The sequence below is a fragment of the Phocoena sinus genome, chromosome 7 (genome assembly GCF_008692025.1).
Source record: "Phocoena sinus isolate mPhoSin1 chromosome 7, mPhoSin1.pri, whole genome shotgun sequence".
In the NCBI taxonomy this organism is placed as follows: Eukaryota; Metazoa; Chordata; class Mammalia; order Artiodactyla; family Phocoenidae; genus Phocoena; species Phocoena sinus.
In genome coordinates, this window is record NC_045769.1 from 113,486,954 (window position 1) to 113,775,311 (window position 288,358).

General features: G+C 42.5%; 4 protein-coding genes and 1 pseudogene across 9 annotated transcripts; 2 read left to right on the forward strand and 3 right to left on the reverse strand.

The window, feature by feature from the left end:
• Nucleotides 1-1,353: 1,353 nt before the first annotated feature.
• On the forward strand, nt 1,354-43,113 carry NIPA1 (NIPA magnesium transporter 1). The gene is made up of 5 exons (XM_032638074.1): nt 1,354-1,531; nt 16,818-16,865; nt 17,840-17,930; nt 34,836-34,996; nt 37,286-43,113. The coding sequence occupies exons 1-5, from the start codon at nt 1,369-1,371 to the stop codon at nt 37,795-37,797; spliced, it is 975 nt and encodes a 324-aa protein (XP_032493965.1). The 5' UTR covers nt 1,354-1,368; the 3' UTR covers nt 37,798-43,113.
• Nucleotides 43,114-45,599: 2,486 nt separating this feature from the next.
• On the forward strand, nt 45,600-70,335 carry NIPA2 (NIPA magnesium transporter 2). 4 transcript variants are annotated; one of them, XM_032638070.1, is made up of 8 exons: nt 45,600-45,961; nt 46,699-46,834; nt 49,883-50,026; nt 54,502-54,732; nt 56,130-56,186; nt 63,390-63,480; nt 64,671-64,831; nt 68,176-70,335. In XM_032638070.1, exons 4-8 carry the CDS (start codon nt 54,594-54,596, stop codon nt 68,808-68,810), a joined length of 1,083 nt encoding a protein of 360 aa, XP_032493961.1. In that variant the 5' UTR covers nt 45,600-45,961; nt 46,699-46,834; nt 49,883-50,026; nt 54,502-54,593; the 3' UTR covers nt 68,811-70,335. The 4 variants fall into 4 exon arrangements, with proteins under 4 accessions (XP_032493961.1, XP_032493963.1, XP_032493962.1 ...); XM_032638072.1 differs by having other exon boundaries at nt 45,615-45,757; XM_032638071.1 differs by lacking the exon at nt 46,699-46,834 and having other exon boundaries at nt 45,670-45,961.
• On the reverse strand, nt 48,712-49,935 carry LOC116756936 (annotated as a pseudogene).
• A 487-nt stretch (nt 70,336-70,822) lies between the features above and the next one.
• On the reverse strand, nt 70,823-165,930 carry CYFIP1 (cytoplasmic FMR1 interacting protein 1). 3 transcript variants are annotated; one of them, XM_032638068.1, is made up of 31 exons: nt 165,830-165,930; nt 138,328-138,450; nt 138,164-138,253; nt 136,839-136,916; nt 136,568-136,669; nt 135,538-135,719; nt 131,129-131,225; nt 130,900-131,028; nt 127,582-127,686; nt 125,299-125,387; nt 122,633-122,750; nt 114,839-114,961; nt 113,626-113,751; nt 106,857-107,023; nt 105,354-105,501; nt 104,021-104,174; nt 102,920-103,076; nt 101,314-101,410; nt 99,453-99,529; nt 99,236-99,344; nt 98,197-98,316; nt 94,135-94,334; nt 89,441-89,528; nt 84,414-84,557; nt 84,065-84,155; nt 81,365-81,495; nt 75,805-75,877; nt 75,173-75,267; nt 74,149-74,387; nt 73,603-73,750; nt 70,823-71,638 (listed from the first exon to the last, which is right to left on the reverse strand). In XM_032638068.1, exons 2-31 carry the CDS (start codon nt 138,442-138,444, stop codon nt 71,474-71,476), a joined length of 3,759 nt encoding a protein of 1,252 aa, XP_032493959.1. In that variant the 5' UTR covers nt 138,445-138,450; nt 165,830-165,930; the 3' UTR covers nt 70,823-71,473. The 3 variants fall into 3 exon arrangements, with proteins under 3 accessions (XP_032493959.1, XP_032493958.1, XP_032493960.1); XM_032638067.1 differs by having other exon boundaries at nt 125,299-125,390; XM_032638069.1 differs by lacking the exon at nt 136,839-136,916 and having other exon boundaries at nt 125,299-125,390.
• A 41,728-nt stretch (nt 165,931-207,658) lies between these two features.
• TUBGCP5 (tubulin gamma complex associated protein 5) lies at nt 207,659-265,139 on the reverse strand. The gene is given in 25 exon segments (XM_032637382.1): nt 207,659-208,207; nt 209,747-209,847; nt 211,505-211,593; nt 212,592-212,717; nt 213,809-213,984; nt 214,671-214,791; nt 215,024-215,108; nt 216,846-217,028; nt 217,842-218,030; nt 219,524-219,722; nt 220,697-220,965; nt 222,470-222,585; nt 223,649-223,851; nt 225,586-225,832; nt 226,334-226,427; nt 227,194-227,283; nt 232,634-232,748; nt 236,402-236,414; nt 236,416-236,472; nt 236,474-236,526; nt 236,931-237,023; nt 237,431-237,527; nt 262,334-262,442; nt 262,559-262,612; nt 264,968-265,139. Coding segments are annotated over 25 exon segments (3,081 nt in total). The 5' UTR covers nt 265,114-265,139; the 3' UTR covers nt 207,659-208,151.
• Nucleotides 265,140-288,358: the final 23,219 nt, after the last annotated feature.

Consider the following 288,358-nt stretch of genomic DNA (forward strand, 5'->3'; position numbering starts at 1 on the left):
TACAATGGAATATTACTGAACCATAAAAAGGAATGATGTTCTGACATACGCTACAATATGGATGAAGCTTGAAACATTATACTAAGTGACACGAGCCAGTCACAGAAGGACAAATATTGTGCAATTTCATTTATATGAAATATCTAGAATAGGCAAATTCATAGAGGCAGAAAGTAGGTTAGTGATTAGCAGAGAGTAGGGGGTAGGAAAAATGGGAGATACCTGCTTTATGGGTATAGAGTTTCTGTTTGGAGTGATGGAATAGTTTTGGAAATAGACAGTGGTGAGGGTTGCACAACACTGTTAATGTAATTAATGCCACTGAACTGTACATTTAAAAATGGCTAAAATGGCAAGTTTTGTTATATATATGCTACAACAAAAAGAGAATAAGCAAAGGGCTAGATTCATTCAGCATAAAAGTTTTCATACAAAAATAGTATTTGATTTTATATTGCTTCACAAACAGTGATGCATATAGGTATAGGTTGATATTCTTTAGTTTTTTCAAAATTTACGAAGATGTTCATCACGGCATCACTTATAATAGAAAAAAAAAACTGGGAGCAACCTAACATCCAACGACAGCTGAACAGTTAGACAAATTACGGTAATTAACTCTATGGGAAATTACACCGTCATTAAAATAATCATTATGTAGCAACGTAAAAACTGATTATGATATATTAAATAAAAAGGATATTTTGTATATTGTCATTGCAATTGTACTTTAGGTGGGAAAACAATAACTATTAGGCTAGGGCTGTGGGATTGAGTAATTTTAAAATATTGTCCCATGTTTTCTGTAATTTCGGTATATTTTATTAAAAATAAATCAGTAAATTGGACGGTGCGATCACGAGCTCACTGCCCCGGTGCGGAGACAGATGACTTCCTTTCCTTCAGCGGTCCCATTCGAGTTTCCACAGCTGACGTGTCTTGGTTTCAGGGCCCAGGGGCGGCTCTCTGCGGGCCCCCGAACAGCTTTGTGAGGGACCATTATCCCAGCGAACGCTGCGTCTTGCTAGCGCTCTTCCAGTCCTAAATATCGCATGGGACACCCACCAAAACCCATCTGTTTACCTGAGAGGCAAACTTAACTGGGGGCCCTGTATCTGCACCGCCAAGCCTGCAGCTCTGCCTCTGCGCCCACCCACCTGCCACCTCACCCCACTCCTCGCCGCCGCCGCCTCTCCTAACGCGCTCCTCCCCCTCCTCCCCCCTCTCCCCCCTTCCCGGAGCCCGGGCTCCACCCGCCCCTGCAGAACCCCGGTCCCCCGCACCCCAGTGGCTCTGGGCCGCTGAGCCGGCCCCCGCCTCCAGGCCCGGCGGGCGAGCGCGCAGGCGCGGAGGGCGGGCGCCGGCGGAATGGGGACTGCAGCGGCTGCAGCGGCGGCGGCCGGGGAGGGGGCGCGCAGCCCGAGCCCCGCCGCCGTGTCGCTCGGCCTGGGCGTGGCCGTGGTGTCGAGCCTGGTGAACGGGTCCACGTTCGTGCTGCAGAAGAAGGGCATCGTGCGCGCCAAGCGGCGAGGTAGGGCGGGCAGCGGCCCTGCTCGGGGTGGGGGCGGAGGCGTGGAGGGTGCAGCCGCCGGCCGTGGGGAGGGGAGCAGCCGCGGGGTGGGGTGTTCCGGTCGTCGCCGGAGTGGGGTCCGGAGACGGGGCGGGGCACCTCGGAGGGCCAGCTGCGCGGGCGCGAGGCCCCTAGACCACCCGCAGCGCAGGCGCGGACGCGGTCCTGTGCGCCAGAAGCACCGCCACCGCGGCCGAGCCTAGTCCTCCAGCAGCTCCGGAGGCGGCCGGTGCGCCCTGAGCGGTGGTAGTTGTGTCGCCGCCACGGTTTTTCTCCCTTCCCAGCGCTGGCGAAGCCTTCTTCAGTTTTATAAGGTTTCTCCCGCTGACTTCTTTCCTCCCTCCCAGACCCAATCGCTTTGCAGCCGTGCATCCCACCGACCTGCCCTCTGGTTGGCGCCCAGGCGTCCCTGTCACCCGCACCCACCGGCTGCTAGGGAAAGCTTCCTGTTTGCAGTATCCCCCGAATGGTCGGAGCCCAGTGCCTGCTCAGAAGGAGCGACGGGCCTCCCGCCTTTGCTGTGACTCCGGCCTGGGGTGCACTTGGAGGGCAGGACCTGCTGACTTCTCGCCCTGCATTGGCCACACCAGTGCAGAAGTAAGAGCTGTGTGCTAGGCAGGCCGGGGTGGGACCTGCGGGCCAAGGAGGCGCTCGCTCTCAGGGTCGAGCGAGAATTCTGACCTTTCCTGTGGCTTCTGTTCCTGGGGTTCTTATGACTACAAGTGATCTTCGGTGTGAAGAACACTCAAGGAAGATTAAAACCACCGAAAATGGGCCAACTGAGTATTCCCTGGGTGGATAAGCCACCAAACACCACTGCTTATCAATGTGGAAAGTGTTAAGATGTAGCAGAGTTCTTTGCCAGTGTTCTGTAATAAGAGAGGCCTGAGACAGTTTACTGAACGCAAGATGTAGCATGCTTTGAAACTGAAAATGAACGTGTCCAGAAGGACTGAGAGAATCTTGTGGTCGTTCTACAAGAATAGTGTTAGGGCTTCCCTGGTGGCGCAATGGTTGAGTAGTCTGCCTGCCGACGCAGGGACACGGGTTCGTGCCCCATTCCGGGAAGATCCCACATGCCGCCGAGCGGCTGGGCCCGTGAGCCATGGCCACTGAGCCTGCGTGTCCGGGGCCTGTGCTGCACAATGGGAGAGGCCACAACAGTGAGAGAGGCCCGCGTACCGCAAAAAAAAAAAAAAAAAAAAAAGGAAACCGCCAGGTCATGGGTTTAAGATAAGTAAACTTATTTAATAGTTCAGATTCTGTAATGCAAGTGAAACTCTCTTGAGTGCCCTGGATGATCAGCCAGGAGTGAACTGAGGAAAGAGATAAAGGGGCCTACAATATTGAGTGAAAATATAAAATCATAGATATTTGTTAAAGAATTCAACTTCGAAGTGAAAACATTGCAGTCTGTACATAAAATCTAAATAAAACCAAACGTGGTTTCCCTAGGATGCAGATGTATCTCTAAGGTAACAAATGGACATCTGGCAGTAGCGCACTTTTCAGGGAGCACATGTCAGTTTGAGGGGCTCCAGGGGTGGGTGGCATGTTCGTCATGATTCAAAAATAAACAGCACACGTGACCTTGATAGGATAGGTACATGATCTCCAAAACCTATGACCCCAGTCTAACCATGAGAAAAACAGCACACAAACCTGAATTCAGGAACAGCCTACAAAATACCTGACCAGTCCTCCTGTCAAGGTCGTAAAGTCTGACAGACTGTCGTAGCCAGGAGGAGCCTGAGGACATATGGCCATAAGACATTAGGTAAAAATCTAAGGAAACCTGAATATAGACTTCAGTTACCAGAAAACAATAATTATTGAGTAAAACTAAATATGTTATTTCAGCTCAGCTTATGTGTTCAAGGGAATTAGTGACTAAGAAAATAAAAAGCACAGCAACCTGAAAAAAAATACATTATTCATGCTTTTATTTATACCTGCATACTATGTCCTTAAATAAATGAGTGAAAACGTGATATTTGCTGATTTCATACTTCTCCAGTTACTACCCACCACTACTAATTCAAGCTACCTGGCTTGCTCATAATGGTGGAAGACAGACATACAGTCTTGTTTTGATAAATTTAGTTTTGATTTGTTCAACAGATATTCACGAAACTCTTATTATGTGCCAGGCACTGCTGTAGGTATTGAGGATGCATAGTTTTAGCATCTACTCCCCCTGAAACCTTTTTCTACCTCTGCTAATAAGCAGCATAGTTGGCCGTTGTGAAATGACTGAAATGGGGGAGATCGGAGGAAAGAGGGGGTGGCTAAAAACTGGGGAGTCAAGTTCTTGTGCTCAGGGAGACCTGATGGTCTTACACTGTAAAAAGCTGTCTCACTGAAAGTTTCAGCTTTATTGCACTGCCGTGCACCAGCATTTCTTTCAAGTCTCAGCTTCAGGAGAGCCAAGTTCTGGTCACAGCCCTTCCTTTGTGGGGGAGGAGTTGGGGTGCAGCTTTCTCTGTTACCAGCTTTCACTCTTGAAAGGACCTTCCCAATTAATGGAATATCATTCATGGAATGGAATGGATAGGCTAGGAGCACCATCCACAGCACAGGCTCAAGGTGAACTGCCTCACTCCTGGTGTGGCTTTGAAAGACCCTGAAGATGGTAAGAGGGCAGGGGACACCTGGGGCCACAGGTCATTGATAGTATGTTTAGTGTTAGAGCCCACTTGAAGCAGAGCTTAGAAGAGAGAAACAAGGTGACCATCAAGTCTGAAGATAATTTGTTGAAAGCCAGTTGCAACATTAGAATTCTGTGCTGGTGAATAGGTGAGGATGTCCTGGGAGCCTCTTAACTGGGGGGGATGATGTCCTGCCCTCAGACAGACATTGTGGAGACAGCCTCAGGAAAGTCATAGAATTGCATAGATGAGTGACTCTATGTAGAATGTCCTAGGCCAGGAAGAACCACGATCTTTTTAAAATCCCTTTCATCAAAACTGGGAGATACCACCTAACACACATTAGGATGGCTATTGTTTAAAAAAAAAAAAAAGAAAATAACAAGCATTGGTGAGGATGTTGAGAAATTGGAACCCTTGTGCACTGTTGGTGGGAATGTAAAATGGTGCAGCTGCTATGAAAAACAGTAGGAAGGGTCTTCAAAAAATTAAATGTAGAATTACCATATGACCCAGCAATTCCACTTCTGAGTATGTATATCCAGAAGAAATGAAAGCAGGGACTTGAACAGATATTGGCACACCCATGTTCATAGCAGCATTATTCACAGTAGAGAAAATGTGGAACAAATTGTGGTATATACGTTCAAAGGAATATTACTTAGTCTTAAAAAGGAAGGAAATTCTGACACATGCTACAACATGGATGAGCCTTGAGGACATTATGCTAAGTGAAATAAACCAGTCACAAAAGGACAAAGCTTGTATGATTCCACTCATATGAGGTACCTAGAATAGTCAAATTCACAGAGACAGAAAGTAGAATGGTGTTGCAGGGGGCTGTGAGGAGGGGGGATGGGAAGTTAGTGTTTAGTGGGCACAGAGTGTCTGTTTTGGAGGATGGGTTAGTTCTGGAGATGGATGGTGGTGATGATTGCACAACAAGGTGAATGTACTTAATGCCATGGAACTGTACACTTAAAAATGGTTAAAATGCTAAATATTATGATATATATTTTAACACCATAGAAAAAGTCCTTTTCAGATTTCATAGTCTCCTTCCTGAGAGGGGTACAGCCTATTGGTGTAGTCACATTGTTAAGATGCTCGGAAGGTGAGTGAGTTGTCTTGTAAGAGTGGAAACTGGGATCCAAGCATCCCACCTGCTAGTCTCAAGCCTTCTGTACTGATTTTGAAGGGCATGTGCTCTCTGGTCATGGAATGTACATGTTTTCTCCTTGCCTCTCTTGCCATTCCCAGGCACACACCTAGGTGCATGTACCCCCAAACCCAGAGCTGAGGCACACACATGTTATCTTCACCCCTGCAGCCCTTTGACTCTGTGGTTAGTTCCTCCAGCTTCTGTAAACCCTCCAGACCCTGACAGATGGGGTCAGCTTCCTCTCCTGCCGTGTGTCTTCTTGGTGCCTGTCTTCAGCCCCTTCCTGCCCCTGAAACCTGTGGTATGATGGCTTGTTCACTGGTCTGTGCTCCGCCTGGATCCTGGCTCTTCAAGGCAGGGCACATGTCCTGTCCACTGGGAGGCATATGGTGGACACTCAGTAATGCTATCTAATTGGCCATGAGTAACCCTGGAGTAAAGAGGGTAAAACCAAACCTCGTATTTTATTTCTGAGCTTTCTTCAAATTATTCAGAGCTGGCCTCATTTACCTGTGTCCTCTACTAAGTAACAGAATCCAGAGTTACTGCTAGATCTGAAAATCTGTAACCCTGATATCTATCTAGCTCCAAGGGGAGATCGTTGATAAGGAACACAGTGAGAATAGGGTGAGTGTTAAGAGCATTTGAATGGCTCCACAGCCTGTACATATCTGGTTTACTTGATAGTATTTCCATGAGAAGAGAAGATAAAGAAGGCTGCTACTTACAGAAGACTTATGATGTCCCTGACTCATGCATCTGTCATGTTCCATGGGCTGATTGGACTCAGATGGGCCCCGCTTCCTTGGGGTCTCCAGTGGGTTGCGGTCAGATGGTGGCTGGGGCTAGAGTCATCTGAGATGACTTCTTCATCACTTGTCTAGGATAGCTGAGACAGCAAGATGGTTCCTGAGCTGCCTCCCCCCACCACCTCTTTTCATCCCTCCATATACTCTCTTCACACGTGGCTACCGTGGGCTTCCTTACACCATAGTGGTCTCAGGGAAGTCAGACCCCTTACATGGTGGATAGCTTCCCATAGACCAAACCTTCCAAAGACTAAGGTGAGCACCGAATGGATCCCTGTGCCCTAGCCTTGGAGGTCTGGCAATACCACTTCTGCCACATTCCGTTGGTGTACTCAGGGCCAACCAGGTCAACTGTGGGAGGGGATGGCATAGGGACATGGATCCCAGGAGGTGTGATACAGGAGAGGAAGTTGAGGCATGCACCTGATACAGGACTGGTTGCACTAGGTTTTGAACCCAGCTTGGGCTGACTTTGAAGGTGGTTTTTCTCTGCTGCTCCCAGTGGGAAAGGTGGGGGGGAAGATACATAAATTCACCTATAGATAAGACTTTTCTAATGAGGGGCTTCACAGTCTATGTGGAAAAAGCTGGTACTCCGATACTGTTTTATTATAAATAAGTATAATAATACCCCAAACATTAAGTATAAATAATACCCCGAAACTAAGGCAAATAAGAATTTCTTATCATTTTCATGTGACAAATGTGGGAATAGATCACTAATATAAATTCCTACATGAAATACCTTTGGTGTTGATGAATTTCTGTTGGACAGAGTATATTTTTTCTTCAAAAATATTTATACATAAATAGTATAAACTATAATGTAATTTATATTTCCAGCCCTTTAAGTCCTTAATGAGTAACCAACCAGGCCTTTTTAAAAAATTTTTTTTTTGCGGTACACGGGCCTCTCACTGTTGTGGCCTCTCCCGTGGCGGAGCACAGGCTCCGGACGCGCAGGCTCAGCGGCCATGGCTCACGGGCCCAGCCGCTCGGCGGCATGTGGGATCTTCCCAGACCGGGGCACGAACCCGTGTCCCCTGCATCGGCAGGCGGACTCTCAACCACTGCGCCACCAGGGAAGCCCCAGTCCTTTTTTTGTAAAAAAAATGTAGCCATGAGCGGCTTAAAAAGACCACTTTTCAAGAAGAATATGCTCAATCCCACACTCCCTAACCCCACACTCCCTAATGTTTCCGGGCCAGGAACCTGTGACAGTAAACTGACCCCTTTTAGATATTGCCTGGATCAGCCAGGGAGGGTGGGCAGGCAGAGGGTTTACCTTGCATGTTCATGCCCAGTCAGAGCTCTTTGGTATGATATGATTACTCAGCAGAGTATATCATGAATTCACAGAACCTGGGCATAGTCATGCTTTTAAAAGAGCATCTTCTTCTTGGTTATAGAAATATGGTCATTGTTTAAAATCTGGGAAGTACATACAATTACGAATAGGAAAATAAAAAGCATTCATCTCCTCACCTTCAGGTTACCACTGTTACAATTAGGGTGTATTTCTTCCTAGTCACATTCAATACTTATATTTCAAAATTGAATTTTAATGAATAAATCCTGTGTGCAAAAAATATATAACACATATGTAGGGTATAGAGAATAATAAAATAAATATCAAGGGTTTTTTTGTTTTGTTTATTTATTTATTTATGGCTGTGTTGGGTCTTCGTTTCTGTGCAAGGGCTTTCTCTAGTTGTGGCAAGCGGGGGCCACTCTTCATCGCGGTGCGCGGGCTTCTCACTATCGCGGCCTCTCTTGTTGCGGAGCACAGGCTCCAGACGTGCAGGCTCAGTAATTGTGGCTCACGGGTCCAGTTGCTCCACGGCATGTGGGATCCTCCCAGACCAGGGCTCGAACCTGTGTCCCCTGCATCGGCAGGCAGATTCTCAACCACTGCGCCACCAGGGAAGCCCCAAAATAGAGTTCTAAAAGTGGTGATGTTTCAATAAACTGTGTGTATGTGTGTATAGTACATATATATAGTACATGTATGGTATACACGTACATATATATAGTACGTGTATAGTATAGTACGTGTGTGTATAGGAGTCATGACTGAGGGCTCATATTCTTAGATTGTTCTGTTCACATCAACAGAGCCTGACAGTACAGGTATAAATGCCTGACATCTACCTGTCGTGGAAACAGGAATTGGCCACTTTGGCTTCTCTGTAGTCAGAGTGAGTGGGGGCAGCCCTGGTTTTCAGAGAAAGGGAGAGGGAAAATGCTGCAGTAAAGTGAGGAGGAAGAGAACACTTTTCAAGGGCAGACACCATGCCTTGGGAGTCTTTATAAGTCTTTGTATTCACCAAGGAACGTGATGCTTCCGGTAAACATTTGATAGAGAGCTTCCCTGGAGGGAGTATGTGTTAATATATACTGGACTTATTCCCTGTGAAACATCGAATGTCATTTCCACATAGAAACTGTGAGAAACTGTCACAATGGTTATTGCATTATGGTCAGCATTGTGTGGGCTAACCTAGAAGTTTAGTTATTGTTTATAAACTATTTTTTCTTTTTAAATCTTGGAGTATAATTACATATAGTCAGCTGCATAGATCTTAAGGGTCAGTTTGGTGAGGTGTTTTTTTTTTTTTACAAGAATGATTTTTTTTTAATATTTATTCTTTTTTATTTATTTATTGTATTATTTATTTTATTTTTGGCTGCGTCGGGTCTTAGTTGCCGCACGCTAGATCTTCGTTGCGGTGTGTGGGCTTCTCTTTAGTTGGGGCGTGAGGGTTTTCTCTCTCTAGTTATGGCACACACGCTCCAGAGCACGTGGGCTCTGTAGTTTGCGTCACGCATGCTCTCCAGTTGAGGTGCGCTGGCTCAATAGCTGTGGCACGAGGGCTTAATTGCCCTGCGGCATGTGGGATCTTAGTTCCCTGACCAGGGATTGAACCCACGTCCGTGGCCTTGGGAGGTAGATTCTTTACCACTGGACCACTGGGAAAGTCCCAGTTTGGTGAGTTTTGACAAATAAATATACCTGTGTAACCAACACCTCGGTGAAGAAATTGATTATTGCTGTCATCCTAGAAAGGTCTCTCGTGTTCTTTTTCATTCTGTCCTCCCTACACCAGAGGGTCTGCTCTCCTAGTATCCATCTGCATAGATTGAATTAGTTTTGCCTGTTCTTGAACTTCATATAAATGGAATCATACAGTATGTATGCTCTTATGTCTACTCCTCTTTCTTTCTTTCATCATGGTTTGAATATTCATCATGATATATGTATCAGCCGTACTTATATTGCTAAGTAGTGTTCCATTGTTTGAATATACCACAATTTGCTTATCTATTCTGAAAATTTGGTTGTTTCCAAGTTTTTGGTTTTTGAGGAAAGCTGCAATGACAATTCTTACATAATTCTTTTTTGACTTAAAGTCTTCTTATCTTTGGGGTAAATACCTTGGAGCATTGCTGGATCATGCAGTGCTGGATCATGCAGTAGGTATATAATTAAATTTTAAGAAACTGCTGAACACTTTCTAACTACAGGTGTACCATTTTACCCTCCCATCAGTAATGAATGAGAGTTCCAGGTGCTCCACATTCTCTCCAACATTTGGTGTTGTCATCTGTTTAATTTTAGCCATTCTGGTGAGTGTACAGTGGTATCTCATTGTGATTTTAATTTACATTCCCCTGATACCTAATGATATTGAGCATCTTTTGATGAGTTTATTGGCCATTTGTATACACTCTTTTTGAGGTGTCTTTTCAAGACTTTTGCCTGTGTTTTAATGGATTATATCTTTTTATTATTGATAGTGTGCATTATATGTAACATGTATGTATAATCTGGTTACAAGTCCTTTGGCAGATTTAGGAATTGCAGATATTTTTTCTGAGGCTTGTCTTTTCATTTTCTTAATGTTTCCTCTTTAAGAGCAGAAATGTTTAATTTTGATGAAGTCTAACATCATTTTTTTCCTTCTATGTGGTTAGTACTTTATGATTTCTGCCAAAATAAACTCTTTGTTTCTCCTCAGGTCACAATGGCATCCTCCTGTGTTTTCCTCTAGGAGTTTTATAGCTTTAGCTTTTACCTTTAGGTCTGTAAGCCATCTTGAGTTAATTTTTGTATATGAGTGAGGTATGAATCAAGGTTCAGTATTTTCCCTACTGGTATCCATTTGGTTCAGCATCACTTGTTGAGGAAATTTCCCTACTGAATTATACTGTTGCTTTAGTCCATGATCTGACTGTACATGTGTGAGTCTATTTCTGAACTCTATTCTGTTTTATTGTATCTGTCTATCCTTACGCCAGTCTGTATTGATGATGTAGTTTTAAATCTTTTTTAAAAATCTAATTTTTAAATCTTAAAATCAGATAGTATAAGTCATACAGTTTTGTTCTTCTTTTTCAAGATTGCCCAACTATTTCTTTAGGAAAATAAGTTCTGCATATCTAATAGCCAACATACAAAAGAACTTCAAGTACTAAATCCATTCATAAATTGGTGAATACTAAGTGCTCAAATTGAGTCTAATTAATGCCCTCATCTACCTGTGGTGGCGTCAGGAAAGAAATTTTCTTGATAGTCCTTTTTTAAGAACTCTGTAAAAACTATGTAGCATCTTTTTACACATTTTTTAAAGTTAAGGCAGTAATTAATTCATAAAGGACTTAGTGATCCACTCTTGCTTTGCTGATAGGAGCAACTCTGTTGTTGCTGTACAGAGCACACACGAGTGGAAGCAGTTTTGCTGTGGTATAATCAGCAAGTAAATAAACTAGATGACTGCCTGTATTTTTGTGCTAGAAAGTCATATTTTAAGGACGTGTCTGATACACATTTAAACCTAAATGGAAGGTTTTAAAAGCCACGAGTCCATGGTTGAACAACATCAATGCCAATTGATATTATCATCCTGACAAGTCTCTTTTGTATTTGCACAACACTTCTTTGTCTTGTAGTTCAGCTGTTATAAATAACCGTTCAACTCTCATCCAAGGTTTCCAGTATGAGGGGGAAAAAAATTCTAGACTTTAGGTATTGCTACCTTTGCAACCCACACCTAGGAGTGGAGGGGAGGAGGCATGAGTATAGTCAAATAAACAAACAGAAAACCAGTGTTCTACAATTCTGAGGTTCCTTGTTCTTGCTAAGGCCAGAGAACTTGAAAAGTCCCAGGCATCAGCTGGGAAGAGGATGAGCATGGCTATAGGCTTGAACAGGTGCCTCCTGAGGGTGTCAGGTGAGTAACTTTAGGATTTTTAGGGACAGTGATGAAGGTGAAACTGTGAAGAAACCAAGTCATTTTAGGACATAAGAAAATAATATCTATGACAGGGCCAATGGCTAACATGGAATGCAGGTTCCTAGGAATTCCTGGCTGCAGGAGGATGGAACCTGGGGCAGCCAGCTCAGTGAGGATGCTAGGCACAGGTGGATGGGCAAGAAGAGCCATAGGCTACTTCCGTGGGCACTGGGGATATTGCTGAGCTGGAGCCCTTGGGGGCCATGGAGAGCAGTATCACTTTGATCTACAGTTAGGGGTGTGGGGCAAGTATCCCGACAGAAAATCTTAACTTACTTAATGTCCATGGAAGCAGAAAAATTTTGCCTAATATTGGCTTAAAAGGTGAGGGTGATCGCAATACCTTTGGATTTCAGCAAACACAAGCTCCTCCTGGGGAGTATGAGTGGGAGGACCCTAAACACTTGGAACTAACCTGTACCCTTTGACTAAAGGGAGACCAAAGGCTTGTTATTTCTCTAGCCCTGCCTACGTGGTATCCCAGGTTCTTCCCCATTTTAGTGACAGTCCATTTCAGACTGTCAAAAGCATGTGCTGTGTGGTAGTTAATGGTGTGGGGAAAACTATAGCAGTGAAAGAGGAGAGCCTCAGTGGGTCCCATTGTGCTGGCATCCTTGGATAAGCTTTCACTGCCCGAGTGTTGCCCACATTCTAGCTGCTGCTGTAGCAGTGATCCCATGACTGCGTAAGCACTCACGACAAAACTGTATTCATCACAGTAAAAGGAATTGGCCTTTCCCTGCCCCCAGCATAGACCCCCAACAGAAAAGATTGTGACTGATTCCTTGATCTCAGAGTCCCTAAAATCTTTTGAATATTATATATAGAATTTTGAAAAGCTGTTGAGTAAATTATTGTGTGCATCTGCTATAAAAACAAGCTTCAAGATCTAGAATGAAATGTGTTCACAGTTACTTTAAATAATAAGCAATAATATTTACTTACACACAAAAGAGAGCAGGAGTGGCCATGCTAGTATGAAACAGAACAGATTTTAAGGCAAAAATTGTTACTGTAGTCAAAGAAGGACATTTTTTTTTGGCTGCATTGTGTCTTCTTTGCTGCGCGCGGGCTTTCTTTAGTTGTGGAGAGCGGGGGCCCCTCCTCGTTGCGGTGCACGGGCTTCTCATTGCTGTGGCTTCTCTTGTTGTGGAATACGGGCTCTAGGCATGCGGGCTTCAGTAGTTGTGGCTCGTGGGCTCTAGATCGCAAGCTCAGTAGTTGTGGCACATGGGCTTAGTTGCTCCACAGCATGTGGGATCTTCCCGGACCAGGGCTCGAACCCATGTCCCCTGCATTGGCAGGCAGATTCTCAACCACTGCGCCACCAAGGAAGCCCAAGAAGGACATTTTATAACAATGAAAAGGTCTACTATAAGTTTATACTTGATTTCCTTTGTTTTCTAAGCTTCTTTAGGATATAAAATAACAAAGTTAACATTACCTTTATTATAAGTTACAACAATATATTGTTGGGTTTGTAACATAAAAAATGTGGGCTTCCCTGGTGGCGCAGTGGTTGAGAGTCCGCCTGCCGATGCAGGGGACACGGGTTCGTGCCCCGGAGTGGGAGGATCCCGCATGCCGCGGAGCGGCTGGGCCCGTGAGCCATGGCCACTGAGCCTGCGCGTCCGGAGCCTGTAGCTCCGCAACGGGAGAGGCCACAACAGTGAGAGGCCCGCGTACCGCAAAAAAAAAAAAAAAAAAAAAAAAAAATGTAACATATATAACAATAATTAAATAAAGACCACTGATCTGTTCTTTGTATCTATAAATTTGGTTTTGTTGAAAATTTTTTTAATTGAAATATAGTTGATTTGCAATATTAGTTTCAGGTGTTCAGCAAAGTGATTCAGTTATTTATATGTGTTTTTTCAGATTATTTTCCATTATAGGTTATTACAGGATATTGAATATTGTTCTCTGTGTTATGCAGCAGATTCTTGTTGCTTTTCTATTTTATATATAGTAATGTGTATCTGTTAACCCCATACTCCTTATTTATCTGCCCCTCCCTTTCCCCTTTGGTAACCATAATTTTGTTTTCTGTGTCTGTGAGTCTTTTTCTGTTTTGTATATAGATTCATTTGCATTATTTTTAGAGTCCACATGTAAGTGTTATCATATAATGTTTGTCTTTGACTTAACTTCACTTAGTATGATATTCTCTAGGTCTATCTACATTGTTACAAATGGCAATATTTCATTCTTTTTAATGGCTGAGTAATGTTCCATTTTGTGTGTGTGTGTATACACACACACACGCACACACCCCATATCTTCTTTATCTGTTCATCTGTTGATAGACACTTAGGTTGCTTCCGTGTCTTGGTTATTGTAAATCATGCTGCTGTGAATATCAGGCTGCATGTATCTTTTCAGATTAGAGTTTTCATCTTTTCCTAATATATAACCAAGAGTGGGATTGCTGGATCATATGATAGCTCTATTTTTAGTTCTTTAAGGAACCTCCATACTGTTTTCCATAGTGGCTGCACCAATTTATATCCCTACCAACAGTGTAGGAGAGTTCCCTTTTCTCCACGCCCTCTCCAGTATTTATTATTTGTATACTTTTTGATGATAGCCATTCTGACGGGTGTGAGGCGATACCTCATTGTGGTTTTGATTTGCGTTTCTCTAATAATTAGCAATGTTGAGCATCTTTTCAGGTGTCTGTTGGCCACCTTTATGTCTTCTTTGGAGAAATGTCTATTTAGATCTTCTGCCCATTTTTTGATTGGGTTGTTTGTTTTTTTGATATTGAGTTGCATAAGCTGTTTGTATATTTTGGAAATTAAGCCCTTGTTGGTTGTGTCATTTGCAAATATTTTCTCCCATTCCGTAGGTTGTCTTTTTGTTTCTTTGATGGTTTCCTTTGCTGTGCAAAAGTTTTTAAGTTTGATTAGATACCATTTGTTTATTTTTTGCTTTTATTTCTTTTGCCTTGGGAGTCTAAGAAAATATTGCTATGATTTATGTCAGAGAATGTTTTGCCTATGTTCTCTTTTAGGAGTTTTATGGTGTCATGTCTTATATTTAGGTCTTTATGTCATTTTGAGTTTATGTTTGAACATGGTGTGAGGGAGTGTTTTAATTTCATTGATTTACGTGACGCTGTCCAGCTTTCCCAACACCACTTGTTGAAGAGAATGTCTTCTCCATTGTATATTCTTGCCTCCTTTGTTGAAGATTAATTGACCATAGGTATATAGGTTTATTTCTGGGCTGTCTATCTTGTTCCATTGATCTGTCTGTTTTTGTGCCAGTACCATGCTGTCTTAATTACTGTAGCTTTATAGTATTGTCTGAAGTCTGGGAGGATTATGCCTCCAGCTTAGTTCTTTTTCATCAGGATTGCTTTGACAATTCTGTGTCTTTTTTTTTTTTCAGATTCCACATGTAAGTAAAAGACATGCTCTAAAATAGCCACAGTGTGATTTAGCACATTTGGGAAATTGAACAAGGATTCTATACTAATAGTTGATCATTGTTCTGCAGTGTTCACTGCAGGGCATTCTTCAGCTCAGCTCTACTTTCTGATATGTAGGACATCATGGGCCACATTTGTATCAGACACACTCAGAGGGACACGGGACAGGAGCCACAGCCAGTGTCAGGCCCTCTCTGTTGGAGCCTGGTAGCAGAGGCAGAGCATGGTTTAGGGGCCCAGAGGCAGAACTGCAGCAGACGGTGTCACAGCCGCCCAGCCTTACAAGCCTCATGCCCTCCAGTATAAAGTCATAGAGGCAGGACTCCCAGGCCCTGAAAGAGCTGTTCTTATTCTCAGAGGTATTGCACCAGGGGAGCCCAACCTCCAGTCAGATGCCATTAGCCCATCAGAGGTCATTTTTACCTTAAGTGCTGTCCCCTGGCCACATGGCTGTCAGCTTTATAGTCGCATTCTCATGCAGAAAGTGAAGGGGTTTTGTTACTCAATTATCTACGACAATCCATATTGAAGTTTTGCCAGTTGCCCCAATGTTGTCCTTTATAGCAGCCTTTTCTTCCCATCTAACATCATGGGTTTAGTCACATCTCTTTAGTTTCCTGTCATTTGCAACAGTACCTTTGTCTTTCATGACCTTGCCGATTTTGAAGCGTACAGGCCAGCTGGTATGTGGACCATTTCACAATTTCCTCATGATTAGATTCAGGTGATGCAGTCTGGCAGGAGTACTGCAGATGTGATGTTGTGCCTTTCTCAATGCGCCCTCAGGAGGCGCAGGATTTGGTTTGTCCCACTGCTGATGGTGTCAACTTTGACCACTTAGTTAAGGTGATGTCCGTCAGGGTCTTAGAGTACTGTAAAGTTAACTTTTTCCCTTTGTGATTAATAAAAAAGCTGGTGGAGGTGATTCATGGAGGTTATGTGGCAATCCTGTCCCTCAACAAACTTTCATTCACTTATTTTAGTCTCGATTGATGGTTCTTGCCTGAATCAGTTTTTACTGTGATGTTACCAAATGGTGCTATTTGAACTAGACCATTCCTTCCACTCTATCATTACTTATTGGTCTCATTTTCTTAAAAGTACTTTTTAAATACCTGTAGCTCTGCTCCTCAAAGAAGCAGCCTGGCTTCCTTTGTTCATTATACCAAATTACTGCGAATTAAAACATCCAAATAGATTAGGTGTTTTAGTCTGAAGTGAAAAAATCCTGTTAGACTAGGAGCATTTTGACATACCTGAAGAAGGACAAAAGGAGAGATGGATGTGACGAGGAGACCTGCTCCCATCTCTGCCTGCCCTGGCATGCATTGGGGCATAAGAGGGTAATCCAAGAGAGTAAAAGGGAAACCACTGTGTACAATGTCCGATCATTGAGTGAGTGTAAGGGTCTGCTTTCAACCATTTTCACATGGTTGCAAAAAGAGCCATGTCACAAAGGTTCTACATTATGAACCTGTTTAAGTAGCAAGTCACAGAACCCTGTACTAGAAAAATTATCATATAAATGGGTTTCAGTAAATGCATGAGAGAATTGGACTTTGAAGGTCAAATCTCGTTTGAAATCAACATATAAAAAGTTACTCCAAAGAATATTTGTCTCTAGCTGATGTGTTGAGCTCCCCTCCCAAATAAAGTACAATTTATAAAGATTTTATTTGCTTGGGTCAGCTTGTGTTGATTGCAGAAAGTATTTTGCCACTTTTAATCGTTTCTCATGCTGCTCTTTATAGACTACTTTAAAGTTTCTTTGTAGGGTGAATAAAAGTATGGCATTCATTCTTTTCAATTTTAGTTTTATTTAAAAATTCCTCTTTTAAGTGTGTAGCTTGTAAACCTCTTGGTTCGTACTTTCCTGATGTTTTTGTCTCACTCTTTTACAGGTACCTCCTATTTAACAGACATTGTGTGGTGGGCAGGAACAATTGCAAGTAAGTACTCTTTGTGGTGAAGAGCTTGGTCTCCTTTTGTAAGATCAGTCATTTGTCTCTCAGGGCTGGATGGAGGGGGTGGGATGAGCTTAGCTTGTTCTTTGGAATAAGGATGGGGATGGTGGGTGACAGTGGAGGGTGAAGGCAGAGGATCCTGCTGCCTGCTGGTGGCCCTGAATTTTGTCCAGGTCAGACTGTCCTGGGTCTGAAGAAATTAAGCAGCTCCTGCTTCCTCATTTGTAGTTGGGCTGTGGGCATTTGGTGAGCTTGTGCCCCACACAACTGGTTTTACAAAGGAGTTTCTTCACTCAGCCTTAAGTACCAGATCAGAGATCATGTGTTATAATATAAAAATAATAAAATTAGAGTTCAGACCTTTACATATATAAAGAAAAATTCTGTTAGATATTTCAGATATATCTTGAGGTCTTTTTGTCACACATTGTCTTTTAGGCAAGAAATTTTCTAGTAGACATTGATTCATTGAAGAACTCATTTTTAAGCTCTATCTATCTATCTATCTATCTATCTGTCTATCTGTCTATCTCAGTGCAGCCCCAGGCACAGCCCTGTACAGGCAGTAGTGTTTCCACTTGATGTGCCAGCAGTGTGTCACTGGAATAGATCCCAGGCCACTTGAAGGGACATGGAAAGCTCTACATGATCTATCTTAAAACAGGGATGTGTTAAGAAGAAAGTGGAAATATACTCTTGTACCCACTGTCAGTCACTGCTGGTTAGACTGGGAATTTCCATAGAGGGTTGAAACTAATTGGGCCAGTGACACTGTGGGGCCTGCTCTCCTCTGCCCTCAGGACTCTTAATCATGCAAATGATGCCCCATATTTCCTTCCTCACCAGTAATGAGAAAGAAGTAGCCCTTTCAGAGCACAGTCTTGCAAAATTCAACTCTGTGATGAATGCTCAAAGAGATTTTTGTAATTGCAGTGATACCCTTGTGATTCTCTTGACAGTGGCTGTTGGCCAGATTGGAAACTTCCTGGCTTACACGGCGGTCCCCACAGTCCTGGTGACTCCTCTTGGTGCCCTTGGAGTGCCATTTGGGTGAGAGCTGGGATTCTGTGTTTTGCTTTTTAATGTGTAGTTTAGGTATAAGAAAACTTTTCATTTTAAATGTTTCTGTTAAAATAATAAAAGTAGAAGTGTAACTGAAGATATGTCTTCAGTATTGCATTCCATATGGTTTAATTTTTATCCCTTCAGATTTAGTTGTATGAATTATTAGCCCTGTCTTAGACATTTGCTTCAGTATATTTCAAATCCTTACTTATTCATGGATACCAACATGATGTCATCACTCTCCTGGTCTTTGCTCTGGAAGACTTCCGAGAGACTGGAGTCTTCCTAGCTCCTTGGCAAGTGATTCTGAGAAATCAATAAGCAAAACTAGTCAGTTGGTGTTTTATTTGGGTCCCTAGCATCCCCTGCTGGATGCTGGGCAGTCCCCTATCTCAGGAGACTATGGAGGTTGGGACAAATGACACATGGGCTCCAGTGGGTTGTGTAAAAGGATTCACGACTCACAACAGTCAATAGCAAATGTATCACCCAAGGAGAATAGCTCTGGTTTGGTCTGGAGTAGAACAGGAGCAATGCGGGGCCTTGAGTTTTTATTGCAGTTACGAAGTGAGCCAGGTGGAGGTTCCCATGCTCAGTCTGGGGCTTACATGATTTGAAATTTTAGTGCCAAGGGCCTGAGGGTGTGAGCTGTCCTTCTTATCAGGTTACCCGGATATGGGGCAAAAGGGAAAAGAGAGAACTGGGGACACAAAAGCAGCCAGCTACCACAAATGAGGTCTTTCTCTTTATTACACTTGACTTACCTATGAAAATGATTTTATGAGACATTTATTAAATATATTAACACATACCTCTTGTGAACCTATTTATATTATTTTACCTTTGAAGAAATCATTAATAAACAGAGATAGAACAGAAGCGAAATAGCATCCAGGTTTCTAATTCATTGATATATTGGTATTCTGCTGTATTCCAGAGAGAGCTCCAGATCCTTGCAGAGAAGTGTGTCTATGGTAGATGTATTTAATTGCGTACCTTAACGTCGCTTAGGCTTTAAGGTTCTGTGGCCTAAAGAGCACAAAAGCGTTTTCCACGTGTGAACCTTTGAAAATGTGTTTGTAGTACATTGTTCTAATCCAAACATATGCTTAGTATCACGTGTGGCTTAACATCACTTTGCATTTTGGATGGCCCTGAAAAGCTTAGATTACATGAGTGGGGCTCTCTTTGGGGAATCACCACTTCAGCTTCTCAGAGCCCAGCCTCACTGTTTCCTGAAAAATAATCAGGCAAATAAACAACCCAACCATATGATCTTTGCACTTTTAATGCACACATATTAAAATGCCTTGCTTCATTAATTTCCAAAGAACTGTCAATTCTTAAGGACTTTGATAATTCAAAGACTCCTCGCTAGAAATGTTCACTGCTCCAGGTCTTCAGGAGACGTTTCCCAAAGAACCATGTGAGATGGCATTCTGGATTAAAAAAATGTTTTCAACTCAGGATCCCAATAAGATGTTTTTTTAAAAATAAGAAAACAAATTAATTTGGAAAAAGTAAAGATATCAATATGTAGGTACATAGGTATATGTATATTTAAAAGAAGTTCTTTTTTTGTTAATGGGATGAGGTTGCTAGAATTACATAGAAACAGAAATGAAAAGAATGTGGCACTGGGAAAAAAGATGTCTAATATCAGTGAAATAGAATAGAGAGTTCCCAAATAGGTCCACTTTTCACTGCAGTGGTTTAATGTATGATAAAGTAATCATCACAACAAAGTACTTTAAAAAAGGCTTTTAAAAATGTTTTATTTGGAATTAATTTCCAAATTACAGAAAAATTATAAGGTTAAGAAAAATTAAAACAGCATCCATATACACCTCACCCAGATACATCGATTGTTGACGTTCTATCCCACTTGCTCCATCATTTCCTTTCTCTGTATCGGGTTTTTCAGCCTTGATGCTATCACCATTTGGGGCCAGATAATTCTTTGTTTTGGGGGGCTGACCTGTGCTTTGTAGGGTGTTTAGCAGCATCCCTGGCCTCCACCCATCAGATACTGGTAGCTCCCTCTCCCCAAAATGTCTCTGGACATAAGCAAATGTCCCCTTGTGGGGCAAATCACCTTTGTTTGAGAAGCACTTTTCTATTATGAATGTGGTGCTTGTTTTGTTTTTTGGATTTTTTTTTTTGATCCATGTGACAATAGTTACATATATCATGATCCTTTACCCTTAAACACTTTGACTTGTATTTCCTAAGACGAGAGACATCCTTTCCATAACAATAGTATAATCATCAATTTTGATAAGTTTAACATTATTATAATAAATGTATCTTTCTAATCTGCCTTCCCCATTCCAATTTTGTTAAGTGAACCATTATACCATTATTCTATACCATTATCCTTATACTGCCATCCTTTATACCATTATTTTTCCTTCTAGTGCAAGATGTAGCCTAGTATCTGCATTTAGTTGTCATATCTCCAGTTTAAAACAGAGGGTTTCTTTTCTTTTTTTTTTTTAATAAATAGTTTTAGGAAAACTGGTAAACAATTTGTAGGAACATCAGTTTAAATCCTAATCATAGCACCATCAAAATGTGATCTAAGTGAATTAAGCATTATGTACAGGATGGCCATCCAAGTGTGAAATAGAAACAAATACAACATTGAATCGTTTGTTGATATTACATTCAGTGCCTGATTTGTGTAATGACATTATTTGATATGTTGAGGTGTGTTATCTCACTCAGCAGTGCAGAGTATGCTATGTAAAGCTGAAGTGAACCCAGTGTGTTAACTGGCATCTCCACTAATACCTACCTGAGTATCTGTGGCATGTAGCTACAGATAGTTTATGTCTCTGATATTCATTGAACAAACCCGCATCTCTAGCACAAACCAGAGTAAGTCATACAGAGATTTTATCTGTAAAAAAGGAGAAAAAAAAGTTTAGCTATGTACCTAGAGTTTATGGTCCATGTGCAGGAAAACTTTTAATGTGTTTCAGATCTTAGAAGGTTAAGAAGTTTCAAACGTTGGAAGCAATAAAAATGAAAAGGTTAATTTTCTACACTAAAAGATAAAATAAGAAGGATGTTTCTGTGTAATTCTAGCAACCTCATCCCATTAACAATGCAGGGGACACGGTTTCGAGCCCTGATCCGGGAAGATCCCACATGCCGCAGAGCAACTAAGCCCGTGCGCCACAACGCTGCACTCCAGAGCCCATGAGCCACAACTCCTGAAGGCTGGGTGCCTAGAGCCCATGCTCTACAACAAGAGAAGCCATTGCAATGAGAAGCCCGTGCACCACAACGAAGAGTAGCCCCCACTCACAACTAGAGAAAGCCCACACACAGCAACAAAGACCCAACACAGCTAAAAATAAATAAATTAAATAAATAAATATTTTAAATGTATATATATTAAAAAAAAGAATTTCTTAAATTGACCAAAATAATATGAAAGCCCCAATAGATAAAAGGGCAAAAAGTGCCACTTTATACATAGGAAAATAAATTTATTCCACTAATGTTAAACCTCATTTTCAATAAAATGCACATAAGCAAACAGATTTAATAAACACCATATATGTGTGTGTGTGTGTACACACACACACACACACACACACAAAGGAAGACGAGGAAATAGAACTATATAAGAGTAACATTATTGTATCTCACTGTAGTTAAGTTAGTATCAATTTGAAAGGTATTGATATGAAATGTATCTCATAAGCCTTAGAGAAACCACAAGGAAAATAGCTTAAAATAAGTATAGTGAAAAAAATCATTAAAGGAATTAAAATGCCACACTGTAAAGATTCACTTAATGCAGAAGAAAGCAGTGAGAAATAGGGAACAAGAAAAAGACGTGAAGCATAGAAAACAAAAAGTAAGACGGCAAACATAATCTAACTATATCAATAAAAACATTAAATGTCAGTGGATTAAACAATCCAATTAAAAGGCAAAGATTGTCAGGCAGAATGAAAAACAAGATCTAGCTATATTCTTTCTACTTCAGACATACTTTAGATTCAGAGATACAAATAGATTAAATGTAAAAGGAAGGAAAAACATATATTATGCAAATAGTAACCATAAGAAAGTTGGAGAGGCTATGTATCAGACAAAATAGACTGTAAAACAAAACAAAACAAAAGTTACTAGAGATGAAGAGAGACATTTTATAATGACAAAAGGGGCAGTCCGTTAGGAAGACATAACAATTATAAACAAATAGGTACCTAAAAACAGAGATCCAAAATATATAAAAGAAAACCTGACAGAATGGAGAAATAGAAAGTTCAACAATAGTAGTCACAGCCTTCAGTACCCCCCTTTCAATAATGGATAGAAAAACTAGGTAAATGATCATGAAGGAAATAGAAGACTTGAATGACACTATATCCAAGTAGATAAAATAGACATCTTTAGAACACTCCACCCAACAATAGCAGAATTCATCTTCTTCCCAAGTGTACATAGAACATACTTCAGGATAGACCATGTGGTAGGCCATTAAAATCATCAATAAAGTTGAAAGGGTTGAAATCATTCTCTGACCACAGTGGAATGAAATTAGAAAGTAAAATCAGTGAACTTGGTGAAATTCACAAATATATGGAAATTAAATAACTTACTACTGAATGATCAATGGATCTGAAAAGAAATCATGGGACTTCCCTGGTGGTCCAGTGGTTAAGAATTGGTCTTGCAATGCAGGGGACACCAGTTTGATCCGTGGTTGGGGAACTAAGATCCCACATGCCGTGGGGCAACTAAGCCCACACGCTGCAACTAGAGAGTCCACGTGCCACAACTAGGGAGCCTGTGTGCTGCCACTACTGAGCCCGTGCACTCTGGAGCCCGTGTGCCACAACTAGAGAGCCCATGTGCCGCAACTAATGAGCCCGCATGCTCTGGAGCCCATGCACCACAACTAGAGAGAAGCCTCCATGTCAGAAGTAGAGAGAAGCCCACGCACCGCAACAAAGAGCCCGCGTGCTGCAACTAAGACCTGACACAGCCAAAAAATAAATATTTAAAAAAATAAATCACAAGGGAAATTAGAAGATACTTTGAGATGAATAAAACTGAAGAAACAGCATGCCAAAGCATTTAGGATTCAGCTAAAGCAGTACACAGAGAGAAATTTATATTTGTAAATGCCTACATTGAAAAAAAAAAGGAAAGATCTCAAAATAAACAACTTAACCTTCCATCTTAAGACACTGGAAATAGAGGACAAACTCAAATAGAAGGAAGGAAATAATAAAGATTAGCACATAAATTAATGAAATAGAGAATAGAAAAACAATAGAGAAAATCAATAAAAGCAGTTAGTCCCTTGAAAATATCATCCAAATTGATAAGACTTTAGCTGGACTGACAAAGCAAAAAAGAGAGAAAACTAAAAATACTAAAATCGGAAATGAAAGAGGAATATTACTACCAACTGTACAGAAATGAAGAGAATTATAGGCAAATATTATAAACAACTGTATGCCAACAAGTTAGATAATGTAGGTGAAATGGACACATTCCTAGAAAGACACAAACTAACAAAACTGTTTTGAGAAGAAATAGAAAATCTGAAAAGACCTATAACAAGTAAATAGATTGAATTAGTAAATAAAAAAATCTACATCAGGGAAAAGCTTAGGTAAAACTGGTGAATTCTACCAAACATTTAAAGAATTAATAGCAATTCTTCACAAAGTCTTTCAAAAAATAGGAAGGGAGGGATTTCTTCTCAGCTCACTCTATGAAGTCAATGTTACCCTGGTAAGAAAACCAAACACAGCGCAAGAAATCTACAAACCAATACTCTTACGAATATAGATGGATAAATCATCAACAAAATACTCTAATTGAATCCAGCAATATATAAAAGGGGTTATATACCATGGCCAAGTGGGATTTATCTTAGGAATGCCAGGTGTATTTAACATCAAAAATAAAATAATGTAATACACCATAGCAATAGAATAAAGGGTGAACACTGCATCTCAACAGACACGGAACAATTATTTTATAAAATTCAACACCCCTTCATGATGAAAACAATCAATATGCTAGGAATAGAAGGTAACTTCCTAATCTTGCAAAGGATCTCTATAGAAAAGCCCCACCTAACATCATACTTACTGGTTAAAGACTAGATGCTTTCCCCCTAAGATTAGGAACAAGACAAGATGTCCAGTTTTTGCCACTTCTATTCATAATGGTACTGGAGGTTCTACACAAAGCAGTTAGTTAAGCAAATGCATTAAAAGGCATCCAGATTGGAAAGGAAGAACTCAGTCTCCATCTCCCCACAATAATTAACAATTAGCTATCCATTAATGAAAACAGCTCTGGGAGAGCTCCGGAGTCCACTTGAGAAAATTTAGTGATACAGTGGAACCAAAACCCTGAGAATAACTGCAAGAAAAAGAAGGAAGAAGACAGCTTCATTTTGACTGCATTATCCCTTCCCCCAAGTTGGGGTTGCTCAGTGCCATGAGGGAACTTCCCAGATAGGAAGAGTTCCCCTGGCCAGTAAAGGAAGAATGGAGGAAGTGACCAGTTTCCCCAAGACTTTCAGAGCACCACACGAAGCTCCCACCCAGATTGGCAAAACTGAAGTGTATTGAAATGGCTGGGAGCAAGGAAGAAAAGCAGGGGATACCAGTGGCAGCCATGCAGTGGGAGTGAGTGTGGTTCTCAGTGACCTGCTCTGCAGAAAAACTTAGCAGATTTCACCACCGTGGACCCCTGCATATTTCAGCAACTTTTGCCCTATAGGTATTCACGTTCACTGATGCCAGAAGCCCAAGTCCTTCCTTGCTCCGTTTCCCCACTCCTCCCCTGCCCTTGGGGAGCCTGGGAACCGCACGGGCAGCAAGCAGCCCTCTGTGGCCATGTGAGTGCAAGACAGCAGCCTACACCTCTATAGCTGACCCCGCCACAATGTGCTTCCTTGCAGCTAGTGCCTCCAGCTGTGCCTTTCCACACTGCAGGCCTCCACTGCAATGTGCAGTTTGGGAGTGGGTATCCTGGCAGCCACAGGAGAGCACTCCGGCCACCAGCCTCCACAGCTACATGTTGGTCTGGATCAGGCCCTGTCTTCTGTCACTAGCCTGCCCTGCTGCACTGACCTGCCGCCAGCCACTTGAGCTATGCACTTGCACACCCCTGGCCCAACCCGTCACCAGCCTCCCTTACACTGTGCATGGCTTGTGGGGCTGGGAAGTGTGCAGCTACCGCAGGGCCATGGTAGGAACCCCACAGCTGCTAGTGAGCTTATAGTTCGTCCCAGCCCTTGCTGCTTGCCTTGGCCCCTACCGCTGTCTGTGTGTCTGCAACTGGCAGGCACTATATAGGCACTTGAAACTATATAGGCACCTGCAGTTGGCCCTCAGAGCTGAGTGTGTGCACTTCATTGGCTCTGGCCACCATCTCTGCCTATCCTGGTGTCTAGCCACTTGACCCCAAGTGATACTATGGACCCCAGTACCCCTTGCGGCCACTATGGACCCTCAGCAGTACTCACCATGGAACACACAGTTGCTGATGATGTATACCCTAGCAGCCTGAGCCAGAAGACATGCCCCACCGGACCTGGTGCCACCGTATGCGCCTGCTCTTGGTGCCCCGCACCACTGACCAAGGGCCACAGCGCACTCCAGCATGCCCCCACCCCTAGGTGAAAGTCTTCCCTTACCCGTAAAGTCTGGAAAAGGTGACTGCTTCTTCAAATGTGCAGACATGCAAAGCTATAGGAATCATGAAGAATCAGGGAAACATGACTCCACCAAAAGAACCTCCAGTAACGCCCGAAGAAATAAAGATCCTGAATTTCCTAACAAAGAATTCATAATAACTGTTCCAAAGACTCTTAGCTACAAAAGAACACAGATAAACAATTTAATGATATCAGGAAGACAACATAAGACCAAAATGAGAAGTTTAATGAAGAGATAGAAGATGTAAAAAAAGAACCAAACAAATTTTGGAGGTGAAGAATGAAATGACAGAACTGGAGAATTCAACACAGAGCTTTAACAGCAGACAACCAAGCAGAAGAATCAGTGAGCTTGAAGGCAGATCAATTGAAAATATCCAATGTGACGAACAAAAAGAAAAAAGAACGAAAAGGAATGAAGAAAGCTGGTGGGACTTTCATGACACCATTAAGAGAGACAATGTAGGCATCACTGGAATCCCAGGAGAAGAAGAGAGGAAGAAAGGAGTAGAAAGCTTATATAAAGGAAATAATGACTGAGAACCTGCCAAACCAGGGGAGAGATTTGGACATCCAAGTTCATGAAGCTCATAGGTTACCCTAAAATTTCAGTCCAAAATGATCTTGTCCAATACCCATTATAATAAAACTGTCTAAAATCAAAGACAGAGAATTTTAAAAGCAGCAAGAGAAAAAAAAAATCATAGAAGGAAACCCCCATAAGGCTATCAATGGATTTCTGAACAGAGACCTTGCAGTCCAGGAGAAAAGGGGATGATATGTTTGAAGTGCTGAATGGAAGAAACTACCAAGAATACTATACCCCGCAAAGTTGCCCTTCAGAAATGAAGGCAAGAAAAAGACTTTCCCATGGGCTTCCCTGGTGGCGCAGTGGTTGAGAGTCCACCTGCTGATGTGGGGGACACGGGTTCGTGCCCTGGTCCGGGAGGATCCCACATGCCACGGAGCAGCTGGGACCATGAGCCATGGCCACTGGGCCTGCACGTCTGGAGCCTGTGCTCCTCAACGGGAGAGGCCACAACAGTGAGAGGCCCGCGTACTGAAAAAAAAAAAAAAGACTTTCCCTACGCACGTGGCTCCCGGAGCCTCCTATCCCTCCCCCTGTTTCTCAGGCATTCTTCTCACCATTTAAAGTGAAGTGTGCATTCGTTGTAACAGTGATTTGGCTTTGATGGGTTATCTGAAGCATTCTTCTGTCTCCTTGCCACAGAAATTATATGAAAATGTATTTGCCAAAATGACCAACACAAAGGGGCACCTACTACACGTTCTCTAGGCCTTTTAGAAAACATGGAGTTGTTCCTTTGGCCACATACATGCGAATCTACAAGAAAGGTGTCATTGTAGATATCAAGGGAATGGGCACTGTTCAAAAAGGAATGCCCCACAAATGTTACCACGGCAAAACTGGGAGAGTCTACAATGTTAACCCAGCACGCTGTTGGCATCATTGTAAACAAACAAGGGCAAGATTCTTGCCAAGAGAATTAATGAGCGTATCAAGCATATTAAGCACTCTAAGAGCCAAGATAGCTTCCTGAAACGGGTGAAGGAAAATGATCAGAAAAAGAAGGAAGCCAAAGAGAAAGGTACTTGGGTTCAACTGAAGCGCCAGCCTGCTCCACCCAGAGAAGCACACTTTGTGAGAACCAATGGAAAGGAGCCTGAACTGTTGTAGCCCATTCCCTATGAATTCATGGCATGATGGGTATAAAGAAAATAAAAGACCTGGACCAGAAAAAAAAAACAACAAGACTTTCCCTAACAAATAAAAGCTGAGGGAGTTTATCACCACTAGACCTGCCTGCAAGAAATGCCTAAAGGAGTTCTTCAAGCTGAAATGAAAGGACACTGGTTGGTAACATGGAAATATATGAAAATATACAACACACTGGCAAAAGTAAGCATATAGTCAGATTGAGAATACTGAATACAGAATACTGTAATATGGTGGTGTGTTAACTACCTAACTCTAGTATAAAGGTTGAAGGATAAAAGTCTTAAAAAAGAGCCATAGCTACCACAGTTGATCAATGGATACACAGTAGAGAAAGATGTAAATTGTGGCATCAAAAATATGAAATAAAGGAGGGAATAAAAGATTAGAGGTTCTGTGTGCAATAGAAGTTAAATTGTTATGAGTGCAAAATAAACTTATATCTCTAAGATGTCTTAATGTAAGCCTCATGGTAACCACAAAACAAAACCTTCAGTAGATTCACAAACAAGAGAAGGGAATCAACGGATATCACAATGGAAAATCAGCAGTTCACAAAGGATGGCAGCAAGAAAGAAGGAAAGGTACAAGGGAACTCCAATAAGCCAGAAAACAGTTAATGAGATGGCATTAATAAGTCCTTACCTATCAATAATTACTCTAAGTGTTAAAGGATTGATTTCTCCAATCAAAACACATAGAGTGGCTAGATGGATTAAAAAATAGAACCCTGGTATATGCTGCCTACAAGAGACTCACTTCAGTTTTAAGGAAACATACACTCAAGGTGAAGGGATGAAAAAAGATCTTCCTTGCCATTGGGAACCAAAAGAGAACAGGAGTAGCTATACTTATATCAGAAAGTAGACTTTAACCTGAAAACAGTAGCAAAACACAGAGAAGGTCATTAGACAATAATAAAGTGGTCAATTCATCAAAAATATAACAATCACAAATATATTCACACCAACATCAGAGCATCTAAATATATTAAGCAGATATTAACAGATCTGAAGGAAAAAATAGACAACAATACAATAATGGTAAAACACTTCAATACCCCACTTTCAACAATGGATAGATCATCCAGACGGAAAATCAAGGAAACATGAAACTTGAACCCTATGTTAGACCAATCTAACATATACAGAACATCCTATCCAACAGCAGCACAGTACACATTCTTCTAAAGTGTGCAGGAAACATTTTCCAGGATAGATCTTATGATAGGTCACAAACAAGCGTTAGCAAATTTAAGAAGATCAAAGTCATACCCAGTATCTTTTCCGACCACAGTGGTATGAAACTACAAATCAATAACAGGAGGAAAGCTGGAAAATTCACAAATATGTGGATATTAAATAAACACTCCTGAACAACCAGTGTGTCAAAGAAGAAATCAAATGGGATATCCAAAAGTATCTGGAAACCAATGAAAATGGAGACCTAATATATCAAAAGCTATGGGATGCTGCAAAAGCAGATCTAAGAGATCTAAGTTTACAGCAATAAATGCCTACATTAAGACAAAAGAAAGATATCAAATAACCTAATTTTTTACCTCAAGGAACTAGAAAAAGAACAAACTATCCCCAATGTAGGCAGAAAGAAGGGAATAAAAAGCCAAGCAGAAATAAATGAAATAACATCCATAAAAACAATAGAGATGCTTAACAAAACTGAGAGCTGCTTTTTTTTTAATAAACAAAATTGAGAAACTTTTAGCTAGACTACCTAAGGAAAAAGAAGATTCAAATAAATAAATTCAGAAATGAAAGAGGAGACATTACAACTGAACGACAGACATAGAAAGGATCATGAGACTATGAACAATTCTACACCAACAAATTGCTAGAATGACTGAATCATGAAGAGATAGAAAATCTGAGCAAAAGAAGATTGAATCAGTAATTTAAAACATCCCAGCAAAGAAAAGTCCAGGAAGAGATGGCTTCACAGGTGAATTCTATCAAATATTTAAAGGAGAATTAATACTAATCCTTCTCAGATCTTCCCAAAAATTGAAGAGGAGGGATCACTTCCAAACTCATTTTACAAGGCCAGCATTACTGTGACACCAAAACCAGACAAGGACACTACAAAAAAGGAAATTACTTACCAATATCACTGATGAATATTGGATGCAAAAATTCTCAACAAAGTTTTAGCAAACTGAATTCAACAATACACTAGAAAATCATATACCATGATCAAGTGGGGTTTGTACCAGGGATGCAGAGATAGTTCAGTATCCACAAATCAATCAGTGTGATATACCGCATTAACAAAATGAAGGGTAAAAATCATATGATCATCTCAATAGATGCAGGAAAAGCATTTGACAAAATCCAATATCTGTTCATGACAAAAACTCAACAAACTGGGTACAGGGGGAACATACTGCAACAAAATAAAGGTCACATAAGACAATCCCACAGCTAACTTTATACTTAATAGTGAAAAGCCAAAGGCTTTTTCTCTGAGATCAGGAACAAGACAAGGATGCCCACTCTTGCCACTTTTATTCAGCATAATACTGGCAGCCCTAGCCAGAGCAAGACAAGAAAAAGCAATAAAAGGCATCCAAATGGGAAAGGAAGAAGTAAAACTGTCTCTACTTGCAGCTGACATAATATTGTATATAGAAAACCCCAAAGACTCTACCAAAAAACTGTTATAACTGTTAAATAAATTCACTGAAGTTGCAAGATATAAGATCAATGTATAAAAATCAGTTGTGTTTCTACACACTAAGAAAAACAATCAGAAAAAGAAATCAAGAAAACAATCCCATTTACAGTTGCATCAAAAAGAATAAAATAGGGGCTTCCCTGCCAGTCCAGTGGTTGACTCCAAGCTTCCAGTGCAGAGGGTGCGGGTTCAGTCCCTGGTCAGGGAACTAAGATCCTGCATGACATGTGGCATGGCCAAAAAATAAATAAATAAAATACCTAGGAATAAATTTAACCAAGAAGGCAAAAGACTTGTACAGTGAAAACTATTAACACATTGATGAAAAAAACTGAAGAAGACACAAATAAAGGCAAAGATATTCCATTCTTATAGATTGGAAGAATTAATATTGTTAAAATGTCCATACTACCCAGTGCAATCTATGGATTCAGTGCAATCCTATCAAGATTCCAGTGGCATTTTTTTCGCAGAAATAGAACAAACAATCCTGAAATTTGTATGGATCCATAAAAGACAAAGATAGACAAAGCAATCTTGAGAAAGAACAAAGCTAGAGGCATCAAGCTTCCTGAGTTCAAACTATATTGTAAGCTATAGTAATCCAAACGGTATTTATTTATTTATTTATTTATGGCTGTGTTGGGTCTTCGTTGCTGCATGCGGGCTTTCTCTAGTTGCGGCGAGCGGGGGCTACTCTTCATTGCGGTGCGCGGGCTTCTCATTGCGGTGGTTTCTCTTGCTGCTGAGCACAGGCTCTAGGCACGGGGCTCTAGAAGGCAGGCTCAGTAGTTGTGGTGCACAGGCTTCGTTTCTCTGCAGAATGTGGGATCTTCCCGGACCAGGGATCGAACCAGTGTCCTCTGCATTGGCAGGCAGTTTCTTAACCACTGCGCCACCAGAGAAGTCCCAGCAGTATGGTATTGGCATAAAAACAGACACGTAGATCAGTGGAGCAGAATAGAGAACCCAGAAACAAACCCACACATGTATGGTCAATTAATTTAAGACAAAAGTGTCAAGAATATAATGGAGGAATGATAGTCTGTTCCATAAAACTGGTCAGGCCACATGTAAAAGAATGAAGCTGGATCACTATCTTACACTGTACACAAAAATCAACTCAAAACAGATTAAAGACTTGAACATAAGACCTGAAACTAGGGCTTCCCTGGTGGTGCAGTGGTTGAGATGCAGGGGACACGGGTTCATGCCCCGGTCCGGGAAGATCCCACATGCCACGGAGCGGCTGGGCCCGTGAGCCATGGCTGCTGAGCCTGTGCGTCCGGAGCCTGTGCTCCGCAACGGGAGAGGCCACAACAATGAGAGGCCTGCGTACCGCAAGAAAAAAAAAAAAAAAAAAGACCTGAAACTATAAAACTCCTAGAAGGTAAACATAAGGAGTAAGCTCTTTGATATTGGTCTTGGCAATTTTTTTGATCTGACATCAAAAACAAAGGCAACAAATGCAAAAATAAATAAGTGGGACTACATCAGACCAAAAAGCTTCTACACAGGGACTCCCCTGGTGGTCCAGTGGTTAAGACTTTACCTTCCAATGCAGAAAGTGTGGGTTCAATCCCTGGTCAGGGACCTAGGGTCCCATATACCTCACAGCCAAAAAACCAAAACATAAAACAGAAGTAATATTGTAGCAAATTCAATAAAGACTTTAAAATCAAAAAAAATCTTTTAAAAAATCAATAAAAACCTTCTGCACAGCAATGGAAACCATCAACAAAATACAAGGACAATTTATAGGATGAGAAAAAATATGTACAAATCATAGATCTGGTAAGGGGTTAATCTCCAAATTATATAAAGAAATCTTACCACTCAATAGCAAAAAAAATCACAATCTGATTAAAACATGAACAGAGGAACTGAAGAAATGTTTTTCCACAGAAGACATACAGGTGCCCAATAGGTACATGAAAAGACGCACAACATCATTAGTCATGGGGGAAATTCATATCAAAACCACAATGAGATATCACCTCATACCTGTTAGAATGGCTGCCATAAAAAATAAACAAGAGATAAGTGTTGGCAAGGGTGTGGAGAAAAGGGAACCCTTGTGCACTCCTTGTGTACTGTTTCCTTCTTCATCTGTCAGTGGACACTTGAGTTGCCTCCACAGTTTAGCTATTGTGCGTCATGCTGCTATGAACTTGGGTATACAGATTTCTCTTCAAGACCTTGCTGTCAATTCTACAGGGCATTTTTTTGTTTGTTTACTATAAGTTTATTAAGATAGTCTATGGACTCTCTCGGCATTAAATTTCTTTCCCCCTCTTCCCATTGCCTTTTATCACACTGCTTCTCACCCCACCCTCCCACCTCTGCTGTACCCCCAACCCCTCCAGTGAGGATGCTGCTTCTCTGTGCTACCGTGGCCCTGATGCCGACATGTAACTTGTGCCTCCACCTCAGGTGCCTCCACCTCTACCCACATCTCCAGATAGATGTGCGATTAGTTCTGTAGATCATTTAACTTAGGGGGTGGCCACCTTTTTCTGTAAAGGGCCAGATGGTAAATATTTTAGGCTTTGTGGGCCATGTGGCCTCTGTTGCAGCTGCTCGCCTCTACCATCGTAGTGGAAAGTAGCCAGAGACCAGACTAACTGTGTGGACACGGCTGTGCTCCAGTAAGATGTTATTCACAGAAACAGGTGAAGGGCTGGATTGGGCCTTCAGCCATAGTCTGTGGACTCTTGATTTAAGTCAAAGAGATTGTGTATGCTTTTTGTTTAATCTCAGATCAGAAGGTAGCAGGCTTTAGTTACTGCAGCCCAGGAAAAGTGAGAGGAGAAAGGTTTTGAGCCTAGACAGCTGGTGGATTTCCTGCTGGGGAAGCCTGTTAGGTAGATGGCCCCTATTCCAGCCGCCCCGGGGTCATCCATTCTCAGCCACAGAGGGGAGGCAAGGACTAGTTCTCCATGAGGAACATACTCAGGAGGTAAGCGGTTGCCCACGTCTTTATCTGGTGTGTCCTTAAATGACACGGCACTCTATTGACCATGTGTCTAGCGTCTCTAAACTGGGTGCCCTAACATCTGCCCTGCATGCCTGTGCCGCACACGCCTCGTTCTGGACAGTCCGGTCCCGAGTCACCTTGCCTTGGCTCACGGGTCCGCTGGCACGTGCACCTCTCTCCTCGGGAGGAGTTCTCCTGCTAAGGCATGCGTTTCAAATCTAAACCAACCGATCCAGAGCTCACATCCCAACCACCTCCTTTTTTGGACTCTCACACTCCTGCCCACTACCCACCTGCGCTGATCCCCCAGGACCAAGTCATAGACAGCTAGGGACAGCCCGTGCCCAAGCGCCACTGAGCTCTTCCCTCTGGCCAGTGCTAAACTGCTTGCACTGCCTTACACACCCCTTCCCCCGGAGACCACAGTGAAGTGAAGGCTCTTGCTACAGCCCTCCGCAACCCGCCAGCGCCTCCTGACCAACGCTAGCGCTTCCCTGTGCCGTCCTGCGTAGGACGCTACGGCCCTCAGCTCGGAGACCATGAGCAATAAACTGTCTTTTTCAGTGGCAGTTGTTTCCTGATCTATTGGCCTTAGCATCCCTCAAGTTTTCTGTTACGCACTGTTTTATAGCAGGGCTGTTTAATTTGTACTCTGGTATAAGACCAAGAGTGCAATAAGAGGTGAGTTGGCCTCGCGGTGCGGGATTACCCTGCCCCTTTCTTCCATATTCGTGGCAGCCCTCACCCCCTGCATAGGCCCACCCGTTGTTCCTGGCTGACTCCAGCCCACCTCTTATTCTCGGAGCCGCCCACTCCTCTGTTGCCACCTCTCCGTGCAGCTGTGTGGAGCCCCCCAGTTTAACATCTAGTTCTGTATTATTATATCCTGTATGGTTTCTTTCAGGGATGTTGCTTATTTTCCCAGCTACACTGATGGGTCTCCTTGGGGACCAGGCTATCCAGGGCCAGGGACACAAAGCGCTGTAAGGGAAAGATGGAAGCTTTGACCTCTCCGTGGCTTCACCTCTTGTTAGCTTTGTGGCCTTGGTTTCAGTGCTGATCTTTTCTGAGGTTTGGTTTCCTTATCTGTGAAATGAGGATGAATGGAGATAGTCCTGTATATATATATTGGTATCTGGGTCTGGTGTGCCCTCCCCGTACCAGTCTTAAGATTACAGATGTTTTATGAGGAATGCTTTTTTCTTTTTTGCATTAAATAAGTAATGTGACCACATTTTAAAAGTTTCCATATTAGAGAAGAGAAAAGTAATCACCCATACTCCTTGTACCATAATTCAATTACTATTAGCATTTTGATTTTTTCTTATTTGTGCATTTTCTCACTCAATTTATTTTAACTTAAGTGTTCTGATCATGAATTACTTGTAATTATTTTAACGATTTTCATATCCTGCTTTCCTACTTAACATAGTTTTTTTTGGACTGTGTACTTTTAAAAATATGGAGGCAATATTTTTATTTTTGATCAATCATAAAACTTAGTTTTCTACCCTGGTATATTTCATATCTACTGAAATAATATAGTGGTATGAGTTAATAGTATCATTATGTACTGGCTATGCATGGAATTGGCATGAAGATCCTGTTTGTACTGAAATAGCAACTTCAATAAATTCCTAATCTTTGTACACTTAAAAACTAATTTAAAAATAAAATGTGACGGTAAAGAAGATGTAGCTTTAATAACATCTGCAGTTAGAAGAAACAGGTCGGTCAGATAGTTTGATTTAATCATATCTTATTTTAAAATTGAAGGTCCATTTTAGCTTCTTACCTTCTGAAAGAAAAGCTCAACATCTTGGGCAAGCTGGGGTGTCTACTAAGCTGTGCGGGTTCTGTCGTGCTGATCATCCACTCCCCGAAATCTGAGAGTGTGACCACTCAGGCCGAGCTGGAGGAGAAGCTGACCAACCCAGGTAACTCAGAGCTGTGGTGCCAGAGAGCTTGCCGCCTCCGGCGCGGTTCTCCCAGCTGGAGCTGTACCCTCCGCCCCGCTATGGTCTGTCCTCCAGGCCCTTGATTCCTCTTTGCTCACCACTGTCTGCTGCTGCCCCCCGGGGCTGCCCTGCTGCCGTGGCCCCTTTGCTGCCTCCTGGGATCTGGACCTTGTGCATGGACGCCGTCCCCGACCCCGCATCTGTGCACCCATTCTGCGGGATCAGCCCCAGGCTGCTCCTCTCAGGACCACCATGTGTCCAGGCCTCCATGCTTCCCTCTGAAGTGAAGCTCTCAGAGAGCCGAGGTCTGATTTAATTCATCTTTAGAGCCCCCACAGAGCCCTGTACTTTTTTTTTTTTTGGTATCTACTTTTGACATAATTTCTTTTTTTTTTCATAACTGCAATCACCACCACCCCTTCCCCCTGATGCGAGAAAACCCAAAGTACTGCACACTCAGGCCCAGCTTTTTCTTTTCTTCTTCTTTTTTTTTTTTTTTAAATTAATTAATTTATTTTTGCCTGTGTTGGGTCTTCGTTTCTGTGCGAGGGCTTTCTCTAGTTGCGGCAAGCGGGGGTCACTCTTCATCGCGGTGCGCGGGCCTCTCACTGTCGCGGCCTCTCTTATTGCAGAGCACAGGCTCCAGATGCGCAGGCTCAGTAGTTGTGGCTCACGGGCCCAGTTGCTCTGTGGCATGTGGGATCTTCCCAGACCAGGGCTCGAACCCGTGTCCCCTGCATTGGCAGGCAGAATCTCAACCACTGCGCCACCAGGGAAGCCCCCCAGCTGCTTTTTATGAAATAAAGCCTGCGCACTTGCGTTCAAGCTACTTCTGATTTTTCCGCAAACACGGCCCACACTTCGGCAGTATTTTACGTTTGCGCGTGCTGCTCTCTGCCCTCCACTACCCCTTGCCCAGTTTATAGGTCAGGCTCCCAGGCAGCTTTCAGCTGTAATATCTTCCTGAATCTTCCCCTGCAGCAGAGCTCCATAGTCTTTTTCTTATCCTTGAGGAAGAGGGGCTCCCACCACCTGCTTGCTGATACACATGTCCAGGCTGTTCCCAGCCCTCAGGCCCAGTGCCTGGCACCCCCTTTACAATCTGGAAATGAAGTTCATGGAAAATACAACTCCTTGTACATATAATAGCAGTTGACATAATGCCCTAAGAAGAGTACTTTGGAATAAAATGGAATGCTCAGGTACAACTATAGGAGAAGACATATTAAAGCCAGCAGACCCCACACCGTGTGTGCTGTGAATCTGGCAGGTACAAAACAGACCGATGTGGAGGTGTTGTGTTATTGACTCAAACACTAAGGATTTTGCCATCAGCAATGGGATCTTCTTTTTTGTTTTTGTTTTTGGTTTTTTTTTTGGCTACGCCAGGTGGCCTGCCAGATCTCAGTTCCCTGACCAGAGATTGAACCTGGGCCCCGCCAGCAAAAGCCCGGAATCCTAACCACTAGACCACCAGGGAACTCCCAGCAATGGGATCTTCTGAAATGGAGTATAACTGTTGAAGTTCTGAAAAATTCAATGTATATTAAATCCTTGCCAAATTACCGTTTTACACATAAAACAGGTTCTAGCTCTGATTATTATAAATATTTTCCACTTTCCTGTCCAAGGTGACATTCCGAAGTCATCAGGAGAACAGGATGATTTTTCATTGTGTGGGGCCGTCTGCACATCGCAGGACCCCTGGCCTCTGCCCACTGTGTGCAGCCCCCAGTCACTGCAACAGCCAGAAACACCCCTACAGCTTCCCTGTGTGTCCTCTGAGACCCCGCATGACTCTCTTTCTCTCCCACCCCACACGTAGGAGCACTAGGGTTTGTTGAGTTGACCATCTTGTGAAATGGTTTTAAAAAAATTCTCAGAACTTCCCTGACAGTCCAGTGGTTGGAGCGCTGCACTTCTGCTGCCAGGGCACGGCTTCGATCCCTGGTAGGGGAAGTTCTGCGTGCCGCACAGTGTGGCCGAAAAAAAAATCTCAAAGCCTCTGTGTAGACTTTTATTGTTATAAAAATGTTACTAATAGAGAGAAGACTTATTTACTGACATGCAATATATAGGAGCTATGAATGTTTGAATGGTGAAAGTGATGATGGGAATAACTTTGGTGGAGTGAGCTCAGGGGCTGTGGTAAAGCACATCCGGAGCGGTAGGGTGCCCCGGTGACAGCGGCGGGGGCAGGTGGCGGAGCACGTGGCGAGGGCCGCTCTGCTTCGCCCCCTGGGTCACCGTGCGCCCTCTCGTTTCCAGTGTTCGTAGGCTATCTGTGCATCGTGCTGCTCATGCTGCTGCTGCTGATCTTCTGGATCGCGCCGGCCCACGGGCCCACCAACATCATGGTCTACATCAGCATCTGCTCCTTGCTGGGGAGTTTCACCGTGCCTTCCACTAAGGGCATTGGGCTGGCAGCCCAAGACATCTTCCACAACAATCCGTCTAGTCGGCGTGCCCTCTGCCTGTGCCTGGTGCTCCTGGCCGTGCTTGGCTGCAGCATCATCATCCAGTTCAGGTACATCAACAAGGCCCTCGAGTGCTTCGACTCCTCTGTGTTTGGGGCCATCTACTACGTTGTGTTCACCACACTGGTCTTGCTGGCCTCGGCCATCCTCTTCCGGGAGTGGAGCAACGTGGGTCTGGTGGACTTCCTGGGCATGGCCTGCGGGTTCACCACTGTCTCCGTTGGGATTGTCCTTATACAGGTGTTCAAAGAGTTCAACTTCAACCTTGGGGAGATGAACAAATCTAATATGAAAACAGACTAGGATGTAACAGGGGGTTGGATGGCTTGAGGAACAGGAAATGGATGTGGCTTCTGGTCCTGATTTGTCGTGAAGTAGAAGAGACCGTAAATCGCTGGTGTTGGAGTTGCCTGTATATTAATGGATGGGCTGGTGGAGAGTTGAGGGTGTGTTGCTCAGCACTGGGGTGGGGGCACAGCCTTCTGTACTCTGAAGTTGCTCAGTGGTTGCCTGGGTGTCGTCTCTCTCTGATGAGAGGAATCTTATGTTCATTGCCATTAACCTGGAAGCTTTCATGAATACTCTTTGCTTTTAAAACACGTCATCATTATTTAAATAGAATGGGCCTTTTCTGATTAGTCTTTGCAGGGGAACAGATATTCTTACTTAGAAGCTTACTTTGGAAATGGGAGAAATTGTTGTCTTGAAGTCTGACTCTACAGTAAATGTGTCTGTAGTTTTATTATTTTGCATTAAGCATGTATAACATTCAGGTGTCGGATCCAAATCAGAGGCATATATATTTAATTGGTTTTAATCCTCTGATGTGTTGACTCTCCTACCCCCAACTCCTAGACATTTTAATTGCAAACAGAGAGAGAAGAGTGAATGGAAATGATATACTGTTCCATTTGCAGGATGATTTTCAATAGCTCCAATCAATTTCAGTGCCTTTATTACTTGAACTATTCACTTAATTTGACTATTACTGTGTGTATGTTCTCTTAGATTAGAGTAATGCAGCCTCCTTGATTATACTTTAATATTTCACTCTTCAAAACATAAATGTTCAAAGCAGTTAGAAATTATAGTATATTCATTCACTGGAAGAGAGTCAAGACTAAGGGCACATTGGAGTAAATCAACCCTTTCAGCATGTAGTTATAGTTCAATTAAAGACAATTGACTTAAGTAGCATGAGGTATTTTATTTGCATTCAGTCTAATGTAACTGGGATCCAGTATTAAATATATCCATGTTCTCTTTCAGCAAGCATTGTGGCCATTAAGAAGAAATAAATTATTTAACTTGATAATAAGGCCGTTAAATGAGAGAGTAACTGTTCAATAGCACTTATGAGTTCCCTGTAATTCAGGAACAAGTTAAAGGACACAATTAAGCTTAGGCTATATTCTACAAACTGAAACACACATAGTTTTCAAAAGAATTTCCAGCAAAAATGAAAACAATTTGTAGCCATCTCCCTGTTGTTTGAGATGGCAGAGCACCCTACAATTCCTCAGTCAAACTTCTGAAATGCAAAATAGCCATTAATTATTCCAGTATTTGGATCAAAGAGGTCATTTGGCTATCTGTAGTAACCTTGCATGTGTATTAAATGGGAACAAAGCACAGAGTGATGCAGATATTCATCACGATATCATGTACTTCATTTGCAGTGGTTCTCCCACCCCTGCACCATGCGGCATGACGGATCTTAGTTCCCTGACCAGGGATCGAACCAGTGCCCGCTGCAGTGGAAGCTTGGAGTCTTAACCACTGGACCACCAGGGAAGTCCCATGTGTACCGTTTTATCTAAATAGGAAACTATGCCAAGTTGAAAGATGGGATTGGGTAAGGTAGATTTGGTGATACCCAGTTAAATAATACCCAATTAAAATTACTAAGGAATGTCATAGGAAAAAAAAAAAGTGTTTTTTCAGACAAAAAGAACATTTCTAAAGACCTAAGGAATAGTTCCCTAAAGTGTTGAACAAAGAAACTAAACTAAATGAGGATAGTTTAACGTAGAGAAAAAAACACCTTTATGAATTAAAAGTACATGTGATGATCATGGGTTGTCAAGTGATCTGTGAACTAACAGCAGCAAGAATATTTTAAAATTTTTAAAAATCTTATAGTAACTGATAGTTAATAAATGCTCAAAAAATGCATTACTCTTTTTATCAGCTCGTGAAGGTTTGTTTTTTATCATCAGTATTTTTAGGAATGCAGGCCTTAATTTATTGAACTGAACTTTCTGAAAGTATAATGCAGGAGTATAAATATACTTTTAGGCATAAAAATCATTTCTAGGTAAGGAGTATGAGATATTCAGAGAATACATGTGGCTATACAAGTATAATGAGAAAGTCCATGTGTCATATGGAAATTCCCATTTTTTTGTTTACAGTTTACATGTGAAGCTTAGTTTATTTAAATTCATCTATTGATGTTCCTGATTACAGTTAATCCACGATTATTCCATAGATACTTAGAGGTGATATTTTCTGGATTATCTCCCTATGATTTTTTTTAGAGTAAAATAGAATCTCAAAGTAGTAATAGTTTGTCTCCTCTTGAAGGTGATAAGTCCCAGAACAGTTAGACTCTCCCAAGTTTACATCTGTTCAGCAAATTACCTTGGTAGGATACACAACTTCCCTTCCAGTGGAACACAGTTCATATCATCCATTGTATTCCAAAAGTGTGACTCTAGCCTGGAAGTAATTGACATGACCAGCAGTCTAACAGCCTAATTTTCAAGTTTAACATAGAGCGTTTAATATCTGACTTATAGTATTTATTTTACAAATTCATGTTTTTATAATTTGGAATTACAAAAAAAGATTTAAAAAGTAAAGCTTTGAAGGGTAGGGCCCAGAATGGGGATGGGTCTTATATTGGTCTTTCCAAAAGTAAATACATATAAAACATTTTCATTATTATGATATTCTTTGGGTTTTATCTTCAATTAAAGCAAGCCTCCTCTAAAATCATATGTTTGTGATATGATATCCAGGCTTGCTCTGGATAGATACTTAAATAGGCCATCTCTCTCCTGTCTTACTTGGACAATGCCTTGTTTTCTCATCTGAATCTTTGCATTTAAAAAGATTGCTTCCTGTTCTGCTCAGTGATCAAGTGTAGGGCCTATTAAGGATTCTAACCCAAACCCAGCACGAAGACCACCCTGGGTGTTTTGCTCTTCTGCAGGACCGCTCCAACTCTGCAAAGAAGGATCCGGAGAGAAGGGCAGTCTGCTCCCTGTCACATGGGGAGCAAGAACTGCCCACGGCTGGACCTTCAGGGGGAATCATCACTCAGATGTTATTATGGTCTTTTCACATTAGAAAATTAGTGAAATACACTTTGCTGCTCTTGGTTCAGCAATAAGAAATATTCCTTCAAGTCCTACTTCTCAGGCCAATTTGATTTATGCAGTTTTATTTCCAGAGGTTCATTCCAGCTGTAGTAGATTGGTCTTTGGGTTTTTCTTTGGGTTTCACGTCTGATAGAAGAGAGCACTGTTGAAGTATGCAGTCACCTCTCACCTTCCTTCTTCCTCGACGGCTCAGCTCTTTGTAAATACTGCGCTCCCTTCTAGAGGCCAGTTCCTAGACATCCATAAAGTGCTCGAGATGCACTGTCTACACGTGTAGATGAGTCCACGGAGACTGAGGTGTTGATCACAGGCCACTGTCGTGCTGCCTAATTCTTGTTGGAAGATGACACCTCTCCTTTCTAAGCTGCTCAACTAACCCAGAAGAGCAGTCTACAGAGCTATGCCCATCACTCTTCTTTGATGCCTACTTGATCCTGACTTAGACTTCCTGGGACTGAGTAGGAACTTGGAAAGAGAAGAAGCTTTAGTTTAGATGTGTTCATTGACTGTCTGATTGGCTTCAGTGGTCTGAAGAAGTTGTCCTTAACTGTGTCTGACACCGCGGAAGTAGTTCACCTATCAAGCAGGATTAGATGGAAACTTGGTGTTCCACCTTCTCAGGGACCAAAAACATAACATTAACTCCTTAGCATTGACCTTCCTCCCAAGGACATATCTGTGTTAGTTTTTCATATGTTTTACTCATATTCATAGCTAGAGGTCTGTTAGCTTGAGTTAGGAAGAGAAAAGATCAGTTTGCACACCAGTCACACCATAAAACAGTTTATCATATAAAATACCTCAACTATATGTATTCCTCACTTCCGCCTCACAGTTGAACTGGTGATGAATTTTAAGGTGATTTTTCACATCTGGCCAGATTCTTATACCTCCATCATATACTTGAAAAGATTAAGAATTTTAGGAATGGGAACAAGAATTTGGCCCAATATCTACTCATTTATTTTCGTACACATTTCTCACATGCTATTAAATGCAACAAAGAATTATATTTTAAGAAAATGTAACTTTGTGTTACATCAAAAACATATTGTCTAGTGAAAAGTTGATATTCAGTAGAACAATGATCATGTAAATAAACATCTATTTCAAATGTACCCAATGTGATAAAAAGCATAGTCTAGGGCCCAGTGCATGAGCCGGGGAGGATTTATTTGTTCTTTTCTCTGTTTTTCCTTGAATTGTGCAACTATAGGTGAGTCACTTAACCTTTCTGTGCCTCAGTTTCTCTACCTCTAAATGGTGGGATGGGTCTCCAATTCTGTGTTAGAGCACTCACATGTTTAGTTTGTGCTGGTAGCCTCAGACCAGAGCGCATGTGCAGGACTCCTTTGGAGCGATGCACCATGCATCCTGTCTGCTCAGGACCATGCTGTAGACACACAGCTTCGAGCACTGAGTAAGCAAAGGAAGCACTGGGTGTAAAGTCTGCATGATTCCATGAAGCTTTAATTTTCTTTTTTTTTGTTTTAAAAGGCAGGGTTTTATATTTTCTGTTGTAAAATATGGAAATTAAGCAAGGACTTTAAAAACCTGCACTGAGAGATCACATTCTGATGGTGTGATGAGCTTCTCTGACATTCTGAAAAGGTTTATGTTCTGCAGAAGAATCAATGACTTGTGAACCAGATTGATTCTGTTGCGTTGAATTTGTAATGAATGATGCTGAACTTCCTGCTTCCAAGCGGCTCAGCCCTGACCATGAACTACCTGACACCAGGTAAATGTCAGGAACTCCCAAACCACTAGTGCCAAAGGGTCACATTGAAAAGTACAGAATATTTCTTTTATTTGTCAGACTATAATAATTTGCTCCCCCCTGCCATGTCAGTGTTTTTGCAGTTTGGAAAAATTTAAGGGTACTGTTTTTCCAGTAGCATTCCTGAGTGTTTTTGCCTTTTTAAATGATAACTATTACTTTCTTGTAAAATGGAATATAATTGTGAAAGAGAGGAAGAAGACTAGATAAAAAAATGTAAAATGTTTGATTGGTTGCATAAAATTTTTTTCATGTAAATGTATCAGGGAAGCTTCCAATTAGCACACACACCCATTTGTCAATGACTAAGACTTGCTTATATTTTGCTTTATAGAAGTAGTCATAGCATGTTGTAATTGCCTTATGTAAATAAAAATGCTATTTATTAAGTTTTCCAATAATATTTATTAATCTGTATGTGTTTTAAAATAAAATAACTTATTTCTAGCTGAACACTCGTTGCTTTTTTGCCCTTTACATGAAATGCTTGTGTGGTCTCAGGTTCCATATCATCCTAATTCCTCAGTCAAATGCTTCGCATTTTCTTTGTAGAAACAAATAGCCCAGGTCTCCATCACAATGTAGAAAATGTCCACCGGAGCATATCTTAGGGAGCAAATCCATGATGTGTAAAGGATTCACCATCCAGTGATTACCTTCTGATATAATGAAATGATGGTATTAAAGAAAACCAGCTATATTTTAATAACTTGTACATGTTTTTGAGGTGTATGTTTTAAACACATGGAAAATATGAGAATCATAACACATTTTAATACTCCAAGTGTCATGAGAAATCTTGTCATTAATCTTTATTAGTGTCCTATAAGTAATTTTATTAAATGAAAAAAATATTTCATTTGAGAAAAAATATTTTTCCTTAGGCTCTATCCAAAAAGATTTGATGACTCACATTTTGATCAAAGTATACCTGTATAGAAGTCAGGAACAAACATTTTAAGAAACCACTAAATGTTTCTATGGATAACCCTTTCCACACAGGTTTCTGGGGTCATGAAATGTATAAGTGCCAAATTCTACAAAAACCTGCCTGGGTTGGTTACTATTAACAAAACTGTTAGTTGTATCTGCTAGCCAATCACAATACTGTTGAACCTGAGCTCTACATCTGGATCTGAGGAGTATAGAAAATCAGGCATACTCCCTACCCTTTACTTCCTTTGTTGATGGGTCATGTCCCTGTCAGGTGGCCCTTAGGCATGACATTGTCAGCATCTTTGATGTAATATTAATCATACCATATTTTGAACCTCATATGGTAGGTAGTTTCAAAAAGGCTTTTTGTGTTGGAGAGCTGAGGCACAATCAAGAAATAAAGAGAGGGCTTCCCTGGTGGTGCAGTGGTTGAGAGTCCACCTGCCGATGCAGGGGACACGGGTTCGTGCCCCGGTCCGGGAAGATCCCACATGCCGCCGAGCGGCTGGGCCCGTGAGCCATGGCCACTGAGCCTGCGCGTCCGGAACCTGTGCTCTGCAACGGGAGAGGCCACAACAGTGAGAGGCCCACGTACCGCAAAAAAAAAAAAAAAAAAAAAAAAAAAAAAGTGACTTAATACAAGATTCCTTTATTCTTTCTTGTATGTCTATGGGTCAACAACACAATTTTGTGGACCTCAACCAGCTTGGCCCAATGTCTGGTCTCTGAGTCAGCTAGGTGGCTTTGCAAGTTGCTCTGCTCCACCTGGTCTCCTCCTCCAGCAAACTAGTCCAGGCTTCTTCTCATCATGGTTTAGGCTGGGAACCACCACATTTTCTTGGCCAAAGACAGTCCCAAGGCCAAGGCCAAGGCCAAGCCTGGAGTGGAACTGCAAAGCCACTCTGCAAAATGGGTGGGCACATGGATGAGTAGAGAATCAGAGCCATTTTTATCAATCTACCACATCATCAGAGACCAGCTTGCCAGCTATCAATAGTCAATGTAATTCCTTATTTGACCATGTCATCTAGCTAGAATTCAGCTGAGACCAAAAAAGTAAGCAAAAAAGTTCCTCCGCAGCCAGTTCTAAAAAGCACATCTGTCTGGTTGCCAAGCTTACAAATTAGAAGCTGTATAGTTACCAAAACCAGACTGGTCAGGGGCTGTGCAGTCTACAACGTTAACAGTCCAGTTTGAAAGAAGCAAATTATATCTGGCATTTTCTGGCTAAATAAACAGACTTCATTTTAGAAAGATTCCCACCCAAAATGATTTAAATTTGGTATAATAGTGTTTCTGTATCTAGTCAAAAACTGGAAGAATATCCCCGGAGGACTTTTGCACCTGTAACAAAGGTATTATTGATTTATTAGCAGGTCTGACTGCAGATGTAGCTAGTTGCGCTTTCCGTTTCTAATAAATGAGCCCTCTGTCTTTGTCCTTTTTCGAGGAAACCATGATGATGGGTCCCAGGAACTTGCCACGTTCCGGAAGGAGCCAAGGCAGGACAGCTTAACAGTGGGTTTTCTGTGCATCTCATGAAAAATAAATCTCTGCTCCAAGTGTCGGGAGACCGGCTTTAACCAAACCACAAACTCTTCCAAAGAACTTATCTATTCCCCGATTCGGTTAGTTAACGTTTGGGAAGAGAGGGCCTGACCCTGAGCCGAGCCCCGCCCCGCCCCCACCTCTTGGTCTCGCGCCTCCGCGTCCGCCAACCCGCCCCGGTCTACCGGCCTCACTCTAGTCCCGCCCCTTGTCCTCTTGGAGCACCTTTCCCTAGGGGCTCTTAGGGACACCGCTTAAACTGCAGCCTCACATGTTAACCGCGCGTGGGAATTCACGGTACAAGGCACTTTGGCTTTGACCATTTGGTTGCCCAACAATACGTGGCAAAACGCTGCCTCCTAAACCTTCTCTCTTTGGCCCGCCCCGCCGCCCTCCGCCAACCAGGACTTGGAAAACAGACAGGAACACAACCGGAAAGCGAGACGGGGGCGGAGCGTTTGCCGCGCCGCAGTGCGCGCGCGCGCGGCTTCTCTTGCGTCACTCTGCCGCGCCCAGGTTCTTCTCGGCCGTGCCCCTTGGACCTGGTGGCGGAGGTGGAGGCCGGAGGTCGTCCGGAACAGGTTTCCCTCGGCGCTCCCCCATGGAGGAAGAGGTGCGCACGGCTGCAGCCCCGGATGCTCGCACTTCCCACTGGACGGCGACGAAGGCGGTGGCCGCGCGTGCTCTGGAGGGGGTGGCCCGTGCGGCCTGTATGGGGGTGTGAGCGGAGGTGACCGTGGCCGGATAGTGGAGGGCAAGCCGCGCGCGCGCGGCGGGCCGGCCACCGGCGGTGAGGTCGCCACTTTCTTCCTTTCAGGCAAGCGCGAAGGGGCTGGGGGCAAGCCTGCCCATCTTGGGTCGGGAAGGACTCTTCAGGGGCGCCTTTCTTTTCCCTGGGGACCCCGAGCGCGCGTGGTCTGAGATGGGGTTTCCCCCGTAACCTGCATCGAGGAATACCACCGTGCGTTGGATTGCCAGTAAATCACCACGGAAACCGGCCTGGCCCTGTCTGGGGCACGTGTTCATTAAGTTCATTAAGATAGTTTCCTATTGTTGTGAGTTGGAAGATTGTTTCAGCTACTGCGGAGATATTAACTGACAGTTGAACAAGCCTTAGATGTCGCTGTAACGGTTTGAACATGGCTTGTTTAATTTCCTAACTTTTATAAACTCAGATTCCTCTCTCCCTCTCCATACAGCTGAACAAAACTCAGTATACCTTTGGTTTTGTGTTTGTGTCTTGAATCTCTTTACTAGATTTTTCATTTCATTTACTATAGACCGTGCTTTAGTTCTGTTTTTAGAAATTCTCTATATACCGCGAGTCCAGTTAGTACTTTTATTTTTTGTTAAAGTACTGTCAGTGAACGTGAGGGAATAGAGATCTTTGTTTCATACCAGTAAGCTGTCCGTTGAAGCAGTATGTTATGATCGGTTGAGTTGGTATTATGTTAGTTGGTAAGTAAAACGAGTATGGAGGGTAGTAGTCAAATTTTAAAAGTGTTCAGTAACTATTCATTCCTTTTGCCTATTTCTGTATTTTCTTCGTTCCAGGCTGGAGCTACTCTGCCAGGGCTTAAAACTTTAAATGAGAATAAAGGGTATTATTTACGAGGAAATGAGAGTGAATAAGTCATCTCTAACCTCTTCCAGCCTTGTTTTCATAAGAGAGACCATATTAAACGTACATGTAAGTTAAAGTTTTAATTTATAACTAATGTTGGAAATAGGGTTGGAAATTTAGGTTCTGTAGTATTTATAACTACTACTATTAGAAATAGCCAAATGAGAGGTTGGAAAAAATTAAAGCAGTGGAAACCAAGTAGAAGTAAAGACTGAGAACTCTTAAGGTTTTATTATGATGTGGGCAGTCTATATAGAAGTTGAGTCCAGTGGACACTTAGGTTCCAGTTCAGGCTGTTTAACTTTCTGTGTGATCCTCCACATGTGATTTAACCTCAGAGAGGTTTGGTTTCTTTACCTGCAAGGTGGGGGTAATGATACCTTATTCTCATTCTTGTGTAGATTAGAATTAATGTGTTTCAGTCACCAGGGGCAGTGCCTCTGTAGGCGTTCAATAAGTGGTAGCTATTACTATTAGGGAGACATAATAATAAAAAACAATTACACTAGTTTTCAGGAAATTTCCATTGTATAAAAATACTCTGCTGTGGTATCCCACCTACTCTGGTTCAGTTAGTGTCAGCCACAGTGGCCTTTCTTTTCCTAGAAAACTGCATACTTGCTCATGCCTCAGTGCCTTTGCACTTCTTTCTCTGCTTTGTCCTTTTACTATCTCTTTCAAGCCTTTACTCAGTGTTACCTTCTGTACTAGACCTCCTAACCAACTTAGTTAAAATAGAAGCCCCCCAACCCAACTCCCCAATGCCTTTAACGTGCTTTACTTTTCACCATGGCATTCACCGCCTTCCAATATTGTGTCCTTATTTACCAACAGAAGGTAAACTCCATGAGGGCAGGGTTTTGGTCTGTTGTATTCACTGCTGTATCCCTGTTCCTAGAACATAGTGTGTATTCATGTAAATATTTTTTGATTGAGTAAATGAGATAAGCATACCACTTGTCCATAGGGGGTTATGAGTCATGTACATTAGTAATCATAATAAGGGCTAGAAAAGTGTCCAAAGAGAGGTTCAGATTAAAGGCTAGGGAATTCAGAAAAGATTGGCTTATGGAATTCAAGCAGGACTTCATTGTGGAGGTGCTTTTTGAAGCAGTCCTTAAAGATGAAAGGGATAATGTAATAAAGTTATAGAGGAGTGAAAGGAATAGGTAAGAATGGCAGCAGTATGTTGGCTTAGGGTGGAACCAGGGTATGTGAAATACAGTATCGGGAAGTTAAGATTGAAAAGACAGGTTTGGAGCAAATGGTGAAAGGTCTTAGTTACTGGCTTACAAAATTTGGAATTCTTTCTGTAAATAGTTGGGTAGCCATTCTAAGTTTGTAAGCAGGAGAATGAGATGACAGAGATGTGTTTTATGGAGCAGTGTGGTAGCATGATGTTTTTAAACTGGATTAGGGTCAGAAGAGACATGGAGATGCCAGGCCACATTTCAAAGGTAGAATCCATCTGGCATCCTTGGCCCTTGTATGCAATTTGGGTAATGAAAATGGTGGAGCTGCAGTCAGAACATAAGGAGAGGCAGATTGGGTGTGAAGACAGTGACCTACACTGAGAGCCTGGTTTGAGCTGCCCTTTGCTTGTATTCCAGCTCGGGGACTAAAAGGAGACTCCAGTGGGAAAGGCAAAAGGCTGAGGAGACCTGGATTCTAGTCCTGGGTCTCCTACCCACCAACTGCATGAGAAGTTACTTAACATCTCTGTGCCTGTTTTCTCATCATGAGGCTCTTATCACATTTCTTTTCAGGCTTTTTCGAAAATGAAATGTCAGGAGTGCTGTGACAAGTTTAAAGCTGTAAATGTACTTCAGTTAGTATAATTTTTAAAGTTAGCTAACTTTGGTGATTGATGATAAGTCATTTTGCAAAGCAAAATTTTTTGGGTTTTTTTTTTTTTTTTTTGGCCGTGCTGTGTGGCTTGTGGGGTCTTTCCCCTGCCAGGTATTGAACACAGGGCCATGGCAGGGAGAGCACCAAGTCCTAACCACTGGACCACCAGGGAACTTTGTTTTGGAACTCTAACTCCCAAGACAAATCTTAATTTAGGCCTTTTGTATAGGTGTTAGAATGCTAGTCCATGTTTTCCTGTTCCTTAAATTATGTGTTCTCCACGTTTTAGAAGGAGGTAGACCAATTTCATAATTATTTTCTTTGAGCTATATTAATTTCATTTTTGACATAATTGCATTTAATGGAAGTTAACAGTATAAGTATTCATAGATATTGGTGAAATCAGTTGTGAAAATTAAGTGTATTAAAGTTTAGAAAGAACAAGCTGAAAATTCTAAGAGTCTGAGTGTGTTTAAAATTTGAATAGTTTATTTTCAGAATTCTCCCTTAGCTGTGGAATTCTTAAGGACAGAAACTTCTGGTCATCTTTATAACTCCAATGCCTGGCACATTGTAGCTACTCAGTGTATGTTTCTTGAACAGATGGCCACATATAAATAAACAGTAACAGCCAGGGGTAGGGGATTGGGACCTGCCACCTGAGTCCCTTTAAGAGGTAACATGGGCAGGTTACCACCTGGAGCTCGTCATATCTGGTTTGGGAACCTAGATGAAGTGAAACTTAGCAAGCTTTCTTTTTTAGCTGTCTTTAAACCTGGCCCTGCCTCATAGCTAATCCTTAAGAAATAAAAAATAATCTCTGTTTCAGGCTCTCTTGGCTATGATTGACCTTCAGTTACACAGAGTAGGAATAGAACATTACCAGGTCAGCGAATAGTGAAGCAACTATTCCTTTCAGGACATTCACACTGATGTCCTATTTTCTTTCCTTTTTTTTTTTTAATTGAACAAAACGTAATATCTTTATATAAACTATTAATAGATCTCTAAATACAATATGGTTTTTAAAATGAAATTATGTATATATAGTTGTATTCATGAAGTACACTAATCAAAAGCTATACAACAACATTAACAGCAAATCCAAATACAAATGAAGATAGTCCTCACAATTTCATGTTTCACCGAGCATCAAAAACCACCCATCTTTTAGTCCTTTTCTTGTACATTATTCTGTATCCACATTCTCTGCCTCAGATTGGATCCCGTAATTTTATTTCATTTTCTGTGTGACATTCTCCACAGGTATATATCACTGGCTGCTGCTTTGGGGGTTGAACGTCCTTCTGGGTGTCCATTGTTGTTCCCACCTAGTGCAGAGGAACTTCTCTGCACTTCCAAGCAGATTCCGACTTGCCGCTGTGTTCACGGACGTCCTGTTTTCAAACTGTAAGTGAAATGAGATGATTCATTTACTTCGTTTAGTGGCTGAAGGCTGCTTTATAACTTGATGGCATGTAACTTTTATGTTACTTGGCACCCTTCCCCACCCACATACACATCATTGTAGTTCAGTAAGTGAACGAACAAGCACAACAAATAACCTTAATTCTAGAAAAGCTTATAAATCGTATTTGCCACTATAAATGAGTGCCTTTTGTGGAGAAACCACTACAAAGAACCAGTCATTGTCTTTAAGAAACTTAGAATTTATCTTTGAACATAGAACAGTAATTAAGAAACAAATTTTATGAAGCTGTCTGTAAATAAAATGAGTGCAAAGGAGAGAAAATGCCTGTGAGCTATAGCTACTGGAGAAGTCTTTGTAGCATAGCTTGAAGTGTGACCTGGCCTGGAGTGAAGAGCAGCCTGTAAGTAGTGGAAAGGAGGATGGGAGGGCTGTAGTGTGGCTGGGCACTGATGACTTGTCTCAAGGGAGCCATGATCCTGTGTTGGGAAATGAAGTGGGCACGAGGGGTACAGCTCTCCAAAGCCACATGCATAATAAATGATTGACCCAACTGCTCAAAAAAGGCCTTCTCTCTACTTTTGTGTGTTTGAAGTTTTCCACAGTAAGTCAATAGCAATAAAAAAAAAAAGAGGGAAAAAGATTTTAAGTAGCATCATGCAACTTTATGTAACAAGTGGAAAAAATTTATATGTAGACATAGTAAAGTTAAGAATAGTGAACTTTCAGTGATCTTTGGATAAAATGAGTAAGATTACATTATAAGGTATTGGTTTAATCACCTCTTCTTCACTTTGTTGGTTAGGGGTAGGGTGCGGATTCCCTCCCTTTGACACTGGACATGTGAGAGCAGTTTATTAGACAGCAGTTTATTAGTCACTTTTACTCATCGAGGAGGAGGACACTGCATACCACACAGGACCACACGGGGGCTGCAGAGAAAGAACCAGGGACTGTGGAGGCAGGCTTTGTAGTGCAAGAGGTTGAGGGGCCCCTTGGCTCCTGCAGGAGGATGTGATTAGCTGGTTTTAATAATTCTGCAGTCTGTCAAGGCAGTGAAGCCCACTACTCAAGGATAAGCAGGAAATGTGCCTGGTCCCCATGATAAGTAGAGTTGTTTGGCTTTGGGACCTAGCCATGAAAGCAGAGTCGGGGAGGGCAGGAACTTGTGGTCAGGTCATCCCAGCTTTACCAGGTGTCAAGGCAGCACAATATATTGGGTCTTAATTTTAGACCTTACACCACTAACTTGCATTTAGTGAAATTTAACATTAAGTGTTAGTAAATATTAGTAAATTAGTAGTTACACATTTGGCATTTGAAGGTCAGGTTTATATAATTAAAGTCTGAATTTGTATTTTTGAGGCTATCATTATATTGGGATTGGAATTACAGATAAACCTGACTTGTTTCTGGGTATCATCCTTGGAGATAACAAAGTTCCATCTTATTGATTCCAGAACATTCAGACTATAGTTTGGCTTGTTCTGTTCAGACCTTCAAAAGGGAGATTTTTGAAGATTTAAGTAGTTACTTCCTCAGTAGAACTTGTATGATAATTACGAACATTGTTCCATGAACGTAACGGTTGAAGGAAGAGGGTTCATTAAAGTTAGGTGACTCTTGCTCATTAGAAGGATATACCTGCCAAGTGGGCTGACGTGTTTGGTAGCCAGGTTTCTTTACTCCCATTTTCCAGCCGTTATTACTATTATCTTTGCATGTTCACTTGTATGTGGTACTATGACTTCCCAGTATACTTTGACAACTTTTTACAGTTCTTCAGTTTATAGTCTATAAAATAGTGGTTACATTTTAGGATGCTGATATGAGTGATGCAGTGGTTTTCTGTCTACTAATGACCACTCATGAATAGCCAACTTTATTTTTTAGGACCAATTATATGATTCCAAACATGTATTGAGACATGAGACTGCCAGATAGCTGAGTACACAGGATAAAAAAAGGTGACTCGTGCAGGAGCCCAGGAGCTGGCATTCTGCTGAGGGTGACTGGGCCGTAAACATGGATAAACCAGTTGTTCACGGTGTGGTGGGAACCTGTAAGCACTTATTTTTGTTATAATTTTTTTTTCTTTTGGTGATAGAGCAGTTTAATTATAGATTTGAAATTTATCTTTCATTTTTGTACTTTTACTTATTGATAAGAAGTAGAAGTAAAGGAATTGATTCAAACTAAGCCACCAGATTTGAAAAACTATAGCATATTTGCAGAGAGCTTCATTCCTTTGTGTTTAAGTATATTGTCAAATCTTTGGTATTCAATTACAGTAAGTACCGTTTTTAAGATGTTTTTTCATACCTGGAAGTTTAGTGTCAAAAGTTTTGTTTGTTTGTTTTGAAGTATAATTAACCTGTAACACTATGTTAGTTCTGAGTGTACAACATAGTGATTTGATATTTCTGTATGTTACAGAAATGATCACCATAATAAGCCTAGTTACCATCTATCACCATGCAAAGATATTACATTGTTATTGACTGTATTCCCCATAGTGTACATTTCATCCCGGTGATTCATTTATTTTGTAACTGGAAGTTTGTACCCCTTAATCTCCCTCACCTATTTCTTTTATCCCCCAACCCCCTGTTATAATCTGTCGCTTGTCTGTCTCCCCATTGAAGTCTAAAAGCTATTACCATTTTATCCAGAGAGCTTATCATAATGCTTAGTGCACATAGCATATGTTCAGTAAAAGCTGTTTGAGTGGATGGATAAGGTAATTGAGGGGCTAGGTAGATAGGAAGTTAAGTTCCTTTTATGAAAAGCCTGAGTCCCATAACCTGAAGAATGGAAACATTTGGCTGGTTAGTGAGGGTTAATGACTAAGGATCCTGACTGAGTTGCAGATTAGTTCTGGGATTCAGTTGTTAAATTGTGGGACTAAAAATCTCAGGACATACCAGAAAGTTGGACTGGCAGTTATTTATAACCAATCATAAATCTTGCAGCTAAGTAAATGTGTTTACCTCCACTTTCTACACTTTGCTTTAGTTTGTTTGTCAGCAGAGTTCTGAGTTTTGGCTATTTGGAAAAAAAATTGCAGTCTTTGGTATGCCACTGCATCCTTTCTGGCCTTATGACTCAAGTCCTCTAGGTCCCACGGCCCTCATGTTCTCTAAAATGTCCACCAGTACTATACATACACCCTGGCAAACATCTGTCTGTTAGAATCATCATCCCATCATCCTCTGCTCACAAAATAATGTGACACCTGCCTTCTCCTTACACACCCCCAAATAGGCTAAATAAGAAATAAATTACCAAATGCTTATGTCTACATAGATTTCTAAGAAGAAAATATATGAGTGAGAAAATTTTTTGTTTCTCTGTATAGATTATTCAAAAAGGACACATTTGTGAAATTGGTAAATGTATTTGTAGACTAGATTTGTATGTTTTTATGCCTGATTTTCATTCTGTAGAAGTTTTTTTCTTTTTCTTTTTTGGTGAAACTAACTTTTAAAATATGTATTTATTTATTTAATTTATTTAACTTTTGGCCACGCTGCGCTGCATGCAGGATCTTAGTTCCCCGACCAGGGATTGAACCTGTACCCCCTGCAGTGGGAGCACGGAGTCATAACCACTGGACTGGCAGGGAAGTCCCTAGAAGGTTTTGTCTTAAAAGCAAAGTTTTGTTACTATGGACTATCCAGCTAAGACTGGAAACATTTTAAAAATACGAAACCAGAGTTTATAAAATCAATTTAAATGTGGTTTTATTTTTAATTTTTTCCCCAGTTTTATTGTTATAGCTGATATGTAACACTGTATTAGTTTAAGGTGTACCACATAATGTATATATTACAAAATGATTACCACATTAAGTTTGGTTAACATTCATTACCACACAAGAGTTACACATTTTTTTTCTTGTGACGAGAACTTTTAAGATCTACTGCCTTAGCCATGTTCGAATATACAATACGGTATTATTAACTGTGTTACTGTGCTGTACATTACATCCCCATGACTAATTTATCTTGTAACTGGAAGGTTGTACCTTTTAACCACCTTCATTCCTACCCCCTACCCCCTAACTCTGGGAGCTCTCTGTTTCTATTAGTTCAGTTTTTGTTTTGTTTTTTTTTTGGTCACACCGCATGGCATGTGGGATCTTAATTCCCCAACCAGGGATCAAACCCTCTCCCCCTGCAGTGGAAGTTTAGAGTCTTAACCACTGAACCGCTAGGGAAGTCCCTGTGAGTTCAGTTTTTAAGTATGGTTTTATATCAAGATCCCATCTTTTGCCATAATTGGAAGAAATATAATTAGATTAGTGCTAAATACAAATGGTAAATATATTGATGTTAATTAATAGTACCAATAGAAATGTTATTATTTTATGAAAAGAGAAGTAAAATTTTGAATTGTATGTGGCCGTGCATCCTGTCATTCTGTGAAAAATCTCATTTTCTTTTGCATCATTTAGATTTGAAGACTGCATCATCCTGCCTCCAGCACCAGCAGTTTCTCTGTTCTTGATCAATGTGATTCACAGGAATTTTTAAAGTAACAAACGAAATGAGCCAGGGCCGTGGAAAATATGACTTTTATATTGGTCTGGGATTGGCTATGAGCTCCAGCATTTTCATTGGAGGGAGTTTCATTTTGAAAAAAAAAGGCCTTCTGCGACTTGCCAGAAAAGGCTCCATGAGAGCAGGTAGGTTATTTATGCCCTATGTGACTTTGAAATGACATCAGTGTATGCTTATGTACTTGGGTTCTTTGACTGTAGAAGACCATATCTTCATTCCTAGTGACTATATTTAAAACTTTGAACTGTGCAAGAGTTGTAAATGTTTATAGAGAATCATTTTTGTAATGAGAAAAATAAAAAGTAAGAAGATGTCAAAATAAGTTAACTACTCGCTCTTGGAATTATTATCAAAGTGGGAGTAGGGACCAATGCCCAGTTAGCATCCAGCCTTTCCTTTAAATTTTGATATGACTGCAGAGAAGGAAATGAGGGTATGTGGATAGAATCAGAATCCTATTGAAGGCTAGGATCTTTTGTCTATGATAGTAAAAGTTTAACTTTTCCTTAGACATTTTTTCTGATGATCTCCAATTGGCAGGAAGGAAAGAGAGGGCTTCCTAAGGTTGAAGTGTACTCAGTTGTGTGAAATTCTGATGGGTGGTGTAGGTTGATCCCCAGAAATTACTGACAAGTCACGAGACCCTGGGGGATGCCCAGTGTGATTGAACCCCCCTGACTTCGTCTGGTGCATCATAACAGCTCTCAGAATTATTTTGCATTCTGGTAATGTTCTGTCATTCAGCCTCTGCCCCAGTTCTGACCTCATAGGAAAACCTGCTTTGGCAGTAAAAAATGTTACCACCTTCTTTTCTGTGCCATCTCTATGGCCAAACCTAATTAAACTCTCTTAAAACAATGGCCTCTATTAGGTTTAGTGCAGAGAGGAGAAAGTATTGGCATATGCTGCTTGAACAAGTGTATCCTCATTCCTAAGGCAGGTACTCATTGCCCGTGTGGATACGCTTGTCAAGGGGTTCATTCACTTTGGCTTTTTCTTTTGAACAACGGCTTAAATACTGATTGCTTTCAGATCTTATTAGTTTAGACTGGAGGAAAGTCAAGTAAAAAGGCAGCATGAGCATCCTGGAAGCCCCACACTGTGAGCAGTGCTCAGTCTTTTTATGTCTGGTCAATATAGGACCCCTTTCTCCAAGGTTACTACCTCATAAGTGGGGCTCACCCACACCTAAGTGGCTTGTCCACTATCTGACTCATTTGAAGTTGGGCTACTTCTTATTGGTTCAGTTTCTTTATTTATTGAAACTGAGTTCACAAAGCAAAAGAATGAAGTATGAACTGAATATACGGCACTCACATTCACATGATTCTCACATCCCCTTTTCTAAGATAATCATAAAAATATTATCTAAGAAATCCCGTATGTAATCATGATGAAACCTTTATTCGATGTAGTAATAATTAGCAAATGATATTTTAAAATCTGTCATTACTAATAGTTGTGATAAATTTATTAAAGTCTGGCACTCTTCCAAAGATGTGAAATATGTTTTCATTCACAGGTCAAGGTGGCCATGCATATCTTAAAGAATGGTTGTGGTGGGCTGGACTGCTATCAAGTATGTATAGAGGACATTTCAAGAAAATATTATAGCTGTATATTGAAATATTTACATATACTATTACAGCCTCATATTACCAGCAGTTTTAAAACTTTAAATAAATTCTGTTTTTGTAAATGAACAAAACACAAAATATGTAAAATTTAAGCCTGTAAAAGTCATTTTGCAGTTTAATAGCTTATTTAATTTGAATGAGAAGACATTTACTTGATTAAAACATGTCTGATATATATATATGTATTTTTAAAAATTATGCTCAGTTTAAAAAGGTAATTTTGAAAGTGAAAGATGATAGAACACATCCTGTTTTTAATTCCTGTCCCTCCATTAATTTTCATTCTAAATTGGAAATGAGATACGCATTTGAGAAGACTGTCCATGCTTATATTGATGATTACCTTTTAAAGGATACATGGAAAAAGTGATCCTTAAGACACTAAGCCTTCAAAGTATTCAAGATTAAATTATGTAAACTTTTTTCTAAGTTTAAGGGCAGTTGAAATAAGAAAGAGACTGATTTGACTATTCATTCAGCAAATATTTCTTGATCGGTTTTTGTATGCCAGTTGTTCTAGGTGCTGGAGATATAGCAAACAATACACAAACAAAAAAATTCTTAACCACATGAGACTTTACATTCTACATGGACAACAAAATAAACAAGATAAAATGTGTATTAGTGATAAATGTTAACACTTGCTAGGAGTAAAGTAGGGAAGGGATGTAATAAAGTGAAGGATGGATAGGTTTAGATTTTAGTTAGGGGGCCAGGGCAGCCCTCCCTGGAAAGATAATATTTGAGTAAAAGACATAAAGGAATTGAGGAAGCTGGCCATATAGATATTTGGGGGAAGAACATTTTAAGCAGGAGGAAGTAATAAATATGAAGGCCACGAGGCAGGACCACGCCTGGCCTTTTAAAGTGTGGTAGGCAGAATCCAAGATAGCCCACAAAGACCCTCATCCCCTGGTGGTCACATCTTTGTATGATCCCCTCTCACATTGAATTAGTGCTGACCTGGTGTGATCAAAGAATACAACGGAATTGATGATGTGACTGAGTCATCAGAGGCGTTAAGGTTTGCCTTGATGATTGTATTGGTCATTCTGAAGCCAGCTACTGTGCTGGGGGACAGTCAGGCAGCCTGAGGAGAGGTCCCCAGGCTATAACCAGTTACTGACTTACCAGTCATGTGAGTAAGTTATCTTGGAACTGGGTCCTCCAGATTGTAGCAAGGTACAGGTTGCAGATCGTATCTTGACTGCAACCTCTTGAAAAACCCTGAGTGGGAAGTACCTACTGATCAACAGAAACTATGAGAAACCGTTAAGTCTTGACCAACAGAAAACATGGCTTTTGTTGTTTTAAGCTGCCAGTTTTGGGGGTGCTTTGTTATACAGTACTGGATTACTAAAACCTCAGGAAACATTAACGAGGCAAGAATAGTAAGGAAGTGGATGTGCAGGGAAGCAGTAGGGGTAAGTTTAGAGAAGTAACAAGGGCCTAGATCAGGTGGGGCTTTGTAGGTTATAGAAAGGACTTTGACTTTTATGTTTGATGGGGAGTCATTGGAGGCTTGAGTGAAGAGGTAACCTGATCGGACTCAGGTTTTAATAGGAACTCTCAGGCTGCTGTGTTGAGGCACAGACTGCATAGGTGCAAAAGCAGAGAAACCAGGTAAGAAGCTATTGAAATAATTAGGTAAGAGGTTGCGATGGCATGGACCTAGAGTAGTAGCAGTGAGTATGGTGAGAAGTGGTAGAATTCTGGATGTGTTTGAAGCTAAAACTAATAAGATTTGCTGAAAATAAGTTAAAAGTCTGGACAGGATATAAAAAAAAGCATCCTCTTAAAAACGTTAAAGAAAAAAAAAAAGTTAAAGAGCTAACATGTTAGTGAAGAATTAGCTAGCCTAGATCAGGGAAAAGCATAGAGCTCAGGATAAGCTGGAGATACTTCTGCCCTAGAGGTAATCGCGGACTCCAGAGCAGGCAGTTGAAAGAGAGAACTTGTGAACTGGACTAATAAGGGTCAGTTAGGTGATGCCACTTGGGGAGTCTGGGTGGTGGATATATAGCTGTCATTTATATTTTATTCTGTTTTTCTGAATATTTGAAGTGTTGCATTATTCTTTAAACTTTTGAAAAGAAAATCTTTTAAAATGGGTGGTATATTTAAATCCAGATATATCAATAACTACTGTACACAAAATGCCCCAGTTAAAAGGCAAAGATTATTCTACTGGAATTATAAAAACAAATAACAAACAAAAACAACTACATGCCTTTTACAAGGTGCACTGTAAAACATGAGATACAGAATGGCTGAAAGAGAAGGGTGGGAAAACATGCCTGAAAAAAGTTGAGATTTCTGTTATTGATATTAGAAAAAGTATAATTCAAAGCAAAAAACAACACTAGAGACAGGATGATTTCTTAAGACAAAGGGTTCAACTTAGGAAGTTTAACAGTTCTAACTTTATTTAATAATATGGCCTTATATACAAAGCAGCAGTTGACAGAATAGCAAGGAGAAATAGACAAATCCAAAATCATACAGTGAGATTTTAATGTAACACTCTGAGCAGTTGATGGGGAAAGCAGAGTAAAATCTTAAGGTGATAGAAAATTTGAACAGCAGATTTAACACACTTAAGTCACTGAACTCGGCAACTTAAGATCTACATTCTTTTCAAGTGCATATGGAATATTGATGCAGATACACTGTTTGCAGGACCATAAAGCCAGTCTTTAATTTTTCAAAGGATTTGATGAAGACTTTTCACAGATCATTATATTAGAAATAGTAACAAAAAGATATCGTGAAAAACCTGTGTGGAAACTTAGAAATAGCTTTATGTAACCCATGGTTCAAAGAAGTCAGAATGGAAATTAGAAAATATTTAAAAAATATGTTTAATTTAGAAAATACTTCAATATGTTGATACAAAGTACAGAATATCATAATTTGTGGAATATAACTGAAGTAATTAGAGTAAAATTTATGGTTTCAAATAAATATAATTGAAAATGAGAAAGGTGAGGCATCTAGTTCAAGAAAATAGAAAAAAAAATGGCAGAATAAACCCCAAAATGTAGAAGGAAATAAAGAGAAAAGCTGAAATTATTTAAATAGAAAACAGGGCATTAAAGCAAACATTTGGGTCTGTGATCAGGATAATGAACTTGATAAACCTTGAAACTGATCAAGAAAAGGAGAAGGTAGAATAGCTAGGTGATGTAATTTGGGTTTTATAGGTATTAACAGGATGTTACGAAAAATTTATTGCAGTTGATTAAAAAACGTAGACAGAATATCTTGAAAAATAAAATTTATCAACACTCATGAGGAAATAGAAAACTGGAATACTCCTCTAACTTAACACAGTTGAATCTATAATTTTAAAACCTATGCATATGGGACTTCCCTGGTAGTCCACTGGTAAAGAATCCAACTTCCAAAGCAGGGGATGCGGGTTTGATCCCTGGTCAGGGACCTAAGATCCCACATGCCACGGGGCAACTAAGCCTGTGCACCTCAACTACTGAGCCTGCACGCCTCAACTAGGGAGCCTGTGTGCCACGACTATAGAACCCACATGCCACAGCTAGAGAGAAAACCTGCACGTCACAACTAGAGAGCCCACGCACCGCAATGAAAGATCCCGCATGCCACAACTAAGACCAAACGCAGCCAGAAAAAAACCTTTGCATATACTAAACCTTGGGCCCAGATGGTTTCATTGGTAAATTTTTCAGTCATTTAAGGAAGAAATAATTGTAGTCTTGAGAAATTTCCTAATAATAGAAAAAGCAGTATATATTCCTTCACTCTTCTTAATAAGCTATCGTAATTCTAATGCCAAAAGCTGATTAGGACAGGATAAGAAAGGAAAAATCAAGTCTAGTCTCATTCACGAACATATATGTAAAAATTACAAACAAAATGTTATAGCATGAACAAGTTAGATTTATTCTGTTGATGCAAAGTTGGCATAATATTGGAAAACCAATCACTGTAATTTACCATGTTAAATTGAAGGAGAAAAATTATTTCAGTAAAATTCAGCTATTCATGACTATAAAGAAACCACTTCAAATTAATACTTTAAGTGAATTTCCTTAATATGATATAGGATTTCTAAGACAAATAAAAGCCAAAACCAAAAAAAAAATGCTAACAAAAGAAAGCCAAAACCAACAATTGCCCAGTAAACGCAAAAAATGGGGAAATATTGAAGACTTAACTTTTTGGAACTGGGAACAAGCAAATAACCTCTCATCACTTTTTCAATATTTTACTGGAATTTCTAGCCAATGCAGAAAGTCAAGGGGAGAAAATAGGATTAGAAAGGAATATATAAACTGTTGTTATTTGCTGATTATATGATTGTGGGTATAAGAATTCCAAAGAACATACAGATGAGTTATAAAATTAAAATTTAGCAAGGTTGTTGGATACAAAGTTAGTATACAAAACTTAGCTGTATTTCTATATATCAGCAACAATTAGAAAATGAAATGTTAAAATGTTACCATCAGCATATAATTTTAAGAAACAGGAATTAGTTATAAATCTAACAAAAGATGGTAAAGATTCCCACAGAGAAAATGAAAACATTACTGAGACGAATAGTAGAGGGATATGTCATTTTCATGGATTGAAAGATTCATCATTATAATAGTTGTAATTGTAAAATTGTCGTTTCTCTACATGCTCATATATGGATTACTGCTATTCCATTTGAAATTAGGTTGTTAGGTAGTACATGATAATTGATTTTAAATTTTGTGTGGAAATACAGAAGTCTAAGAAAAGCAAAGATACTCTTTAAGAAGAAAAGGTGAAAGGACTTGTTCTATTGGATATCAAGACTTAATGAAGTTACACTAATTAAGTCAGGATGGTATTATAACAAGATAGATACATGAGCCAATAGAATAGGTCCATGGGCAGTATATTTATGACAGAGGTGGTATTGAAATAGGGAAGTGTACTTTTCAGTAAATATTGCTGTAACAATCCATCTGGAAAAGAAAATAGGGTTCCTACTTCACTCTGTATAAAGGTCAACTCCAGGTGGTTTATAAGCTTAAATGTGAAAGCAGAACACTAAAGGATTTAGAGGATAAAGAATTTTGAGACAGATTTCTTGTACAAGTTGTATGAAGCACTAACCATAAAGGAAGATATTTTAAAATTTGACATTGAAATTAAGAACTTTTTTTAAAAAATAAATTTATTTATTTTTGGCTGCGTTGGGTCTTCGTTGCTGTGCGCAGGCTTTCTCTAGTTGCGGCGAGCGGGGGCTACTGTTCATTGTGGTGCACAGGCTTCTCGTTGTGGTGGCTTCTCTTGTGGAGCACAGGCTCTAGGCGAGTGGGCTTCAGTTGTTGTGGCACGTGGGCTGAGTAGTTGGGGCACGCGAGCTCAGTAGTCAGGGTGCACGGGCTTAGTTGCTCCATGGTGTGGGGAATCTTCCTGGACCAGGGCTTTGAACCTGTGTCCCCTGCACTGGCAGGCGGATTCTTAACCACTGCGCCACCAGGGAAGCCCCAAGATCTTTTTTCTTTTCTTTTTTTTTTATAAATTTATTTTATTATTTTATTTTTTGGTTGTGTTGGGTTTTTGTTGCTGCGTGCAGGCTTTTCTCTGGTTGCGGTGAGCGGGGGCTACTCTTCGTTGCAGTGCACAGGCTTCTCATTGTGGTGGTTTCTCTTGTTGCGGAGCATGGGCTCTAGGCGCGTGGGCTTCAGTAGTTGTGGTGCGTGGGCTTCAGTAGTTGTGGCACACGGGCTCTAGAGCGCAGGCTCAGTAGTTGTGGCGCATGGGCTTAGTTGCTTCACGGCATGTGGGATCTTCCCAGACCAGGGCTCGAACCCGTGTCCACTGCATTGGCAGGTGGATTCTTAACCACTGTGCCACCAGGGAAGCCCCCAAGAACTTTTTTGATTAAAAGAGTTTAAGAGAATAAAAAAAAGCAGGTCATGGTATTAAAAAAAAGGCTTTTAACCAACAAAAGATTTGTATTCAAAATATATAAAGAATTACCTAGAATCAATAAGCGAAAACAAATAGCTTAATAGACAGGGAAAAACCTTGAACAGCTACTTCACTTGTATTCACAAAAGATTTCACTTGGCCAATAAACATGAAAAGGGAAAATGCAAATTGAAAGCATAATAAAATAATCCCATTTCCCATTAACAGATTAGCCAACTTTAAAATCTGACAATACTAAATGTTGGGGAGAGTGAGAGACAAAGGGTATTTGGCATAACCATTTTGAAAATAGTAGCCAAGAGTGATCGTTTTATGAGATCACATGTCCCTCTCCTGCTAAAATTCCCCAGTGGCTTTTCAGCTCAGTTAAGATCCATTGTGAGACTCTCCCTGGCTTCTCTCCCCCTGGCTCGCTTTGCTGGAGCCACCCTGGCTTCCTTGCTGTTCAGACATGCCAGACATTGTCTTGAGTCAAAGTTCTGTACTTGTTCTTCTCCCTGCTTAGGATGTCTCTCCCCCTTCCCCATACCCATAGCTGCTGGTAAATCCCTCACTCCATATCAGATTGGTCAAAATTACCTATCAGAGCATCTTTGCCTGGCACCATGTCCTGCCTGTCACCAGCTCTCCATTCCTTTCCCTTGCTTTGTTTTCTTCATAGCACACTTAAATACTTGACATACATGTTTTGTCTGTTTTCCCTCACTAAAATGTAACTCTTAGGAGGGTGATATCTTTATTTTGCTCCCTGATGTATTTCCTGATGCTAGAACAGCATCTGGCACATAGTAGGAACCTAAGAATACCTTTTGAATGTAAGAGTTGGGTTTTAAAAAAGAGAAGAGCTAGTGAAAAAGACTTGGGAGAAGTGCTTTCATATCATTTTTAGCTGATTTGTGTTTGTTGTCATAGGATGTAAATATTAAAATTTTTAATTTAAAAAACACCTATATAAACCTAAATTAGATGTTTTCCATTGAAATTATAGATTTGTATTGTTTCTAATGGGTTTGAACTCTATTCTAATGTTGCTAATTTACAGGAGAACCCTTGTGAATAGATGGGAGAAAATACAGACATTACTAGATATGATTGAAATAGTATGTTAAAAAATAAATGTAAATAAAATGCAGGCATTTCCGTTTTGACTAGATATGTTCCTATCTGAGAGTTTTCTCTTGTTGTCTGTCTCCAAGTGGGAGCTGGCGAGGTGGCCAACTTTGCTGCGTATGCCTTTGCACCAGCCACCCTAGTGACTCCGTTAGGGGCACTCAGTGTCCTAGTGAGGTAAGGACCCTACTCATCACATGTAGAAACAACAGCTAGGGTTTCAGCCTTCAGCCTGTGAAGTTTTCTGTACCATGTAACCACACATGGTCCGAATAATTTACGTTTAAGCAACGTGGAGAACTTTTTATGCTGCGTAGTAATTTGCTTTTGAAATGTTACCCTCTGTGCGGAGGCAAGCTATCAAGTTGTGGGAGAAGATGATTTTATTCTTTGTCTTGCTTGTGTTCAAAGTCAGCACTAGTTCTACTTTAATTTCAGTTTTTTAAAACTCCAAGTTGCACTTGTTACAATATTTATCATTTGATACATGTATACTTTGGTAGGTGGTGGTTGGTGATGAATAGATTTCTGTACCTTCTGCAGAAAATCATTGATTGGGGCATGGTTGAAGACTGGCCCAGGATCCTTGTTTGGAAGGAGCAGTACAAGACTTGTCCTGTTTGTGTTATTTTAATCATTAGCCCAAACAGCTAAGCCCATATTGAAGTCTGGATTTTGGCTACTATTCCCAAAGTTGGTTGGTTGATAGGTATTTTTATTTTTAAAGATAGTACTTTATAAATCAATGTAGTATGCAAATTATATAATTTTCAAGATACTATATATTATACATAATATATAAAGATATAAGATGTTATGTATTATGTATAATAAATAAAGATATATTATGGCATGTGTCTTTTATCCTTAATTTTTGTATATATGCCATTATTATATTTATAGGTTTATATTTTTTAAAGATTTTGATAAAACTAGTTATAAATTATTAAAACTTGATAATATAATAGGCAAATTACATAGAATTAAATGAAAATGTACAAAGGATGCATCAACCAGTAGGGATAAATTAAAGTTGAGCAAATATTAAGCATTGGTTTGGACATAGATTCTTAAATAGAATATACATTTGTACCATAGCTCTGTTTATTATAAATTTCACATTGATGTACTACAGTAGAAAGATGGTAACTATACTGGTTTAGTGTATGATGAAACAGGTGGCTCCCAGAAACTTTCATTTTATGATTGAATTTGCATTTTCTTTACTTTGGCTGAAAGCCAGAATCTTTATAAGCTCACAGTGTTTTAGTTTGAGTTCAGTAATATAAATTCTGAGTTGTGTTGATATTTAAAAATGAGAAAAGTAGCTGATTATTTTAATATTCTCCACCTTCTCCCCATTTTAGTGCTATTCTTTCTTCATACTTTCTAAATGAAAGACTTAACCTTCATGGAAAAATTGGATGTTTGCTAAGTATTCTGGGATCTACAGTTATGGTTATTCATGCTCCAAAAGAAGAGGAGATTGAGACTTTAAATGAAATGTCTCACAAGCTAGGAGATCCAGGTAAAAAAAAAGAAAAGCTTTATTGGTCTTACTGTATTTTACTTTTCAACATAGTTTTTATTGAATCAAAATTTTATGTGCATATGAAGAGGCCAGTTGTCCTACAAGGCTTATCAGGGAAATTGCAGTCATTTTCTTCCCCTGGCAGCCCCTCCGCCCTTGTTTCTTTTGTTCTTTAACTTGGTATCTCTAAATCAGGGGTCCCCAACCCCCAGGCCGCGCGGACTGGTACCGGGCCGAGGCCTGTTAGGAACTGGGCCGCCCGGTAGGAGGTGAGCAGCAAAGGAGCAAAGCTTCACCTGCCCCTGCCGCCGCCCATCGCTCGCATTACTGCCTGAACCATCCCCCACCCCCGCCACCAGTCTTCCACAAAACCAGCCTCTGGTGCCAAAAGGGTCGGGGGCTGCTGCTCTAAATAACATGCTATATTGCTACTACTTCCTTGCCTTTAGGCATTATTATATCTATTACCAGTTGTATCTATTTAGTTTTGTTTAAATGATTTGTTTTACATTATTGTCACTACATAACTTTTATTCTCAGCTTGGACATACAGTACGTTATGATTACTTTTCCCTTCCTTTCTTGTGACTTCTGATTTTCCTGAACTAATAATGATCTTATTTGCTTAGTTTTCTACAAATTTATCAGTCCATTCTGAAATTTTTCCCCTGTGATCTAATTCTACTCTCAGTAATTTCAGACATATTTGGTGTTCCTGCAGTGTCATCTTTTATGGAACTCTCTCTCAGAGCCTTGTTTGGCCTCAATTTAGACTGATGTCTTGAGGCCACTAGCAGAGTCAACATCCTGGGTTCCTTCACCAGCATCCTGGGGGATCCCTTTCACTTTTGTTTTTTCATGGATCTCTTATCTCCCAAATCCTGGGTTTGCACCCTCATTTTGCTGGAGCCACTCTTGTAGGAGACAAGAGAGGCACACAAGAGAGACTTTTTGAGACCCTGCATATATCAAGATGTCTTTAATCTACCATGACCTTATTATCTTCTCACTTCCAGTATTGCTGCTGAGAAATCAAACACAATTGATTTTTTTTTTTTTTTTTTGGTTACCTGACCTGGGTCCTTGGCAGTGAAAGCGTGGAGTCCTAACCACTGGACCGCCTGGGAATTCCTGATTCTTTATCTTTTATATGAGACTGATCTTTGGAAACATGTAGGGATGTCCTCTTTGCCCTCATTGTCTGACATTTCCCAGTAATGTGCCTAGATGCGGGTTAATTTTTATCCATTGTGTTAGGTACTTGATGTGTCTTTTTTAATTTAAAAATTCATGCCTTACGCTAGAAGCAATTGAAATACTTCTTTGATACTCTTCTCTTTGTGAAATTCTTCTTATTCTTCTTGTTGATTGGACCTCCTGAACTAGACCATCAATTTTCTTACATATTTTTTCCCCATTTTGCCTTTTTACTGTCTTTTGGGAGATTTCCTCAAATCTTCCAACCCTTCTTTTGAGTTTTTAGTTCTGCTATTGTATTTTTAATTCCAAGAGCTTGGCTTTGTACTTTGATTCCTTTTTTTTTTTTTTTTTGTGGCAAAAAACACATAACAAATTCACCCTCCCACCAGTTTCCAGATGTACAGTACAGTATTGTAAGCCACATGCATGGTATGGTGCATCAGGTCCCTGGAGAGTCCTAGGTATTTTAAAGTCTTTATCCGAAAACTTTAATATTTGTGGGCCTCTTTCTATGGTCTGTTTTTTCTTGTTTTCAGTCATTTAGTTTTGTCTTTGGACAGTTTCAATTGAATGCTGGCCATAGTATATTAAAAAGTGTAAAGGCTCTAAGTGATGTTTTCTTCCTTCAGAGAGAATTTAAATTTCTTTGGGTAGGCAGATAAGAGTAAGCAGATGACCTTCAACCTGTAAGCTGGGGCTAGTTTTTTTCCATTTTGCCATTATTCTTGGTCAGAGCCCTTCTGGCTCCCAACTGATAGGCTGGGACTCTCCAGCTTGGCGAGCTGTGGATTGCCAGTGTCTTGTCTCGGCAGCCCAAGACAAGGCGGGCCTCTCTGCTTAGTCCTTTGGCCTCCTCACCAGGCTGTCCACTTGGCCCCTTTGACTAGGCGTGTACAGCTCTGTGCCCACAGACACCACACAGAAAATTCGCGTGCGCCTCTTCAGTTCCCTCCTTTCTGGAATCTTGGCCTGTTTTGTCGCAGCTACTTAGCCTAAAATTCCCATTTTTTCTTCTTTACCTCCTCTGCTGAAACATCCATAAGCCCCAGGTTACCACTCTCTGCTGGCCTTCGTGCCTATCCTCACTCCTGCTCTAGGTTTGGTGTTTGCCCTAAGGGAACAAGCAGAGGTGTTGGTGCAACCTCAGAGTACTTTCTCTCCAGATTTTGACTGCTTTGATTCCTCTCATATTTCATCTTTGTCTGTCTGAGGAAATTAATGGTAGTTTTTATTGATTTGGGGGGCATGGTAATTTGTCTAATTTGAAGTTTCCTTCTAGACAGAATTAGAGGAGTAAAAAGGTTAAATGACTGTTGTGTCTGTTTCCTCATCTTAAAATGCAGGTGACTGCGTCTGTACTGCAGGGTAATTATCAGTTGAATGAGTTAATCGGTGCAAATTGCTGAGACAAGTGCCTGGCCCATGGTGCTACACAATCATTACTATTAACATGCTGGGTTCAAGTCTCCATATCCAACCTGAACCCTGACAGTTATTTTCATGTTCTCTTACTGATTTGTTTTCTACCCCAGTGGTTGTCCCTAAATATTTTTTAAATTTACTCATTTTAGACAGATGTTGTTTAGCATCTATAAATCGTTGAGCATTCAAGGTCATCTCATGATTTCTCTCCACTAGTTTCTGATTCTGTCTTTGGAGTTAGAGCACCCCAGTGGGTGGGAAGTAGTACAGTATTCTAGGATAGACAGCTGTCAATCAGCCTGAGGCCGTTTTCTGTAAGTTTGACCCTTTAACAACACAAGGGTTAGGAGCACCTGAGAAAACCCACTTATAGTCCATCCTCCACACCTGAGGTTCCACAGCCACAGATTCAGCCCTCAGATTGTGTAGGACTGCAGTATGTATTAGAAAAAAATCCACATATAATTGGATCCACGTAGCTCAATCCCATGTTGATCAAGGGATATCTGTATAATTATGAGGCCTAAGATGCTACTTTAAAAATGTTACATGTATAATAATTTGTGAATATGAAGCATAGTTTAATCTTCCAGTGTGTACTTCTAACTTTTTATGAATGTGCTTTTGCTGGGGCAGCAAAAGAAAGCTGATTTTTATGTTAAGGCCACTTCTTTCTCCTTCCTATTGAGGACTTAAGTATTTGACTTTGCCTCCTCCAGGTTTTGTGGTCTTTGCGACACTTGTGGTCATTGTGTCCTTGATATTAATCTTTGTGGTGGGACCTCGCCATGGACAGACAAACATTCTTGTGTATATCACAATCTGCTCTGTAATTGGAGCGTTTTCAGTCTCCTGTGTTAAGGGCCTGGGCATTGCTATCAAAGAGCTGTTTGCTGGAAAGCCTGTGCTGCGACATCCCCTGGCCTGGATTCTGCTGCTGAGCCTTATAGTCTGTGTGAGCACACAGATTAATTACCTGAACAGGGCCCTGGACATATTCAACACTTCCATCGTGACTCCGATATATTACGTATTCTTTACAACATCGGTTTTAACTTGCTCAGCTATTCTTTTTAAGGAGTGGCAAGATATGCCTGTTGATGATGTCATTGGTACTCTGAGTGGCTTCTTTACAATCATTGTGGGAATATTCTTATTGCATGCCTTTAAAGACGTCAACTTTAGTCTCGCAAGTCTGCCTGTGTCTTTTCGGAAAGATGAAAAAGTAATGAATGGCAGTCTCTGTAATATGTATGAAGTTCTTAATAATAATGAAGAGAGCTTAACCTGTGGAATTGAACAACACACTGCTGAAAATATCTCCCGAAGAAATGGAAATCTGACAGCTTTTTAATAAGAAAGATGTAATTAAAAGGTTAATCTATAATTGTGTTATAAAGTGAACTTGAGTATCAGAATGTGTCTGAAAAAGCATTGTTCTCAAATAATGTTCTCTAGAGACAATCTTTTTTAAGGTTTCACTAATCTGGACCAAGAAATTACTTTTCTTATATTTAAATGATGGTAGCTCACTAAAATGACCTCAGTACATGGCCACTTTCTTTTAACATTGTATTATTATAGAGGTATTTAAAATTTTCCTTCACCAAAATCTAAATGCACTAATGACAGTTTTAAGTCTATAAAAATGCTTTATTTTTTCATTGGTGATGAAACTCTGAAATGTATATTTGTCATGCCCACTCTATCAATTCTTGACCATTTTAAGGCTTTTTGATTTAAAAAAACAAAATTAACTCAATACCTTATCCTGTAATTTACCTTACCTGTAAAAATGACTCCTGTTTGATGAATTATTTTAATTTTGAAATGTTAATTTAAGAGACTCCTAGGTTATTAAATGAAGGGAACTCTTTTACAACAAAAACAAGAAAGGTAGGAAATCACCACATTGAAATACTTCTCAGGCAGTGAGTTGTCACCGCGAACATCTGATGGCCTTCCTAGATGGCACCTTGTTAATAAACCAGCGTACCCTTTGTCGGACTACATCCTGGCTGGTTTTATTCTTCAGTTACTCAGTAATCCCTTGATGCCTGGAACGTTGATTACCATTTTTACATCAGCTCTTGTACTTTTCCATATATTTTCATAAGGAGTTATATTGTCATTTAGCTCTTCTAACAACTCTGGGAAATGAAGTCAGAAGACTAGGGTAATTTCTTAAATTTAGCTCATATTGAAATAAAAAGACAAATTGAAACGAAGTTCTTTTCTAAGTCTGAATGCTCAGAATAAACAGGATATTTGTAAAATATGGTTTCCTTGTACCACATATTTTACTTCGCTTTGTTTGGACCACTATATATTTTGGTTTTTTAAAAAATGTCCATAAAAAAAGTTTACAGGAAACTTCAAAAATATGCAAAAAAGGTAGAGTACTATAATTAATTCTGTGCAGCTTCAAAACCTGTCAGTCACTGATTGATTGACCTCAAAAATACTGACAACTAATTTGGGTCAGTATCTGGGTTGGGCTTGTTTCCATTCTGCTGCTCCTGCCCAAGGCCCTACAGCTTGGCCCACTGTGTAAGCAGCCACCACAGGAGCCTCACTGTTCACTGGCTTTATCAGGGCAAAGCTGACAGTTTTCAAGTTTCATGAAATAAATTCCATTTTCCCAGTATTGTATCATTGACCCTCTAAGGGGCCTTTGTAGACATTTTTTTCTAACTGCCTCTCTCCATGTAATTTTAACACCACAGATATAACTCTATATTTGTTTATGTACTGTATCTATCTATATCTGTGCTTTGTATAATAGCTAAAAACCAATTTTCACTCCCTTGGGTGTGATATTGCCCTCACTGAGAATGCACAGGTTATTAGTAATAAATCCTTAATTATTTAACATCTTACAGCACTTGAAATTTTTATTTGGTTATTAAGTCTTATAAAACTCAGTAGTGTAAATTATTTAAATTTACTCATTAAACTTAAGTTTTCATCATATTCTATACTTTCATTACAGGGTGAGCACAGCTGCTACCTCTTAATCTGCAGCAGAATGCTGGCCCCAGGGTTATTATTTCACATTACCAAAAGCAACATTTTTAGGTAGCTTTGTAAAGAACAGTTATGTTTTATGGAACTCAAGGTTAAACAGTACAACAGAATAGTTCACAGACTATATCTGGTGCCATGGATGATGCACCTGGACTTTTTGGTATTAACGTTTTTAAAGCCATATGGAAGCTTTACTATCAATCAGTCATGCTCTTGTCCCTTCTCCCAAGGCTGCAGGTAATCTAGACTCCTGGCCTGGTTTGTGCACTTGAGTGAGGAGAGAGAGGTACCTTGCCCAAGCCAGGGCTCATAGGGAGGGTCACAGTAAATGAACACAAACGGGTTTCATTAGTTTTATTTCTGTAACCTTTAAATCATACCTCACAAATTAGATTTTGTCACAACTGGATTTAGCAGAAGCAGAGAAATCAAGTTCACTATTTTCTGAAACACTGACACAAAAAGGGGAAAGAAACAAATGACTTAGAAAAGATTTTCATAAAAAAACTGGAAAAACCCCTAAACAAAACCTAAATAATCATGAAGTTTAATTCTAATTGGTAATGGGTTTTATCACAATTAGCTGGTAATTAAGGTTCTTGCTTAAGTTCACAAGTCTTTCCCTAAATGTTACGGATCCTTTGTTAAAGGATAAATGGATGAACTCAGCAGCACTTCATAACATAGCTAGCTGTTGGAACATTCCATAGAAAAATGGAAAATAATTTTGTAAGGACATGATGGCAACCCTCAGCAGCCAAATCCTCTGACTTCCCAATTACCAAAAGTATATACAATTTTAGTGTAGAAAAATAAGTCAACTTTATAAAATTAAGCTTTTAGATTGAAAACACCCCCTTTAATAGGCACAGAGATACTGAAAAATAGTTCCTAAAAATCTAACTAGTTTATGGAAAGAAAAACATGCCCTTATAGTTCTTAAATGCAGCCAGTACTGGGACTCTTCAAAAACAGGTGATACACATGCCCTCAGCTGCTGGCCAGAGACTGGTGGATAGGTGGCTGAAAGCAGCGAACGTGTTCCACAGGCGTGCTCTCTCCATCGCCCGACTTCAAGTACTTGTCCAAGATAGTGATAATCTCATCATTCAGAATCTGGAACTTGCGAATTCTCTCCACCATCTTCTTCAAAGGCTACATACAACAGTTAAAATTAGGATGTTTTACTAATAAAAGTTACACATTTATTCTTCATGTGTCAAAATGTCAGGATTTTCATATTTTCTCAGAAAAATTATAGCAAACTACTGACACATACCATCTCATTAATATAACTATTGGACCAATGAATATATTTTGCATCATTTCTCTGTTGGTTTCATGCTACTAACTGTAGATTCATTTGTGAAACTTAAAGACCTATTTATTCAACAAACAGGTATTAAGAACCTATAGGACACCTCCTAAAAGCCAGGAATGTAAAGATGAAGATAATATGGACAATGGGGAAAGACCAGTAAACTAGTAATAACACAAGTTTTAAATATTTCCAGTTATTGTGGACAGGATGCTTTGACAGACCTTCATGCTATAATAGAACCGGATTAAAAAAAACACAAGCACTGCTGGTTCTGTCTATGCAGGAAGTAAAGCAAAAGCCAGGACTCCTCAGGGATAGATGCCACCAGCAGCAGTGGGATGAGGAGACAGCCTGGGCAGTAAGCAAGGTGGACTACACCTGGAGACTCTCCATGAAGCCTGGACCTCTCATTAGGCTAAAGTGGTCCCAAGTTGGTAATAATTCTGGGAGATGAACAGTAAATGAAAATCCTAGGGAAAAACCCTATCAAACAAGAGCTGCCAAATAAATAAAATCCAACACACAGGGACTTCCCTGGTGGTCCAGTGGTAAAGAATCTGCCTTCCAAATGCAGGGGACGCTGGTTTGATCCCTGGTCAGGGAACTAAGATCCCACATGCAGCGGGATAACTAAGCCTGCACGCCACAACTACTACAGAGCCTGCGCACCTCAACTAGAGAGTCTGCATGCCTCAAATTACAGAGCCCACGTGCTCTGGGCCCTGCGCGCCACAACTAGAGAGAGAAAACCCGTGTGCCACAACTAGAGAGAAACCTGCGTGCCGCAACGAAGAGCCTGTGTGCCGCAGTGAGATCCCGCGTGCCGCAACTAAGACCTGATGCAGACAAAAAGAAAAAAAAGTCCAACACAGTGGAACATTTCAGAGTTTTAGATATCCCTCGAGGCCTCAGATACTAGAACTAAAAAAGAATATAAGATACATGAAATGTGTAAAGAAATAAAAATTGGAAAAAAATTCCATGAAGAAGATAAAATTATCAGTTACTACCAAGATTTGAAGAAGAAGCAAATCAACATTTTAAATATAAACTAATGACTTTCGAAAGTAAAAGCACAGCAGGTCAGACTGAGCTGAAGTGAGTTAGTTAAATGAAGACAGTACTCTGGGTACAGCCCAGAAAGCCAAGGAAAAGGAAATGGACACCTCAGTTTTCCAACTGTAAGGAACTGAATTGAGCCAACCACCTGAATGAGTCTGGAAGCAGATCCATGACCAGAGGCTCCAGAAGGGAGCACAGCCCTACAGACACACTGAAACTTGTGAAACTGTAAATGGAGGACCCAGCTGAATTGTGCTGTACCCGACTTCTGGCCTTGAAAACTGAGATATTAAGTGGAGACCAGATAAGTCCGTCTGACACATATCTAACTGAAGTCCCAAAATGGAAGAAAAACTAAAATATTTGAAAAGATAATGGCAGAGTATTTTCTGGAATTCAATTACAAAGAATCCATAAAGCACAAAAAGACCTTTAAAAAAGCCCCAAACACACTTTAACTACAGTGAAGGGAGCTACAAGACTTGAAGGGTATGCCAATAATCTGAAACTGCAGATCTTACAAGGCTCTATAATTTGAAGTAGGTCTACATACCTTGAAAACAGAAGGAAAATGGAACCATTAGTATTTCAGTACCAGACTCTTTTACTTACTAATTCTATTAGATTCATTTGGGGAGTGAAAAGAATGCTTCAGTTGTCCTGGCATGAGAAACATTCCCAGAAAAACGACTTACAATAACTAGAAAGTATCTTTTTTTGTGAAACTTCCACATACCACGTTTTTGATAATTTCATCCTTGCCATCATGTTTTTGGACTTTGAGTAGATGGTAGCAAAAATCCAGTACAGCAAAGCGCCGCTGCTGCCCAAGAAGCACAATGATCATACAGCCAGCCCAGTGGAGCCCGTCGCCAAAACACTGCCTGGGGACAAGAAGCAGTAGGTAGGATGAGTGATCAGGTTCCAGCGACCAAACCACCTGTGTGCCCCGCCTGGAATGCTGAGCAGAGGTGTGCCCCTGGTAAACACCTCTTTGGGCTTCCTCTGGCAAACTGTGGCTCCTCCATGAAGAATGAGTTCATGAAGTTGCAGCCTTCCTATCTAGCAAAATGTACACCTGACCTGCACAAGTTTCCATGAGTTCAGAGAACTCCAGAAGCCCAGCCCTGAGGCACTTGCTGGGCCTCAGGCAAGAGCCCCCACTTGAGCATCTTTATAGCAGCTCAGCAATTTGGGGGTCCGTTTCCAGAGGAAGGTGGTCCCCTGTGTTAGCCCGGCGCCAGGTTCTCTCCCCCACCTCGCCCCGAGCACACGTGCTTACTCGACTGTAAACTCGTGTGTTCCCACAGGAATGCAGTAGACAAACTGCATGGCGCTCCACAGTCTGTGAAACTCGACACAGTCATCCACGTGCATGACCCCATTGCTGGGCAGGGGCCCACGCCAGATGGGGTCGTCCAGAAAGGTCCGGATCCGAGTCAGGATGACTTCAAACATGGACAGGCCACAGCAGAGGCGCTCCTTCGTCAGCAAGTCCCCCTCTCTTGCTATTGCAATTTGCTGTAGGAAGGACAAAATGTCACGGGCATGGCAGGAGGCTAGAGTGCTGAAACTAAAGTACTCCAGTTTTGTTTTTGACTCACTGGAAACTATCCCAGCTTGCAGAAGAGGGTTTTTAGAAAGAAGTACCAACAAAATAAATAGGTCAGCTATTACCCGTATGTCTTACCACACTAAACGTATTTCAGAGTTGAGAACGTTCGAGTACAGCTGTTCTTAACGGGGAGTGATTTGTCTCCAGAGGACATCTGGCAATGTGTGGAGACATTTTTGGTTGACACAGCTTGGGGTGGGTCTAGTGGCATCTAGTGGGTAGAGGGATCCTGCTAAATGTCCTACAATTCATAGGACAATCCCCACAACACAGAATTATCTCGTCCAAAATGGCGACAGTGCTGAGGTTGAGAGATTCTGATGTAGCTGGTCTAAGTTCATGGAACTCCTCCCTGCTTTCTGTTCTTAAAAACCTATGAGAAGGCCTTCTTCGTGAAGGGACGGACAACAAAAACAGCGACGTTTTCTGTGTCTGTCTCACGTGCCAGGTGATGTTCTAAGTCCCGTCCACGTGTTAGCTCATTCAGACTTCCCGGCCACCCTGTGACAAGGTCCTGTTACGAGCCCCACTTGAGACACTGGGGCCTGAGCCGCTGAGCGGGCTCGTCCCCCCTCACGACGCTTCAGGGCTGGGTCTCACCCAGAGCCCATGCTCTCAAGCCCCAACCCCGCCAGTGGCCTAATGTGTGGGCCCAGCTCACGGCAGTGACAGCAGCCCCAACATGCATTACCTGAGGGGTTCCCAGTCTTTCGATTAGAGGGACAAGATGCAGTGGGGCATACTTTGATTCTAGTCTTTTCATTTTGGCATCAAGTCTCTCTCCCTCTGCAGTGGAAAAAAATATTTTATACTCTATTCCTTTGTATGAATAACAACTGCACAAGTTTAATTTTGTCAAAACAAACAAAAACCAACCAAATGAAAAATGTTTAACGTTACACATGTAGGTTCTCTTTGAAAATTCTTTCATGGAACTGGCTCATTTGCTATTTTAACTCAGAGAATTGATTTTCTGTTCAATATTCACTTTTAAAAACTTACTGAAAAATCCAAATATAATCAAAAACAGCACAGTACAGTGAACCCTCTGTGCCCATCTGCTGCAACAATCATGAGATGGCACTCTTCTTTCATAGATACCCAACACCTCTGCTTCCGTGCTATTCTGAAGCACATCCAAGGCACAGCATTTCAGCCCTAAATACTTCCGTTATTTGATACTCATTTAACTACATTATGTTACCAATTACCCCAGGTTATGACTGAACAGGCACAAAACTCAAACAAAGCTGGCCTGTAACTAAAGAGAACTCTCTGGCCACACAGACATGCATCCCTGCCCTGGTCAGAGGGCTGGCTCACCTTTCACGTGGACTCTTGGTAAGATGTTCTGGAAAGGGGCTGCGTGCAGCAGGTCACATACTTCTTCTAAAGACTAGAACAAAGAAAAAGAAGGCTGTGTTACGAAGCTTATCTCACAGCAAAAATGGACAAAGAAATCAGGCACTGAAAACAAGGCACATCTTTGGCATTTAGTGTAAATTAAACACTGCAAACAGCACTGCCCAACAGGAGTCTGGGATGATGGGAATGTCCCCTAGCTGTGTTGTTAAGGTAGTTACCAGCCACATGTGGCAATTAAGTACTTGGAATGTGGCTAAGGAACTGAATTTTCATTTTTACTTACTTTTGACTAATTTAAACAGAGACATGAGTAAACCCAGAACTGAACGTGGCCTTCGTATTTACAGTTTTGCAGCCCTCCGTGCAGAGATAGGAAGGAGGTGCTTCCTGTGTAAACAGCGCAGAAGGCAGGAGGAAGGGGCAGCGTCAGCGATTCCCCACAGAGCCGAAAACAAGGTTCTGAGCAGTCGCTCTGAACCTGTTGTTGGATCACCAACTCCTTTAAAGAGGCAATAAAACCCCACGCTGCGCTTCCCTGGTGACGCAGTGGTTGAGTCTGCCGGCCGATGCAGGGGACACGGGTTCGTGCCCTGGTCCGGGAAGCTCCCACATGCCACGGAGTGGCTAGGCCCGTGAGCTATGGCCGCTGAGCCTGCGCGTCCAGAGCCTGTGCTCCACAACGGGAGAGGCCACGACAATGAGAGTACCGCAAAAAAAAAACCAAAACACGCCACGCTACACAAGACCTCCAGAACAATGCAATGCAGGGAGAAAGTTTACTTCCAATGTCACAGGGGTTGCAGAACTCCTAAAAGCCCAGCGTGAACCCAAAGATGGGCAAGAACAGGGCGCCCTTCCCGAGTCCGAGGGCCCGTAAACAAGGGAAAGCTCCTTAGACCACGGTGCGTTCACCGCAGGGCAAAAAGGCGGAAGACGAGAACGGGCTCTCATGCCTCCTGTGCAACACCCATCCTGAAACCTTAATAAAACAAATTGTTAAAGAAATGGTTATCAGAGAGTCAAAACATACTAACTGATGAGAGTTTCCCTTCTGAGGATCTCCCCAAAGATGAAAGCAAGGCTAAGACCAAGAGGAGGAAGAGAAGGCTTTCTGCACCCATCAAGTGAGGGTCCCATCGTCACCTAACGTAAGCCCGGTGCAGCAGCCAATCAGCCACCCCTGCTCCTCCAGAACCCTCCAGAGGGAGGCTGACCTCCACCCCGTCTCCTGTGCCCAAGTCCAGCAACAATACGAGTTCTTCACGCAGCACACACGTGATGGGAGCCCCTCTTGGCCAGAGCACACAGGACCTGGTCCCCAGGCCCCCTGCACTAGGAGAAGGCGTGGTGGCCGAAAGAGGACACGCTTAAAGAAGGAAGGCGTCAGACAGCGACGGCACAGCATGCAAACACAGCATGGGGGCAACGTCCGTGGAGTGCCACGCAGCTAAGAGAGGCTGAGGAACGTCACCACTTACTGATGTGGAGTGATCTCCAAAATATATTTACTGTCAAGTGAAAAAAGCCAAGTGGAGACGGGTGATCAGCCCATCTGCACCAAGAGGGGGTTGGAGGGCACCTGTAAGGTGACTAACTGCAAGAAAGTGGCTGGGCCAATGGATGGGGGATGGGAAACTTTGATGAGGGAAGAGGGCTGCTGGGTGGAACGGCTGGGGCAGAGCCACACAGATGGAGGGCTCTATAGGTGGTAAAAGCAGCTGCCTGCTGGCAACACCACTTTTAGAGGGACCACTTGGCTATCAGTACAGCTTCCAGGTGTCACTGACAATGAACTCAAATTTCTGCACCCAAACCAAGCCAGAGAAAGAGGCAGAATGGCTATAAAATCCAGTATTAAAAACAAACAAGCAGGGCTTCCCTGGTGGCACAGTGGTTGAGAATCCGCCTGCCAATGCAGGGGACACAGGTTCGAGCCCTGGTCCAGGAAGATCCCCCATGCTGCGGAGCAATCAAGTCTGTGCGCCACAACTACTGAGCCTGCGCTCTAGAGCCCACGAGCCACAACTACTGAGCCTGTGCTCTAGAGCCCGTGCACCGCAATGAAGAGTAGCCCCCGCTCCCTGCAACTAGAGAAAGCCCGCGCGCAGCAATGGAGACCCAATGCAGCCAAAAATAAATAAGTAAATTTATTTTTTAAAACCCCAAAAACAAGCAATCTAAAACTATTCTGAAACAAAAAGTTCAGTAAACACACACATACACATATAAGCTAAGAAGAACTATATCACCAAAAATTTCAGGTTGGGCTTAAAGAGCAGAATTTAAAGAACAAAAAAAACCCTTCTTCAGAAAGGTAGACGTATCTATCCAATGCAGAGGTTCAGAGTAGGATCAACATTGTTGGTTACCGAACCAAATCTTGGTGCCAGCTGGGGCCACCAATACCCTGGGGGCCTCACCACAGGCTCAGTGCCCCCTGCAGCTGGGTGACGGTTACCCCACTTTTCTAATGTGACAATTTCAAGAACACATCTACACTTAACATCTCCATTTATATTAATGGGAGTCCACACAAATGCCAAACACAGTTCATTACCACTTTCCTTGGAGACACCAAAACAACCACCAAGGAGAGATCAGTGTCTGGAAACTGGGTTTGATGAGATGGAGTGAGAAAATGCATCTTTCATCTTACAGAGTCCCACCCTGGTACTGGAAAACAGCACCCCTTATTTCCAAAAGGACAAACGCAAGACCACAAAATTCCAGTCTGGGGCAGGGCCTGGGAGCAGAGTTGCCCAACACAAGGTGTGCGGCTTCTTGCCACTGCCATAAGGTGCTCTGACAGGTGAGGGGGGAAGGAGGAAGCAAAGGGTGATGGTGCACAGAGGGCAGGAGGGGGTGGGGACAGAGATTCCTGCAGGTAGAGCCACCGTGTCCAGGGGCCACTCATGGGCCATGGAATCTGCAGTGAAAAGAAAATGGCACTCAACTGAGTTGTAGATGACCTTTTTATCTATTGTTTCAGAAACATCCGTCCACTCATAAGCCAAAGTTTGCTTTAAGATCAACTGACTTAATGTCTTTCCTAGATGCCCAGCACTGTGCTTGTCACTCAAGGGAGCCCAGTACAGGGTGTAAACTTGAGACCCAGGCCCTGGTCTCAGAAGGGAAGAGACACTGGGGATCTGTGTCACCTGGGTGCCGAGGCCCAGCACTCACCTGGCTCCTGAGACCTGGAAGGTCCAGCCACTGCTGAGGTTGGTCCTCCAGAACTGCAGGGGGCCATCCAGAGTGCTGGATGCCTGGGAAGGGCGGGGGTGTGGTGCTTTGAGAGTGCTGGACGCCTCAGAAGGGCTGCACTGGTGTCCAGGTATAGACAATAGGAATTACTGAAGGGTCTGGGCAGGGAAGGATCACATCAGTTCCAGATTTCTCTTTCCCTGAGTTTCTAACGCAGGATCACACTCCTTCCAGAAGCCAACAAATGTCCAAGTGTTCCCTTTATGTGTGTGTTTCAGGACAAGTCACTCATGAAGGGAATTTTCCTATATTAAATCTTTAAGATTCATGATGAGTGATTACTATTTAAAGGAATTTTCCCTAACTTATCTGTTTGTTAAAAATTCACATGGAAATACATGTGAAAGATAAAAGATTCAGTTCTCTCTCAGCTGTTCCTAGAGTGAGGCTGCCCTGGACACCAGCTCTTCAGGGAGCCGCCCGCCGGCCCTGCACCACCATTCCTGCTGCAGGGGAGGTGTGCTGGGCTGAGTCACAGCTAGTGGGACAGTGAGGGGCTGGGAGTTGCCCATCTCTGGCACCACATGGAAAGGGTCTCCAGGGAGCAGAGTAGCAGAGGGGAAGCCAGAAGATGCGGGTCCTGACCGGAGGCTGTACCCTGTACCCAACCTTGGGCTCCCTGACATGAGAGCCAACATATTTTCTTTTTTGTGTACCTGGGTGTAAGAGGGCCAGTCCAGTGGCTCAGCCCCTACAGGCCTGGCAGTCTGACTGCCACGCCCTGCACAGTGTACGGGCACCCCAGCCCCGGTCACTGCAAAACACGACCTCGCCTCTGCCAAGCTGCCAGGGCCCCGGAGACAAGAGACTGCTTTAAGAAGTAACAGAGGAGCTCCCCAGACGGAGCCAGAAATGTAAAACAATTCCCATCCAAATGCCAATATGCTTTTTCAATGCATTTGGCAAGCCAATTCTAATACTTTCAGAGCAGAGCAAAGATCCACAGAGAGGGAGCATGTGCTTGAAGAAGAAAAAGGTTAGGAGCACGTCCTGTCCGGTGTCAAGACTTAAGTTACAGCTACCATGAGTAAGATGTTTTAGAAGCCACAGACAGACACACAGACCGGTGGAATGAGGAAGAAAGCCAAGAAACAGACCAGCACATCCACAAAAAGCTGAAGGATGACAGAGTGACACTGCTGACCAGCAAAGAAAGGAGTCTTCCTTCGGCCACTGGAGGAGGGACAACTGGTTACCCCACAGAGGAAGAAAGAACCTCATCCACATCTCACTACACACAAAAACCAGCTCCAGAAGGATTATAAACTAAAGAGAAGCAACACCCAAAACCTTTAGAAGAAAATATGAAAGAATATTTTTATGACCCCTAGGTAGGAAAGGACTTCTTTGAAGAGATACAGAAAGTGCTAACCATTAGGAAAAAAAAAAAAAAAACAGAGAGAGACTACACTCAAATTAAGAGTATCAGTTTACCAAACATCACCACGGTTAGAGTGGAAAGACAAGCCAAAAACGGGGAGGTATTTGCATTTAAGTGTAACATACAGAAGATACACAAATTGTAGTAAAATGGACAAAAGATACAAACGGAGCATTTAACAGGACGGGAAGAGGCCAGCACCAGGGAAGACAGCCGGCTCTCTAGTCCTGAGGGAAAGGCAGAGTGAGGCCACCAAGAGTCCGTGCTACACTCTCAGAGGCTCTCAGTGCAGAACTGTCAGGTGACATGGTCTACAGTGGACAGAGGGAGAGGCTAAATGACACCACCAGGAGGCAATCAGTGGAGAAAGTGGGGGTCCCATGTGTGCTTTCCTAGTGGTGGTGGGCTCCTGGTGTTTGCTTTATTATGCTGTCCACTGCAGTAGGCATGGGGCACATGCAATTATTTAAATGTAAAAAAAATTTCAGCAAAATTTAAAAATCAGTTCTTCACACGGAGCCACACTTTGAGGGCTCCACAGCCTCAGCTATGGAACTTTCCATCATACACAGTTCCCCTAGGCAGCAGTGCTTTTACCTTACGTGTATATCACATATGTTAATTTAGATGCAACAAATACTATATAATAAAACATTCTTAAATGATGAACTGCATTGCATTTCTGTTTTCCAGTTGTAGGGAACAAATTCAAATTAAAGTCTAAACAGTCATGAGAAAAGATGGGTGCTTTACGATACTTGCTCCCCTTCCGCCACTAAATAACCCCACTGAATCAAGCGTCTAAAGCTCGGCCTGATCTATCACCCGTGGGGAGGGGGCTTGGTGGGATGCGGGGCGGGGCGGGGCACTCACCAGGCTCTGCTCTATGAGCAGGCAGAAGAGGATGGCGTTGCCTACCTCCCGTAGGTTCTGGAAGCACACCGTCTTCAGCTCTGCATACTCAACAATGTCCTTTAACTGGTGGTGGAAGAACTCCAGGATGCCTGTGGTGGCACAGAATGAGTGTGGGGCTGGGGGTGGCTGGAGGGGAGGGAGCCCCACAGGGAGCAGCCTGGGGTTCACGGCCGGGAGCACTGAGCATTCTCCCACTGCCATCGTGCCCACAGGGACATGGCCGCACATCTCCTGACCCCAGCACCTTCCCTGCACTGGTGGTTTGTCCACCACCTGAGTGCTGGGCCTCAGCTCCGATGCCTCTTTCTCTGTCAACCCTGTCCAGGCATGGCTTGTTTTACTGTGCTTCGCAGATACTGATTTTTACAAATTGGAGATCTGTGGCAGCCCTGCATCGAGCAAGTCTATAGGTGCCGTTTTCCCAATAGCGTCTCCTCACTTCATGTCTCTGTGTCACATTTTGGTAATTCTTGAAATATTTGAACTTTTTCATTATTATTGTAGTTGTTACAGTGATCTGGGATCAGTGATCTTTGATGTTACTATTGCAGAAAGATCACAACTTGCTAAAGGCTCAGACGATGGTTAGCATTTTTTAGCAATGAAGTGTTTTTAATTAAGATATGTATGTTTCATAAGGCATGGTGTCATTGCACACTTAATAGACTACAGTACAGCGTAAACATAACTTTATATGCACCAGGAAATTTAAAAAATTCATGTGGCTTGCTCTATGGCAATATTCACTTGATTGCGGTTATCTGGAACCAAACCTGCAATATCTCCAAGGTCTGCCTGTATCTTCAGAGGAGGCATCACGTCGCAATAAATGAGAAAGACCACACTGTCATCTCCAGCAGAGGTAGAAAAGGTATTTGGTAAAATTCAGCATCCCTTCACAGGCACAGAAGGGAATGTACTTAGCCTGATAAAGGACATCTACAAAAACCCTGTAGCTAGCTATTGTCACACTCAGTGGTGAATCTCCACACCTTCTCCCAGAGCTCCAGAGCAAGACACACATTTCACCACTGTCCTGGAGGCCCTGGATGTTGTAATAAGGCAGGAAAAGGCACAAGGCATAGTCTGGAAAGAACTCAATCTATCCATTCAATGCTGATACAGTCAAAAATCCCCAAGCTGACTCCAGAATTTATAGTCTCGCAGAAGACCTAGAACAGCCACAACAACCCTGAGGAGAACAAACTCAGAAACGTAAATGACTTCAAACCCCTCATTTCAAGAGGTCAGGCCCTGAATGCCGTTCAGCACGGACCCCACAGCCTTGCCTGCCTGAGAGGCCATCCTTTCCTCTCTGCGGTCCACCCCAAAACGGGCACGAGAGAGCAGGGATGCTCCCAGCAGCATGGCACTATCCACATGGTGGTGCCAGGCCAGCTGGGCGAGGACGTTCAGAGAGCAGCCCTGAAGTCCACAGCTCTGCCCCAGACCAGCTTTGGATTTGGCCTAAATGGCTTGTATTTGACATTTAAAATATCCACCTTTAAAATCTCCACCTCTAGCCAGGATCTGAGAAACAGTTTTATTATCCCAATGTTACTCATCTGTTTTCTGAGATCCTCCGAAGCCAGGCCAGACCAACCGTTATGTCCCTTCCCAGGGGCCAAATGGGTCATCTCACTGTCTCCTTAAACACCAATAGCCCTGGGCAGTGCCAGCGACATCTGGGGGCTCAGCCACACCAGCCGACTACCCATGAGAACAGTCTCTCATGGGTGACCCACGTGTGGGCCCAAGTCACTTAATAAGATAGTTGTCCAGCTTTTAAGAAAGTAGTAACGGGGCTTCCCTGGTGGCGCAGTGGTTGAGAGTCCGCCTGCCGATGCAGGGGACACGGGTTCATGCCCCGGTCCGGGAAGATCCCACATGCCGTGGAACGGCTGGGCCCGTGAGCCATAGCCGCTGAGCCTGTGCTCCGCAACGGGAGAGGCCAAAACAGTGAGAGGCCCTCGTACCGAAAAAAAAAAAAAAAAAAAGAAAATAGTAACGAATATGAGACAAAAGGCAGTTTTGTTAAGAGATAAGGGTTCCTGTAGTCCAATTTTATCACGAACGATGTTTTCTGAGGTCACGAAGGCTGTTCACATGGAGAGCCCCAAATCCGCTCTGGTCAGGCCATGCAGGTCTGTCTGGCACCCCAAAGGGCACATCTGCCCGAGGGCCCTACGGCCAGCTAGCCAATAAGACAGGCTCTCAATTAGAGCGAGGCTTCCAGGAAGAAAGAAAGATGGGCTGCGCTGTCAGGGGAAGCAGCACCCCTGCATGGGGCTGCCTCTGAGGCCTCTGGGCAATTGGACCTGGCAGTGGAGCTCCCTGCCCCTCCCTGGTCAGCGATCTTCAAGATCCTGGTGTTGTAGGAGAGCCAAGGTGCACAGGGTTCACAGCCCTCACTCCCCACCCAGCATTCCCACCCCAAACGGCAACTCCTATACACCCTCCTGCACACGTGCTCCTGGTTGAAAGGCTGGCTGGTTTTTTCTGCTGGAAACAATCAGGCTCTGGTTGGGCTCCCCACCTCCTCCCACCCGGGGAAGGCAGATCTGATCCTTATCAGTAATTTCCGACTTGATTTCCCTTACTGGGGCTTATGGCTGACACTGTCCCTCCCTGTGCACCCCAGGGAGACGCTGTGCTCACCAGGGGAGCCGTACTCGTGCCGCGGCAGCCGGCAGACCTTGGGCATCACCTCCATCAGCGTCTTCACATACTGTAGGATTGTGCCTTGCAGCTGTGAGAGATGGGCTGTGTCAGCCACCAGCCACACCACCACGCAGGCTGTGGGTGTGACGGGCACTTCTGAAAAGAAGTCTGTTAGTCAAATGCACGGTAACGACCCGGGACTTTGGCTGGAGGGGAAATCTCACGCGTGGAGACTGAGGTGAGAGATGGAATGGAAGGCCCCTCCCCACACAAGAATCGTGTGCAGAATCCTTCCCACCACCACCACCCCCCAGCCCGGGAAGGAAGCCCACCGAGGGAAACATACCAGGCTCTTGACCACCTTCAGCAGCTCTTCCATGACCACTGCGATGCCCTGGTAGCCGAGCAGCCGGCAGATGACCTGGAAGTGTGGAGGCCCCACAAAGTTCCGGTAGCTGCCGTAGATGCTTGAGTAGGCCAGGTTCAAAGCCTGGGGACAGAGAAGGCCAGCGCTTGACGGAAGTTGCCAGGGTTTTCAACGTAGCCCCACGCACAGGTGAAGATGAAGAATCCATACGTAAAGTGCATTAGCACACAGTGCCCTCAGGTGGAGGCATCCAGAGAACCTGTTGGACTGCCCTTTATTGGTATAATCTATGTTTCCAACTTAAAGACATAAAAACCAAGCTTGCTAAAATAGAAGGAAGAATACAAAACCATTTGGTTCTTCAACATTTATTAAACTGCCAGTCCTACAGAAGACATTCTGAGGTTCTGGAATGAGAAATGAATGTATCTCAGGGCCTCACTGCTGCCCCCATGTTACTGCTCCCAGTCTCCTGAGGGAGACACCAAGGATAGACTCTGATGAGGCAGTGGGGTATGCAGGGAGTGGGGGACAGCAGCCCCTGCAGGGGGGGCAGGCGAGAAAGGTAGTCAGGGTGGTTTCTTGTCAGACGGGACCTCCAAGCTTGTCTAAGGACACAGACGTCTGCACACCTATCAGGGAGACTCCCAATGTAAGCATTCAGTGCTACGTGTTTCCCTCTCAGCACTTCTTTAGCTGCACCCCGTAAATTTTGATATATTTGCATTTCATTTAGGTCAATGTCTTTTTAAAAACTTTCCCTTGAGACTTCCCCTTGCCCTAAGGATCATTTGAAATGTGTTAATTTCTGATTTTCTTGTCATCTCTTTGTTACTGATTTCTAGCTTGAGATCACTGTGGTCAGATAACACACTCTATAATATATCAGTTCTTTGAATTTTGTTGATGTTGTTTTATGGCCCAGGGTATGATCTATCTTGGAGAATGCTCCATGGGTACTTGAAAAGAATGTATGTTCTGCTGTTGTTGGATGAAGTGTTCTACACACATCAATAACATCCTATTGGTTGATGGCGTTCATTCTTTTTTGTTGCTGATTTTCTGTGTACTTATTCTTTCGATTACCAAGTGAAAGGAATGTTGACTTCCCCAACTACAACTGTGGAGTTGTTCATTTCTCCTTTCACTTATGTCAGTTTTTGCTTCAAGTATTTTGAAACTCTGTTGTTGGGTGCATAAACATTTAGGATTGCTATATTTTCTTGGTGGCTTGACTTTTTTATCATTATGTAATGTCCCTCCCTCTTTGTCCCTGGTAATATTCTTTGCTCTGAAATCTGCTTTATCCTATACTCAGTCACTCTGCTTTCTTCTGATTGTTTGTGTGATACATCTTTTTCCATCCTTTTACATTTAACCTACATACATCATCGACTTGAAGTGAGTTTCTTATACAGTCATATTTTTTAATCCACTCTGTCAATCCCTCTGCCTTTTTTTTTTTTTTTCTTTACGCGGGCCTCTCACTGTTGTGGCCTCTCCCGTTGCAGAGCACAGGCTCTGGACGCGCAGGCTCAGCGGCCATGGCTCACGGCCCCAGCCGCTCCGCGGCATGTGGGATCTTCCCGGACCGGGGAACGAACCCGTGTCCCCTGCATCGGCAGGCGGACTCTCAACCACTGCGCCACCAGGGAAGCCCCCCTCTGCCTTTTTAACTGTCTTTAGACCACTTACATTTAATACATTTACATGTAATGTAATTATGGTTTTTAAGTTAGTCTCTGTTTTATTCTTCCTGTCTTCCTGTGGGTCATTTAAACATTTTTTAGAATTCTGTTGTGATTTAACTGTGGTATTTTTGAAAGTATCTCTTTGCACAGGCCTTTCAGTGATGTTCCCGGTCTTACATTATACGTTATGTAAGTTATCACAACCTACGGTTATCAACATGTTACTACTTTGAGTGAAATGTACCACTCTCACCTGCTTTTAGGTCCCTATAACCTTCCCCCTTCCCTTTTTATAATTGTCTTAAATATTTCCTCTATGTACACAGAGAACCACATCAGGACAGCAAGGATTCTGAAGAACTGGCAGAAGTCTAGTTGCTCAGCTCTGAATGAATATCCTCAGGAGGCCTGCTTGCAACTCCCGGGAACTCAGCCCTTGAAATGTTGCCTATGTTGCCGATTGATACCGTTGTTCTCTACACTTGGGACACTTAACCATGCTGTACGAGCTTGTCTAGGTTGTTTGTACAAATAGTGATTTATGGCAAGCCCCTCCTTTCCTTCTGGGGATTCTGAGATTGCAGTAACTTGGGCCAGTCATACAGGTGGCTGTGTCTATGCCCCTAGCCCTGGACCCGGGTGTTCCTGTGAGCTTCTCTTTCCTGGGCAGGATCACCCCGTACATCCCATGCGACCCCCATGAGGGACCACTGGAAGCCTGCACCTGCTTCCATAACCACCAGATGCATCTTTCCCCCTTGCTGATCCTGCTTTGTGTCCTTTAGCTGTAATAAACTGCAGCTGTGAATGAATCCTTCTGGAGAATCACCAAATGTGCAGGTGGTCCTGGGACCATCAACACAGAAAGTCTGAGTCCAAACCAATGATCAAATGCAAGATTCACCAAGGTGGAGACACTGCTAAATGCCTGTCTCACATTCATCCCTACAACCCTATCAGACTTGGAAAGACCATATCTTCATTGTGGGCTCAGACACAACCTGCCCCCTGCCATCCCTCCTCAAAGCACCAACTGTGCTTTATTATTATTTTTTAATCCAGAGAAGGAAGGGCTTATTACTTGTAGCAAGAGAACACTTGCTTTCCCAAAGCAGTGTCCCTAAACTGTGCTTTAAATGCTGGGATTCTGGGACTTCACTGGTGGCACAGTGGTTAAGAATCTGCCTGCCCACGGGTTTCATCCCTGGTCCGGGAAGATCCCACATGCTGCGAAGCAATTAAGCCCATGCACCACAACTACTGAGCCTGCACTCTAGAGCCCGCAAGCCACAACTACTGAAGCCCACGTGCCTAGAGCCCATGCTCTGCAACAAGAGAAGCCACCACAATGAGAAGCCCACGCACCACAACAAAGAGTAGCCCCCGCTCACTGTAACTAGAGAAAGCCCGCACGCAGCAACAAAGACCCAACACAGCCCAAAAAAAAAAAGAAATGCTGGGATTCTGGGTGAGGTTTTTGCTTGATAATAAGTTCTAATGCTTGAAAAACATGAAAATCATTAGTGAAATTAAATGGCCTCATGTTACAAGTGGGAAAATTCACTCCCAAAGCCACCCTCACTTGCTTGGGGCCTGGGGCTCAATGACACCTAGTCCCCGGCCCCACCGATGAGTGTCTGCTTCCTGGAGACCTCACTCACCCCAAAGATGGCACATCCCTGGGACAACACAACCGGAGCAACATACCTACTCAGAGGAAGGTGAGGAGGAACTACCTCTGGAGAGGGCAAAATTACAAATCCTACACTATAAAACACATAGACTCAGAGGAGGGGAGCCTCACAGCTCAAGTCAAGAAACACTGCTGACCACGCCTGATGCAGAGACTGGGGCCTCGCCTGGAAACCAGTGGACGAGGGCTCCAGACTCACTAGTCATGTGCCCTGGGTTCTCTAATGCCCTCAGCACTGTGCATCTTCAACTGTGAAGTAGGGACAACCTTACTTATCTTGTAGGAAAGAGAACATCAGTGATGTACTCAAGAGAGTGTTCACTCGGAATGGTGATACTACCAGGAACCAAAAAGGTAACGCCACAAATGGGCACTCATCTAAGTCGATTTTATTACCATAAGACACTAGCCCTCACTCATCACTCCTAACAAAAGAATGGATTGGATTTTTGAATTGGATTCCTGTGTATTCCATACTCTCATAGGTACGAACACCCTAACCTCACAGCAGCACACTGAAGTGCAGCTGACACGTCTGAATGCTCACAAGGAACAGGGTGGCTCAACTCTGACAGCACAGTGTTCCGGCATTCTGCCTTTCTTTGATCCTCAAAAAAGTATCATATGAGATGAAGAGTCAGCATCAGTGTTTCTCACGCAAACTTTTGTTAGACTTCTGTTAGGAGTCCAAATGACCTAACAAAAAAATACTGGTTTAGGTTTTAAGAATAAACATGACATGAACGATTTCTCAAAGAGGGTGAAATCCGTAAGTTTAAGTTCAGTCACAGCTGGTCGCTTTAAAAAGAACAATCTAATCTTTTTTTTTCCGAGATGGGCACCTACTTTGCAGACGCAGATGTACCTGCCTCCTTTTTAGCACAGAATGCTTGTCTTTTGGGGTTTTTTTTTGCGGTATGTGGGCCTCTCACTGTTGTGGCCTCTCCCGTTGAGGAGCACAGGCTCTGGACACGCAGGCTCAGCGGCCATGGCTCACGGGCCCAGCCACTCCGCGGCATGTGGGATCTTCCCGGACCGGGGCACGAACCCGCGTCCCCTGCATCAGCAGGCGGACTCTCAACCACTGCGCCACCAGGGAAGCCCCCGCTTGTCTTTTACTTATTAAATTGTAAGAGTACTTTAAATACTGACAACACTAACCTTTAGCAATGCCCTTGCTGCTGCACATCCAGCCATGTCAGCCGGGAAACCTGCCTCATCTCATGGGATGGTGGGTGTCCTGTGGTTCCTGGATGTCAGCTGTTTTCCGCATGCCCCTTCCCACCTCAGCTCCTCCCTTTAAGGTGTCACAGCTGGACAGGCCACCCTGCCCCTCCATCACAGATGTGGCCCCCACCCACAAGCCTCTTCCACAAACTTTTCTGGCTTGATATTTTTACACCTTTAAATCTTCCAACAGTCTCATAGCTGACACCCACCACATGGCCAGAAGCTGTCCCAGCACTACATTACTTTTCAGAAGGGTGCTAACTGAAGGAAACAATAACATTTTATATGTGGCATGATACATTCAAATTATTGAAACTAGACATTCAAATTAAACTTCAAAATACGCTTCGCTATGAACTTAAAAATCGTAATACAAACACAAAAGAACCTACCTTTGATCCATGCAAATACTGGGGTTGTGCATTTGGCTGTTTATCTCTTTGAAATTCTTGAGAAAATGGTAATACTGTCCGAACAAATCTAAACAAGAAAGATTTAAAAAAAAGAAAGAAAACCAAAAATTTAATGGTAGTTCCTTAAAATTCAGAACTTTTCCATTACTCATCAATTAAATCTTCCTCCCAATTAATCATCACATAGGAAAATTCTGGGAAATCAAAACCCATACTAGGAATGAGCTATAAATACTCTGAAGTATGATAAATGTATCTGAAGTTCAGGAACAGACTGAGGACACCGGAGGCCCTTCTAGCACATAAAAAGAGTCTCCAAACTTGGCACCAGGACTATTTCATTCAGTCTTTTGAAAAGAGATGATGCAGGCACTTGGGCCTTGCTGGGCCTCTGGACACAGCAATGGTGGCAGGGACAGGAGTGGGAAGGCAGATTCGGACAGTGATGCGGTCACTGGGTACAAACTGACAGAAGATGAGTCTGTAAACACACTTGCAGAGCCACGAGACTATGGCTTCATAACAGATTAGGAGCCACTAAAACTCAAATGCTTGGATCTTAAAGCAGAAATGTCAAAATCGACTCACACTTTCAAATCAGAAGCGTTCATTTAAACATATAAAACTTTTTACAAAGAAGCATGATAAAATTCACGGATTTGCTGATTATTAAATTCAAAAAACTTGATTAACACATATTGCACTTTAATAAATAAAAAAGGATGTAACTGTCAAAACACCACTTGTGCATGAAACAAATGTTTGCATCTGAGGAGAGGACAGTGGCCTGTGGAGCTGATCACATTTAAATGGAAACATCACATTGCTGAGTGGCTGGGTTCTGTCATTATCCCTTTTTTTTTTTTTTTTTTTTTGTGGTACACAGGCCTCTCACTGTTGTGGCCTCTCCCATTGCGGAGCACAGGCTCCAGACGCGCAGGCTCAGCGACCATGGCTCACGGGCCCAGCCGCTCTGCGGCATGTGGGATCTTTCCGGACCGGGGCACGAACCCGTGTCCCCTGCATCGGCAGGTGGACTCTCAACCACTGCGCCACCAGGGAAGCCCCAAGGAACCGTTTGTAAAGTCTCAGATTATCTCCCTATATGTTACTTATAAATTTCAAACAGAAAAATGGAAACACACCAGTGGAGAAACTTGGCAGCCACCACCCTAACCAAGGGACGGATGGCTAGTGAGGGGACAACCTTGTGGTACATTGCACTGAGGACACACCCTCCTCAGTTGTCTTCCTGCCAAAAAGGCCCGACTCTGATCCCAACTGCTGGCTTACTTCGAGGGTTATCGCGCTATCACAATTAGTAGCTGTACAGGTTAAATTTAAGTCACAGGCCACCCCATGCGACCTCCCAGAGTCACCAGGCATAAATCATTAATCGGAAATAAGCAACAAAATAAGTAGATACGCCAAGCAACAAACGGAGTTCTGGTTTCCCCGCAAGCAGCGCTCAGAAAACCCTCAGGCATGGAATTAAGATACTGGGTGGCATAATTTTGTCTGTCTTCTCAGGTTTCCACATGCATCGTGGACATACGAAACGCTATTTTAAAATGTCTTTTCCAGATAATGAAGCTCTAAGGGTTCCACTGAAAGACCTGTTAAAAATACAGGAGTAATGGCTTTTGCCAATGCTAGCAAGAGGTGGAGGCCTCCAGCGCTGCTGCTCTGGTGAAGACTGCATCGCGTGCAGCCAGGGCTCCCTCTGAATTGCGCCTCAGGTTTCTGGGCCCAAGGAGACTGAGGTCACTTCACGCTGGCCCCTGTCAGCACACGTGCCCAAGGTCACAGCTCCAATGCATGGGAAACTGGGTTCCCGTGCAATCAATCGCACAGCCCGTTGGAGGCAAAGCCACCTACCAGCGCCACGTGGGCAGCAGGGAGCATGCACTACCAGGCGAGGGCAGCCGTCTGCTTGCTGCCCTTCAGGGTGGACCTCGTGCTGGACGGGCTAAGGGGACCCAGGGCAGAGGCGCCTCTCGTCAGTTTATACACCTGATGCCATAGTGTCTGTCAGGCCATGCAAGTGACACGGCCTGGAGGTGTTCCACTCCTGCTAAGGTTGCTGGGTCACACGGCACCAACTTCCTGACCTGAGTCCTGGCAACCTCGTCTCTGACAAGACTCCTGCTGCCAGTAGGACAGGTAGCCTAGGATGGCGGGTTGTTCCCTAGCATCGGCCCCGATCAGGGAAGGGCACCCACGTGGATACAGCTTGGCAGGCAGGGCCTCGAAATAGACCCCCTTCCCTAACTGCACACTCATGACTCATCATGCCTGGAGCATCTTTCAGAAAACATAGTGATTCAACAGAAAGGTTTACAGCACGTGCTGAGTTTTCATCACCATGTAGATTTCAGCCCCCTCCCACCCCCCTTGCAGTCCTTCCACAGGGCTCCTGTTGTTTTTGAGCCCTCGACCCACCGGGCTGTCACCAAGATGACCAGAACAAGCAGATGCTGTACACACGCAGTGCAGCTGGCACAAAGGGGGCCGGGGGCCCAGGGAGCATCTTCAACTGTTCCTTTTGCACGATCTCTGGGAATCCCTTAAAGGGCAACAAAATGCTAGATAATCAAAAATGCAACCTAAAATAACACAAGAAAATCACAGCTCCTTGTGTTGCCTGATTCTACCACCTCCATAGCCCTGCCCAATGCCCTCCCCCACCGGAACATATTTTCTCAACTTGCCAATAATGGGGTTCAGCTGCATTTCACCTTTAGAGATGCCAGTTCTAAGCACTAGGCAAAATGATTTAAGGGACATAACAGAAATTAATTCTAAAAGTTCCAAACAGACCGACCAAAGCACAGAAAAACTTGCAAACGTTGGCCATGACTTAGATTTTCAGAAACACGACAAGCACGTATGTACACACAGAACGCCCCTCGTCACGACATATGATGTGAAAAAAGAATGTGCACTTAACAGTATGCCTAACAACGTCCATTTCTGCAAAACAAAAAATACACATGTATATCTGACCATATGGCAAAAACTCTAGAAGACAGACATTTTATAAGGGAAATCTCTAGGGATTTAATTATTTTCCCCATATACCTATTCCATATATATATATATATATATATACACACATACACACACATACACACGATTTCTAGCTTTTCTACAATTATGATGCATTACTTATGCTATAAAAATATTCAGTTAATTCCAACTCTAAAACAACTTGAAAAATACCTGTTTCAAGAACCTGGGCACTTAGAAGGGAGTTTACAGGGATGAGTAGTCTCTAAAGTTTGGTTCCGGTGGATTGTGCCCAGCCAGGCCCAGGGCCCCCTGACCCAAGAAGGCCAACCAGGGCTCCTTCACCTGTGGTTCTGTGGCCATGGCCATGTGCCCTCTGCTGCTGCATGGGGCTGGGCTGATGGGCCTAATGGCACACCTCCATGTACCAGCAACAGGCCTGTATTTCCCACAAGGAAACCAACCCTGGGGTCCCAAACAGACAATGGCAATAGCAGGTATGATCAGGCCACAGGAGGGCCTCCCTTCTGCCCTCGGGGTCGAAGCTCAGCACCCCTGGATCAAGACTCAAAAATCTAGGCCTGAAAGACAGTAGTGATCAAGCCAACACATGATAGGATGTTCAGATGCAGTAGTGAAGCAAAGGAAAAGCAAAAGACATTTACTTTTAAAAGGTGGTCATAGGACTTCCCTGATGGCACAGTGGTTAAGAATCCGCCTGCCAATGCAGGGGACACAGGTTTGATCCCTGGTCTAGGAAGATCCCACATGCTGCGGAGCAACTAAAGCTGTGCACCACAACTACTGAGCCTGTGCTCTAGAGCCCACGAACCACAACTACTGAAGCCTGAGTGCCTAGAGCCTGTGCTCTGCAACAAGAGAAGCCACCGCAACTACAGAAAGCCCGTGCACAGCAACAAAGACCCAACACGGCCAAAAATAAATAAATAAATTTATAAAAAATAAAAAGTGGTCATAACGCTCACATACACACGGTCTCTCACACACACCCTCACTCATACTCACCCCCATTTCTCACACTCACAAGCACACACATACGTTTCCTCTCTGGCATGTGCTGACACAGCAGGAGTGAAGCTCAGCACAGAGAGGACAGGCCTCAGGCAGGCAGTTGCCAGAGTGTGGAGGTGACACAGAGCCATCCCAGGACCTTGGCTGTACCCCAAGACTGGACCACATGACCCTGAAGCCAGCAGCCATGCCACCCTTCCAGTGGGCCACTTTGTTTTGTTCAACATAGTAAAATGGTAGGTGCGTGGAGGGCAGCTAACTGGCAGACCCTCACATGGCCCGACATCCCAGAATGGAAGCATGAAAAGTAGAGTCACCCAGCACATTCCAACGTCAGTAGACATTAAAAGTATGGAGGTGGTACAGACCCAGCAGCTGCCGTCCACATGTACCACAGATTTGGCCCTGAGCCCCAAGGGAGTGCCCTGGATAGGAACCCTGGCCCGCACTCAGTCTGCACATGAAAGCCATGACCACACACCCAAGGGCTGGCCCAGGGCTGCACTTGCAAATGGAGGAGACCAGGAGGGCCTGAGTATCCTGGACACAGGAAAAGATGGGCCCTGAGACCATCTTATTTCGATGCCCATTGGAAGGGGCATCCAGAGCCATCTGTGAGGTAGCATGCTCACCGGTTGGTGGAGCCATTGTAGCAGTAGTTGGGCAGGAAGTCGTAGTTGAGCTCCCAGAAGACGTGGAGGGTGATTCTCCCGTAGGGCGCTGACACATTGTGGTTGGCCTCCCGGAACATGGCATCAAAGCTGTCCAGAGTCAGGTACCTGCTCAGCAGCCTGTGGGTCATGCGGTTGATTTCCAAGAGGCCATCCAGCTCCTGTGGGACCACAAAGACAGGGGCGTGAGGACAGAGCTAGGCCTGGCATGGCGGCCTCCATCCTCTACGTGGGTAGCGCCATGGTGGTGGGCCGGGAGCGGGCAGAGCAGGACGTGGACGGTGAGGGGCTGCACTAAGGGGGGGCCAGTGAGCTAGGCCAAGAACGCACATGGTGGCGGTCCGGCAGGTGACACAAGCTTACTTCTCACACCTAAATTCGTGTCCTCTCCATTGCTCTTAAAATGCCCCTTCTTTCCATGGTTGCCCCCGAATGGCCACTGTCCATTCTCCACTGCATTTACCTCCCACTGCCGGCCTCCAAACCCCTCACAGGGCAGAGAACACTGGGATGTGTCCACCCCAACCCGATGGCACACAGTGTGTCCTCCGGTGTTAGCCTTAATCAGCTTTCCTAACGCACCTGAAGTTACTCAAAAGCATTGCTGTGCAGCAGAACTGGCAAGCATGTTCAGAGGTGGCCTTCCAGGCTCTCACACTGACTGTTCATAAACGTGCCCAGGTCTGTACTATTCCCTGAGGCAGCCACTGGCCACATATGGCAACAAGAACGTGGCTGGTCCAAACTGAGATGCACCATACGTGTGAGATGCACAGATTTCAGAAACTGAACATGAAAACAAAGAATGTAAGATATCCACGTCAATAGAGTTCTTATAATGATTATATGTTGAATTGTTAATTTTTGGATATATTGGGTAAATAAAATAGATTACTAATATTAATTCCTCCAATTTCTTTCTCCTTTTCTAATGTGACTACCAGTAAATTTAAAATGGTCTCTGGGCAGAAGCAAGAAGAACTACAATCCTGCAGCCTGTTGAACAAAAACCACATTCACAGAAAGATAGACAAAATGAAAAGGCAGAGGACTATGTACCACATAAAGGAACAAGATAAAACCCCAGAAAAACAACAAAACGAAGTGGAGATAGGCAACCTTCCAGAAAAAGAATTCAGAATAATGAGAGTAAAGATGATCCAGGACCTCAGAAAAAGAATGGAGGCAAAGATCGAGAAGAGGCAAGAAATGTTTAACAAAGACCTAAGAAGAATTAAAGAACCAACAAATAGAGATAAACAATACAATAACTGAAATGAAAAATACACTAGAAGGAATCAATAGCAGAATAACTGAGGCAGAAGAACGGATAAGTGGCCTGGAAGACAGAATGGTGGAATTCACTGCTGCAGAACAGAATAAAGAAAAAAGAATGAAAAGAAATGAAGACAGACTAAGAGACCTCTGGGACAACATTAAATGCACCAACATTCACATTATAGGGGTCCCGGAAGGAGAAGAGAGAGAAAGGAACGGAGAAAACATTTGAAGAAATTATAGTCAAAAAATTCCCTAACGTGGGAAAGGAAATAGCTACCTAAGTCCAAGAAGCACAGAGAGCCCCAGGCAGGATAAGCGCAAAGAAAAACATGCCGAGACACACAGTAATCAAATTGACAAAAATTAAAGACAAAGAAAAATAATTAAAAGCAACAAGGGAAAAACGACAAATAGCATAAAAGGGAACTACCATAAGGTTAACAGCTGATTTCTCAGCAGAAACTCTACAAGCCAGAAGGGAGTGGCACAATATATTTAAAGTGATAAAAGGGAAGAACCTACAACCAAGATTACTCTACCCAGCAAGGATCTCATTGAGATTTGACAGAGAAATCAAAAGCTTTACAGACAAGCAAAAGCTAATAGAATTCAGTACCACGAAGCCAGCTCTACAACAAATGCTAAAGGAACTTCTCTAAGTGGTAAACGCAAGAGAAGAAAAGGACCTACAAAAACAAACCCAAAACAATTAAAGAATTTGGTAATAGGAACATACATACTGAAAATTACCTTAAATGTGAATGGGTTAAATGCTCCAAGCAAAAGACACAGGCTTGCTGAATGGATTTAAAAACAAGACCCATATATATGCTGTCTACAAGAGACCCACTTCAGACCTAGGGACACATATAGACTGAAAGTGAAGGGATGGAAAAAGATATTCCATGCAAATGGAAACCAAAAGAAAGCTGGAGTAGCAATACTCAAATCAGATAAAATAGACTTTAAAATAAAGAATGTTACAAGAGACAAGGAAGGACACTACATAATGATCAAGGGATCAATCCAAGAAGAAGATATAACAATTATAAATATTTATGCACCCAACAGAGGAGCACCTCAATACATAAGGCAAATGCTAACAGCTATAGAAGAGGAAATTGACAGTAACACAATAATAGTGGGAGACTTTAACACCTCATGTACACCAGTGGACAGATCATCCAGACATAAAGTTAATAAGGAAACATAAGCTTTAAATGACACAACAGACCAGATAGATTTAATTGATATTTATGGGACATTCCATCCAAAAACAGCAGATTACACTTTCTTCTCAAGCGCACATGGAACATTCTCCAGGATAGATCACATCTTGGGTCACAAATCAAGCCTCAGTAAATTTAAGAAAACTGAAATCATATTAAGCATCTTTTCCAACCACAACACTATGAGATTAGAAATAAATTACACGGAAAAAAACATAAAAAACACAAACACATGGAGGCTAAACAATACATTACTAAATAACAAAGAGATCACTGAAGAAGTCAAGGAGGAAATCAAAAAATACCTAGAAACAAATGACAACAAAAACATGACAATCCAAAACCTATGGGATGCAGCAAAAGCAATTCTAAGAGGGAAGTTTGTAGCAATACAACCCTACCTCAAGAAACAAGAAAAATCTCAAATAAACAATCTAATCTCACACCTAAAGGAACTAGAGAAAGAACAAACAAAACCCAAAGTTAGTAGAAGGAAAGAAATCATAAAGATCAGAGCAGAAATAAATGAAATAGAAACAAAGAAAACAATAGCAAAGATCAATAAAACTAAAAGCTAGGGAAAAGAAAAAAAGGTCTCTGGCTTGCATTCTATTTATAGTGGTCAAAACCTCAACCGAATCACATTAAGACCAAGGGCAATGAAACACCATGCCCCAGCCCAAGCCAGGCTGAAGGAAGAGCCACTGTGGGCTCTGTGGCCACAGACAGCCTGGATTCTGAGGAAGCAGAGGTGGGCCCAGCAGACACCTGCCCCCCACCTGCTTCTCTAGGAACAAAGAGTCTTCCTGGAGTTCTCACAAGCTCATTACCATTTGCCTGCAGCCATTATTCTTGTAAGATAGATTTGGCACGAAATCCTTAAATTGCATTTCCTTCCCTGCTGGCAAAGGTCTGAGGACAATTGGATTTTCTTTCCCTGATCACTCTGCTGAGATACCCAGAGGGTTTTTACTTTTCCTTGAAAGTCCAATACTACAATGTTAACTACAGTGTTCTTTGGTGTTGGCCACTTTAGGTCTGTCTTCCCATGTATGCAATATTTGCTTCTAATATGTATTTATACTGGTTTTTATTTCATCAAAGTTTTCTTCAAGTAGCATTTTTAATGTCTGTTCCATCTCATTGCTTTGGTTTTTGTCTTCAGGGGCCTCTACGATATGTATGTTGAATCTTCACTGTCCATCATCTCCATGATCTTCTCTAAAATCCTTTCTGTCTGTCATTTCTTTTTAATTTTTAAAACGTTCCTCCTTTCATTCTTTTGCCATATCTTTTGCCATAGTGAGGTGTAACTATTTGTTCTTTGAAGTCAATTTAGAATTGTGCATATGAAGAGCAGATGCCCAGGCAGGCCCAGCTCAGTGAGTGCACACCTTTTGAGTTCTATGCAAAAAATGAACCTACCACCAGGTCAATTTATCAATAATGACAAAAGTAGAAGTAGCTCCAACCCCCCAAATCTGCTGAGCCTGAGAAAAAGGAGAGCACTTACAACTATTGATGTCAGGTCTTCACTCTCAAATCGCCCAATTGCCAGTTCCAGGGATTTGTACATGGCGGTGGAGACGCGCTGAGTAATCAGACGATTGAGGTCTATGGACCTGCCCAGGAGCTGGGCACAGAGAGTGGAAAGCATGAACATTAAAAAACAAATAAGCAAGAGAATACGGATCTATCCCAGGAAACTGATTCCAAAAGATAAGACAGACAAATAACGTACAAAATTTAGATGACAGTATGATCAAATACCCTACTTTCCTAGAGCTGAAATTCTGCAAGTCAAAGCTATAAAAGGACTCTTATAGTGTACTTACACTTACATCACAGACAGAAACCCCAAGCCTCCCCAGAGATCCTGGAGAGCCTGGGTCTGGAACTTAGCGTACCCCTTGTAACGGGTTCAGGGCCACCTCCCAGCACAGAGTGGCCTGCGTGTGTCTTACCCTCACCATGTCACAAGGATAAGTAGGAGAAAACTACTCCATCTCTACTGCAGAGTCCTAACAACATGTGCATACCTCAGTATCATTTCAATAACATAAAAATACAGGCAAAACCCTGGTGAAAATGTCCCCAAATGTGAATGGTGGTTATTTGTAGATAGAATTACATGAGATTTCCCTACAGTTTTCTGTATTTTCCTTTTGGTGATGTATATATGTTATTTTTAAAGAAACAAAAAAAAAACAAGGACTGTATTATTACTCTCTGTGCTGGCCAAGAAGCGGTTCCTCCCCACCACTCGGAGCTGACTAGAGTCCACATCTTCTTTCTCTTAAGCTCTGTCTTTTGGGCTCCTGGAGAGGAGTTGTGCTTGGGCCAGGCCTCCTGGGAACTGCGCAGGGCAGCCTTCCCTTGTGTGTCAGGTTATCCAAGAGGCTGCTTATCTTTAAAACCTCAGCTCTTTACATGGATGGTCCCACAGCCACATACATACTGACATCTATTAAAACCTGAGGAGCTCTAAGAAAACCCCACTATTTCCACTGCTGGTTCCATGCCTCACCGTGCCCAGGAAAGGCCTCGCTCACCTGCACGTGCCTCTGCTTGAGGAGCGTCTCATAGCGATTAGATGGCGGGAGATGGATGGTTGCACCCTGATTCTTGCATTCTGATCGTAACCGTTTGTCAAGAAGCAAACTAGCATGGAAGGAAGAGAGGACAACTTCTCACGTGCTGTGAATTTGAATGGAAATGTCAGATCAAGTTGCCCAAGATTTTGTACCCAAATTACAAACACATACTCACCTTCCTGCCATAACCTTATAATATGCAAATATCTGGTCGGCCAGCTTATAAACAAATTGGTCAAAGCAGAGATTCACCTAAAGGAAAGGAAAGGAAAGCGTGCATTAAATTTTGCTTCCCTAGGGAATTCCCTGGTGGTCCAGTGGTAAGGACTCTGCACTTTCATTGCCAAGGGCCCGGGTTCAATCCCTGATCGGGGAACTCAGATCCCCCAAGCTGTGCGGTACCGCACGCCCCTCGCCCCCCAAAAAAGCTTCCCTAAACCAAGATCAAATAACAGAACTTAAAAAAAAAATTTTTTTTTGATCCAGCAATTCCACTTCTAGGTATTTAAATGGAAATACTAACTCAAAATGATCTCTGTACCCCAGGGTTCCTGCAGCACAACAGCCAAGACATGGAAACAACCTAAGTGTCCACTGATGGATAAATCGATAAAGAAGGTATGTACACACACACACACACACACACAAATGGAATATTACTCAGCCATAAAAGAGAAGGAAACCCTGCCATTTTCGACAACATAGATGGACCTTGAGGGTGCTATGCTAAGTCAAATAAGACAAATACTACATGATCTCACTTATATGTGGAATCTTAAAAAAACCAAAAACAAACCCATAAATATACAAAGAACCGATTGGTGGTTGCAGAGGTGGAGCATGGGAGAACTGGGTGAAGGGGGTCAAAAGGTACAAACTTCCAGTTATAAAATAAATAAGTTCTGGGGATTGAATTAAAAAACAAAACAAAACCCCAAAACCCCAACCCTTGTTAAGGCAACTAAAAAAGGCTCTTATGAGAAAACAGAAACATCTTTACTGTCCAACAATAGCAGATTAAATCCATTTCATTGGGACCAGGAGTGACCACCACACCACCACTGAAAATTATGTCAGAACCTTGCTTACTGATGGAGAAAAATGCTCCAATTCTCTTAAATACAATGGAATATAAGAAAGTCTCTGTTCTTCACGTGCTCCCAGGGGCTATCGTGCACTGCATCTGGGGGCAGCTCCTGATTCCGGGCTGTATGTCCCAAGAGCCGCTGCCCGTGGCCTCCTCTGGGCTCCCAACGTCGGTCAGAGTTGCAGGGTGGACACAGTCTGTGACTTCACCCTCAAAACTGTATCCTCACTTGCAAATGGGGCTAGCACATACACCCCGGAACTGGGATGAGGACACCCTGTGCTCAGAGTGGAGCTGCCCCAGGACCCACGGGTCTCTGTCCCAGCCCACCCTGCCTCACCCGGGAGCCCATGAAATCTCCCCTAAGAAGCACTTCCTGTGGTTTTTGTGAGGATATGGGGAAGGAGACCCAGATGTATAATGTAATCTGCTGAGGTTAAATCCTCTTACATCTTGAGCTAGAAAATAAGATTTTTCTCCTTAGCTGCATGTACACAGACAATAATTCCACTTGTAGGAATTTGTCCTCAAGAATAATCCAATACAACTAAAAAGATACGTGCAAGGAAGTTCATCAAAGCATTATTTATAATTAAAAATAAAAAGCCCAAACTAGAGAAATTAAATAGAGGTTGGTTCAGTGCATCTCTTCTGTACAATGCCCCTGCTCTAGACTGTGTTCATGAAAGAAACAGGCAAGATATGCAGTGTTCATGCCATGCAGTCACGTGAAAAGGATGTCCCCCAACAGCTGATGTTTTAAGACCCCAATCATCCTGTGTGGATGCACAGAAAAAAGTGCAGATAGAAGGGTTCACCCCAAAATGTTTATTTCAAAGTTCATTCCATTGTTTGAACCTCCTTGTATTAAAAAGAAAGGTTGTTCCCTCTAACACTCAGAGGAAAAAGGAAATTTTTAAAAGTCTATTAAAAGTGCCTGGGCCCTCACCTCTGCCTCGATTTCGTCATAGAGAAACTGCTTGTTGAACCTGGTGAGGGCATAGTGGGCGCTATCGTTGTACAGGTCCAGCGAGTAGAGGACGTACCTGCAGAGTGGGAGAGAGGTCAGGCCAGCCGCCCACACAGGGTTTCTCGGCTCTCACACCCTGCCCTCCACGGGAAATGTAACCCTCACTGTCTTCCTCTCTCATGAGGAAAAACAAACTCTTACTTCAAATGCCAAACTCGGCTTCTGTGAGGGCCCTAACAGAGGCCCCAGCAAGCTGGCCAGACCCTTGGCAGGACATGCCTGGCTCAGCCACGCCCAGGGCGCCTGGTGGGTCCAAGAGGGCCTCCTGCAACTTCATCTTCTCAGTTATCGCGTTTCAAAGATTTTCACCCCACTCTGCAGTATTTTTAATAACCACAAGAATGAGTCGTTTTCTTATTTTTAAGAACAAACCGTCCGACTTAAAAAGAAAAACATACAAAGGTCCTGGGCCCCAGAGCTGACCATGAGCACACCTGCTGTGGCCAAAGCCCCTCTCTCCCTGGCCAAATGGTGGTAGCCGATGGTCTCCAGAAGTAAGGTCCCTCTGAGAGCTTGAGGCACATAAGCAGAGGGCCCAATGTGGCCCTAGAGGCGCACACACGCTCATCAAGGCCTCTAACGCTACAGAACAGACACCACGGCTGCTGCAGAGTGAGGGAAGGCCACCCTCCTGATGTGCACAGGCAAGGACGGTGGCGGGAGGACCCGCTAGGCAGGGTCCCAATCTGCTCACTGCATGACACCCCGTTTGCTATTACTTTCCCTCCATGGACTTCGTATTTTCAAAATCTCTGACCCCCTGCCCTGACCCTGAGCTTCAAACTCTAAACAAAGATGTTCAATGAACATTTCCTCTCCCAAATCCATCTGAGTCGGAGGCCATGCCACACACTACATGCCAGGCCACCTCTCCCCTTGCCGAGTTCCCGGGCCTCACAGCACCTGGACACAGTGGACTTAATTAGCTCTACTGCCTCAGCTCTGGATTCCAGTCTGAAGCCAAGACACCTGTTCCTTGTATTGATATCTGAAGTCTTACCCCAAGAATTACGACTTCAGGGACTTCCCTGGTGGCGCAGCGGTTAAGAATCCACCTGCCAATGCAGGGGACACGGGTTCGATCCCTGGTCCGGGAAGATCCCACGTGCCACAGAGCAACTAAGCCCGTGTGCTGCAACTACTAAGCCTGCGCTCTAGAGCCCACGAGCCACAACTACTGAGCCCACGAGCCACAACTACTGAGCCCACGAACCACAACTACTGAGCCCACACGCCACAACTACTGAAGCCCACGCGCCTAGAGCCCGCACTCTGCAACAAGAGAAGCCACCGCACCGCAACGAAGAGTAGACCCCGCTCGTCACAACTAGAGAAAGCCCACGCACAGTGACGGAGACCCAACGTAGCCAAAAATAAATAAATTTAAAAAAAAAAAAAAAAAGAATTACGACCTCAAATGAAGTGCTGAGAACAGTCACCCCTCCCCCACCTCCCGGCTCCCAAATGCTACCGAGGGCCTCAATCACACAGACAGGAGGCTGGGACAGGCTTCCAGGACACTCACTCCATCATCGACGCTTCCTTGGTCTCCAGGATGTGGTCTGTCAGGATCCAGGGCATGGACATCTCAATGGGGAACTGGATCCTCCTGCCCATGGTCAGCTCCAGGAAGAACTCTCGGAACCACAACTGCGAAAGGTCACAGCACTGCTGGAGCGTCTCTTAAGGAATTCAAATAACACCACGTTAATATTCCGCAAGCAGAGAAGACTGCACAGGACAATGCGAGGGGGCGCGTGCCAGGCTCTCAGCCCTGAGCTGCGGACAGTGCACGTGAGCAGGGAGGGGTCACGTGTGCCCTGCACAGTGTGGCCACAGGCAAAGCCACCTGGACGTGCTGATTCTCACTCACAAACAGAGCAGAGTCAGCATCCAGCCCCACGGGCCCAGCACGGACACCACCGCCCACCAACGGGAGCTGGTCAACACTGCACACCTTCTGGTGGGATTTATTTTATACGGGATACAGACACAGCATTACGGGCACACTTGGTGCAGGTCTATCTAATGCAAAATAGATTGAAAAAAAAAAAGTTTCCATCCTTTTATGAAGAGAAAAACAAAAGCCTTACTATTACTCTAAACCTGCAGCACTTGCAGCCAAGATAGAGGCCTCCCACCCTGGATAATGGCTGCAGCACAGAAATAAACGTGGACGGCTCCACGATGACAAAGGGCATCCACACGTGCCCCGGTCACCCTAGGACGGGCTGTGCACGTCAGGTCACCTGCCACCTTCCACACATTGCAGTCGTGGGTGGCTTCTGATACTTATCACCACCTGCGTCTCGAGCCAGGTGACAGTCACATCGGCCTGTGTTGCTGACCCAGTTCAGGTTACAGAGACTTTGCGTCCAGGTCACTGGGCCAGCCCCGGGCCCACAGGCCTCACCCTTCTAAGGGCCATGCCACATGGAGGGAACCCCCAGCCGGCCGTGCATTTAAAGCAACAGGTGAGGGAATGTCACGAGGGTGGCAACTTGTGTCACTGCCTGGGTGCGTGAAGGGACCACAGCAGGGGCGACCAGGCAGGCGGAAGCGTTCTAGATGGTGTTAGTGGTGTTAGAACATGCTGGGCTGGACGCTGGTCAGCAGTAGCTCTTACCACTGAAATTTATCAAGTGGGTGTAGAAGAATGACTCGCGATGAAATTTTTCTATGTCCAATATGGTGGGCCCCTCGAGGCTACTTCTCAAGGTTTTCTTGGAACCACTTTTGTCTGCAATGAGGGACTCTAGCATGGTTCTCACCATGTAAAGCTGCATTATCCAAGGAAACATTTGTGGGGGAGAAAATATACATGGCACATTAGTTACGACAAACGCAGATAAACCATGAGGGGGACTGCCCCGTGGACACCGTGCCGGCTCGCAGGGGTGGCGCCCATCCACGAGGCCAAGTCGCTGCTGCTTGGGACAAAGAACTTGGAGCAGAACCCTTCGCCTTGGGCCGTAAATACCAACAAGAAAAACAAACAATGTCTTACCACCAAAGGTTAATAGAGGCGGATAGGTGTAGGACTGCCTCAGAAACGCGTTAACCACATGCAAGAGCCTTTCCGTGCCCACAGACTTGAGCTGCCTGAGCAGCTCAGCAGAGCTCAAGGACTCCGCCATGGTGCGCACCAGGTAGAGCTAGACACGGACAGACGGGAGAGCGGAGACAGCGTTAGTCACACGCAGCACAGGGCAGGGACAGACACGCGGACGAGTGAGGAGGGCGCCAGCGTGCTGGCAGACAGGGGACGGACAGACCCCGGACGGCACCCTCCCTGGGCAGCAATGACTTCCTTCCAGGTACCCCAGAGGTTTCATACACAGTCAGCAACATGCTCTGCTGGTAATTCTCTGAAAGACTGACAGAAGCGATTCTAGAAGCCCCCAACACAGAGATGATGAGTAAGAAGTACAAAGTCCCAAAACAGGAGGGGAAAAGCCAAAGGGCATAGTAAATCAGGTATGAGGGTCAGAGAAAAGCTGCCTGGGGACAGGAGGGAGCTGAGTATGCCAGGAGAGGGTGCAGTAGAGGTAGCTGAAGACCACAGACACACCAAAGCTATGTTTTTAAATTTCCAAAAATTTTATCTTTAGGAATGATCATTTTTAGAGCCAACATAAAAATTATAACCATACATTTAAACACCCACCAGGTAACACAGCATAAATACAGACACACAGACTTTCACCCACATTTTTGGGATAGGAGTTGATGCAGTCAAAGTTCTGCATGCAAATAACCAAACCCAAGAATCACAGGGTGTCTGCACCCCAGAGTCACTTGGGCAAGGAATAAAGGAGCAAAAAAGACACAGGCAGTACTTTATCTGCCCAAGCAGACAGCGGTGGGGTCATTTCACTCCCAGCCCCCCTACCACCCCCCAGCTCAGGGTCAGCCCACTCAGGGGAACAGGCAGCGACAGGGGATCGGGGAACAAGAACCTGGGTGCTAGAGGGTCCCACGGCGCGCCGTGGCACTTTAATGTCAAAGCCGCTCTTGGGGTCCTTCTCGCCCCGCAGGGCCGGGTCGTTGAAGGGCTCGTGCCCTGTCTCCCAGTCACACACGGTCTTCCTGATGGCCTGCAGGACACTAAACCGCCCGTCAAGCTGTCAGGGCAGATGCAGTGCTGACAGGCTCGACACCTTTACAGTCACAGCATCGCTTCGCCTCTCACACAGACAACTCTCACACGTGAATCCCTCCGGAGGCAGGGGGGAGACGTGGTAATGGACCAGTTCAATGTGAAACTTTAAAAATAGATCGTTTTCTTGGGGACATTACTACCCTCAGAGGATCTAATGTAGTTGCATTTTGCATCAATTAGCCCAGACGTGATGTTTTATTTCCTAAACACTGAGACATACTCAGGGCAGCAAGAGGACAGACCCCAAACATCACCCAGAGCTGAAACTCAACCTCCCTGCGAGTCACCCCATTTTCTAACTTGAATTTGAAGTCACCAGCACAATACTGGGGACTTTGCCCATGTCCCCAACTCACTTGGACATCGGGATGCCCCCACTCCCAACAGGGCTCCACCATTCGGAGTCTTCCACAGCGCCACCCTCAGGGCAGACGCCACACCCACACGCCCATCCTAATCACCTCACGGGGAAAGCTCTAGCTAAATCCAGAGTTACTCTAAGGCTAGCTGCACACTTCCCACGTGGTGAGGCTCCATCACAGTAAGCGTGAGCAAAACCGACGCACTACTGAAAATATGAAAACCTTTACTAAGCCCTCCAGGAGAGAGAACAAAAACTGGGAAACCTCACAGTGTAAGATCTTATTAATGCGAAAGTCATACCATACCAGGTGACAATTATATAAAGCAACAAAATGAAATCAGTACATGTGTGAGCCCCTGTGAGCTTCATTTTAGGTACATGTCTCTGAAAGAAAACTTTATCTAAAAGGCTAAATATTCATAGAAAACTAGCTCAAGATTGCTACAGGAACTCTGCAATATGTATGTACTGGGTTGGCCAGAAAGTTCGTTCGGGTTTTTCTGTAGCCTCTTACGGAGGAACCTGAACAAACTTTTTGGCCAATGCAATAGTTTTTGACTCATTTGTAAGACAGGCGAGAAGGAACAGAAGCAAAAATACTGAAGAAATGGGAGATGAGATTCTGGGTTGTGTGTCCCTACAGGCCTGGTGAACAGAACTGCCAGACAGATTTTGAGACACTCCCAGGCCCCAGATAAGCACACCCTTGTCCCTGGGTCTCCAGACTGCCTGGACCTTCTGTAGTTGATTTATTGTGGGTTGCTCAGGTTAATAATTGGACCCACTGCATTACATTTAGAGGAAATTCACCCAAAGGGTGCCTGGAGGTTGAATATAAATGCACTTTTTGAAAATGTTAACTCTACAGCTGTTCAAGCCTAAGCTGATCCTTCAGTTTTGGATGACCGTGCAGGGAGTGTGTGCAGCAGTGCTGACCTCTGGATGACGTTTTTCTTCTTCTTGATGGCCTGCCTGAGCGGCTCCCTGAGGGTGACCTGGGAGAAGTCCTGCAGCGCGGCGTAGACAGTGTGGCGGATGGCATGGTTGAACACGCTCTCCATCCTGCCCATCAGCACCTGCAAGCCTTTGATCATGGCGATCACCTGAAGGGGCACGGACACACGATCTTCAGTGTGCTGGAGGGTCACAGCTGAGCTCCATGGGCCTGACACATGCCAGGCGACTGCCTCCCCCAAGCACTGGGCCTCTCCCTGGCCTCCTGTGTTTCTGCTCTGCACCTGCAGCTGTCCCTGTTCCTAGGTCTGACCCCATCAGACCATGAGCGCCTCGAGGGCAGGGACAGATCTGCTTGGCCTGGAGCCAACATGGGGATTTGGGAACTGACTCAAAATACTGCTGAATGTCTTAGGGTGCACCTCTCTGTGAAAGACTCCAACAAAACAGAAGAAGATTCGGGAAAGCAAATTTGTTATTATCTGGACAGGAAGAAAGAAGTTACAAGCTTGTAACCCAAATCCCATCTTTAAACCAGCGGTCCCCAACCTTTTTGGCACCAGGGACCGGGGTCGTGGAAGACAGTTTTTCTGAGGATGGGGTGGGGGGAAGGTTCTGGGATGATTCAGGTGCATTACATCTATTGTGCTCTTTATTTCTATTATTATTACATTGTAATATATAATGAAATAATTATACAACTCACCATAATGCAGAATCAGTGGGAGCCCTGAGCTTGTTTCCCTGCAACTAGATGGTCCCATATGGGGGTGATGGGAGACAGTGATACCCGAACTGTGTTGCTTATGTCCAGTCTACTCCGTAAGATGCAGCTTAACTGTCACTTGCCACTCACTGATAGGGTTTTGATACGTGTCTGCAAGCAATTGATTGATTATGGTCTCTGTGCAGTCAAACCTCTCTGCTAATGATAATCTGTATTTGCAGCCGCTCCCCAGTGCTAGCATCACTGCCTCGGCTCTACCTCAGATCACCAGGCATTAGATTCTCATAATGAGCGCACAACCTAGATCCCTCACATGCGCAGTTCACAGTAGGGTCCGCGCTCCTATGAGAATCTAATGCCGCCGCTGATCTGACAGGAAGCAGAGCTCAGGCAGTAACGCGAGCGATGGGGAGAGGCTGTAAATACAGATGAAGCTTCGCTCGCTCGCCTGCCGCTCACCTCCTGCTGTGTGGCCAGGGGGTTGGGGACCCCTGTGTTAAACAATAATGGCACAGTGAATTAATATGCATAAAAAGGTCAGAAGAAAATGCACTGAACTGCTTAAAGTTCATTTTTGTAATGGCATCAGAGACATGATCCTGTCCTCATCTCACATGTGTGTTTTCTCTGTTTGCTTTGAGGATTTATATGATGAATCTGGGTTGCTTTTCTAATGAGAAAAAAAAGGGAACTCTTCTATTTAAAACAGCAAATTCGGGCATCCCTGGTGGCGCAGTGGTTGAGAGTCCGCCTGCTGATGCAGGGGACACGGGTTCGTGCCCCGGTCCGGGAAGATCCCACATGCCGCGGAGCGGCTGGGCCCGTGAACCATGGCCGCTGAGCCTGCGCGTCCAGAGCCTGTTCTCCGCAACGGGAGAGGCCACAACAGTGAGAGGCCCGCATACCGCCAAAAAAAAAAAAAAAAAAAAACAGCAAATTCTCCAACTGAAGTTGAATTGAATTGAAATTCACAGCAATCTGAATGAAAATGAAATTACTATATATTCAGACTTATGGGATGTAGGAAAAGGTGTGCTGAAAGGTAAATTTGGAACTTTGGATGCATATATTAGAAAACAAAAAAGCCTAAAGATAATAATAACCTAATACTGATCACCAATTTATAAAAAGGTAAAACAAAATAACCCCCTCCAAAAGTAGAGGGAAATGAATATCTAAAAGCAAAAATTAATGAAATAGAAAACAAGCATATAATAGAGGGTGATCAACTAAGATAAAGCTGTTTTATAAACAAACAAATGCTCAGCAAGACTGATCAAGAAAAAACAAACAGATAAGGCATGAATTACAAGCATTACAAATAAAGAGGGGACACTACCACACGATTTACAAATATTAAGAGATTATGAGACTATACTGGAATAGGATAAACATACAGATCAGTGGAACAGAATTAAGAGTCCAGAAATAAACCCTCACATTTATAGTCAATTAATTTTCAAAAAGGGTGTGAAAATAATTCAATGGGTTAATATTATCTTTTCAACAAACAGTATTGGTACAACTGAATATCCACATGCAAAAGAATGAAGCTGGACTCCTGTGTAGGAAAGGGTCATCTCAGCAGGCCTGGGATGACCAAACCCTGCACATTCCCAGGAAAGGTCTGGCCCTTGGTTGGCTCCTAGGAACCAACTCTGAGCCACTGGAATACTCAGCCTGAAGAATGTCTGTGTGCCTGAGGCTTTGGGCCATTGCAATAGCAGTTTCACCAGATATTTTATGCTAACAATGTGATTTATAGCAAACAGCTGTTTTTGCTCTGGATCTGGAGTCTGAGTAGCTGAGGTCAATCGTGCATGTGCTACATGCCTACATTACTGACCCTCAATAAAATTCCTGGACACCAAGGCTCAGGTGAGCTTCCCTGGTTGGCAGCACTTTGCATCTGTTATCACCCATCACTGCCAGGAGAATTAAGCACATCCCCTGCAGCTCCAATAGGAGGGGGACACTGGAATTTGCACCTGGTTTCTCCTGGACTTCACCCAGGTGTCTTTTCCCTTTGCAGATTTTAATTTGTGTCCTTTTGCTGTAATAAATCATAACCTTGAATAGAACAGCTACTTAGTCCTGTGAGTCCTTCTAGCAAATCTAGCCTGAGGGTGGTCTTGGGAACCCCTGACAGAAGACCCTACCTCACACCATAAAAAAATTAACTCAAAATGGATCACACCTCAAATATATGAGGCAAAACATAGGAATAAATCTTTGTGACTTAGGTTAGGCAGTAAAGCACAAGTAACCAAAGGAAAAATTGAAAAACTGAACTTTATCAAAATTAAAGACTTTTATGCTTCAAAAGACCCCATGAAGAAAGTAAAAAGTTAACGGGAGAAAATACTGCAAATCATATGCCTGATAAGAACTGGTATCTAGAATATATAGAGAACGCAATAATAAAAAGACAACTAATTCAATTAAAAAATGGGCAAAGGATGTGAACAGACATTTCTCCAAAGATATACAAACTATCAATAAGCACAGAAAATATGCTCAACAGCATTAGTTGTTATAAAAATGCAAATCAAAACCACATGAGATACTACTTCATATCTAGTAGGATAGCTGGAATCAAAGGACAGATATCAGGAGTTGGCAAGGAGCTGGAGAAAGTGGGACCCTCTAGCGCTGCTGGTAGGAATGTAGTGCTACCACTTTGCAAACCATCTGGTAGTTTCTCAAAATGTTAAACACAGAGATACCATATGACCCAGCAATTCTACTCCTAGGCGTATCACCAGAAGGAACGAAAACAAGTCCACACAAAAATCTATACACAAAAGTTCACAGCAGCATTACTCAAAAGTGAAAAACTGAAACAATCCAAGTATCCATCAGCTAATATGGATAAATAAAATGTGATATATACATTCAATGGAATATGATTTGGCAATGAAAAGAACGAAATACTGATACATGTGTGAACCTTGAAAATATTATGTTAAGTGAACGAAGCCAATCACAGCCACGTATTGTATGAAATGCCCAGAATAAGCAAATCTACAGAGTCAGACGGTAGACGGGTAGCTGCCGCGGGATGAAGAAAGGGGAGAATGGGGGTGGGGGGTGACTACTAATGGGTTCCTTTTTCAGGAGACAAAAATGTTCCAAATTTGATTGTGATTGCACAATTCTGTGAATAGGTATCCCCGAAGCACTGGATTTTACACTTTAAATGGGTGAACTGTATGGTATGCGGGGGGAAAAAGCTGTTACTAATAAGATGAGAACTTACTAAAAAAAAACCGTGTCAAAAATTAGAAAATTTAGAAAGATTCTTAGAAAACCTTTGAAAATACAACTTACCAAAACTGATACAAGAAGAAACAGAAAATCTGAATACCCCTACATATAGCAAAGACATTGAAAGTTTCAAAAACCATCCCATAAAGGAAAAGCTTCACCAATAAATGCTAGAAAACATTTAAGGGAAAAAATAACATCTTACACAAACCACTACAGACAACAGAAAAGAAGGAAGTGCTGTGAGCCATTTTACAAAGCCAGCATCCAAAAACTAGAGTGGAAGGTAATAAAAAAGCAATGTGACCCACTCCTCAGGTGTGGGCTAAGCACAGTGACTTCCTCCCCCAAAGTGCCCTATGAAAGGGGGCGATGGCCGGTGTGGGTAACCTCAGCCAGGTGACCAAGGGCAACAGCAGCACTGATGAACCAGTGACAGCATGGTCCTCTGATGTGAGGTGATGAAAACAGCTCTGTGGTCCTCCTTCGTAAAAGCTACAACCCCAGTCTAATCAACAAAAAAACATCAAATAGGGCTTCCCTGGTGGCACAGTGGTTGAGAGTCCGCCTGCCGATGCAGGGGACACGGGTTCGTGCCCCGGTTTGGGAGGATCCCACATGCCGCGGAGCGGCTGGGCCCGTGAGCCATGGCCACTGAGCCTGTGCATCCGGAGCCTGTGCTCCTCAACGGGAGAGGTCACAACAGTGAGAGGCCCGTATACCGCAAAAAAAAAAATCAGATAAATTCCAATTGAGGGACATTCTAAAAACACCTGACTAGCACTCCTCAAAACCGTCAAGGTCATCACAAACAAGGAAAGTCTGAGACACTGTCGTGATCTAGAAGAGCCAAAGGACACATGATGACTATATGTGATGTAGGATCCTGGATCAGAGGAAGAACGTTATAGAAAAGTGAGGAAATATGAATAAAGCAAGGGCTTTAGCTAATAATAATGTATTGATACTGGCTTATTAAAAATGTAACAATACGAATGTAAGATGTTAGTAATAAGTGAAAATGGGTGAGGGGTATATGGGAATTCACTGTACTACCTTTGCAATTTTTCTGTAAATCTAAAAGTATTCTAAAATGAAACACTGAAAGAAAAAAGTACTATCAAAAGCCACTCTTACTCATGAGCCTTGATGCAAAAATCCAAATCAAAATATTAACAACTTATATCCAGCAATATATAAAGAGGATAATATATCATGATCAAGTTGAGTTTAAACCAGGAATGCAAGGGTAGCTTAACATCAAACCGGATCCAAAAAATCCTATCAGTGTAAATCTAGCACATTAATGGAATAAAAACGTCATAAAACTATCTCAACGGATGCAGAAGTGTTTTATAAAACTAATATAAAATCCATGATAAAATCTCTTAGCAAACAAGGAATAGAAGGCCACTTTTCTGATCTGAGGAAGGGTGGCTATAAGGAACCTACAGCAAATGTATCATACGGTGAGATGTTGAAAGCTTTCCCTTTGAGATGAGAAACAAGACAAAGATGCCTGGAGCCTCCTTCTATTTAATGAGTAGGGATCCTACCCAGTGTGATTTAAAAAAAAAAAAATAGAAGGGGGAGAAATAAAACTGTCATCATTTCCAGATGACATGATTATATAAGCAGAAAATCCAAAAGAATATATGGGTAATTTATTACAATTAATAAGTGAGTTTAGACAAGTTGGTAGATACGAGGAAAATACAAAAAATAATTTTGATTTTAAACATCAGTGATAACCATTTAGAAAAAAATTAAAATACACCATCAAATATCAAATACCTAGAAATAAAGCCAACAAAAGGTGTGAAAAAGTTTTACAGATGAAAAGAGATCTTAGAGAATCTTAACAAATGGAGGGACATACCAGATTCATAAAAGACTTAATTTTATAAATTTGTCAATTCTTCCTAAAATGATCTATAGGTTTATTCATATCCTCATAAAAAATTCTAACAGGTTTCACTGGGACATGGAAAGGTGATTCTAAAATGTTTATGAAAATACAGATAGCAAGAATAGCTAAGGAACTCTTGAAGACAGAAAGACCTGCTTTACCAGACAAACGATTAACTATTGTAATTAACACAGAGGGGTGTTAGGAAAGGAAAGACAAACTGACCAATGGATTAGAACATGAGCAGAAACACACCTGCCCAGGTATGGTCACCTGACTCAAAACAGAGGCGGCAAGAAGAGCAGTTGGGAGAGTTGGTGGGAACATTTCAGATCCAAATGTGAAAGCAGAATAAGACATCCAGAAGACAACATAGGAGACATCTTCATGACCTTGGGGTATGCAAAGATTCCTTAAATAAGGCAGGAAATGTACAGCTACAAAATCTACATCCAAACACTGGATGGCAGAGCAATTAAGAACTATTCATCCAAAGGGTCCTAATGACAGTGCAGAGCTGGGGACCACACAGCTGTGAAAGGGGCTCTTCTCCCTCAGACACCTAGGTCCTGGCTCACTCCTCTTGTGTGTGGCCATAAGAAGCTGCTGCAGCTCCCAGGCTCTCACTCAGAACATACCCCGACTGCCCCAGGGGAGTGTCCACGCAGAGACCGGGAACTCACAACCTATTTTACTCTCTGTTTTGACAACTGTGACAGATGCAAAGGGCCGCCCTACACAGATACAATGACATCAGATAAGCAGTTCATTCATGTTTTTGCCTTTGCTTTGTAAAGGGAAGACAGTTTCAGGCCAGAGTCAAAGAAGGAAGAGAAAGCAAAGCACACCTCCACCAGGGCGAACTTCTCCTCGCTGGTGTAGTTGTAGCGGGTGGCACGTTCATACTCCTCGGCGTTGTCAGGGCAGTCCTTGTTGGAGTACTTGTCCGTTGGGTGCACAAGTTTCCACGAATACTGGTGTGGTCAAAAAGAGGGGAGACAGCCACACTGAATGCGAAATGCTTAACTGCTGGTCTGACTCACAGGACCATCACCAAAGCTACCAAAGGTCAGCCTTCTATTGTTCACTGAGTCTGAAAGTCACACAGCGGCATGTGTGCTCGCACACACATGCATACTATACATGCACACATGGGCACACGCACGCTACACGTGCACACACACAGACACCTCACACACGCACACATAGTCCATCTCCATAAAACTGCAAAATATTCTGGCAATGTGACTTCAGGTTCAAGTTAATACTCAGAAACTTAAGACATACATCAGGTAAAAAGGCCTGGATATTTTATGTGGAATATCTAAGACTATAAGCGTTTCATCACCATTTCTAAAAGAATCAGCCTTTCAAACAATCAGGTACCCATCCAAATATAATCATCCTTATCTGAGCAAAATAAACAACAAAGGGGAAAATCCTCTATGACTTATGGGTATCCAAATCTTTCTATGCATCAGAAACCACTTTACTAATCCTAAACAAAAGAAACTGAGGGCTAGAAATACACAGAGAGTGCTGTTTAAAAGAAATGAGCATTAAAAATCATCATAACAGGGCTTCCCTGGTGGCACAGTGGTTGAGAGTCCGCCTGCCGATGCAGGGGATGGGGGTTCGTGCCCCGGTCCGGGAAGATCCCACATGCCACGGAGCGGCTGGGCCCGTGAACCATGGCCGCTGAGCCTGCGCGTCCGGAGCCTGTGCTCCGCAACGGGAGAGGCCACAGCAGTGAGAGGCCCGCGTACCGAAAAAAAAAAAAAAAAAAAATCATCATAACAATACAAATTTAATTCTATCAATGTTTTAAAAGATAAGGCCCTTTATTTGTAATATATGTAAATGAAGTGTGCATTGAGCCGTCTTAGAAACATTTAAATTAATATATACTCTTATTTCTAGTGCCAAAGATAAAAAGCCAATTTGTTCTCGATCCAAAGACCAAAGTTAATGAAGAAAAAATATAATTTAGTCAAGTTTGGGAAGAAAAGCACTTCTAACCAAGTAGGGGGTGCATTTCCAAATAAAAGTGAGAGTGCCCACCACTTCCATCACGTGAGCACTCCACTGGGACAGCAGCTGCAAGCCCTGCAGCGCCAGGTCGAAGAGCTTCCGGTACTCAGCATCCGTCTTCTGAGCCTCCTGGCGGCCTGAGCCTGTGACCACCTAGAGAAGACAGAGCATCAAGCAGTCACAAACGTCCAAGAAACCACGTATCAAACCCAATCTAGAAGCCTACCCCAAATGCACACTCACAAAGTAGAAAATGATATGAGCACAAGACTCTTCAGTGCATCAAAAGGCAGAGCAACTGCAGAGCCCGCATGATGGGCACACGTAGCTCAAAACACAGAGAAAGGCCGCCACAGCCTGCGCTGGAGGGGCTTGCAGACCTGGTCCTTCCTGAAACATGCGTACAGCATGTTTCTAACTTAGTTAATAAAGGAAAACGTGCTCACATGTTTATTTGCTTATATCAAATAATGAAAACTTAGATTTAAGAATGTTTATCTACAGGCCAGGAAAGCAGAGGGTAGAGAGGAAGGCAGACTTCTCTGAACATACCTCCTCTGACAGACCTGACTTTAGAACCACATAAACAGTTTATATATTATGATATAAAATTAAATTAGGGGGAAAAAGCAATCCCCCAAACTCAAACGCAAAATGAAACAATGAACTGAGCTGTGTAGGACTGAATTGGCATTGTGACCACACAGAGGAACCATGCAGTGTAAGTGCCTAACATTAAGGTTTTGATTGCCAAGTCATCCATTTCAAAGACATCCATCTTGAATAAACATATTGCCAGCTACCCAAGTAGATAAAGAGCCAGCCTACCCATGAAGTTCCCCTTGTAGAAAGCCCATGGTGACCTAGATAACTGCCAACAGGGCTTTTCCCCTCCCACACCTTCAGCCCTGCTCTTATGTTTTAAATTCACCAACAGTGAACCCGTGAAACCCTAGGCACCCCACCCTCAGCCCTGACAAAGGCAGAGCCCCAGGTCTGTGCTCCCTCCCTCTCTACCTATGACCTCGCTTTGGGGCTCTGGGTGTGCTGTGTACCCTCTAGGACGTGTGAGTAATCAAACTTGTTTTTCTCAGAGTTCCCTGATGGTCACTGCAGAGGGTATGTGGCAATCGTGAGGACCACAAGGGCCAGTCCAGCCACAACACTGGCTCTGGTGCGGGCTGGAGGTGGGGTGTCTGTGGGGACTGCCAAGAGGAGTACAGGTCCAGGCATCACTATCTGTAGGCTGAGACCAACACAAAACAAACCACTTCAGTGACTTTGAAAAATAACGATTTGATGTAACATCCCTAGAGGAAGAAATCTAAGGACAAAATTAACTGCAAAATAAATCTGCAAAATAAATCTGAAGGGCTTCCCTGGTGGCGCAGTGGTTCAGAGTCCGCCTGCCGATGCAGGGGATGCAGGTTCGTGCCCCGGTCCAGGAAGATCCCACATGCCGCGGAGGGGCTGGGCCCATGAGCCATGGCCGCTGAGCCTGCACGTCCGGAGCCTGTGCTCCGCAACGGGAGAGGTCATGGCAGTGAGAGGCCCGCGTACCGCAAAAAAAAACAATAATAATAAAATAAAAATCTGAATTTCTAGTAATTGTTATTAGCAGCGCCAGTACTGCTATTTTCAGTGCCAGTACTGCTATTTTAAGACTGCTGAGTGTATACTGAGACATATAATCTGACCCCAGTCAAAATATGCTGGGCTTCCCTGGTGGCGCAGTGGTTGGGAGTCTGCCTGCCGATGCAGGGGACGCGGGTTCGTGCCCCGGTCCGGGAAGATCCCACATGCCGCGGAGCGGCTGGGCCCCTGACCCATGGCCACTGAGCCTGCGCATCTGGAGTCTGTGCTCCGCATCGGGAGAGGCCACAACAGTGACAGGCCCGTGTACCGCAAAAAAAAAAAAAAAAAAAAGCAGGAGTCTTTAAGAACGAGGACTTTCACCATGGGAGAAAAAAGAAAAAGGCAGAAGGAAACTGAAGTAGACTGACTAGAAAACAGTACTCCAAAGGCTGGTTTGTTTCTTTAGATATGCTAGGGAATCAATTATTTTAACACCTGATGCATAAAGCAAAGGAATCCAGCTCTGGAAGGCGCAAGGAGCTGAGAGGACCACCAAGCTGAGGCCTGGTGAAGTCTCACATCAGGGCAGGGGATGCAGCCGTCCACATCCCAGAGAGTCAGCTGGACCCCCCAGCAGCCCTCAGCATGGCCACCGAGAGGCGAAATGGGCCGGGACAGTGGGAGCTGACTATGACCAGGGCCCTGAGCCAGCAGCGTACAGGACACACAGGGGGACAGAAATCATGGCAAATGACACCAGAGGGAATGAGGGAGATGGTTGGGACAGGCATGTCAACCAACTGCAGTGTATGGAACTTATTTGGGTCCTGAGGCACACAAACCTGGAAAAATACACCACTAATGATAATGAGCAAACAGGGGAAATCTGAACAATGACCCACTATTTAATATTAGGGAATACATTTGTTGGTTTTTTAGGTGGGATGGTATTATGGTTATATGTTAAAAAGGGCCCTTATCTTATAGAGACACATGGGAAATACTTTCAGAGAGAGTGCTATGTTATCTTGGATTGCTTCAAGCTTACCCAGACCGAGGCACAGGGTTGGAGGAATAATTGAAAAGGGGCAGGTAATTAAGCTCAGCGTGGCACCTGAGGGGCCAGGACTGGTCTCTCCCTTTGTATGCTTGAAAATTTACGTAATGGAGAAATTGAAAAACAAACAAACAAACAAAATTTATACCCAGAACCTGGCTCTGGTCACTGTTAGAAACTGAACAGATCTGGGGGCTCTTGAGGACTCAGGGTCTGTGCACAGCTGCACTGACATTCTCATGAACTATTCAAACCCAGCCGCTGGCCCTGCTCAGTACAAATCCTTACCCTCTAGACAAAAGAAACAACTTGAAAATAAAATTAAAAAGATAACTCCATTTACAATAGGATCAAAAGGAATAAAACACTTAGGAATAAATGTAACAGAATAAGTACAAAGCTTGTACTCTGAAAATGATAAAACATTTTTGAAAGATATCAAAGAAGGACTAAACAAATGGAAAGACATCCCCCATGTTCATGGATTGGAGGTCTCAATCTTGTTAAGATGGCAATACTCCCCAAACTGATATACAGATTCAGTGCAATCCCTATTAAAATTCCAGATGCCTTATTCTGTAGAAATTGACAGGTTGATCCTAAGATTCATAAGGAAATGCAAAGGATCCACAAATAATCTTGACAAAGATGACAAAACAATCTTTAAAAAGAAGAACGAAGCTGTAGGGCTTATATTATCTGGTTTTAAGATTTACTATAAAACTATAAAATCAAGACAGTGTGGTAGTAGCATAAGGACCGACAAAAGGTCAATGGAACAGAACTGAGAGCGCAGAAATAAAGCCTCAGGAGTAGAATCAATTGATTCCCCCCATCACCCAGTTTTACTGAGAAATAACTGACACACTGACACACAACTTTGTATTAGTTTAAGGTGTACAAGGATTTGATTTGATACGCATATCTTGTGAAATGATTATACAGTAAGTTAACATTCACCAACTCACATGGCTACAATTTTTTTCTTGTGATGAGAACTTCTAAGATTTACTCTCCTAGGAATTTTCAAATATGCAATACCGTATTGTTAACTGTAGTCACCATGCTGTATATTACATCCCCAGAAATTATTTATCTTATAACTGAAAGTTTGTACCTTTTGACCATCTTCACCCATTTCTCCCACCTCTTGCCTCTGGCACCCACCAATCTGTTCTCTGTATCCGTGAGTTTGGTTTTTTTTAGATTCCACGTAAAGTGATATTAAATAGTATTTGTCTTTCTGTCTGACTTATTTCACTTAGTATAATGCCCTTTAAGGTCCATCCATGTTGTCACAAATGCCAGGATTTCGTTCTTTTTAAGATTTTTTTGATGTGGACCATGTTTAAAGTCTTTATTGAATTTGTTACAATATTGCTTCTGTTTTATGTTTGGGTTTTTTTTTGGCCACGAGGCATGTGGAATCTTAGCTCCCTGACCAAGGATCGAACCTGCACCCCTGTCATTGGAAGGTGAAGTCTTAACGACTGGACCATCAGGAAAGTCCCAGGATTTCCTTCTTTTGTATGGCTGAATAATATTCCATTGCATTCTGTATGCCACATTTTCTTTATCCATTCATCTGTCTATAGACACTTAGGCTGTTTCTTTGCTTTGGCTCTTGTAAATAATGTTATAATGAATATGGAGGTGTACAGTCAGTTGACTTCTGTTGAGGGTGCCTTCAGTGGGGAAAGAATGGTATTTTAAATACAGTACTGGGGGGGTTCCCTGGTGGCACAGTGGTTGAGAGTCCGCCTGCCGATGCAGGGGACACGGGTTTGTGCACCGGTCTGGGAAGACCCCACGTGCCACGGAGCGGCTGGGCCCGTGAGCAATGGCCACTGAGCCTGCGCGTCCGGAGCCTGTGCTCCGCAACGGGAGAGGACACAGCAGTGAGAGGCCTGCGTACCGCAAAAAAACAAAAAACAAAACAGTACTGGGAAAACTGTATATCCACATACAAAAGAATGAAGTTGGACCCTTAACTTATACCATATTAAAAAAGTAACTTAGGGCTTCCCTGGTGGCACAGTGGTTGAGAGTCCGCCTGCCGATGCAGGGGACACGGGTTCGTGCCCTGGTCCAGGACGATCTCACATGCCGCAGAGTGGCCGGGCCCGTGAGCCGTGGCCGCTGAGCCTGTGCGTCCAGAGCCTGTGCTCCGCAACGGGAAAGGCCACCACAGTGAGAGGCCCGCATACCGCAAAAAAAAAAAAAAAAAAAAAAAGTAACTTAAAATGGATCATAGATCTAAATATAAGAGCTAAAACTACAAATCTCTTAGAAGAAAACAAGGGGTAAATCTTTGTGACTTGGGTTAGGTAATGGTTTCTTCATTATGACCAAATGCACAAACAACCAAAGAAAAAATAGATAAAATAAAAAATTGTGCTTCAAAGGACACCATCAAGACAGCAAAAAGACACAGGAGAAAATATTTGAAAATCACATAACAGATAAGGGATAGAATATAAGAACTCACACAACTCTACGGTAAAAAAAAGGTAAATAACCCAATTTTAAAATGGGCAAATGACTTCAAGAGACATTTTTAAAAACTGGCCAATGAGCGTATGAAAAGATACTCAGTTTCATTAGTCATTAAGGAAATGCAAATCCAAACCACAACCAGATACCACTTCGCATTCACTAGGATGGCCAGAATCAAAAAAACAGACAGCAGCAAGTGCTGGCAAGGATGTGGGGACATCAGACACTCACAGACTGCTGGTGGGTGTAACATAGTGCAACGGCCTTGAAAACAGCCTGGCAGTTCCTCAAAATGTTCAACACAGAGGTGCCATAAGACTCAGCAGTTCCATTCCTAGATAGCTACCCAAGAGAAATGAAACCTTATGTCCACACAACACCTGTATGTGGATGTTCACAGTAGCATTATTTGTAACCCACTGTCCATCAGTCAACAGCAGATGAACAAACAAACAAAATGTGGTGTGTCCAAGCAGTGGAGTATTATTCAGCCACAAAATTATTATAAATATTATAAATAAGCCATAAAATTATTGATACATGCTATAACATGGATGAACCTTGAAAATACTATGTCAAATGAAAAAAGCCAGTCACCAAGGAACACATATTATGATTCCATTTATATAAAATGTCCAGTAGGCAAATCCATAGATAGAAAGTAGATCGCCACGTGCTAGAAGGAAGGGGAATGGGGAGTGACTGCTATGGGTGCAGAGTTGCTCTGGAAGATGATGAAAATGTTCAGAAATGGACTAAAAACCTTTGAATTGTATAATTTAAATCAGAGAATTGTCTGGTATGTTGATTATGTCTTCATAAATCTGTTTAAAAATAAACTGTGCAGGGGCTTCCCTGGTGGCGCAGTGGTTGAGAGTCCGCCTGCCGATGCAGGGGACACGGTTTCGTGCCCCGGTCCGGGAAGATCCCATGTGCCGCGGAGCGGCTGGGCCCGTGAGCCATGGCCGCTGGGCCTGCGCGTCCGGAGCCTGTGCTCCGCACCGGGAGAGGCCACAACAGTGAGAGGCCCGCGTACCGCAAAAAAAAAAAAAAAAAAAAAAAAAAAAAAAAAAAAATAAACTGTGCAAAGCTTTTAAAGGTCGATCTCTTTTCTCTTATTAAAATCATCATCTAATCATCTATGGGCTTCCCTGGTGGCGCAGTGGTTGAGAATCTGCCTGCTAATGCAGGGGACACAGGTTCGAGCCCTGGTCTGGGAGGATGCCACATGCCGCGGAGCAACTGGGCCCATGAGCCACAACTACTGAGCCTGCGCGTCTGGAGCCTGTGGTCCGCAACAAGAGAGGCTGCGATAGTGAGAGGCCCGTGCACCGTGATGAAGAGTGGCCCCCGCTTGCCACAACTAGAGAAAGCCCTTCCACAGAAACGAAGACCCAACACAGCAACAATAAATTAATTAATTAATAAACTCCTACCCCCAACATCTTCTTTAAAAAAAAAAAAAACACGCATACACCCTTTTTAAAAAAAAAACAAACCATCATCTGATTATAAAGGCACGACAGCAGACACCAGAAGGCACACAGGAACCATGCATGCTGTCAAGTGCTCCTATCTGGAAAGGTAGAGGCCAGCTCTCTGTGTTGTCTGAGAACATCTCAGGAACTCAGTTTACAACTAAATCATGAAGTCCTGGGGACTGGCCCCCACCTCTACTCTTCGGGCTGCACTGGCCTCCGCAGAGGGGTGAGCTAATGTTCCTCATGGGGAGTCGGCCACCCACCTGGGGTCCGCAAGGAGGCGACGTTCCCCAAGCATTGGGGCGGTCTTTCAGTCATCTTGGTTACACGATGACAAGTGCTTGGGGGTGAGGGATGGAGTGCATATTGTCCTGCAATGAGCAGGACCAACAGATTGTTCCCCCCAAATGTAATGGGCCTCCTGAGAACCCCAAGGTACCGCGATCTCAGAAACCAGACCTGCGTATGTGGCCCCAAGTCCCCGGGTCCCTCTAGACCACCTGCAGCACCCACGCCACTGACCACCGCCCTGACCCTGACCTCGGTGCCTGGTCCACTAAGACGTGAGAAACGACACTCCCGCTGCCGCTCCCCCTCACTCAGACCCCCGTGCCACCCACCCCACACGCGAGCAGCAATGGCCTGGAGCCAGGCTTGGGGCAGGTGTGGGGGACGTGACCGGCCCAAGCAAGGACACAGAGAGCCCAGCTGCAAAGCTGGAAGGAATTAACAAGGCCCACGGCCGAGAGACCCCACTTCCTCCAACACCCAACTCCAGGTCTCCTCTGGGCACTCAACGCATCTGCCCACCGACTCGGAGGCTCCTGCACTTTCTCCCTCTAGACACAAAAGGGGTGCAAGTCAGAACCACCCCTTCTGTTCCTGATGTCCTCCACTCTCCCCACCCCTCTCCTAGCAGCTTGGAACCATGGAACTACACTAGGAAATGCACTTAATTCATGGTCTCACCTCAGTCCTCAGCCCCGTGTTAACGTTTTTCTGAAAAAAGAAGATGCTTTCTTGTACAGCTGAACAGATCCAAACAAACTCCATTATATTTGCCCTGCCTCATCCATTATTATCAGTGCTTTTTAAGCACGCAGTGCTAAACTACGTTTCTCAAAGCGATCAATGGTAGTATTTGGGCGCAGAGAATACAAGGGCCACACCAGACCCCATGTCCCCAGGTGCGCTTTGCAGGCAGAGGCCACTCACCTCGCTGTTGCTATAGCGCGCCAGCTCCGAGATGAAGCGCATGTGGTCCTCCCGGATCTGTACCATCTGCTCGCAGATGTTGTACTGTGGGCTGCTGCTGGAGGACGTGCACGTCCATCTGGTGGTAAAGCGGAAGCATGCGTTACCTGACAGGCGACTGGCTGAGGGCACATGCACAGCAGGCCCACCTACCACCCCGGGAGCCCCGCTGCAGCCGGTGCAGAGGAAACGTGGAATTCTCTGCATGGAAACAGAGCCAGGCCTGCCTCATCTCCCTGTGTCAGAGCTGCGTCCTACCTTCTCACGTCTGTATTCTGGAAAAGGAACCGTAATTTCTCCTTAATCGGCAAACTACTTTCCACAAAGCTGAGAGGTGTTGCTGAAGTCAGGACACTGCAACACCCTTGCAGGGCCCCTTGACAGATTACTGCAGAGTAGGCAGGAACTAATATTTCCTTATTACTCACATATGAAAACATAGCTATAGTATAAAACAAGTCAGCCAAGGACTCAGGGACAAAAGTTATCCTTAATTAGAGAGTTGAAACTTGGAAATTAGACAGTGTTGCTATAGCTAACACATGTGCACAACACACCATTTCAGCAGCAAACGGATACAGCCAATGTGGTGGGAAAATGTGTATCAAGAATTAAACCTGGGCTTCCCTGGTGGCGCAGTGGTTGGGAGTCCACCTGCCGATGCGGGGGACGCGGGCTCGTGCCCCAGTCCAGGAGGATCCCACGTGCCGTGGAGCGGCTGGGCCTGTGAGCCGTGGCCGCTGGGCCTGCGCGTCCGGAGCCTGTGCTCCGCAACGGGAGAGGCCACAGCAGTGAGAGGCCCGCGTAACGCAAAAAAAAAAAAAAAAAAAAAAAAAAAAAAAATTAAATCTGTTGGACTTCTTGGGCAGAAAGCATGGGCCTTGCTTTGGGCTCAGAGCAGTTCCCTTGGTTCCCTCACACTCAGCACCAACTCACACCATGTTTTAACAAGTTGGTCCCCTTTGCTAGAAGGAAAGGATTCAGATTACGAGTTTTCAAGGTGATCAGTACACTATCTCAAGCAGCATCACTTTTTAACTTTCTGATTTTACTACAGGATTACGTGATTACGGCATGAGCAAAGGCAGCTCCCTGAGTGTGCAGTAAGCACACAAGGCCCAGGCCTTCTGCCAGGGTCCACCTTAAACACACTGGCCTCCCCTGCAGGCCCCAGACAGCATGTCCACCTCAGGAGAGGCATGGAGCCCAGAGCCCGATGCCAACATCTGCCCACTCTGCGCCCACCCCCTGTGGCCAAAGGTGCTACGCCATTGGGCTGAGCTCTTGGAGCTGATTGTTGCACGCTCAGGCACCTGCCTTGGTGGCTGTGAAACACAGCATCTAATTGGTAATAATGGCCATTGATTTAAAACAGAGCATATTAAAAATAAAGAAAGTATGCAAAACTCCTTGTTTCCTGATTCTCTTACTGATTTTACAATTACGTATGATCTGGATCTGACTGTGTTTGTTAGGGTAGGAGGTGAGTTGTACATTGTTAACTTAAACTCAGGCATTTCCATTTATACCATGGAAATCAGCAAACCCTCCAAATGAGAGCTCAAGTTGATGATGAAGTGAAGAGAGATTAGTGAATGTAATTTATAGGAAGGTGATCACATATCAGATTTAATGGCAGATGTGTTAGGAAACAAGCTGGCACAGAGGCTGGCAAACTACATACAACGTGGGCCCAATGCGAGCACCTTTTGCATGGCCATAGAGCCATACAAAACAGTTTTTACAGTTTTAAAGAGTCATTTAAAAACAACAACAACAAAAAAGAGTATGTGACACATGTGGCCAGAAAGGCCTAACGTGTTTACAATTTGGTCTTCACAGAAAAAGACTGTTTACCTTTGACTAGCCAGATTGAGGTGCAACTGTATTTTTCAAAACCATGGCTGAACAGAGACCACGTGTTTGGCAAAAGTCAACTAAAGCACCCTATGAAACTCAAGTGGATATGTGGAAGCTACAATAAAAAGTACTGTGCATTTATTATCATTTCTAGCTGTAAGCTGCAGATGCTTTACGACAGGGATTGGCCATCTTTCTCAGGACAGGTCCAGAAAGCAAATGCTTTAGGATTTGGGGGCTACACGGTCTCTGTCACACATCAGCCATAGAGCCATCATCTTAAAAAAAACTCTTTAAAACTGTAAAGACCATTCTCAACCACAGAGACCTTGGGCCTGGCCTGGTTGGGCCCTTGGGTGATAGCTCTGTACCCTCTGTAAGTTACACGTGAATATTCAGCCGCTCCCCAGCAGGCTGCTGTTAAGTTTTTATAAACACCCAGAGCATTTGGTTATACTTCCGTACTTGTGGCCAGCACTAACAGAACTCTTTGGGATGATGGAAAAGTTCTGTATCTGTGCTGACCAAAACAGTAGACCCTAACTATTAAATATTTGAAATGTGGCTATCCCACTAAGGAAATAAATTGCATTTGTAAATGAATTTAAATGTAAACATCCACTCATGGAAAAGGCTACCATATCACGCATTCGGTTCCACGTGGTTGAAAATGTCAAAGGTGGCATCTCTGGATAGATAAGTGGAGTTTTAGGAACCACAGTGAGAACACTGCAGAATGCTCTAACTGGACAGCTCACTCTGCCTACCGAGATTTATTTTCCTCATAGTGGGCGCTGGTCTTGATATATCTTGCCAGTTCTATTTGCATGTCCCCGAACAGCGGAACCACCTGGAGCTGCTATATTCAAAGAATAAAAAAACCCAGGGTCATTAAATATGTTTAGTCTCCAAATACAATCGCAAGAAGAATGAATAATGCTAATAATTACTGTGGGTTGAATGCTATCTCTGCAAATCACTTACTGCAAAAAAGTTGTAAACAACTTCTACGTTCACTTTAAGAAGAACAAAATAAAAGTTAAAAACCAACTCTCATAAAACCAATTAAATATTAAAATTAGGGCTTCCCTAGTGGCACAGTGGTCGGGAGTCCGCCTGACGATGCAGGGTACATGGGTTTGTGCCCCGGTCCGGGAGGATCCCACATGCCGCGGAGGGTCTGGGCCCGTGAGCCATGGCCGCTGAGCCTGCGCGTCCGGAGTCTGTGCTCCGCAACGGGAGAGACCACAACAGTGAGAGGCCCGCGTACAGCAAAAAAAAAAAAAAAAATTAAAATTAACCTACCTTGTTGCTAGATCCATGGTCATTAAAAAAAAAAAAAAAATCAACTGTATTTCTATATACTAGGAACTATTAGAAAACAAAAATCTAAAGAGAAAAAAATTACAATAGCATCAAAAAATAAATAAAAAGTATATATTATTAAATCCAACAAAATATGTGCAAGACTTCTTGACAAAAACAATACCAAGAATTCTAGAGAAATTTTTAAAATTCTAAGGTAATACAGAAATACATTAGGTTCATGTATATTGGAAGACACGGTATTTTAAAAATATCAATTCTCCCTAAATTGATCTATAGATTCAATGGAATCACAAACAATATTCCAAGAGGAAAAATGGTTTATGGGTTTTCTGTGTGTATGTGTAAATCAGCAAGTCAATTCTAAAACGTATTTCAAAAGATGGAGGGACAATACTCAAGACAATTGTGAAGAACGTAACTTGAAGACTGGTAAGTAGACCTGCTGGAAACCTACAGCAACTAAAGCCAGCATGGCCCTGGAGCGCAGGTGCAGACCAGTGGGGCAGAGCAGAGAACTTAAGGCAGAGTCACACACATACAGACACCTGCTTTATGACACAGGTGACTCCTCAGAGCAATGGAGGGGAAACGGTCTTTGCAGTAATTGGACAGAGTCAACTGGATACCTAGAACAGGAAAAAAAAAATCCAAAAATATCAACCCCCTACCTCACAGCATACACATGGCCAGTTCCAGGGGCATTATAGATCTAGATGGAAAAGAAATGGTGATGCTTCTAGAAGGTATCACAAAAGAAAATTCTCGAGAGTCTGCTTTATCAAAGATTTCTTAAAGTGGACATCAAAGATTGATATATTGGACCACATTAAAATTAAGAACCTCAGTTCACCAAAGACTCTTCAAGAAAGTGAAAAAAAAGAGCCACATAGGGGAAATGCATGTATTTTAGAACACATGTATCTGACAAAGGACACATACCCAGAATACATAAAGAACTACAAATCAACAGGGGAAAAAAAGAATGAGAGACTTGAAAGGACACTTCACAAAGAGAACACACAAAAGACTAATAATACCATGAAAAGCCATCAGGGAAACATCAAGTAAACCACAAGGAAACAGTAGCCAATAAAATCACAAGGACATACATACACACCCTTCAGGATGCCCCCCTCCTCCCCCAAAAATGACAGAGCCAAGTGATGGCCATGATGTAGAATCACCGCTGGTGGTGATGCAAGTCAGCACAGCCATGTGGGAGAGTTGTGAGGCTGTATCTACTACACTGAAACTGTTCATTCTATTGGATGAATACCCAATCCACCACTGGGTATTCATCCAACAGAAATGTGCATAGATGTGCACGAATCAGAGCAGCACTGTTCGGACAAGCCAAAATCCAGAAACAATCTCATGTTCATCACGACAGAATGGATAAATAAATTTGCAGTTTAGTCATAAAATGCATTGCTACGCCACAATGAAAATGTAAAAACTACAGTTGCAGGCTCCCACAGGGATGATCTGACAAAGTGAATGGGGGCAGTCAGACACAAAAGAGTACACATGGCACCATTCTGTTAGACAAGGTTCAAACCCAGGCAAATCTGGTACAGGGTAGGAGACAGTCTACCTCCACCTACCCACCCACCTGCCACAACTGCATTTCCCAGCACAGAACAAAGCCACAGAGGTTGACCTCCTAAAGCTCAAACTGCATACACTTCAATAGAAAGGTTTACCTAGAAACTGTAACTCACCTTGAAGTACTTGTCGATTTTGGATAAGTTTATTCTTTTCTTGGCATCTAGTTTATAAATGTTGCTGACACTCCCATCCATCAGGTACAGACCAAACCCCATGACCTGCAAATCACAAAATGGCACATAAAGCTCAGACCTGCAAGTTTAATTACCCATAAACACTTATACTGCTACAGTTCATAACTTAGAAATGACCATTCTTCTTTCAAAAAGCACTTTTTTAAAAAATTTAAGTATAGTTGACCTACAACCTATGTTAGTTTCAGGAGCACAACATAGTGATTTGATATTTCTGCACATTAAAGATGATCACTACGATAAGTCTAGTTACCATCTGTCACCACTCAAAGATATTACAATATTAATGACTATATTTCCAATGGAGTACATTCATCCTAGTGACTCATTTATTTTGTAGCTGGAAGTCTATACCTCTTAATCTCACCTATTTCATTCACCACCACCCCGTGATAACCCCACTAGGAACCTCCTGCTTATTCTCTGTATCTATGAGTCTGTTTCTATTTTATGTTTGTTCATTTGTTTTGTTTTTTAGATTCCACATATAAGTGCAATCATATGGTATTTGTCTTTCTCTGACTTATTTCACTTAGCATAATACCCTCTAGGTCCATTCATGTTATCACAAATGGCAAGATTTCATTCTTTTTTTAGGGCTGAATAGTATTCCATTATATATTTATTTATTTGTTTGTTTATTTATATAAAATCTTCCTATGCATCTATCAATGTTACACTTTGGTTGCTTTTGTGTCTTGACTATTGTTAACAATGCTGCTGCAATGAACACTGGTGTGCATATATCTTTTTCTTTTCTTCACATAAACATCCAGAAGTGGAACTGCTGGATCCTATGGTAATTGTAGAAGAACCAACATACTGTTTTCTAGTGGCTGCAGCAATTTACATTCCCACCAGGGTTCACCAGGGATCCTTCTCCACATCCTCGCCAGCACTTTGTCTTCTTTGGAAAAAATGCCGATTTAGATCCTCTGCCCATTTTTAAACTGAATTTTTTTTTTTATATTGAGTTGTACAAGTTCTTCGTATATCTTGGATATTAATGCTTTACTGAATATACTGTTTGCAAATGTCTTCTCCATTCAGTAGGTGACCTTTTCATTTTGATAGTTTCCTTCACTGTGCAAAAGCTTTTTAGTTTGATGTAGTCCCATTTGTTTATTTGCACCTTTGTTTCCCTTTCCTGAGGAGACAGATCCAAAATATATGTTTTCTTCTAGAAGTTTTATGGTTTCAGGTCTTAACATTTAAATCTTTAACCCATTTTATTTTTGTATATGGTGTGAGAGAGTAGTCCAGGTTGATCCTTTTGCAAGTAGCCGTTCAGTTTTACCAATACCACTTATTGAAGAGGCTGTCTTTTCCCTGTCACATGTTCTTGCCTCCTTTGTCATGGATTAAGTGCCCATTTAAGTGTGGGTTTATTTCTGAGCTCTCTGTTCCACTGATCTATGTGTCTGTTTTTGTGCCATACCTTCCTGTTTTGATTACTGTAGCTTTGTGGTATAGTCTGAAATCAGGGAATGTGATACCTCCAGTTTTGTTCTTCTTTCTCAAGATTCGTTTTGACAATTTGGGGTCTTTTTGGTTTCCATACAAATGATAGAATTATTTGTTCTAGTTCCGTGAAAAATGCCATTGGTATTTTGTTAGGGGTTGCACCAAAACTGTAGATTGCCTTGGGTAGTATGGTCATTTTAACAATGTTAATTTTTCCAATCCCCAAAACACAACAGATATTTCCATCTGCCATTTTATTAATTGTTTCCTGGGTTTTTTTTTAGTGTTCCTTTTTGTCCCTTTCTTCTTCTTTTGCTCTCTTCCCTCGCAATTTGATGACCATCTTTAGTTTTATGTTTAAATTCCTTTCTCTGTTTTGTGTATCTATTATAAATTTTTTTAATAAATTTTTGATTATGATCAATATGAGGTTTATATATATGTATATATATGTATATATATATATATGGCTATATATGATCATATATATATATGATTAAGTTATGATCTCAAGTTCAGACTCATTCTAATAACCCTGCATTTTTACTCCCCACCAACGCTTAATGTTTCTGACATCATATTTTATATCTTTTGTTTTGTGTATCCCTTAACTACTTATTGTGAATACAGATGATTTTACTACTTTTGTCTTTTAACCTTGCTACTAGCTTTGTAAGTAGTTGATCTACTACCTCTACTGTATATTTGCCTTTACCAATGAGATTTTTCTTTTTGTCATTTTAATATTTCTAGTTCTGGTAAAAAGCATTTTTAAAAGTCCCTCAGAAATTAATAGCTATCCCTTCACATGAAGCTATTGTATGTCATTTTTGTGTCCTCTTCCAGGTGCATATATCAGCTCCACTTCTTATCAAGCACAAGGCAATACTAAATGTGGATTTCCATAAGCACTTATGACCAGGGGGCTCTTGCACCAGGTAGGTGCAAACAGAATGTTTCCACTGCCACAAAGCACTCCACTGGACAGTGTCCTCTTGCTCTGATCCCTCCGTGCTGCTCTCCAGCAGGAAAGAAGTATTGGAGATGGGCCCACTTGAACACGGAGGGCTTTGGGTCAGCAGGACACCCAGAACAGGGTCCCCCGGAGCTGCCCTCCATGAAGGTAGAGAGCAGAGTGAAGAGAATGGCAGAAGCATCTTCTCAGAGTTACTCAGTTTTCCTGGGTCTCTCCCATGTACAAGTTATTAAACTCTTGTTTGAAAAAAAAAAAAAACGCCTTCTCATCTTCCCAGTGAGAAACATCACTGAAAACCTCCCCAATTTGAAACAGAATAATAATGAGAAATATGGTAAATGGCATGTTTCTTGACCAACAAAAGCCTACTATAATCATGGTGACACAGTATACTAAATTTCTAGGAATTACATCCTTACCACGTAGAATCTGGTATAACCTCTGCTACAGGCTTTATACTGAGAAAGGCCCTTGACCAGGGACTCCTCACCCACGAGCACCTTCTCCAGGGATGGGCATGTGATCTACCTGGCACTGGGGTCAAGCTTGGAACACACTCACGGGAATGCATCAAGGACTTGTAGGGCAAACTGCATGTAGGGTGGAGGGTGCTATATATGCCTGCACGCGCGCACACACACACACACACACACACACACACACACACACACACACACACACACACACAAGCATGAGAGAAAAGGTTGGCCAAACGACCAGAAAGTGCAGCCTATTCACGAAAGCAGGGCTGCCCCTATCTCATGGTGCTGTTGGCAGCCTACCCTCAACACACGTACTTTGAGAAGCATGTGTTTCTCACTGGGCGTCAAGTACATCCTGTTCTCATAGCAGTCCACACACAGATTCACAATGTCTGCTAAGAGCTCTTCATAGCCAGAAATCACTTCGAGCTGCTGCTGCAGAGACTGAAACACAGAGTGAGACACCTGTGTCACTGACCGCTCTCCGGCCCTCAGCCCCCCAGTGATGCGCTCCATCAGCCAGAGCGGCAAGAGTGTGAATTACTTGTGTGATCTTGTTGTGGTTGGCCAGGAACATGGACAGATTCTGTGATTCCTGGATGGACTGTGGATCTGCCATTTTACGTAAAAACTGAGCAGCCCTATGAAAAGGGGGAAAAAAAGGGTTAATCAACCAACATGCTTAATGACTTTAAAGAAAAACAGCGTGGGAATATCAAAATTATTTTACCCTCGCTACAGTTATCTGTAGAAATGTGCATCTTAGATGCCAGTTACAATTTCAGCCTTCTCCAGCTTCTCCCCTGAACTCCAGGTAAGTCTCTTTGCAACCTGGATAGCTCATGACCCTACTGTCCATAGCTGATGGACTTCCTCAGAGATGTGGCAGCACTTCTCACAGGCCTTCCTGAAGGACACCTATACATGGGCCTCTCCCCTGGGCTCCCTGTCCCCAAGTGTGAGAAAGGATGACACTCCCTCTGCTGAGTGACAAAGATGGCCAACACTGTTTAGGTTCTCTGCTGGGAAACTTTTGGGCAGCCAAACCTCCCAACAGTCAGGGACCACACCATGCATAGTTCTGGTGCCAAAGGTCTGAGACAGAATCCTGATTCCACCACCAATTTGCAGCTCCATCTTGGACAAACCTAAAGATCCGGTACCAAGTCTAACATGAGGGCTGGGTTTTCCCACACCACCAAGCAATTCTCTAGCACCAGTTGCCAGTGGTGTTACAATTCTGACACTGCCCGAAGATAGCATCAGACCCCACAGGTTAAGAGCTCAGTCCCACAAGACTGCCACGTCATCCCCCCACTTCAGACACCAGCTGGAGGTCCGCGCTGTCACTGTGCTCCTGGCCAACCAGGTACAGATTGGCAGTCCCAACAACCCCTCCTTTGGGTTCGATTAATTTGTTAGAGCAGCTCACAGAACTGAGAAGATATTTTATATACTAGATTAACAATTCATTATGAAAGGATATAACTCAGAACAGCCAAATGGAAGAGATACATATGGGGACGGGGTGGGGCTTCCATGCCCTCTCCAAGCACCACTCCCCCCGAAACCTCCACATGTTCACCAACCTGGAAGCTCTCCGAACCCTGTCCTTTGGGGTTTTTATGGAGGATTCCTCACATAAACATGCTTGGTTAGATCACTGGACATTGGCAATGGATTCAACCTCTAACCCCTCTCTCCTCCCTGAGATCAGGAGGGTAGGTCTGAAAGTTCCAAACCTGTAGTTACAGGGTTGATTCTGCTGGTGACCAGCCCCCATCCTTAGGGTAACTAGAGGCTTTCCAAAGTCACCACATTTACATAACAAAAGAAACTCTCTTGATTTTATCATGGGAAATTCTAAGGGTTTTAGGAGTTCAGTGTCAGAAATGGGGATGAATACATATTTCTTATTATAAATCAATATCACACCTCCTGAACTCTCCTGACTCTCACTTACCATATCTGTGAAAAACAATAGCTATACGACCTAACTAATGGGGCTGACAAGGGAACGGTGGACACAGAAGGACCTGTACACTGAGATCCAACAAATCCTGTGCAACACAGGCTGAGTCTCTAGTTTTTGCAAAGAGGGTGAAAGCACATATGAGGGTTCTGCACACCTAGGGCTTCCCCAAAAAAGTTTAGCGGAAGCTGCCCACATAAGGACCTGTCGTGCAACCTAGAACCTCTGGGGTTTTACTAAAGAAAAGCTTTCATGGCAAAGACTGGTAACCTACCCCAACTGTCATTTCCTTCCCTTTCCTTCCCTTCCCTGCCCTTCCACTCCCTTTATTCAAAATAAACCCTGAATTTCTGTGGTGCAGTAATGTGCCTCATTCTCATCTCCACGCTGTGACCAACTGCTGAGCCATGAGATGTAATGCAAAACTTTGTAAGGCACTTGAAAGTTTACTTATAAGGAATATTGTAGGCCCTTCAATGCTCCTTCCTTCCTGCTGACTGGAATACAGAGATGACAGCTAGAGCTCAAGCAGCCATCCTGGGCCACAAGGCAACAAATGAAGACAGCAGGAGCTCTGGTTCCTCAACACTATGGAACCCCGTCAGCTGCAGACCACCTACGTCAGAACTTTTCAGGTGAGAAATAATCTGCAATCTTGCTTACTTCTTAAGTTTTAAAAAATTATATACAGTGAAACAATATTAACTGATATGTTTACATTCTTTTTTAAAGTGTTCACTTTACTATATTGATTTGAGCGGGTGTTGAAGCTGCAGGGGTGGAAACTAAGGAAGGGATCAAGAATACCTGCTTTTATTTTCCTTAAGCCTCACCATGACTATATGGGTTATCTGGCATTTACACTCAGGAAAGGTTGTAACTACCAGCTGGGCGAACATAAAATGTGTTCTGAGTGTTGAGTGTAGGAGTGTGAGGGCTAGGGAGAAGTGGAGGTTATTGTCTGGGAAAGTAAACCAACCAACAGGGGATACCAAACATAGGTCACAGGAAGAGGCTGCTGGAAGGGTGAGGGGTGCCCAGGCCCTCTTCTGTGCTTAGGGGAGCCTAAGGGGTAGCAAACACGCTGGGCAACTTCTGAATGGGGTGGCCGGGGGCCTTCCACAGAGCAGCCGTATCTTGAAACTATTTTCCAGACTGGGCTTTGAAATAAAGGTGCTGCTGCTAAGAGAGAGAGGGAGAAAAGAAACCTTTTGAAAAGTTAAAACCACTGGGGCTGTCCACCTCCCCATTTCCCTGATAGAGTCAGGAAGGCTGAGAAAGCTGCTCCAAATCACCCGACAAGTGATTTGTGCCATTAGGAGCAGAAGTTGTTGTCCTGAGCTGGGAAGTTCAGAAGCCCCGACACTCCACCAAGAGTCACAGGCACTTGGAATCCCACAGAACTGGCACCAAATGAAGACAACTCCAGACTTTCCTAGCGGAGCGGAGTTAACAGGACAATTCAAAAGATTTTGTCGTCCTGAAGATCTAGGCTTCCGTGCAGAGCTAACTCTAGGTGATGAATGGAACGCCTGAACTTATTTCACACGAATGAGACTTAAAGTCTGGGAGATCTAGCTCAACTTCCAGTGCCGTCCCCTCCTCAAATCTGTTTCATGCCTCATCTCAAGTCGACTTCATTTTAAAGACACAGCAATAGGTGCACGATTTTAAGTACGTGTTGGGGTTCAGGGTAGGCCGCCCCAAGATATGCCACTGTGGCATACTGAATTATTCAGAATTGAAGTTACTTAAGAAACAGCCACAGCAGGGCATTCTGACCTCCTCTGTGCACCTGAAAGCAGGAAACAAACCTCCCACATGAAAGGTCCCCTCCCTGCACCAGGAGGTCGGGAGACATCGTCATCACAAGAGACGGGGCGTTCAAGGCTGAGAAGGCCGTGTGAGCTAACCTTCCAACCTCCTCACTCACTGGCCACCCCAACTCAAACTTCTTTGTCTTGTCAATTCTTCACAAATTCTTTTTTCTTTGTTTCAAAGGTATAAACGCTGGGAATTCCCTGGCAGTCCGGTGGCACTCCCAATACAGGGGGCTCGGGTTCCATCCCTGGTCGGGGAACTAAGATCCCACACGCTGCCAGGTGTGGCCAAAAAAAAAACAAAAACAAAAGGTATAAACACTGCCTCCTTTGGTCACTTCTTTGGGTCTCATATCTTGGGACCCCCATACTCATGAAATGAAATTATATTTGTTTTTCTCCTATTAATCACTGTTTTCTTAAAGGCGGTACTCAGGCAAGAACCTAGAAGGGCAGAGGAAAAATTCTTTTTCTTCCCTTACAAATGAAACCACAGCCTATTCAGACACAAAATAAAATCTCTTCTAATTTAATTTTATAGCTAAGATTCCTTGTCTAGCAAAGGAAACAGAAGTCAGCATCTCATTCCAGCCAACATGTTTTAACAGTCCCAGGCAGACTTTCTAGAGAGTCAGTTAGAGGACAGCAGCTCCGCTCTACCTGCCACCAACACACTCAGTGTCGCAGCTGCAGCGCCGAGCCGTGCCCACCTATTCCAATTCTCTTCTCCAGAAGCTGTCCACATTCGAAAAGAAAACCGCTCTGGAGGACAACTGGTCTGGGGAGCCCTGTGGGTGCCGGGGCCAGCTGTGCCCACTGTGGTGACGGTGCCCACCTGCCGGGGATGCCCACCAGCCAGCCAGCGACGAGCAGCGGCGGCTCCAGCAGGCGTGGAGCCCCCAGACCCTTGGACAAGACGCTCAGCGGGTCAGCGCCCACGCACCACCGCCCCCATACAGGCTCAGAGCACAGCACTGCTGTCTGGGCTGAGAGCCCAGGGCCCGCCCCCGCCCCGCCCCCAAAGCCTACAAGAACGCCTCGCAGCGCTGGCGTCCGCCCAGGAGAACACTTCCGCGGGACGAGGCTGGCCCTTGTGGGCACTGCACCGCACACGCGAGTGCGCTCGGGAACCCAGCCCTGAGTCCCAGGCGCGCTCATCACCTCTTGTAGGCTGAGTGGTCATTCTTCACGCTGCACTTCATGTTCTTCAGCTCGTCCAGCACGGCAAACATGTTGATGAACTTGCCCAGGGTGATCAGGTAGGCTTCAGACACGAAGTCCTTCCTTCTCTCCGCGTGACACAGGCGCCTCACCTCCCCACAAAAACGCTCGATGGCGTTTCTCTGTGCAGAGGAAGCAGGGGCAGAAACGCGGCTTTCAGAGACGGGCCAACCCCAAGCCCAGCTCCAAGCACAGGGTCCAGAGTCACGTTACTCGCTGATGAAACACCCAACCAGGGGTGCATGTTTACAGCTCGGGTAAAGAGACATGTTTCTAGAAAGTGATTTCCACGAGCCTTTGCTCTGTAACGATCATCATCAACTTTGCACTTTGCCAACTATGTCCCCAAAGTAAAAGAATTTTGTTGATTATTCCAGCAAAGTTACTGAGCAAAATGCTCCAACAGAATGTCTGTAAAGCAGACTGCTTTAGCTTTTAGAGTTGAAAAAGGGGGTGGGAGGATTTCCACTTGACAATTTTTAAGGTAAGACAAAAATTCATCACCTAAGAAGTTCTATCTTCTCCCTTTGCTAAAGGATTCTGTAATAAAAACTTTCACACATTTCTAAACTATGTCTTTAAAAAAGCCAGCAAGTCCCTCCCGGTGGCCACTCTGCTTAACCCAAGGGCCAGAAGGAGCCAAGGCCAGGGCGAAGCCCACCAGAGTGGACAGTGGGGAGAAAACACCCCAAAACCAGATGAATCGAAAGTGTAAGCCTGTAAGCGTACTGACAGAAAGCAGTCTTCCTGCAGGAACTACAAATTCACTCTCGAGGGAAGAGAAGTGAAACCCAGAAGCAGCATTTATTCTGAAAGGGCCAGTAACGCTTTGGACTGTCTAAGGCTTAGTTCCCTTTGGTCTCAGAGCTATTGTGATTGCTTGAATTTGCACGCACTTTGTTTAGTTAGTAGATGGTGCCACGATCTCATTCCTCTGCTCTAAACCCCTAGGATTATGTCACTGCTTTACCTGGAAGTACATAAAATTCATCAGTTTTGTGACCTCAGGCTCAAGGACCTCCACGGTTTTCTCATAAATTTCCACTCTGTTAGGCTGTTCGTTACATTTCACCTGGGAGAAAACAAACATGACATACAGAGGCTTCAACCCTTAGAGGATGTGGGGAGTGCGCTGGGATGGAGCAGGCCAGAGGTGGGGCGGGGTCTGACTGGGCGGGGACGACTGGAAAGGATGAGGGCGTGGCCAGTGGGGCGGGTGGGGTCTGGCTGGGATGGGGCACCTGCGGGATGGCCCGAGAGCAGCTCCTCCAGGTGTACAGCATGACGGCATACTCTTGGCCTTCCTCCAGCATCTCGTTCTGCAAGGGTACACGGGGCAAATCAAAGGCAAGCAAAACAATCATAAAAAAGGAGATGCCAAATCGCCAACAGCTAGAGCCATAAACCATGGTGACCATGGTGGAGAGGCCAGGAGGACCCTCCCTTTGAGGGACAGAAAAGCACCAGGACCTGTGTGCCAAGAGACAGCTGCTAAGATACTGGTGACACTGCAGACCACCCCAAACACCCCCATGGCTTCTGCAGGCTGAAGAGGGGTATCAGCGACATGCAGCCACCTCTGCCCAGGGGCAGCACAGCCCAGGGAACCTGCCGTAGCCGCCACACCTCAGCTCCACTCAGCCCCAAGCCGCCTACTGACAGTGCAGATCTGAAGCTGGGGACATGGGAAGCGTGCAGTGCAGCTGAACGCACACGGGGTCCTCACAGCCGCTCCAGCCAGCCACACAGAGCCTCCTGGCCCCGAAGGAAGACTAACACACTCTGCTGTCCCCAGGGCAGGGAGGGAAAGCACTTAAAATCCAGGGAGAGTATCCAAGGGAAGAGGACTGCCATCATTTCAAAACTGCTTTCGTGTCTACTCCTTCTTTCACGTTACTTCCTTTGGTAAAAATGGCAAAAATTGCACAGATGTCCTTGAAAAATGTTGACTACAGTTTGGTAATGTTTTTAAGATGCTTTAAAATGCTCACAACCTTTGACCTAGTAACTTCACTTCTACAAATCTAGCCAGTGAGAATAATGATGTATTTAGGAACATGTTCATCACAGCATTTTTTACTAGAAGAAATGAAAGCAAACTAAGTAAACATAGTTAAATTTTGCAAATTAGTAAAAATTTTGAACACTTAAAAAATGGACTAGACAGCCATTAAAAATTACTTCATCTGGTGTGTTTTAATGACATATGTTAAAATGTTCATGAAATCATTAAAATACATAATTATAATAACAATGCAATTCATTTATGCAATCTAAATCCCATATGGGTGTGTACCTGGTATGCTTGAGTACAAGTATAAAAGAGGGAGAATGGGTTCCCTCAAAATGCTGACAAAGGTTTTCTCTGGGCCACAGAAGCCAGGTTTTCAGAAAGAGCATATATTGTCCTTATAATTTAAAAAAAAAAAAGGTGCTTTAAAAAAACATAAAACACTTCATTCACTTTCTTCTCTTCTTCCTCACTATGTATCCTATCAGGATAATACCAAAGTGACATTTGCTATTCAGACATGCCATCCCCCCAGAGGAAACTGCGCAGAGTTACCATGCTAGAATGGACGGTCGCTTGTTCAATGTATCTTGCAATGCCAGTGACAAATGCATTTCTGTCTTCAAAATTGGTGTTGAAATTTGGCTGCAAGAAAGAGGAAAACCATCAAGCGGAGGTCAGCACACAGGCCACGCATCCCACGGCTGCCCAGCACCCACCTGGTAGAGCAGTGAGGATGGCGGGGGCTCGATGCAGGGCTGCTGGTCGGGCAGAGGCAGCTCTTCCAACAGGTCCACGTTGGACAGCGCATCCTCCAGCGTCACCTGGGCTGCCATCCTGCCCTGGGACAAAACAGAGTCCCCCCAGGCCATGAGGAAGGGCAGGGGCACCCTGCCAATCCTTCCAGGGTGGGGTGCGTAGCACCCTGCTCCCCTGTGCCCTCTCCTCAGGGAGCTGGGGATGGTGGAGGGGTCTCGGCCCATCCCTGGGGTCTGGCATCTCTCTCTAGGCTCACCAGCAGGGGAGTCACAACACAGCCTCTGCTGGTCGTGGAGTAGGGCGCATGGGCCAAAACACGTGCCATCACCCCCTGCCACCTTACCACCTCAGGGCCACCATCCTGGAGGGCTCTCCGTGAGGGACTGGCAACCCCTCACTGAGCTGGAGGTGGGAACAGCTCCTCCAGTACCATGTCTGCCTCCAGGGGCCGATGGTGCTTCCCTGCCAGTGGCGCTTCCCAGGTGCGTCCTCCAAGCAGGGCCACACAATAGGGACAGAGATGGATGAGGCCAGAGCCCTGCCTCCAGGAATACAGGGCAGCCTGCAGCGCCCAATGAGGTGAGGGCCGGCGGCCAAGGGGAGGAAATAGGGAAGGACTATTGGCAGAGGCCTGAGAGCCTGGACTCTGCAGCTGCCAGACAGAAGCACAGCAACAGAGACGGACTTCACCTGCCACGGCTACGCCAGCTCCAGGAGAGAGGAGTCAGCTCACTCCAGCTTGCCTCCGCTGAGTGCTGCTGTGACCCTGGACAGGACTCAGGGACGAGCTCTGACTCCAGACAGGCACACCAAGCAGCTCCGCCCCTGGCAGGATCCTGGGGTAGCTCTGACCTCAGACAGGTTGCGCAGGGCAGCTACATGGGAAGCTACGTTCATTCCGAGATGGAAAGAGCAGCAAGCAGGCTGGACAAGAACACTGGAGGAAGAAGCACCCAGTTGCTCCACCTATAGCAACTGGGCCCCAGGCAAGGCATGGGCGTGGAAGTGTACGGCAGGGAAGGCTTCCAAAGCCCAGGCATACTGGTTAGAGGACCAACAAGGGAACCCCAGGCCCCTGGAAAGCCCCAAGGCCAGTGTGGAGAGGAAGAAGCTTGGAAGAGCAAGCCCCCAAAGTTGCTCATGAATGTCAGGCCCACCCCCAAGCTGCGTGGATCTGATCCTGACACCCCAAGCCCTGAGACCACGGCCAGGTCCCAGACAGCCACAGGAGGCACACACAGGCCAAATCCAATGGCACGGCTGAGGCACCAAAGAACTGACACGGAACCATAACCCAGAGAGGGCAGGTCAGAACTGCACCTAAATCAAACGAGGTTGTTTGCCTTGTTTGGAAATGGAAATGGAAACACCGACATTTCCCTAGGATTTAAACAAGACCCAGAGTCTCATACTATAATATCCAAAATGTCCAGCTGCAATCCAAACTACTCAGCAAAGAACCAGTAGTGTCTTAACCCCTGTTGGAAAAGATGAGCAACAGATACCAATACCAAAATAACAGATGCTACAACTATCTACCAGACTTAAAGCACCTACTATAAAAATGCTCTAAACAAACATAGCACTCCTGAACTGAACAAAAAAACTGAAAGACAGCAAATAAATAAATAAAGATATAAAGAACCAAATGGAAATTCAGAACTAAAAAATACAATACTGAAATTTTAAAAACTCCCCATATGAGCTTAAAAGCAGAGGAAAGATTCAGTGAACTTGAAGACAGAGCAATGGAAATGATCTAATCTGAATGACAGAGAGAAAAAAGACTGAAAAGAATGAAGAGCTTTTAGGACCTTTGGGACAAGAGAAAAAGTCTAACAGTCTCATCAGAGTGCAAGAAAGGGAGCAAAGTGGGCATGGCTGGAAAAACAGCTGAAAACATGACTGAAAACTTTGCAAATGTGGCAAAACTTTGATCTGCAGATTCAAGAAGCTCAACAGACCCCAAACAAGATAAACTAAAGAAATCCCTACCCAGACACATCACAGTCACACTGCTGAAAAATAGACAATGAAAAAAATATCTTAAAAAGAGCCCGAGAAAAGTGGCTCATGACCTAGAGACCACGTTCGATCTCTCCCCAGAAACCAGGGGGACCTAAAGAAGTAGAAGACACTTTTTAGGTTGAAAAAGAAGTGTCATGAAGATGAAATAAGGACATTATCAGATGAAGGAAAATCAAAAGGATTCATAGACAGCAGGTGAACATAAGTTCAGAGGAAATGATACCAGAAGGAAACTTGGGACATAAAAAGCAAAAGCAAGAGAAAGGGTAAACAGTGAGTAAACAGAGTAGACAGCTTCCTCTAGAGGTCTTTAAAAGATGTTTGGTGGCTGAAAGCAAAAATGAAAATATTGTCTGACGGAGTATTCAGTGTATAGAAACGTAGTATATAAGAGAACTATGGGGCTTCCCTGGTGGCGCAGTGGTTGGGGGCCTGCCTGCCGATGCAGGGGACACGGGTTCGTGCCCCGGTCCGGGAGGATCCCACATGCCACGGAGCGGCTGGGCCCGTGAGCCATGGCCGCTGAGCCTGCGTGTCCGGAGCCTGTGCTCCGCAATGGGAAAGGCCACAACAGTGAGAGGCCCGCGCACCGCCAAAAAAAAAAGAGCCTCGAGGCTTCCCTGGTGACGCAGTGGTTAGGAGTCCACCTGCCAATCCGGGCACACAGGTTCGAGCCCTGGTCCGGGAAGATTCCCACATGCCTCGGAGCAACTGGGCCCGTGCGCTACAGCAGCTGAGTCTGCGCTCTAGACCCTGCGAACCACAACTACCGAAGCCCGCGGGCCTAGAGCCTATGCTCTGCAGCAAGAGAAGCCACCACAATGAGAGGCCCGCGCACCGCAACGGGGAGTAGCCCCTGCTCGCCACAACTGGAGAGGGCCCGCACGCAGCAACAAAGACCCAGTGCAGCCAAAAATAAAATAAATTTAAAAAAAAAATGAGCCTCTAGGGCTTCCCTGGTGGCGCAGTGGTTAAGAATCCACCTGCCAATGCAGGGGACACGGGTTCGTGCCCTGGTCCAGGAGGATCCCACATACCGTGGAGCAGCTGGGCCCATGCGCCATGGCCGCTGAGCCTGCGCGTCCGGAACCTGTGCTCCGCGATGGGAGAGGGCACAACAGTGAGAGGCCCGCGTACCACAAAAAAACAAAAACATAATGACATAGGTAGGCTGACAGTAAAAGGGGGAAAGAGAAACTGTGCAAGAAAAGGAAGCTGGACTACTTGCGTGTCAGACAAAGCCAACTTCAGAGCAGGAAGTTACCAGGGATAAAGATGGGTCTGCATAACGACAGAAGGTCATTCAGCAAGGAGACAGAACCACGCTCAGGGTGGATGCACTAACAAGAGAGTGCAAACCAGGCAAACGCTGATGGCACCGAAAGGAGAAGTAACTCCACCCTGGAGACAACAACAGCTCTCAGCCAGCAACAGGAGATCAGCAGGACACACAGGACAGACACCAAGGGAGCCACGGGGCCTGACGGCGGTTCACAGAACACCCCTCCCGACAGCACGGTGCTAACTACGAATTTTAAATGTAGCAGATATTTTTCAAAATAATGAAAACTTTTTCCTTCCATTACCAACTTCCTTCTATCATCACAACTTCCTGTTCCACATGCTCAAGAAAAGACACACGCCCAGGACAGGGGATGCATAGCGCCACGTCCTCAACCTGGTCACTGCCTTGCAGAGCCAGTGCGGGGCCCCAGTGGTGCCCACACACAGCACCTCAAAGCTGTTGGCCTCCAAGGGGCCAGGCTGCCCCGCAATGATCTTGCGGCCCCTCAGGGCTGCTTGGCCTCACCTCTGTGCCTCCCACCCCCGCTGGTCAACGAGAAAAACTGGTCGGGCCAACCACCCTGGGACAGCCACACAGCTCACATGACAGGCCGCCCTGGCTGTCTGCCCAGTGCCTGGGGGACGCCCTCCCTCCCCCACCTCTGCCCAGGACAGTCCAGGAGAACCCAGGTACAGAACTGGTGCAGGAGGGTTGCAGAAAGCCTCTGTGACACACTTGAGTCACATCCTAGGAAAAATGTCAAATGTTCAACTTATTTCCAATCAATGTGTAAGGATATTTTTCTTTGTTGTGTTTTATATATACAGTGGAATATTATCTGGTCTTAATAAGGAAGGAAATTCTGACACATGCTACAACATGAATGAACCCTGAAGACACGCTAAGGGAAATAAGCTAGTCACAGACAAATACTGCACGATTCCACTCACATGAGAGGAGCTAAATTCATAGAAGGAAAGTAAAACGGTGGTTACCAAGGGGTTGGAGGGGCGGGGACTGGGGAGTTGCTGTCTAATGGGCATAGAGTTCCAGTTCGGGAAGATGGGGAAAGTTCTGGAGATGGACGGTGGTGATGGCTGCACAACAGTGTGAACGTTTCAAATGGCAAATTTTATATGTTATGTATATTTTACTACAATTAAAAAATTAGGAGTGGGCTTCCCTGGTGGCGCAGTGGTTGAGAGTTTGCCTGCCAACGCAGGGGACACGGGTTCGTGCCCCGGTCCGGGAAGATCCCACATGCCGCGAAGCGGCTGGGCCCATGAGCCATGGCCGCTGAGCCTGCGTGTCCGGAGCCTGTGCTCCGCAACGGGAGAGGCCACAACAGTGAGAGGCCCGCGTACAGCAAAAAAAAAAAAAAAAATAGGAGCAAAAAATTAGCAATATTTATTGTAGATAAATCAGAAAATACAGAAAGGTACAAGAAATTATCCATAATCCCCTGATTTCTCACAGAAACAAGATGATAGAAGCTGTTTTGTAAGCTACTTTTCCCTTCCAACTTCCAAAAAACGTTGACGTTGTTGTTGTTGAACATTCTTTCATAGCATCTTTTAAGCTTCATGTGGACTACGGGTCAAGGCCCTGTCGTCACTCACGGAGGCTCTCTCTTATTTGCTCCATTTTCCTCCCCATGTTTTTCGGTCAGGAACACCCCCTACAAACACCCAATTCCAGGGCCACGGGCACCCCCGCGACTCTCCAACCTGTGCATCTTCCACAAATGCACGTCTGCCCGGCCTCTGCCTCACCTGTTGAGGAAACCTGAAACTGCCAGTTCCGAGTTCAAGTCCTCAGTCTCCATCTCGCCTTCTTCTTTGACAGCTCAGAATTCCCTTTAAATCCATTTACTTTTCTCTATCTCTAACGGCCGCCCCTCATCAGGGGTGGCCCACGCTCCCTCCCTGTGCCTGCTGCCACCCAGACCCAGAGACTCGCCGGCCCCTCCTCCCAGCCTCACGTCGGGCCCACTGGGGTTCCTTCCCAGCACGACACAGGGGCCTTGTGTGTCTGGTCACTGCAAGGCCCTGGGACAGAGCCTCAACTACATCTGAAGGACCCACATGCCTTTGCAGCGGGCTTCCACTGGTGCCAAAGCCCAAGAGTGTAACTAAAGTAACACATTTGGAACGCACTCAAACCTGCCCGTGCTGCCATGCGGGAGCTTACGGTTTAACAACTTGATTACATTTCTGTCTCCTCTGGCTCAGCTCAAAGGAGCTCATACGGCTCCACAGCTTGGGGCCTGGTCACAGCAGGGTGGCATGTGACCACAGGCACAGAGGGGAGGCCACGTGAGGACACGGCGAGAAGGCGGCCGTCTGCAAGCCAAGGAGAGGCGCCTCGGAGGGAAGCAGCCCTGCCGACACCTTGATCTCAGACTTCCAGCCTCCAGCACTGTGAGGGAGTCTGCCTAAGCTGCCCAGACTAACACAGCCAAGGTCGGGTAGAGCAGAATCTCCCAGACAGGGTCCCTACACCCTTCTGCTGACTGGCCACGAAAACCATCCCCGTGCTGGTGTTTTTTCTGATCATAAAACAAGACAGGCTCGATGCAGAAAAAGACTGCTGAGAGCAAAAACCAGCTGACCCACTCGGGCCTCAGTCTGAAAGTACCAGCATCAGCACTTCTGGTCTGTGACCCACCCCCCAACACCCATCCTTCCTCCCCCTGGGGGTGAAACAACTGCAAACAGACGTTGTCCACCCAACAACATAAAAGCCAGGCTTTTTCTTCCTTGACTGATTCCTTTCAGCAGCAGTTCCTAACCCTGTTTCTGATCCCTACGGCTTGTCAAGTTATAAAAATGAATTTAAATATGTCAGCGGAACTGCCTTTTAACAAGCTATGAACAAATTTATTTTGCAAGTTTACGTGTTTTTAAAATAAAGATTTCAAAAAAGGACACACTGGGACTTCCCTGGCGGTCCAGTGGTTAAGACTCTGCGCTCCCACTGCAGGGGGCACGGGTTCAATCCCTGGTAGGGGGAACTAAGATCCTGTATGCCGCACGGTGTAGCCAAAAAAAAAAGACATGCTGATCTCACTTTGCTGCTGCTGGAGTGTCCCTGACTAAGGGATCCCCAGGGCTCAGGGGACACGCGTACTCTGGACAGTTCCTCAGCAACTTCCCCACAGGTAGGGTGGGCGAGCGGAAAGCCAGAGCTCTGAGCTGGTAGCACTTCACCCGCCCTGTGTACCACCACCCACCCTGCTTGTTCCTTTAACAGGCAGTGTCCTGGGGCCCCACGGCAGGGCCCTAGCAACTCAGACGGTGTGCCCACGCCTGTGAGCTGGAGAGGTGGAGAGTGGGCAAGCTTCCCCGGTAGGGCCGAGATGCAGGGATGCTGTGCTGTGACACACCGCAACACTCACAGCCAGTGAGACCCCAGGGCCCAGCTGCTTCCTCCTCCTATGCTCCCCGCCCCCTGCCCTTGGGTGAGGGGCTCCCAGGGCCCAGGGGCCTCTTCTGACTCAGCTGACACACCATCCTGCAACCGAAACTCAGGCTCAGTTCTGTGCAGGGCAGGGTCTTTGAAATCCTGCCTCCATAAGGGGACCTCGCCTCTCCTGCCATGACATGGACCCCTGCATGGAGGGGCACCCAACCCCACTCCACCCAGGACCAGCACCTAGACAATGCTTCTGGCGTAGCTCACAAGCAGAGCGAGCTGGGCGCACTCTTCGTGGACTTGGAGCCGATGTGTGACCAGAGCTAAGGCCCAAGGAAGACACCCTTTGAACCTCAGGTGGCCACCACAGGCAGGCATCAGAGAACCCCAAGTGGGCTCAGGGGACCACAGATGGGGGTCAGGCAACCTCAGGTGGGCAGGAGGTCAAGGTTCCCAGTGCCGGGCTAGAGACCCCACGGCTGCTGCCCCCCTTTCTCCCCAACGTGGCACCATCCACCCCTCAGCCTAGATCACCCTACAACTTCCCAACAAGTCATCCGCACAGTCACCCTCAGGGTGGGGTCGTCACACTCTGACAGATGATCAGGGCAATGCACAGAGCCACACAGCCACAGAGCAGGGCAGAGCCAACGTGACCCCAGCGCCAGGCGCCGTGTGCACCTGGGCCGAGGACACAGGCAGATTACAGCGGTAGGGAAGCCGGCCAGGCCTGAGGGCAGGAGAGGGGCAGCGAGAGGCCGAACCCCAGAGCAGCTGTTGGGGTCGAGAGAACAGTGCTGGGAATGGGGAAGGGCTGCGGTGAACAGCCCAGGGAGAAGGTAGGCTGGTTTCTGTGAATCACAGCAGCCACCACACACTTCAAAACCGAGAACAGCAGATAACAGGACTTTTGTTGTTGAATGAGCATATGATCTGATCGTTTTCCCTGTTTCTGTGCAGGACGAAAGGGAAGCCTCCTCTGTTTGCTGGCAATTCAGTTAAAAGGTAATAATAGACAACGAGTCCTTACATAATTCAACAATTTTAAAAAATAAAAAAAGAACACTTAGGCTAGGCTGCAGAGAATTAACAGAAATTAAAGCGGAGAGACTAATTTTTCAACCTGGTAGCATGGGTGGCACCAAGAGATTAAAAGGAAAAGAGAAAAAAAGTATGTGTGTGTGTGTGTTTGTTTTCAATAACCCAAGATCACTGGGAGAACACAGGCTCCCCATCAGAACACTGGCTGCAGAGACAAGATGAAACAAAAGCGCAAGACAAGAAAGGTACCTTAGGAGACAGACATCAAAGGTGAGGCGCAAGGACAGATGGTGGGGGTGGTGAGGAGGGGCGCCCTCAGGAGTCCACGGTCCAGACTCCCTGTGAAGGCCCCAGAGAGTGCAGTGTCCGGAGGCATCCACTCCTGAAGGGTCCAGGCCTGGTTCAGACCCTTGATGCACCTCTGCCAACCACACACAAGGCCTCCTCCAGGCCCAGACAACCTCAGTCCGCACTGCCTGTGGGGACCAGCCTGGTACAGTACATGGGCCACGGAGGGGGGCCTTGTGTTTTGCCAGATTAGAGGATAAACTTCTATCACCGTGGAGATGTATTTATTTTCTATGACCATCTATACCTCTAGTACTGCTCTGGAAACAAAAAATAGCTAAAACATTTTCTGGCTGAATAACTTGCATGTATTTGGAAGAGAACATTCATCTATCAGCGGTTAAGGTAAAAACAAAGAGCAAGAATAAATAAATAGCAAAAAGGAAAAAAAAAATAAATAAATAGCAAAAAGGGTGGAGCCCAGTGGTGAAGGGACATCAGCTCGAGGAGGGTGACCATTTAGAAGGCTGGGTTAAAAACACTAAGAGAAACAGCTCAAAACAAGCAGTTAAGCAAGCAAACTCGGTTTCTGGTTACTTCTGTTCCCAAAAGCAGCTGAATTTAAATCTTCCACAAATGAAGCATTTAAATCCAACTGGTCTTACACACCCATAAAAGAACTTGGCACATAGTTTCAGAGAACCTATCACTTTCGTCAAGGCAAGGTCTTAATTTACTGTCCATGAAAACAGAAATGCAATGAAAACTGTTACACTAGGTATGTGCCTATTAATAAACAGTAGGCTTCCAGGGGCTGGGAACCAGACTCGGGGTGGGGGTAGGATGTGGACCCAGCTCATAAATGGGACTAAAAATTGACCCTGAGGCCCTGGAGGGTCAGGCAGCAGGAGCTGGCAACTGGATGCCCCAAGAAAGGGCTGAAGCAGGGGGATGCCAACCCATGGGCCAGGAACTGGAGACCAGGGGGCATGCTGGGCCAGACAGACAGGGCAGGGCGGGCAGGAGGCTGTGCAAGCGCCATACAAAGGTAGGGAGGGCGTCCAGCACAGACAGGGCCCGGGGTCAGACGCAAAGCTAAGTGAGGGTGCGTCCCAGCCAAGAGCCAGCAAGCAGGCATTCTGCACAGACCCGGTAAGCTTTAAAATAGAACTGCCAAGGCAGCTCAACACCAAGGTTGCAAAACATGGCAAAACCACAGGAGGGAAAATGCAGAACTCATGGTTCAGATGCCCATTCAGATGTCCTGACTGTGGCACCACAGTGACAGCACTGCCTGTGTGTCAATGCCACCCTTCAAGCCCACGTGACCTGAGCCACGAGGGTGTTTTTTCTGGGAAGAGGGTCTCCTCAGCATCTCCAAACTTGTAATATTTTTTACTTTACAACTAGACAGTATTTCACTTGTCAAACCCCACAGCATAACCAAACCACAACAAACTACGAAATGTTTCTGCTAACATGCACAGGACGCACATTGATTTTCTTCCTCTTCTATATATACAAATAACAGTACTTCCCAGAAAAGTACAAACATCCAATTTTTTGTGCAATCTGCTCACATGTAAAATAAATCATCTGAGGAAGAGAAGCATACTTTATTCAACTGTGCCTTTCTCTCTCGCATTTTAAAACAACACGTTTTTCCAACTCCAGCCTCTTTCCCCAGATCAAGTGGGGTGGGGAGAGAATGGGGTTGCTATGATCTCTAGGCAAAAACTTCAAAATTAAAAAGCAAACACCATCTTCTGCCCAGCTTTACTACTGAAGAAATGCAAACTGCACAAAAATTTTAAATTCCATTCTCGAAAGCAGCACTGGTCTCTTCTGCAATTACCTCAAAACAATTTTGCTGCATCAACAGAAAAACAAAAATCGAGTTTGCTTGAAAATCAAGACAATAGGTGAAGTCTGAGACAGAGCCCGCAGAGGAGTCTTGAGCCTGTCAGCCCCTCCCTCCTGACACTACTCTCCCGTGCCCTCAGCCTCAGTCTGCAGACCTGGGACAGGGTCTTCCCAAGACACAGCGGCGTCTCTGCCTCCTGAACGCCTCCTCCCCGGGCGGCCTGCCCGGCCTCTTCCCAACCCAGAGCTCCTATGCCGCCCTCAAGCCTGCCACGCTCCTGTTTCATTCCTTTTAAACTAGGACTCTGATCCTGTTGCTCTCCTGCTTATATGCTTACAGCTGTGGTTCTCAAACCATGTTCCCTGGAACTCCGGGGTGCCCCACGATGGCAAGGCAGAGTAGCCCCGTGTTTATCTATTTTACGAACTGGGATGCCTCCTGAGATTTGTATGAAAAATGAACCTGATGCAAATATAAATCAATCAACAAAAGACGGACATGGACCTAGGAGGCCAGAGTAAATTCTCAATCCCTCGCAGTGTGCAGCGCCCACACGGGCCCAGCCTGACACCTCTGCGCTGCGCCCTGCCACTCCCGCCACCCCCAGCGGGTCCCTGGGGAACGGAAATGCTCCACAGCTGCGGCGGCCACGCACCAAGCACACAGGTGAGCCCCACAGAGCTGGACGCACTGCTGTGGGATGGAGGTTGGGACGGGGTGGGTTCTCCTGGGGCGGCGGGGGGCTTGTTTTCCCCCAAGGTCTGAGATCCCTCTGGTCTACTAATGCCTGACCATTTCTTTGTGACTCCGGTGGTCTTCATCTTTCACACAGAATCCAGTGCATGTTTAAGACACGAGGGGAGATGACAGTAGCAGCTCAGCGTGTTCCTTCTAGGATGGAGCCAAGCTCGGCGGTCTCTGGCACTGGGGGGTGGTCACACCATGGAGAGGGTGCCACCAACCTCCTGACTAGGCTGGGGGCTCTCCATCCACCGTGACACCAGGGCCGCTTCCTGCCCAGAAAGAGGGAGAGTGAGCCTGCACACAGGCCTGCCAGGGGCAGACACTTCCCCAGCTCACCGCAGGGAAGGCCTGGGCCCCCGCACACAGACCTAGACGCTGCCTGCCCAGGCTCCATCACCAGCGCCACTCCATACCGGAAGGTGGCCTCATCCTTGCTTACACAGCCTCATAAAGGCTCACCAAGAACTCCGACCCAGCAGTCCTAAGCCTTCCCTTCATGTGAGCCTTTTAACAAATTTTTACCTTCTAGAGAAAAGCCTAAGATGACCGTATCTGGGCAGAAAGGTCCAGTATAATCGGTCCTCTGTATCCACAGATGCAAAACCTGGGGATATGGTAGACTGACTGTATTCATGGTACAACTTCCATCTCATATAAGTGACTTGAGCATCTGTGGATTTTGGTATGCACGGGAGCTCCTGGAACCAACTCCCGGCGGATAGCTAGGGACGACGGTGTTTCCAGATGACTTCCTCGGCTGCACATCCCAGGAGGGGATTCTTAAATCGCATGAATGTCTTCACAGCTGCAGGAGATGATCCATCAATCCCACTTCTGGCCATTTATCCAAAGGAAACAAAATCACTAATTCAAAAAGATATCTGCACCCCATATTCACTGTAGTATTATTTACAGTAGCCAAGACATGTATTATGCTAAGTGAAATAAGTTAGGCAGAGCAAGACAAATACTGTATTATCTCACTTGTATGTGGAATCTTAAAAAGAAAGGGAGGAAGGAAGGAAGGCAGGGAGGGAGGGATGGGAGGCAGGGAGGGAGGGAGGGAGGGAGGGAGGAAGGAAGGAAGGAGGGAAGGAAGGGAGGGAGGGAGGGAGGAAGGAAGGAAGGAAGGAAGGAAACAAAACTCATAGATAGAGAATAGCTTGGTGGTGTGAGAGGCAGGGAGTGAGAGAACTGGGTAAAGGTGGTCAAAAGGTACAAACTCCCAGTTACAAAATAAATAAGTCATGGGGACGTAATGTACAGCATGGTGACTACAGTAAATAACACTGTATTGCATATTTGAAGGTCGCTAAGAAAACAGATCTTAAAAGTTCTCATCACAAGAGAAAAATTTTTTTGTGACTACGTAAAGTGATGGATGTTAACTAGACATGCTGTGGTGATCGTTTCACAATATATCCAGATATCAAATCATTATATCTGAAACTAACATAATGTATGTCAATTATTTCTCAATTTTTAGAAAGTTACAGGTGGATTCAGGTGAGGTGCCCTCCCACAGGGTCCGCCAGACACCAGCATGGCACCTCATCACAACATCCAGGGATCACTTGCATTTTTACAATTTAATAAGTGGAACCGCATCTAAATGTTCTTTTAATTTGCATTACTTTTATTCTTATTAAAGTTGAACAAATTTTTATACAGTAACCCTTTTTTTTCTTTCTTTTGTGACTTGCCAGCTTGGTTTGTTTTCTTGTTATTTTGTCCTTTGAAATCTCGGTATTTTCCTAATCAATGTCAAGTACTCAACTATACCTCTTTATTAAAGACATTAAAACTGTGTGAAAGTTGCTACAAAAAATTTTCCCAGGTCACACTACTTGCCTTCTTATGTCACTTACTTTTTTCTTTGAAACCTCAGTTTAAAATTTTTACCATATCAACTTTTCAGCCTTTTGCCTTTGGAATTCCCTCTTTCACTTATAAATGTACCAAGTAGGAAGAACTGTGCCAGTCCCAACCAAGTAGGAAGAACTGTGCCAGCCCCAACCAGAGAAGGGAGCAGTTTCTAACGCACAGCCCCCGCCTGAGCAAACTGCTGACCCTCTGTCAGAAGTCAAACAATCGCCCGTCTGAGAAACAGTTCTGAGGCAGCAGGCAATCTCAAAGAAGTAACTTAAAAGTAATATTGAGATCCATAAAAAGTTCAGTAACTGATTGATGTTAGGAATTTTTTTGTTGGATGCATAATAGTTCCTAGACCCTGGCCCGTTCTCACCTTGTTATGTTAAAATGATGCCATAAAGACAGGTGAACCACCTGTCCACAACAAAAGCCAGGGTCCTGCCTGTGATATACAGCAAATTCCACCTGGGCATCAATCCCCTGCCTTCTTTTGTACAAGCTGCACCTCATCTATACATATTCGCAAAAAGGCACTTTTAAAATTCAGTCTTTATAAAAGGGATATTATGCTATCAATATACGTACTTGCCTGACTCACTTTTTTCACTGCTATTACTAAGAGGCATCCACACACTGTCACATGCTGCTCTGAAGTGCTGTTCTGACAGACGCATACTATTCCACTGAGCGAATGAACCAGTCTGTGTGCTGTCTCCTGAAGCTCCCTATGACGGGGTGTTTCTCATTGTAAACTGTGAGGAAAACTCTTGCACATTAATATGTGCAATGGATTCTCTAGCACAGGGATTAGCAAACATTTTCTATAAAGGGCCAGGGTTGGTCATGGTTCTGTGGGTATGTAAGAGAATATCCTTAACCTTAGGAAATACACACAGGCACTGGGGGATGAAGGGCCTCAAATTGATGTAAAAGAGTTTTGTCATGTGTTCTTTGTATTATTTTCATTTTTGCAATTTTTGTAAGGTTGAAATTATTTAAAAAGAGTAAAAAATGGAATATCTCTCTGAAAACTTTTTGTGAACATAAGGGAAAGGGAATGAAAAACGTTGAAAACAGATGCGTCCGTGACTGCAGGTGTTTCGGTAAGCCTCACTGCTGTGACGCAGAACAAGTTACACACCTGCGTCCACCGCAGAGTGAAACGCATCTTTCGGATCAGATCAACTGCCTTGGAAACCCCTGTTGTCTGCCCAGAGTCCTGCACTCCTAAAGAAAACTTCTGACAGACCTATCGGAGATCTGGGCCAGGGACCACGCGTCCTCAGGCAAATCAGCCCTCAGAAGTGATCATTTTCGTTCTATAATCAAATGCTTCAGACCACTGCAGAATGGTGGGCTTTGTTTAATATATATACACTCCAAATGTTTAGCTTCAATTACTTAATAATTTTACACTTCCCAGATTTTTAGGATCTGAAGAAACCAGCTTACACAAAATAGCGAGAGGTCTTTAAAAACTCAAAACCATTTCCACCTCTGGCCCAGAAAAAAGCAGCAAAACTCCAAGAGCATTGATGTTTTTAAGTAGAACTCCTCTCTCTTGGAGACATGTACTGAATGAAGTGTTTGTTTATGACTCAGGTGAGACAGTGCTCCTGGGACTTGCTTCACAACAGCACGGTGTGGGCAGGGGTTACAGGTGAGCCCAGACCACTGTTGAGGGTTCATATACTATTCAACATTTTCCGTGCCTCTGCACATTAAGGAATCGCCCACAACGAACAGTTTAATATACATATATGTGAGATTTCAGGTTTCAGGCTGAGCCTAAATGTGTAATCACTGCCTTGTCAGTGATTGGGGGTTAGGCAGCAGCTAGTAGCTCTGCCTGCAGCCACCGGGCCCTAAGGCCACCTATTCAAAGTTCCTTCCTGAATAGTTCTAATTGTCTACATCCCCCCCCCACCCCCGCTTTGGTAATTAAAAAGTCATCAAGAGGTAAGAGTTTTTGCAAACAAACATTTTCAGGCTACTACAAAGCTGACAGGGTGAGTACACGCATACCTCAGCGATACTGCAGGTTCAGTTACAGACCATCACAATAAAGCAAATAAAGGTTTTTGGTTTCCCAGACCATATAAAGTTATGTTTACACTATACTGTAGTCTATTAAGTGTGCAATAGCATTATTTCTTAAAAACAAGGTACAGGGCTTCCCTGGTGGCGCAGTGGTTGAGAGTCTGCCTGCCGATGCAGGGGACACGGGTTCGTGCCCCGGTCCGGGAAGATCCCACATGCCGTGGAGTGGCTGGGCCCGTGAGCCATGGCCACTGAGCCTGCGCGTGTGCTCCGCAATGGGAGAGGCCACAACAGTGAGAGGCCCGCGTACCGCAGAAAAAAAAAACAAAAACAAAAACAATGTACAGACTTGGTCTAAATAACAGTGGCGAATACACAGAAGTGCTTAATAACTACTAGCTAGTGTTTTTATGATCATTCTCTACTATGTGATTGATTCATGCTGCTGCTGCCCCAAATGTCCCATATCCCCTTTGCCACCATTCAAACTCTGCCATGCTTTTAGGTAAACAGTAGAATATTTTTATTTAACATTGCGCACAAGAAATTCAAGACTGTATTTTTGACAGTGGTATTTGTCAAGACTGGAAATTCACTGTATTTTAGTATTGCTTTTGAGTTGGAAATAATGTGTGATAGCAGAGACGACAGGCCAAGAGTCCCATAGGAATGTCAACCAGGAGTATTTGATGACAATACTGGAGGGAAAATAATAAGGGTGCTAGAAATGTGTTTTGAAAAGCATGCCATTGTGGTAATGTAAAAGCGGCTCAGAATTACTTGGCATCGAGAGACTAAATAATGGCTATCAACTCTTCAAAAAACAAATACAATGTACATACCTTAATTAAAAAATGTTATTGCTAAAACATGCTAACCATCATCTGAGCCTGCAGCAAGTCATAGTAACATCAAAGATCACTGACCATAGATCACCATACCAAATATAAAAATAATTTAAAAGTTTAAAATATTGCAAGAATTACCAACATGTGACACAAAGACATGAAGTTAGCAAATGCTGAAGGAAAAATGGCACCGACAGACTTGCTTGATGTAGGGTTACCACAAACTTTCAATTTGTAAAAAATGTACTATCTGTGAAGTGCAAGAAAGCAAAGAGCAATTAAATGAGGTCTGCCTGTGCTTTATTCAGAGTACCATAAAATCCTGAAAGTGGGCTCCTGCTGCCCAGCACCCCAGGGGTATGAGCTGGCTGTAACTGAAACAGACAATCACCAGAGATCGGCACAAATGCTCTCTCACACCCTGTCCTGACTTGGTGGAGCTGAGTGCCGTGGGCACCTGCATGTTTAATGCCCGGCCCACACACACCTCTTGATTCTGAGGTTGGAGTCTCTGGCCCACACTTTGAGAAAACGTTTTAGGGCAGTAGTCTCCGACACAGGGTGGACCATATAATCCTTTGAAGCGATAGAAGAAAACGCTGGAGTGTCTGTATTTCTGCCTCACGAGGACGAGGAACTAAGCCTCCCTGATAGCTACACATCTTCTCCCGCCTCCTTGCCACGTCCTCAAGGAGCAGCAAGCACCAATGGCTCACAGGCACCTCATCACTGTAACTAAATGAACTGCTAGGGGCTGAATTGCATCCCCCTTCCAGGTCCCAACTCTTAGTACCTCAGACTGACTACATTTGGAGATGTACAGAGGTAATTAGTAAAATGAGGTCATAGGGTGGGTCCTAATCCAATGTGACTGGTGCCCTTTACAAGAAGGGGAGATCAGGACACGCACAGGCACAGAAGGAAGACCATGCGAAGACACAGTGGGAAAGTGGCCATCTACATGCCAAGGACAGAGGCCTCAGAAAGAACCAATGCTGCTGACACCCTGATCTTGGACTTCCAGCCTCCAGAACCCCAAGGAAATAAATATCCGCTGTTTAAGCCCCTCAGTCTGTGGTACCTTGATGCAGGAGCCCTAGCTAACATACAAGCCTTTCAAAAGGGTTCGTTCCTGCAAAGATGCCAGGCACGCAGAAAGGCAGGAGGACCTGCGGCCCCAGGCAGGCGCAGGCCCACTAGAGTTCACCAGCCTGGCCCCAAGCATGTGGCATTGGGGAGTTCTACAACTGGCACAAGGCCGCCACAACCAACCGGCAAATTCAGGGTTGCCTCCCGCGTCTTTTCAAGCTCTCTAGCTATTATGGACTGTGCGCACTTCATGCCTTATTCAGCGCGTGGACAGAGACACCCACCGGGGCACACCCACGGAGACCTTTTAGGGATGAAGTGAGCAGTCGACAATGACTGGGCCCTGAAATGCTGCGATTCCTGCTAACAAAGAAGCAGATAAAAGATGAAAAGAGAAATACTGATAAGTGTACATAATTAGCTTCTTCAAGCAACCTGAGGCATCACCTCGGGCTGACGCTGACGCCCGGGACCGTGGTGCGTTGGGTGGGCGCTGCCCTCCCCCACCCCTTCCAGGGAGCTGCTGGCTGAAGGTACAGAAGGGGCAGAAGGCCAGGAAAAGGAAGGGAACCGCCCGGCTCTAAGGCCTAGAGAGCCGTGCAGGAGTGTGAAGGCGGCCTGGCCCGACCGCGGCTAGGGGACCTGGGACAGACGGCGACGCTCGTGTCCCCAGCGGGCGGAAGCTGGGCCCTCGGGGAGAGCCGGGGGTGCTGTCCAGCGGGCTGCACGCCCCCAGTCGCTGTAAAGCCAATCACAGGCTCCGGAGGCACAGAGTTCCCTAAACACACCCGCGCAAAACACAACGGGGGCTAACTCGGATGGAATTCGAGCCTTTCACGCTTGGAGTCCGCAGGAAGGGCACGCACGGCTGTGTCTCCGCACGACGAGCCGAGGCCCACAGCGCCGCAGCACCCGGGCTGCCTCTGCCCCAGTCCGGGGGGACCCCTAGGCTGAGTCACACCCCACAGGCCCTATAATACAGCACATTTTCCTGCCTGCCCTGACCTCAAGGCAGAATCAAGACAACTGAGAGTTCCAAGAGCTTCTCAAGAGCCCTTCCAGAGTCACAACCAATTCCACACAACTTGTGGGGGCAAGCCCAAAATGTGCCACTGGGGACCAGGTGATACACAGAGAACCCAGCTCAGGGTCACACAGAAGTGCAGGGCAGGAAGTCACATCTTCCATGACAGCTGCCCCAGACCTCAGCCATCCTGGCAGAGGCTTCCCGGAGTGAACTAACTCTGCTGTATCCACCTCTGGTCTACCTGGGGCCATCTGTGGCCACTGAGAGGGTCACAGCCTCTCAGTGCTTGTGTGCAAGGTCTGGCAGTGCCATGTGGAAGGATGTGTTCCCTCTTCCTGGTGGAGGGAGGGTAGGCAGTGTTGATTCTTCCCTGGCTCAGCTGGCAGTTCCAGAGGGCAGGGATCCCCCCCAGATCCCTTTCCACCCTTTGCATGAGGCTTACCTTGAAGCCAATCTTTGTTGGAGGAGGCAACTACCGAAAATGCAAATTAAAATACAAAAGAAAAACTACCTCCTATGATGATTAATTCTATGTGTCACCTTGACTATGCTATGGTATAATCCAGTTTTTGGTCAAACATTAGTCTAGATGTTGCTGTGCAGGTATTTCTTAGGTGTGATTTACATTTAAATGGGCACACTCTGAGTAAAGCCGATGACCCTCCATAGTGTGGGTGGGCCTCGTCCAAACAGTTGAAGACCTTAAGAGAAAATAACCGAGGTCCTCTTTGGATTTGAATTCTGCCCCCAGAGGGCCTTTGGACTCAAGCTGCAACATCAACTCTTCCTGGGTCTCAGACTGCCTACTCTGAATTCAGAATTGCCAGCCTCCATGGTCACGTGAGCCGATTCCTTAAAATAAATCTCTCTATATATAAACATACCCTATTGGTTCTGTTTCTCTGGAGAATCCTGACTAATACACACACCCCCACCTCAATCAAAGCAAAGGAAGAAACCCAACTTGCACGTACAAAACCCTTATCAGCGTGGTCTCCAGGGCAGGAGCAAAACTCTACTCTCCAGAATCTGTGAAATTATCGTACACATGCACAGGTCTGCTTGATTTAACACACTTAGTTATTCCATGACCCCTGGGGACAGACAACCCCAATCAGTCAAGAGTCCAGGTGGTTTTAAAGCTCATTGGTTTTATGGTGACTGGTCCTTCCAAGCAGGATTTGTGGAAAAAGACGAAAATTCTTTAAAATGGAACAGCTTGAGTAGGTCAAGCTTTAGATAGGGATTTAAATATAATGCAAGTCCTCATCACCACTTCTGACTTGGGGCGGTGTGGTTCTTCAGAGCAAAGTGTACCTTCTTCTGTGAGTATCTTCAAGGATGAATCATCGCCCACCCTCCCCCGCCACCCCAGTCCTGGCCAGGACAACACAGGCACAAGGAATGGCCATGCTAGCTCTGAACATAAAATTCTGGCTGTCAAATCAGGTTCCGAGATGAAACTCACTGCTCTCTAGGCATTGGTTTTTCTCTCCTGTGGAACAAAATTCCCCCGAGAGAGTGAAGAACAGGGCCTGACAACCTTGGCCAGTGAAGTATCTGAGATATAAATACAAATCACAAATATGCTTGTTTCAAAAGTCACAGTAGCTATCACTGTCCATTTGTCTTATTCACAACTAAAAATTGTGAAAGCCACAGTTCAAGGCCTGTGATTTCTGTCCCCACAGCCTTGTGTGGAGGTGAGGCAGTCATGAAGTTGGATGGGGCACACCCAGGTAAACGAATGCTCAACGAGCTTCTGCTGAAGAGCACAAGTGCACACCAGGCTCAGACCAACACAAAGGTAAAAAACACATCCCTATGTTCTTGAGACCATGTTCTGAGAGGCCTTTAACACAGAAAGTTCATATAAATGCAAATCTTATCCCTGGAGTGCTCTGAAATCTTATTAGATAGCCTGAATTCAGGCCAGAGTTGCCATGTTTAAGCCCCATTCATGGTGCTACGTTCTCTACTGGCTCCTACAGAGTGTAAGCTCTGTCCCTAAGCCCCTCACTTATGGCCAAAGGGTCTCCAGATACAAAAAGAACAAATAACAAAATGGCAAATGTAAATCCTACCATATAAGTTATCTGCATTACGTGTAAATGGAATAGACAATCAAAAGGCAGACATTGATAGAATGGATTAAAAAAACATGCTGTGAGACAAATTTTAAATTCAAAGATACAAGGAGGGTGAAACGAAAAGGATGGGAAAAGATATAACGTGCAAAGAGAAACCAAAAGTGGCCAGAAGTAGCTATACTAATATTAGATAAATATTAGACAAAATAGACTTGAAAACAAAAATTGTCACTAGAAACATTATGACAAAATGGTCACTCCACCAGTGAGATGTAACAACTATTAACATATTCACCTAATGAAACAACCTCAGAATACATGAAACCACAGAGAACATGATCTTATATGTAGAAAATCCTAAAAAACCACAAAAAAACCTGTTACAGCTAATAAATGAATTAAGCAAAGCTGCAGGATACAAAAGCAACACATAAAAATCAGCTGCATTTCTATACATTAGCAATGAATATTCCAAAAAAAATATTAAAAAAACAATTCCATTTACAATAGCATCAAAAAGAAAAAAAACTTAAGCATAAATTTAGGAACTTCCCTGGTGGTCCAGTGGTAAAGAATCTGCCTTCCAAAGCAGGGGACACAGTTTCGAGCCCTGGTTGGGGAACTAAGATCCCACATGCCGCGGGGCAGCTAAGCCTGGGCGCCACAACTATTGAGCTCGCGGGCCTCTACGAGAGAGCCCATGTGCTGCAAACTACAGAGCCCAGGGTCTCCGGAGCCCGTGAGCCGCAACTAGAGAAAGAAAACCCACATGCCACAATGAAGACCCGACGCAAACAAACAAACAAAAAAAAGCATAAATTTAACCAAGGAGATGAATGATTCATACACTAAAAATTACAAAACACAGACTTCCCTGGTGGTCCAGTGGTTAAGACTCTGCGCTCCCAATGCAGGGGGCCTGGGTTCGATCCCTGGCCAGGGAACTAGGTCCCGCATGCATGCCGCAACGAAGATCTGCATGCTGCAAATAAGACCCGGCGCAGCCAAAATAAATAAATAAAATAAATAAATTTTAAAAATCACAAAACACTGCTGAAAGAAATTAAAGACACAAACGGAAAGATATTGCATGTTCATGAATTGGAAGACTCAATATTATTAAGATGACAATATAGGGAATTCCCTGGCAGTCCAGTGGTTAGGACTCCACACTCTCACTGCCACGGGCCTGGGTTTGATCCCTAGTCAGGGAACTAAGATCCTGCAAGCCACACAGGGCAGCCAAAAAACAAAAAGAAAATTTATAATATAATCCAAAGCCATCTACTGATTCAATGTAACCCCCTTCAAAATTCCAAAAGCATTTTTTGCAAAAATAGAAAAACCCACATTGATTAACATGGAATCTCAAAAGACCCAGAATAGCAAAAACAATCTTGAAAAAGAACAACAAAGCTGGAGGTCTCACATTTACTGATTTCAAAACTTACTATAAAGCTACAGTAATCAAAATAGTGTGGTACTGGCATAAAGACTGACACACTGACCAATGAAACAATAAAGAGCCCAGAAATAAACCCTTGTATATATGGTCAAATGATTTTCAACAAGGGTGTCAAGACCATTCACTGAAGAAAGGACAGTCTTTTTAACAAATGGTGCTGGGAAAACTGGATATCCACATGCAAAAGAATTAAATTGGACCATCACCTTACACTATATATGCAAATTAACTCAAATGAACCAAAAAGCTAAACAGAAGAGATAAAATTATAAAACTCTTAGAAGAAAACATATGAGAAAATCTTCATGACACTGGATTTGGCAATGATTTCTTGGATATAACACCAAAAGCACTAGCAACAAAAGAAAAAGTAGATAAACTGGTCATGAAAATTAAAAACCTTTGTGCACCCAAGGACAAGAGAATGAAAAGATAACCCACAGAATGGGAGAAAATATTTGCAAATCATATATCTGATAAGGGATTGTTATCCAAAATATATAAAGAATTCCTACAACTCAACACTAAAAAAAACAAACAACACGATTAAAAAATGGACAAAGGATTTGAATAGACATTTCTGTAAAGAAGATACACAAATGGCAAATAAGTACATGAAGAGATGACTGACATCATTAAGCATTAGGGAAATGCAAATCAAAACCAGAATGAGATACTACTTCACACCCATTAGGGTGGTTATTATTTAAAAAAAAAAAAAAAAAAAAAAAAAAACACCAGAAAATAACAAGTGTTGGTGAGGATGTGAAGAAACTGGAACCCTTGTACATTGTTGGTACACATAAAGGCTGGTGAAGCTGCTATGGAAAACAGTATGACAACTGCTCAAAGAAATTAAACATTGAATTACCATGTTCATAGCAATGCTTAAATGGTGTCTGGAATAGTCATGTTCATAGACAGGAAGTAGAATGGTTGCTACCAAGAGCTGGAGGAATAAGGGAATGGGGAGTTAGTGTTTAAGTGGGTGCAGACACAGACATAGAAAACAAACTTATGGTTACCAAAGGGGAAGTGGGGGGAGGGATAAATTGGGAATTTGAGATTAACAGATACTATTATATATAAAATATACTAACAAGGACCTACTGTATAACACAGGGAACTATATTCAATATCTTATAATAACCTATAATGGAAAAGATCTGAAAAAGAACAGATATGTGTGTATGTGTGTGTATATATATGTGTATATATACAAAATGGAATCACTTTGCTGTACACCTGAAACACTGTACATCAACTATACTTCAAGAAAATAAAGAAATAAATAAGTGCAGAGGTTCAGTTTGGGATGAAGAAGAAGTTTAGGGGATGGATAGTGGTAATGGCTGTACAACTTAATGCTACTAAACTGTACACTTAAAATGGTTAAAATGGTAAATTTTGGGTTATTTATATTTTATTATAGTAAAAAAAAAATCAGGCAAGGTGATTTCCCCAATTTATTTTTGAATCATTTTTTTTCAGATATTCCAATTTATTTTCCCCTTCATATAAATTTTAGAGTCAGTTTGTCTTTTATCTATAAAAACATCCTCCTGGGCTTCCCTGGTGGCGCAAGTGGTTGGGAGTCCGCCTGCCGATACAGGGGACACGGGTTCGTGCCCCGGTCCGGAGGATCCCACATGCCGCGGAGCGGCTGGGTCCGTGAGCCATGGCCGCTGGGCCTGCGCGTCCGGAGCCTGTGCTCCGCAACGGGAGAGGCCACAACACTGAAAGGCCCGCATACCACACACACACACAAAAAAAACATCCTCCTGAGACTTCTAATAAACAAAAATATCTTATGACCCAGCAAGAACACTTCTAGATTTCTATCCAAAAGACATTATAACATATGCCCACGTAAAGACTTGTACATGAGTCTTCATAGCAGCAGTTATTCATAACAGGCAAAAAATGGATCTAATGAATGGTTAAACAAAACGTGATATATCCCTACAATGGAATACAATGCAACAAAAAAGGAATGAGGGCTTTCCTGGTGGCGCAGTGGTTGAGAGTCCGCCTGCCGATGCAGGGGACACGGGTTCGTGCCCTGGTCCGGGAAGATCCCACATGCCGCGGAGCAGCTGGGCCCGTGAGCCATGGCCACTGAGCCTGCGCATCCGGAGCCTGTGCTCCGCAACGGGAGAGGCCACAACAGTGAGAGGCCCACGTACCGCAAAAAAAAAAAAAAAAAAAAAAAAAAAAAAGGAATGAAATGCTGGTACATACTAGAACAGGGATAAACTCCAAAAACATTATGCTAAGTGAAGGAAGCCACACATAAAGCCCACAAATTGTACACTTTCGTTTATGTTAAATGTCCAGAAATGGCAAATCTATAAAAGAAAGCAAATTAGTGATTAGCTGGAATAGGGCCTACGAATGGGGATTAACTGTGAAAGGTCATGAGCGATCTTACTGGGGTGAGATCCGTATGTTCCAAAACTGGGTTATGGTGCTGCTGCCCAACTCCGTAAATCTACTAAAAATCTCTGCCCACTTGAAGTAGGTAAATTTTATAGTATGTACATTATACATCAATAAAGTTAAAATATTTTTTTGCTGCAGTATTTGATTGGAATTGTATTAAATCTATAGATCAATTTGGAGAGAACTGACATCTTTACTATGTTGAGTGTTCCAACCCATGACCACAATGTGCCTCTCCATTTATTTACATGATCTATGATTCATTCATCAGCATTTTGTAGTTTTCAGCATATAGATCCTGCATGTGGTTTATTAAATTTATATGTAAGTATTTGATTTTTTGAAGCTGCTGAAAGTGGTATTTTTTAAAATTTCACTTTCTAATTGCACATTGCTTGTATATAGAATAAGACTGACTTACATATGTTGACTGCATTTTGTGACCTTGTTAAACTTCACCTACTAGTTCTAATAGTTTTTTCATAGATTCCTTGGATTTTCTATGTAGATACCATCTGCAAAAAGGGACAATTTTATTTTCTCTTTCCAATCTGCCTTTTATTTATTTTTCTGACCTTAGTGCCCTGGCTAAAATAAAGTTTTTAAATTACATAGATGTGGATAACCCATGCTATACTTATTTTGGTTGCAAAAACAATGAGTAGCTAGGACTGGTTAGTTATATAAAAGCTTTAGAAAACATAGCACGAATAGTAACAGCCCCTTACAGTACATTTCCTCTATATATTACACCTCATTGGATCTTCATCACAACCTAATAGGTGCTTTTCCCATGACACCAAAGAAGAAAAATGGTCGAAGGTAGTCCAAGCAACATACCCACCGGGGCTCAGGTGAACATACAGCAGACATCAACAACAGTCAAAGCAGTAGATTTGCCAAGACCCAACTTGATCACACCTGCCAAAATGTATCTTTCTTCCCACTGGCTAGTGGGCAACCCCAGGCACTGACTGAGCTGACCCCTCTATAAACCGGTGCTAGTGAAACGCAGATCAAAAGCCAGGACTCAGACTGTCACACAGACTGAGGGAACACTGGCCCACCTGGGGAGTGGAGGCAGGTGCTCCTGGAGTGGTACCTGAGCAAGCACAGTGCCTTCAAAAAATCGCCGGTAAGTGATTCAATAGGTGTGTGAGGGTCAGGTCCTAGGGTCTAACATTTTGCAGAAGGCATTACTGACAGCTTCTTTCTAATTTCTTTTTATTTTGCGGTACGCGGGCCTCTCACTGTTGTGGCCTCTCCCATTGAGGAGCACAGGCTCCAGATGGGCAGGCTCAGCGGCCATGGCTCACGGGCCCAGCCGCTCCGCAGCATGTGGGATCTTCCCGGACCGGGGCACGAACCCGTGGTCCCCTGCATCGGCAGGCGGACTCTCAACCACTGCGCCACCAGGGAAGCCCGTGCTTCTTTCTAATTTTTAACTTATGAGTGTGCAGTCAGACGGCTGGATTCTAAGTCTGGCTCTGCCACTTACCAGGCATGTAACTTTAGGCACATACTTCACCTCTTGGTCAGTTCCTCATCCATAAAGTGGGAGTAATAATTGCACCCACCTCTGAGGGTCGTGAGAATAATTAGTATGTAGAGCACTCAGGAGTTAGCGAACTACAGCCCGTGGTCTGCTTCTACAAGCAAAGTCCTACTGGGGCACAGCCATACTCATTCATTACAGACTGTCTGTGCCGACTTCTGCTGCAACAGTGCAACTGGGGAGGCTGTGACAGAGACCACACGGCCTGCAAAGCTGTAAGTAGCCGCTATCTGGACCTTTACAGGAAAAGTAGCCCTGGCTTAGAACGATGCTGGAGCAAAGTAAGTACTCAAGGAATGTTAGCTATTATTTAGACCCTAATTTACTTCCAGAACGATAAACTTGAGTATATACATAAAGATATACACACAAGCATTGACTATGGGGGTGACAAACGTAAAATAACAATGTCAATTAACAGGTGGTTGATTAAATAAATTGTGATGCAGCTACACTATATACAGCCATTAAAAGGAATGAAGGCTACCCATGTGTATATATGTATGTGCCAACATGTTAAGATTTCCAACATCTTTAAATAATCCGAGATCATTAAGTGAAAAGGTATGATGCTACATGCAGTATAATCTCATTATGTTACAAAAAGAACACACACAAACAAAACCTATGTGTATGCACAGAAAAGGGTACATACCAAGATAGAAGTACTGAGGGAATTTCACTTTTAGTATATGTAGCTGAGTACTGTTTGAATTTTTTAATAAGCTGAAGGTCTGTAATTTTTCTCATGACTCAGAAGTGTTATTTGAATGGCTCAGGTTGTACCCTATGGTACAAGTTCTAAACTTTAATGTCTTTACCCCAGGGACAAACTAGAGTATGGATGAATCGCAAACGCATTATGCTAAGTGAACTAACCAGACTCAAAAACCACATATGACATTCTGGAAAAAGCAAAACTGTAGGAATGGAGAACAGATCAGGGGTCAGGAGTTGGGAATGGGGTTGCCTACAAAGGGACAGGAAGGAGTTCAGCGGGGTGATAAAACTGTTCTGTATCTTGACTGTGGTGGGAGTCACACTACACTAAGCATTTGTTAAAACTCACTGAACTGTACCCCACAAAGTGAATCTTACTATGTGTAAACTTAAAAATAAATTTAAGTAAACACACATACAAAACAAAAACACTTGGGGGGTAACTCTTCTTTGGGCGACCTATGAGCACACAAATGTATGTATTAATACAGGAAATGTCTGCCACCACATTTCCCTGGTTCGCCTCTGGCACAGAGATGATGCCGGCTGCGCGAAGACAGCGTTGGCACCACCTTCCTAACTGAATTCCCACAAACGCAAACCTGCCGTGGCCCTGAATGTTTTCTTCGGGCTCCGTGCGTGTAGATCTGCGCTTTACTCGGAAAACCTCGAAGGGCCTTCAGGGAGAAGGGAAGGCAGGCACCGGCGCGCACCGTCACAGGCCGGCGCCCCAGCCGAGCGGCCCGGGCAGGATCTTCCAGCACGAGCCCCGAGCCGCTGCAGCCGCTGGTGAGCTGTCATGAACAGCAACCTGAGCTAGGCAAGGGGAATCACTGCTGATTCAATCACGGATCATTGACGGAATCACGTCGATAACAGCCAAGAAATACCACCCGGCTCACCAGCTTCGGCCAAGCACTGTGCGGCGAGGCGCACAGCACCCTCCTCTCCTATAAAGGGAAACTCCCAGGTCTCCCACAGAAGCGCAGACCGTCCAACACGGGGCTTCATAAGCAACGCTATCCTTCCGTTCAGACCTGACACTATAGTGGACGTGGTCCGGACACCTCTCTCGGCTTAGAAAACGCTCCTTAAGCCCCATTGCCAAATTACTCTTCCGCCCTTTTCTCCCGCCCACCAAGCACTGAGAATTAGGAGCACGCATTTCAGGCTTGAAATAGACAATTTAGTCTGGCTATACTGAACCGCGCTGCCCAAGTAACAATCTCGGCTCCTTAACAAAGCCCCAAACTCCTCTCTCCAAGAATCTGCAAAATGGTCTCGCTCGGCCAGAGTCTCCCTCCTTCCCTCAGAGAGGGGCACAATGCACGACCTCAGCGCAAACCGCCTGCTCCTAGCTTTCCAACAATAACTGCAAAACCCCAATGTACCCCGTCCCCACTGGAGTTTCGCCACGTGCCGGGGGCGCTGGGGCAGGGGTCCGCGACTCCCGGGCCGGAGCGCGGTGGCCAGGGCCATCCTGGGAGGCGGCGCAGCCGGGGAGGCCGCGCGGCCGAGGTCCAAGTCCCGGCCGCTCGTGGGGCCCCGGCCCGGCACCGCCGCCTTCCAGCTCCCTCCCGGCCAGGTTTCGAGCGAGGTCCGGATCCCACCTGGGCGGCGGGGTGGGGCGGAAGCGGCAGCGTTCCTCACCTTGGTCCGCGGCGGCGGCTCTGGGGTCCCGGGCGGGCCCTGGGAGTTTCCCGGCCGAATGAGTCACCGAGGCGGGTCGGGAATGCTCCAGGAAACACCCGGCCTCCTCCCCTTCCTCCCGGGGCGGGGGCTCTCCCGGCTCGGCCCCTTCCTCCTAGCGCTCCTCCCTCCGCGCTCCTTCTCCAGCCCAGTCCATCCGCTCTTCCATGCCTAGCTCCCTCCCCCGACCCCGCAGTCCGGCAGTATGCCGGGCCGCGCTCCCCTCCGGCCGCAGAAAACGCTCCCCAGGGAAGAGAGCCTCCAGGGCCACCTGCCGGCTTCGGCGACCTCAGCTGTGCCTGGGACCGCAGGGGCGGGGGGGCGGGGGGGGCGCTTCCCCGTGGAAGCTGCCCGCTTTGGGCCGTAAAAAGAGCGGGGGGTGCGCACCCTGTCCCGGGGCTCCACAGGGTCAGGGCGGCGGGTGAGATGAGCTGCAGAAGGGACTTGGGGGGACACCCAGGCGGGCTGGCCTGGCGCCCCACAGCCAGGGAGGAGGTGCGCACACCTGCGCTCCGCGGGCTGGAGCCGGGTGCGACTGGGACACGCCGCCGGAACCGAGCCAGCTGGGAGAAAATGACCCGGTACAGCCCCTGCAGTGATCGCATCTCCCCTCTGAGCCGGGGGCAAGGGCGTGCGCAGGCTTGTGGGAATGGCTGACAAGAAGTCCTGACGAACTAGCCCCAAAACACAATCTTGAGAGGCCAAATAAACAACACGTCTTATGGAATCGCCGAGTGGAGTGAGCTTGTCACTAACATGCTTAGGAGAAAAATTTCCCTAAACTACACTCTCCCCGCCCCCCGCCGAGTTGTAAGGGAGAGCAATAAAGATGGGCAGCGGGTACTGAAAACCACAAGAAGTTTGATTACCTCCTGGCTGTCCCCCAGATGATTCAAGAAGTTGCAGAAAATGGATCCTGACTAAACCAGAATCTATCAGTTGTCTAAATATTCCGAGACCACTTTTTCTAGAAGCTCCTGGAGGTCCCTCACACTCCTGCAAAACATGGGTTTTGAGTGACTTTCTGGTTCCCAGCCAGCCCACACATTTTCAATCAGAAATATTGCATCTCTCTGCCCAGGGCTGAGTCTCAAAGTTAGATTCCGAAGGGTTGGGTTTTTTTGTTTGTTTTTGTTTGTTTTCCTGTTTTTTTTATACTGTAGGTGAAGTGCTGAAATACAAATTCAAGGTATATTATGATAATTTTTAAATATCATAATCCCTAGAGCAATTAATAAAAAATAAGCAATTAAAAAATATCCGGGCTTCCCTGGTGGCGCAGTGGTTAAGAGTCCGCCTGCCAATGCAGGGGACACAGGTTCGAGCCCTGAGCCGGGAAGATCCCACATGCTGTGGAGCAACTAAGCCCATGCATCACAACTACTCAGCCTGCGCTCTAGAGCCCTCGAGCCACAGATACTGAAGCCCACGCGCCTAGAGCCCACCGCAAGAGAACAAGAGAAGCCACCGCAGTGGAAAGCTTGCGCTCTGTAACGAAGAGTAGCCCCCACTCGGGGCAACTAGAGAAAGCCCATGGGCAAGCAAGCAAGACCCAACACAGCCAAAAAAAAAATCCAAGAGAGGAAATAAAATGGAATGCTAAGATATAAATCTGAAGAAAGCAGCAAAGGAGGAGCAAAAAGCACACAGGACAAACAGTAATGAAAAGCAAGCTGTTAGGCTTAAATCCAACCATATTAGTAATTACATTAAATGTAAATGAACTAAACACTCCAAAGAAATTGTCACATTGGATAAAAACAAAACCTAAATATAAGGCTGTTTAAAAGAGACATACTTTAAATATAAGGACACAAAGTGGTTGAAATTTTAAAAGACGAAAAACCATCTACCATGCCTATGCCAATCCCGAGAAAGTTGGGGTGACTATATTAATATCAAAGTAGATCTCAAAGGACTTCCCTGGAGGTCCAGTGGCTAAGACTGCACTCCCAGTGCAGGGGGGCGGGTTTGATCCCTGGTCAGGGAACTAGATCCCACATGCCACAACTAAGAGTTCGCATGCCACAACTAAATATCCCGCATGCCGCAAGGAAAATCCCGCGAGCTGCAACTGAGACACGGTGCAGCCAAATAAATAAATAAATAAATATTCAAAGTAGACCTCAAGACAAGGAGTGTTACCAGAAATTAAAAGGGACATTTGGTAAACATAAATGGGTCAATTAATTCAGAAAAAAATGACAATTTTTAGTGTGTATGCAACCAAATAAGCTTTGAAATACTTTGCAAAAATTGATAGAACCAGAAGAAGAAATAGGCAAATGCACAGTCATAATTAGAGATTGAACACCTCTCTCTTAGTAATCGATAGAACAGGCAGACACCAAAATAAGTAAAGATGCAGAAAAAAGTTAAAAGCAATTGACCTATTTGCCCTTAACCCTCACAAAACAAAATACAGAATACGTTGTATTTGATGAAAGATGTTTAAAATCTTTATACTGAATCCTCAAGGTATTACTGAGAAGAATTAAATTTTTCAAATATCATGCACAAAATATAACATATGTTAGGAAGTAAAACAAGTCTCAATAGATTTCAAAGGGTTGAAATCATACAGAACTTTCTCTGATCACCACGAAATTGAACTGAAGTAACAAAAGATAACTTTTTAAATGCCCAAATATTAGAGAACTAAATAATACACATCTAAATATTCCTTTGATCAAAGAAGAAATCACAATGGAAACTGGAAAATATGTTGAACTAATGAAATAATGAAAAAATAACATCAAAATTTGTGAGATGCAGCTAAATGAATGCTCAAAGAGAAAGTTAGTACACCAAATACATATAGCAGAAAACAAAAAAAGTTTAAAATCAATTATCTAAACTTCTACCTCAAAAATGTTAGAAAAACAGAAGCAAATTAAATCCAAAGAAAGTACAAGTGAAGAAATAATAAAGATAAGAACAGAGGTCAGGGACTTCCCTGGTGGTCCAGTGGGTAAGACTCTGTTCTCCCAATGCAGGGGGGCCGGGTTCGATCCCTGGTCAAAGAACTAGAACCCACACGCATGCTGCAACTAAGAGTTCACATGCCACAGCTAAGAAGCTCGCATGCTGCTACTAAGAGTTCACGTGCCGCAACGAAGATCCCGCATGCCGCAACTAAGACCCAGTGCAGCCTAAATAAATAAATATTTTAAAAAACCCCAGAGGTTAATGAACTAGAAAACAGATGAACGAATAAGAAAATCCACCCCTTCCCCCAGGAATAAATTAGGAGTTTGGAATTAACAGATACACACTACTACATATAAAATAGATAAGCAACAAGGACTTACTGTATAGCACAGGGAACTATATTCAATATCTTACAATAACCTATAATGGAAAAAAGTCTGAAAAAGAATATATATATAGAGAGATAGATAGATAACTCAATCACTTTGCTGTACACCTGAAACTAACATAATATTGTAAATCAACTATATTTCAAAAAAAAGAAAAATAGAAAGAGAATCCCTCCCTCCCCACAAACACTGGCTTTTTAAAAAAAGTAATAGAATTGTTACACCCTAGCAAAATTGTTTTTAGAAAAACATAAATTACCAACAACAGAAATAAAAAGGGTGATACCAATAGTTTCTTACCAAAATAAAAGGGTATAAAAAGTATTGTATGAATAACTTCATAGCAATAAATGTACTTATTCAGAAGAAATAGATTTCCTGAAAAATATGACTTTCCAAAAATGACACAAGAAAAAAATCGAAAATCTGAATAGTCCTATATTGGTAGAAGAAAACAGTTGAATCTGTAATTTAAAACCATCCTATAAAGAAAATCTCCAAGGTTATATAGCTTCACTGGTGAATTCTATAAAACATTTAAGGAAGAAGTAATACCAATTTTACAAAGCCACAGTAATTAAAATAGCATAGTCTTGGCTAAGGATGCACAAATAAATCAATGGAACAGAATAGTAAGAAATAATCCCTGCTATAGACTGAATGTTTGTGTCTTCCCAAAATTCATATGTTGAAACCTAACCACCAATGGGTTGCTATTTAGAAGTGGGGGCTTTGGAAGGTGATTAGGTAATGAGAATAGAGCCCTCACAAATGGGACTAGAGCACATAGAAAAGAGACTCCAGAGAAAGCCTTCATCTCTTCCACTATGTGAGGTTACAGGTCCATGAAGCAGGAACTGGGCTCTCACCAGACACCAAATCTGCCAGCACCTTGCTCTTGGACTTCCCAGCCTCCAGACTCTGTGAGAAATAAATTTCTATAGTTTATAAGCCACCCAGTCTATGGTATTCTGTTATAGCAGCCCAAACAGACTAAGATAAGCCCACACCTCTACAGTCAGTTGATTTTTAATAAAGATGCCAAAGTAATTCAATGGAGAAAGGGAAGTCTTTTTTTAATGGTGCTAAGTAATTGCATAACTATGTGGAAAAAACTGACCCCTTTGCCCACATCATACACAAAAATTAATTTGATATGGATCATAGACCTAAATGTGAAAGCTAAAGTTTCTAGAAGGAAACATAGAGAATAATTTCACAACCTTAGGGTAGAGGTAGGAAAAGATGTCTTAGAACAGAAAATGTATTAACCTCTTTGGTCAGTACCTTTAGAAAGAAAATGATAAATGATTTGGTCAAAAATTTTAAACTTCTCAGGCTTCCCTGGTGGCACAGTGGTTGAGAGTCCGCCTGCTAATGCAGGGGACACGGGTTCGTGCCCCGGTCCGGGAGGATCCCACATGCCACGGAGCGGCTGGGCCCATGAGCCATGGCCGCTGAGCCTGCGTGTCCGGAGCCTGTGCTCCACAACGGGAGAGGCTGCAGCAGTGAGAGGCCCGCGTACCTCCCCCCCAAAAAAATTTTTTAAACTTCTCATCTAAAGACAATGTTAAGAGAGTGAAATGCCAGACTGGAAGACAGTCCTGGTACACAGATAACTGACAAAAGACTTGTATCCACAATATACAAAGAACCCCTACAGATCAACAATAAAACGCCAACCCAATAAAAATAGGACAATTCAAAGAAGAAACTACTTTGGAAGTCTCTTATCAAGTTAGGTATACATATATACTATGGTACAGTAATCCTACTTTTATGTATTTACCTAAGAGAAATGAAAATTATCTCTACAAAAAGACTTGTACATGAATATTCTAATGAACTTCATTCATAATAGCAAAAAACTAAAAACAACTCAAAGTATGTAATTAGGAAAGTAGATAAACAAATTGTGGTATATTCATACAATGGAACATTAGTAATAAAAAGGAAGGAATGACTGATCCAAGTAACATCACAAAATAGATGAATCTCAAAATTATCATGTAATTTTACCAGGTACAAAAGATAATATTGGTTTATGTGAGGAAGAAAGAAGAGTAGGAAGCTCCAGGCCCTCATTTCCCCACAGAAACACCAAGTAAACATCATAACCGACCTAAGTAGTTTTGTGAGAACTCTAGAAACCAGTTAAGGATCTGCAGCAGCCAACTGAATGCACAACCAAGAAACAGCCGCACTCAAGACATTCCAGACGAAAATTTTGTGGCGTTTTTGATCACCCTTGCCCACCCCCACCCAGGCATACCTCAGAGGAAGTCAATTCCCAATCCCTCCCTTACGGCGGAAGGAAGTTGTCTACACTGTTCTGACTTCTCTGGGGGCTATTGGAGGGTCTGTTTTTTCTCCCCTGACTCAGAGTGCTGACACGAATGGTGGATTAGTTTGGGTATCAGATTGGAGGCTGATGATAGCAGTGTGGTGCAGGGCACCGTGGAGAGCCTCAGGGGGATTTCTGACCTGTGGGCACCTGGGGGCAAGAGACTGTGGGTGGAGGAACACAATAGAACACTCAAGGCCCTGAGAAGAAGAAGGGTGAGACTCTTAGGGACATAAGATATTTTGAAAAGCAGCTGTGTATATAGAGGAATTAGGGGGAAAAGCACACACACAGGCCCAAGGAAGATGTATACCACCTGAGAAGACCCTGAGCCCTCATGATGCACTGATTAGGGGACTGACACCTGCACAGAGTAAGGCCGCAAAGACTGGGAGAGGTATCTGATTGTCAAATGCCCAGTTTTCAACAGATGCATGACCCATTCAAAGAAACAAAATAAATCTCCAGAAAATGACCCTAAAGAAAGGCTTCAAATTTACCTAACACTTTGAAACAATTGTCTTAGTGATTAAGCTTGATAACCTAAATAGGAACACATACAGAGAACTAAAGGAAATCAGGAAATCAATATATGAACAAAATGAAAATATCTACAAGAGAGAGAAATTATAGAGATCCAGTTTCTGATCTAGCATAGCAGGAGCTTGAAAGTTGTCCCTGTGTCCTAACAAGTAAAAAACTAAATGGACCAAAAATCAACAACTCTTCTTAGATCCATTAGAGAAGTGAGGTCACAGGGCAAATTGCTGACCCATAAAATCAGAGAGACACACAAGTAGATCCAGAGAATCAGAACTCACCAAAGCAGAAACCCATGAATAGAAACTTCTGTGGGAGCTAGCATCAGGGTAAGAATCCTAAACTGAAACTGATGAATTGTTGGAGGCTCAGTGTGGAAAAGTCTGAGAGTTTAAAACTCCAGAAGCGACCATTCCTAGATGGGTGTGTTACCGAGTCCGACCTCACTCTGCTCACCACCCAACAGGCCAATACGTGCCAATAAATTGGGAGACGAGGTGTTGAGGTAAGGAATACGAGTTTATTTTGAAAGCCAGCAGACCGAGAAGAGCGTAGACTAATGTCTCAAAAAAACATCTTATCGGGGTTTGGATGCCAGTTTTTTTTATAGAACAGAGAGGGGGAGGAGATGAAGAAGTAAAGGGAAAAATCCATAAGATTTTCAAATGTCCCGTGGAATGGCCAGCCTCGGGGAGGGGATGTGTTAGTTTCTTCTTTCTTGCAGCCATCCACAGGTGGACAGGGTCAGGATGCTTCCCTGAACAAAGGCACCTTGGGTTAACATTCAGGCAGAGGGGCAGGGTTCCCTGAGGCAGGCCATTGTGTATAGACAGTATCCTTTTAGTGAACAAAAGCAACAGGAAGCAAAGGTTAAAGTACAAGAAACAGGTCAATGTGTGGTCAGATTTAACTCCTCCCTGTTACAGGTGTGCTTGTGATTTTGTGTGTTTGATCTCCAGGAGCCTTACCAGTTACTTATAGTAAGGATTAGAGAAAAAAAATTGCCTTGTGATTACAACAGAGAGAGGGGGAAAGGAACCATTTTGAAATATGCCAGAGCAGTCTGTTCTTAACAAAGCCTGCCCTCAAGAGAACTACCTCAACAAAGCGTAACTTATTGGAGCTTTATCAGAGCATAACCAACCTGAATGAAGGGAAATAATGCCAGCCCCTCTAGCCATCCTGTCCCACATAAAGGAGGGGGAGAGCTGTGAAGTTCACAGCTCAGGGGTACAGTCTCCCTAAAAGACTGAGAACTAATATTTCATGGTCTATGGAATGCTACCCATCCCTCCACACCTTACCACCACATCTGTAAATGCTTATTTACCACAGATTGTTTTAATCCTGTACAACATTTTTGTCTTTCAACAAAAATTACAAGGTATACTATGAGAAATAAAATATTGCCTGCCACATCAGTAAACACGATGTCACCGTCCTCAGCGATTGCAACCCTCCATGAGCTGGGGAAGGAAACACTGAATACCTGCCGTGTAGCAGCCATCAGACAGCAGCCACTCCCTTCCGAGGTGCATATCAACGAAATGATTTCAGTAATCCCAGAGTCTTGCATCTTCCCATACATAGAAAAGTGATAAATTCCTTAACTTGATCTATCTCGTTTTCTTTAATTAACAATAATCTTTTGATGTTCAGACCACCTGCCCTTTGTTGCAAAACTCCTATATATTCTAGCTCCTGCCTTGCCTCATCAGAGAACTTTTCTCAGGGTTACTTGAGATGCTGCCTCCTGGACTTGAAGTCCTCAGTTAGTCCACCGAAGAAAGCATAATTCTCAACTTTTAGGCTGTGTATATATATACTTTTAGTCAACAACTAAAAGGCAAAAAAAAAAAACCAGTTTGAAGAGACTGAGCAAGCATCAGAACCAGACTCAGATATGGCAAGAATGTTGGAATTATCAGATTAGGAATTTTTTTTAAAACTATGATTAATATGCTAAGGGAACATTGTTAAAGTACTCTATTTCCTTTCCTTATCTGGTCAAAAATCATTTGACCATGTATGTGAGGGTTTATTTATGGGCTTTTTATTCTATTCCACTGGTCTGTATGTCTGTCTTTATGCCAGGACCACAGTGTTGTGATTACTGTATATCATAATTACCGTAGCTTTATTTTTTTTTTATTTTTTTTTTACCGTAGCTTTATAATAATTTTTTGAAATCAATTGGACCTGAAGAAATATACAGAACACTCCAATCAACAACAGCAGAATACACATTTTTCTCAAGTGAACAGGAAACATTCTCCAGGATAAACCACTTTCACCACTTCTGTTCACCATAGTACTGGAAGACCTACCCAGAGCAGTTAGGCAAGAAAAAAAAAAAAAAAACATCCAAAGTAAAAAGGAAGAAGTAAAATTATCTGTTTGTAGATGACATGATCTTACATGTAGGAAACCTAAAGATCCCATTTTAAAAAACTGTTAGAAGTAATAAAACAATTCAGCAAAGTTGCAAGATACAACATTAACACATTAAAAAGTCAGGTGCATTTACATACACTAAAAATGAACAATCCGGAAAGGAAATTAAGAAAGCAATTCCATTTACAATAACATCGAAAAGAACAGGATACTTAGGAATAAACTAAATGAAGAAGGCAAAAGCCTTGTACACTTAAAACCACAAAACTTTGCTAAAAGAAATTAAAGAAGGAACAAATATTTGAAAAGACATCTCACGTTCATGAATTGGAAGACAATTTTTTTTCAGTTTTATTGAGATATAACTGACATACAGCTCTATATAAGTTTAAGGTGTACCTCATAATGGCTTAAAATACATGCACTGCAAAATGATTACCACAGTAAGTATAGTTAATATCCATCTCTTCATATAGTTGCAAAGAAAAAAATGTCCTTGTGATAGAACTTTTAGGATCTACTCTCAAATATAGTTAACAGCAGTGTTAACTATAGTCATGCTGTACACTACATCCCCAGTACTGATTTATCTTATAACTGGAAGATTGTACCTTTTGACCCCCTTCATCTAATTACTCTACATCCAAGCCTCTGCCTCTAGTAACCACAAATCTGATTTTTTTCTATGTTTTGTTTGTTTTTTGTTTTTGTTTTTTTTAGATTTCACATATAAGTGAGATCATAAAATATTTTGTCTTTCTCTTTCACTTAGCATAATGACCTCAAGTTTTATCCATGTTGTTGCAAAGGGCAGGACTTCTTTCTTTTTTGTTGCTGAATAGTATTCCATTATATATATATATATTATATATGTACTATATATATGTATGTATACCAAATTTCCTTTATCCATTCAGCTGTCAGTGAATTAGGTTATTTCCATATCTTGGCTATTGTTGATGTCTCTTTGACATAGTGATTTTGTTTCCTCTGAATGTGTACCCAAAAGCAGATTTGCTGAATAGTATGGTAGTTCTATTTTTAATTTTCTGAGGAACATCCATACTGTTTTCCATATTGGCTGAACCAGTTTACATTCCCATGAATAGTACACCAGGGTTTCCTTTTCTCTGAGTGCTCCCCAACATTTGTTATCTCTTGTCTTTTTTTTTTTTTTAAGATGTTGGGGGTAGGAGTTTTAGTAATTTATTTATTTATTTTTGTTGTGTTGGGTCTTCGTTTCTGTGCGAGGGCTTTCTCTAGTTGTGGCAAGCGGGGGCCACTCTTCATCGCAGTGCGTGGGCCTCTCACTATCGCGGCCTCTCTTGTTGCGGAGCACAGGCTCCAGACGCACAGGCTCAGTAGTTGTGGCTCATGGGCCCAGTTGTTCTGCGGCATGTGGGATCCTCCCAGACCAGGGCTTGAACCCGTGTCCCCTGCATTAGTAGGCAGATTCTCAACCACTGCGCCACAAGTCTCTGGATCTTTTTGATGCTAGCCATTCTAACAGGTGTGAGGTGATATCTAATTGTGGTTTTGATTTGCGTTTCCCCGATGATTAGTGACGTTGAGCACCTTTTCAAGTACACATTGGCCACTTGAATATTGTCTTTGGAAAAAGGTCTGGAAGACAATATTCTTAAGATGTCAATACTATCCAAAATGATCTGTAGATTCATGCAATCCTTATCAAAAACCCAATGGTGTTTTTTGCAGAAATGCAAAAATCCATCCTAAAATTAATATGAAATTTCAAGAGACCCTAAATAGCCAAAAAATCCTGAAAAAGCAGAACAAAACCAGAAGACTCAAACTTCCTGGTTCAAAACATTACAAAGCTTACAGTAATCATATCAGTGTGTTACTGGCATAAAGACAGACAGACAGACCAATGGGATAGAGTAGCGATCCCATAAATAAACCCTTACATACATGGTCAAATGATTTTTAACAAAATTGCAAGACCACTCAATGTGGAAAGGACAGTCTTTTCAACAAATGGTGTTGGAAAAACTGGATATCCACATGCAAAAGAGTGAAGTTGGACCATCACCTTAACCCATACACAAAAATTTACTCAAAATAGATCAAAGACCTAAATGTAAGAAAAAATACTATAAAACTTCTGGAAGAAAACATAAGAGAGAACTTCATGACATTGGATTTGGCAATGATTTCTTGGCTATGACACCAAAAACACAGGCAACAAAAAGAGAAAAAAAAGATAAAGTGGACTGACATCAAATTTTGAAACTTTTTTGCACTACAGGACACAATCAACATAGTGAAAAGGAAACCCTTGGACTGGGAGAAAATATTTCTAAATCATATACCTAATAAGGGGTTAATATCCAAAATACATAAAGAACTTGCACAGCTCAACAACAAACAGCCCAGTTCAAAAATGGGCAAAGGACTCAAATAAATATTTCTCCAAAGAAAATAACAAATGGCTAATAAGCACATTAAAAGATGCTCAACATCAGTAATCACTAGGAAAATACTAATCAAAACTACAGTGAGTGTATAGCTGATTCACTTTGTTATAAAGCAGAAAATAACACACCATTGTAAAGCAATTATACTCCAATAAAGATGATAAAAAAAACTACAATGAGATACTACCTCACATCAATTAGGATGGCTATTAATTAAAATTAATTTAAAAAACAGAAAATAACAAGTGCTGCTGAGGATGTGGAGAAATTAAAACCCTTGTGCCCTATAGGTGGGAATGTAAAATGATGCACGTGCTGTGGAAAACAGTACAGTGATGCCACAAAAGATGAAAAATAGAATCAACATATGATGTAGCAATTCCACTTTTGGGTATATGCCAAAAAGACTTGAAAACAGGGTCTCAAAGAAATATTTGTACACCCATGTTCATAATAGCATTGTTCACTATAGCCAAATGATGAAAGTAACCCAAGTGGCCATTGACAGATGAATGGCTAAACAAAATGTGGTATATCTATACAATGGAATATTATTCAGCCTTAAAAGAGGAATGAAATTCTGACACATGCTACAACATGGATGAACCTTGAGAACATTATGCTAAGTGAAATAAATCAGTCATAAAAGGACAAATACTATATGATTCCACTTCTATGTAGTACCTAGAATAGTCAAATACATAGAGATAGAAAGTAGAGGGTGGTTGCCAGGGGCTGTGAGGAGGGGGAAATGGGGAGTTATTATTTAATGGGTACAGAGTTTTAGTTTTGCAAATGAAAAGAGTTCTGTAGATGGACTATGGTGATGGCTGCATAACAATATGAATGTACCACTGAACTGCAGACTTAAAAATGGTTAAGATGGTAAGTTTTATGTCATATGTATTTTATTACAATTTATTTATTTATTATTATTATTATTTTTTGCAGTATGCAGGCCTCTCACTGTTGTGGCCTCTCCCGTCACAGAGCACAGGCTCGGGACGCGCAGGCTCAGCAGCCATGGCTCACGGGCCCAGCCGCTCCACAGCACTTGGGATCCTCCCGGACCGGGGCACAAACCCGTGTCCCCTGCATCGGCAGGCGGATTCTCAACCACTGCGCCACCAGGGAAGCCCCCACAGGTATTTTTGATGTTTGTTGGGGGGAAGGTGAGCTCCACGTTCTCTCACTCCACAGTCTCAACTCCCTCCTCCAGCTGATAAAATTTTTGAGAATCCCCTCTAGCTGATGTATCATTTCTCTCTTGCTGCTTTCAGGATTCTCTTTTTGTCCTTGGTTTTCAACAATTGGATAATAATGTGTATCTGTGTGCATCTCTTGGTGTTTATCCTTCTTGGATTCATTGAGCTTCTTGAAGGTGTAGGTTTTTTTTTTTTTTTTTTTTTTTTATCAAATTTGGGAAGCTTTTGGCCATTGTTTCTTCAAATATTATTTCTGCCCCTTTGTCTCATTTCTCTTGCTGGGAGTTCCATTATCTGCATATCGATACACTTGGTGGTATCCCACAGGTCTCCTAGGCTTTTGCATTTTTCTTCTTTCTACTCACAGTGGGTGATTTATATCCATCTACCTTCAATTTTGCTTATCCTTTCTTCTGGGTGCTCAAATATCTATGAAATCCTCTAGTGAAGTGTTCAATTCAGTTATTGTATTTTTCAGGAAAAAGAAATTTGGAAGGACCATTAGATTACAGTTTATTATAAAAGGATATACAGGAAATCCAGATGGAATAGATGCATAGGGCAAGGTATGGGGAAAGGGCACAGAGCTTCCATACCCTCTCTGAGCATGCTACTCTCCCTGAATCTCCATGTGTTCACCAATCCAGAAGCTCTCCAACCCTCTTCTTTTGGGTTTTTATGGTGGCTTCATCACAGTAGGCACAATTGCTTCTATACAAGACACTTTTAAAAAATAATTAATTAATTAAATTTTGGCTGCATTGGGTCTTTGTTGCTGTACGTGGGCTTTCTAGTTGCGGTGAGCAGGGGCTACTCTTCGTCACAGTGCTCGGAGTTCTTATTGCGGTGGCTTCTCTTGTTGCGGAGCATGGGCTCTAGGCACACAGGCTTCTGTAGTTGTGGCACACAGGCTCAGTAGTTGTGGCACGCAGGCTTAGTTGCTCCGCAGCATGTGGGATCTTCCCGGACCAGGGCTCGAACTCGTGTCCCCTGCATTGGCAGGCAGATTCTTAACCACTGCGCCACCAGGGAAGTCCACAAGACACTTTGAATGCCTTAATTTCTCAAGAAATACTTTCTTCAGCTTTTCTTCCCAGGATTTAGGTCCTCTATGGTATGCCTCAGTTGTAATCTTTTGCCCCAGGTAGATGTGTGTTGCTTTTTGTCTTACAATGTTTTTGAGGAATTCCTGCTTCTTTTCTTCCCTGAGTAACTCTTTTCGAAATTGAGTAAAACAAAGGCAATTATCATATGTTGGTCCTTCAGGTAGCTGCAGATGTCTGGAAGAGGCAAACACAATTCTTTGTAAATAAGTTGTGCTCCCTCTGAAGCCAGGGACCACCAGGGTCCTGCACTGGGAACGTTAGCTTCTGTCTTCAAGGTCACCAGCAAGTTGAGTAGGGAATGGGACAAGAGCAAATAAAAATGTACAAAGCTTTCCCATCATTTTAATTTGGCTTTATCTTGATTCAGTACTTGCTTGGTTGCTGTTAACCTTCAACTATTCCAGGGTTCTGACAAAGTTGATTCTTAGAATTCTTGCTTGTTTTCTTATGTTTTTGTTGGGGTAGGGCCCTTTGAGCTGCCTATTCCAGTTTTGTTCCCAGAATTATTTTTTAAAACAACAAGAACCAAAATCAAAACAAAATAAAAAGTAAAGTGTGGTGGTGCTCATTTTTCTCTCTGGCTTTTATTGTGGTAGAAACTGCTAATGGCCATCGATACCTGCTTCACCTCTTTTCTGGTTAGTGTATGGATCACCTCCAGGATTAGCTGTGTGCATGTGTCCCTGGCCTGCTTATAGTTAGGTGTAGTTAGATACAAAGTTCTGGCCAATGTGACTTAAGCAGAAGTGGGTGTGCAGCTTCTGGAAGGTGTCTTTAAAGGGCTTGATATGCCAGCCTCCAGCACTTTCTTTCTCCTGCTGACTGATAAAATAACCCTCATGAAATATGAAATGAACCCTGGGGGTAGAGGGCCAAAAAGATAGAAAGAATCCTACAACTTTGTTGACTGAAAAAAAAAACACAACCTAAAAGTTGAGAATCATGTTTTATTTGGGGCATTACTGAGGACTTACACTTGGGACACAGCCTCTCAGATGCTCTGAGGGACTGTTCTGAAGAGGTAAGAGAGGAGCCAGGATATATAGGAGTTTTTGCAAAAACAAAAACAAGTAGTTGAACATCAAAAGATTACTGCTGGGGACTTCCCTGGTGGCGCAGTGGTTAAGAATCTGCTTGCCAATCCAGAGGACACGGGTTCGAGCCCTGGTCCGGGAAGATTCCACATGCCGCGGAGCAACTAAGCCTGTGAGCCGCAACTACTGAAGCCCGCGCGCCTAGAGCCCATGCTCCGCAATAAGAGAAGCCACCACAATGAGAGGCCCGTGCACCGCAACAAAGACCCAACACAGCCAAACATAAATGAATAAATTAGTAATAATAATAAAAAAGATTACTGGGACTTCCCTAATGGCCCAGTGGTTAAGTCTCTGTGCTTCCACTGCAGGGGACATGGGTTCGATCCCTGGTTGGGGAAGTTCCCCATGCCACGGTGCAGCCAACAACAACAACAACAGAACAAGATTACTGCTAATTATAAAGAAAACCAGACATCATCAAGTTGATGAATGTAGCACTTTTCTATGTATGGGAAGATGCAAGAGTCTGAGCTCACTGAAATCATCCCTTTTGTATGCACCTTAACTATCTACTATCTTCTTCTTTCCCATCCTGAAATCCCTCAGGATGTGCCGTTGGAAGCAGCTGCAGTGGCTGATGGCCCAAAACATACTTCGTTTACTGAAATGGCAGGCGACACTCTTTGTCCACAACTTTGTCACCAAGATGTTCCATACCTGAGCTGCACTAATTTCAGTGGTCTTTTGTTTTTCATTTTTGCAAGAGAGAGAAACAAACTTCTAATTTCTTTTTTTTTGAATTTTATTTTATTTATTTTTTTATACAGCAGGTTCTTATTAGTCGTGAATTTTATACACATCAGTGTATACATGTCAATCCTAATCAATTCATCCCACCACCACCACCCCCACCACCACCGCTTTCCCCCCTTGGTTTCCATACGTTTGTTCTCTACATCTGTGTCTCAACTTCTGCCCCGCAAACCGGTTCATCTGTACCATTTTTCTAGGTTCCACATACATGCGTTAATACACGATATTTCAAACTTCTAATTTCTATATGTCCTTGGTATTTTGAGGTTTCTATCATTTCTGTTGAATCTAATCCTGATACATTCCTCATTCTACACAGGAGAAAGTCCACACAACTTAGTCTGAATGTGGCAGAAATCTTCAGGGTTATGGATTGTTTTACTCCAGTATATTTTCTAACTTATTATTGGTATATAGGAAAGCATTCTTACTAGTTTCAGAGCATTGTTCTCTCATTTTGAGGGGAGAGGGTTCTAGAAAGACAATTCGATTATCTTCAGATGATGATAATTTTGTCTCATTTCCAATATTAATTCTTTTTTTCTTATTTCATTAAGCAGAACCTTAATAATTTCTTAGCTGATCCCACCATTTCACAATGACAGGATCTCAGTAGCTGTATTTGTACATTCTGACCTCATATTTCTCGCCACCTTATCTCACATTTATGAAACCTGGGTGGACACCTGACACAAGTTGTGTTCTCTTTCCTGTGTGTTCCTGAGGGATGACAACACAGGTTCTTAAGGGAGACTTGGTGGGTGAGGCAGCAGTTATCTGTAGTTTACACGTGTCATATGTCGGACAGTTAACTCGAAGCAGTGGCAGGGCCTCCAATCACTGCCTTTCCCTGGATCCTCTGACGCATATAGCAGTTCGTATGTTTAGCTTCCTGAAGAAGGGCCCTAGGTTTGCAGGACAACCACACTGCCAAGTCAGAGGCAACAGAAATAGACATGGCTCTTAGTCTATCCAAAATGGGGTTTCTGGCACATGCTTGTGGAAACACAAGTTCTCCAGCTTGTTCTTTCCCTCACTTCATATCCATCTTCTCCTGCCCACTGGCCCTGTGGACAGCACAACCCAGCATCAGATGCAGACACAGCCTTATGGAGACTGAGAAGCCAGCTCCCACAACTGTGTAAGGTCAAATCTTTATAGAAAAATCCCTGTGACAAGTCCATATGTGATTATCCATATTTACACAAATAACACGTATATTAGTGGTTCTGCTTCTTGGATTGAATCTTGACTGTTACGCGATTTGTTACTTAGGGAGGAATGCTGCTGTAACAAAACCCTAAAACGTGGGTGTGACTTTAAAACCAGGGTTTCAGCTGAGTGTTCATGATAGCTTCAAGTGCCTGGAACACAGTGTTTTTGCAGACAAGGACTTTGAGGAAGTTGCTGGAGAGGGCTTAGAGTAAAGGGAGAAAAATATCATTGAAAACTGAAGGAGAAAATTTAACAATGCTGTTGCCTGCAGTTTTATGGAGAGAAGAAAATATATCTAATGAAGTGAGTAATTTAGCTAATGAGGTTTTCAAGCAAAGTACTGCAGATGCTGTCTGGTTTCTTCTTGACAGTTTTAGTAAAATGTGAGAGGAGAGTGATAACTTAGAAAAGATTTTTAAATAAAAAGGAGCCTGGGGACTCCCCTGGTGGTCCACTGGTAAAGAATCCGCCTTCCAATGCAGGAGACGAGGGTCCGCTCCCTGGTTGGGGAACTAAGATCCCACATGCCACGGGGCCAAAAAAAAAGCAGCAGAAAAAGACTTAAAAAAAAAAGGAGGGCTTCCCTGGTGGCGCGGTGGTTGGGAGTCTGCCTGCCGATGCAGGGGACACGGGTTCGTGCCCCGGTCCAAGAAGATCCCACATGCTTGCGTACCGCAAAAAAAAAAAAAAAAAAAAAAGGAGCCTGAATTAATGGTTTGAAGATGTTCAGTTTCTCCATGTGGCAAATGATGCTAAAATTAAAAAATGGCTGCTGTGCCAATATCAAATATAATTCACTGCCAAGACAGCGTGGTCTGAAGATAAGGGGGAGGGTGCGACTATAAAATACTGTCTTAAGACTTCAGAAAACTCAAAAGTTGTGCCCCAGCTTATCCTCAGTCACATAGAGGACTAGATCGAGGGTGTGCCTCATAGACACTTTCAGACCATAGCTTCTCTAGTAAGTTTAAGGAGGCTACTCTTCAGGAGGAATCCACGGAAGAGAAGGGTTTACAGTTGACCCTTGAACAATGCAGAGGTTAGGGCACTGCCCCTCCACACAGTTGAAAATCCAAGTATAACTTAGAGTCAGCTCTCTGTATCCATGGTTCCACATCCACAGATTCAACCAACTTTGGATCACATAGTAGTACTGCAGTGCTGTTACTGAGCATAGAAGCCAACACTATGGCACTGGCTTCTAAGAAAATAAAGAGCTTTTCTGTGAGGTCCACCAGCAAGGAGACAGGAGTCATGGCTCAAATCTGTCTCCCTCTTCTGGGGTTCAATTAAACTTTCATGAGTTAGGGGAAGAGGGTTGGTATGTGGAAATACTGGTGGGGCAGGATTCCATTAGAGGGCTTTGGAACTTTGGAACATTTATGGTAAAGTGTGGTAAAGGGGTTTCAGCACTGGATCCTTCTGGATAACAGACCCTTCACTTCTGAAAGGGCTCCAGTGTTGAGGTTCTGGTCGTGTCCCTGTTTTTTGGTTCCATGGGGGTGAAGGGTAAACTTTGGTTCTGGGTGTTATTTGAAGTCAAAATTTCTCCTCTGCAAATGCTTCAGCTGCATGATGGCAGTTTTGTCCTGTTGTCTCCGAAAAACAACTCAGTATCTTATTAGATAAAGGATAGGGTCAGTTTGAGCTGGTTCTGCAGTTATAAACCCCACCTTTTTGTTGTTCATTCTTCAGTCTTGAAGGATAGGGTGTGATGACAGCTCTAGTTGCTTCCTTCTGGTAAGGGGTACAGGTTTGGGTTTGAAGAATGAAATTGTTTTGCATTTAATTATAAATATTCATGAGTTCCAGGATGAGGCCAATGCTTTGGGTTTGGGCCTGTACGTTGAATGAGCATCATATGGGTTGGGGTAGGGGGTTTAAGGATAGGAGGCACACATCAGATACAGAACTTGACAAGAAGGAATATACATCCTAGTAAGCACAAAACAATGACACCTGGTTTAAATAATCCCTTAAATATAGACCTTATTTCTGATGGGACCCACAAAAAGATATTTCCTAAGAGGTCAGATCCAGGTTCTTGTGATGACATTTGTTGGAGCCTAGTTGCCTGTTGTCTAATTTTACCTGAGTGGGTTTTAACTTTTGAGGTATTAATATATACACAACAGGAGCTGTTGACCACTACACATATGCTTCCTTGTTCTGCTAAAATATAATCTAAAGCAATTCTATTGTCTAGTACTGTTCTGACTAAAGCATCTAGAGCCCTTTGCTGGAAGGCTTACAAAGACAGAACCTAAAAAATTTCATAAGTTGTTTACCAAGAATTAGGATTGGAGTTAGCAAGGAGTAAGGCTTGTTAAGCAAGGATTGGTTAGGGTCCAAAATGGTTTCATAGTTTTCCGCACGGTTTTACATCTCATCAGAACAAAGAATATCAAACATGGCAGGGGTACACTTTTTCAAGGTTTCAAAAAGACAAATCAGCATGTACAGTCAGTATGGCCTTGGAACCTGGCAAGGGAGGCTTATCATTGGAGTACTAGCTTTGGCATCCCAGGAAGGGAGGCATTTATCTCTATCTTCAAAACAGTCATTCTTTACTCTGGACAACCCACCCTTTTCTTTAATGATTAGAACAGATGTGCAGTGGATGTTTGATACATCACCAACCAGGCTGTTCTAGTTAGCATAAAATTCAAATTAAACCATGTATAAGTCAGAATGATTTCCCCATTTCAACATGGTGACAACTTCTTCCATTGTTTCTCCCTTTTGATCACAAATCTTTTGATAGAAAGCACTGATGATCAAAATATTTGTCCCTTGACTCGAGGGTACTTGCTGCCTGCCCTGAGTCCATAATGTCCCTCAGTACTAGGCCTCTTTTTTTTTTTTTTTGCCGTATGCGTGCCTCTCACTGTTGTGGCCTCTCCCGTTGCGGAGCACAGGCTCCGGACGCGCAGGCTCAGCAGCCACGGCTCACGGGCCCAGCCCCTCTGTGGCATGTGGGATCTTCCCGGACGGGGGCACGAACCCGTATCCCCTGCATCGGCAGGCGGACTCTCAACCACTGTGCCACCAGGGAAGCCCCTAGGCCTCTTTTTTATTTATAGATAAATAGATAGAAAACTAATTGGGGGAAACTAATTGGACATAGTGAACAAGCACAGAGGTTTATACTAATAGGGAAACATTATGTATTTTCTCAATTATCTAATTGTCACACAAACATTGTACATGTACTTTTAGCAGTAGACATAAAACAAGTGGCAATATATGTCATGAGTAGTTATGCTCTGTGACAACTTCACTAAAGAATTTTGTTTCCATCCTGAACACTGGGGCAAAAGTATACTTAGAATAATAACTTTCAATTTTGATAGGGAGACAAACATTTGGTAAACAGTTCAATTGAACTGGTAGGATGGGTCTTACAGGCCTGGTCTGCATTCTTGGGTCAACTGTCTACCAATGCTGTTGTCTTCTTCTCATCCTGGTGTGGGTGTCATTTCTCCTCTGTTTGAGCATTGTTTTAAGGTGAGTTTGAGGTCAGTAGTCCTCTCTATTCATCAGTCTGGGGCAGAGGCCCTTTTTTTTTTTTTTTAATAAACACCATTCATTCACTACATTACTTTTATTTATTAAAAAATACATTTATTTATTTTATTTTCTTTTATTATTTTTTTGGCTGTGTCGGGTCTTAGTTGCGGCACGTGGGGTCTTCATTGAGGAACGCGGGATCTTTCATTGAGGCACGGGCTCGTCATTGTGGCACGTGAGCTTCTCTCTAGCTGTGGCATGCGGATTTTCTCTCTCTAGTTGTGGTGCGTGGGCTCCAGAGTGTGTGGGCTCTGTAGTTGTGGTGTGCAGGCTTAGTTGCCCCGCAGCATGTGGGATCTTAGCTCCCGAACCAGGTATTGAACCTGCGTCCTCTGCCTTGGAAAGCAGATTCTTTACCACTGGACCACCAGGGAAGTCTCCAGAGGCCCTTTTTAAGTGGGAAATTTGAATTCAAGAGTTATTTCCCTTCAGTTTCGCTGTGCATGAGATACCTGATAAGGGTCCTTCCATCTAAGTTGGAGACAGTCCTTTAAGTGGTGTCTTTTCCAGTATGCATAATCTCGTGGTTGTAGGTCATGGGGCATCTGACCTTCATTCAAGTATAGATTAATATGATAAGCTTCAGAAACAAACTTAGAATGTCCTTTTAATAATTCAATTAAACTTTACCATGATGTAACATACCATCAAGGAACCATCTAGGAAGTGAGTCTTAGGCAGTATATACTGAACCTCAAAGACCATTAACAACAGCACCAGAACTTAATATCCATTGAAACCATAAACTTTTCTCTCTAAAATTACCCTAATTTCTTACCAAATATAGCCAAATTAAGGCTAATTTGTTTGTAAAATAATTCTGATTGCAACAAACTTGTCCTGATTATTTACATAAGTGTAATTTATCATATGGGCTCTTTTGAATTGGCTTTGCTGGAACTTTTCATAAAGAATCTCAAACTGAACTTAAAAAATTTTTTTTATTGGAGTATAGTTGATTTAAAATGTTGTGTTAATTTCTGCAAAGTGAATCAGTTATACATATATTCACTCTTTTAAAAATTCTTTTCCAAGGGACTTCCCTGGTGGTTAAGACTCCACGCTCCCTATGCAGGGGACCCAGGTTCGATCCCTGGTCAGGGAACTAGATCCCGCATGCTGCAATTAAGATCCCGCATGCCGCAATGAAGATCCCACATGCCGAAACTAAGACCTGGAGCAGCCAAATAAATAAATAAATTATTTATTTATTTATTTGCGGTACGCGTTCCTCTCACTGTTGTGGCCTCTCCTGTTGCGGAGCGCAGTCTCTGGACGCACAGGCTCAGCGGCCATGGCTCACTGGCCCAGCCGCTCCGCGGCATGCGGGATCTTCCCGGACTGGGCACGAACCCATGTCCCCTGCATCGGCAGGCGGACTCTCAACCACTGCACCACTAGGGAAGCCCTAAATAAATATATTTTAAAAAATCTTTTCCCATATAGGTCATTACAGAGTATTGAGAAGAGTTCCCTGTGCTATACAGTAGGTCCTTATTAGTTATCTATTTTATATATCGTAGTGTGTATATGTCAATCCCAGTCTCCGAATTTATCCCTCCTTCCCCGCTTTCCCCCTTGGTAACCAAAAGTTTGTTTTCTATGTCTGTGACTCTATTTCTGTTTTGTAAATAAGTTCATTTTTACCATTCTTTTAGATTCCACATATAAGCAATATCATATATTTGTCTTTGTCTGACTTACTTCACTCAGTATGACAATCTCTAGGTCCATCCATGTTGCTGCAAATGGCATTATTTCATTCTTTTTATGGCTGAGTGTTATTCCATTGCATATATGTACCATATCTTCTTTATCCATTCCTTTGTTGATGGACATTTAGGTTGCTTCCATGCCCTGGCTATTGTAAATAGTGCTGCTATGAACACTGGAGTGCATATATCTTTTTTTAAAATAACTTTATTTATTTATTTTAGTTTTGGCTGCATTGGGTCTTCGTTGTTGGGTCTTCATTGCTGCGCGCGGGCTTTCTCTATTTGCGGTGAGCAGGTGCTACTCTTCGATGTGGTGCGTAGGCTTCTCATTGCAGTGGCTTCTCTTGTTGCAGAGCTCTGGCTTTAGGCGCGCAGGCTTCAGTAGTTGTGGCACGCGGGCTCAGTAGTTGTGGCTTGTGGGCTCTAGAGCGCAGGCTCAGTAGTTGTGGTGCACGGGCTTAGTTGCTCCACAGCATGTGGGATCTTCCTGGACCAGGGCTCGAACCCATGTCCCCTACACTGGCAGGCAGATTCTTAACTACTGCACCACCAGGGAAGCCCACATATATCTTTTTGAATTATGGTTTTCTCAGGGTATATGCCCAGGAGTGGGATTGCCAGATCATATGGTAGCTCTATTTTTAGTTTTTAAGGAACCTGCATACTGTTCTCCATAATGGTTGTACCAATTTACATTTCCACCAACAGTGTAGGAGAGTTCCCTCAAATTGAACTTTTAAAAGGCCTCTCAGGGCCAGGAAAGTGATACCAAGGGCTTGCTATCAGATTCTGCTTGCATAGCTATAGATTAGCGTGAATTCCTCTCTTCTCAAGGTCCCCTAAAGATCTTGAGATTCTTGCACCTCTCAGGAGATGGCTTTCCTTATTCACCTGATAAGGCTGCTGGGAACCTAAGAGTTTCCAATTTCTGGAGGAATCAGCTAGAGAGAAAAGATAAATGTTTTAGTTGTGCTCACACAGGTATAATTTACCAGGTTGCTATAAGTCATACCTAGTGTAAGGGGAAAGTTTACTTATATTTGGCAAACCGATTAAAAAAAGCTAGTAATATTTCAGACCAAAACCCCTCATAAGAATTATAGCCATATTCATCGGTTCACTCAGTCCTATGTAACTAATCCTTGATCTTGAGCGTTTATTAACAGTTTTATGAAGAATCAGGACTTCCATTAGAATGTTTAAATTTCTTATCCAGTTCAGGAGTATGACCCGAAAGTTATCAGAAACCTGTACTTGTCAAAAAAGTCCTTTCTATGGCCTTCCTATAGCTGAGACATTTTTTTTTGCAAAAGCATCAGAATGAAACAATAACTGTCTATGGGTGACAAAAGATTTTAAAAAGCATGGTTAAATACCTGATTACAATGCAACTGACAAGGAAATTTGGTTATTTTTGTGACATACAATATTAAAATAATGTAACATTTTATATGAGGACATATTCAAATCTTGTAAATTTCACATAATTTCTAGAACATTTATATTAATGACATTTATGCATACAAAACAACCTAAGAAGGTTTATCACCACTCATTTGACAATGCGTCCCATGTAATTTAACATACCAAATAAACCTAATTAGTTTAACATCTCTCTTGCGTTATGCCGGCCTCTCACTGTTGTGGCCTCTCCCATTGCGGAGCACAGGCTCCGGACGCACAGGCTCAGCGGCCATGGCTCATGGGCCTAGCTGCTCCGCGGCATGTGGGATCTTCCCGGACCGGGGCACGAACCCGTGTCCCCTGCATCGGAAGGCAGACTCTCAACCACTGTGCCACCAGGGAAGCCCCTAACATCTCTCTTGATAAAGAGAGAAAACAAATCTCTTGTGGTGTTCCAGAGGCCCTCTGGAAAACATCAAAGTTAGCTAGAGGTCACATGAACTTCATTTAGAATTTGATCTTTGGGAAGTTTGTCAGAAATATCAAAAAGCTTTTAAAACACTTGGTCAAATAGGATCATAGGTCAGTGTGAATCAATACTTATGCACTTAAACAAGTGACAAAAAAAGATTTCAAAAGAAAATACAGAGAGTTACAACAGATTACTTAAAAGGTAAAGAAACTTTACAATCTGTTATCAAAAGCAGATTAATATTCCAAGGAAACTTTGTCCTCTCAACAGAGAGAGAAAACCAATTCGAATTTTGCACCAGCTTACTTTTAATATTAAAATTCATTCACTCATTTACATTCATTTTAATCTTAGCCAGTCCTGACCATGCACAAAACTCTTCCCAGGGTTCCTTTGCCACAAACCTTCCACAACTTTCTGTATTCTTATTTTCTCTCCTGTTTAGAAATAACCAGCTTCAGAACAAAATCACTTTCTTTTTCCTTTACCAAAAACCTCTCCACTCTTCATACCTTCTCTTAACCAACAACATATCTTACTTTACATGTACGATCTTTTTAAAAATCTTAATTGCTAGAAACATGCCACTTCATAGCACAATTTCTCAATAAAGCACAAAATATATTTATTAATAGTCTCAAACATATTTATTCTCTCTGTAATAAGAGGTCAAAATGGTAAACATAGACTCTTTAGCAATTATTATTTCAGTATTTTATCTTATTTAAAAATCATCCAGACATTTATTAGATTCCCATCATTTAACTTTATTTAGCAAAACTCTAAAGTTTTAAGTTACCAAATATCTGGAGTGACTATTTTTAAGTAGACATTCTTATAGCATGATTGTTCCTAGAGTTCACCTAAAAGCTCTTATCTCATTTACATTTAATTTACTTATAAAAATATCATCATACCAAGGTTTTTTCTTGCTGACAAATTTTTGTAACAGAAATAACAGGATCTTATTTGACTTCTAGTAAACCTAGGTACACTAGAAGTACTATATTTAATGTTGATGACTCTAAAGACATGTCTGTATTAATTAAATCAAAAAACTAACTTTAATTACCAAATATTAATTTTATACTGAATATTTCCCAGATCACATAAACATGAAATTCATTTGGGTCAGTTTTTTACATTTCTGAGAATTTATATAAGTCTTAATTTCATTTAAGCCAGTTAACTAGTGCTCATTTACAAATTAACTTTGGTTATATCATCCAGAGGTAGAGACATATTATATCTGTAACATACACACAGACATAAAGACAGAACCAGAAATTTCATAGCTTCATTTAAAAACTTAGTCATCAATCAGGTATTACAACATTAAACTCACTTGTTTATAAATAATAGTTGGAGTAAGTTAAGTTTAGTTGCTTTAGTTTAAAAAGGTCTCTTTCCCCCTTTTTTCCTCTTAGTCTCAGGAATTGGAGATGGTCTAGATAAGAGAGAAATAAGAGTTCCCAAGAACCCTGGCAGAACATTTACATCTCAAAGGCACAGGGAGAAAGATACAAATTCCTCCTAGAAGGACTTGTCTCCTCAGTTTCAGAATTCTGAAAAGATGTTTTTATCAAGCCAACTTTTTCTAACTGCGTATGCAAAAACCAGTTTTGGATTGTCAAAGGAGTCCCATCCTGGCCATTTTCAGGGTGGGAAACTTTCTTCAGTTCCCAATGAAGTATTTGCAAGTATACTTAATTGGGTATTGATACAAAGATATAAATGGGGCTTCCCTGGTGGCACAGTGGTTGAGAGGTCTGCCTGCCGATGCAGGGGACACGGGTTCGTGCCCCGGTCCGGGAGGATCCCTCATGCCGCGGAGCGGCTGGGCCCGTGAGCCATGGCCGCTGAGCCTGAGCGTCCGGAGCCTGTGCTCCGCAACGGGAGAGGCCACAACAGTGAGAGGCCCGCGTACCGCAAAAAAAAAAAGAAAAAAAAAGATATAAATGATTGTACATATGGAATTTCATCCCATTTTTCCTCTCTCTTACAAAACAGGACTAATTGTGAAATAGAACTATAAGTTCAGGACTTAACTTCGGGCCACTTCTCCCCTGACTCCAACTGATAGCAGGACCAGGATGTGTTACAAAAGAAAACCACTTTCATTTTTTTCATAGATTCATAGCTAAACACTGACCAATTTTTAAGGATTGTATCCTAAAGGACTGCAGTCAACTATACTATTAACATTCCCCATTTTGGAAGGGTTTCTCTTAGGGTGACCAGAGCAAAATGATACTAAGTAGATGTTTTAGGTCAGCAGTGTGGTGCTTGTGGAAGACTCCTTCCCAGAGGATTCTTACATGTCTCAGAGGTCCCCAAACACCAAGAGGTGCTTGGCTGCTCAAGGTGCTGTGGTGACCCTCATGCAACTCTTGGAGGAGCTCTCAGAGTTTCCTCTGACCCCCAAATGGGGTATGTTCTTCCAAGATGGATTCCTACGAGAACACTACACATCACGGGTAAAGAACCGGACACCTCCTCAAGTTTTCTAATTGCCTGGAAACACCCTGAAAGGCCTGAGGGAGAAATATCTCTTATCTTTGGAGTCAGAGGACCCTCATACTGAGCAGGTTCAATAAAATTTTGTGCCAGTTATCTGATAGTTAACTCTTATTAGCCAATTTTAACAAATAAAACAATCAGACATAGACAAACATGAGCAGACAGAGACATCTGAAACCCTGGTACTCTAAACCCAGGTTTCAGGACTCTACCCCAATCCTTTGAGGACCTCCGTGGCTGCAACCTTTCATATTGTCTCTCTTAGGGTGGGACTCTAACCCATGATCCTAGCCTTGGGACTCTAAGTCAAGTTTTGGGACTCTAACTCAATCCTGATGAGATTATTAGACAATTTGGGCACAGGCACATTTTAACGAGGTTACTCAACTAAAAGACGTCTGATCCAGAAGCTGTTTCTTCTCTCAAAAGTGAAAGTAGTGCTGAAGTGCCTGGAGAGCTGCCGGTGGGGAAGCAGAACCCTGACAGTCAAGCCTTCAGGCAAATCTGGTCTAGGTGGCCACTCAGGGTTGGTGGTGAGAGGCCATGACTTGCAGGGGGCTACAGTGCCTTAGGCAGGTGGTCACAAGACCTAAGTCCCTTTGTAGTTGTAAGAAATTGTTACTGACAAAGGATTCAATGCCCAATAAGAATAGAAGCCAACACTATGGTACTGGCCTTTGAGAAAAGAAAGAGTTTTATTAGAAGGTCAACCAGCAAGGAGACAGGAGGCACGGCTCAGACCTGTCTCCCCTATCTGGGGTTCCGTCAAACTTCTGTGAGTTAGGAGAGGAGCGTTGGTATGTGGAAGTGTTGGTGGGCAGGATTCCATTGGAGGGCTTTGGAACATTTATGGTAAGGTGTGGTAAAGGGGCTTCAGCACTTTACCAGCACTGGATCTTCCTGGATAATAGATCCTTCACTTCTGAAAGGGTGCCAGCATTCAGGTTTCAGTCATGTCCCAGTCCTTTGGTTCCATGGAGGGAACTTTGGTTCTGGGTGTTATCTGAGATCAAAATTTTCTCCTCTGTGCATGTTCCAGCTGCATGGCTGGCAGTTTTTTCCTGTTGTTTCTGAAAAAAGAACTCAGTATCTTGTTAGAAACAGGATAGGGTCAGTATGAACTAGTTCTGTAGTTTCAGTATTTACTATCAAAAAAATCCACGTATAAGTAGTAAATCTGTGCATATCAAACCTGTGTTGTTCAAGGGTCAACTATATTTTAAAGAAATTTGTGGGTGTGGTTCTTGTCTAATAGAGTGAACTTGAAAAGATTCACAGGAGACCTACAAAGTCTTTAATAGTATCATGTCACCGGAAGAATTGCCAGCTTGGATTAACAGGAACAGAGACTGAATGAATGAGCCAAGGCTTTTATTTATTTATTTATTTATTTATTTATTTACTTTTGGCTGCGTTGGGTCTTCATTGCTGTGCGCGGACTTTCTCTAGTTACGATGAGCAGGCGCTACTCTTCGTCGCGGTGCACAGGCTTCTTATCGCGATGGTTTCTCTTTTTGCAGAGCACGGAGTCTAGGTGCGCGGCCTTCAGTAGTTGTGGCTCGCAGGCTCTAGAGTGCAGGCTCAGTAGTTGTGGTGCACGGACTTAGTTGCTCCATGGCATTTGGGATCTTCCTGGACCAGAGATCAAACCCATGTCCCCTGCATTGGCAGGCAGATTCTTAACCACACCAGGGAAGTCCCAGGAGTTGTTCTTAAGGAACTACCCTGAGAGGTCCCATCAGCAGGTGAACTTGATATACATGATGAGATTCTGAACTCTGAACTGATGCTGCAGTGGGATAATATTTGGGGTCCTTAGGAGGGCAGTGCATGTATTGTGATATTTTGAGTGATATGAATGATTGGGAGGCCACAGGGCAGACAGTGGTAGATAGTCTCTAAGCTTGCCTCCAGATCCCTGACTCCTGGTGTCCAATCTGTAACATAAGCCCCTCTGCTTGAGTGTGGGCTGGATTTAGACATTCACTTTTTTTTTTTGGCTGCATTGGGTCTTCATTGCTGTGCGCAGGCTTTCTCTAGTTGTGGCAAGCGGGGGCTACTCTTCGTTGCGGTGCATGGGCTTTTCATTGTGGTGGCTTATCTGGTTGCGGAGCACAGGCTCTAGACGCATGGGCTTCAGTAGTTGTGGCACGTGGACTCAGTAGTTGTGGCATGCGGGCTCTAGAGCACAGGCTCAGTAGTTTTAGTGCACGGGCTTAGTTGCTCTGAGGCATGTGGGATCTTCCTGGACCAGGGATCGAACCCATGTCCCCTGCATTGGCAGGCGGATTGTTAACCACTGCGCCACTAGGGAAGTCCCTAGAGATTCACTTCTAATGATAGGATACAACAGAAGCGATCAGATGACGTTCATACGATGTTATAAGAAGACCGTGGCTCACATCTTGGGTATCTCTTTCTCATCCCTTGTTCTGAGGGAAGCCAGCTGCCATGTTGTGAGCAGCCCCGAGGTGAGGCCCACATGGCAAGAAACGGATACCTTGGCCTTCAGCCAGGGAGGACCTGTGGCCTGCGGAGGCTCATGTGAGTGAGCAGTGAGGCAGCCTCCCTCTGTGAAGCCAGGCGGTCACTGCAGCCCCGGCTGACACTTTAAACCAGGAGTACCCAGCTAAGGCACGCCCAAAGCCCTGACTCACGGGGGCTATGAGGTAATAAATGTTGTTTTAAGACACTGAGTTTGGGATCGTTTGTTGTGCAGCAATACATAGGACAGTTTGCTTGTGCTATTTGCAACTTAAAGGTTTATAACAGACACATTAAGTGATAACCCTAAGTCCTCCACGATTTAATGCAGTTGGCCTTCCCAACTTTCCACCAGCTTCAGGCTTCTCCACAAGACCCAAACTGTGCTCAAGCACATATTTTGATGTTTTACTTTTATGCTAAGTATTCCCAAAGCAGATGACCCTGCCCTCTGAAACTTGCTCAATCCTCAGCTGAGCTCCAAGTTTTTTGGTCTGTTCATCTGACTTGATCTCTTTCTCTGACACTTACGAGCCCTTGACTCTTTACTCATTTAGGACAGCGGTTATTGAGACGGGATTTCTGGACCAGCAGAAACAGCACCCCTGGAAACTGCAGATGCTTGGGTTCCACCCCAGACCCATAGGATCAGAAAACTTGAGGGTGGGGCCCAGCAATCTTTACATGTCATGCTTTACATGTCAGAGGTATTAACACATTTGTTTATTACGCTTTCCACTGAGATGCATTCCAGAGAGGACACTCTCCTGTGAGCCTCAAACTGGAGTTTCTTATCACTATAATATTAGCTCTACAATATCAGTAGCATGCAAAGGGATTTTTAACTAATTGTTTTGTTTCAATTCCCAGCTAAAATGAACAAAGGAAATAGAGAAAGGATAGGGTTTCAGATATCAAATAACCATTTAGGATGTATTATAAGGAGCATGAACATTTCTGTGTCTATTGGAAATAACAAGGTGTGACTAACTTACTGCAGATAAATATGTCCTTTTTGTTTATGATGTATTTGTTTACTGTTTGTTTGTCCTCCTCCCTACACTGAGATCCTTGGGAACAGGCCTTTGTCTGACCTGCCCATCATGTTATGGTCAGCATCTGGCACGGGTCTAGGTGCTCAATAACAAATGAGTGAATACCTAGCTCAATAAAACACAGGGGTTATTTACGTCATGAGCCTACACATCCTCATATAGACCAGGATCAGAGCTACATATTATAGTCCAGCATATGAGACAAAGTATGAGTGCACAGTTTGTTTTGTTTTGTTTCACAAAAAAGGTCAGATTTTATTGAATTAGGACACAATATAGAACTTTAGTTTGAATTAAGTTTTCTATTTACTGGTTTATAAAATGACATTCTCTCTTTAAAGTCAAGTTTATTGAAATATAATTTATAGCAAAATTCATGCTTTTAAAAAATGCATGCAAATGTTACCGAGTCCAAGCTCGTACTTCTTGCTGCATGACAGGCCAATAAATTGAGAGACAAGTTGTTGGGGCAAAGGACTAGCGACTTTATTCAGAAAGGCAGCACACTGAGAACATGTTGTCTAGTGTCCTAAAGAACCGTCTTACCCAATATAGAATCCAGGCTTCTTTTTTTTACATCTTTATAGGAGTATAATTGCTTTACAATGGTGTGTCAGTTTCTGCTTTACAACTAAGTGAATCAGCTGTACATATACATATATCCCCATCTCTCCTCCCTCTTGCGTCTCCCTCCCACCCCCAGGCTTCTTTTGTACTACACAGGGAAGGGGTGTGGTTGGTTGCTGCAAACTTCTCGGTGCCAGTATCCTTTGCTCTTGCAGCTGTCCAGGTAGGTCTCGTCACAGTGTTCCTGTAAACCTCCAACAAGACTAATGTCATCCGCTGTTGTGCAACTTTTTATCTCTATGTGAATGGAACAGTGTTATACCTTTAAAGATCAGAGCCTTGAAAATGAGCTCTCCTGTATATTTCGGGTTATAGGCAACATTCTTTTACAAAAGGTACAGAGGCATGACTAAGCAAAGGCAACAGAGCAGGAGGGTTAGAGCTAAAGGAATAGATTCAATATGGAGTCAGGTTTGCTCTACTCTGTTACATGAATTCTGATGTACCCACCACCCCAGTAAAAATATAGAACAGTTTTATCATTCCCCAAAGTTCCCACATGCCCCTTTGTGTCAGTCCCCTCCCCTCCCCTCAGCCCCAGCCCCTGGCAACTACTTATCTGTTCCCTCTCCTATAGTTTTGTCTTTTCCAAAATAACATGTAAAAGGAATCATACATTATATAACCATTTGAGGATGGATTCTTTCACTCAACGCTGTTTTTGAGATTCATTCAGGTTGTTACAAGTTCATGGCTTCTCATTGCTAAGCGGTATCTTATCGTATAAATTGGCACCATTTATTAATTCGCCAGTTGATGGACATGTGGGTGGTTTCTAGTTTGGGGCGCTTATGAATACAGCTGCTATAAGCATCTGTACAGGTTTTGTGTGAACATATATTCCATTTCTCTTGGGTAAATACCTAGGACTGGGATTGCAGGGTCATCATCAGTATATGTTTAACACTCTGAAACTGAAAAACTCTTTTCCAAGGTGGCTATACCGTTTTGCATTCACACCAGCAGTTTGAAATTTCCAGTTGCTCCACATCCGTGCCAGGACTTGATATTGTCAGTTTTTTTTGTTTTGTTTTGCCATTCTAATAGGGGTATAACAATATATAACTGTGCTGAATTAAAAAAAATTTTTTGGAATTGAGGTATAATTCTATAGAGTAAAATGCACAGATCTTAAATCTATATAGTTCAGTGAGTTTTGACAAATGTGTATACTGTTTAACTAATAAAACTGTAGAACATTTTCATTACCCTGGAAGTTTCCCCCTTGCCCTTTCTAAGGCACCATGCCCTGCTCAGAGGCAACCACTTCTCCAACCCCCATCACTATAGATTAGTTTTGTCTGCTTGTTAGCTTTATATAAATGGAATTATACAGTATGAAACCTTTTAAGTCTGGCTTTTTTATTAGCATAAAATTCTTGAAATTCATCTATGTGGTTATATGTGTCAGATATGTGTTACTTTTTGAAAAAATTGACTTTATTTTTCAGAGCAGTTTTGGGTTTCACAGCAAAATGGAACGGAAGGTACAGAGAATTCTCGGATACCCCCTGCCCCACCATGGGCACAGCTTGCCCCAAGTTAACACCCCCACCAGAGTGGGACATGAACCTGATGTCAACGCAGACAATCAGTGAACAATCTATAATAAGGAATGGAAGAGAGTTTTACTTGAGCCAAGTTGAGGACTAGTCCAGAAGTATAGTCTCCACCAAGGAAGAACGTGGTCCAGAGAAGCATGGTTTTCAGCATAGTTTTATACTTTGTTGGAACAAAGAACATACATGAAACCTGACAGGGGTACATTCCTTCAAGGCTCCCGGAGAGATGTATAGTTACAGATTAGCATGTACACAGAGAGCCAGCATGGGCCTGGTGTCTGAGAAGGGAAATATTTCCAAAGGAGTACTAGCATTGGTGTCATAGGAAAGAAGGCGTTTCTCCCCGTCGTCAAAAAGGACATTCTAAACAATCTGGATCATGCATTCTTTTCTTTAATGGTTAAAGCAGATATACAATGTATGTTTGACAGGTCATAAGTCAGGCTGTTCTAGTTGTGTTTTACATTCTATGCGTTTGGGCAAATGTATTCATCACTGTAGTATCATGCAGAATTGTTTCACTACTCTAAAAATTGTCTGTTCTCTGCCTATTCATTTATATCCCCCCAACCCCTGATCTTTTTACTGTCTCCATAGTTTTGCCTTTTCCAGAATATCGTATACAGTTGACCCTTGAACAACATGGGTTTGAACTGCATAGGTTCACTTATACGCAGAATTTTTTCAATAAATACAGTAGTGCATGTACTGCTGCATATGTTGATTGAATTCATGGATGTGGAACTTTGGATATGGAGGGCTGACTGTGAAGTTAAGCATGGATTTTCGACAGCCTGGGGAAAGGGTGGGGGGTGGTTGGCACCCTTAACCCCTGTGTTGTTCAGGGGTGAAATGTAGCTGGAATCATCCAGTTGCTCTTGCACCATTTGTTTAAAAGCTTCCTTTTTCCGTTAAATTTTTTGGCATCTTAGTAAAAAAAAAAAAATCAGTAGACTATATAGGTATAAGTATTTCTGGACTCTATTCTACTCCATTAATCTGTCTATCCTTTTGCCAGTACCACATTAATCTTTTTTTTTTTTTTTTTGTGGCCACACAGCATGCGGGACCTTGGTTCCCTGACCAGGGATTGAACCCGTGCCCCCTGCAGTGGAAGCGCAGAGTCCTAAACACTGGACTGCCAGGGAAGTCCCAGTACCACACTAGCCTTGATTACTGCAGCTCTAGAGAAAGTCTTGAAATCAGGTAAAGTCCTCTAATGCTGTTCCTGTCCTTCAAAATTGCTTTGGTTATTCTAGGTCATTTGCATATTCATCTAAATTTTACAGTCAGCCTGGCATCTACAAAATGCCTGCTGGAATTAATGTGGATTGTGCTGATTCCATGGATCAGCTGGGAAGAACTGACATCTTAATCATATAGAATATTTTAATTAATAAATGTGGTATATCTTTTCATTTTGGTCTTTAATCTCTCTAATGTTATAGTTTTCAATTTAGAGGTCTTATATATCTTGTGTCAAATGCATTCCTAGAAAGTTTACGTTTCCAATGTTTTATTTCATGATCTTGTTTCTTCCAATACATCATTATAAAAATTTCAAACATACAAGACAGTTGAAAGAATTTTACGGTGAGCACTCATTTATACCTACCACCTAGACCCTATAAACACTTTACTATATTTGCTTATTCATATTTTAAAATTTCATGTTACAATTATTATATAGAAATATTTTTATATTGACCTTGAATCCTTTGAACTTATTAAATTCACTTTATAGTTCCAGTAGTTTGAAATTCCTTTACATTTTCTACATACACAATCATGTCATTTGTGAATAAAGACAATTTTTACGTCTTACTTTCCAATCTTTGTGACTTTTATTTCTTTTTCCTAATTATTGCACTGGCTAGGACCGTCAGCATGATATTGTACAGAAGTGTTGAAAGCATACATATTTGCCTTGTTCCCAACCTTAGGGGTAAAGCACCTAGTCTTTCCCCGTTAATCATGTTTTTTTTTTTGTTTTTTTTTTTTAAAGATGCTCCTCATTAGGTGGAGGAATACTTTTTTATTCCTAGTTTATTGAGAGCTTTTATCATGAATGGTCATGGCTTTTTTCAAATACATTTCTACATCTATTGAGGTGATAAGATGATTTTTGCCCTTTACGTTGTTAATATGGTGAATTACATTGTTTGATTTTCAAATGTTGAACCAACTCTGTGGTGGTGAACTTGATTTGCTTAAGGACTTGATTTCACTAGGGAATTTTGGGTCTAAATTTCATGAGGGATATTTTTCTGTAATTTTATTTTCTTGCAATTCTTTGTAAATTTTTATCAGGGTTTTGTTGAACTCATAAAATGTTTTTTCTTATTTATTCCCTTATGCCTTTATCCTACTCATTATCTAGCTTCAAATTTCTTTTAGCTTAATTTGCTTTCTTTTCTCTCCAGCTTTTTTTTTTTGCGTTACGCCGGCCTCTCACTGCTGTGGTCTCTCCCGTGGCGGAGCACAGGCTCCGGACGCGCAGGCTCAGCGGCCATGGCTCACAGGCCCAGCCGCTCCGCGGCATGTGGGATCTTCCCGGACCAGGGCACGAACCCGTGTTCCCTGCATGGGCAGGCGGACTCTCAACCACTGCGCCACCAGGGAAGCCCTCTCCAGCTTTTTTGAGTCTAACCAAATGGGTCTTGAACTTACCACCTTTTCTTCTGGAAGTATCTTTCAAAGTCCTTGTTCAGTGCTTTTGACTGTCAGCTGTTGATTTACTTCTTCACTCTTTGAGGTCTTGTCATACACATGCATGCTTAGGAGTCAATCAAGTATGTGAGAGGAGTTTAATACAGATTACAGGGCTCCCCTTCAGGGTTTGAGCCTTCCCGGCAGTCCTGGAGTCCAAGCCAGTGAGACTTCAGCTTTCCAGCTGAGCTCTGTCTGTTCATCCTGGAGTGCTGTGTATCCTGGGGTGCTCTTAGAGAAAGCCTTATAAATGTGGGTTTCAAATAATGTGGTTTCCTTCTCTAAATACCCCAAATTTTCTGCTTTTGTTCATTCTCTAGTACCTTTTTAAAAAATATTTTGTCCAGAGTTTATTATTAGCATAAATTTTAGTCTAATAATGCTCTACTCTGCTGTCACTGGAACCAGCAATCTTAATACTTTAAAGATGTTGTTCCAGTTTCTCTTAGTTGCCTTGATTCATATATGTCAGTATCACTCTTATCATTGTTACCCTGTATGTAATGTATTTCTTTTCCTCAGGCTGCCTTTTAGGATTTTATCTTTTGTTTTTAGCAGTTTGACTATGATGGACCTAGGTATGGTTTTGTTTGTCTTTATCTAACTTGAGATTCATTCACCTTCTTGGATCTACAGGTTCATGTTTTTCATCAAATCTGGAAAATTTTAGGCCATTCTTTTTTTTTGGGGTGTGTGTGTGTGTGTGCGTGCGTGCGCTAATTAACCATACAAATATTCATTTATACAGTAAGAAAAACCTCTTCACCTTCATCTCCTCCCAGGCACCATGAGGCCCCACCACAGACACCCAGCCACCGTCCACCCAGGTGGAGGAGGCAGCTACTGCTGCTCCAGGTTTACTCAAGGAAGCGAAGAAAAGGCCAGGCAGGGAGTCAGCTTGCATTTCTGGGCCCTGGCAACCCTGACACCCTCTCCTGCTGGGGCTCACATTGAATTTGGGGAGGCATTTATTCCTATGCCCACTTCCCACCTTGGCCACCCTCAGCCACACCAGCTGTCATGGTGAGGTTCTCTTTTGGCTGCAAGGGTCTTTGATGGACTTAAGGTTACAGCCAGTCCTTGCTGGGGGAAGAGAAGGCTGTTTCTTGTAGAAAAATGCCCTGAATGCAACCGTCCCCGTGGAGAAAAGAATAAAATCATGCACGCGGGCACACACATCCACACACACCTCACTCTGTGCACACAGATAGGCTCTTCTCAAGCCTGAGCCCCTCTGCCTCCCCCACTGGGCTCAGGTCCTTAAGGGTGGTGCCTGCCTCACCTCGTGTGTGCCAGACAGCGATGGTCCTGCCCAGAGGCAGCCTGCCATTTGGGAAAGAGTCCGAGGAACTGAGCACTACTGATGTTGAGAGGGTAGCCTCTGCCGCCCCACTAGGCAGGGGAGAAGAGGGGTTCTAGGACTTGCTCAGAACCCAAACCACCAAGAAGAGGCAGGATGAATGGTACTAAGAGCCTCCAGGCCCTGGGAGGACCACAGACTCCTTCCGGCCTTACTCCATGGCTTGCACTTGCTCTGGCCTCTGCAAGGAGCTCACCTCTCCAAAGATGTGTACAGAAAGGGTTTGCTCTTGAGAGGGAAGCCAACATGCTTGGGACAATTACCTTGCTGGGTAAGACTGCCTAAAAGCAAGAGGAGGAGCAGGGTCCTTGTGGCAGGGCCAGAGCCACTGACGGTGACCACGAAGCCACTGCTGAATAACGGGCAAGGGGAAGGGGCACCCAGTGTGAAGATGTGATGCTCTGAGGGCTATCAAGTGAGGAGAACAGCTTGGCATGTATGGGTTCCAGGGCAGCAGTCTGGGCCCAACAAACACAAGGCAATCGTGAACCTCTTTGGCTTGGAGCTGTGGCAGTGTGGGCACCTTACAGGGACTCCCCTCTGCTGTTGGAAATGGGGTGCTTTTTGTGTGCAAAGAAAGTAGGTGCTCCAGTGTGAGCCCTAGTCCAGCCCCAGCCCCAGCGGCACTACCCTCTCAGCAGGCTGGCTCCACCCTCCCCCAGGCAGGGCTTCTTCAGGGGACCAATGTTTATTCCTCCTTTTATTTGGGGGGAGGTGCGGAGGCAAAGGGGGGATTTCATACAAGCTTTTCTCTCACAATCAAGCTCTGAAAAAACAACAGTCCTAGAAAAGGATGAGGAGGAACAAACGACACACATTTTTGGAACTCAGACACCCAGATAGAGACAGACAGGCACCCCACACCCAGGCTTGCTTGTGTTACACTCCCGGGGTGGGTGGGGTGTGGTAACAGGCAGGCGACCCTGCAACTGCACCCTAGATCCATGTCCCCGGGTACCAAACCAACCAGGGCTTGGCCATTATTCCTTTTTTGTTTTTAATATTTATTTACTTATTTGGCCATGCACGGCCTTAGTTGCGGCACACGGGATCTTTTATTTGCAGCATGCGGGATCGAGTTCCCTGACCAGGGACGGAACCCAGGCCCCCTGCATTGGGAGCACGGTGTCTTAACAACTGGACCACCAGGGAAGTCCCTCAGCCATTATTTCTTAAAATATTTTTCTGGCACATTCTGTCTTTTCCTTCTGGGTCATCAATTACATGTATGTTAGATTATATGATATTATCACACAAAATTAGTGATACTTTTTCATTCCCAATTTTTCTTTCTTCCTGTAATTTTTAGTAATGTCTTCAAGTTTATTAACCTTTTTGTTTTCAGTCTCAGCAGATTTGCTGATAGATCCATCTAATAAATTTTAAAATTTCGGGAGGTATATTTTAGTTGTTTTTTTAGACTTCCCATTTATCTACTTGAAATACCTGTCTTCTTCACCATGTATGTCATCTGTTCCTGCAAATTCTTCAACACAATCATAAAATTATTTCAAAGTACTTGCCTGGTAATTTTAATAACTGAATTAACTGTGGGTGTGCTTCTATTGACTATGTTTTTCCTTGATTATGGGTCCCATTTTGTTATACATGGTGATAGTTACACATCTTCTAAGTTTTAAAATGGTAATCTAGATATTGTCTATAAAAAGAACATTGGACACTGTAGTATAATATTGCTTTATTTAATTTCCTAGAGAATGCAATTCTGTGATACTGTGTTTTATAATAAGAATTGTGATACTGTGTTTATAATAAGAAATATATATTTGGTCTTTATCCCTGTTCCTGACAAAGAGCTCCTAAAATCCTTAGGATTTCCTGTGATGAGAGCAACAAAGGTGTCTTTTATTTTTTAGTACCACTGTAAACATTTTGTCTAGACGTTATCACTACTGGTAAAAATATTAGTCCGATATGCACTACTCTGCCATCATTAGAACCTGCAGTCTTTCTCAACACTTCAAAGACATTTTTCCAGTTTCCTTTTGTTAATGAGGTGACTTTTTGAAAGCCCCTAGCCTAGGTAACCTAAGAATGACAGTTTGTCACCAGAGGAACCAACCATGTGATTAGAGGGGAGAGCGGCTGGAGACTTGAGTTCATCACCAATGGCCAATAATTTAATCAATCACGTCTATGTAATGAAGCCTCCATAAAAACCTAAAAAGGATGGGCTTCAGAGTGCTTCCGGGTTAGTGAACACATGGAGATGCAGGGAGAGTGTTGCGCTCAGAGAGCATGGAAGCTCCGCACCCTTTCCCCGTGCATTGCCCTATGTACCTCTTCCATCTGGCTGCTGCTAAATTATATTAGTTCATAATAAACTGGTAATCTAGTAAGTAAAATGTTTCTCTGAGTTCTGTGAGCCATCCTAGCAAATCAAACCCAAGGAGGGGGTTGTGGGCACCTCCGATGTACAGCCGATCAGTCAGAAGAGCAGGCGACAACCCGGACTTGTGATTGGCATCTGAAGTGGGGTACACAGCAGTACTGTAGGACTGAGCCCTTAACCTGTGGGATCTGACACTATCTGCAGGTGGATAATGTCAGAACTGAGTTGAATTATGACAGCGAGTTGGTGTCAGAATTGAGTGTGGGGAAAAACACACACATCAGAATGGGAGTGTCAGAATCTTGAGTCCTATATTTGGTGACAGGAAAGGATTCTACAGATTCCTCCTAGGTTTGAACTGAATTGCAGCTGAGCTGCACTAATCATATTGAGGCTGTGGTTCCCAATCTCTAGCCTCTAATACCACCACCTCTTTAATCTTGTGAATATTTGAACTAGGAGGGGTTGGGCTGCAGTTTCAGATACTTTTGGTTCACATTCGGATTTGGCTTTGACAGGGCCCCAGAATACAATCACTCTGAGAAGGCACAGGACTACTACACTCCCAGCTTTTTATCTACTGCCACCTTCTCAGCAAAATCTGGGCAGGACTGGGGGAAAAAATTGTTGGGATAAGTGACTGATCTTTCATTCGCAGCTTTCACATTCCAATCCATCCTACCAGACCACATTGCTTGTCAAAGACTCAACTGGTTTCTTCTCAACTGTATATTCTCTCCATCTACGGCACATGAAGTCCTACTGCAAACTCACACCTGCACCAGTGGAAGTATGTAGGGCATTTTCTGAGATAGAGAATTTGGATCAGGTCTCAGATCAATCTCTGATAAAAGTGAATAAGCGTAGGTAAATTATATCTCAGTATTTGAAAAAGGCCGGAACTCTAGGTACCTTAACTAAATTCTCAGTCTCCTTGCAACTAGGTGTGACACGTAGGACAGATGCTTGCCCTCTGCTTCCTCTCTTCCTCTGTGGGCTGAAAGGTAGACAGAGGGCTGCCAGCTGGCCTTGGCTATTCAAACAAGGGCAACATCATTGGCAATAAGAAGCCAGAAGGGACCTCTGTCCTCAACCTCATGGTGTAGAACCACTCGGCCACCTTGAACCCCACTTGGACCTCTGCACTATCACGGGAGAGAAATGAACTTCGCTTTCCTCATGGAAATGTGTTCTGGTCTCTTTGTTACAGAAGTTGAGCCTATGTTCTAACTCAGTGGTCTTCAAACATTTTCTCTTAACTTTGCAAAGGCTATAGTTTCTGCTCTATTGGTTTATCACAAATGCTTTCAATATGTCTTCATTAAATTTTTAAAGCTACACATTACCTAGGCAATTTATGCCAAATATCCCCAAGTTTAACATAATTGCAAAACCAATCCTCACTGGCAAAACCATTCTCTGACTGAACTAATGAGCTAAGTCAGATTACTTCCTATCAGAGTATGTCTGACTTCATTTTTAAATTTCATAGGTGTTAGCCCAGGCCAACCACGTCACTTCTGAATCCTAATTCTAGGATTGGTAGATACAGAGATTCTCTTAAATTTTTCATGCCCATAAAATACCTGGAGAGTCTTCATGTACCCCAGGGTACAAAAACTCCAATTGGAAGGCCACTGCGGAGTAGAGTAGCACACACAGTTTTAGCCCTGTCAGTGGCACCAGCTCCTGTCCACAGGGGCTCCTCCTGGACTCCCCTCTCCACCCAACTACCTCTCCAAGCCTATCTCCTGACATGCCCCTTGCTCCCTGTGCACTAGCCACACAGGTCTTGCTTTGTCATGGACACACCAGGCTCATTCTTCCCATCCCCACCTTTTACATGACTGATAAGACATGACTTTCAAATGTCACCTCTCAAGGAGGCTTTCCTGGATCCGTTCACATGGGAAATCATTCCCAAGCTGATCTTACACATTATATTTTACATCAAGATAAATTCTAGATGGAACAGTTAAATATAAAAATGAAAAAAGTTCCTAAGGGAAATAATGTGAAATTTTATAAAATCTTGGAGTGGAGAGGACCTTTCTTAAATTTTATTTTTTTGTGGTACGTGGGCCTCTCATTGTTGTGGCCTCTCCCGTTGCAGAGCACAGGCTCCGGACACGCAGGCCCAGCGGCCATGGCTCACGGGCCCAGCCACTCCGCGGCATGTGGGATCCTCTCAGACCAGGGCGTGAACCCGCGTCTCCTACATCAGCAGGCGGACTCTCAACCACCGTGCCACCAGGGAAGCCCTTGATCTTCATTTTGTTCAGCTTTTTTCTTGTTCCAAGGATGGGAGTGATGACTTCCAAGCTCCTAACATGCTCAACTGGAAAACCATAAGATTAAAGGTCCAAACAGAACCAGAAGAAAAATTAAGTAGAAGAGATCCCATCTATTCCACACAGAGGAGAAGGCGATTTAAAGTACATCACAGCATTAACTTTCCCACACAAACTAGTCAAGGAGCAGTTCTTACTTAGAGTTAGCGTAAAAGTCCTTTATTTAGATGACTCAAGAATCACCCGATGAGTGTAGCTGATGTGCTGGTGCACTGCCAGCACACAGCTGCAGTGTCGCTGCTCCTGGGATGGCCTCAGCTGGAGAGGTCATGCTTGCCCTAGGGACCCACAACCAAGGACTGATGAAGGTAGGGGACAGAAGCCTATTGTCTCAGCCCTGCAGGGCTGGATTTCTCTACAGCCAGTTCATCGCCCTTTCCCTTCCTCCCACTGGGCACTCTGCATCTTGGAGGCTCCTTCCCAAAGAAACCAACTGGTGACACTTTGTGAAGTCTATTCTTCCCCCAATTTAAACTTTGCTAATCTTCCCTTGGAAACTCTTAAAGTCATGAGAATAGAACAAATACAGTATAAAATCAGTCTAAGATAACAACAAATTCCAAATACTCATTTTTTAAAATGAAAATATTTACTTTCCTAAATATCCTATAAATAAATGTATCTTCTATCCCAGGTTTAGAAACACTGATAATAAACATAATTCAGTTTATGAAAGAATTATGTTTTGGTATGTTGATGTGATGATTTTTGCTATGCATAAAGAACTTTACCAAAAGAGCCAGGCCATCATTGTTTGAACCTTGACTCCATCATGACTGCTTTATGCGAGCATATGCTTCCATCAGTTTCTACAGGGTTTTGACTTAAAGCACCAGATCAAGAAATACTTCTCATATCTTACAGCTGTTAGGTTATACTGCAGTGTTTTCTTGAGACCTGGAAGTAACTATTCATCCCTGGCATTTGAAGGCCTCCTCAGTGAATTTCTTCCAAGACTTCAAAGTAAAGCCTGAGACCTGGGCTCGTTCCCAGGAGGGCTTATTAGCCGACTCTGCCATCTGCATGCAGGAAATGCTGATGCTGTAAAACGACTGAGATTGGGCAGAGGCCCCTGGTGCTCAGCTCTGAGGTTATGTGCACTTCAGTAGTTGTTTTTAAAAAAATTAGTAAACACAGTGCTGAGTCATAAATGCTAGAGACATGCCAAGAAGTATATAAAGAAAATGTAAGAAAACTGAACAGTAAATATACTTTTAATTAATTGTGGTTAGCTCACAAAAGCCATACAATAGGATGTATCAACAGCGGGCTTTTACATTTATTGACATTGGTGGAAGCTATTTTCCATTTTGGAACTTCCCAGGCATACAAAAAAAACCCAACACTTCTGTGACTAAGCAAAAGGGGAATAAAGTGCCTTAATTTATTTTTAATATTAATAATTACATTTTCAAAAACAATTATTTTATATTTAAAGGTATCAATACCATAAATCTATAGCTTACAGTAGGAAATGTAAGTGTAAACAGCCTATACACATTCTGCATTATTGATACAGCTTTATATGCATAACCCAATATACTAACCAATAATCTCCAGAGAAAACACATAAAACCCACTTGTCTAGACAGTAGACAACAGTTTTAAAAACAAACCAAAATAGACTCCCGTTTCACAGCTGCATGTGGTGGAAATGTATATGTATGAAGATTAAATCTGAGGCATTTACTACACTGAAGATATTTGCTCCATGCCAGCCATGAGTGACAGTGCTAGAGATTCCACTGTGGGAAGAATAAAAACAGGTTAATAAAATAGGTTTAAATGTTTGAAAATGGCTAAATAGGCTCTAATAAATGTCTTGAAAAGTATTTAGAGACATTTTCTATTTTTAATTAAAATACTCATTACTCTTAACATACAATAAAGATGATAATCATTTATTAAATACAATTGAGAAAGTATGATTTATTTCTATTTCAGATCATTTTAGTTTTGAAAACAAAAAAAATCTGGGCATTACACTGAGCAAATCACATTTTTCAAAATGTCATAAAATCTGGCCTCAATTCATAACAAAACACCATGTTCTGAGCTATGAGTGGAATCTCCTTGCCTAACAGTCACCCAGTGCAAAAATGGACAAATGTATCGATGTTTCCTCTAACACATTTCTAACACAGTATGGTTTTTTCTTTTTGGCCAGGGGTAAAAATGGGGGAGGCTGAGAGGTGGCAGTAGGGGCTTACAACAGTAATTTGTTTTTAAATACTTGCGTAATAAACAAATGCCTCTTCGTTGTAGAAGTCACACGACACAGGAATATAGGGATCTAAGTAAGCACTTTGAGATCAGAACTTTCTCTGTTTTCCTGCCTGGCCGGCCCCCAGCTTCTTCACCACTTACGCAGAGCATTCAGGGAGGGCTGGGGGTCAGGAGGACTGGCCCTGTGTGCGCTCCTCTAGGATTCCAGTCTGCCACGCCAACGACGAGTTTCTCTATCCTGGCAAAGATTATGTGCCTCTGGCCGGTCACTGCCCCGCCTACCTGAACTGTGGGTGCAGCAGGTCAGCACTGAAGGGCTCATCTCATCCCAGAATTTATTTAGATTTCTTTGCATTCACAACTTTCTGATGATATGTTTTTGTTTGTTTATTCTATGTTCACTCGTTACTCTAACAGTATTTTAAAAAATGTTCAGCTACTTTTAATGAGCATGTCACAATTTGAACATACAGAAATAGGGAACAAATCAGTCCTGCATACTTTTCCCAAAAAAGCTCTGCAACAGATACTACTTAGTCCTTTGTGTCTGTAGATTAAATGACTGTGTTCTCCCCATGACTCACCCCACAGACCTCTGTCTGCTTCACACACTGTCTGTGTACTGAATCGTCAGGCCTGCATTTCCTTGTTTAAGAGGCAGCCTTGGGAATTTTAAAATTGCTAAAAAAACAAAAAACAAACACCCCCCCCCCACCCCCACAAACCCTATCTTTTGAAAAGGAATAGTTACAAAGGTTACACATGACAATGAAGTGTACTGAAACCTATTCTGCCATCTGCTTTAATTAACAATGGTTTTAGAAATCCATTGGTGTAACACATGATATACTAGAAAGCAAAATCTTCAGTCTCAATGTTTTACAACTGATTCACTCACCCCACTGTAATTTGGGAAAAACAATTCAACTGCTGAGGGACTTTCCAGGTTCGAAGTGGTGAAAAATTCTAATTCTTCATGAGATCAGTACCAAAACAATAACAGGTAGACTTAGTTACCAGAAAATATAAAAGCAGTAATATTTTAACATAATACTCACGATGGGGAAAGGATCCTCTACAGACAGCTTTGTTTAAAACGGTTACAAGAAACATATGGCAGTTTTTAAAATCAGACTCCATTTTCTCTATAGATTCCATTCTAGGAAAGAAAGTAAATTTCAATTTAGGTAAATGCATAAGGAGTTACTAGGTAGGCTATAAAATACCTTTGGAGTAATTTCAAATGTGCTTCAGTTTAATTATGTAGAATCCTAACTCTAAAGATTCTAAAATAAAATATAAAATTTCCTGCCAAACTTTCAAAGAGCCTGAAGGAAAGTGTCATTAGGATACAAAACTGCTGCTTCAGGATGGTAGTGAGTTCTAGAGTGAGGATAACTGAGGATATTCCCTTTTCTATTGTACAGTTCTATACTTTTACTTTTCACAAGCACACCTTCTTTCAAATAAACAGCACATTAAAGATATAAAACCTTACATTTTAAACTTACTAGAAAACTGTTATTACGGGAAATAGCAAACACCCATACCCAGCTTCAGTAGTCACCCCCCTGTAGGCAGTCCCAATTATACCCTTAGCCCCGTATCTTTAGAAGCAAAGTTGAGACATCATAGCATTTCAGTCATAAATATTTCAGTGTGTACACACTAAAGATAAATACTCCTTTAAAATCATAGCCACCATACCATTTGCCTAAAAATTTCACCTTGCTTTAAAAATTTTTCACTTTCTGCTTTAAATGTGAATCAAGATCAGTTAATTTCCATAAACTGTGATGGTTAATATGCCTCTTAAGTCCTCCTCACCCCCTTGTTGAAGAAACAGTTCAATTTTAGCCAACAATATGCAGCAGTGTTATTACCTTCTCCTCCACCTGACAGTGACATGGAGGCGGAAGTCTGCTGCACACACTTGAGACAGCAATAATAAAGTAAGACTTCTGTTCTCACCCCTGCAATGAGGAATTTTATCTACCATTCAGAGTATTCTGACACAGCCATATGTTAAGATTTTAGATTAGTGCTATAACGAACTTTCGGCTCCTTACTAATACCAACTAAGTACAAGCTATTATCCCAACAGCCCAGTCAACCAGACTTGCTCTTTTAAATATATTTCAAGGAAGTAATAATAGCAGCATTACATTAATTTTATAAACAAGACAGGGACAAACTACTGAGCTGCACATTCAAGGTAACAGTAGAGGATGGTACTCTGGATAGGAAGAAAGAGCTCCTGGGTCCTCTTTCTATGTGATAGGTGTGGATAATAAACACCCTAAAAGTAAAATATACAATCATTCTTTTAGAGCTCTCTAAAATACAATTTTGGATGAGGATCTAGCATGATGTCCAGAATTTGGTTTAAAATAACTGAGTGAATGGGAGTGGGAGTGGGCAGTAAACACAAAACAGAACTGATTGTCACTGGCATCTGCTGAAGTGGAGTGATGGACCCCAGGGTCTGTTATGCTCCGTGCCCGCTTCTGTGTATGCTCGAAGGCATCCATTAACAAAAATTTAGCAAACCTATACAACAGGAATGTAATTTAAGGATATTTGCTTGTTCTAATCAAAAGACTTCAGATTTTTCTTGTTTTACTGCTCAGAAAAGAATTGCATAATTCTTGATGTTGCCTAGTTTAGATGAACAAATTCAATTCTTCAATTCTTTCCATAATTATAAGTGTATGTGATGTGTTGCCAAGAAGAAAAACAAGGCTCCCAGAATGAAGCCAGCTAAAAGTGAAACTGAAATGGTCACAGCACAGAGGCCCCACAAGCTGCGTACTTACTGCCATGCCCCCAGGCCAGCCTGCCAACCGTCTGCAAACATGAGGGCCAAGTTCAACACCTTCATGATGGCTTCCTTCACAAAACTGACCTGGAGAGAAAGCCATGGAAGAACATAGGCTCTGTGACCATGTTTGGACACGGACACCAACACTTTCACCTAATTTAAATGAGTCACAGAAAAAGCTCAGTGCAATCATTGCCTTCTAAGTATAAGGAAGGGTACTAGGCTCTGAACAAAATGCACTTGGAATTGGACCACACGCCTACCACACCCACAGTACAGGTATATCAGCAGCAGAGTCTGACCAACAGAGCCAGCAAGCTACCTTTTCCTGGGACAGCCATTTGAATTCACCAGTGAAATGGGACAAGTTATTCCAATGGCTGTAAGATGACTTAATATATTCACATCAAGCTGGACACATTTCCTGACCAAAGCACTATTATTCCATAACTGCGGGTAAAATTTTCTTATTGAATCCAAACACAGTGCTGAGTGCAGACTGTCACAATAAAGTTGTCAGCTGTTTCTCTTATATGTAATTTCCAGTCATATGGTACAAATTTGTAACCTATTTGATCTGGTCCTTCCTTAAAGAATATTTTGCAATGTCATGAAGAACCTAGGGGTAAGACAGGAATAAAGACACAGACCTACTAGAGAACGGACTTGAGGATATGGGGAGGGGGAAGGGTGAGCTGTGGACAAAGCGAGAGAGAGGCATGGACATATATACACTACCAAACGTAAGGTAGATAGCTAGTGGGAAGCAGCCGCATAGCACAGGGAGATCAGCTCGGTGCTTTGTGACCACCTAGAGGGGTGGGATAAGGAGGGTGGGAGGGAGGGAGACGCAAGAGGGAAGAGATCTGGGAACATATGTATATGTATAACTGATTTACTTTGTTATAAAGCAGAAACTAACACACCATTGTAAAGCAATTATACCCCAATAAAGATGTCAAAAAAATATTTTGCAGATCAGAAGCTTAATAAGTATAAAATTCCAAAGTAGAGAGACAACTTCCCTTGGCTGGCTTCATTCCTGCCTCAGTGGCCAAGTTCACAGGTGACACCTCACATACCTTTTCTCTCAGCAGACATCGATCATGGATGGTTGACAAGTATCTATAGTGAATTTTAATCAATTGATCTAAATCCTTGGCTTCTTCGACTTGATGTTGAAACTCCAGCCCTGTACTGTGAAGAATCTTGAAAGATGACAAATTTAATCAATAGATTTTTTTTCTTTGAGAACTAATGTGCCACACACAAAACTTTTTTTACCAACCTCTTCTACATTCACTTGCACAGGGAGGGAATGCCTCACTCTGGACTAACAGACTGCTCCTGTGTGGAGGGGCAAGTATATGAACTGTATAGGATATGCATTGATTTTTTAAAAAAAGTCACCAGATAAATTGAATTTATATGTTTTTATAAATTCCACTGCTTACATAATGGTCTTTCTTTAAAAGGAACATAACTGTACTTCAAGTAGAAAACAAAAAACAAATTAAACAAAAACTTAACCATTTACTCTCAACAATTAAGGGCTTAAGGTTGGTCCTCTGAAGGGCACTAGTGCACGGGAAAGAGAGCACCTCTGCCATGTGTATCATGTATAAAACACAGGCTTCAAAGGCTCACTTCATCCAAACAAAAGTGGGTTCTTAGAACCCATCTACCAGAATGACTACAAATTCTTTTTTAGCAACCATTATAATCCCAATGAGTACTGTCCTCGAATAACACTGCTACTGTTCAAACATCTGAACTCCTCTTCAGAAGTTCCTCTAGAACTGGTTTTAATATGTGTAAGAAAAGCAGTTTTATTTACTCTACGAGTTACTTCTTATATTTAAGAAAAAAAGTATATAATCTGGCCGCATTTTCCTCCTTACACCCCATACTAGCCTGACAGATTTGTTTTTAGGCTTCCATTACAAAAAATTGAAGCCATTTTCCAGGGACAGCCCTGTTCCCACTGCTGACATTTAAAGGACTATGTGGCAAGTTCTGATGGCAAGTCCAAAAGAGGCACTCTGGGTGTGTCATCCCAAGGGGTCACTAGACAGGAGAGACACAGTGTCTGGATACATGTGCTCTGGCATGTTTTAAAAAACACTTCCCCCTGCTGCCATGTTATTTTATGACCAAGTTTTTAGTACGTGCTATCTTCACATTTACAGTCTATTAAGTATCTTGTGTGCTTGTTTGTATTTATAAACATATTACAAGTAATTCTCCACGAACAGATGTATACACGGTGACAGAACTGAGTGGATGGACAGACACGAACCCTGGTCATGATGTAGTTGTGTAAGCTGTTCACAAAGTGCATGAGCTTCACTCTTAAGAGGAACATACGATGAATCTGCTGTCTTACTGGCTCCCTCTGTGGTCCAAAATTAGCAGCTGTGTCTTGTCCACCTAAGAGTCCTTCAAGTTGTGGTTTTTCAGCAGGACTAGCTAGTTCTGTAAAGGAACGAAGAGGAGAGGGGGTGGGAAGAGCATCCACTCAGACCCCACCTGCACCACTGCACAGAGCAGGACTTGCAATGGTGTGGTCGTCTGCCCTGTAAAGGGCACTCGGCTGGACGCACAGCGGGGACCCCATCCTCCCTATCTGGAAGGTGAAGCAGTTAAAGCTGCCATATCACCCTGATTATCACTGTCATCAAAAATATAAAAACAAAGTCCTATTAACTTGTCATTAAAACTTTTTCACATAACCTAAGAATTATTTTTTTCGGTACGCGGGCCTCTCACTGTTGTGGCCTCTCCCATTGCGGAGCACAGGCTCCGGACGCGCAGACTCAGCGGCCATGGCTCACGGGCCCAGCTGCTCCGCGGCATGTGGGATCTTCCCAGACCGGGGCACGAACCCGTGTCCCCTGCATCAGCAGGCGGACTCTCAACCACTGTGCCACCAGGGAAGCCCAACCTAAGAATTTTTATTCTGGCTAAATTCCTAATTTAGTTATTGTATTTCAGATTAACTGTACTCATTCAGGGAAGTTAATTCTGATGTCTGTAAAGCTATGGCCATAAATACATATCATTTTGGCACTTGTGTATATATAAAAAATGACCTAAGACTACCAACCTTATTTTCAGTGCTAAAATTAAATTATAATTTATCTGTTGAAAACAAATCTTACCACCAAATAGTAAAACATCCAGACTATATTTTGCCCATTTTATTTGCAATAAGAGAAGAAACACCTGATTATAAATTTTTTGACATTCCAAACTTATAACAATGTCCACAGGCCATGGGACCTATGAAAACAAAAACAGAAAATTAGAATAGAAAGTAACCTATTACTCGTATGTCTCAAATTCTTTTTTTTTTGGCTGTGCCGCACAGTATGTGGGATCTTAATTCCCTGACCAGGGATCGAACCCGCGCCCCCTACACTGGAAGTGCGGAGTCTTAACCACTGGACCGCCAGGGAAGTCCCTTGTATGCCTTAATTTTAATAGAAAATGTTCTTAGAGTATCAGCACATACCTTATAGCTCAGGGTCAGACCATCTAAGATATGAACAGGGAGTTTCTTCTTAGCTGTGTCAACATTTTCAAAAGATATAGATAGACTAGATAAAGAAATATAAGTTTTAGTTATTTAGCACTTTGAGTTATTTAATTTATATATTCCAAAAAGACATTTCATAAAAGGAATGCAGATATTCCATATTTTTCTAAGCATATATTCCAGAATAGAAATCAGGTTTTAGAAATAAAGAAGGGGGGCAAAATTTTTAAATAATGGGTTTAGCTATAAAAAAGAAGATACTTATAGTAAATTACTTAGGAAAAAAGACAAAGTCAGGGAAGGTTAACTGTATTTGGCAGGTGCCTAGTCCTGGTAGAGTTCAGCGAGAGGCTCAGGAGACGGACACTCTTGGGGGTGGCAGGAGAGAGGGTGGGGAAAGACAGAGAGACAGAGAGAGAGAGGGAGAGAGAGGGAGAGGGAGAGTGTGTGTGTGTGTGTGTGTGTGTGTGTGTGTGTGTGTGTGTGTGTGTCTGGTGGCGGGAGAAGCTGTTCTCACCCTGGAGAGCAGGCATATGCAAGTGTGTGGGCAAGAATGGGGTCTGAAAGTGAGAGAGTGGCATGTACGTATATACATTACCAAGTGTGAAACCGATAGCTGGTGGGAGGCAGCCGCTTAGCACAGGGAGATCAGCTCAGTGCTTTGTGACCGCCTGGAGGGGTGAGATAGGGAGGGTGGGAGGGAGGGAGGCGTAGGAAGGAAGAGATATGGGGATATATGTATGTGTATGGCTGATTCCTTTGTTATGGGGCAGAAACTAACACACCATTGTAAAGCAATTATACTCCAATAAAGATGTTAAAAAAACAAACAAACACAAAAAGAATGGGGTCTGCTTCTAAAGCAAAGGTGTCACACATGGCTTCATCCACTCCTGCCCAACTAGTCTGAGTGTGACTCTCAACAGAATGCAGCTACCATAGAGCATGGAAATGTTCCTGAGCCAGGCACTTATTTCCTTCACTCCTCAGAGCAGTTCTGTCACTGTGCTGAGAAAGGACGTGACTCTCCCAGGATACAGAGGCACCTGTGACGATGCCTGGATGCAGCCCACCGAAGGTTAACTTGAAGGCCAAGGCAGGAGTTAGCCTTACAACCAGAGATGTAAGGGTCGGTGTGTGATTTACGAGTTTAGCCAATTCATTCCATGTCACAGGCTAGTCAGAATTTTTTTAGCTTGTAAGTCTGTTACACGTGCATCTACCAAGCACTTAGTAGGCAGCTACTGAACTCCTGTTTAAATAATGGGTTTAGCTATAAAAAAGAAGATACTTACAGTAAATTACTTAGGAAAAAAGACAAAGTCAGGGAAGTATGGACTCCAGCCATGTGAGCAAGGCCATCAGACCCTGAGAGACCACACGGTGCCATCTCACATCTCCTCTCATTCAGTGGGCAAGTCACTGCTGTCTCAGCTTTCTTTTTTTCTCAAAATATTTATTTATTTGGCTGTGTCAGGTCTTACTCGTAGCACGTGGGATCTTTGCTGTGGCATGAGGGATCTTTTTCGTTACGGCATATGAACTATTAGTTGCGGTATGTGGGATCTAGTTCCCTGACCAGGGATCGAACCTGGGCTCCCTGCACTGGGAGCCTGGAGTCTTACCCACTGGACCACCAGGGAAGTCCCTGCCTCAGTTTTCTAATGTGTAAAATAACATTAGTAAAACTCATAGGGGTTGGTGTGAGGATTAAATAAGATAACATATAAAAGAGAAGAGTTCGTGACACATGGATTATCTTATAATATTTAAAACAAAAGGTCCTCCCATATTTTACCGTGAACTGTCTTCAGGATAACGCTGTCCTACTGCTTCTTGAAGCTGGACATTAAGAAAAGACACATTCTGCCAGGTTTCCTTTTCTCTTATTTTATCAAAAATTGACGTGTAGAAGTCATACATGGTATCTCCCCCTTCCATTAAGAAGAAATTCCTCATGGCCTGTAAGTACTCAACCAACCTGAATGAAGAGAAAATAAGTGACAGAAAAATCTTAGGCTCATAAGATAGGATTCTAGATCAGGATCAGGTATCATTTTTAGTGAAACGCATTTACACTGTACATTTACTAAAATTAGAAATACTAATACATCTTAAAGATTTTCAAAAATAATAAAAACAGCATATGGTTTACTTTTAATAATCAGAAAGAAGTTATTTTTCTATAACATTGAAGAAAATTTGGCAAAGTCACAAAAGTGTAATAAAAAAAGTTAATCCAAATCTACTATTCATGATGAATTTCCACTGTTAATATTTAGGGTATTTCTTCCCAGTCTTTTTTTCCATGCATTAAAAAAAATAGTTCCTACCATATTATTATATATCCTATTTTTTAAGATTTAAGAAACTTTACATTATTTAAAACTCTGTATAAACATAATTTGTATGAACTTTACAAAGTTCATACATGGAAATGAATATGCCATATTTTAATATGGATGTGCATATTTATGGATATGCCACAATTTAAAGAACTAGTCATCCATGACTAAGTAATTTCATGTTTTTTCTCTAATAGCAAACTTCGTGACAAGCATTTTTGTGTAACAAGCTTTTTCTGTATTTCATTTGGGATAAATTCTCAGAAACAAATTTCACAATAAAGTTAGGAAAACACTGATGGTCTACTGATCTTCTCAAAAGAAAATTGTTTATTGCCTATCCATTCCCTACTCTAATTAGCTTGAAATCTAGGTTTAAAAATAACTTCAGCTATTCTTAAAGTACAATAAACTACCGACTACCTCCCAAATGAAACCACTCCTCGTACCTGTAATCTTTTTTTAGAGTTCGCATGAGGTTTCCACAGCAATCTAGATACTGTTTGTCAATATGAGGATAGAGGCAAGATCTCAGCGTTAATTCAAACGTCTGGCAAGTCACAGATTCTGAGGATCTGTCCACACATATGTCTCCACCAGCAAACTTCTCGTGAAAGTCACTCTGTTCCAAATACAACCTTTAATATAAAAATATGAGTCTTCTTTTTAAGACTTGCTGTCAACAGAATTCTCTTTTTAAAAAAAGACATCAATTCTTTTTTTGTCTTTTAATGGACGTACAGCTGATTTACAATATTATGTAAGTTTCAGGTGTACAACATAGTGATTCACAATTTTTAAAGGTTATACTCTATAGTTATTATAAAATATTGGCATATTCCCTGTGCTGTACAATATATCCTTGTAGCTTATTTATTTTATACATAGTAATTTGTTATCTCTTAATTCCTCACCCCTATCTCGCCCCTCCCCCTTCCCTCTCCCTACTGGTAAACCAATATTTTGTTCTTTATATCTGTCAGTCTGTTTCTTTTTTGTCATATTCACCAGTTTCTTGTATTTTTTATTTTTAAAAGTTATTTATTTATTTTTTGGCTGCATTGGGTCTTCGTTGCTGCGCGTGGGCTTTCTCTAGTTGTGGCAAGCAGGTGCTACTCTTCATTGCGGTGTACAGGCTTCTCATTGCGGTGGCTTCTCTTGTTGCGAAGCGTGGGCTCTAGGCACGTGGGCTTCAGAAGCTGTGGCACACGGGCTCAGTAGTTGTGGCTCATGGGCTTAGCTGCTCCGCAGCGTGTGGGATCTTCCTGGACCAGGGATTGAACCCACGTCCCCTGCATTGGCAGGCGGATTCTTAACCACTGACCCATCAGGGAAGTCCTGTATTTTTTAGATTTCCCATACAAGTGATATCATACATTATTTGTTTTTCTCCATCTGATTTACTTCACTAAGCGTAATACCCTCTAAGTCCATCATATTGCTGCAAATGGCAGAATTTCATTCTTTTTAACGACTGAGTAGTATTCCACTGTATACATATACACCACACGTTCTTTATTCATTCATCTCAATAGAATTCTCTTAAATCAAAACTCTGGAGCCCCATATTTACCTTTAGTCGTAAAATTACCAACTATTACAGAAATAAAAATCTTTTTCCTCAAAGCATTCTTTGTGTGAAGCAGACCTTCACAGAGTTGCTTCTGCCTAAAAGATCAAGTACTGAGTAGGTCTTTCTAGCCCTTAGGGTTGAAAGTAGTGAATGACGGCCATTAGACAATAAACAGGGTATTGTGTGGGTACTAATAATTTATTTCATTGGGGCAATTATCTAAAAGCCCCTAAGGGCCAAGATACATCGGGAGGGTCTGACTCAACATGTCCCAGGACCCCTAACTTCCATGAGCGTCTTCTGTATGAGTGACAGCGCTGCCCATGGGCCTAGGGCTCATGATAATCTGTGGACTTTCACAAATAATGAGGCTAAGTTATGTATCTGAAATAAGTGAACGCAATATATTCTTGTATTTCATTCATTAGAAAGGAGAGGCTACAAAGGTTTCTATTTTTAAGGCTGGAAAGCCCTACCTGGCAGAGATAAACAGTTACTAAATATTGCAGCACAGATTCTGCCATTTCAATCACTGAAAATCCTGCAGGTGCGTATCACCTTGCAAAATTAATCGCCAGCAGCGGATCATGAACATCATCCAGTTCAAGATGCCTCTCGGCAATGGACTGCATCTTAATGAGGGTCTCTCTGGTGGCCTGCTGCTCAGTGAGGGCCTGTGCAGTGGAGTCTTCTCCGTGTCGAAGACGAGACTGCACAGACTCCAGAAACAGGGTATATAGACTTTTTCTTTCTGCATCTGAAACATAAAGAAATGTGTAAGGTGCATTATGTTCTAGTAAATAACTAACATTAAGAAATATTAAGTAAACTTATCTAAATATATTATAGCCTGCTATTTTTCCTTTGGCCTATGAAGGTCTATCCCTGTTTCGTTACCCTTACAGTATAGTACCCTTAGTACAACTAAACATTTTTATAACCTCTGTTAGACAATTGCAAAGTTCATGGTTAAACATTCAAAGTATAAGCTAGTTTTTTTCTGAACAGAGTAACAGCTTAAGCAGGAAGCCTGAAAGTAAAGTTACCATTATACTAGATAGCACTATGATAACACTAATAGGAGTCATAATTACATTGGGAAAAACACTTTGAACAGTGGCCCTGGAAAGTTGTTTACGTTTTAGTATTCAGTTAAAAAGGAAACATTCCACAAAGTGAAAATATTACTTAAAGTAGATATAATAATTTAAACTAATTAACGTAACATTAAGATGATTTACAAACAAAACAACTAAGGTCACATCTATACCTCTCAAAGCCTTTTTAGTCAGTTGATAAAACCTTAAGTATATTGCTTAAATTACATCCAAAAAGACCAGAAATTATATCAAGATTTTCTCAAAATCTATGATCAAGTCTGAACCGCTCACCAACAAATTCCTATCTGCCAGAGTTCATGTCCTCAGGTGCCAAATGCTGCTCTGCATTAAGAAATACCAGAGAATTATTGTTAAAGGACCAGTCCTAAGGCATCAAGAATAAGTAAAATGCACGTGGAACGTATTATCACTGCCTTTCAAACACCGTGATAAATGTTTCCAACGAGGACAATCTTTTTTCAGTCAGAGCAGCATGATCTATCAATTTGATCATGGTGATCAGTTCCATGAAAATAAAAGGCTTTGATAATTTTCAAACTGCAAAATAATGTCATATCTCAGAATGGCAAGCGTGAAGATTGGAGCAGCTGCTCCATCACTAAGGGGTTACCTCTGGCTGTGGCTTGGCACGTGGTGCTCTCCATGCATTGCAGGTTCTTCAGCAGCTGCATTGACTTGCCAGCCATTATGATCTGCTTAAGGACGGGTTTCAGGAAGGACACCATGGTGTGCTGCCTGCTGGAGGGCCCTTGATCACTGCCAGAACTCGCACTAGCGTTATCACTCATTTTTTCTTCGTTTTCTGTCTTTTCCGATACACTGTATAGTGTGTAAGTTGCATACCAAAAGTCTCTGTGATTTACCGGAACATTCTTGTTTCTACAGGGATTCAAAAGAATTTTAAACTTTAACTTCTCTTCCTTAAAAACAACAGTGTATCTATTCTAGCTTAGGCATGTTGTCCAAACATTCCAAAACACAGTAATATCAATTATTAGTAAAACAATGCAATCTTTAGGTAAAATGGGACAGATGTTTTACCTGACTTCAGCTTAACATAGAAAAGTGGACAAATACTCTGAATGGCATAGGTAAAATCTAACTATGCAGAAAGTTTCCTGAATTGGAATTAAACAAAATATAATTAATTTGGTTCTCTTTAGAGGTAGAATAAAAGTTTACCCATCTCCTCTGAAAGTAAACTCCAGAATTCCACATCTTTTTTTCCACAACTATTTCCACTGGACTATTTTAACAATGAAACAAGGTGTACTCATCACCCCCTAAGGATAGTCAGAATCCCGTTTTTACAAAAATCCTCATGTGCAACAGAAGAAACAAGACATAATGAGACCCAATATTCAGCTAAAGAAAGGCCAGTTCTTTTATATGAGCACTGTGTAAACAGGGTTACCTTTCTGTAGCTCTAAGTTACTCTCCCTGATGAGTTAAATGGATAGCTATCAATAAAAACATGTATCCAGGGACTTCCCTGGTGGCACAGTGGTTAAGAATCTGCCTGCTAATGCAGGGTACACGGGTTCGAGCCCTGGTCTGGGAAGATCCCACATGCTGTGGAGCAACCAAGCCCATGCACCACAACTACTGAGCCTGTGCTCTAGAGCCCGCGAGCCACAACTACTGAAGCTCGCATGCCTAGAGCCTGTGCTCTGCAACAAGAGAAGCCGCCGCAATGAGAAGCCCACGCACTGCAACGAAGAGTAGGCCCCACTCGTCACAACTAGAGAAAGCTCGCATGCAGCAACAAAGACCCAGCGCAGCCAAAAATAAAATAAATAAATAAATTAAAAAACAAAACAATAAACATGTATCTGTACAGAGTGCAGAACTTAAGACTGAGTTAAGAGACTGCAAATAGTTCTACGTTGCAGTTTCCATGATTCTGTTCAGAAAAATCAATTAAGTGAAGGGGAATCATCATAGATTTTATGATGATCAAGATTTTCCTTAATTGTTTTATTAAATAGTATACTAAAAAGGTAAAAAGAGCAGCTAATTAGGAGAAATAAATATATTAGAGGCATATTCTGTAATATTTTCACACCTTTTGTCTCATAGATAATTTATTCCCATTGGTTCCCTTTAATGAAGCCATCTGACATCACCTAATTCATTTTAAGGAACTCAGTGTGCCTTTCACCATACCAGCCAGCCAAAAACACACTATCACTCAAAAATATAATCTGCTAATAAGCAAAGCTGTGATTGACATAAAACTTGAAAAATATTTTTGCACTGGTACCTGATGTCTTCTATAAAAATGCAAGAGAACCTGCCTATGGATCAGGTGAAGCTAACAGAAGTGTACGATCTCCACATGGGAGAAGAGAGGTAAAGCCAGCTCCTGCTGTGCCTCCCTCACCTCTGGATGATGAACTCCCGGGCACAGTCGCACAGGTGCCCATGCACGATCCACTCATCTACAGTCTGCAGGTAGGGCCGCACGGTCTCCACCCAGAGCGAGAACAGCAAGGAGACCTGAGGAGACAGCGCAGCACGCACATCCATTCTCAGAACTCCCTTGTCTCTGGATTAAATGAGGTTCGAGCGTTTCTGAAGCACCTTTTAAAAAGTGATCCAATTTCTATGTTTTTTGAAACAAAGTAAGAAATTAAAAATCCTAACCATATGCTATAAAATCCTTATGAAAAACCTCACCTAAATATGAGAAGACCATATTGTCCATAGCAGGACCCTCTTAGGAGTGAAAGTTACCCAGGGACAACAGGTCTAAACTGGACAGTCCAAACTGGTATATGGTTATCCTTTCCAAATAGTGCTATTAGCAAAATGTCCATTAACAACAAGGAAGTGATTCTGTTCTACTATAGTTCCTAATAAAAAGAAATTACAGAGCTGAAAGAAATCAACTTTTTATTGAAATGCAGTATCAAAATGGTGAGGAAAAAGAGTCACACCAACAAACTAGGCAAAACGCCTAAATTATGTGCCCAAAGAAACATGCGGCTTTCTAGATTAAAGTCTAGATTTGTATTTTTTAAAATTATGGTAAAAAAATACATAATATAAACTACACTGTCTTAACCATTCTAAAGTGTACAGTTTGGTAGTGTTAAATGTATTCATATTGTTATGAAAACAGACCTCCTAAACCTTTTTCAGGCTACAAAACTGAAACCCTGTGCCCATTACCTATCCCATTTTCTCCTCTCCCCCGGTCCCCAGTAACCACCATTCTCTTCTCTGTTTCTATGAATTTGACTACTCTAGATACCTCATATAATAGATCTGTATTTTTATTTAAGAAAGAGTTATCACAAATATCTATAAAAATCAGCTAGGTATTTTTCACATCTTGCTTTTATGTTTTGTTTTATTCTTGCCTCATCCATCTGGTGATCTTGGCAATTATAGATGAAAAGCTAGTTTCCTGCAGCCTCAAATTGAGAATCTAATTTGAAAACTCACAACAACTGTCTGACATACGATTTTTACAAATATCTATGACAGGCTATTGACCACTCCTATGGCTGAGCAGAATTAGTCACACACGGTGGACTAGACAAGGATCCCCACATACAGTTTGCTCAGAGGCTTCTCCAACATTGTCATATTCAAGGATGGCTTTGTACAGGGTGTTGAGCAGGTGAGATGCTCGAACGACATTTCGAGTGTCAGGTGGAACTTCTGCTACTCCAGTACTAAACACTTTGTGCAGAACCTTGAGCTGAGCCAATCGAGGTGACAACTTGTCCACGACTATTGCAAGAGTTATTGTAGTATCTGCAAATATCAAGAAATCAAACTCATTAGCAAGGAAAAATATCTGCATTCAAAATGTGATATAAATGCTAACCTACTTATGGAAAGGCATGGCAAACCGGAGGATGGCAGGTTTTTTTTTGGTTTTTTGTTTTTTTTTTCCAGTACGCGGGCCCCTCACTGTTGTGGCCTCCCCCGTTGCAGAAGACAGGCTCCGGATGCGCAGGCTCAGTGGCCATGGCTCACGGGCCCAGCCGCTCCGCGGCATGTGGGATCTTCCTGGACCAGGGCACGAACCTGTGTCCCCTGCATCAGCAGGCGGACTCTTAACCACTGCACCACCAGGGAAGCCCAGGATGGCAGGTTTTAATCTCATGTTACAAGGAACTGATTTCCCCCCAAAAAGAACCCCCTAAAGAAGGAAAAGACAACTCAGCAGAAAAATAATGAATAAAGGAAGTGACAATTCATGGAAAAGGAAATTCAAGCAATTCTTAAACATACAGAAAGATACTCAACCTCACTTATAAAAAATGAATGCAGAATAAAACTACTCTGGGCAAATACAAAACAGACTACAATGGGCTCTTGTTTTAGTGAGGGGAGGCGGAGAGGGTGACTACTAAAGGCAACAAGAGCAAGTCCCTTCGTCAGGATGGCACAGCTCTGAACCCTAAATATGGAGGCAGTCATAGAGATCTACACATGTGATAAAATGTAAAAGAACGGCAGAAAGATACTGCTTACCTCCTTGCAAAAAACAAGGCCCTGCAAAACTGGTGAAACCCATGTCAGACCTGCAGACTAGTTAATGTACTGTGCCAATGTCAATTTCCTAGTTTTGATAACGTCCTATAGGTGTCAACACTGGAGGATGCTGGGTGATGGGAACATGGGACTTCAATGCACTATTTTTTGCATTAGTTGTAAATAAAAGTTAAGGGGGAAAACCTGCACTGGGTTACCATTTTCACCTGTCATATTGATGAAGACCCAAAAGTTTGATAACACACTGCTGGCAAGACTGGGAACAAACGGGTACTCATATATATTGCTCGCAAGGGTGTAAAGTTATTTATCTGTACCTCCGTGGAGAACAATGTGGCAATATCTACTAAAATCACATATGCCATCACATACCCTTTGACTTAGCAATTCCACTCTTAAGAATTTGTGCTATAGCTAACTTGGTGCACATGTGTACAATTACTTATATGTAAGTGGTTATCACTGCAGCACTGTTGCCAACAGGAAAAGATCAGGTACAGCCCAAATGTCCATCAAAAGGGGACTGGTCTATGATACATCCATACAATAAGATGCTCAATATGTAAAAAAGAATGAGGAGGCTCTTTAAATACTTGTACGGTATATTCCTCAAATTTTAAATTAGAAAGCAATTTGAAGAGAGCAGTTAAAAGACTACTAGGCATGTGTATATGAATACATGTGCTTGCATATGTCTAAGTTATTTCTGGAAGGATGTACAAGAAATAGATCAGTTGGTTGTCTCTGGGCTGGGGAACTAACGCAGCACGAAAAATTTTCACTGTAAATCTTTCTATACTGCTTGGATTTTGAGAGATATGAATGGCTTAAAAATACAAATTTAAAATAATTAAAAAAAATGAGTGTATTCAGGAGAATTACTTATTTGCCATGTAATTTTCAAATCTTATATCAATTATTAACCTAAATGGCATTCAAAATATGAGTTACGTGTGTTATGCGTAAAAGGGAAGAATATTTAAATACCATTATTGATGATGCACTTCTCAATTTCTGTAAGTTCCTCTTTGAAACTAATGAAGTATTTGTACAGGGCCCACATGAAAGCCTGGTATGTTCTAAAAGGTGCTTCTGTCGACTTCTTAGGAACGGAACCATTTCCAGGTAACATGCTTTCAGAGCTGTGCCCCATGATTTCATCAATAAACTCCTGGAGTCGAAACACAACCTGGCCATATGCTGCTATTTGTTCTAGCACTGATCGTAAACAGCTCTACAACAGAAGCAAACCATAATGATTTAAAGTCAGTCTTCTGTAGGCATTCTAATTAATATCCCCTCACTGTAAAATATTTCTTTTGTGACTTTTTTAAACAGCATGCTTAGTAAAAGACAAAGTAATAAAACGAGTATTTAGTTTTACATTCAGAGGAAACAGTGTAAGCATTAATTTTTATAAAATATAGAACTGTGGCTTCCACTTTTTAAAAACACATAAATATAAAGTAAATGTACTGTAGGCAATAAAATTACAGTAGACAGCTTTCCCAATAAAGAATGACAGAAAATACAAATCAAAACTAAATATGAACACCACAAACAATATAAAAGAATTCTCTAAGCACTATAAAAATACAAACTTAATTTTGCCTTTTGGAACTTAAATATATTTAATAGTTAATTTTAATTTTGCAAAATGGTCTAAAGTTACATAACCATGATTTACATAAATCTTATTATTTAATTTTAATTACAATAAATACAAATAACTTACATTTGTCAAATGAGTTACTATAATGTTGTTCCTCACAGTTACCTTTCCATCTATCAGCTGAAATATAAAGAGCTTTTTTACCCCTGAAAGTAACCTGAAATAAAAAGATGAATGTACTTTATGTTTAGAAAAATATACACTACAGTAATGCCTAAGAAATTTTAATAAAAGATTCAGAAGGGGAGAGGGTAAGGGAGGACAAAGAGGTCAGATAATTAGAAAATAGAAGACATCAGTCTTTTTATCTGATTACTTTAAGACTGATTATTTCAATACCATCTTTAAGAAAGTACAAAACAGTATTGTCAAAACATTTCCTCACATACGTGATGGTCCAAACAGATCTTCCCACTTTTAAGCATGTCAGTATTCTATTTTATGGCAGAGAGAACCAGAAACTGGAAATCTCAGTAGTAACAGCACTACATGTTACATTCTTCATCTTCATTTTTGTGTGAACACAGTCTAAATTCTGAGATTCCTGGTTCCTAGGTATAGGGCACAGGTAACTCTCACTGATGTGCTCTGCCTAAAAAGCAGTAAGCAGAAAATTAGAAACCTTAACTTGAATTCAGATATCTAAAAAGTGATAGTCTAATCTTGGTTAAATCATATATGACAGTATTTAAATGGAAAAGAGGTAAATATACCAAAATCTCCATGGTCGACTCTAAAGTTTGGGCTTACTGAGTCTCCCAATCCAAATTTAGGTGTCCACAGGGACCTGATTTGGATTCATACCTAATGGCCTATTTCTAATATGCATGTGAAAAACCCTCAAACACCTTTCTTCAGAAAACCAAAATTCTGCTTCTCATTAATAAAGTCTTTAGACTATGAATTAGGTTAACAGGTCTTACCACAGGGTTTCCCGAATAACCTGCGTTTCAGTAACAAAAACTCTGTCATCTGGAACATATAATGGGTCACTGGTGTACAAGTGTTGGTCCCTATTAAATAACAAACATCAAATGTCAATGAAAAGATTTCTCATTAAGTAAAAGTAGAAGTCTCAAAGAATATGTGTAATTTAGTGGTAATTTAACCAGTAATCGATAAGCAAATAAACATAATACATACTTTAAATTTCCTCCCATATTCATTTTCACAAGTCAACTGAAATACTATCAGAGAAGCACTTTCAGAGCAATTTTAAGTTTATTGCCGACTTAGGCAAATATTTAAAACTATGTATTGTTGTTTTGGAAAAATAGTAACTATTTTTGCAGTAAGTACACTAAAACAGAAATCAAATAAATGGCCTAATATAAACCAATCCATTCACTTTGAAAATAACAAATCAAAAGACAGATTATAGTTAAATAATTTCACTTTAAAAATAATAATTAAATAACAAAACTGCTTAGGGCTTCCCTGGTGGCGCAGTGGTTGAGAGTCCGCCTGCTGATGCAGGGGACACGGGTTCGTGCCCCGGTCCGGGAAGATCCCACATGCCGCGGAGCGGCTGGGCCCGTGAGCCATGGCCACTGAGCCTGCGCGTCCGGAGCCTGTGCTCCGCAATGGGAGAGGCCACAACAGTGAGAGGCCCACGTAGCGCAAAAAAACAAAGAAACAAACAAACAAAAAAACCTGCTTAATTGGAATTGTTAAAAATTTCAAGGAAAAGCAGATTTGAGATTTGTTTTCCCTTCTCACTTGGCTGCCTTGTGAATAAACCCTTTCTGCTGCAAACCTTGGAGTTTCAGCATTTGGCTTGCTGCTCATCAGGCAAATGGAGCTAGTTCGATGAGGAACTGATCACAGGTTAAGTGGCAAGTGCAAAGTGTTATGAAGAAGAAGTGACTGAGGAGAGCGGCCAAGATGGCAGAGTAGAAGGACCCTAAGCTCACATCCTCTCATGAGCACAGAAAAATTACAACTAACTGTGGAAAGAAAAACTGATAAAAAACACTGAAACATACCAGAAAATATTAAAGAAGGAACCACAACAAGACAGGTAGGAGAGGCAGACTCGTGATATAATCAAATCTGATACTCCCCAGGTGGGTGACCCACAAACTGGAGAATAATTATATTATAGAGGTTCTCCCACACGTGAGGCATGCCCTAGTCTGGGGGGTCTGGCACCGGGAAGAGGAGCCCCCAGAGCATTTGGCTCTGAAGGTCAGTGGGGCTTGACTGCAGGAGCTCCACAGGATGGAGGGAAATAGAGACTCCACTCTTAAGGGCACAAACAAAATCTCATGAACACCGAGACTGAGGGCAAAGGCAGCAATATGATAGGAGCCCGGGCCAGACCTACCTGCTGGTCTTGGAGGGTTTCCTGGGGAGGTGGGGGATGGCTGGTGACTCATCCTGGGGACAAAGACACTGGTGGTGGCTGTATCAGGGAGCATTCACCTGTGTGAGCTCTCATGGAGGCTGACCTCTTGGCACCAAGACCTGGTCCCACCCAGTAGGCTGTAGGCTCCAGTGTGGGGATGCCACAGGTGAAACAAACTGGGCAGGGACACAGCCCCTCGCCTCAGCAGACAGGCTGCCTAGACTTCCTGAGCCCACAGCCACCCCTACACATGCCCGCAGATACAACCCTGCGCACAAGAGGGACAAGACCCAGCTTCACACATCAGTGGGCAGGCACCAGTACCTCCTGCGGGAAGCCTGAAGAAGCCCCTGGACCAGTCTTACCCACCAGGGGGCAGACACCAGAAGCAAGAAAACCACAGTCTGCAATAGCTCACTGATGAAATCAAAGAGGAAATAAAAAAATACCTGGAGACAAATGAAAGTGGAAACACAACGATCCAAATCTACTGGACACAGCAAAAACAGTTTTAAGAGGGATGTTTATAGTGATACAAACCTAACTCAAAGAAGAACAAATAAAACCCAAAGTTAGTAAAAGGAAAAATCATAACGCTCCACAGTGGAAGTAAATGAAATAGAGACAAAAACATAATAGAAAAGATCAATGAAACTAAGAACTGGTTCCTTGAAAAGATAAACAAATTTGGTAATTTGCTTATCAGACTCATCAAAAAAAAAAAGAAAAAAAGAGAGAGAAGGCCCAAATCAATAAAATCAGAAATGAACAAGGAGTTACAACTGACACCACAGAAATACAAAGGGTCACAAGAAACTACCACGAGCAACTGTATGCCTAATAAAATGAACAACCTAGAAGAAATGGACAAATTCCTGGGAATGTACAATCTCCCAAGACTGAATCAGGAAGAAATACAATATATGAACAGATCAATTTCCAGTAATTAAATTGGATCAGTAATCAAAAAAAGTTCCAACGAACAAAAGTCCAGGACCAGATGGCTTCACAGGTGAAGTCTACCAAACATTTAGACAAGCCTTAACACGTATCCTTCTGAAACTATTCCAAAAAATTGCAGAGGAAGGAACACTTCTGACCTCATTCTACGAGGCCACCATCACCCTGATACCAAAACCAGACAAAGATATCACAAAAAAAGAAAATTACAGGCCAATATCACTGATGAACACAGATGCAAAAGTCCCCAGCAAAATATTAGCAAACTGACTTGAACAATACATTAAAAGGATCATATACCATGATCAAGTGGGGTTTATCCCAGGGATGCAAGGATGATTCAACATCTGCAAATCAATGTGATACATCACATTAATAAATTGAAGAATAAAAATTACATGACCATCTCAATAGATGCAGAAAAAGCTTTTGACAAAATTCAACATCCATTTATGATAAAAAATCTAAAAAAAATGGGTCTGGAGGGAACATACCTCAACATAATAAAGGCCATATACGATAAGCCCAGCTAACATCATACTCAAAGGCGAAAGCACTTCCTCTAACATTAGACACAAGACAAGGATGCCCACTCTTGCCACATTTATTCAACATAATTTTGGAAGTCCTAGCCACAGCATCAGAGAAGAAAAAGAGATAAAAGGAATCCAAATTGGAAAAGAAGTAAAACTGTCACTGTTTGCAGATGACATGATAATATATATAAGAAAATCCTAAAGATGCTACCAGAAAACAACTAGAGCTTATCAATGAATTCAGTAAAGTTGCTGGATACAAAATTAGTATATAGAAATCTGTTGTATTTCTATACACTAACAATGAAATATCAGAAAGAGAAATTAAAGAAACAATCCCATTTACCATTGCATCAAAAAGAATAAAATACCTCGGAATAAACCTACCTAAGGAGGCAAAGACCTGTACTCCAAAAACTGTAAGACACTGATGAAAGAAACTGAAGAGGATACAAACAGCTGGAAAGATATACTGTATTCTTGGATTGGAAGAATCAATATTGCTAAAATGACCATACTACCTAAGGCAATCTACAGAATGCAATCCCTATCGAATTACCAATGGCATTTTTCACAGAACCAGAACAAGAAAATTTTAAATGTGTATGGAGACACAAAAGACCTTGAATAGCCAAAACAATCTTGAGAAAGAAAAATTAAGGTGGAAGAATCAGGCTCCCTGACTTCAGACTATATTACAAGATTACAGTAATTAATACAGTATGGTACTGGCACAAAAACAGACACATAGATCAATGGAGCAGGATAGAAAGCCCAGAAATAAACCACACACTCATGGTTATTTAATCTACGACAAAGGAGGCAAGAATATGCAATGGAGAAAAACAGTCGCTTCAATAACTGGTGCTGGGAAAACTGGACAGCTACATGTAAAAGAATGAATTTAGAACAGACTCTAACACCATATACACAAATAAACTCAAAATGGATTAAAGACCTAAATATAAAACTGGACACTATAAAACTCCTAGAGGTAAACATAGGCAGAAAACTCTTTGACATAAATCACAGCAATATTTTTTTGGATCTGTCTCCTAGAGTAATGGAAATAAAGAGAAACATAAACAAATGGGACCTAATTAAATTCAAAAGTTTTTGTACAGTAAAGGAAACCATAAGCAAATCAAAAAGACAACCTACTGACAGGGAGAAAATATTTGCAAATGATGCAAATGACAAGGGATTAATTTCCAAAATATATAAACAGCTCATACAGCTTAATTTGAAAAAAAACAAACAACCCAATCAAAAAATGGGTAGAAAACCTAAAGACACTTCTCCAAAGACATACAAGTGGCCAACAGGCACATGAAAAAATGCTCAATACACTAATTACTAGAGAAATGCAAATCAAAACTACAATGAGGTATCACCTCATACCAGTCAGAATAGCCATCATTAAAAAGTCTACAAATAGGGCTTCCCTGGTGGCGCAGTGGTTGAGAGTCCGCCTGCCAATGTAGGGGACACGGGTTCTTGCCCCGGTCCGGGAAGATCCCACATGCTGCGGAGCGGCTGGGCCTGTGAGCCATGGCTGCTGAGCCTGTGCGTCTGGAGCCTGTGCTCCGCGACGGGAGAGGCCACAACAGTAAGAGGCCCGTGTCCTACAAAAAAAAAAAAGTCTACAAATAATAAATGCTGGAGAGGATTTGGAGAAAAAGGAACCCTCCTCCCCTGCTGGTGGGAATGTAAATTGGTGCAGCCACTATGGAGAACAGTGCAGAGGTTCCTTAAAAAACTAAAAACAGAGCCCCAATGTTCATAGCAGTACTATTTACAATAGATAAGACAGGGAATCAACCTACACGTACATCAAAAGATGGACAGATGAATGGATAAAGCAGATGTGGTACACACACACACACACACACACACACACACACACACACATATACACACAATGGAATATTACTCAGCCATAAAAAGAATGAAACACTGCCATTTGCAGCAACACGGATGGACCTAGAGATTATCATACTAAGTGAAATAAGTCAGACAGCGAAAGGCAAATATCACATGATATCACTTATATGTGGAATCTAAAAAAATGATAGAAATGAACTTATTTATAAGACATAATTGCACTCATAGGCATAGAGTAGAAACTGCTACCAAAGGGGATAGCAGACGGGGGGAGAGATAAATTAGGAGTTTGGGATTAACATATACACCCTACTACATATAAAACAGGTAAACAACAAGGACCTACTGTATAGGATAAGGAACTATATTAAACATCTTGTAATAACTCATAATGGAAAAGAATCTGAAAAAGGATTATATATACACACACACACACATATATAAATGTATGTATGTATAACAATCACTTTGCTGTATACCTGAAACTAACACAACACTGTAAATTCAATACTTCAATTTTGAAAACTGTTAAAAAAAAGTTCAAGAAAGCATTTGATTTAAGTCACAATTCAAAACCAAATATTAAAACATCCAAGTTTCCTCTATCAACACATGAAATGGAAAATAGCTTCTTACCAGACAGCAGCTAGATTGGAGTGCAAATGTAAACTATGAGGAAACCTCGAGGACCTGACTGTCCAGTACTGACGGACCACATGTTGTTCCAGCCAGCTTCGGGCATCTGATTCATCTAGTGGAAGGGAATTTATTTACATTTAAGTTATAAGAGTTAACAACAAAATACTTGATCAGCTTTGCTACAATATCTGGACTTATGATTCCATTCAAATATTCAATTGACAAAGGGTCTTTAAAATAACAGCTACCCAACAACATTTATATATATAATCATTTACTTAAAACCATACACACACACACACACACACACACACACAAAGAGAGAGACATACAAAATTTAATTGTCACTGCTAGAAAAAAAAAAATTACTCGATTTTAAAATGACCCATGAATAAAAAGACACAATCAGTATACTTGAATAATTCAATAATCATAAAAGAAATTGAAATGGTAACCTAAGATGTTCCCAAGCACCCCCAAAGCCTCAGGACTAGTAGTAGGGTTTAAAGGATTAGCTATCTTATACAGATTGTTGTAGAAAACAGAAAAAGGGAGAGCTGTCTAACATTTTATGAGGCCAATATAACCCTGCTTCTAAAACCAGATAAAGACATGATAGAAAAAGTAATTCATCGAAGAATAAAGATTAAAAATTCTCAATTAAAAAAGCCTAACCCAATCCAATACTATAGTAAAAAAATAACAGAATGACCAAGGAAGTTTAGCTCAGGAATTCAAGGATGATTCACTATCAATAAAATCTATCAGTAAAGTACTAGAGTAAAAGCGATGAATTATAGAATTATCTCACAGATAAAGAACAGCACTTGATAAAGTTCAATACTTATTTATAATTAAAGACTCCTAGAAAAACAGGAATAAAAGTCTTTATTTTACAAAGGACACATATCCAGAACCTATGCCAAAAACTATCACACTTAATTAAGGAAATTCAGGGGCAACGCTCTTGTTATAAAAACCACTCCAGGAAACCCACGCTCATTGCCACTGCTTCCTCTGCAGACTAGAGGGCTGGCCAGGAAAGAGACATGGTTAACATGTCATTAAGAAGATATAAGGTATAAGCACTGGCAGGAGGGGCTTCCCTAGTGGCACAGTAGTTAAGAATCTGCCTGCCAATGCAGGGGACACGGGTTTGAGCCCCGGTCTGGGAAGATCCTACATGCCGCAGAGCAACTAAGCCCGTGTACCACAACTACTGAGCCTGTGCTTTAGAGCCCATGCGCCACAACTACTGAGCCCACGCACCACAACTACTGAAGGCCACAAGCCTACAGCCCGTGCTCTGCAACAAGAGAAGCCACTGCAATGAGAAGCCTGTGCACCACAACAAAGAGTAGCCCCCGCTCGTCGCAACTAGAGAAAGCCCACAAAGCAACGAAGACCCAACACAGCCAAAAATAAATAAATAAAATAAATAAATTTATTTAAAAAAAAAAGAACTGGCAGGAGATAAAACTGTCAATATTTGCAAACAATACTGATTGTCTACACAAAAAACCTAATGGAATCAACCATATATAAGCAGTATGAGAGTTCAGCAAGAATGCTGGATATAAGAACAATTTACAAAAAACAAGTGTCCCCCTACTCCAGCAATAAATAAAACAAAAAAAGACACTATTCACAATAAGAACTATTAACATACATAGAAATTAACAAAGACTTAAGGTCTTACAAAGAAAATCTCCAAAATCTGGTAAGACATTAAAAAATTAGAATAAATGCAGATATTTTCATAGTAAAGATGTCAGATCTCCCCAAGCTAAATCTATAAATTCAATGCAATCCCAATAAAAATTCCAGCTAGAATTTTAAAAAGGAACTTTTAAAATGTCTTTAGAAGAATAAAAGCCCACAAATAGCTAAGCCTATTTTGAATAAGAGTAAAGGAGGTGAGGGGGAAACTTGCCTTCTATGTGTTGAAACATAGTACAAAGCCATATAAATAAAAAGTCTGTTCCTCCACAACTCACACTCAGGGAAGAGAACTGAATGTTCAGAAATAAATAAGTGTATAGATACATAATGATGTTAGAACCACAAAGCAATGTGGAAAGAATGGACTGTTGGGAAATCTGCTCATGACATGGGAGAAAAATAAGCTGGACCTTTTAACCTCACTTCATACATAAAAGAGGATCTGGTGGTCACTAAAGAGCTAAACACAGGCTCTAAAAAAGCAAACAGAAGGAAAATACAGGGGAATGTTCTTTTAGAGAAAAATATCAAGGCCCAAATTCTAACCATACCATGAAAAATTCAGATTTGAGTACAATAAGATATTTTTAAAAATCACAGATTCTGTTTGAAGGATACCATGAACATACAGGTGACTAACTAGAGGAAGAAAATTGCAATGTCTAAAACCTAGGAATTACTATCTAGATATACAAAGAACTCTTAAGTGTGGGGATGGGCAAGAACAACATGAAAATCCAAAGAAAAGCAAGCAAAGGATGTCAATGGATACATCGTAGAAGGGGCAAGACTGATCCCAAGTACTTATCCTGTGTAGTCAGACAAATGCAAATGAAAACAACAGACCAAATCAGAGGCGGGGTCCTAATCAAGTAGGGATGAGATTGTGGACCAGGTCCATAATTGGGCATGGCATTAGGGAGAATGGCTGAAGGCAGCTCAGGCCTGTCCACAAGAGAAGCAATTACAGAAATGAGGTACTGCAAACTGCAGCATCCTACTCAGCCATTAGGAGCAACAGAAGAGATATTCACAGAGTGACATGGACAGATTAAAACAGAGTTAAATGAAAAGAAGACAGAACAGAGTTTACACAATAGCATAATACCAGTATGTAATTTTAAAAAAGGAATACAACCAACCAAAAACAATGTACTTATAAAACTCAACATGTTTGAGAACAGATATCAAATACATTAGAACAGGAGCCTGTCACTGGGCTGGCAGAGAAAGGAAAGGGAGTGAGAATCCGAAAGGGCAGAAGAGAAGAAATAAACTAACCAAAAGGCCTGCACAGGCTGCTGCTGGCTGCTTCACATGCTCTGAGCTGATTAACCCACACTCTACCCTAAGGTCCAATTCAAGAATGAAAAGAAGGGAAGAGAAAGAAAGCAGAACATCGTTAGCAATGTTAATCAGCTTTAACTATTTTATGTGCATTTGGCAAGGTTCAGGTACAATGAACAGGGCTAGGTCACAGACCGCATCTTCTGGGTTAGCTTCCCGGCTGTGACGGTGGGAAAACACTGTCACCACGCCTCTGTTTTTTATCTACAAAAGTGAGAAGTAGGATTAGATGTTCTAATCTCTAAGGTTGTTTCCAGCTCTTTCTGGATTCTACCAATTCATGTTTTTTTTTACTAAAAACTGGAAAAAGCAGACATTCAAATTTAAAATTAAATTGTATGGATCTTTTTCCTTTTAATTTAGTCACTAACTTTAGCAAAGCCAATCCTTCTCAAAAAAAACAAAAGAGAAAGAAAAGAAAAGAAACAACCATTTAGGACTAACAAAGTTCTCAGAACTATATTAAAAAAAGACCAAAGTTGCAGCTGTAAATGCCCTTTCAAACATTAATTCTATAGAGCTACTTCTTAGGCACTACAGAAGAAAGATCTACTAATGGTTTAAAAAGGTTTGTTTTAAGGACAGCAGAGCTTACCAATATTTTAAACCACATGGAACTGATTCTCAAAGCTTGCCTTTCCTTCTAGAGAATTCTTCTATCAGAAAATGATGCCAGTATCTAAGAACACACACTACCTTTCCAGCTGACTTGAAGTCCCAAGCTTTTTGTTTTGATCTTGTTCTTCTAATGGTGTCCTGTCCACCTGAAATCCCAGAGTCCTCTCTGCTTAAAGGCTGTTGATCATCTTCATCTTCACTTTCTTCAGACGCAATTCTGATTAAAAGAAGGCAATACACCTTACCCTTAGAGCACCTAACAACTGGAGCTATTTAGACTAAAAGATCAAGAAAATTTCAGAAGAAAAGCAAAAAACTTTATCAAATAAAACCTTTTTCTACATGTCTTGGAAGTTACTATTATAGGATGGAATTAGTTTTGGGTGGCAAAATCCCAAGATTTACAGCTCCTTAAGGGGATACATATATTTTCTGATCAACTTCCTAGTACCGATGTTTGGGTGCAAAATCTTAATAGAACTTCCATAATAAACCACTCTAATTTAGTGAAGAGTGTTCCTGTTTTAGATAAGTTGCTGTAGGGCAGAAGGACCCATAAAAATCATCTAAATAACTTGGCATGTATTTATATTTTCAGTAGCAAAACCACTGCTACTTACTGGTGTGTCTACATTTGGGCCAAGGTCAATTTCTTCACCTTCCATCAAGTATTTTCCCCAGTCGAAATCGTCTTTCTTTTCTAAAATACAGCAGAAGAATTTCATCAGCTTGATCAAAAATATGTGGGAAAAAAAACCCAAATTACAGTAAAAAGTCTAACAAAACTCGTAATAAAATACACTTGGGAAATGAAAGTTCAAAAATATTGAAACACTCAATAAGTTGACATTCTAATACATTTAAAAATTTAATTTCTTTATCTTCAAAAGTGATTTTTCTCTTTATATAACTGAAAGTTTAACTTACAAAGTCAGAACTCATATTTTAAAAGAAAATTTACAACTACAATTACACTTAAGACAACAGAAATACTTTAGTTTCAGATTTTTTAAAAACTTTTTATAAAATCTCAAAAGTCTGGTAATTAAATCATAAAACCAATTTCTCTTTTTTTGTTATATATATGAAAAGCATTTGGTAACATACCCACTTCTTTATCTCTTGGTGTTTCCACATAATTGCTGTTTGAAGGAGAATCAGATAGACATAGAAGAAGTGACAGTATGGAATAATGTGCATCTGTCTTTAAAACAAGAAATGAAAAATATGAATCACTGAGGTTGGTAAGAGCTTCTAAACTAGTTTGAGTAAAGAAAAGATAACCCCATGACAGTTATGTCCTCAATTTTTTTTCCTGGTTTAAGAAAACACAAATCATACCTAAATAAATCTCAAACTCTAAACTTGTTTTTATAGTTCAAACATGTACAGATAAGGACCTGTCAAATAATGCACTACCTGAATCATAATGAGGAATCTCAGACAAACCTAAACTGAGGGACAAGCTACCAAATAATAAGCCTGCTCTCTTCAATAATGTCACGGTCAAAAAAAGAAAGGGTGAGGAATGTTCCAGATCAAAGGACACCAATTGGTGAACCCAAGCAAAAAGTACACAGGAGCTCCTTTTAGTATTCTTCAACTTCTAAGTTTTTTTAAAACTTAAATTATATTTTAAAAATCACATTTTAAAAATCTGCCAAAAATGAAAAATACTCCAAATATGCAAATAGTCATAAACTATGCATGGAAAGGAGAGAGGAGGTGAATTAAAATCAAGGAAGGTAAGGAAGTGTCAGGTTACCTCTCCCTATTATATGTTCTATAGTACTTTATGTACAGCTTCATAGTGTTTATCGTAATTATAATTAAATAGCTATTCACAACTACTTGGGTAGTGATGATCATGTCTTGTTTATTCCGTATTCCTACCACCCAGTGATGACAGGGACACAGTAGACACTTGGTAAACTTTCCTGGGAACGATAAGGCAATATATCACGAATTCTCTGCTTAGAAATGCGTTAAATTCCTTCAACAAAAAAAAATAATTTTCATTCCATAGAGAAGAGTAGTCTAAAATGTAAATACTTGAAGAAAATAACTCCCAATATATAAATCTATTATTTAGTAATAATTGCTAACATCAGATTGTTTATTTTGGAAGAACTTTGTACACCTGAAACAGGTGAATGTTACCAGTGAAAGAGGAGAGAACTATGTACAGTAAAAGCAAGAGCACACACAGTGCCCTTGCAGACCTCCCTACTTTGCCAAGGACCAGAACTACCGCCCTGTAGCTGCATGGTGATGCACAAAAGCAGCACATGGTCCTGGGAAGAGGACCTGGATGAGGCCATTCCCCTACCCCTTGTTCATTTTTTTGCTAACATCTATAAGGGAGCTTGACACCTAGAAGACTGATTAATTGAGGTAATCACTGAACTAAAAATTAGCATTAATGGCTAAAACATAACCTATCAATCAGCTAATATCACGTTTTAACTGAAGTCACTAATAGCATTAAAGAACAAAGAAGACTGCTGCTAAAAGTTAGGGCCCTGGAACTTAACATTTAGATGATACAGGAGACCGTCCAAGATGGCAGATTGGGAAGACCCGCACTCACCTCCTCCTACGGACACACCAAAATTACAACTATTTACAGAGCAACTATCAGTGAGAATGCTCTGCAGACTAGCAGAACAGATCTTCTGAAGCTAAAGATACGAAGAAGGAACCACAATGAGATGGTTAAGAGGGGTGGAGACATGGTATAGTCAAGACCCATGCTCCCACCCCAGGTCAGTGACCCACAAATAGGAGGATAATTATAACTGCAAAAGTTCTTCCCAAGGAGTGTGGGGTCTAAGCCCCCTACTGAGCTCCCTGCCTGGGGGTCCTGCATTGGGAAGACAAGCCCCCAGAATGTTTAGCTTTAAGGCTAGTAGGGCTTATATTCAGGTGACCCAGAAGGCTGTGGGAAATATAGACTCCACTCTTAAATGGCACACACAAAATCTCACATGCTCTGGGACCCAGGGCAGAAGCACTAATTTGAAAGGAGCCTGGGTCAAACCCACCTGCTGATCTTGGAGAACCTCCCAGAGAGGCAGGAGGTAACTGGGTCTCATCCTGGGGACACAGATGCTGCTGGCAGCCATCGTGGGGAGCTTGTTCTACCACAAGGACATTAGTGTGGGCAAGCACCATTTTGGAGTCCTCCTCTAGCTTATTAGCACAGGGGGCTTACCTGCCCACCAGCCAGTCTGTAACAATCCCAGGGCCCCCAGGCCAGCTGCCAGCCATGTGGAGACCCAGCCTTGTCTACCAGTGTGCCCACGACCCAACCCCACCCACCAGTGGGCAAGACCCAGCCCCAGGACCTCCTGGGTCCTGCAGCCAGCTGTGCCAGGACCCGGCATTGCCCACCAGCAACCGGGCAGACCTAACTGAGGCTGAGTCTGGCAGCCAACTGTGCTGAGGACCGTCCTGTGTACCACTGCACCCACAGTAGTCAGCCCACCACAACAGAAGGGTCCATGCAGCCCATAGAGGGGGCACCCATAGAACAAACAGCTCTGGTGACCAGAGGGGAGTGGTCTGCTGGGCCCCATAGGGCATCTCTTATATAAGGCCACTTGTTCAAGTTTGGGAAACGTAAACATTCCACCTAATGAACAGAAGTGAAAACAGAGAATTAGGCAAAATGAGGTGACAGAGAAACATGTTCCAAATGATAGAACACAATAAAAGGCCAGAAGAAAGAAGCAAAGTGGAGATAAGTAATCTACCCGGTAAAGTTTCCAAGGCAATGACCGTAAAGATGCTCAACAAACTTGGGAGAAGATTGAACACAATGAGAAGCATAACAAAAAGTTAAAAAATACAAAGAAAAACCAAACATAGGTGAAGAATACAATAACTGAAATAAAAAATATACTAGAAGGAATTCACAGTAGATTAGATGATACAGAGGAATGGATCAGTGAACTGACTGTAGTGGAAATCATGCAAACTGAACAAAAAAAATGAAAAATAAGGACTGTTTAAGAGACTTCTGGGACAATAGGAAGAGTACTAATATTCACATTATAGGGGCCCCAGAAGAAGGAGAAAGGGGCAGAGAACTTATTTGAAGGATAATAGCTGCAAAATTCTTTAACCTGGGAGAAAGGAAACAGACATCCAGGTCCAAAAAGCACAGGGAATTCTAAACAAGATCAACCCGAAGAGATCCACACCAAGACACATTGTAATTAAAATGCAAAAATTAAAGTTAAAGACAGATGGACTTCCCTGGTGGTGCAGTGGTTAAGAAACTGCCTGCCAATGCAGCGGACATGGGTTCAATCCCTGATCTGGGAAGATCCCACATGCCGCGGAGCAACTAAGCCCGTTTGCCACAACTACTGAGCCTGCGCTCTAGAGCCCGCAAGCCACAACTACTGAGGCCCACGTGCCTAGAGCCTGTGCATCACAACAAGAGAAGCCACCGCAATGAGAAGCCCGTGCACCGCAATGAAGAGTAGCCCCGACTCACCACAACTAGAGAAAGCCTGTGCACAGCAATGAAGACCCAATGTAGCTAAAAATAAATAAAATTAAAAAAAAAAGTTAAAGAGAGAATCTTAAAGGCAGCAAGGGAAAAACAAGTTACTTACAAAGGAATTCCCATAAGGCTATCATTTGACTTTTCTGCAGAAACTTTGCAGGCCAGAAGTGAGTGGCATGATGCATTTAAAGTGATGGAAGGAAAAAAACCTACAACCAAGAATACTCTACCCAGCAAGGCTATCATTCAGATTTGAAGGAGAGAGCAAAAGTTTTACAGACAAGCAAAAGCTTAAAGAGTTCAGTACCACCAAACCAGCTTTTCAAGAATTGTTAAAGGGACTTCTTTAACTGGAAAAGAAAAGGTCACAACTAGAAATAAGAAAATTACAAAAGTAAAAGCCTCATTGGTAAAGGCAAATATACAGTAAAGGTAGTAGATCAACCACTTATAAAGCTAGCAGGAAGGTTAAAAGATAAAAGTAGTAAAATGATCTATATCCACAATAAGTAAATTAAGGGATACACAAAACAAAAAGATATATCATGATGTCAATAACATTAAATGTTATGGGGAGAGGAAAAATGCAGGGTTGTGAAAATGTGTTCAAACTTAAGAAATCAGCAACTTAAAATAATCACGTGTATATATTAGCTTGCTATATACAAACCTCATGGTAATCACACACCAAAAACCTATAATAGATACACACACACAAAAAGAGAAAGGAATCCAAACATAACACTAAAGATAGTCATCAAATCACAAGAGAAGAGAACAAAAGAAGGAACAAAAAAGAAATAAAAAAACAATCCCAAAACAATTAACAAAATGGCAATGAGAACTTACCTATCAATAATTACTTTAAATGTAAGTGGACTAAATGCTCCAATCTAAGGATACAGAGTGGCTGAAGGGATACAAAAATACCCATATATATGCCACTCCTAAGAGTCTCACTTCAGATCCAAAGACACAGGCAGACTGAAAGTGAGGAAATGGAAAAAGGTTTTCCATGCAAATGGAAATGAAAGCTGGGGTAGCAATACTTAAATCAGACAAAAACAGACTTTAAAACGAAGACTGTAAAAGGAGACAAAGTACATTACATAATGATCAAGGGATCAACCCAAGAATATACAATACCTGTAAATATATATGCACCCAACATAGGAGCACCTAAATACAGAAAGCAAATAATAACAAACATAGAGGGAGAAACTGACAATAACATGATAATTGTAGGGAACATTAACAGCCCACTTACATAAATGGACAGATCATCCAGACAGCAATCAATCAGGAAACAGTAGCATAAATGATACGTTAGATCAGATGGACTAAATAGATATATGTAGGACATTCCATCCAAAAAAGCAGAATACACATTCTTTCAAGTGCACATAGAACATTCTCCAGGATACATCACATACTAGGCCACAAAACAAGTCTCATTAAAATTAAGAGGACTAAAATCATATCAAATATCTTTTCCGACCATGCTGCTAAGAGACTAGAAATCAACTACAAGAAAAAATTTGCAAAAACCACAACCACATGAAGGCTAAACAACATGCCACTAAAGAACCAATGGGTCACTGATGAAATGAAAGAGGAAATCAAAAAATACTTGGAGACAAATGAAAGTGGAAACACAACGATCCAAATCTACTGGACACAGCAAAAGCAGTTCTAAGAGGGATGTTTATAGTAATACAAACCTAACTCAGGAAAAAAGAAAAATCTCAAATAAACAACCTAACCTCACACCTAAAGGAACTAGAAAAAGAAGAACAAATAAAACCCAAAGTTAATAAAAGGAAAAATCATAAAGCCCTACAGCAGAAGTAAATGATATAAAGACAAAAACATAACAGAAAAGATCAATGAAACTAAGAGCTGGTTCCTTGAAAAGATAAACAAATTTGGTAATTTGCTTATCAGACTCATCAAAAAAAAATGAAAAAAGAGAGAAGGCCCAAATCAATAAAATCAGAAATGAATAAGAAGTTACAACTGACACCACAGAAATAGAAAGGGTCACAAGAGACTACTATGAGCAACCGTACGCCTAATAAAATGAACAACCTAGAAGAAATGGACAAATTCCTGGGAATGTACAATCTCCCAAGACTGATTCAGGAAGAAATAGAAAATATGAACAGATCAATTTCCAATAATTAAATTGGATCAGTAATCAAAAAAAGCCCCAATGAACAAAAGTCCAGGACCAGATGGCTTCACAGGTGAAGTCTACCAAACATTTAGACAAGAGTTAACATGTATCCTTCTGAAACTATTCCAAAAAATTGGAGAGGAAGGAACACTTCTGACCTCATTCTACGAGGCCACCATGACCCTGACACCAAAACCAGACAAAGATATCACACAAAAAAAGAAAATTACAGGCCAATATCACTGATGAACACAGATGCAAAAGTCCTCAGCAAAATACTAGCAAACTGACTTGAACAATACATTAAAAGGATCATATACCATGATCAAGTGGGGTTTATCCCAGGGATGCAAGGATGATTCAACATCTGCAAATCAATGTGATACATCACATTAATAAATTGAAGAATAAAAATTACATGACCATCTCAACAGATGCAGAAAAAGCTTTTGACAAAATTCAACATCCATTTATGATAAAAACTCTTGAAAAAATGGGTACAGAGGGAACATATCTCAACATAATAAAGGCCATATACGATATGCCCAGCTATCATACTCAGAGGCAAAAGCAGGGGAGGAACCAAGATGGCGGAGTAGAAGGACATGCTCTCACTTCCTCTTGCAAGAACACCAGAATCACAACTAACTTCTGGACAATCATCGACAGGAAGACACTGGAACTCACCAAAAAAAGATACCCCACATCCAAAGACAAAGGAGAAGCCACAATGAGATGGTAGGAGGGGCACAATCACAGTAAAATCAAATCGCATAACTGCTGGGTGGGTGACTCACAGACTGGTGAACACTTATACCGCAGAAGTCCACCCACTGGAGTGAAGGTTCTGAGCCCCACATCAGGCTTCCCAACCTGGGGGTCCGGCAACGGGAGGAGGAATTCCTAGAGAATCAGACTTTGAAGGCTCGTGGGATTTGACTGCAGGACTTCGACAGGACTGGGGGAAACAGAGACTCCACTCTTGGAGGGCACACATAAAGTAGTGTGGGCACCAGGACCCAGGGGAAGGAACAGTGACCCCATAAGAGACTGAACCAGACCTACCTGCTAGTGTTGGAGGGTCTCCTGCAGAGGTGGGGGTTGGCTGTGGCTCACCATGTGGACAAGGACACTGGCAGCAGAAGTTCTGGGAAGTACTCCTTGGCGTGAGCCCTCCCAGAGTCTGTCATTAGCCCCACCAAAGAGCCCAGGTAGGCTCCAGGGTTGGGTTGCCTCAGGCTAAACAACCAACAGGAAGGGAACCCAGCCCCACCCATCAACAGTCACGCAGATTAAAATTTTACTGAGCTCTGCCTACCAGAGCAACAGTCAGCTCTACCTACCACCAGTCCCTCCCATCAGGAAACACACAAGCCTCTTAGATAGCCTCGTCCACCAGAGGGCAAACAGCGGAAGCAAGAAGAACTACAATCCTGCAGCCTGTGGAACAAAAAACACATTCACAGAAAGATAGACAAGATGAAAAGGAAGAGGGCTAGGTACCAGATGCAGGAACAAGATAAAACCCAGGAAAAACAACTAAATGAAGTGGAGATAGGAAACCTTCCAGGAAAAGAATAAAGAATAATGATAGTGAAGATGACCCAGGACCTTGGAAAACGAATAGAGGCAAAGATCAAGAAGATGCAAGAAATGTTTAACAAAGACCTAGAAGAATTAAAGAACAAACAAACAGAGAGGAACAGTACAATAACTGAAATGAAAACTACATAGAAGGAATCAATAGCAGAATAACTGAGGCAGAAGAGGGGATAAGTGACCTGGAAGACAGAATGGTGGAATTTACTGCTGCGGAACAGGATAAAAAAAAAAGAATGAAAAGAAATGAACACAGCTAAGAGACCTCTGTTGTTAAACGCAACAACATTCGTATTATAGGGGTCCCAGAAGGAAAAGAGAGAGAGAAAGGACCAGAGAAAATATTTGAAGAGCTTATACTTGAAAACTTCCCTAACATGGGAAAGGAAATAGCCACCCGAGTCCAGGAAGCGCAGCAAGTCCCATACAGGATAAACCCAAGAAGAAACACGCCGAGACACACAGTAATCAAACTGGCAAAAATTAAAGACAAAGAAAAATTATTGAAAGCAGCAAGGGAAAAACGACAAGTTACATACAAGGGAACTCCCACAAGGTTAACAGCTGGTTCCTCAGCAGAAACTCTACAAGCCAGAAGGGAGTGGCATGATATACTTAAAGTGATGAAAGGGAAGAACCTATGACCAAGATTACTCTACCTGGCAAGGATCTCATTCAGATTCGATGGAGAAATCAAAAGCTTTACAGACAAGCAAAAGCTAACAATTCAGCACCACCAAACCGGCTCTACAACAAATGCTAAAGGAACTTCTCTAAGTGGGAAACACAAGAGAAGAAAAGGACCTACAAAAACAAACCCAAAATAATTAAGAAAATGGTAATAGGAACATACATATCGATAATTACCTTAAACGTGAATGCATTAAATGCTCCAACCAAAAGACACAGGTTTGCTGAATGGATACAAAAACAAACCTATATATATGCTGTCTACAAGAGACCCACTTCAGACCTAGGGACACATACAGACTGAAAGTGAGGGAATGGAAAGAGATATTCCATGCAAATGGAAATCAAAAGAAAGCTGGAGTAGCTATACTCATATCACATAAAATAGACTTTAAAATAAAGAATGTTACAAGAGACAAGGAAGGACACTACATAATGATCAAGGGATCAATCCAAGAAGAAGATATAACAATTACAAACATATATGAACCCAACAGAGGAGCACCTCAATACATAAGGCAACTGCTAACAGCTACAAAAGAGAGAGGAAATTGACAGTAACACAATAATAGTGAGGGACTTTAACACCTCACGTACACCAACGGACAGAACATCCAAAATGAAAATAAATAAGAAAACAGAAGCTTTAAGTGACACAACAGACCAGATAGATTTAATTGATATTTATAGGACATTCCATCCAAAAACAGCAGATTACACTTTCTTCTCAAGTGCACATGGAACATTCCCCAGGATAGATCACATCTTGGGTCAGAAATCAAGCCTCAGTAAATTTAAGGAAACTGAAATCATATCAAGCATCTTTTCTGACCACAACGCTATGAGATTAGAAATGAATTACAGGGAAAAAAACGTAAAAAACACAAACACATGGAGGCTAAACAATATGTTACTAAATAACCAAGAGATCACTGAAGAAATCAAAGAGGAAATAAAAAAATACCTAGAAACAAATGACAATGGAGACACAATGACCCAAAACCTATGGGATGCAGCAAAAGCAGTTCTAAGGGGGAAGTTTATAGCAATACAAGCCCACCTTAAGAAGCAGGAAATATCTCGAATAAACAATCTAACCTTGCACCTCAAGCAATTAGAGAAAGAAGAACAAAAAAACCCCAAAGCTAGCAGAAGGAAAGAAATCATAAAAATCAGATCAGAAATAAATGAAAAAGAAATGAAGGAAACAATAGCAAAGATCAATAAAACTAAAAGCTGGTTCTTTGAGAAGATAAACAAAATTGATAAACCACTAGCCAGACTCATCAAGAAAAAAAGGGAGAAGACTCAAATCAATAGAATTAGAAATGAAAAAGGAGAAGTAACAACTGACACTGCAGAAATACAAAAGATCATGAGAGATTACTACAAGCAACTCTATGCCAATAAAATGGACAATCTGGAAGAAATGGACAAATTCTTAGAAATGCACAACGTGCCAAGACTGAATCAGGAAGAAATAGAAAATATGAACAGATCACTCACAAGCACTGAAATTGAAACTGTGATTTAAAATCTTCCAAAAAACAAAAGCCCAGTAACAGATGGCTTCACAGGCGAATTCTATCAAACATTTAGAGAAGACCTAACAACTATCCTTCTCAAACTCTTCCAAAATATAGCAGAGGGAGGAACACTCCCAAATTCCTTCTACGAGGCCACCATCACCTTGATACCAAAACCAGACAAGGATGTCACAAAGAAAGAAAACTACAGGCCAATATCACTGATGAACATAGATGCAAAAATCGTCAACAAAATACTAGCAAACAGAATCCAACAGCACATTGAAAGGATCATACACCATGATCAAGTGGGGTTTATTCCAGGAATGCAAGGATTCTTCAATATACGCAAATCTATCAATGTGATAAACCATATTAACAAATTGAAGGAGAAAAACCATGTGATCATCTCAATAGATGCAGAGAAAGCTTTTGACAAAATTAAACACCCATTTATGATAAAAACCCTGCAGAAAGTAGGCATAGAGGGAACTTTCCTCAAAATAATAAAGGCCATATAAGACAAGCCCACAGCCAGCATCCTCCTCAATGGTGAAAAACTGAAAGCATTTCCACTAAGATCAGGAACAAGACAAGGTTGCCCACTCTCACCACTCTTACTCAACATAGTTTTGGAAGTTTAACCACAGCAATCAGAGAAGAAAAGGAAATAAAAGGAATCCAAATCGGAAAAGAAGAAGTAAAGCTGTCACTGTTTGCAGATGACATGATACTATACACAGAGAATCCTAAAGATGCTACCAGAAAACTACTAGAGCTAATCAATGAATTTGGTAAAGTAGCAGGATACAAAATTAATGCACAGAAATCTCTGGCATTCCTATATACTAATCATGAAAAATCTGAAAGTGAAATCAAGAAAACACTCTCATTTACCATTGCAACAAAAAGAATAAAATATCTAGGAATAAACCTACCTAAGGAGACAAAAGACCTGTATGCAGAAAATTATAAGACACTGATGAAAGAAATTAAAGATGATACCAACAGATGGAGAGATATACCATGTTCTTGGATTGGAAGAATGAACATTGTGAAAATGACTCTACTACCCAAAGCAATCTATAGATTCAATGTAATCCCTATCAAACTACCACTGGCATTTTTCACAGAACTAGAACAAAAAATTTCGCAATTTGTATGGAAACACAAAAGACCCTGAATAGCCAAAGCAATCTTGAGAACGAAAAAAAGGAGCTGGAGGAATCAGGCTCCCTGACTTCAGACTATACTACAAAGCAACAGTAATCAAGACAGTATGGTACTGGCACAAAAACAGAAAGATAGATCAATGGAACAGGATAGAAAGCCCAGAGATAAACCCATGCACATTTGGTCACCTTATCTTTGATAAAGGAGGCAAGAATATACAGTGGAGAAAAGACAGTCTCTTCAATAAGTGGTGCTGGGAAAACTGGACAGATACATGTAAAAGTATGAGATTAGATCACTCCCTAATACCATACACAAAAATAAGCTCAAAATGGATCAAAGACCTAAATGTAAGGCCAGAAATTATCAAACTCTTAGCGGAAAACATAGGCAGAACACTCTATGACATAAATCACAGCAAGATCCTTTCTGACCCACCTCCTAGAGTAATGGAAATAAAAACAAAAATAAACAAATGGGACCTAATGAAACTTCAAAGCTTTTGCACAGCGAAGGAAACCATAAACAAGACCAAAAGACAACCCTCAGAATGGGAGAACATATTTGCAAATGAAGCAACTGACAAAGGATTAATCTCCAAAATTTACAAGCAGCTCATGCAGCTCAATAACAAAAAAACAAACAACCCAATCCAAAAATGGGCAAAAGACCTAAATAGACATTTCTCCAAAGAAGATATACAGAATGCCAACAAACACATGAAAGAATGCTCAACATCATTAATCATTATAGAAATGCGAATCAAAACTACAATGAGATATCATCTCACACCAGTCAGAATGGCCATCACCAAAAAATCTAGAAACAATAAATGCTGGAGAGGGTGTGGAGAAAAGGGAACACTCTTGCACTGCTGGTGGGAATGTGAATTGGTTCAGCCACGATGGAGAACAGTATGGAGGCTCCTTAAAAAACTAAAAATAGAACTACCATATGACCCAGCAATCCCACTACTGGGCATATACCCTGAGAAAACCAAAATTCAAAAAGAGTCATGTACCAAAATGTTCATTGCAGCTCTATTTACAATAGCCTGGAGATGGAAACAACCTAAGTGCCCATCATCAGATGAATGGATAAAAAAGATGTGGCACATATATACAATGGAATATTACTCAGCCATAAAAAGAAACGAAATTGAGCTATTTGTAATGAGGTGGATAGATCTAGAGTCTGTCATACAGAGTGAAGTAAGTCAGAAAGAAAAAGACAAATACTGTATGCTAACACATATATGTGGAATTTAAGAAGAAAAAAATGTCATGAAGAACCTAGGGGTAAGACAGGAATAAAGACACAGACCTACTAGAGAACGGACTTGAGGATATGGGGAGGGGGAAGGGTGAGCTGTGTCAGGGCGAGAGAGAGTCATGGACATATACACACTAACAAACATAAGGTAGATAGCTAGTGGGAAGCAGCCGCATGGCACAAGGATATCGGCTCGGTGCTTTGTGACCGCCTGGAGGGGTGGGATAGGGAGGGTGGGAGGGAGGGAGACACAAGAGGGAAGAGATCTGGGAACATATGTATATGTATAACTGATTCACTTTGTTATAAAGCAGAAACTAACACACCATTGTAAAGCAATTATACCCCAATAAAGATGTTAAAAAAAAAAAAAGACAGTTTAAACCCAGAAAAAAAAAAAAAAAACCTAGAGACAAATGACAATGAAAACACGACGATCCAAAACCTATGGCACGCAGCAAAAGCAGTTCTAAGAGGGAAGTTTATATCTATACAAGCCACCCTCAAGAAATAAGAAAAACTGCAAATAAACAATCTAACCTTAAACCTAAAGGAACTAGAGAAAGAAGAACAAACCCAAAGTTAGAAGAAGGAAAGAAATCATAAAGATTAGAGCAGAAATAAACGAAACAGAAACAAAGAAAACAAAAGCAAAGATCAATAAAACTAAAAGCTGGTTCTTTGAGAAGATAAACAAAATTGATAAACCATTAGCCAGACTCATCAAGAAAAAGAGGGAGAGGACTCAAATCAATAAAATTAGAAATGAAAAAGGAGAAGTTACAACAGACACTGCAGAAATACAAAGCATCCTAAGAGACTACTACAAGCAACTCTATGCCAATAAAATGGACAATGTGGATGAAATGGACAAATTCTTAGAAAGGTATAACCTTCCTAGACTGAACCAGGAAGAAATAGAAAATATGCACAGACCAATCATAAGTAATGAAATTGAAACTGTGATTAAAAATCTTCCAACAAACAGAAGTCCAGGACCAGATGGCTTCACAGGTGAATTCTTTCAAACATTTAGAGAAGAGCTAACACGCATCCTTCTCAAACTCTTCCAAAAAACTGCAGAGGAAGGAACACTCGCAAACTCATTCTATGAGGCCACCATCACCCTGAAACTAAAACCAGACAAAGATACTACAAAAAAGGAAAATTACAGACTTATATCAGTGATGAATATAGATGCAAAAATCCCCAGCATAATACTAGCAAACAGAATCCAACAACACATTAAAAGGATCCTACATCATCATCAGGTGGGATTTATCCCAGGCATGCAAGGATTCTTCAATATACGCAAATCAATCAATGTGATACAACATATTAACAAATTGAAGAAAAAAACCACATGATCATCTCAATAGAGGCAGAAAAAGCTTGACAAAATTCCACACACTTTTATGATAAAAACTCTCCAGAAACTGGGCATAGAGGGAACCTACCTAAACATAATAAAGGCCATATACGACAAACCCACAGAAAACATCATTCTCAATGGTGAAAAACTGAAAGCATTTCCTCTAAGATCAGGAACAAGAAAAGGATGTCCACTCTCACCACTGCTATTCAACATAGTTTTGGAAGTCCTAGCCACGGCAATCAGAGAAGAAAAAGAAATAAAAGGAATCCAAATTGGAAAAGAAGTAAAACTGTCACTGTTTGCAGATGACATGATAATATACATAGAGAATCCCAAAAATGCCACCAGAAAACTACTAGAGCTAATCAATGAATTTGGTAAAGTTGCAGGATACAAAATTAATGCACAGAAATCTCTGACATTCCTATTCACTAATGATGAAAAATCTGAAAGAGAAATTAAGGAAACACTCCCATTTACCATTGCAACAAAAAGAATAAAATATCTAGGAATAAACCTACCTAGGGAGACAAAAGACCTGTGTGCAGAAAACTATATGACACTGATGAAAGAAATTAAAGATGATACCAACAGATGGAGAGATATACCATGTTCTTGGATTGGAAGAATCAATAATGTGAAAATGACTATACTACCCAAAGAAATCTACAGATTCAATGCAATTCCTATGACATTACCAATGGCATTTTTTATGGAACTAGAACAAATAATCTTAAAATTTGTATGGAGATACAAAAGACCCCGAATAGCCAAAGCAGTCTTGAGGGAAAAAAAACAGAGCTAGAGGAATCAGAATCCATGACTTCAGACTATACTACAAAGCAACAGTAATCAAGAGAATATGGTACTGACACAAAAACAGAAACATAGATCAATGGAACAAGATAGAAACCCCAGAGGTAAACCCACGCACCTATGGTCAACTAATCTATGACAAAGGAGGCAAAGTTATATAATGGAGAAAAGACAGTCTCTTCAATAAGTGGTGCTGGGAAAACTGGACAGCTACATGTAAAAGAATGAAATTAGAACACTCCCTAACACCATACACAAAAATAAACTCAAAATGGACTCGAGACCTAAATATAAGACTGGACACTATAAAACTCTTAGAGGAAAACATAAGAAGAACACTCTTTGACATAAATCATAGCAAGATCTTTTTTGATCCACCTCCTAGAGTAATGGAAATAAAAACAAAAATAAACAAATGGGACCTAATGAAACGTCAAAGCTTTTGCACAGCAAAGGACACCATAAAAAAGACCAAAAGGAAACCCTCAGAATGGGAGAAAATATTTGCAAACGAATCAACGGACAAAGGATTAATCTGCAAAATATATAAGCAGCTCATGCAGCTCAATATTGAAGAAACAAACAACCCAATCCAAAAATGGACAGAGGACCTAAATAGCATTTCTCCAAAGAAGACATACCGATGGCCAAGAAGCACATGGAAAGCTGCTCAACATCACTAATTATCAGAGAAATGCAAATCAAAAGTACAATGAGGTATCATCTCACACCAGTTAGAATGGGCATCATCAGAAAATCTACAAACAACAAATGCTGGAGAGGGTGTGGAGAAAAGGGAACCCTCTTGCACTGCTGGTGGGAATGTAAATTGATACAGCCACTATGGAGAACAGAATGGAGGTTCCTTAAAAAACTAAAAATAGAATTACCATATGATCCATCAATCCCACTACTGGGCATATACCCAGAGAAAACCATAATTCAAAAAGATACATGCACCGCAATGTTCACTGCAGCACTATTTACAATAGCCAGGTCATGGAAGCAACCTAAATGCCCATCGACAGATGAATGGATAAAGAAGTTGTGGTACATATATACAATGGAATATTACTCAGCCATAAAAAGGAACGAAATTGAGTCATTTGTTGAGATGTCAATGGATCTAGAGACTGTCATACATAATGAAGTAATTCAAAAAGAGAAAAACAAATATTGTATATTAACGCATGTATGTGGAATCTAGAAAAATGGTACAGATGAGCTGGGTTGCAGGGCAGACGTTGAGACAGAGATGGAGAGAACAAACGTATGGACACCAAGGGGGGAAAACCATGGGGGGGTGAGGATGGTGGTGTGAATTCGGTGACTGGGATTGACATGTATACACTGATGTGTATAAAACTGATGACTAATAAGAACCTGCTGTATAAAACAAACAAAAAAACTAATACTAAACTTTCTTTGGGTTATTTGTATGGAAATATATCAATATAAATGTTTCAGTCGTTACATGAAATTCCTAAAAATCTTATATATTCTGGTATAATGTTATAAATCATAATTCTAGTTATTACTTTAAAATGTATATCTCAGAAATAACTAAATTTCCTTGTCAATTGTATTATTATGAACTTTCAACAAATCTTTAACCGCGGTCATTTTTAAGTGTTTTGTCATTTACAGACAGTTCTGGGTGTACTCTGATGCTTTTGCAAAAATGTTCCTGTAACAGGGTTTCATCTTCAAGGAATTCATGGAAAAGACTCTGACAAGTACAGGTTTCTGGCAACTGACTATACTGCTGAAATATACTGCTGAATGAATAAGCATTTTCAGAACTCTAATGGAAAACTGATGAATTCATAAAAGTGCTAACAAAAGATCAAGATGAAAAAAAAATTAATTAATGGGACTGAGTGAACTGATGAGGATGATTATAATTTTTGTGACTTTGTTTGAATAAAAAAAATGTTTAAAAAAAAGGCAAAAGCATTTCCTCTAACATCAGACACAAGGATGCCCACTTCTGTCACTTTCATACAATGTAGTCCTAGCCACAGCAATCAGAGAAGGAAAAGAAATAAAAGGAATCTAAATTGGAAAGGAAGAAGTAAAACTGTCACTGTTTGCAGATGACATGGTAATATATATAAGAAAATCCTAAAGATGCCACCAAAACACTGTTAAAACTATTTCATGAAATCACTAAAGTTGCAGGATACAAAAGTAATATACAGAAATCTGTTGCATTTCTATACACTAACAATGAACTAATGAAGGAAAAATTAGGAACTCAATCCCATTTACAGTTGCATCAAGAAGAATAAAATACTTAGGAATGAATCTAACTAAGAAGGTAAAAGACCTATACTTGGAAAACTATAACACACTGGTGAATGAAACTGAAGATGACACAAAGAAATGCAAAGATCTACAGTGGTCATGTACTGGAAGAATTAATACTGTTAAAATGACCACACTACCCAGCAATCTGCAGATTCAATGTAATCCCTATGAAAATACCAAGGTATTTTTCACAGAACTAGCACAAATAATTCTGAAATTTGTACAGCAACACAACAGACTCTAAATAGCCAAAAGAATCTTGAAAAAGAAAAACAAAGCTTGAGGTATCACATGCCCTGATTTCAAACTATATTACAAAGTGATAGTAATCAAAACAGTATGGTACTGGCACAAAAAACAGACACACAGATCAATGGAACAGAACAGACAGCCCAGAAATAAACCCACATTTATATGGGCTATTATTCTATGACAAAGAAAGCAAGAATATACAATGGGAAAGACAGTCTCTTCAATAAATGGTGTTGGGAAAACTGGACAGCTACATGCAAAAGAATCAAAGTGGACAACTTTCTTACATCATGAACAAAAATAAATTCAAAATGGATTAAAGACTAAATATAAGACCTGAAACCATAAAATCCCTAAAAAAAAATAGGTAGTACACTCTTTGACAACAGTCTTAGCAATATTTTTTGGATATGTTTCCTCAGGCAAGGGAAACAAAAGCAAAAATAAACAAATGGGACTACACAAAATAAAAAGCTTTTATACAATGAAAGGTAATATCAACAAAATGAAAACACCACCTACTGAATGGGAGAAGATATTTACAAACCATATACCCAATATGGATTTATATCCAAAATACACAAAGAACTCATACAGCCAATATTAAAAAAAACAATCATTAAAAAATGGGCAGAGGATCTGAATACACATTTTTCCAAAGAAGACAAAGAAATGGCCAGACACAGGAAAACATGCTCAACGTCAGTCATCATCAGGGAAATACAAATTAAAACCACAAGATATCACCTCACACTTGTCAGACTGGCTATTATGAAAAAGAAAACAAATAAGACGTGTTGGCGAGGATGTGGAAAAAAGAATTCTTGTATACTGGTGGTGGGAATGTAAATTGGTATAGTCACTATGGAAAACAGTATGAAGTTTCCTCAAAAAATAAAAAATAGCGAGCTCCCTGGTGGCCTAGTGGTTAGGATTCTGGGCTTTCACTGCCATGGCCCAGGTTCAATCCCTGGTCGGGGAACTGAGATCCTGCAAGCTGCGCAGCACAACCAAAAAAGAAAAAAAAAAACAAACAAAAACTACCATAAGATCCAGCAATTCCACTAAACAGAAACACTAAATTCAAAGAATATATGCACCCCTGTGTTTATTGCAGCATTATTTACAATAGCCAAGATATGGAAGAAATTTAAGTGTTCATTGACAGATGAATGGATTAAAAAGATGTGGTATTAATGGACTATTACTCAGCCATTAAAAAGAATGAAATCTTGCCTTTTTCGACAACAGGGATGGATCCAGAGGATACTACGCTTAAGTGAAGTAAGTCAAAGACAAAACCGCATTCCATTTATATGTGGAATCAAAAAGCAAAACAAATGAAAACCAAAACAAACATACAAAACAGAAACTGAGTCACAGATACAGAGAAAAAGAGGTGGTCACCAGAGGGAAGAGGGATGGGGAATAAGTGACATAGGTGAGGGAGATCAAGAGGTACAAACTTCCAGTTACAAAATAAATGAGTCATGGGGAAGAAATGTACCCTATTGGGAACATAGGAATAATATTGTAATAACTTTGTATGGTGACGTACGGTAACTAGAAATATCAAACGACTGTACTGTGCACATGGAACTAACATAGTGTTGTAGGTCAATTATACTTCAATTAACCTTTAAAACACGGCTTAATTTGCTCTTTTATGCTACCTGTTCGCAAAGAGATGAAAGTAAAGAGTTAGAGCTTCATCTCTAAATCAGTCACGTGTCCCTTCATAGTCTGTCTTATGAAGACCTGCACAATCCCTGCTACTCTATGGAAAGTCAAGAAATACATGTACATATATATTGGAAGAGCAATTCCATGTGCTATACATTCATTATATCAGAGGTGGCCTTGAATCTCAAAGTTAGAAATAATTTTCTAATTCCACATCTTCTGAAGTCCAAAGCTACAAAGAGCCAGAATTCCTAGCTCCAGTGGGGTTTCACAGATATGCCAAAGTCTTTGCTTATTTCTTCTAGAATAACAAATAACCCTAAATTCTCCTTTGCCAAACATCGTTTCAAGCCTGGAGGTAAGGTGTCATTTACTGAGTAACTCCTATGGAAACTATGTCTATCTATTTGTAAATCTAAGTAAAGTGGGGTTAGAGATTCGCTTCTGGCATGATGGAGGAAGGTGGCCTTCAGATCTTCGCCCCAAAAAGTAACTGTAAGTCTGGACAAAGAAGACTGCCAAAGACAGCCATTTCAGCGCTCTGGATCAAGCATAGGTATACAAATGCAGTGTTTATCCATGAAAATAACCTCAGGTAAGAACAGTGTGAGTTTGAAGCATGTACGCCTAAAGCTATCTCCCTTCTCCCACCAGCTCCATCAGAGTGGTACTTCAACCAGGGCTGGACAGCAAGTGAACACTAGCAGCTTTGCTGCCATTGTCTTAGTGGTGATCGCAGTGGCAAGTGAGTGGGGAAACCAGTAGTTGCAGGCCTGAGTGTCGGGCAAGCAGTGGACCAGCAGAACTGTTGAGGGTTTATCATGGAGCTCCTGGATGCAAGACAATGAAAGGGGGCTTGTTAAGCTCTCCACATGTCTTGGGTTGACTAGAAGCTGTGATGTGCACAGCAGAGACTGGAGTGGACCCAAGCCACCCACATCTTTGGCCGATGGAGACTGAGTTCATGTGCAGGGATGAGAGAGCCCACACAAAGTATAAGCCAGGACAGTCTTGAAAAGAGCTTAAGTAGGAATGTACTTCTCAGTCCACACACAAGTAAATCAGATTAACAACCAAAAATCATTTAATGTAATACACTATATCTTATGAAGTGAATTATGTCCCCCTCAAATTTATATGTTGAAAATCGAACTCCTATTGTGATGGTATTTGGAGATGGGGCCTTTGGGAGGTAATCAGGTCATGAGGGTGGAGCAACTGGTCCAATGGGATAAGACCAGAGAGCTCTCTCTCTCTCCACCATGTGAGAAGGCAGCCACCTACAAGCCAGGAACAGTCCTTACCAGGAACCGAATTGGCCAGCACCTTGACCTTAGACTCCCAGTCTCCAGAAGTGTGAGAAAATAAATTTGTTTTTTTAAGCCACCAAAATACCAGTGTGTGGTATTTTGTTACGGCAACCTGAGCTGACTAAGACACATGAATAGGATTCAAGGCAAAAAAAGATATGATATCTCAAAGACACAGAAAAAAATTTGACAAAATCCAACACTCATTCATGGTAAAAACTTTCACCAAACTAGGAATACAAAGGAACATCCTCCTTCAGATAAAGGGCATCTGTGAAAATCCTAAAAGTAACATCATAATAAATGGTTGAAACTAAAGCTTTCCCTTTAAGACTGGGAACAAGGCAAAGATGTGAACTTTGGCTTCTGTTCAGCATTGTATTGATACCAGTGCAATAAGACAAAAAAACAAAAAGATACCTCCCATTGGAATGGAGGAAGTCAAACTGTCTTTATTCAGAGATGACACAATCCTAAGTGTAGAAAATACTAAGGAAATCCAGAAGAAAATTACTAGAATAAATGAGTTTAGCAAGGCTAGGCATAAAAAAAAATCAATATAAAAATGAGTTCTATTTTTTACATGCTAGCAATAAGCAAACCACAAATGAAATTAATACAATTCCATTCATAATAGCACCAAACAGAATAAAATATTTAGGAATAAATGTAAAAGAAATGAGGTAATTGGTGAAAAAATTAAAAATGGTCTAAGTAAATGGAGAGTTCATATTTGTGGATTAAAAGATTTAATATTGTGGGCTTCCCTGGTGGCGCAGTGGTTGAGCATCTGCCTACTAATGCAGGGGACACAGGTTCGAGCCCTGGTCTGGGAAGATCCCACATGCCGCGGAGCAACTAGGCCCGTGAGCCACAACTACTGAGCCTGCGCGTCTGGAGCCTGTGCTCCGCAACGAGAGAGGCCACGACAGTGAGAGGCCCGCGTACCGTGATGAAAAGTGGCCCCCGCTTGCTGCAACTAGAGAAAGCCCTCGCACAGAAACGAAGACCCAACACAGCCAAAAATAAATAAATAAATAAATAAAATACACTGCATTATTAAAGAAAAAAAAGATTTAATATTGTTAAGATTGTGTGTTAGTTTCCTAGGGTTTCCTTAAAATACTACAAACCATGTGATTTAAAACAAAAGGAATTTATTCTCTCTCAGTTCTGGAGGCTAGAAGTCTGAAATCAAGGCGCTGGTAGTCTATGCTTCCTCTGAAGGCTCAAGGGAAGAATTCTTTCTTGACTCTTCCTAGCTTCTCATGGTTGCTGTCCATCTTTGGCGTTCCTTGGCTCATAGCTGCATTGTTCCAATCTCTGCCTCTTTCACTGCATGGTGTTGCCCCATGTGTATCTCTGTATTAAAATTTCTATTTTCTTATAAGGACACCTATCAATGAATTAATCCAGTTTGACTTCATTTTAACTTGCTTACATTGTCAAAAACCCTATAGTAAGGTCACATGCACAGATTATCAGGGGATAGGACTTGAACATATCTATCTGGGGGACACAATTCAACCTAACAAATGGCAATACTTCCCAAACTGATTTATGGATTCAATGCAATCCCTGCCAAAACCCCAGCTGGCTTTTGCAGAAGTTTAGTTGACCCTAAAATGTGGATGGAAATTCAAAGGGTCTAGAATAGACAAAACAGTTTTGAAAAAGAAACAAGTTGGAGGATTTATATCACCCAATTCCAAAACTTACTATAAAGCTACAGTAATAAAGACAGTGTAGTATGTAGTATTTGTGTAAGGACAGGCATACAAGATTAATGAAATAATTGAAAGCCCGTAAATCCTTATATGGTAAATTTGTTTTTGAAAAAGTTGCCACGACAATTCAATAGGAAAAGAATAATCTTTTCAACAAATGGTGATAGGACAGGAGAATATATTCGTAGGCAAAAACAAAAAAACAAACTTAGATCCTTTCCTCACAACATATACAACAATTTACTCAAAATGGGTCACGAATCTATGTGCAAGTACTAAAAGTGCTAGAAGAAAACAGAGGAGAAAAGTATGTCTTTGGGTTAGGCAAAGAGTTCTTAGATATGACATCAAAAGCATGAGTCATGAAAGAAACAAATAGCTAAAACGGACTTCATTAAAATGAAAAAATTTTTTGAGTTTCAAAAAAACATCACTCAGAAAATGAAAAGATAAAGTAGGGTCTAGAGGGAAATATTTGTAAATCATTTTCCTGATGAAGAAGTTGCATGAGAAATACACAAACAACTCTGAGGATTTAATAAGAAGACAAACAATCCAATTTAAAAACGGTTAAAAGACTCAAACGAATATCACAGAGGCATACAAATGGCTAAAAAGCACATGAAAAAATGCTCAACATCGTTAGTCACTCAGGAAATGTAAATCAAACCATAGGAGACATTACTACCTACTCTCTAGGATGTCTACAATCAAAAAGACAAACTGTAACAAGTGTTGGAAAGGATGTGGAGAAACTGGAACACTTAAACACTGTTAGTGGGAATATAAAATGATACAGCCACTTTGGGAAATAATTTTGCAGTTTTTTTTTTTTTTTTTTTTTTCGGTACGCGGGCCTCTCACTGTTGTGGCCTCTCCCGCTGCGGAGCACAGGCTCCGGACGCACAGGCTCAGCGGCCATGGCTCACGGGTCCAGCCGCTCCGCGGCATGTGGGATCTTCCCGGACCGGGGCACGAACCTGTGTCCCCTGCATCGGCAGGCGGACTCTCAACCACTGCGCCACCAGGGAAGCCCAATTTTGCAGTTTTTTTAAAGGTTAAACCTAAGCTTACCATTTAAACCAGCCCTTCCACTCCTAGAAATCTACCAAGAAGCGTGAAGAAAGCTCATATGAGAATATTCACAGCAGTTCATTACTCATACTAACCAAAAACTGGCAACAATCCAAATGTCATCCACTGGTGATTAAGCAAAATGTGGCCATATCCATACAATGGAATACCATTCAGTAATTAAAAGGAATAGAATATGGCCACATGCTACACATGGATGAACCTCAAAAACATCATGAAAGTAAAGCAGACACAAAAACTGGATATTGTACAATCTCATTTATATGAAATGTCCAGAAGGGCAAATTTATACATACAGTAAGTAGATCAGTAGTTGTGTGGGGTTGGGGTGAGAGCAGGCATTGACTGCAAAAAAACTGGGCTTGAGGAGAACTTCTGGGGTGACGGAAATGTTTTAAAACTGGACTGTGGTTGCATAACTACGTATCTACTAAAAATCAGTGAACTGTACATTCAAAATGGAGGAATTTTATAGTAAGTTATATATCAATAAAGCTGAAAAAATGTGACATTATTGCTGCACTACAAGAGATGTGTCAAAGACACCACAGCAAAGGAGAAAAGGGCAACCAACCAACTTTGCCTGTGTAAGTGGGGAAGAAGCCAAGGACAGAGAGGGACAGCAAGGCAGAAAGGAATACACAGGTTTATTTCCTCAACAAATAAATATCTATTGTCTACTCTGTTCTAGGTGCCTGAGAACACATCAGAAGCAAAGTCCACACCTGTAAAACTCCTATGTTAATAGGAAGATAGGAAATAAACAATAACAAACATGATAAACAAGTTAAAAGTATGTATAGACAATATTTGAATTTAACATTAAATGATGAGATTCCTCACGCACAAGGGGAAGGGCAGGTACAGGACATAGGATGTGCCACAGAAGAACTAGGGTATGTGGTTTCACTGTGTTCAGTGAGCCCTGTGACTGGGTGTACAGAAAAATAACCAAAGAACGTCAAAGTAGGAATCAGAAGTGACACTCAATGTTTCATTTAATTATTCTGCACCACATAGGTATTTTCATTGGTACAGATGAAACTGAGATTAGGGCATTTGCCTGGCAAAATGATAGTAACAGTATGTACTGAAGATGGTCTTTATTGGACTAACAGTGCCTGGCACGTAGTAAATGCCCTAAAAATGTTTGCCTTTATGTTTATTATTAATATTATGGTGTCATAGTGCCTAAATTATTAAGTTCTATAGTCTATCCAGAAAGCTATACAAAATGAATCAAGAAGAGATATAAAAAAAGATTTGCCTCCTTCTCTTTCAAAATGATCCTTGCAGGAACAGTACACAGATGTGTATTTCTAATCCTTAGGGCATGGGTTCATAGCACTGCAGTTCTCTCCTCCAGAAATACCTTTATAGCCCTTCCTTAAATTTATGGACAGTTTTAAAAATTATCTAAAGCTTTCTTTCTTAGGCCACCAACTCAGTGCAGACAAAGGGAAAGTCTATCAATAACAGAATACTCCACAGAGGTTATTGTGAAGATTGAGTTAATATATGTACGCACTAAAGGGTTAACTCAGGAGGCCTGGGTTGCCCAAACCCTGAACATCTCAAAGGTCTTCAGGACTGGCCCTTGACCGGCTCCTGAGATATCCTCTGAGCCCTTGGAATATCCTGCTAGTACAGTACATTTGTATGCCATTCTTTGGGCCACACAGTTATCAGCCTGACCAGACAGTTTATGCTAACAATGTGACTTATGGTGAACGATTTTGTAGGCCTGAAGTCCTTGGTTTGACCTCTGGGAGTGCTGGAGATTGAGTAGCTAAGGTCAGCCACATGGGCAAGAAAATCCTGGACACCAAGAAAATCCTGGACACCAAGACTCAGGAGAGTTTCCCTAGTTTGCAACATTTTGTCACTGGGAGAGTTAAGTGCATTCCCATGCAAGTTCACTGGGAAGGGACATCTGGAAGCTTGTGCCTGGTTTCTCCCGGACTTCACCCCATGCCTTTTCCCTTTGCTCATTTTAAATCTGTATCCTTTCGGTGTAATAAACCATAACAAAAAGGAGAGCAATTTTTTTGGGGGGAGCTCTGTGAATCCTTCCAGTGAATCATTGAGCCTAAAGGTGGTCTTGGGGACCCATGACAGAATATGGAAGTCCTTAGAAAAGCACCTGGCATCTAGTGAGCAAATATATGGATAATTATTATTGCCAAGTGCAGAGAAGTCATTTAAAAGTTTAAGAATAGCCAGAGAGTGCTATTATTTCTGCCAATCTCTGATCTCAATTTCCATAGTAGGTTGGGGCTAAGATGATTAAACAAGAACATACTTCTTTCATCACAAGCTTGAGACACACTGGATTTGATGGCAACACTTAAGTCAATTTCCAGGAGATTCTGGTTCTAGTTAGTAGACAATACTAAAACAGAATGAATGTTTAAATGTTAATAGAAACAGGCTGACAATAATCAGATTAGAAACAGTAAAATACAACAGAGATCTCACAATATAGCATACCTTGATTTCCTTTATACTTGGAAGTGATGCATTTAGAAATTCCTCAGTTAATCTCTTCCAACTAGCAGCTTTGCTGAGATCAGAATGAATGATGAATTTTTCATAAATCCTAAAACGTTAAAAAAATATCAACCGGTAACTGTAAAGCTATATTAACAAAAAGGTCTATAAGAAAATTCATATATATCTGAACATGCACATATATATACACACATATAAACTTACCCTTCTATTGTCTTTTCTACTTTGTGGCTGTTGACATCTAAGAAACGATGAAATCTAAACGAGAAAATGTAATTCTTATAACAATCTTGTCATATAGCTATGCAGGTTAGTCTCACAACCATGCACATCTCCCCGACACCCTATCCTCAGCTATATGTTTCTAGTGAGTGCACCTCTCTCCCTGTATCACCTCTATCATTCATGCAAACAACCACTGAACCTGAGAGACTGCTCAAGCATTCTTTCCATAGGACACAGGCTGTCCTGAGCTACCCAACCCTGTCCTCTGGCTCCTCTGTCTTTTCATAATGCCATGTGTCTAAGTCCAGCACAATACATTCTATAGCAGGGGTTCCTAACCTTTTTATGCCAGCGAAGCCCAGTGAATCCTAGGGACTCCTTCTCAGGATAATGCTTTTAATCATAAAATGAAATACAAAAGAAGCCAAGCATAGTGAAATACAGTTGTGAAATTTTTTTTTTTTTTTGCGGTACGCGGGCCTCTCAGTGTTGTGGCCTCTCCCATTGCGGAGCACAGGCTCCGGACGTGCAGGCTCAGCAGCCATGGCTCACGGGCCCAGTCGCTCTGCGGCATGTGGGATCTTCCCGGACTGGGGCACGAACCCCCAGGGAAGCCCTATATTTTTATTTTTATTTATTTGTGAAATATTTTTTTAAAGTTTGTGATACAGTAAGAAACATGTATCTTTGTTACAGCATTAAATAACAAAATCTAGCAGTGGGTTCATAACTATGTAACAGTAAATGACATTTTAAAATATCTGCAATAACTACAATATGGCAGTGAAATATGTGATTTCTGCTGGTGACACAGTCATATAATAAGTAACTGCTTTTTGTTTTCATTCATAGTTGAAGGAAATGCTACTTTTTAGTTAGAGATTAGTGTAATTTTTTTCTTGTCCAAATCCATAACATCTGAATTCTATCTTCAGGCCCTCAGGTTAAGAAGTCCTATTCTACATCATATGTAATTAATTTTTGTCTGTCCTACTGAAGGACAGAAGCTTTATTTTGCCTATCTATGAATTTCTAAGGCCTAGAATGTGGTCAGTTTTTTAAAAAACAAACATGAATTGTTCATTTTTCTGATGGATTAAAGCATCATGAAATTATAGTATAGCTCACTCAACTGCTGTTTTTCATCTTTTAGTATCAAAGCCACATAATCTGTACTTGAAGTAAATTATACTACTAAATAACATATCTAATGCTAACCCAGTAAATGGCTGAGTGGAATACCACTTTACTTATAATAATTTAGTTTTTCAGTGTGCAAAAGTAGATAATAACTGCTAATGTCTCTCTCAACTCTAAAATGATGTCTACTTACCTACTGTCATTTAGAAATATTAATATAAAAAATTATTTGAGATACAGCATTTAAATTTCTCTATTTATATCACCTATTCAGGCATTGTTATATTTATAAGTTACATTTAAGAACTGAGTATTTTATTTCAGAAACCTGGGGGGGCTGTTAGACTCATCTATTCTTATTATAAACCAGGTAGGCACTTTATGATCATTAAGGTTGATAAGATTACAGATTTTGCAAAACTGTTTACTATTCAAGAAGATTTCTATTGAAATTAAACAGGTAGAATATTAACAATGACTAACATTCTTCTGATAATTTTTTAAAAATAATAATTTAATTACAGGTAATGATCAAAACAGTATCGTCTAATTTACATGTTCCATAAAGAAAAATGGGAGCTCTGACTTCACCTAAGTACCTAAACTGAATAAATCTTTAAAAATTCATTACATGAAAAACTGTATTAGAAGTTGCATTAGGTGGCCTGGTGTGCTCTATGCCAAGAACTGTTTTGGTGCTGGAATAAGAACTGAACAAAACAGACGAAGATCCCTACCCTGGTGGAAGCTGTATTCTGCATGAAGGTGGGGGAGGAGACGACAAACAGTAACAACAGGTAAGTTATCCCATGTGTCATGCTACGCGTTTTGGAAAAAGAAAAAGAGCAGGGTAAAAGAGATCTGGAGTGACCCAAGCAGGGAGGGAGAGTCAGCGAGAATACAGTTTTAAATTGGGTATGGCCATTATTTTGCTCTAAAACTTTACTCACCCATCCATTCAAAAAATTGTTTGATGGGCAGTGGCCCGCGCTAAGTGCAGTGGGCGGGGCAGGGAACTGGATAGACAGAACCCTTCCCTAGGGGCGCACTTCTAAGACTGGAGAACGACCCCCAGCAACCCACAACCCACTGTTCGAGCTTGCGTGTGTCACTGTGTCAGGGACCCAGAAGGCGCGAGGTCACCAAGCAGCTGGAGCGGCAAGGCGCGCTGGGGCTCTGCCGGTCGCGCCACGCGCCGCACACCTCGCCAGACCCCTTCCGTCCCCGGCTCCGGTGCCGCGCCCGCACCTGAAGTTGGACCAAGCGAAGTGCAAGGCGAGCTGGAAGTTGGGGTCCGCCTCGTCCTGGACGCCCGCCACAAGGCGGACGAGCTCGCGCACGTCGCGTTCTTGCCGTCCGTCCAGGCGGCTCCAAGACGGCGCCGGAAACGCCATACCTCCGGCGCTCCCGCAGTCCTTCGCCCGGTCGCGCCCGCTCTCGCGAGTGTTCGAGCTACCGCCTAGTTGAGCGAGGCTGCGGCCTCTCTCGCGAGAGTTCGCGCTGCAATCGCGTTGAGCCCTGGCTCTGATTTTTGTTGGTGGCTTGGGTCTCACGTGGTTAAGTTTAGGAACGTCTTAAAAGGGGTAGACGTTATTAGTAGTTTTATTAAGAATAGTCTCTGGCTAACCTTGGTTGATGGTTTAACTCCTAATGTTTTGAGAGCAGCCACTTCTCATTTGGTGTATCTGTTTGCACCTGAACTTTCAGGTACCATGATCCGTTAGTTGCCCATTCTTCTCTAAGCTTCAGTTTCTCCTAGAGGTGATCTCCAGTGATCTTTCGGTCCCTCTCTGCCTACAAGGGCCACAGTACATGGCCCACGCTCCGGCAGGTGTAAGGAAAGTGCGTTGTCCCACACACAGACTGAGTGCTACACCTCCTGCTCTTGCCAGTGACTCCCAGTGGCCAAAGGAGAATTTGGTAAACCTCGTTGGCCAGAGGTAATGTCTTTGCTGTTGTTCGTAATTAAAACTGTACTTTAAAACTGTTTCCGTTAAGAATTGCTCGTAACCATTCCAAGACTTGTTACATAGAACTCTTTAATTTTTTCTTTTAGGGATCTACTGGGTTTTCATGTGGTTTATTACATTGCATTACCTTAGTAAAAGATAGCTGATACACCACTGTCTCAGTCTGTTTGGGCTGCTGTAACAAAGTACCACGTACTGGGTGGCTTATAAACAACAGAAACTTATTTCTCATAGTTCTGGAGGCTGGATTTTGAGATCAGGGTGCCAGCATGATTGGGTGAGAGCCCGCTTGCTGTAAGCTGACTTCTGGTTGTGTCCTCACATGGTGAAAGGGGTAAGGGAGCTTACTGGGGCCTCTTTTATAAGGGCACTAATTCCATTCTTGAGGGCTCCACCCTCCTTTTCTAATCACCTCCCGAATACCAGCATATTGGGCATTAGGATTTCAAATTATGAATTTTGAGGGGACACAAACAACTACCTAAAACATAGGCTGCACACAACTGCACAAATCCCACAAGAAGGCGAAAATCATAGCAGTAGAAATGATTCTGTGAAATGGAATTTATACTCTCTCCCTAGGCAGTCTTTTCTACTCCAGTCTCAACTATCATCTCTGTGTTTATAACTCTCAAATTTGTGTATGCAGCTCACATTTTCCTTAGCACTCCAAATCTATAATTGCTTATTGTACATCTCCAAAATCAAAGTATACATACACACTTACATGTGTCTTTCCTGCCTCCCTATGTAGCTGGTTGGTCTTGACCTCTGGAGGGATACTTAGAAAACTTTCCACAGAGTGCTCCCAATGACTTGGACCCAGTAGGGACTGAGCTACTCTCCCAGGCCTCCCTGGCTGGCCTGGGCCAATGTTCCCATTCTGGAAGGGGAATTGGAAATTTTTTCTAGAGGTGCCTCTGATGACTGAGCCCCATTCAAAATACAGTTGGCCCCCAGATATCCTCTGTGGGCCTCAGAGGCTGGTCACCCACTCTGCAGGGGATGTGGAAACATTTTTGGAAAGAACATACAAAGACAGGATAGCAAACAGGCTGGGTGCACTGCCATGTGTCCCTTGCTGGCCTAGGCCAGTGCAGCCCTCCAGAATGGCCCTTGGATAAATTTTCTGGAAGTGCGTGCAAAGAATAGGCCCCAGGCACCACTGCAGCCTGGCTAAGGGTGCCATCCCCATCCTCCTGTCCAGCCTGTCCCAATGTCCCCTTTGGAGGGACTTCGAGATATTTAAGGGGTGTTTCTGTCAAATGTGCCATATATGGGACTGTGCCAGTCTAGGGATGCCTACCACAGATCTACATGCCCAGCCAAGTTGGACTGGCTTTTAGAGGGAACTTACAAAAATTTGGGGGAGGTACAATGCCCTTCCCTTCATCCATGGCCAGCCTGAGGTGATGCCCACCTCTGGAGGTGAAATTGGAAATGTTTGGGGGAGATATAGCCAGTGACCAGGACTGATGCAGGATTGTGGTCAGAGTGCCCTCCCCAGGCCTGTCTGTACTAATGGGGCTGGTCCTGGCCTTGGAAGGGCAATTAGAAACTTTGGGGGTGGGGATCCCAATACCAGGACTTATCCAGGCTCCTTCTCCAGGCCTCCATGGCCTGCCCAGGCCTTTCCCCACCAGAGAGAGGCTTAGAAATGTTTTGAGGTATCTCCAAGGACCAGTCACCAGGCAGGAGCACAGCCAGGGCCAAGGTGCCTCTGCAGCCTCCAGGCTTGTCTTGGTGATGACCCTCCTCAAGAGGGAGACATCAATATCTTCAGAATGTGCACCCACCTTTTAGTCTCTAAGTGGGACCATGGCCAGAACTGGGGTGCCCCCTGTGGCCTCCCTGTTGACCTGGGCTGGTACCTGACTCTGAATGAAAAGGGTGCCTCCCCAAAACGTTTCTCAATCCCCCTCCAGTGGCTGAGATGTGAATGGCCTGCCAGGGAGACCTGGGGAGGGCTCTGGGCTCTGCCACAGTCCCACAAAGGCCCGGCTGTCAGCAGCACCCACCTGAGTGTTCCTAGCCCCGCTCTGGCCGAGACTGGCCCGAGCCAGATGGGAAGCAGGGGAGGGCAGCGTGGACACAGCTCTGGTCCTGCATGGGCCCAAGTCATTAGTGTGCCTCCAAAAACATTTCCAAGTTCCCCTCAAAGGGTGGGTGTGTGCCACCATGAGCCTGCCAGGGAGGTCTGAGAGGGCACTAAGGGTCAGGCCCTGGTCCTGTGTGGGTCTGGTCATTGGATGGCCTCTGGATGTTCACCTCTGAAGGACGTGGGCACTGGCCCAGGTCAGCAAGGGCTGCCCAGGGAGAGTAATGTGTGAGGTCCAGTTTTTGATGTGCCCCCAGAAAATTTTATGTCCCACTTTGGTGGTGAACACCAGCCTGTAACTGACATGGAGGCTCCAAGAGGGAGTCTTCATCTCAGCTGTTTTTTCTGTAACCCCCTTACAAATGGGGATTGGTCTGAGCTGGCCAGAGAGACCCCTGGAAGGGTGCCTTATGGGGCCCAGTGGTAGAAGGCACGCCTGAAACATTCCTAAGACCCATTCCAATGATGGGGAGCCAGTGAGAATCAAGAAGGACGTGCCCAGGCCTGGTGGTATCCCATGTGGGCCTGATCGTTTCATGCAGCCCCCCAAATGTTTTCATGTCCCGACCAGAGAAGGGGGCACTGCAGGCAGGTCAGATGCACCCTGAGATCCCACCGAGACTCCACGAGGTCCTCTGTAGGGCAGGTCACTGGAGGCGGCACCCAACCACTTTCCTAATCTCTCATCAGTGGTGGAGACTGGCCTGGGATGGCCAGGGAGCCCCACAGAGTGTCCTGAGCATGGTCAGGCATGGGCCCTGGTCAACCGTGGAAAATGTCTCCAAGTCTTCTCTGTGCGTAGCACTGGGTAGGGATGCCATGGGGTGGTACTGGGGCCTAGACACAGTCCTGCGTGGGGCCTGGTTACCACATGTGTCTGTTGAAATTTTTACCAAGTCCCTTTTGGAGTCAGAGACTGATCTGGGTTGGACAGGGAGGCCCAGTGATAGCACTGTCCTGACCACAGTCCTAGGTGTGGCTCGGTGGTCAGATGTGCCTCCAGAGACACACAGAGATGTGTGTCTCTGGAGTAGCCAGCCAGAGATGCCTGTGGAGGGGCAGATGGTCCAGCCACAGTCCCGCATGGGCCCCTGTCATCACACGCCCCTTTAGAAAATGTTTCCATGTCCACTTCTGGACCTAGGGAGGCTTGGAGAGGAAGTCTGGGACTGGCTTCCCCAGCATTGGGAGCACCTCACACAATGTTTTGTATAGTCCTGGAATGATTCAGGCAGAGAGGGGCGACTGTGGAAGCTGTCCATGCACACACCACACCGCTGCACAGGGCCCACCCTCTGAGGCCCAGAGAGTAAGAACTGCAAGAACTCATGGCACAGAACAACTCCATTCAAACCCTTCCACTAAAAGACTTGAGCAAACTGTGGCTTGTCTTTTGGCAGCATGTGTCTCTAGGATGATCCCAGATCCCACCCACCACCCACCCCAAACAAAATACCTGCTTGGGAATGCCCAGTGCTGACATGAAGTGTTCCAGCCGACACCTGACGATTGGCCTCTGCCCTCCCTTTCTTAGAGGACTTACTGAAAGGAGTCTGTAATTGTATCTATCTCTTGCAACTCAGAAGCATCTCTCTCAGGGACCTGAGAGCCATTCCTTGGAAATGTAATCACTAAGATAAGGCCTCTGTCTCCCAGTCTCTGTCCTAACTTCCAAAACTGCCAGTGAACAAACACAGATGAACACGTTGCATCTGCACTGAGCAACCCTGTGTACTTCTTCAGCTCTCTGACTGTGCCCAGCCGTCACACGCCCCTCCATCATTCTCCCCTAAAATGCCCAAATAAGCTCTGCACTTATTGGAACAGAGCTCAGCTCTATCCCCTACTGTCAGAAGTTACTGAGTAAAACCTGTTTTCTGGCTTTAACTAATGTCTCGCTGTGTTTATCTTTGACAGGGGGCACCCGGGCCTGGCTGACTCTACTTGGTCAGTGCGTTTCCCAATGTTTTCTGTCCCCCTCTGGTGGTGGGGACAACCCAGGATGGACAGGCAGGCCCTGGGGGCACCAAGGTGAGGTGAGGGGCTGGGCACGGTTCCGCCTGGGCCCTGGTGAGCGTATGACTCTCCCTTACCATTTCCAGGCCACTCCCTGGAGTGGGGACAGTGGTCTGGGTTGGCCAGGGGTCCTAGAGGTTGCACACCTGGTCATGCCTCTGTCCTGTGGGGTCTCAGTAATGAGCAGCCTCGACCAAAAAATGTCCAAATGGCGCGGGGGGGGGAGGACCAGGACTGTTCAGAGAGGGCCAGGACTGGACCAAGGAGGTGCCCCAGTCCCACCACAACCCTTCACAGGGTGCAGGTGGTTGCACACCATGAAGATGTCTCTGTCTCCCTCTGGAGGGGGGCCAGGAAGTCCTGGGGAGGGTGGTAGGGACTCCACCAAAGTCAGCTTGTGTCGGCTGTAGGAGGATGTGGGACCCTGTTGCAGGATGCACCTCCAGAAGGTTTTCTGTGTTGCTTCAGAGGGGAGATGAAGCCAGCCAAGACAGGCCGAGAAGTGTCCACGTGGCCCTTTTTATTGAACCACCTTCAGAAGATGTTTCCAACTCACTGTTTAGAAACACATGTATATGAAACTGTATTTAGTGTTGTGTGTTTGTGGCAGACACTGTGTTGGGTGGGCTTTGTGTGTGAGACGCTGTGAGTATATGAGGGCTCGAAGCTTATTGGAGTTGGGGGGGGGTGTGAGAAAGAGAGAGACACTGTGTTGAGTGGTTTGTGTATTTGTGACCACTGTGTTTTGACCCCAGGAGGGATCTTTTAGCTGTCTCCACCCTGCTTTGGGTGGTGAGCCAGCTGGCCATAGTTTGCTCCTTGCTCTTAATTAAGAGGGTGATTGTTTTCAAGTATCCTTGGTCATTTCTCTGGGTGATGGGTGGACAAAGGGATCCCCCAACTGCTCAGCTGCACAAACCAGGAAGTTAGCTTCTTTACTTGGAGTTGCAGGGGATGAGAAATGCTGATTCTCCCAGTGAAATGCTGGTCAGTTGGGGGCTGAGGGGAGAGGAGCCCTGCCTTCTTGGCCACCACCTGGAGAGGACCTTTCAGCACACTGAGAAGGCTGGGGAGGAAGAGAGCTGGTTGTGCCTCAAATGCTGTAGACTGTTGCTGTTTTTATTGAGTGTTAATTGATTTTAAAAATGTTGGGAATTTCCTGGCGGTGGTTAGGACTCTGAGCTTTTACTGCCAAGGGCATAGGTTCGATCCCTGGTCAGGGAACTAAGATCCTGCAAGCCACACGGCACAGCCAAAAATTAAAAAAACAAAAGTTTCTTCATTTCCTGTACAGTATGTCCTTAGGACTATTCTCAGATATTGTAAATGTTTTCACAGCTCCGCTTGTTCTGATGGCCCACAGAGCCTCTCACGCCAGCATCACATAAGTGGAACCCTTGTCCATCTTTCTTTCTGATTTATCTACTTGTCTGTGTGTCTGAATGCTTAGTTATTTTCTATTTATCTGCGTCTGTATTCTGTTTCTCTGTCCATCCATTTATACATCTATTTGTCTATATCCCTTCAATGTGTCTGTCTTCTGTCTGTCTAGATGTCTTAATCTCTGTTCACCTATCTGACCGTCTGTTTACTCTGTTGGTTTTCTGTCTGATTCTCTGTCTGCCTATTTTTCTGTTTCTCTATTTCTAAGTCTCTCTCTGCTCCCTGTCTATCTATCTGTCCATCTGTCAATATGTCTATTTATCCATTTCATCATCTATCACTCTATCATAATATTGATCTGTCCTTCTGTCTCTTTTTTTCCTGATTTTTTTCTGTTTCTGTATCTTTCTGTGTGTCTGTATCTCTGTCATTCTGTTTGTCTAGATCTGTCTTTCTGTCTGTCAATCCTAGTAACTGTCTATCTGCAGGTCTCTGTATGTCTGTCATTTTGGCTTTCTACCTATCTTTTTGTCTATATTTATGCCTACTTTCTATCATCTCTGTTTTTGTTTCTTTCTTCCTATTTATCTACCTGTCTGTCTGTGTGAATGCTTGTATGTCCATCTATCTATCCCTCTATCTAGCCATCTGCCTGCCTCTCTATCTATCTAACTCCCTATGCAAGTATGTAGGGGGTATCTACATACTCCCTATGATAGGTATCTACCTATAACCTATCTCTCTTTCTGTATGTGTTTCTATGTGGCCACTTGTCCATCTGTCTTTGTCTACCTTTACACTATTTGTTTATCTGACTGTCTGTCCATCTTTCAACTATCTTTCTGTTCATCTGTCAGTTTTAAACCTATTTTTGTATTCATAAGTTCATCTGCCATTCTGTTTTTTTAAACAGTTATAGTAAGATATTAACTCATCTACATATACTTCACCCATTTAAACCATATGATTCAATGGCTATTTTAGTATAGAGTTGTGCATCCTCACCATAAACAGTTTTAGAAAATTTAATTTTCTAAAGGAAATCCTGGATCTCTTAGCTATTATCTCGCAACCTCCATTCCCTCCAGCTTTAGGCAGCCACCAATCTACTTTTTTGTTTGCTTATTCTGGACACTTCATATAAATGGATTCATGCAATAAATTGTCCTTGATGACTGGCTTTTTTCACTTGGCATAATGTTTTTAGGTTTATCCATGTAGCATATATTAACTATCAATACTTAATTTCTTTTTTTCCAAATAATTTTATGATACCACTTTTTTTTTTTTTTTTTTGCTGTACACGGGTCTCTCACTGTTGTGGCCTCTCCCGTTGCGGAGCACAGGCTCCGGACGCATAGGCCCAGCGGCCATGGCTCACGGGCCCAGCCGCTCCGCGGCATGTGGGATCCTCCCGGACCAGAGCACGAACCCGCATCCCCTGCATCGGCAGGCGGGCTCTCAACCACTGCGCCACCAGGGAAGCCCTATGATACCACTTTTTATTTACCCATTCATCAGTTGATAAACATTTGAGTTGTTTCCACTTACTGGCTCTTATGAATAATCTTGCTATGCATAATTGTGTACAAGTTTTTGTGTGGCTATATGTTTTTATTTCTCTTGGGTATATGCCTAGGAGTGGAATTTCTGGATTATTGAGGGAAAGTACAGAAAGTGTACCCCATCTCTCCTCACCCCCATACAGTTTCCCTCTTATTGACATTTTGTATTAGTGTGGCACATTTGTTACAATTGAAGAAATGATATTTATACATTATTATTAACTAAAGTCCATCATTTACATTAGGGTTCATTCTTTGCATTAAATAGTTTATGGATTCTGACAAATGTGTATGTCACTTGTCCACCATTATGGTATCTTACAGAATAGTTTCACTGCCCTAAAAATCCCCTGTGCTCCAACTATTCACCCCTCCCTTCCCGGAAACATTTGGCAAGCACTGGTACTTTTACTGTCTTTATAGTTTTGTCTCTTCATGAATATCATATAGTTGGAATCACACAGTATGTAGCCTTTTCAGATTGGTTCCTTTCACTTAGTAATATGCATTCAAGTTTCCCCCATGTCTTTTCATGGCTTAATAGTTCATTTCTTTTTATTGCTGAATAATATCCCATTGTATGTATGTATCATAGTTTTTTTAATCCATTCACCTAGGACATTCACCTGTTTCCATTTTTGGCAGTTATGTTGAGCATCTTTTCACGTGCTTATTTGCCATCTATATACTTTCTTTGGTGAAGTTCTGTTCAGATCTTTTGCCCATTTTTATTGAGTTTTTGTTTTCTTATTGTTGAGCTTTAAGAGTTCTTTGTATCTGGTTTCTCACCATTAAGTATAATGTTAGCTGTAGGGTTTTTTGTAGATGTTTATTATCAAGTTAAGGAATTCCCCTCTATTCTTATTTTACTGAGAGTTTTTAATATGAATTGGTGTTAGGGAATTCCCTGGCAGTCCAGTGGTTAAGACTCTGCACTTTCACTGCCCAGAGCCCAGGTTCAATCCCTGGTCATGGAACTAAGATCCCACAAGCCACGCAGCATGGCTGAAAAAAAAAAAAAAGAAGAATTGGTGTTGGATTTTGTCAAATGCTTTTTCTGCATCTATTGATATAATCATATGATTTTATCTTTTGCCTGTTGATGTGATGAATTACATTGATATTTCAAATATCAATTACTTGTTGAATTAGACCTGCATACCTGTGTTTAAAAGACATGTATAGGTAGAAAGTGAAAGGATAGAAAAGGTATTCCGTGCAAACAGTAATCAAAAGAGAGCAGAGGTGGCTATCTAATATCAGACAAAATAGACTTTAAGTCAAAAACTGTTGTCTGAGACAAAAAAGAACATAATATATTGATAAAAGGGTCAAATCACCAAGAAAATATTAACAATTATAAATATATGTGCACCAAACATCAGAGCTCCTAAATATGTGAAGCAAACATTAACAGAATTGAAAGGAGAAATAGTTCTACAACAGTAGTTGGATACTGAAATACCCTACTTTCAATAATGGTTAGAACATAACAGGTATATACAGAATGCTCTGCCCAAGAAAAGCAGAATACACATTCTTCTCAGGTGCACATGAAACACTCTCCAGGATAGACCATATGTTAGGATACACAAATCTTAAAAATTAAAAAAATTGAAACCATACAAAGTATATTTTCTGATTGCAGTAGAATGAAACTAGAAATCAATAGCAAAAGGAAAACTGAAAATTTCACAATATGTGGAAATTGAACAACATACTCCAAAAAACCCATGAGTCAAAGAAAAAATCACAAGGGAAATTAGAAAATATCTTGAGACAAAATAAAACAAAAACAGCGCATGCAAAACCTTATGGAAGGGACTTTCCTGGTGGCACAGTGGATAAGAATCCTCCTGCCAATGCAGGGGACATGGGTTCGAGCCCTGGTCCGGGAAGATCCCACATGCCACGGAGCAACTAAACCCATGTGCTACAACTACTGAAGCCCACGTGCCTACAGCCCATGCTCTACAACAAGAGAAGCCACTGCAATGAGAAACCCGTGCACCACAACAAAGAGTAGCCCCTCCTCACCGCTACTAGAGAAAAGCCCTCACGCAGCAACGAAGACCTAACGCAGCCAAAAATAAATAAATAAATTTTATATTAAAAAAACCTTATGGAAAGCAGCAAAAACAGTGCTCAGTGGGAAATTCATAGCTTTAAATGCTTACATTAAAAAAGAAGGAAGGGGCTTCCCTGGTGGCACAGTGGTTGGGAATCCGCCTGCCGATGCAGGGGACACGGGTTCGAGCCCTGGTCTGGGAAGATCCCACATGCCGCGGAGCAACTGGGCCCGTGAGCCACAACTACTGAGCCTGCGCGTCTGGAGCCTGTGCTCCCAACAAAAGAGGCCACGACAGTGAGAGGCCGGCGCACCGCGATGAAGAGTGGCCCCCGCTTGCCACAACTAGAGAAAGCCCTCCCACAGAAACGAAGACCCAACACAGCCAAAAATAAATAAATAAATTTATAAAAAAAAAGAAGGAAGATCTCAAATCAACAACTTAACTTCACACATTAAGGAACTAGAAAAAGAAGAACAAACTAAACTCAAAGATAGTAGAGGGAAGGAAATAATGAAAATTAGTGCAGATATAGATGAAATAGAAAATAGGAAAACAGTAGGGAGATCAATACAACCAAAAGTTAGTTATTTGAACAGGTCAACAAAAGTGATTAACATTTTTTAGCTAGATTAAGAAAAAAGAAGACTCAGATAACAAAAATTCAAATAACTAAAATGAAAGTGGGGATATTAATATGGATTTTACAGAAATGAAAAGGGTTATTAGAGAGGTACACAACTGTACCATGGACAGTTGTATGCCAAAAATTGGATAACCTAGATGAAATGGACAAATTTCTAGAAAAACAATCTACCAAAACTGAATCATGAAGAAATGGAAAATCTGAATAGACCTATTACTAGTAAGGAGATTGAAACAGTAATCAAAAACTTCCCAACAAAGAATGAAAATACACACAATTTTTTAAACAATCACCAAAACCTCCCAACAAAGAAAAGGCCTGGACCAGGTAACTTCACTGGCAGAATTCTACCCAACATTTAAAGAAGAATAAACACCAATCCTTGTATGCAAGTTCCCTTCCTTATTAAACCTGCTACCTACCAATTTAGAGTGTCTGCCTCTTTCTTTAGTCTCTCTGTACCATCTGTATATGGGGGCCCATTTCAGATTTCACCCAGGAAACTTCTGATTGTGTGAACTAACAATTGGTGAGCCAGCCAGGCGACCAAAGAAATGGGCCTTGGGAAAGAGGCATACTCAGGGGAAATCCTGAGTTGCCCATCAGTCTCTATGTGGGGAGGGTGATCTGTATGTTAGGTGCTTGTGGACTGCCACATGTATATGGGGATACAACAGATGCTGGCTGGTCTAATTCACTTGTTTGAGGAACTGTGCAGAGCTCACTGTGGCAGAGAAGTGGAATGCATGGCTGCACAGTGGGCTGGCCACCAATGCTCAGCTAGAAGCTGAAGGTCGAGTTAGAATGTTGGAAGAAGAGCTGAGGTTAGAGAATGACTTGTGGTGTCCACTGCTCTGCTGGCTTCAGGGTTAGCAGACTAGGTGGGAAAGCAGGATAATAAGTTGCAGACCTTAGTGTGTTGTTTTGCAAAGCTAGGAGGGTGCAAGTTGCTACGGATGAAAATCCAAGCATTTGTGATAAATCCTGATTGGGACACTAAGAAGTGAAATCCCTGGGAAAGTGAGGAGGGTGAATTGTTATATTAACAGTGAAATGGTTGGAGCACCCTGTGCCCTAATACAAAGGAAAAATTTTAATAGTAATTTCCCTAGACTTCTGATAGTAGAGGAATATACCCCAAAATTCTTGGGAGAAAACCTCATTGTTTCTCTGTCCTTTGCAGTTGTAAATCTCATCATGTCTTTTAAATGTAAACATGCCAGGAGATAACTCAAACACTGCCCACAGATTCTCAGGGAAAAAGGGGGTAAAGAGACGTTTTAAAATACAGAAGCTTTCTCATCCCAGATTTAGTCCACAGCCTCCATAAGATTATTTGTCATGAGCAAATACAAATATTAAGTCTCCTCTATAAATATTAGTAAAATCTTTAGCTGTATGAATGGGTAACCTTAACTCAGTCTGCGGGACACAATTTGGATTCAACTGTTATTTATAAACTAATGAGTTTTGTATTGTTATACCTGATATATGGCTAAGGTTTTGGAATGAATGCTATGGGGTCTCCATGTCTGTCTCTACGTTTATGTATATCTATGGATATATATTATGTATATGTGATTTTTTTTTAACCTTCAGAGGGTATTGCCAAAATTAATTTGTAAAAGGTCTCTAATTGGTTTAAAGGAAAAATAAGCTTTGATATCAATAGTGCACTTATGTAAAACTAAGAAGTTAATTTTCTTTCATCTGCTAGAAGCACAAACTTTTATTGGACTATTGGTCTGTTCTTGATGGGATTTGGAATGGCTTTTTTTTTTTTACCTTTTAAGTAATTTGCCTAAAAACAAAGATTCTGTGTTCTAGTAAAATAATTTCCTGTGCTTCATGTTGTCTTTATCAGGTTTTTGATTACTTAAGAAAACTGTTAAAAGAGTTACTTTTTTTACAACTATGTAACTTTCTATATTTGCCTAGATAAATGGATAACTAAGTATTGTTTCACAGTGAACGATGGTCCTATTTAATCAAGTGTTTTAAAACCTTTTGATATTTTTGACAAGCTTCCCCCAAATCAAATTCTAAATGAGGTCTTGTTGACCTTGAACTAACTTTGGGATTTTCCAGAGGGTCCCTGAACTATCTCAAAAGATATGTTCTTTTTCCTTATAAAAGAGAGATATTAAACTAATTGGGCTTATTTTATATGTTAAATTACCTGGGAAGCAGATGCTAAACTTTCTTTAGGGTATATTTGTATGAAATTCCTAAAAATCTGATATATCCTGGTATGATGTTATCATTCATAATTTTTAATTGTATGACACAGAGATAACGAAGTTTCCTTGTCAATTGCATTATAATGAACTCTCATCAGATCTTTAACCATGGCTATTTTTAAAGTCTTTTCTCATTTATAGACAGTTATTGTTTATTTTGCTGCTTTTGCAAAAGTTCCTGCAAAAGTGCTTCATCTTCAAGGAGATTCATGGAAAAGACTCTGACAAATACAGGTTTCTGTAACTAAGATCAATTTGCCTTCATGTGAGAGGGACAATAGTGGGCCTTTCAAGTGGTTCCCCAAGGCTGCCTGCACAGCCCCACCATATGTCATGGATGGTAGCCTGAGACCTGCCCCTGTTCTCCTTCCCACATCAGTAAAACAGGCCCCTTACGTTGATGATATTATGTTGAATGTGAAGACTTGCCTGTGCTGCAGACACTCTGCAGACTTTGCAAACGTTGGCAAGGGAGAAGATGGGTGGTGAGCCCACAGAAAATTCAAGGCCCAGGCAACATGATAAAGTTTTGGGGAGTTGTTTTGTTGGATAAGATGTACATTGTCTCAGAAGCTGTGATTGGTAAGGTACAAATCTATCCAATCCCTAAGAATGTAAAAGAGGTGCAAGCTTTTGTAGGAATTTGGGGGTTTGGAGGACTTTCATTCCCCATCTGGCACAGTGCCTCCATTTCTCACCATCTGGTAAAGAAAGGCACATATAGGACTGGGTATCAGAGCAACAAGCCACCTTTGACAAGGGAAAGATGCTAGTGAAGCTGATTAAAGCTCTAAGCACCTCCCAGTCAGGGGTACCACTTGAATTAGATGTATCTGTGACTCTGGAAGGTATGTGTTGGGCACTGGGGCAGACACAACCAAAGGAGAGAGTAACCCCTTAGGCCTCCAGAGAGGTCTCAGCTCTGGAAGGGGGCAGAAACACAATATATCCCCATAGAGCAATACCTCCTAGCACAATGCTTTTCCAGGTAGAGTCTCTCACGAAGAAACAGTGTCTCATAAGAACTTTCCTTCGAGACTTCCCTGGTGGCACAGTGGTTAAAAGTCTGCCTGTCAATGCAGGGGACATGGGTTTGATCCCTGGTCCGGGAAGATCCCACATGCCGCAGAGCAACAAAACCCGTGCGCCACAACTACTGAGCCCGTGAGCCACAACTACTGAAGCCCACACACCTAGAGCCCATACTCCGCAACAAAAGAAGCCACTGCAATGAGAAGCCACACACCGCAATGAAGAGTAGCCCCTGCTCACACCAACTAGAGAAAGCCTGTGCACAGCAACAAAGATCCAACTCAGCCAAAAATAAATAAATAAAATAAATAAATTTATTAAAAAATAAACAAAAACTTTGAAGTTTTTAATTTTTATGGGGTCCAATTTGTCTATTTTTTCCTTTTGTTGCCTATGCTCTTGGTGTCATATTCAATGCCATGAGGTTTTCCCCTGTGTTTTCTTCTGAGTTTTATATATTTAGCTCTATGTTGAGTTCTTTGACCCATTTTGAGTTGATTTTTGTATGTAGTGTAAGGTAAGATTTCAGCCTCATTCTTTTTTTTTTTTTTTGCGGTACGCGGGCCTCTCACTGTTGTGGCTTCTCCCGTTGCACAGCACAGGCTCCGGAGGCACAAGCTCAGCGGCCATGGCTCCCGGGCCCAGCCGCTCCGCGGCATGTGGGATCTTCCCGTACCAGAGCACGAACCCGCGTCCCCTGCATCGGCAGGCGGACTCTCAACCACTGCGCTACCAGGGAAGCCCTCAGCCTCATTCTTTTACATGCGGATATCCAGTTTTCCCAACACCATTATATAATCCTTTTAATAGTCTGTTAAATTATGTTTGCTAGCATTTCGTTGGTTCACACACTCAGGGGCTTCCTGGGTAAAATTTGAAACCTGCCCCCTTGTATGGAGAGCAGAGAGAAACTGAAGAAAGAGGCAGACCACTCCAGACTGGTAAGTGACAGGTTTCATAAGCAAGGGAACTTACATACCAGGCTTGTCTTGGAGCCCATAAGACAAGTGTAGATCTCTGCCTGCCAGAATCTCAAAAGTTTGTAAAGAGGCTTTTCTTTTTTCTTTCTTCTTTTCAGGCATTTCACATAACAAAGAATATAGTCTTTACAAATATAGTTTAGAAAAGTCACTAAGCAAACACTCTACAGTAAGTAGCAACAAGAAACTCTGGAGAGGAGGGAATATCTGATTTCTAGATTTGCCACATTATAATATTCAAAATGTCCAGTTTTTAACAAAAAAATTGTGAAGCATGTAAAGAAACAAGAAAGTATGGTCTGTTAATAGGAAAAAAGAAATTAACAGAAACTGTCCCCAAGGAAGCTCAAACATTGGACATAATAGACAAAGACTTTAAACCAACTGTCTTATATATGCTCAAAGAATGAAAGGAAACCATCCACAAAGAAATGAAGGAAACCAGAAGCAACATTTCTCACCAAATAGAGAATATCAGTAAAGAGATAAAAATCATAAAGGAACCGAAGAGAATGCTACAACATGGATGGACCTCGAACAATAAAAAGAACAAATATTGTATGATTCCACTTATATGAGGCATCTAAGATAGGCGAATTCATAGAGCCAGAAGTATTGTAGAATAGGGGTTAACTGGGGGTGTGTGTGTAGTGAAGAGTGGAGGGTTATTGTTTAATGGGCGCAGGGTTACTGTTTAGGATGATTAAAATGTCCTGGAAAAAGATGGTGGTGATGGTTACACAACATTGTGAATATACTCAATGCCACTTGTAATAAAGGTTTTATAAATGCCTTCTTGACCTAGTTTTGAGACCCTGGCTAGAGGCTGGTCAGTTTCCCTTCTTGAGCAGCCAATGAATTCCACACCCCCAACTGCCTACCTTATCTGACTCTCACACTCTGACTATCGACAAGCCCTAATCAACCCAGGGTGAGGTACCAGATAACCAGGGACAGCCCCTATGCCCCAGAGCTGGCGAAAGTATTCAAACTAGCTAATGAGCCTGCTTATTTTGTCCTGCCTGTTCCTTCCTGTGGAAACCACAGTAAAGTGCCCACAGTTCCCCTATCTCCCTCTGCCTCCTGACTGAACCCGATACTTCCCCTGAATGGGCCTGTGTGGCATGCACGTTCTCTCAGAGGACTCTGAGTATAACAAACTGTAAAATTCTTCCTATTTTCCCTCCCTTGATCTGCCGTTGACCTTACCACACCTCACCCAAGGTTTTATGGTTAAAACAATCCGCAGTGAGCAGGGTGGTTTGTCCCCAGAGACAGATGACACCTGATTGCTCTTGCCTTACTAACAGGATTTGCTGAACGGTGGAGGCAGCCTGGAAGGCATCACTCCCCGCTGGAGTGCTTGTGCTTTGACCACTGCCACCGTTTGCTGTTTGTCTGAGGTTTTGCCATGACCTGCACCCTAACTGTAGCACTTGTAAGCTGAGTTTTCCCTGAGTTTCCACTGTTGTAAACACAGCAAAGGAACTGCTGGCCTCAACAACATTGTTTTCTTTCCCAAGGTGCCCTATCAAATCCCAGGGAAAAGGTGCCCCCGTGGACCACTCAGTGCTTCCAGATGCTCTGTGGGCAGTCTTCCGGTGCTCTATCAGAACAGGCAACAGGGAGCTAGAATTTGACTCAGATATGCCCAGCTCTTTGCTTGTGGCTCAGTGATCTGATCAAGCCCTTCAATGGCATGAAGTGGGCAGCCCCACTCTGCTCCCTGTGAGAATGGGGTGCTCATCATGGGGCCCTAATCCCTAAGTGCTTAGGTACGAGTTGCTAGGTGAGTTCACGTTACCTGTGCTTAGGCAGTGCAGTGCTGTTGAGGTCAGGGGCTCCATGTTGCCAGCCTTGTGCCTGTTACTTCTGTCCCAGACCAGATGGGCTCTTGAGGCACACACTGGGGTGATTGTTGAGTTGTGATTTGTACTGTTTTTTTTTTTTTTTAATGAAACACCATTTTTACTCAGAAGAACAACTATGATAAAGTACTGTAATAGGGAAGAACATTTTGTATTCTATTACAAGCTAATCACTACAGGGATGTTGCCTATAAGCTTAAATAATACATAATGGCCCATCTCTGGGAATCTTCCCAGGTAATGAGTATTAAAGCTCAAATACCTTTGTTTAGCTTACAGGAAACATCCCGACCAGGCCAACCTGTGAATGACTGCAGAGAGGAAGAAATTAAACGCTCCCTCTGGAGGCTGATGGGAACCAGGGAGTGTTTGACTTTTTTTTTTTTTTTTTTGTTTGCGGTACGCGGGCCTCTCACTGTTGTGGCCTCTCCCGTTGCGGAGCACAGGTTCCGGACGCGCAGGCTCAGCGGCCATGGCTCACGGGCCCAGCTGCTCCGCGGCATATGGGATCTTCCCGGATCCGGGCATGAACCCGCGTCCGCTGCATCGGCAGGCGGACTCCCAACCACTGCGCCACCAGGGAAGCCCCGGAAGTGTTTCACTTTATTTCCTCCCCTTCTAGTATAAAAGGAGCCTGAATTCTAACTCAGGCAAGATGGTTCTTTGGGGCACGAGCCCACCATCTTCTCGGTTTGCTGGCATTCCAAATAATGTCTTATTCCTTGTCCCAAAAACTCGTCTCTTGATTATTGGCCTGTCGTGCGGTGAGTAGTACGAGCTTAAACTCAGTAACACTATAAATATTCAAACTTGGGTGTTTGGTAGTTATTTTTTAAAAATAATTAAAGTGAGTCTCTGACTTCAAGGAAAACAACTGAAAGAATGTGTTGCCAGTGTTAAAATCTGGGCTTGGAAGGAAAAATTATAATTTTGAAATACTTGTATTCACCATGAGCTTGACGGCTTCCCAGTCCTTAAAGGCTTTTCTATTCAACAGTGAAGCAAATGTAATTTTTGATATTGGATAAGGAAGTATATTAATACTTGGAATATCTGCATAACTCAGTGAACCCATATTTTTCAAATGATCAATGCATGGTTATATTAGTTGGGGTTCCCCAGAGAAACAGAATGTTTATGAAGAAATTGGCTCATGCGATTATGGAGGCTGAGAAGTCCCAAGATCTGCAGGCTAGAGAGAGACCCAGGAGAGTTATGTATCATTCTAGTCTAAGTCTACAGACCTGAAAACCAGGAGAGCAGATGGTGTAAATTCTAGTCTGAGTCCGAGTCTGACCAGAGGAACTGTCCCAGCTCAAAGACTATAGGCAGAGAGAGCAATTCTCTATTGCTCAAATTTTTGTTCTATTCAGACCTTCAGTGAATTGGATGAGGCCTGCCCACCTTGTAAGGACAATCTGCTTTACTCAGTCTACTGCTTCAAATGTTAGTTTCATCCAGACATACCCAGAATAATGTTTAACCTTATATCTGGGCACCCTGTGGCCCAGTCAAGTTGATACATAAAATTAACCATCACAGTGATGTTTTACAATCATTTATGGGTAAAAAATCCATCTAAAGTGCAAGATAAGCCAAACCGTAATATAACAGAATCCACAAAGTTCATTGTTAAGGCTTCAGATTCCACACTGTAATTAACCTCTAAGAAACTACAGCTAGTTTTGTTTTAGTGTCATATCAAAGAAGAGTATCCACAGTTACCTGAAAAGATGTTAAAGTAAGCCAATCATTAAACAGATTTGCAAAAATTTAAAACATTGCAACTCTTCTTACTGATTTCTTGTTTTGGGAAAATAGCTTTTCATTAAATTACTATTTCTTGTTAACATGTAATTGGTATATATAATTTTTACACAAATCAGTAAATATTTTAAAACTTTTGTTTTAATTTCTAATTTAGTAAACATCCATAGATATATCCCACTGCATATTCAAAAATTTAACCTTGCCCAAAGAAAGGTCTGCCCTTTGCCCTTAGCTTCCGGGAGATAACCTTTGTTTGCTTGCAAGCCTTGGGTCCCACTGGATAGTCTAACAATATGATTTAGACCAGGCGCTGGCTACACCAGAAAGACTATCAATGTGTGAGTGGGGTCTTTCTTTGTGTCACCCTCGGCGGGGCTGGAGCCTAAGATCACCCATGCCTATTTAATACAGCCCCAGTAAAGACGCTGAACACTGACACCTGAGTGAGCCCACCTGGTAGGTAGCACTCTGTGCATGCTGTCACACATGCCAGGAAGGTGAGGCATCCTGACCCCATGGCGAGAAGACTGTAGAAGGTCAAGGTGTGATATTTTTCCTGGACTCTGCTCTTTGCACTCTTCAGTAAGATGATTTCAATCTGTATTCTTGTAATAAGCTATAATCATGAGTATAACTGCTTTCAGTGAATTCTGTGAGTCTTTCTAGGGAAATATCACACCCAAGGGTGATCTTAGGGACCCCTAAACTTGCAGTTGTTGACAGAAGTAAGGGAAATTTGTGTACTGTGTTTCCTCTAATTATTCAGAGTTGGCTAAACTCTTGTACTCACATAAACCTCTTTGGAGTATTTACTACCACTACTATTACTACTAGAGGTTCAAAGAGTTTAAGAACCACCAGTCTGGGACTAACACTGATAGGTTTATCTGGCAAGATGCGCACGGTTTTTACCTGTTTCAAAGTTACATTTTAGTAGGTCCCCTTTGGTCCTGTCCTTCCTGCTCCCTTGAACTGAAGCCACAGGCTGAACCTCTGAGTTCATTTTGGCATGGGGACAGAGGCCTAGTAGCTCAGGATCCTTTCTACCCACTTAGAAGCTATTTCTGCCTGGGGCATTGTGGGGTGGGGCGAAGGAAGGCATGGTGGAATAGATTCACCCTGGTATGGCAGTCAGGTACATGAATGCCTTTTAATTGAGCCAAAGGGATTCAGGGGTGGGGAGTATGAAGTGGGGACAGCACAGGGGTCAGGAAGCCTTTGAGCCAAAGCTTGAGGGATGGCCAGGCAGTACAGGATACACAGGTCTGAGGCAATCTTAGGTACACTGGCTTTATCCCGGTAAAACCACTTCAGTTCTTGTCTGCCTTTGTCTATTCTTTTTCCATCTCTATGTCTCTTCCCGTAATGAAACATCATTCCCATGACTCCTTAGCATGCCTTAGAATAATGATATTATCAGAAGTGTATTTAGAAATGCTCTGTGTGATTTGAGACTGAGAGTAAAGGCTTGAGGTGATATTTGCACAAACCTCCCGTGAAGAGACCATAGGCACTGGAATAGGACAGAGCTCTGTTGGAATTCTGGCTTTCCTCTGTCCTTAACCTGGGATCTTGAGCAAATTACTCAAACATTTTAAGCCTGTTTCCCCATCTGGAAGGTAGATATAAAGTGGTTGGGACAATTAATCAGAACATCCATGGTAGCACAGGGCCAGGGACGAGGCAGTCACGTGGTAAATACTGATTATTTTCCCTCCTTTCCCACCACCTCCCTCTCTCCTGCAGAGACACTCAGTCTGGGATTCAGTGATGACCAACCACAGCTGTGAGGTCAGAGCCATCCTGGCTTTAGTTCCTGGGTTAAGGTAAGAAGTTAACTAGACTAGAAAACAGAATACATGCCATATGTGAATAGCCACTTTAATAATTTTCTGTTAGTGACAAGTCAGTAGAGCACAGAGATTATTATCAGAATTTGTGGTGGGATAATGAGGTCACATTTAGTCTGCTTAAGGCATATTCAAGGAGTGGGGACTTAACTTGGGATTTTATGGAGACAACAAAAGGATTAGTTGAAAGTGGCTGAGAGTCTTCAAACAGAACAGGAGCTACATGCAACTGTCCGTACAGTTAACTTGGAAACGATATTAGACATACTATAAACAATTTTCCCAGAGATTCTGGTTTCAATTCCAATTTCCTAATGAATGTTTCTGTATTGTGCCTCTGCTTATATGTTTGCTCAAAATTTAAGAACAGAGTCCTAACCTGTGGTGTTACAGAGAAATCTGCTTCTACTAGTTCTTTCAAAGGTTTATTGCTACTTATTCTCCAGGGAGTGGCCTCTCTTTTTCTCTTTCTGTCTCTGTCGCTTTCTGTCTCTCTCTCTCTCCTATGTCTCCTCCTCTCTCTCCTCCTCTATCTCTCTGTGTCCACCACCTCCCCTGTATTGTTGACCCTGAGGCTGAAGTCAGAGGTTTGACCCTATAGCCAGCCATTCCTGCTTTTTGTGAAACTCTTATTGTACTGTGGTGAAGGAAAGGATTTATCTGGTTCACTCTTTGGTAGGAAAAACAATTTCCCAATTCGGGGTAGGAGCTGAACGTGAAAACCCGTCAAAAAGAAGGACATCACAACATTTTCTGTTTAGTACCATTTAAAAAATCCCCACCCGCCGTCTTCTGCAAGGGCTCCAAGAGGATGACTGCTTAACTGTTTTATATCTACCAGTGAGTACTATGGAAGCACCAAAATAAGTAGAAATATCTTGCCTGTCTTCATATCACACATAATCATAATATGGTTTTCAGTTCCTTTGGCTCTGTAACATCAAGTGGCAGCAGCTATAGTATATGTTTCTCCATTAGAAATGACTGAAAGAGGGCTTCCCTGGTGGTGCAGTGGTTGAGAGTCCGCCTGCCGATGCAGGGGACACGAGTTCATGCCCCGGTCCGGGAAGATCCCACATGCCGCGGAGCGGCTGGGCCTGTGAGCCATGGCTGCTGAGCCTGCGCGTCCGGAGCCTGTGCTCCGCAACGGGAGAGGCCACAACAGTGAGAGGCCCACGTACCGCAAAAAAAAAGAAATGACTGAAAGAGAAAAAAAAAAAAAGGCATTAGTAAAATGGAAGCAGCCAATGGGAGTAAGTCCCAAAACGAGTGCTCGCCTCTTCAGAACTGAAGTGGGCAGGCATGAAGGACAGCAAGAATGGGTAGAAGAGGCTCCTGAGGGTGCAGGGCTGTGAATGCAGAGTTTGCATACCTGTGCTAGAAGGCCCAAACCTCAACCTTCTACAAGAGCGTCACTGCCCAAAGCAAATTAAGTTCTCAGTGAAAGAGGCCAGTACTATTATAAGGAGTTATGATTATCCCTATGGTTCAGATGAGGAAACTGGGGGTTAGAATGGCTAATAACTCACCTGTTGTAGGTTCTGTGGCTGCTATGTGTCAGGTCTTACTAATTCTAAAGCCTCTGATCTCAGTTACTGTTCTCTGTGGCCAGGGGATGTTTTTGTGAGGGTGGAAGGATGCAAACAGGACTTGGAACAGCACATCATATTCAATGGTCTACCTAGGTGGGAAGCTCAAGGTCCTGGGGGCTGGGTCTTCACTTGGCAGTGCCTCAGTCTCAGCATGGGGTTGGTGGGAGCTTCAGGTTGTCTCTGAAGAGAAGGAAGCAGCTTCTCCAGTGATGCAGCTATCCTTGGACCATGGGGGGAGAAGAAAGCCTGTAGTCCTGGGGAACATCAGGCCTGTGGGATCACCACCACCTCTCTATGCTCCTCTTCCCAATGCTCCAATGAGCCCTCTTAAATCTTTCTTTCCCTGCAATTGAAATTCTCCTCGTCCTCAACTTCCTTCCCAATTTCCTAAAGTCCTGCTCTACCTCCTGGTTTTCCCTGAGGGTATTGTTCCCTTGAAACCCTCTGGAACAAGTCCTGATAATTTTTCTGCGTATTCCCAAGTTCCATGAGCCCAGCAGGGCTGTTGTCTTTCTTTCCTTCCCACTTTTTACTTTCAAGCCATCATTTACCTTGCATTAAGCAATAGCCTCCCTCCTTTGAGGTTCATACTATTCAGCTCTACCTACCCTCCTGTGGGCTGCTGTCTGCCTCCTTGAGTCAAAAATGATGAGGCGACATAGGGGTCAGTTATGGATAAGACAATGTACTGATAATGGAAACACAAAGAGTCAAAGTAGAGCCTATCTCCAAACATAATATTGCTGAAGCCAATGTAGTCATGAAAAAGAGTGATCATATGGAAAAGTTCCCATAGGATCATCATGATTTGTCATTAAAATTTTAATATCTTATCTATATTTTTTAAATCTTAGAATATAGATGCTCATAACTTTACCAAAATATGAAATATGTTAGGCATTGAGGCTAAGAGATTAAATTTATCCAAGAACATTATCACCCAGAATTCATTGAACAGAGACATCGTAGAAAACTACTTAAAGGGACTGACGCTGACTGATTTCTGAGGGGTCTTCTAATTCTAATGAGGCCCTCAGGGAGCAGAGCTGGGTATCCTTCCTCACTGTCCACACCCAGGGCACAGAGCCGCTCAGCAAGATTCTAGTCTACTCAGAAATCTTTCTACTTTGTGATGTTTGATGCTATTATAACAAGGAGAAAACTAGTAGTTTATTAGTATTCACAAGCCAAATAAAATTTGAATTACTTTTTGTTATATTTTCCTGCCAAATTGCTGGTTCTTTGACTACGACAACCCCATCAAGACTGGGTTGTGTGAACTCCCTGGTTTATATGTGTTGCATTTTAACACTGGTTTATCATGTGAGAATGTGGATCTAAGATATGGTGTCCAAGTGTATCTTGGATTAAAATAATCACCATAGGCCCAATCTAAAAATGCATCTTTATTGCCAGATTGTTGGATTTATAGAGCTCTGGAGTCAAGTGCACCAGACACAAAGCATCATGGATTGGGACAACCACCAGAAAGACAAAGGAATTTTGTAGAGATCTCAAGATTGGAATCACAATTTTAAGACATATACATGGTTTGAGAAT

Coding starts and splice junctions, on each gene's coding strand:
- NIPA1 (XM_032638074.1), top strand. CDS start 1,369: ATGGGGACTGCAGCGGCTGCAGCGGCGGCGGCCGGGGAGGGGGCGCGC. Junction 1,532..16,817: donor CGTGCGCGCCAAGCGGCGAG/GTAGGGCGGGCA, acceptor ACTCTTTTACAG/GTACCTCCTATTTAACAGAC. Junction 34,997..37,285: donor GGAGAAGCTGACCAACCCAG/GTAACTCAGAGC, acceptor TCTCGTTTCCAG/TGTTCGTAGGCTATCTGTGC.
- NIPA2 (XM_032638070.1), top strand. CDS start 54,594: ATGAGCCAGGGCCGTGGAAAATATGACTTTTATATTGGTCTGGGATTG. Junction 56,187..63,389: donor GTGGGCTGGACTGCTATCAA/GTATGTATAGAG, acceptor TCTGTCTCCAAG/TGGGAGCTGGCGAGGTGGCC. Junction 64,832..68,175: donor TCACAAGCTAGGAGATCCAG/GTAAAAAAAAAG, acceptor TGCCTCCTCCAG/GTTTTGTGGTCTTTGCGACA.
- CYFIP1 (XM_032638067.1), bottom strand. CDS start 138,444: ATGGCAGCCCAGGTGACGCTGGAGGATGCGCTGTCCAACGTGGACCTG. Junction 135,720..136,567: donor TGAATTTTATGTACTTCCAG/GTAAAGCAGTGA, acceptor TCCTCTGCACAG/AGAAACGCCATCGAGCGTTT. Junction 105,502..106,856: donor AAGAAAAACGTCATCCAGAG/GTCAGCACTGCT, acceptor CGGGCGGTTTAG/TGTCCTGCAGGCCATCAGGA.